At 34.5% G+C, this 261002-nt stretch overlaps 9 protein-coding genes, 2 long non-coding RNA genes and 4 pseudogenes across 22 annotated transcripts; 5 read left to right on the top strand and 10 right to left on the bottom strand.

The window, feature by feature from the left end:
• The first annotated feature begins 924 nt into the window (after positions 1 to 924).
• rl (Mitogen-activated protein kinase rl) lies at positions 925 to 67201 on the top strand. Its single transcript, XM_089699449.1, has 8 exons — positions 925 to 1387; positions 29539 to 29665; positions 32984 to 33094; positions 33480 to 33614; positions 39418 to 39534; positions 43764 to 43931; positions 59226 to 59414; positions 66952 to 67201. The coding sequence occupies exons 1-8, from the start codon at positions 1260 to 1262 to the stop codon at positions 67066 to 67068; spliced, it is 1092 nt and encodes a 363-aa protein (XP_089555575.1). The 5' UTR covers positions 925 to 1259; the 3' UTR covers positions 67069 to 67201.
• A 50898-nt stretch (positions 67202 to 118099) lies between these two features.
• Positions 118100 to 118923, bottom strand: LOC149486106 (mitochondrial translation release factor in rescue). Its single transcript, XM_089698749.1, has 2 exons — positions 118719 to 118923; positions 118100 to 118353 (listed from the first exon to the last, which is right to left on the bottom strand). Exons 1-2 carry the CDS (start codon positions 118921 to 118923, stop codon positions 118130 to 118132), a joined length of 429 nt encoding a protein of 142 aa, XP_089554875.1. The 3' UTR covers positions 118100 to 118129.
• Positions 118827 to 119761, bottom strand: LOC149486105 (uncharacterized). The gene is made up of 2 exons (XM_089698750.1): positions 119464 to 119761; positions 118827 to 118963 (listed from the first exon to the last, which is right to left on the bottom strand). Exons 1-2 carry the CDS (start codon positions 119626 to 119628, stop codon positions 118925 to 118927), a joined length of 204 nt encoding a protein of 67 aa, XP_089554876.1. The 5' UTR covers positions 119629 to 119761; the 3' UTR covers positions 118827 to 118924.
• Positions 119762 to 120061: 300 nt separating this feature from the next.
• On the top strand, positions 120062 to 122163 carry Dredd (Caspase-8 Dredd). Its single transcript, XM_089699448.1, has one exon. The coding sequence runs from the start codon at positions 120526 to 120528 to the stop codon at positions 122128 to 122130; it is 1605 nt and encodes a 534-aa protein (XP_089555574.1). The 5' UTR covers positions 120062 to 120525; the 3' UTR covers positions 122131 to 122163.
• A 228-nt stretch (positions 122164 to 122391) lies between these two features.
• On the bottom strand, positions 122392 to 123783 carry Pop5 (POP5 ribonuclease P/MRP subunit). Its single transcript, XM_089698748.1, has 2 exons — positions 123403 to 123783; positions 122392 to 123330 (listed from the first exon to the last, which is right to left on the bottom strand). The coding sequence occupies exons 1-2, from the start codon at positions 123420 to 123422 to the stop codon at positions 122880 to 122882; spliced, it is 471 nt and encodes a 156-aa protein (XP_089554874.1). The 5' UTR covers positions 123423 to 123783; the 3' UTR covers positions 122392 to 122879.
• Positions 123784 to 124908: 1125 nt separating this feature from the next.
• Positions 124909 to 179632, bottom strand: LOC149486099 (uncharacterized). The gene is made up of 2 exons (XR_016316099.1): positions 179485 to 179632; positions 124909 to 124964 (listed from the first exon to the last, which is right to left on the bottom strand). It is a non-coding gene; the product is annotated as an uncharacterized LOC149486099 (long non-coding RNA).
• Positions 130492 to 132207, bottom strand: LOC149486102 (uncharacterized). 4 transcript variants are annotated; one of them, XR_016316094.1, is made up of 3 exons: positions 131438 to 132012; positions 131255 to 131344; positions 130492 to 131055 (listed from the first exon to the last, which is right to left on the bottom strand). It is a non-coding gene; the product is annotated as an uncharacterized LOC149486102 (long non-coding RNA). The 4 variants fall into 4 exon arrangements; XR_016316096.1 differs by having other exon boundaries at positions 131293 to 131344; XR_016316095.1 differs by adding an exon at positions 132038 to 132207 and having other exon boundaries at positions 130774 to 131055; positions 131255 to 131860.
• Positions 133163 to 141432, top strand: LOC149486101 (FGGY carbohydrate kinase domain-containing protein). 2 transcript variants are annotated; one of them, XM_089699417.1, is made up of 6 exons: positions 133189 to 133214; positions 133329 to 133541; positions 138722 to 138919; positions 139033 to 139898; positions 140380 to 140602; positions 141060 to 141432. In XM_089699417.1, the coding sequence occupies exons 3-6, from the start codon at positions 138734 to 138736 to the stop codon at positions 141414 to 141416; spliced, it is 1632 nt and encodes a 543-aa protein (XP_089555543.1). In that variant the 5' UTR covers positions 133189 to 133214; positions 133329 to 133541; positions 138722 to 138733; the 3' UTR covers positions 141417 to 141432. The 2 variants fall into 2 exon arrangements, with proteins under 2 accessions (XP_089555544.1, XP_089555543.1); XM_089699418.1 differs by lacking the exon at positions 133329 to 133541 and having other exon boundaries at positions 133163 to 133214.
• Positions 141826 to 159588, top strand: Bre1 (E3 ubiquitin-protein ligase Bre1). 5 transcript variants are annotated; one of them, XR_016316098.1, is made up of 18 exons: positions 141826 to 142035; positions 142173 to 142331; positions 142667 to 142853; positions 143055 to 143240; positions 143666 to 143886; positions 144197 to 144454; positions 145156 to 145329; positions 145581 to 145838; positions 146196 to 146297; positions 147741 to 147856; positions 148730 to 148883; positions 149375 to 149542; positions 150032 to 150223; positions 151130 to 151466; positions 155738 to 155832; positions 156173 to 156304; positions 157899 to 158595; positions 158802 to 159588. XR_016316098.1 is itself a non-coding variant. In XM_089699446.1 (17 exons), the coding sequence occupies exons 2-17, from the start codon at positions 142179 to 142181 to the stop codon at positions 158049 to 158051; spliced, it is 2730 nt and encodes a 909-aa protein (XP_089555572.1). In that variant the 5' UTR covers positions 141826 to 142035; positions 142173 to 142178; the 3' UTR covers positions 158052 to 158604. The 5 variants fall into 5 exon arrangements, 4 of the variants coding, with proteins under 4 accessions (XP_089555572.1, XP_089555569.1, XP_089555571.1 ...); XM_089699446.1 differs by lacking the exon at positions 158802 to 159588 and having other exon boundaries at positions 149375 to 149530; positions 151274 to 151466; positions 157899 to 158604; XM_089699443.1 differs by lacking the exon at positions 158802 to 159588 and having other exon boundaries at positions 149375 to 149530; positions 157899 to 158604.
• corn (microtubule-binding protein cornetto) lies at positions 166039 to 225484 on the bottom strand. Of its 4 annotated transcripts, none has more exons than XM_089699439.1 (12): positions 225211 to 225484; positions 176852 to 177897; positions 176515 to 176741; positions 175554 to 175681; positions 174310 to 174482; positions 173363 to 173629; positions 172595 to 172866; positions 172426 to 172509; positions 171894 to 172140; positions 170562 to 170670; positions 168734 to 168793; positions 166039 to 168208 (listed from the first exon to the last, which is right to left on the bottom strand). In XM_089699439.1, the coding sequence occupies exons 2-12, from the start codon at positions 177874 to 177876 to the stop codon at positions 167891 to 167893; spliced, it is 2910 nt and encodes a 969-aa protein (XP_089555565.1). In that variant the 5' UTR covers positions 177877 to 177897; positions 225211 to 225484; the 3' UTR covers positions 166039 to 167890. The 4 variants fall into 4 exon arrangements, with proteins under 4 accessions (XP_089555565.1, XP_089555564.1, XP_089555567.1 ...); XM_089699438.1 differs by lacking the exon at positions 225211 to 225484 and adding an exon at positions 205847 to 206039; XM_089699441.1 differs by lacking the exon at positions 225211 to 225484 and adding an exon at positions 205847 to 206039 and having other exon boundaries at positions 176515 to 176738.
• A 911-nt stretch (positions 225485 to 226395) lies between these two features.
• LOC149486097 (uncharacterized) lies at positions 226396 to 233860 on the top strand. The gene is made up of 7 exons (XM_089699415.1): positions 226396 to 226710; positions 226798 to 226959; positions 228542 to 228693; positions 230498 to 230694; positions 231105 to 231179; positions 231491 to 231638; positions 231905 to 233860. The coding sequence occupies exons 1-7, from the start codon at positions 226634 to 226636 to the stop codon at positions 232117 to 232119; spliced, it is 1026 nt and encodes a 341-aa protein (XP_089555541.1). The 5' UTR covers positions 226396 to 226633; the 3' UTR covers positions 232120 to 233860.
• LOC149486096 (uncharacterized) lies at positions 233463 to 234459 on the bottom strand (annotated as a pseudogene).
• A 1239-nt stretch (positions 234460 to 235698) lies between these two features.
• LOC149486095 (uncharacterized) lies at positions 235699 to 236433 on the bottom strand (annotated as a pseudogene).
• Positions 236434 to 236876: 443 nt separating this feature from the next.
• On the bottom strand, positions 236877 to 237719 carry LOC149486094 (uncharacterized; annotated as a pseudogene).
• Positions 237720 to 241859: 4140 nt separating this feature from the next.
• On the bottom strand, positions 241860 to 242683 carry LOC149486093 (uncharacterized; annotated as a pseudogene).
• Between the last annotated feature and the right edge of the window lie 18319 nt (positions 242684 to 261002).

Raw genomic sequence — 261002 nt, 5'->3', positions numbered from 1 at the left:
TTTATGCAGCGTGATTATTTTATCGCAGAAATACAGCGTATGAGTTACTATGACAATGCGCGCACATGCGAATAAATAATCGCAGCGATTTTAAAATTGTGATTTGTCACATTTTGCTGCGATTGCTCGCGACGCGATTGTCGCGAAAATGAAATGCAGAATATGAAATTGTATGGTACCACGCGCACTGCGATCATAAAATCGCACACTCGGGCCCGGCCGGCACTTCACTTGTGTTTCGTCTGTCCAACAGTAAACATCATAGTGTTATAGGTATTGTTTGGTAAACATAAACTCAGTAATCTGTCAAAAGTTTGAATTTATTTATTTATTTATTTAACACTTTATTGTGCAAGAAACAAAATATACATAAAGGTTACAATAATAAAAAAGCACAAAGGGTGGCCTTTTGGCGGAATTTTCATTCTATAATAGCCAAAGAATTTTTTGGGATACATCCATATCAGAAATATATACCATACATGGAAGTTCATTGTATTTCTGATAAAAGAAACCTTTGACAATTTTATCTGCTGTAAAAGGATGAGTCTAATATTGACGAATTTTCTTTTTTTTTCTTCTTATCCTCCGAAGTAGTAAATAAAGACAAGCAACTTGTACGAAATCCATGATGAAAGTGAGTAATGATCACTATTAAATTATCGCTGTGCGCGCACCGTACTCTCTGCGATTTTCTACAGCGCGATATTGAAATCGTGTCGCAAAAATTAAAATCGTGGTGCGCGCTTGGCCTACAATATGAGTAAAGAAACGAATAATTGAGTATTATTTAAATATTTTCCTTTATAGAAATGTCGCGTAGCGTAATATTTATTATAATATGTTATCTGTTGAATTGGGTAACAAGGATCGTTGCCATTGCGCTCCGAGTATCCAAACATCCAAACACCAAAATGCCAGTCGCCATTCTGTTTTCGTAAACGAAAGAGACAGACGAAATTATCTTACTCACTTTTGTAACGGTATTGCGTCCGTACGGGAGTGTCCAAAAAAGTCGGGCGCTTGGTCGAATGAGAATGATAAGCCAGTTGTCTCATTACTGGATAATGTAGGTCGGCTAAGCTGTTTGTTTTGGTTTATTGTTAGAAAACCATAGTGGATTAATGAGTGCGAACTAGTAAGATTCCAGTGCTCTGTGAAATTTTGAGTACTGGAATTTTGAAGTACTGTGACAGGAGCAAATTGTAAACATTTGACTTGTGCTGTGGTTAAGTGGGTTTCCCGTTTGTTGTGTCACCATGGCTGAGGCTGCAGCTGCAACTACCAACAATCCAAATGCGGAAATTGTTCGCGGGCAGGTGTTTGAAGTTGGCCCTAGATATAAAAATCTTCAATATATCGGCGAGGGTGCTTACGGCATGGTTGTGTAAGTACATTTTGATAAACTTTCGTTATTATAAATAGAAACCTTAACTACAAAGTATCTGTTATCATTAATAAACCAAAAACACTTGCATAACTACAATAAAAACAATATTTCCTATAGAATCATATGATGATTCGATTGTACGTGTTATTAGACATTGAAATTGCTTTATGGTTAACTGATAAAGTGAAAGAAAACATATAGGTAGGTAAGTAAATTGATAAGTGCATATTACTCTGATTATAAACATTTCTATCAAATTATTGAAATAGTTATTCAAGCGTATACAAAAATGTAATTATAAATTTATTTAGAATACTATTTCATGCTTAGTATGCGTTTATTTACAACTTCATTAATTATTATACTCATTAAAGTAGTAGTTATAGTATTTTTTTGGGTTGGCTTTAGTTAACTGCCGCACGAATTTGTTGGAAATATTTATATTTTTAGTTAGCTAGGTAATGTAAGATTGTAATTCCAAAATATTATCGTTAGGAAACTTGTAGTTTTTTAGTTATTAATTTTTAAAGTTAATAATTTTTTGTGCGAAAAAAGTGCATTTATCCGTTTTGTTGTGCAAAAAAGCGGACCAAGACGTTCCATTTCACTGTACTGTGACTTTACGCTGCGGCCGGCGAGTGCCAAAAGCGAATTTAGGGCGATTCCTACTCAAACAAAAAAAAAATCTACGTAACTAGGTAGGTTAAAAAACGATTAAACTTTTATTTTTAATATCCAAATAGGTAGCGAGGAGCGAAGCGACGAGCGTGTTAGGTTAACTCTTGAACTGCCGCACGAGCCGAGCGAGCGAAGCGAGCGTGCCGCGGCAGCGGCCGGCGAGTGCCAGAAGCGACTTTAGGGCGATTCCCACTCAAACAAAAAAGACGTGTGGCACTCGGGGACTGCCGCGGCAAAGCTATTGCATAGCATGCCTTCAAGCCACACCTCCGTGCCCGTCGGAGTGGGGAGCGTGAGGTTTTTCGTTACGCAATTTCTGGATTCGGTCCCCGCGATAGAAGCTATGCAATAGCTTAAAAAAAAATCTACTTAGGTTAAAAAACTATTAAACTTTTACTTTTAGTATTCAAATAGGTAACGAGGAGCGAAGCGACGAGCGTATTAGGTTAACATTTGAACTGCCGCACGAGCCGAGCGAGCGAAGCGAGCGTGCCGCGGCAGCGGCCGGCGAGTGCCAGAAGCGACTTTAGGGCGATTCCCACTCAAATAAAAAAAACTACGTTTACTAACTTACGGTTTTCACAACTTGTTTGTATTTTATTTATGTATCGTAAAATTTTTGTTACACGAATTCCATACATTTTGAGGTTAGAATAGGAAAATTGATTTTTCTCCAAAACTATTGGTTTCCTAACTTTCCCCTTTTGGTGGGAGGGTCCCCCCCTCCTCCCCCCCACACACCCCCCACAAAAAACCTATAATACGTGCGGCAGTTCTCTAAAGAAACCCCATTTTTTTTTTGCATTTTTGTAATAAATAATGAGTTTTGGTTATTTGCTCATAGTAAAAATGTTCATGGAAACAATCTTATCATATTTTATGACTCACTTTAGGTGTGTTCTTAACTTTTTTTAGTATTAAAATGCATCATATCAGAATATATTTGTATCCGTGAATTAATAAGCGGTTGATGATTAACATGAATCTTATTTTTATTCCTAAGTAGTAATATAGTTAATTGTAAAAACAAAACTTTGTGTTTTTTAAACTGCATTAGAGATGGTGAGGTGGGTGGGATTATTGTAATTGTATGAATGCCCTTATTTGTAAATACATTTAATAAAATTTTATAAAGGTTTTTAAAAATTCATTCATTCCTATAATAATAATATAATATTCTGAAATATAATATGTCTACATAGCATTTTTTCTCACTGACAATAATACTAATACAATAAACCCTAATAGGATATATTATCAGCTTAAAAGTGAAAGTTGCATTTATTAGTCAACTATGCAATCATTTGTGATTCATTAGTTGAACCTACTTTATCTCCTTGTAATAAAAATAATGTTAATCTTGCAAATTGTTCAGTCATATATTATGTAGGTACATATATTCTTAACTGACTTATCAATATTTTATTTTATACACAAATACCTACTTGAAATAGTTTTTAAAGTGAAACTTTTATTACATCGTCTCAAACTTTTTGGTCTGTGTAGCGCATGTCGCGTGTATCGCGGCTGCCGAGTAGGTATACCTACTCGGCAGCCGACCGACACGCGACATGCGCTACACAAAGCAGTGTTTGGAACCGTTCGAACAGTTTCACTTTTACCGTGGTTTCATAAAACCACACAACATTTTTTTGATTAAGTTATGAACATAGAATTCATAGAAATTGAATAACTTTCTATGGTTATGAATCATTTAGCAACATGAATAATCTCATTGAATTGTTGGGAATTTGGAGATACATTTTATTGTTATTTAGATTTAAAACTGATAAAATATTAAAAAAAATCAGTTTAATTTAGACTATTGGAAAATAGTTTTTCTTTTGGTATTTTGGGACAATGGTTATAATATATTCAGGGCTTTTTCAGTGTTATAATGTACCGATAAATTATATGACCTATGTTTAGTTTAGATAACAATGTTGATGTTACTATTTTGAGATTCTTTTCACTTAGGCCTCAAAAGGATTCTTAGACTTTGTATTATATTCATCGCATGCCAACAACTTCTTTATTAAAGCATCTAATAGTTACTATAGTTTTGCCATTTGGTCCTAAAATTCCAAGCTATAAAAAATATTATTATGTAAATTTTTTTTCCTATGATGGCCTACAACTTAAATGTACATCTTAATATACTCGTGTCACAATGTTTGTCCTCAATGGACTCCTAAACCACTTAACCGATTATAATAAAATTCGCACACCATGCAGTTCGATCCAACTTGAGATACAGGATAGTTTAAACTAGGGATGTAACGATACCGATACCGATACCGATATATCGGCCGATATAATCGGCAAGCCGATATATCGGTATCGCCGATTATAAAACAACCGATACCGATATCAAACATTTCAAAAAACCGTGCCCAATGAACGATGCGGGAGGCCGCCCGCGCGTGCGCACTTTGTTTTATGAAAAAACTCTACCAATAGTAAACTTTTATTAGGAACTGATTGTATGTGTATAACTTAAAGTTTAATTGACTTTGCAAAATAATAATACTAAAATAAATGGTTTTCTTGTTTTTTGATTTGGTATTTTTATTTAAAAGAATACGATTTACAGTGGAGTCTCTGTTAAATGTTGGTAACTTTTATGCATAATTCACTATTTATTTTTCTACCAAGCCATCGATATCGGTATCGGTATCGGTATCGCCGATATTTTATTACAAATATCGGTATCGGTATCGTATCGGCAAAATCATGTATCGTTACGTCCCTAGTTTAAACATGTAGGTACCACGGGCGAAGCCGGGGCGGATTGCTAGTATATTATGTAATATTATAATCAAACAACTACGGGTTTACATAATTAGCATCATTAACCCATATTATTTGAGGGTTGAGTCCATAATCAACTACACTGGCTAAGTGTGGGTTGTCAGATGTCACAAGCCATCAAAATTTTGATCCTTGGACATGCCAGTTTCCTCATGTTGTTTTCTTTCACTGTTCCGAAAAGTGATTTTATTAGTATATCTAGATAATTTAAAAAATCAATATATTATGTAATCCTTGCATGCTGCTCCACAAACCGATGGCCCTCTGCCCAAAACTGCTGAATTTTTATGAGTTTGGAAGATTCTTTACCTTGTAGATTAGCATGTGTACTAGTTGTAGTCTATGCATATAAAAAAATAACGTGTGTGCAGAGCACACGTATCAGAAGTAAAACTTCTTTGGCAAGATTCAAAGATACCCATGACGTGACGGTATCGCCATGACGCGATCTTAAAATTTTACTTAGTCGTCGTTTAAAAAGTCGCGTTAGTTACTTTACAACACTGAATCTACTTGGAATCGCCTATCCGTTTATATTCATTTCTGGCATAATTAATTTTTTATATTAAGATTATTGCTAAAATGTTCAAAAATTCACCAAGAAATGCCAACCCGGACGGAGCCGAGTTGGTAACTAGTATACCAAATTACCTTGTAATAAGTCATATTTTAATAGTTAAGTATCATACATTACCATCGTACCTACAGATGTAGGTATGTGTGGATATATGGAAGAAATAACTGGTATCGATCATCGCGCATTCAGCGGTCGAAGCACGTACGATCGCTCTCCTAATTAAAATAATAATCTTTTGAATAACAATCTCCATTATGGTCCGGGATTATAACGATGTGTTAGATAAATATATACGTACGAAACGAGTAATATGTTTTATAAATCGGAAAACAGGACATAGAACCGGAATGGTGGGAAATTGATCAATTTTTATGTGTGTATGAGGTACTCTCTAGAAATTGGTTAAATGTGAAGGAGAATTAATAATTTTAAGTAAATGTGACCGAACGTACCAAAATGAATGAAAATATAAATATTATAGGCAGGCAGAAGCCAGAGTGTTTGCCGACACCGTCGCAACTTTTTCTTTCATTGTAGGCATTCCTTTTTTTAAGTCCCGTAAAAATGTCCAGCTAAATTTCATACAGGTAGTAGGTACATACAGACGAATATTTATTACTAACTAGCTGCGCTTCGCGGTTTCACCCGCGTGGCTCCGCTTCTGTTGGTCTTAGCGTGATGATATACATATATAGCCTTATAGCCTTCCTCGATAAATGGGCTATATAACACCGAAAGATTTTTTCAATTACGAGTAGTTCCTGAGATTAGCGCGTTCAAACAAACAAACAAAAAAAACTTTTCAGCTTTATAAAATTATAGTATAGATTATAGTTCAGGATCCATCGCCCATTTTTGCAAGTGATTACTATCAAGCTAATTTTCCGTGAGTAGCTTTATTTTGATGAGACGACCAATAATTTCATGTACGAAACTCTCGATTGTGGTAGCTAACAGAGGTAACTAGGATAAATTTTTTTGATTTGATGGTTCTCAAATATTTATTACGCAATTTGTAGGACAATATGTCTGTTGAATTATATAAATATTAACTAAGTGAAAACAAAAAAAATCAGCTGGTTAGTAATTATTTATGATGACCTCGTATCGATACACATTGGAAAGAGGGGACTCTTTGATCAAACCATAGATTTTGTAGGACAAATATTTTTTTGAATAATTTAGATAATTAATTTGAGATTGAACAAAAAAAAATCAGTTTTAGCAATAAATATTTGAGAAACATCAAATCAAAAAATTGTATCCTTGTTACCTCTGTTAGCTACCACAATCGAGAGTTTCGTATAGGAAATTATTGGGCATCTCATCAAAATAAAGCTGCTCACGGAAAATTAGCTTGATAGTAATCACTTGCAAAAATGGGCGATGGATCCTGAACTATTAAGTTGGTATGTTAGTAATATTTTGGCACAGATAAACTGATAACGTATCGTATCAACAACAATTAAAACTGTTACTTAGATATTTTAAAGAAAGAATCACTTTAATAATTCACCTGCATTGTTTCAATTTATATTGAGCTATCAACAAGTCATGTTATTTTAATTATATCCAGTTTATTTCATACAGTAACTTCAGGAATGCCCGGAAGTTCTGATGTAGGATGACCTCAGCCGTCGTAATTTACGTCCAAATATGTCCAAATTTTGCCCTAACTAATGCTTAGTCGGCGGCGAAGTAGAATTGATGTGGAGACTGGAGTCTGCATAACTCACAAGTTACCTTAACGTAAATTTATCTGAATACGTCTAATTTATACTATATTGTATTTGTACGGTATATTTTGTGGTATCTGTGAAATTTATATTAGGTAATACTTTTATATTGCCCTGTGAAAGAGCAAAGCATTTATATGAGTAGTCTAGCATTCTCCCTAAACTGGAATTTGTTTATTTAGCTATTCTAAGTTACATTACAATAACACAATACCAAACTCAACTCAATTCAAACGAATCAAATAAACAAGGTACCTACATTTTAGACCATAGACTAAAAATATTTAAAAATTAAAAGAATGGTGAGATTGAGAAATGCGATGTCTAAGTAATTAGAACGAGTATTTAAACACATTTGAGACTTTGAAATATAAATACTTACGTTGTACACACTTTAAAGTATTAACAAAGTTTTAGAAATTTGATTAATATTGTTATCTTCAACTTCATGAAGATGCAGTATAAGTTCCCTTTTTAAATTCATAAATGTAATTATTAATATTTCGTTCCGTTCCGAAATAGAGCGGTTTAAAGGCATAGTTTTTGTGTGGCGATAGTTAGGAGGCTACAGAGTTACATAAGTTTCTTTACCGCGGTAAAACATTTCCCTTGGAAATTAATTTCGCGCCGCGGCCGAAACCGCGGCCTGAATACTAGTTGTATAAAGTACCTAAGCAAGGTCTTTTTAGACAAAATCCAGTGGAAAAACACGGGAAAATATAATTTACCTTGCGAATCTCGCGGTATCAATCTTCCTGTATCCTATATCTATTACTCTTAAAGATGTACAATTGTACGCATGAACCATATTTTTCACTTCCCATTATTACCATCTGCTAACAATAAATCACCATTATTATATCTTTTTCCTAAGGTTTCTTGAAATTTCTTCCATTCAATGGCGTCTTAAGCTCGTGCTTTAAAGATTTATGATGCTTTATTTATTAAGAGATTTCATGAACTTGAGAAATATTGCCAAGAAGGTACTGAGGATTCATTGTACGTTTTTATATAGGTATTATAGCAGGTATTATTGGAAGTTGGTAAAGCTCATGGACTCTTTAAAGATTTTGAAAACTATCGATAGGTAAGTAGACTACAGAAATCTCAATCTAACACCAACGTTGGTACTTACTTTTTTTTTTAATGATGTTTTTCATCAGCTCTGAATTTAAAATGAAACAAGTTACTAGTGTTTTCCTAGGAATGTAGCTGTATTCTGTAAAACAATTATTTTTCACATTCGTTTTGCGGTTTGTGGTCAAGAATTGAATTGATTTGTGTATTGTTATGTAACAGTATTTAGCGAAGTATAACTTTAAACGTATTTCTTTGCAAACATATTTTATTTCTGTTTTACTTTCAAAGCTTGTCTCAAAATCGGCCACTATCGCTCGTTCGTGTTAACATCTGAGACAAGCTGTTACAAGCACTTAGCTCTTGTCTGGTGGGATCCGATTTAATATAGATAGTGACCAATAAATGGGTATTTATGCGTAGTTATTTAAATATAGACAGGTATGTAAACAGTTAATTTTGTGTTTTGTCGTAAGTCTCTTATATCGACCACATTAAAAAGTAATCAGAGTAACTTTAACGGGATGTTATTGCATCTATAAAATAGAATCAAGTACTCTCAGAATAAGTGCTCTTTTGTCATATTATTCTCCGAATGGAGACATACTTAAACTTGAGGAAATTCTAGTTCGGGTCGAGGATTTCTTGCAAAAGAAATGTGAAGTCAATATTGTTGTTCATGGGTTTTTATTGATCTGTAATAATAAAGAGGTCGTTGAACGCTGTGAGTGCCTAAACACAGTTCCATTATAGTTTTGGTTTTATATTTTAGTACAATGGTATCTTTAGCTTCTTTCTATTTTATCGATGACAATGAAATCAATACATATAATAAAATTCTAGAAAAGTGGTGTCTGTACAATGAAAATATGTAAAAAAAAATTAGCAGGGGTTATTACTAAATCGATCCCAAACCCAAAACTGTTGTTAAAAAAATTTTTGTCTGTTTGTCTGTTTGTCGGTTTGTCTGTTTGTCTGTATGTTTGAACACGCTAATCTCAGAAACGGCTTATCCGATTTAGATGCGGTTTTCACTAATATATTGTGGTAAGCTTCATTTAACATTTAGTGTTTATTTCATGTCAATCGGTTCATAAATAAAAAAGTTATGACCATTTAAGTAATCACAGCGAACATTTGCTAAGGCATTCTATACATGAATTACTTTATTACGTAAATTATACGCTAAAGTTATTCCTTGACATGTCCAGATGATCATATCGAAAGTCCCCAAGCGTGGGGGGGGTGGTTATGCTGAGGGGGTAGTAGGGGGGGGTCAAAGGACCTTTATTTAGATTTTTGCTCATAAGTCTAAAACCTGCACGAATAGCATTATGGTTACTTCTAGGTAAATTTTCTATATAAAAGGTCTTTGAAATTATGTCGTGGGTATTATATTTTTAACCCCCGTCGCAAAAAGAGGGGTGTTATGTCCGCTATGTGTGTTTACATGTCTGTCTGTGCCACCGTAGCTCGCTAACGGGTAATACGAATTAGATGCGTTTTTTTGTTACATTAGTTGTTTATTATATTATATAGGGGTAAGTGGGAATGAAAAAAACGAATGTTAGTTGTTAATGTAGGTTATACCCAAGTGATATATCAAATGAAAATAGACGACATGACAGAAACAATTAGTCAAATTTTATCAAAATCGGTTCATCCATTTATTTGATATAGGGGTAAAAGTGGGAATAAATAAATGTATTTTATCAAATATACTCAAGTGACGTATCTAATGAAAGACATGACGTGTAAAGTACAATAAGACATAATATTTTATCAAAATTGGTTCATCCATTTATTGGATATAATATGTAGGTATAAAAGTGGGAATAAAAGTTGTCGAATATACCCAAGTGGCATATCAAATGAAAGGGCATGACCTGACGTAAGAAGTATAATGAGGCATATTTAATCAAAATCGGTTCATCCAATAATTATATGTAGGGCAAAAGTGGGAATGAGAAAAACGAATGCTGTCTGTTATACCCAAGTGATATATCAAATGAAAAAAGACGACCTGTCAGAAACAATTAAGTAGTCCAATGTTATCAAAATCGGTTCATCCATTTATTTGATATCCCATCAGTCCCCGGAATCACAGACACAATAGATAATCTATTGTGTCGCGCCCCGATCGGGGCGCTCGGTGGTCAATGGGATATAGGGGTAAAAGTGGGAATAAATAAATCAATTTTATCAAATATACTCAAGTGACTTATCTAATGAAAGACATGACGTGTAAAGTACAATAAGACATATTTTATCAAAATTGGTTCATCCATTTATTGGATATAGGTATAAAAGTGGGAATTAAAGTTGTCAAATAATATACCCAAGTGGCATATCAAATGAAAGGGCATGACCTGAAGTATGATGAGGCATAAATAAATATGCCTCATCATACTTCTCACGTCAAAATCGGTTCATCCATTTATTGATTTATAGCGGTAAAAGTGGGAATGAATAATCGAATGTGGTCAAATAATATAATCAAGCGGCATATCAAATGACGTGTGAATTACAATTAGTCATGTTTTATCAAAATTGGTTAATCTGTTTATTACATATAGGGCACCTTAGGGGTGATAGTGGGGATAAATAATCCAAATGGAGTACCAAACGAAAGGATATGACATGTACATAATATATAGGTATGATTAGACATGGTTTAGATCAAAATCGGTTACTAGGGGTGAAAGGGAAAAGTTGAAAGTCTGTGAAAGTAGAAGGAATATGGGAGCGGGAGAATAACCACATCCTGGAAATTTTGAACTCTTCTGTACCTAAGTTTTATAGCTCAGTTAAGTAATAAATTTTACTAACAGTTCTTTTGTGTTATTATTTATTTTATTTCTTAACTTTATAATAATATGTAAGTACTTATAATTTAGAATTGTATATGATAGTACGTGTTTCAAGACGTGTTTACTCAATAATTGTGTGTTAAGTAGTAACTACTATGCAGTCACTATTCCACGCGGACGAAGTCGCGGGCACAGCTAGTTATAAATAAATCACAAACCTTCATCATTCATTCATTTTTCACCGTATTGTTTAAATCTATTATTCTTTTAAAAAATTACTAGTAATTACGAATCAATCATAATTTATCATTATTAAATTATTTGAAAGGAAATGTCCAATTAGGGATGGGACCATTTATGACGTACATATTCACAACACACAGACATCAACTTAGTAAATATTTTTACTTCGACGACTATAAATGATAATTAATTTATTGAAAAAATATCTAGTAGCCCTTTTGTAGGCTGCTATTTGATTACTGATTGATATTCTAATAATTTTAATTATATCATTTTTATACTGTGTAAGGATAACATAGGTATCCTAGCCGACATGCAGTCGTCTCACCGCACAAGTTTATTCCACTAGATTGATTCTCCATGCGCCTCCGGTCAACGCAAGGGCTCAGTGGGAAGCGTAGCGTGAACATTAAATAATTTGTCACTCCGGTGATTCGAGCTCTCGTGATCTTGGCGTAAAAAATTAAAACCACTTCCTTAGTGCACTGGTAATTGAGATTGGCGTCTCTTGTATCCTGTATCCATATTAAGGATTCCTTTCCTGTTGTTGGAATTAGTGTAAAAAGTTTCCTGATTACAATAGGATAGACGCAATTTTGACGTCACAAGATGGTGGAATTTATAAGGAAATTAGGTAAAGGCAATATAAAAACGATTTGTTACAAATGTTATGTTACATTTAACCCATCATATAACATTCATATCAATCTAAAACGTATCGTAATGCTTCAATTTTATTTCATTATACAAATGAAATATGTATTAAATACGTATGGCTGCCGGCGGAATTACTCTGTTTAACGGACCATGGTATTAGATACCGTATCGACATATTTACAAGTACAAGTATGTGTCAGCATACTTGAGATTTGCAACTGTATATTGGAAATATTCGCTGACTAAGTGAATGGATATAATTCTTGATCAACAATAATTACGCTCGGCAAATCAATCAATATTCTGGGCTGCTCCTGACATTCTCGTTAATTTGTTATTAATTATGTTAACAAGGTATTTATTTATGTTTCTTTCTGATAAAAACAGAGCTACGGAAGGGTTGTATTGTGGAGACAGGTGTAAGTCGCCTTTGAAAGCCCACCTAACGGGTTGTTGTTTGTTTGACAATGATAAATTGTCTTACGTGTTACCAAACGATATTTTCGCCAGTGAGTTGCGGTTTCGTAGCATACAAGCCAATAAGTTTTCCTCGATTATTTAAATTAAATAAGCGGCCATGTGCAAACCGACCTTCGTTATTACTTATCGGCTTTTGCGTCTGCGATTGTTACAATTAACCTTAATTAAACTGTTCATGGAATGTCCAACGTGCGTTCACCTTTTGTGACGTGACAGCATTATCAAATTTCTGACGTTTTATATTAAACAAGCGTAAGCTTATGAAGCTTTGTTCAGTAACATGATTGCCTACAGCGATAGCGTCCACCGAAATTGGTATTAAAGTAAACATCGAGCGACAAAGCTTACAAAGTGAGTTATATATTCAAATCCATTTTGATAATATTATAATCTAAATATGAAGTTGTAAAGAGACAATTCCACAACATTTGATTTTTGCCTTTATTATTTTTGTACCTATTTTTTTGATATGAAATATCACATAAAAATAAACTGCTCTACGACTTTGATCTTGAGTTAGAATTCAATATGAATAAATATGTTGGAATTGGGATATTATTTTCATGTCTCATTAAAACAAGTTAACTACATATTTCTATCGTATTAAAAAAAAGCGCTTGCAAAAGATTGAGCATTTTTAAAGATTTCGTTCCATTCAATATTGTTTGCACAAAGTTGACAGGCACATAGCGGCACGAGCGGCTGACGCGAGACTTTGTTTAGGCAAAGTGAGTCACTTCCTATTGTTCCACCATACTAGTTGGGTCTGTCGCATGTTTTCCTGCCACGGGACTGGATACGCTAACCGAGTCCCTGCTGAACAATAGCCGTGTTATTCTTTTCTCATCATATTTGTACCTATATTGCGCAAGGTACTCTTTTATAGCAGCAAACTTGAGTAGAATTAATGCGTCGGAATCGCTATTGTTTACGTTTTTGCGACCTACATTCATGTAGAATAGGTACGTGCAAATAGGATTAGCCCCGTTTTAAAAATCAATACGCTGCAAAATTTTATTTAACTTCTTTATTGTTTTATTTTACATTTTGATTTATAAATATTAAGCAGAGCGTTCTACAACACGTTGTTTATTGTAAATACATCGAATATCTACTTGACCTACAATATATATTATTTCCTCATTGATTACTTATTGCAGGGACGTGTCAAATGTGTCACAAAAGTGTGCCAACAAGTCCTCAGTTATTCATAGGTTACACGCTCAATCTGGCGTCAGTTCAGTCCATCAGTTTAATCCGGCTTAGACTGATGCCAGAATGATGGATGAAAAACACGGTCATTATTACGGTATTTTTGTCATTCTGAACTATCAGTCCGTCAGTCAACCGGTTAGACGATAATTCTCCCGTCATTCTGAGCAGACTGATGGACTGAACTGACGCCAGACTGAGCGTGTAACTCAAACTCAAACTCAACTCTACAGCATTATGAGTAGGTAATAATGGTTATAAAACTTTATCACAATTGATACTGTTGGTTATGTGCAAAGCGGTTGATATTAAACGACTGACCAGAGTAATTTGAGCGATAAACTCAATAAAAGTGTCGCAAGTAATGATGGATGGAACACGCGCTCCATCTCCTAAGAACATGAAGAGTATGAGAAACCTGCAATACAATCACTGGTAAGAAATTACTCGGTCGGGCCCGGACAGGGGTCTGATGTGGGTACAGGGTACAATGAGCACATTTGCTATTAATCACATGGCGCCATATCAATTTATTATTTCACTCGCAATCATTTCAAGCATACTCGTGATGTTATCGTGATAATGTTGACGAAACTGATAAATGTTTGCAATTCCAAATACGTACGTGCGCTTCAGCTTTCCACTATCATCGTATTCTATTATTGTTTATGATGCGATAATTCATGGTGTAATATTATATTTGTATTTCCTCCGCTTTTAAATCTAATGTAGCTATTTATAGGTCTGATTTATATTTAACATGAATAATTCCTTGAATAATCCTGGTATAATTTCCTTATAAAAGTAAAAATGTAAAACTGTTGTGCCAGTAAGTATAATGAAATGATGTTCGCCGTTAAAATGTACGTTCTAATGAAGCTACGTAACAGGGTATTAGTAACACGAATGATTTTGTTTTTTACATTCTTCGTTAATGACAGTGTGGTAGATATCTAATGATGCGGTTGCAAGACAGTTTATAGTGAAACTGGGAAATACAAAACACCTAAAGCACCCAAAAAGAAAACATTATTGTACATATAGTCCTATCCTAGTTAAATATAATGTTAACCAAGCTTTGCTAGTTGCTAGCAAAATATTTATTCAACGCTTGGTTTAACGTAATAAAACAAAATGGAAACACAAATGAAAAACAATGCAGAACAAAGTAAAATCAAGTAAATGGATAGGCTTTTCAAAATTGTTTAATATCAAAGCCTTTTTGAGTTAAACTAATAATCAACTTGAGGATAAGCCATTCTTAATTGTTTCCGAAATTAAGTTTTCTTTAGACGAAATTGTGAACCGACTAACAAATGCCGGGCAATTAAGATTCCTTACTGCTTTAATTAATTGTTTGCGAAAGTGCGTATTAAATTCGCAGCTCCTAAACCTTATGGCATGGGTTCTGAGTGTCGGATGAAGTATTGACGCAATACGAGTATTATTTATATGAGGAAATTAATTTGATTGTTGCGTGATTGCGAAACGAGCGATGAAAAGGGGCGGCTGACGAAATATAACGATCCATTAGAGCCTCCCGGACTAACCTACATTTGTGTCATCGCTGCGGTAATTGAATGTATTTATGATGTATCCAGTTCTTGGAAGAACCTTGTCTTACATTATGGGAAAATGGAAGAAATGTTTCTAAACTGAGTAAAAGGGTACAACAAACATACGGGATGTATAATGAAATGTATTGAGGAAAATAAAATGTGAGTTATAGGTAATAGGTATATTATGAAACAATAACGTATTCACGTAAAACATTTTCGTAAGTGAACTTTTTAATTTTTATATTGGAGTAATTGAGGAAGATGCTGAAACAATATTGAACAATTTTTGTTTGACTTTAAATGAATTAAATAAACTTTCAATATCTGGTTTAATAATAAAAGACGCTTGCGAAATATAAACTTGCGTAAAAGCGGGAACAAAATTTATATCACATTATATAGATTTGCTATTGCTATTTGTTGCTATGGCTTATTCGCCATCTCGCAAAAGTCAATGTTGAATATAAAAGAAAAAGAAAGCTCCATATGAAATAATGTTTAACTTGCACAATGTATGCTACATTATCAACGCTTCGATCATCCTGACAATTCTGGGTCAAGTGGAGGGTAAACAGGGTGAAGGCTTACAAGGGTGCTACTGTAAATAAATGTATTCTTTCTTTCTCTAAAAGTAGAAAGAGCTTTCCATTTAGTTGGTGTTTAGATGTGTTAATAGGTTTTTAATAGTATAGTGGACTGAGGCTTTATGGTAACTAAATACAGCTACTCGAAGCATTGTCTAAGTTAGGGCCTAAAATATTTTGCCGACTCTGTTGGGCCTAAGTGACAGTCCATAGAAAGGGAATTTATTAATTCGCATATTTTACCCGAGTAACAAAAATAACCAGGAGTACTTGAACTTTCATGTCAGCAAAATTAGCGGTTTTAAACGATGATTTCATGAAATTATTAAGTTTATAATAATTGTAGTAGTTAGGTATTATATACCTATCCTGCTTTAAAAGCTAACTAAATTAACTTAATGCGGAATATAAAGATCCCTAAAGATCCCTAATGCTATCAAGGAGTTTTTTTTAGCATTTTATTCTGTATTACTTTTGCAATAAGTCACATTTCCATTCAATCGGATGTGATGTATTGAGAGCTTGAAAATGTTTGACCCGAATTGATGGAAGTCGTTCAAAGCTTTTTATACGAATTCTCCTATTCTATACGTTGCTTTGTTTTCTAAAAAGTCGCATATTTTCTGAAAAAATACGAATATAATTCTCTTCCTGCGTTCAGGTAATGTTAATATTTGTCATTGTGTCTCTAATAAATATTTACGGCTGAACAATTTACGAGTGCGGGCCCACAAACGCGGCTTATCTTTGCGTCGTAACTCTTCATTTTCGATTCATAAATGGAGAGGAAAAAGTAGCGTGAAATTTATGAATCGTCTTTTTTTGTACGGGTTGTAAAATTGTTTTAATATTCTTATAGGCTCGGGAAATTAGTTGCAATTAAGGTTAGTCTATGAAATTCAAAGGCGTTCGTGTTCTTATCAAGAGCCGAATATAACACACCTAATTAAATTAATTAAGATATGTTTTTGTTACTCGTTCCCGGGGTTGGTTTGTAAATAAGCTAATATACTCATTAACCTCAATTATTAATTAACAAAGCATTATACCCATAGGGTATTTAGAGGAGAGGGTTTAAATTTTAGTATCTCATAATTAGCGGTTTATTTGTTTTAGAATTAACAAGTTAGTCTTTTATAAGGAAACCTAAACATTTTGGGAAGTGACACAATATTGATATGTGATCATCATTATAAGGTTATGGACATACACACAAATTCTTGATTCAATATAGTTTTCTCCTTGATGGAGAGAAAATTCACTCGATTCACAGGTTTTTTACGGTTATTTTTTTTTGAAGAGACATCTAATCTTCGTAATGCATTATAATACGCTGTAATGTACATTCTGAGGGTTTACGACTCATCATCCAGTAGTCCATACAGCTATTACAGTGTGTAATGCGTATAAAAGGTCTCTTAAAGTTTAATGGTTTCAGTAATGTCGGTCCCTGTAACGTACTAGTCTTTTTGTAGGCACATTTCTTTGTACTATGAAATAATGAGCGATGTATTGTTGTATGTTTAGTATGTAATTGTTTCTTGTATGATAATAATTATAATTTATAACATACTAGCTTTCCGCCCGCGGCTTCGCCCTCGTTTTCAATGAAAAACCTGTTCCCGTAGGATTTACGGGATAAAACCTCAAACTCTCGGGTATCAAAATATCTCTATACCAAATTTCATGCAAATTGGTTCAATAAAGGCGTGATTGAGTAACAGACAGACAGACAGAGTTACTTTCGCATTTATAATATTAGTATGGATGATGAAAAGCTTATGGTTATGTGAAGTGTGTAGTACCTACCATTTTGTGGGGTGTGGTTGGTGAAGTAAGTATTTCAAACTGAAGGAGGTGAATGCAAAGATGTTTTGTTCGTGCTATAGCTTACGGCTCACTGTATTTAATACGTTAAACATTGTACAAGTTACCATCTCAGAAGATCTTAAGTTTAATTTTTCTTTGGGTAAATGCTGCCATGTTATTTGAGACTTTGAAAGAAATATCATTATTTAAATCGGACAAATATAATTATAACAACTTTTCCATTTTCCAATAAATGGTAATTTAAATACATATTTTCTTTTTCCTTATTTTTCCGGAGTTTTCGTAATGGTAATCTTCCTTTTTAAATGGATCAGGAGTTCATTGACGTTGTTCTACGGCGGCCTCGAGGGATCTTTTTTAAACTGCTTATTCTCTGGTGTGAATTTTATAAAACTGAACAAAAAAAACAAAGGGATTTTTTTTTAAATAGTCTTTCTTTTATTTTGATCTTATCATTAACTAGCTGCGCTTCGCGGTTTCACCCGCGTGGCTCCCCTCCTGTTGGTCTTAGCGTAATGATATATTATAGCCTATAGCCTTCTTCGATAAATGGGCTATCTAACACCGAAATAATTTTTCAAATCGTACCAGTAGTTCCTGAGATTAGCACGTTCAAACAAACAAACTCTTCAGCTTTATAATATTAAGTATAGAATATAGATGATAGTAACTGTATTTGCGTAGGTATCTACTTCAAGTCTTCAATGTATCTAATCGTTTCTGCTTCATAGGCGGAAAAATATGTGGTAAACGTAGGTAATCGCAATCAGCGTAGGAGGCAGATTAAACTCCGTTGAGTCGATAGTACTTAAACAATTACATAAAAGAGATAAATCTAATAAGTTAAACAGTTATGTTATTGGTTGTGCATATTCCATAAGGCAACTTTCTTTCTTTCTTCGTGGTTTCCTTGTATTAAATTAAAGTATGTACCTATCAACTACAATGGAAGTTTTTCCGCAACGTTTGTTACATCTAAAAAGATTTGATACACAATTACCTACAGGAATGTCTCCTTAACTTATTATTATTAAATATTAATACATTTCCTGCTAATAAATTTTAATACGTAGATATCGTAAACGTAGATACAAATACCTACAAAGCTAATTAAAATCGCGAAATATGCGAGATGAAATGCCGTAGACGCGGAGCGGAACTCGACGCTGATTGTTTTGCGAAGTCAATTGAAATTTAATGATATCCGAGATAGCATGTACGAGTCTTCTTGAACTTGCGCTCAAGGTTTTATTGCTTTTGTTTGAAATGTAGGTAACAACGTAGAACTGAAGCACCAATTGTTCTTACCTCTGATACAATAATTAATGAGATTGTAACGTATTCGTACTGGATATTTCGTGTATAGATTTTTATGCTTATAACCGATTTGATTTGGCTACAAAATGTATAAAAAATTTGAAGTCTGATTGTGTGTAGTGATAACGTTTGGTAGTACTTTATGTTACAGTAGATCCATTTCCTGGAATGTCTCTTTCAAACTTTGATAATTAGCTTAGTTTCGCTCGCTAAATTTTGTTCAAAATGAGTAGCAAAACAAGGATTATGTTATCAGGAATTCTCGAAATTACACCGATTAAATCTAAATGCTTTTCATAAAATAATTATGTCATTTATTTCTTTTCACCAAAAGTGTATCTCTCTTGAATGTTTCTAAAATTTTCTTCCGTATAGATATTATTACCTGTATCAAAATTATTTCGACAGGTATAAAAAGAAAATGTTTATATTTGTTTCGCACACGCTCACTTTGAATATAAGTTTTGAAACAAGAGGGATTGTTTTCTTACTAATATTAGCGTAAGAAAAGTTTCCCAACATGTTTGTTAGACGGCAAGTTTTCCGAGCTTAATTCAGACTTTATTTTACATGCATAATGAATTGCCGGCGGCGTCTCCAGCTTCATTTATGTGAAACTAGCAGTCCGCCCCGGCTTCGCCCGTGGTACATATTTACGTTTTCTCTACGTAAGAACCATCCTCGTACTTCAAGGAATATAATAAAAAAAGAATTAACGAAATCGGTTCAGCCGTTCTCAAGTTATGCGCTTACCAACACATTTTGGGATTCATTTTTATATTATAGACTAGCGGTCCGCCCCGGCTTCGCCCGTGGTACATGTTTACGTTTTCTCTACATAAAAACCATCCTCGTACTTCAAGGAATATAATAAAAAAAGAATTATCGAAATCGGTTCAGCCGTTCTCGAGTTATGCGCTTACCAACACATTTTGCGATTCATTTTTATATATTATAGATATGGTATGGAATAAGTGTAGAATGCGAGAACGTTGTTCCTGCGACTCCTCTCATTTATAAGAGGGCGGGGAAACATTCACAAATTATGCTCTTAGAGTCGAATGAAAGCGAAATAGTGTCGTCGTATGATCGTAGTAGTAGGTAATAATGAATATCATTGCCAGTTGTTGTTGTTATCATTGATAGTTGCTTCACATAGACAAATAAAAAAGCTTTGTCCATATAAGGCCGGCAAAGCACCTATAACACTTATAATGTTACAAGTGTTTATGGGCGGTGGTGACCACTTACATCAGGTGGCCCACCTACCCTTTGCTTGCTCTGACATTAAAAATAAATAAATAAAGAAGACTAGAAGAATATTAGAAGAATAAATAGGATGAGATATATGATAAACTTTAAGGACCTCTTTATGTAGATAGTATAAATGACCATGCAGTGTGATAAAGGGCTGATAATAATTATACACATTGAGCGATAGGTCGCTTCTGCGAATTACTACAATTTAATTAAAGATCACTGATCGATGGTGGCTGATAGCTTCATTAATCGAACAGTAAGCTTAACCCTATTAATTAATAATGTTTAAACCGAAGATTACCTACATAATAACGGTGAGGGTAAACTGAGAGATTACGATTATCATTATATTGCATTAATATCTTCTCTATTTACTTACACCACGAGCAGTTTCATACACGAGTTTCCTTTACTTATTACGCATTTCAATCCGAGTTTAGGCTAATTTTTCGTAGGTGTAAAAGTAATAGAAATCACAACCAAACTGTCCGAGCAATAAAATAACTTTTAAATAACAAAGCCGATACATGTTAGGGATGAGAGTGGAGGCCGTACAACAGTCGGATATATCGTGGATACGTCGCTTTTAATAAAAACTTTTCACATTAGCCCCTAAGCGTTCTGCCCGAGGTATTGTTTTTGTTGTTACCACTGTATTGTTTTCATATAATCTCAAACTAGACAATGTTAATCTTGGGTGAAGATATAGCTCAAGGGCGAGATCAGAAACGTGAAAACTATTATTTAGTTTTAATATTCATGTCCAACTTTTTTGTTTAGTGGTGTTGTGGTTTATGGTTGAAGATGGAACTGAATTTGAAATAACAACAAGCTTTAAAAAGTCTGTTTCTTAAATCCGTTTCATCCTTGTAAACAATAAAAAAAATGTCCACAGTTCATGTGGTTTATTAGCTGATCTCATTAACAACACATGTTGAGCATTGTTCAATATTGAACGATATTATTTTGCTCCGAAAATAAAAGCACTTTTATAATTAAAAATATCAGTAAGTAATTAACGCTTCCAGCGCAGCTCGGTCAAGCTGTGGTGTTTTATTAATAAATCAACATTTCAGCTTCGATAAGAAATATTTTCATTTTTAATATCTTCATTCCAACAGAAATGTAAATATTCTCATTCGCAAATAGCTCGTTTAATTTGTTATAATTGGATTCAAAGATAATCTGGGGCGAACCTGGTAAAGATAACAAAAGATTGCGGCCCGCCCGGGGCCCTTTCTCGGCCAGGATGGGAAACGATTCACAGAAAATGAATTCAGCAAATTGCCTAACGACATTCATTAGTCGGCCATAACGGCCTAGATTTTTATCGCGACGTCAGCGCTCTCAGAGTTGCTGCTAGAGCAATTTTGTCAACATTTTTGAGATCTCGAGCATGGAAATTTTCAAGTACGCTGTTAGTGGATGATGAAAGTAATGTAGAAATATGATATTTCTCAAGTGAAAAGTTGCTACCTGTATCTGCTTAGTGCTTTGCTGCGGTTTTACGTAACTTTTTTAATATTAATTAGTATCCGCCTGAAAGTTCAATGAGCATCAATTGTAAATAAAAATTAATCATAAAAGTGTAGATCACGTTAAACTCTTGCTCATATCATGTCACTTTACTTTTGGAAATTTCATACGAAGTTTCATAACCAAACCATGTTCTTATACTATGTGATTAATAGCTGTGAATTAATTAACTTTATGTGGACTATAAATCACTTAAAAAGAGGACAAAGCAGCTTGTTATGTAGATTTTTTGGTGGAAATTTAATATGAAAGAACCTAGTTACTCGATATACTCGTTTTAACCCACGCGTTTTATGGAGAGCTATGAATAATTTTATATTTGTATATTTAAAATAACTCGTTTTTTCCCATATATTATTTGTGCATTGTTTTAGCAAAATTATTAATAGGTCAATGGAATATGCAAAACCTAGAGAAAGGGAAAGCCTTTTGTCCGTATATTTATTCAATTAGAATTTATAATTAATTAGAACTTTATATCACCGCATTTATGGGAGATAGCGATTGTCTGTAAGTATTGTATGTAATACTCAACGATTATACCTAAGTATGTAAAAAAATCAACAGCTCGATTATGAATATAGGCTATAGAGTAGGTATGTGTAGGTATTTTTATTAGAGGACGAAACACAGTGATGTTACTTAGAAAAGTTTTATTAAGTTCATGAAAATTGCGAAAAAATATCTGTCTTCTTCGAAAATGATCAAAACATCATGACATAATATTCTAATTTTGTGAAAAGGCAATTATACACACAAATAAATAGGTATTGTACAAATAAAATAAATAAATTTTCTAATGGAGGTTTATTTTGAAACTGAAATTCTCAAAATTGACAAAAAAAATTCTAAATGACTAACTAATAAATATTTCTAAGATTTGTTTTGACTTTCATCAACGCTTTCCAACTAGACTATAATCTGGCCCATATAACAGAAATGCGATTTAATATACAACTTTGAAACAAATCTGCCAACACCTGAGTCCTGAGGGCAGGTCAGGTCAACCCTGAGTCAGGGGTAAGAATACTTCGACTTTGATTAGTTTCCTTTGAATCCTTGCGGCTTTAATACCGATATTTTATGTTACCGAGAAAAGGTAATAAACAGTTTAAAGCGCGTCACACACAGTGAAGATACTATAATATTTTATCTTAAGATACTGTTATATTTTATATTACAGTATCGTAACGCATCCGGTATCAGCGTTCGGACCATCATTTTTATTTTTGTCATTGCGTACTAAGACTCCTGTAGAACCGCCATCCTGTTACAAATGACCCACAAAATTTCGCGTCATTTGTTACAGGATGGCGGTTCTACAGGAGTCTTAGTACGCAATGACAAAAAGAAAAATGATGGTCCGAACGCTGATACCGGAAATAAATAGCCTAAATATAAATATGTATATGAATGAAAGTAAGATTAAAGCAAAGTTAGGTAGGTAATACATATTAAAAGCAACCAACTTTACTGCTATTACCCAAAGAATATTAGGTATGAACATAAAAAAATAACTAACTTTAACATTAATAAAGAAAAGTATGATACCTACTACTTTGACGACGCGGTTGGCGCAGTGGTAAAGTAACTGCCTACTGAGCCGACGGTCCCGGGTTCGATCCCCGGTCAGGGCAAATATTTGTGTGATGAACTCAATTATTTGTCCTTGGGTCTGGGTGTTATTATCTATATATGTATTTATTAAATATTATATTTATCGTCGCCTAGTACCCACAACACAAGCCTTAATTGAGCTTACTGTGGGACTAGGTCGATTTGTGTAATAATGTCCTATAATATTTATTTATTATTTAATTTATTATTTACTCCTTGCTTTTATGACTTTCATGACACTCAAAAATAAGTTCCTGGTAAACGAATAACCTCTTAAAATATTACTTTAATAATTGAGATCCAATTCAGTTATCTGTTAAAAAATAAAAAACAAAATTACTTTTCCGCTCCATTGCTATGGCGTGCTCAAAATTAAACAAGTAAGGGTGAAATTTTCATTACTCAAGCTTTTAGAGAGGGTTCCAAAGTGGATTCTCGTAATGTACCTACTATGTTTACCTATATTTGTATATAAAAACATGTTTATCTTTGTTAAAAGTTAAAATTGAGCATTTTTATGTTGGCACACTATTTTCTTTTTTCTGGGGTAACGATAGCAAAATGGTTAAGGAAATAGTCATTCAAATTTAATTTTACTTTATATCGTTATAACGTGTTTGATTAGAGTTGATCTGTGGTAATATGCTAATAAGCATTAGCTAACATATCATAAACTGAACTCTCATTAGATGTTTAAGTGCGTTCGCATAGTTAATTATTTATTTATGATGTTGGTAGTGGGTGGGAATTTATGGCGCTTAATATTACAGTTTTAAAAATGTAATTAAATGAAACTAAATGTGCTATTTGTATGTATTTCCATATCTATGTTGGTCGATATCTCTAATTTTAAACATTTAAGTTTTACCTTATTGATTTTTTTAAATAAAAAGAACTTTCTCGAATAAAACAGTGCCCTGTAATATATCGTTAACAGTGTACAATATTGAGTCCTTAAGTGTTTGTTCGTGGAGTCTCTAATGTTCACATAAATTCTCACACATTGTAGGAAATAGGGGTGCATTGTCTTTGTAAAGCTCCTGTTGCTTGCCACTTAAATATTCTTTTAGACTTTCTTTGAACATGGTTGCTTTTAATTGAATATTAACATTAATCAATCTCAAATAATCGTAATATTGATTTATTTTTCGACTTTATTGGCTTCACCTGGATGTGTTTATATAACCGACTCTTTTAGACTCGATTTTGACTGACTGAAAACAGACAGATTTAATTCAAACTTTGTAAAACAACACAATAATTGTGGTGACAATACAATAATTTCATAAGTTTATTAAACCGTATTTTTCTATTTTTATTGACGTGACAACGTCTTATAATTCGATAGCGCCGGTTGCACGCACGAAAAAAACATGACTCATGCCGCATGCGGCGTTACCTCGCTCTGAGGCGTTCCATGTAAGGCTTGAAGTGCAAGCGACAGCGTGGAACGAGCGATAAAGAAGTATAATCGGACGTTGTCACGTTCAACTATCGTCAGTAAACCGACTTTACAGACTCCCAATTTTTTACTATATACGTATTCCTTCAAAGCCCCGTGCTACAAGATATAACTGTCCCCATTATAACAGCCATTTACACACCCTACAAAGTACTCAACAATCCTAATGTACGAACTATTCACTTATCTTAATAACCATATGTGTTACACTTCACAACTACCATTAACCGCGAACCCACTCCTAGTTTACTTAATCATCCTCTAAGCTGTAGAACTTGTTAATGTATCATCATACATTAGAATATTCGTAAAGATTAATATTTCACGAGTATCAAGAGGCGGTTTCACTCACCTGCTTACTTAAAAATCTATGTGTTAACCAGATTATAAACCATCTTAATCTTAAATCCAAACAGACTGGTCTACATATTATAGTATGAAATGTTTTCTGATGAATGCAACATCACAAGTTTTCGCGTCTCGCTCTTAGTAATACTTAAAATGAAAATTAGAAGTAAATTTTTATTAAGTCGAACTGTTTTTACCATATCAATCTCGATGATATTTGAACAGCTGCGCTTACGGACCGTTTCAATTTGGAGAATCGGCGATAAACACGTGTATCGACTATCGTATACGTACTTTGGTACCAAACAAGATGTTTTATATCCGTAAGGCAAATGCGTTTCAAAGATGTTTCTACTTATAAGTTTTTATTTTGAAAATATTTTATCAGATTTTTCGGTACTTAGTCATTCATATACATGAGTTTTAGCAGAGGTGACACCAGGTACTAATTTGAGTTCCTAAAGTCGACGCAAATGACTGAAAAACAAGTAAATAAATTACATACAACCTACGTCAGCTTTTTTTTATTATCTCATCCTATAAATTAAAGAACAATGCTTATTTTTGCAAAGGAAACAGGAAACCCAGTGGTTTATGGTCGATGGTTGCATGTCTGGCTATGCGTGATCTGTGAGAAAAGCTACCGACTGTAGCTTATTATTTTACGGCAAATGTCCCTAACAATTCAGAATGAAAAGTCAAGTTATAGTTTTTAAAGATTATTTGAAGGAAAAGTCAAGCGTATTATAATTTTTAAAGATTTTATTTGCATATGATCCATTGAAATGTTACATTTTTTAGGCCTGACCTTGAGTTTTTTAGAGGACGCAATTTTATTTTTTTGATGTGTAGGGGGGGTCAGTGTGAAGCTAAAACCAAGTTTGTGGGGTCGCCACCCTTGTCCCATGGCCGCCATCTTGAAAATAGCGGTTGAAATGGTTTTAACGATATATCTCTTAAACTATTTATCTGATAATAAAACAATTTAACATTATTTGTTGCAAATTAAATTCTCTACAACTTTGATTCAGTAACTTTTTGTCGTAGAACTATAAATAAAAAAGTTATAAGCGAAAATGTTCAGAAATTAGAGCTATTTATATTTTTCAATAAAACTTTTTTTTATCATTTTACGAAGAAATGATATAAGACTATTTTTGTAGATTGTTTTTCGAGGAACAACTTTTATATACAACATTTTTTAATTACGTCAATAGCTAAGGTTTTACAGCGCTCAGAAGTGAGTACTATTTTTCAGTAGTAACTATCTTCTATACTTATAATAAATCTGTAGAGAGGCCAATTCTGTACATGAAATATATTAAAAAAAAAACTATGAAGGGGTGATAAGGGATCGCTACTGATGCCAAAAATGCAATCAGTAAAATTTTTGTCTGTCTGTCTGTCTGTCTGTATATTCGTTATAGAAACAAAAACTACACGACGGATTTTAACGAAATTTGGCACAATTATTCTTCATACTCCTGGGCAGGTTATAGTAAAAGAATCATGTAAATCGGTGTAGAAACACCAAAGTTATACATGAAATACGCTATAAGTCATCGCGCGTGAATTACATGCCATAAGGATTATTTTTGTGTATCAGTTGCCGCGTTCGACGCGCTTCGCGGCGGGAGCTATAAAAAGGCGGCGGGTCCGCACCCGTTTCGCGTTGTCACGGCATCACGTGTGAACGGCTGAACCGATTTCGTTAATTCTTTTTTTATTATATTCCTTGAAGTACGAGGATGGTTATTACGTAGAGAAAACGTAAATATGTACCACGGGCGAAGCCGGGGCGGACTGCTAGTACATAATAAATTGGCTATTGGCTCTTTTCCCAGACTCCACAACAATGGAAGCACACTGCAGAACATTTCAGCCCTGCTTTTCGACGTAAAAAAAAACGCACTTCCAGACTCTACCTCCTGGGTTGTGGGGAAAAGATTCAATAATTAATTATTAATAATATTGTAAAATTAATTATTAAAAATATTATTATAACAAAAATAAAATAATTACTGGTGACAAATTATTATTAGTACACACATAATATATCAAATTCTGTATAGTAAAGAGTACTTAAAATAGTACTCACTTCGGATGGCTGTAAAACCTTAGCTATTTACTTAATGAAAAAATGTTGTAAATAAAAGTTGTTCTACGAAAAACAATCCACAAAAATGGTCTGATATAATTTCTTCGTAAACTTATAAAAAAAAAGTTTTATTGAAAAATATAAACATCTCTAATTTCTGAACATTTTCGCTTATAACTTTTTTGTTTATAGTTCTACGACAAAAAGTTACTGAACCTAAGTTGTAGAGAATTTAATTTGCAACGAATAATGTTAACATTGTTTTATTATCAGATAAATAGTTTAAGTGATATATCGTAAAAACCATTTCAACCGCTATTTTCAAGATGGCGGCCGTGGGACAAGGGTGGCGACCCCACAAACTTGGTGATAGCTTCACACTGACCCCCCCTACACATCAAAAAAATAAAATTGCGTCCTCTAAAAAATGTGACCCCAAATGTAACTTTTCAATGGACCAATAAGGAAATGTGTAGGTTTTTCAATTTCTACACAAGCAATACGTTACAATGATGTCATAACTATATAGGTCGACGAACGTCATCAATTTCCCACTGTGGAAATAATACTGCTTCAAGATGACTGTATGCATGATGACCACTGATGTCTCATAAGACGTCCCTAAGACCATAGTAATTTAATAATTCCTAATATTTTTTATTACGCGATTCGCCATTTGCAAATGGAACTCATGGTCCATGCATTATTCAAATACAATGATTGCGTGACGTCAGCCGCCTTCATATCCCGGCTAGCCGGGCATTATGTCGGATGATTTATTACTTCCATATACTAGGAACATAGGTTTTGTTAGCATGTCTGGTCGTCATGGTATTGTTAAGGCTCGCAGTTCATTAGTTTAAAATAAGTTATCTATACTAATATTATAAAGAGGAAAAGTTTGTAAGTATGTATGTATGTATGTATGTATGTATGTATGTATGTATGTATGGTTTTCACGCAAAAACTACTGGACCGATTTCAAAAATTCTTTCACCATTAGAAAGCTGCATCTTTACTGAGCAACATAGGCTATTTTGCATTTTCAAAAAAATTAGAGATCCTTACCAAAAATGCAATAATGTAACCCAAGGTGTAAAAAAATCCTCAATAAAACTTCTGTCATCGCGTGCGCTGCGGAATCTATTGAAGATAGAACAAAAAAATGTTCTACGGTATTATAGAATGGATCAATATCTACAAGAAAGTCCGCGATACCATATGTCCATCTTCAGTAGTTATGTTACTACAACAATTTTTTTACGTTTTCAAAGTAAATAGAAGTGCCGACAGTAATCAAACCATGTTATCCATACACATATATTAATCCTTATCCCATTAAATGATGTTTTATTATAGACTGTTTCAATACCAGCAAAATACTTTTTAAATGAAAAGAATTGGATATTCCATTCAAAAGATATAACGAATTTTTAAAAGTGTCAATCTACAGAAAATAGTAGGTATACTGTTCGAGCAAGCCGTAGTGCGGGGGTCACGGAGGAATTCTACCAATATGCGTCTTGACGGAACGCAGTGGGGTTTTGGTCGGTAGGAATCCGACATAATGATAATATGAAAGATTTCCCCACTAAAACAAAAAAAAGAAAAAAAAGGCCGTAGTGCGGGACGGGGTAAAGGTGATTTTCATGAGATTAAAAATTAAACCTATAGTCCGACCTATAGTAGACTTTTCACTGTAACGATATCGCTATCTATGCGGGTGAAACCGCAGGGCATTGCTAGTACCAGATAAGATTTAAAACAGTCATTATTACTTATAGCTACGCTATGTGTGGAAGTAGGTAACTAATAGGAGTACGTAGATATATTTATTTATTTCAGATATTTACATTTACACTTAAATAGGAAGGTATTACATGATGGATCGATACATATTCACGGGTAGGTAATATATAGAAAGGTTCTGAATCTGAACTGTTTGTTTACGAGATTATCCATTACTATCTAACATAATGATAATATTTTTATCTGATTAATTACTTTTTATCAATATCATCTGAATGTAGGCAACTTTTATACGAGCCAGATTCTCACACCAACCATACTAATATGTAGATACTCATTCATGTTTTTGTTTCAAAATGCGGAAAATCGTCTGTAGGTTTGGTTATTAGATATAGGCAGTTTAATCCCATTAACTAGGTACCTGATAAAATTAAAGTATAACAATATACCTATAGCAATAGAATAAATTATGGAAAATGGAGATTTAAGTGTTATTTTCTTCCCCAGATCCGCCTACGATACCGTGAAACAGTCGAGAGTGGCCATCAAGAAAATATCACCGTTCGAACACCAGACCTACTGCCAGCGGACACTCAGAGAAATCAAAATCCTCACCAGGTTTAAGCATGAAAACGTGAGTGAAATATATACTTTATTCTATGAATAATCTAAGGGATGGATGTGAAATGTGGCTTAGGTGCGGCTGTAATGCCTAGCAGGTAGCTTGATAGATCTTAATGTGATAACTGATAAGCATTTGAAACAAAGACAATATTCGTTGATTTAATTATCGTACTAAAACCGAAAATATATTTATTTATATAAAAAGAAATCAATAAGAAGTTGTTACCAATTTAAGTTAGTTTCGTTATTCTTAGTGCGTTCTAATACTGAACAACACTAAATACGAGTATTCGTTTATACTTTGATCGCGAAAAAATGCACTTGCTCTAGCTCTAAGCTCGTTCGTTTGACGTAAATGCACCGTTACAGAATTGCGTATAAAAATCCGCGAAGTGAAATACCGCTGTGCGGACAAGCCCTAACGCACCTATTCTTGCTCATAAGTAATTATGTACTAACAAACATTCCCACGAGCAATTCAATATTAACAGCAAAGCAGCAATTCTGCCGGACGGAGGTGCATCACTCCGACCGGACGGGATCCATTTCCTAAGAGATTGCATCCATTTTATTCAGTGTTTTTTCTCCAGCTAACAACACTTTTCCTCCCGGTTTTTAATCCCCCTAGAGACGCGTACATAGAAATTTATAGTCAAGCTTGTCGACGGCAAAATGGGAAAATGTTTTTATCTATTTTCATGCGATGCGGGCTATTTATGTTTTCTACAATAATAAGTATACAGGGTTACAGGTTAAGTCGACCTATTCCTGTTAAGAGCGTGTAGTAGGGGTCAAAACAAACTGATTTGATCATATAATACCATATCCAAAAGTTAGCCGTTGAAGAGTTATTGCAATTTTAATTTTTTTCTTGAAAATGCCACTTTATCTTCGCATTTAGCGTTTAATTTTTTATTTTACTTATTTGGTCTGGGTTTTTTTGAGTTTTTATGTAAAGGTTGAGTTAACCCATTGACCACCGTAAGCCCCGATCGGGGCGCGACACAATAGATTTTCTATTGTGTCTGTGATTCCGAGGACTGATGGATTAAACAATAATTCTCAGCAATAAAAATCCATATCGCTGCAAACAATTCAAAGAAATGGCTTTTAAACTAAAAATAATAACATTAAAGTAATTAAGTTAACTCGTTTTAAACAAAGATATTGAAAAAATCTCTATGAAAATGTGTCTGCAGATGTTTTTAAAAACATGTGCATGTTCTTAGCTATGTAAAAAGGTATGATAACCTCAGGTAGCATTCGTAGATTCCAAGAAATCGGGGATAAACATGGGACAGTGTTAGTAAAGTACAACATCAGAATAAATTTTGTCATAATTTATTTTTCTTAAAAACTTTACAGTTCTTGCTCAACATGTCTTCCTCTATTGCGAACACATATTCGAAACCTTTTCCGCAGAGAACTCTTGACTACCCCAGTTGTTAATTGGTTCCTCATCTTATTGGCTGCATCGATAATTTTTTGTCGTAAAATATCAACAGATGGAATCGGGTTCGGCTCATTGTACACCAGACTCTTCATATGCCCCCATACGTAAAAGTCCATGGGGGTTAGGTCTGGACTTCTAGCCGGCCATGGTATGGGCCCACCTCTTCCGATCCATCTGTTTGGATAGTTGATGTCTAACCATTCTCTAACACTTCTTCTGTAATGTGCAGGGCAGCCATCATGTTGGAACCACATGTCTCTTAACAAAGTCAGGGGTATGTCTTCAAGAAGGTCGCTTAAATGTTGGCGCAGAAAGGTCTCATAATTTTCACCATTTAGGTTGTCCGGAAGGAAGTATGGTCCAATTAATTTATTTGAAATTATCCCCATCCACACATTAAGACTGAATCGTCTTTGTGATTTTTTTGGATTCTTCTTGTTAGGATTGCCACGTGCTTTCGGAGCCCAATAGTGAGCGTTATGGTAGTTTGTGATACCGTCTTGATCAAATTTGGACTCATCTGTCCATAAAATTTTTTTGAAAAACGACGGGTTTTCCAGATCCGCATTCAACATGAATCTACAAAAATCTAGTCTTCTTAAAGGATCTCCTTCTTCCATCACGTGCACGGGCGTGTAGTGATATGGGTAATATCCTGAAGTGTTCATTGTGAACCATACTTTCCACTGAGACAGACCAAGTTCTCGGGCAACAATGTTTGTTGATGTCGTGGGATCCATTCGAAAAAATCGCTTAATTTCATTTTCCTCTTCGTCTTCCTCATCCCGGACAGATGGCCGACCGACGTCTGTTCGTCGTCTTAGAATCGAACCAGTTTCTCTAAGGCGACGATAGGTCCCTTCGAAGACACTAACATCTGGTGCACGACGGTCAGGATAGCGGGTCATGTATTCCGCACGAGCATGTGCAGATACACCTTGACAAAACCCGTAACACATCAAAATGTCAGCATATTCTTCGTTAGTATACGAACTCATCTTGAAAATTCAAATCGCAAGCAAAAATCAAAGTCCAGTTTCGAGCCACGGTCACAGAATCGGAAGAAAATCAGTCCAAAAAGAAAGCCAAGTCGCGTTGTCAATACACAGAGGAGCACAGAAATCGCATCTACTACGGACGAATAAGCAGACTAAAAAATACAAAGCGGCATCCTTCGCCCCATACAGCTTCGTCCATCACCTTGCTCGCTCTCTCCAGTAGGTGGAAGCGAGATAGTTGCAGCGTGTGAGTGAGACATCATAATCACGCGGCACAACCCTTTATTGTTCGCATAGGCAGATAATAACTAGACCGATGTTAATGAGCTATTCTAAGAATTATTTCCCCATACCAAGTTTATCCCCGATTTCTTGGAATCTACGAATGCTACCTGAGGTTATCATACCTTTTTACATAGCTAAGAACATGCACATGTTTTTAAAAACATCTGCAGACACATTTTCATAGAGATTTTTTTCAATATCTTTGTTTAAAACAAGTTAACTTAATTACTTTAATGTTATTATTTTTAGTTTAAAAGCCATTTCTTTGAATTGTTTGCAGCGATATGGATTTTTATTGCTGAGAATTATTGTTTAACTCAACCTTTACATAAAAACTCAAAAAAAACCCAGACCAAATAAGTAAAATAAAAAATTAAACGCTAAATGCGAAGATAAAGTGGCATTTTCAAGAAAAAAATTAAAATTGCAATAACTCTTCAACGGCTAACTTTTGGATATGGTATTATAAGATCAAATCAGTTTGTTTTGACCCCTACTACACGCTCTTAACAGGAATAGGTCGACTTAACCTGTAACCCTGTATACACGTGGAAGCATCGGAGTCTATATGGAGACATTTTATTTGTTGCAGATAATCGACATTCGGGATATTTTAAGAGCAGAAACAATTGAGCAGATGAAGGACGTCTACATCGTGCAGTGTCTAATGGAAACGGACTTATACAAATTATTAAAAACACAGGTAAGCTGTCTATGAAAAATTAATATACGTTGAATTTTTATTCCATTAGCATGTTATGTTTTAGTTTATTTATTGTTTAACTAACACTAATCCTACAATCCGTTAAAACATAATATTATAAAAGTAACTAGATTTAACGCCTGAATTGTTAAACGAAATTCAGGAAAATGTAAAATGATAAAGTAATTTTTTTTATGATAAAACTTATTTAAATTCAATTTTATTTAAAAATGACTGTGATCTTCTGATCAGCTTATCATTCAGTAAAAATAACCAAAACTGTATGAAAATATGAACATTAAAAGTTATAAAGAAAACTTGATGTTTAAATTATCTCCAACCCAAATACACAGTAAGCATTATTAAAACAAAACTATTTTTCTAGAAACTAAGCAACGACCACATCTGCTACTTCCTGTACCAAATCCTTCGAGGGCTCAAATACATACACTCGGCGAACGTGCTCCACAGGGACCTCAAGCCTTCCAACCTGTTGTTAAACACCACGTGCGATCTGAAGGTTGGTAACCATGTTTAATTTTCTAAGATACTGCGCTTCGCGGTTTCACCCAAATGGCTCCGCTCCTGTTGGTCTTAGCGTAATGATATATTATAGCCTATAGCCTTCCTCGATAAATGGGCTATGTAACACCGAAATAATTCTGCAAATCAGACCAGTAGTTCCTGAGATTAGCGCGTCCAAACAAACAAACAGACTCTTTAGCTTTATAATATTAGTATAGATTGTTTATTATTCTGATATATTTAAAAAGGTAAATAAATGGTGTAGTGGTTCACATATGACTGAAAAAATTCTGGATTAAATCTGGGGTTGTCACTTATATAAAAAATCTGAATCTGGCAAAGCATAAAAGCTGCTTAAGTACTTGTTAATAAGGAAAAAGCGATTAATGTAACATAGCTAAATGAATCGCATGCAGAATATTGTAATAAATAAGGAAATACACCTAATTTGAACAAAATAAAGAATAGTACATTAAATCATTCATATATCATACTTAGATATCAAAAGGCAACAACCTAGATCCGCCAAACCTACGTTAAATCATAATTCTGAAAGTTTGTGAAAGAAACTACTTCAGTTTCGTCTACAATACAACTATAATAACTAATAACAAATGGGTACAATTTGTACCATATTTTCTTTTCGAACTTTCGGGCCTTATTTCATGATTCAACGTAGGTCCTGTGAGGCCGGGGATCAGACTATAATATACTGACACCAGTCAAATAATCATAAAACAAGAAAAGAAAATCTGGAGCAATATTTTACTTCTAGCCAGTCTGGTCGTAAATGGAAGGTATTTGTTTAAGCAACATATTATAAGTTTGTAGCACTATCATAATATTATAGCTGCTTAGTAAGTTAGTAGTGACACCTTCTAGCTAAAAGGTCCCTTGCCAACTTATTAAATTAATGTTTAAATAGATCACTACATTTCTTTAACTTCTTCTATAATATTATGTTTTTGTTTGCCAAAATAATATTGCTAAGAAAATTTTCAAAGAGAAGTTTTAGTTTTAACATACATTTCCATAAGACACCTTTACTAGCGTCGAATATGATCCTAAATTGGGTCGGCGTCAAGGCCACCGCACCCTCGGAAGATCGGCTTTTAAATGATAGCGTATTTACAGCGGTATCGTGTTTCGGCACGGGAGCCAGTGCCTTATCCTGTGGCCTCATCAATTCCCTTCGTACTCAGATTTCGAGCCTGTTATAATACTGAAAATTTGTAATCACTACATAGTATAAAACAAAGTCGCTTTCTCTGTCCCTATTTCCCTTTGTATGCTTAAATCTTTAAAACTACGCAACGGATTTTGATGCGGTTTTTTTTAATAGATAGAGTGATTCAAGAGGAAGGTTTTAGTATATAATTTATTAGGTTTTAGACAAAGCGGGCGAAGCCGCGGGCGGTAAGCTAGTTATTTATAATAGCTAGTGAGTAGTGATATATGGTATCAGGTACATGTTGCTTATGGTGTTCTGTTACGTGGATAATATAGAACATGTAAATTTGTTTGTTATTTTCAATTATATTATAAGTAAAAATGTGTAGAGGTTGTAAGCGCTCCGGAAATGGCACATTGAAATGTGGCTAATTAGCCACCTTTTAGCCTTTTACTTCAGTAATTCATCTTAGTATGATGACTAATCGTGTGTGCGTTAGTGTGCCATTTTCGAAGATTGAATGTTGTGTCGATAACATCTCTACACCTTTTAACATTTTGAAACGGGTGTCTACCTTACAAATACGAGTTTATAACATGCAGACGAGAGTTTACCTGCAGAATAATAACCATCTCAAAATACAATTTACATACGAAAGTGCAAGCTGAATAACAGCGAATTTTAAATTAATCCGCTCATACAGGATCATAAAATTTAAAGTTTAATCAACAATTTCATCGAATAATAAAGTAATACCGCATTAAAGTCACTTTTGTGAAATTTAACATCACTTCCCGGTGTTGGCCCGTAGTCATTACCGCCTGCGCAAAACTACGATCAATACAGTTTGTTATATTTTTTTAATTTAAAAACTAGCTTTCCGCCAGTGACTTCGCCCGCGTAGTCAAAGAAAACCCCACGTATTTCTCGTTCCCGTGGGATTTCCGGGATAAATCTATCCTATGTCCTTCCTCAGGTCTTAAGCTATCTCTGTACCAAATTTGAAGTAAATCCATGCAGTACTTTTTGAGTTTACCTGGGACATACGGACAAACAGAAAAAAATCTAAAAACTAAAGTTTCGGCTTCGATATCGATAGAAGATCAAGCCCCATGTATGCTTTAAAAAAATATTCAGTGTACAGTTTTGACTTTCCTACGATTTTATTATATTATTTATAGATTTAAATGTAAATAAAAATATACATAGTTATATGAATAATTGAATAGGCTGTCGACTCGTTAAAACATTTTTGCTCATCGTTAGCCGTCCGAGGTTAAGTGGAGATGTCGACGATATTTTTCCAATCAAAGTATTTAAATTATATGAAATTTCACTATTCTATTTCTGAATAGCATAGCTGAAAATAGAAATGTTTTCAGATATTTTAATTCATTATGTATTCACTTTGCTCTGGTTTCATTTATAATTAAATCATTGGATATAGGTATAAATTAAACTATATTTACTCCAATAGAGAAAAATTCAACTGTACTTAGATAAAAAATATTATATTGTTAGGGCTTTCATACAGGGTTAGTTTTCAATGACCGGCCAAATTTTCAGAAATGGTTCAGAATCGATAACATTTTCGATCTAATGAAAAAAAAAAACGTTTTTTTTTTTCATTAGATTTCATTCCTGTCCGCCACTAGCGAACGTGTGGACATTACAAAAGCACAATTTAGATCAACAACCTAGATAGGTTAGCACACACATAAATTTGGCGATGCGCGCACGCACACAAGTGCATTGATTCTCAATAAGCTTATCGCGTGTTTACGATTTAGGAAATTTTTAAGACATTTTCAAATGAATGAATGCTATTATTTTTTTTATTCGACAATAATATTTCAAATGTACCTTTGGTTTAATATATAGATCTTAATTTTAAATTTTGGCTGGTCATTGAAAACTATAACCCTGTATAACTTAATTTGATAGAATAGACACGTGTGTGTAAACAGAAATTAAAACTTACCATTTCGCAAGTTTATAATTGAGGGGCTTGAACTCTAAGAACACTTTAAGTTTACAAGAACATTTTCAAACATTTAATCGGCTTCTCTTTACCTCTAGGGAGTGTGCACAAATTATTATTCGTATCCACGCTATCAAAACTTAAACTAAAGCGGATTCCAATCCCACCTCGTGATAGAAATTTTTTCTATTATTTAGACTTGTGTGAAAAATGTATGTTTATAAAGCCATTTCTTGATTTAAAAATTACAATAGGTATCAATAACTTTACCTATTATACATACGAAAGTGTGTTTATTTGTCCTTCTTTGATGATTTTTGAGTATATAGAGATAGTTAGGTTAGGGACATAGTTATACTTTTTATCACGGGGAAACATCTCATTCTAATAGGAATAAGTGTCTATTGTTATGCGCATTTAAGTTTATAAATTCCGGTAGATATGATACAATTGTGATAACTGTTATATAAACTTTGATAACGCGAACGAAGCCGCGGGCGAAGAGTAGGTAAAAATATATTTTATCTTGAAATTTAAGCTTGAATATCTCAGCGAAATCTATACTAATATTATAAAGAGGAAAGGTTTGTATGTATGTATGTATGTATGTATGGTTTTCACGCATAAACTACTGGACCGATTTTGATGAAATTTGGCACAGATAATCTATAGACCCTGAGAAAGAACATAGGCTAACTTTTATTGCGAAATATGTACCACGGGCGAAGCCGGGGCGGACCTCTAGTTATGAAATAAAGCTTGAATAAGGTAGCTTTTAAACAAGACAATCTCTGTCTGAGAGTAATGTACATATCGAGTAATAAATTATGTATACCAAATAATTATTTTGCTCAAAGAGATTCGGAATTATCGCGGGACGTTACGCTTTGTACAAATGATTGTGTTTAATTGATTCTAACATTTGGATTATGTTATTACTTATTGAATACACAAATGTTTACGCTCAAAGAGGTAATATTGCCAAAGATTGTGTTGTAATGTGATGTGTTTACATTTTGCTTTAGACTATTGATTATATACTTGATTAAAGGAGGTGTATTATATTTTAAATTAAAATTATTATAATCATATTTAACCTACCTATAATGCTAGGCGTCCACTAGGCGGATCGGGCCGGGCCGCATCGCAACGCAAAAATACGCCGGCCTATGTTTTGTATGAAACATCGTCCATTAGCGACGGATCGGGTCGGGGCGGGCCGCAACGCATTGGCGGATATCGCTTCGCAGGCGGATTTCTGCCGGCGCGGCGGTGCGCTGCGGCCCGGCCCGCCCCGACCCGTCTAGCGGACGCAGGCAGGCGGATGTAAGCGGCGAGCGTCTGTTAGATAAAATCCGCCTAGGCGGTCCGCCGCGCCCCGTACAGGTGGACGCAGGAGAAAACAGCGCGTCCATTAGAGACGGCCCGTTGCGATGCGGCCCGGCCCGATCCGCCTCTAATGGACGCCTAGCATAATACAAAGAAGATAATAAATTATGCATATTTGGACATAACGCCATGGAAGATTCAAACCGTATAGAAGACGTACGCTACTATGCATAAAGTTAGCTCATTTTCTTTTCGTATTTTTATTTATTTTCATTATTTCGTCCTTGTTTAATTTAACACTATCACCTTGAATGTATTTTTCCAACATTATTTTAATTTCTAACCATACAGCGTAATTATGCGTCGAACGAATCGCAATTCTCACGCAGTATCAACTATAGAAAAGATTAGTTAGAAATAATAAGAACAAAAAATTTACGTTGAAAATAATTTAACGAATGTTAATAAAGGTCAAGTAATACATATATGCATGGTTAATCCAAGAAATATCACCCATTACATACATTATTCACGTCATACTGGATAACGTGTAAAATATTATAATTCAGCAATAAGGGCTTGTTACTATAATGAAAACATTCCATGTCTCGCTGGTAATGGCAGTCGTTAGTTAAATGCCTGCTCATTTTCATCAACCGAACGCATCTTTTGATTACGCTCGTCTGTTTTTCAATAGAAAATGAATTTTCGTATCGTTGCTCTTACATCAATTCTTTTATGAGCCTCGACGCCATTCAATTCCTTCTATAGAATATTCTAATGAGGCTTTTTGGAGTAAAGATGTATTTTTTTACCGAAATCATCATTATTATTGATACCGTTCAAGTTTCTATTAACCTTTCAGGAAAGCTATCTTATTTTCGATTTTAATAATTATTAAAACGTGAGTAATGAGAAAAGTTCCGTATGAAGTTCTGAAACTTGTAATTCAATATATGATTGGTTTCTCGACGCTTCCAGTTAGTAACTGTACCAACATAATTTCTAACACGTACATTTTATGTATAAATATGCTGTAGATATATATACTTATGCACACACATTATATTATATCTTTCCTATACGTTATAATTATAATATTTTGTCTCATTGACTGGTGGTAATTGATTTTGCTTTATATTATTAAAGTTGTTTTGACAAAATCACATAAAAAAGGAAAAATGATACACTTCACACAGCGTCAAGAAAAATATATCAATCTGCATCATTAGCATATAAGTGGAATACATGAACATATAAATATTAAGTATATTTAATAAATTGATATAGTTGTTAATAACATAAATCCTTGTACAGATATGCGATTTCGGTCTGGCGCGAGTGGCGGACCCCGACCACGATCACACGGGCTTCCTCACCGAGTACGTGGCGACGCGTTGGTACCGCGCGCCCGAGATCATGCTTAACTCAAAGGTAATTTATAATATATGAATGTGCAGTTTGGTTGTGTTTTAGTCTGCCTTGTTTATTCCATTCAATGGGCAAATATTCGACGGTATTCAATCATAATATTAATCCTAGAAATCGTGTAAAATGATCTTTTATTGGTTGCAGTGTTACTACTAAGTTTGTGTTATGAATGCAGCACAATAAATTTATAGCAATCTACATTATTTCTTAAATACCTAAAAAAATAGATCATCTGAAGAAAATTCATATTATGTATCTTTACAATTATTTATCCAGCAAGATATCAGACATAATGATTCTATAATATGGCTATGATGCAATATCCTCGTTTAATGGCTCACCGATAAGTAAAAGTTCTGAAGTCAAAGAGTAAAACTTTGCTTCGATTGCTACGTGATTAATGGCCTCTATAAGATAAGTTCCCGCAAAGCTATACATAATACTTTTTACGTGCCGCACTACTTCCATTCGATATTGTATTTTCGTAATAAAACTTGCTAATAATAGAATAGCGCTATTTCTGGTCCGAAGTAATCAAATGTTTTCTAAGCTTTAAAGCCGCTTATAAAAGCCTTTTTCCGGCGATAGAACATTATATCTGAGCTCGGGCGATTTAATTAAAAAAACGCTCACCTAACAATGAATGACTTTAAGCGTGCCGGCCTTAGGTATAATTTGTTCTTGAAAACGCTTTCGCGTGTCGGAGTCGAGTGGAAAAGTTGCAAGCGTACATAATTCCCCGCACCCCGTCGACCCCTGACATTAATAACGCAGGCCATAATTTAATTGGATTGCCGATACGTGAACTGTATGGATAGCTATACATTTGCGTCTCATTAAGCCGTTAATTTTTATCTACCTCGGCTGGCTCGTGGCAGTGGTTGGCGGTCGATCGACTACATTTGGAGAGGTCGGAATACGATTGGAATCGATGCAAGGATTTTATACACTTTTGACCAAACTAGGACACCCTATATTTTTGTCCAACTTACAAATTTTTTACGAATTCTATGTTTGTAGTAGTAGCTTGTTGAATATGAAAAAATATAGTTCAACGAAGTACATAACATGAATATAAATATTGAACAGATACTTACATATCTGTGTTCAATATTAAATCAGTAACCACTGCTTCAATTGAATCCAAATTAAGTACTTAATTATTCCTTTATCTAATTTGAAAATCCTGGGTAATACCAGTTGTGCAGTGCACTATTAATTTCCTATTATTGTGATCTCAACAAGCTGCTTTTTTCGGTTCCGCCCACACATATTTGGTTAATTGTATTTGATCCCTATTAAATAGACTCTGTTGCATTCAGATTTAGCATATCTAATTAAAAAACTATCATTTATTTTAAGACTATTCATATACATAATTAGAAAAAAATAATATAAAGTCTACCGCAGTAGTCTTAAATTTTTTCATGCTTCGTTTGATTTCTATGAAAACTAAGTAAATAAGTAGGTACAAGATTTATTTTATCTTTAAAACCGTTTAAGCTTAAATTTCATCTAATCTTAACCTAGTTTTAGGGCTTCACCTCGCTGAAGTTTCTAGAAATTATCAGCCAATTAATAATTCTAGTAGTAACTAGATATTTGGTTAATAGACAGGCTAGATCTTGCGAATCCTACTAGCACTCGCAAAAATCGGACGTTTTAGTCAGAGGGCGTCCGTCAAAAACGTTTTTGCTTAGAATAATTACACATAGAAAGATAGTCTTCATACAAGCGCCATCTCAAAAGTGACGCACTAAATCGGTTCACACAGAGATGACGATTACGTGCTCACGCTCGGCGACACGCACACATACACTTGCGTAATGTTGTCAGTGGCGGTCCATTTTGCCCGAAAGTGGGGTAATCATTCGGTCGCTGATAACCATTTGTTTTTGGCAATTATTATAAATAGGTGTTTGATAAAGTGTGGATATGGTAATTTAAAGTTTTTATTATACGGGAATGTTTATTTTTTATAACGAATAAAAGAAAACAACAACACTTATAAGAAAATTAATTTTTATTTTAAGAATTGTATACAATTATGTTTTTTTACTCTGTAATTAAAGTTGGTTTACTTTCGATTTCGACGCAATCTACACAATCCACCCGGTGTCATGTACTTATCTTCATTCTCAAAATGTTTCGAACATATTCGTGTATTTTTGGTTGGCTTCCAATATACTTCTCCACGACTAAGCCTTATATTTTTCACCCACTTGTCAGCAATAACAGGGTCGGTAGGAATCCTTTGAACAACAACACGCAATACTCTTATATGTTGTCATTTTAACAAGTGTGAAAAAAAAGTTCGTTTACTTTTCAACTTTCAAGTAACACATTTTCAGGTACCCATATTATGATATCTTAACACAAACACCTATATTAAAAAACAGCAATAACAACTGTTTTAAAATTAACTAGTCAGTTAAAATGGGAAAATATTTTCACAATCGGGCAACACTGAGTATAGAATTGGAACGTATTTATTTTGACTTATTTAACTACAAAATACTATGAAATTCTGAAAGCTTACCTGTGAAAAGTGATGTTATCACATTTCTTTTGCTTTTCAGATGTGTTGTGACACAATTTGACTGCACAAACCGTCATAATAATTTTTTTTTTCGCGAGACACGTTCGGCTTGCATTCACGTTTAACACTACGTAGCGGCCCGGCGTTTGGAGCCATTTATGGCTCCAATAAAGGTGCTTCAAAATGGGCGCGCGGACTTGGTTTCTATGTGTAATTATTCTAAGCGTTTTTGAGTAATTTTTGCAGTCAAAGGTATCATAGGTATACACTATACATGACCAAGAACTCAACTCTGATAATAAAATATCGTCTTTTTGATCTTGCAGACCCTCATAGCTTTGTAATACATATTCAAATAAGGGGCGACATACGGTTAAATACATTGGAGGTCGTAAAATTCTTTATCTGTAACCCAATCGCTACGAAGAGTTTATGGTTTTGTAATCTATATTCCAATTCTAAAAGCCACTCAATTTATTTCCCAGTTATTGGAAATGCTTATCTATGATAAAGTATTATGGTCCGGGAGCCAGCAGCAGATTTTATGACCAAGTTCCTCTCAAGCGGTAATTAGTAAAATGCATCAAAGTATAGTATTATGAAGCCTCGTGAACGTCAGCTGGAGCTCGGTTGGGGGGAAGAGCGGTTGTAGCCTCCCGTATCAGCTGACGGTTTTTCCACCAAGATACAGCCAGCTGACATATATATTTATCCACAGTTACATATAAGCTATCATCAGGTAAATTTTTGTTTGAGAGGAAATAACGGAAAATAAATTTTTCTTTAAATTTAACTTTCATGTTCGAGACACCAGCTGACGTATAATACACCATGTTGTAACCAGCTGACTATTTTTTTTCGTTGAGATATTGGGTTAGCTACAATTTGACAAATTTTTAGCTGAGAGGAAATGAATGAATGAATGTATTTTTTTTTTCCTATGTGCGTTGGAGGCTACAACCGCTCACCCCCCCAACCGAGCGCCAGCTGACGTTCACGAGGCTTTATAATACTATACTCTCATGCGTCTGACGAATTATCTCTTGAGAGGAAATAGTTAACCAAATTTGCACCTGGCTCCCTAACCATTATTTTATGTCACTAATACTGCACGCTTAGATGGTTATTTATATCAGTTTTTAATAAAATTATATTACTGCAAGAAGACGATGTTCCTCTTGGAAAACTAATTTTATTCATCGTACGTGAATTGAGAATTCTTTGTATAACATTGACATATAATGAAATGAGTCGAATAAGAGTCGACTACGAAGAATCTACGAAATGAGATTCAAATATTAATATATTCCTTACAATGGTTTACCTAATACTTGGTACTGTTAACGCTGACCTTAAAAACGACTCTATTCCCTTGCTCCCCTAAAATTCACAATATCTGGCCTAATAAGCACAGGTTTATTCCTAGTTGAGGCGCGCGATCGTCGTGTCTGATCTGAGTTGAATGATTGTATTTTGTGAATAAACGATTTTAAACATGCTTATATTAGATTCATCTGAATGTTTGTATTTAACTCGATGGACTCGATGTTTACCCATTTTAAAAGGATAAATCTGCCCTTCAAACTTTGTACACTTATCCAAGATCGGTGACGATACAATAATTTCATGAGTTTTAGCGTGATTTCGTTTATTAGACTGCATTGATTATTATTTGCGTTTATTCCCCACACAGGGCTACACGAAGTCAATAGACATATGGTCGGTGGGGTGTATCCTGGCGGAGATGCTGTCGAACCGGCCGATCTTCCCCGGGAAACATTATCTGGACCAATTGAATCATATCCTGGGAGTGCTCGGCTCGCCCAGTCAAGAGGATCTGGACTGCATTATTAATGAGAAGGTAACTTATTTCATATTATGTGTCTTAAGATTTTACTTTATGGTGGTATAGGCGTAGGCTATATAAAGTGTGTTTATTATAGGGCTATATAAAGCAATTTGAAAAATAGATTGGTATGTTAATCTACTAACTATATGATTATTTACTTCAATATACAGTATGTACACGGAATTATCATAAGTTTGACAAAGTGTACATGTTCATTGGTAAATTAATATCTTAAAAATGTTATGCCTTAAATTGCACCCATTGTGTACGTACATTTTCGCAAGAAATTTAAAACAGTTTAACGGTGACCTGTAAAATTTTCAAACGCAAATAATAAGTTCGGAAACTTAGAATTTTCTTCCCAAAGTAAAATGCGAACGGAAGTCAATTAAAGTTGTCCTTCTCGCTCGACTTATTCGAGCGGAAAATATGGTCAGGACTTCTGACTTTATGAAACACCTTAATAAACGTGAAATAAGGAAAAAAGCTGAATAAAATATCATTCATATTTTTTTCACTAAAGGTAACGCAAATATTTTGTCGGAATTGTATATCGCATTGAAAATATTCTCGTCAGGGAAAATGATAAACGAAATATTTTATAAGCGAAAGGTTCTTGGCCGACTCTTTAGTATTGTGGTATATAAGTTGGACTCGATTCCTGGTGAAAACAAAATATGCCTAAAACAAAATGTCTTGATGTGATATTTATGATAATTGGTAGAAGGTTCATCAACTACTTTCTTTAGAAAATCGATGAGGGTTATGTGGGATTTTATTTTCCCCACAAAGGGCACGCGACACGTGATGTTATTATTGCTAATAATAGGTACAGCAAAAATACATTTATTCCAATACCGAAATCAGCTTACAAAGGGGTTGTAACTTTACAACTCCTCTGTAAGCTGATTTTAATGAGAAAAACCCGCCTAATTTGTAATGCTTATTATTTCCACGAGTTATATTTTATTCATAATATACGTTTTTGTAAACAAGTTATAAATACATTGACGTGTAAATTGCGTGAAAATAGAGAGACATCTTTCCGAGTGAAAAACTTAAACTTATATCCGTCCGTACCAATTATCTTGTATCAGACCCCGAAAACAATGTTGTACTAAGTAAAAGCTAGTATCTAATCTAATATATATTATAAAGGCGAAAGTTTGTAAGGATGTATGGATGTTTGTTACTCTTTCACGTAAAAACTACTGAACCGATTACAATGAAATTTAGCACACATATAGAGGGTAACTTGGATTAACACATAGGATAGATTTTATCCCGGAAATCCCACGGGAACGGGAACTATGCGGGTTTTCCTTTGCAAACGCGGGCGAAGCCGCGGGCGGAAATCTAGTGATAAAAGATAGCTCTAGTAATTTTTACCAACTAGTTATAAGTACAAAGAACGCTATACGCTACAGTTACATACAATGTAACACAATCTAAGTATAGAAACAACGAATTGAAAATATAATTAAAAGATTCATATTAATAATTGTATAATTTGTATACTATACATTGAATTCTCAAGAGGGAACAAAAAAGACGAATCCAACGAAGATAGTTACGTTATTCTAAGTTCGTATGTCTCACAAGTGAATTAAATACACATTTCTCTAGATATTTTATAAGAAATATTTAATGTACTCGAGCGTACAATGTATTTTATGAATCGGTATCTTTTTCTTTATTTGAATGATAATAATTATTATTATCTCTCCATAAATTATTTCATGTGGATTATGTGGTATGTTCTATATTGTGTGACGGATGAACAAACAGCTGATTACTCGTATTTACGATGATATTACAATTTTAAAGCTCTTTCATTTGATTTCAATCACATAGACGTGGATAGTAACCCGTAAATTAATTCAAAAGTAAAGCATGTAAAGGTGCCTTAGAGGGACCTTAAATACGGACCTTAAATATTTAGTATATTCAATATATATCGCTCCGCTCCCAAAGTTTGTTATTCAGGCGATGTTTCCCTTGTGTTTTGTTAATAAACGGGTTTATAGAAACTTCACAATAAATTATGCTAAGGTGAAACAGAGGCCATAATATAGTTATATTAACGAGGTGTTTTGGGTTACAAGAGTGAAAACAACTAAACGGACCAAATGATAACAAAAGTCGGCTTATTTGGTGATATTAGCGATATTAAAATGGGGAAGTTTTAAATCGCACCCCAATGGTGGTCGAGTTAAATATAATTAACGTAATGTGGATAAAAGAACAACAAAAATTTATAATCAAAATAGACAGTGTAGGTACATAACTAACCTCATAGTTATTTAAAAAATATTAAGTACTTTTTATTTCAGTCAAATGTATGTAATAAATATTATATTTATTTTAGTTTTTCGTTTGCTATGTCAAGTCTGTACTCACTTTGTATAAATTTGGACGCAAAATAGGTGAGGGAAAATTGCTTGAGTCAGCCCAAAACGATTCCCTTGATTTTACCCATAATCATCATGGAAAAAAGAAATGGTTACGGTGTCCTCTTTCCAAATTACTTTAGGGTTGGGCTATGAGCATTACCATTTATTGCTGCAAGGAAATAAAGAAAATTAGAATACGATAGACTATAGAGCAAACATTTTACCTGAAAGCTAGTATACAAAAAAATACAAAAAAATAAATGTCAATATCAAGAACAACACAGGTTAGAGACTTGGGTGTTATTCATGACATTAAACTTACGCATAACGATCATGTTGAATTTATTATACAAAAAGCGTACAAAAATTTAGGTTTCATACTTCGGACTTGTGATGCATTCACAGATATCTTATGTTTAAAAGTACTGTATTTTTCGTATGTGCGAAGCGTACTAGAATTTGCGAGTCCGATCTGGCGTCCCTCTTATCGCTGTTATATTGACCGCTTGGAAAATATTCAAAAAATATTTATTAGGAAACTTAATTTTATATCGAACACCTCTTGTGCTAATTACCTTGAAGGATGCTCTCTCCAAAGGATCAATACACTCGAACAACGGAGAGATATTATCGACATGATGCTGCTTTACGACATAATGCGTAATAGACTGGACTGTCCAAATATTCTCGGTAATATATCACTACAAGCACCGTCATTACGAACAAGGCATTGCCAACTATTAAAGGTTCCCCTCGCTTCAACCAAACACCTGCAAAATTCTACACTCTTCCGTCTACCTGATATTTACAACAAGAAATTTTCAAGTGTTGACATATTTCATCTCTCCCGTAACAGTTTTAAAAAAGCAGTAACAGACATCACCAATTCAATAATTTCTTAGTTTACCATACACAATCTCACCACACTACACCATTATACACTACACACACAGTACACACACTCACACATCCATACCAAACATTCTATAATGGGTACGTTTTCCTCTTTTTTGTATACCATGTCCAAAAAAAATAAAAAAAAATATATATATATATTAATTTTTTCCACTTTGTCATTGTTATAATTAATGTTAAACTACTGTCACATTAATTGTCTTATTATTGGTATTCCTTTTTATTGGCGTATTGTTTTGTTAAAGTTAATTATAAAAATTGTAATACAAATAGCTGTAAGGAATCTATGTATGTAAAAAAATAAATAAATAAATAAATAAATTATATGAAATGCGTTCAACAGTAGAGTTGAAAAGTATCTATTAAAATAACAACGATAGTTCGTGTAAAGTTTATGAAGTAGGAAAGTGATAGTCTCGGAATAACTCGTAGTTTCATACTAACAGATCGAGTAACTTTGTTTATTTTATGACTCCGATAACCATAATTCGATGATTGAGAATTTTTTGTATTTTTTTTATCTGGAAATTCTGGAAATCTATTAGTGTCGTTTTATTTTTCCAATATTTTTGCGAAAATATTAATCTTACTTTAGCTCTTTGTAAAAGTTATATATTGAGAATTTCTCAATGTATATAAATAAAATAGTTATTCTCATCAACCTATCAAATGATTAACTAACTTCCAGTTAAGTAATCTATCAAAGTCTGACCTAAAAGCCTTCGCTGATTGGTGGATACAGCGCACTTAAATTAATTACTTTTAGTTACGCCGATTTTAACACAAACTCATCATAATATAAAAGACAAATAACGCTATATATTATCTATGTTTTTAAATATCAGCGGGAAAATTGGTCCCCGACAATCCTATTTTATGTAATGTCACGTCTTTAGAAAACGATAAGGAATCATAATTAACGTTCGCCGGTCCTATGTACATTGTACACACAATTCGATACAGAAACATGTAATTGGGCTTCTGTTTGTTCTCATATAATATAATGTTATTGGAATTTTCGATACAATAGAAATTGTATGTCTTTACTCTTCGGTAATGGGCTCTTTATTGTACATGTATTTTTGATGCTGTAGATATATGTTTCGTTATTATTATTGGGTTTTGAAAACGTTAGAGTACCGAATAATCTATTGAAAATGACAATAAGCTCTACACTCCTTATTAAAAGATTTGAACTTAATTGAAATTGTGGATGGGGCTTGGTATTATTATTTGATCCGTGCCATGGATTTAGATATTAATTTTTAACTTGGGGTAACGTCAAATTTATTCAAAATTAAAATTTTCAACCTACATTATACGACATTAAGGAAAACAGGTGAATTCAAAACATTAGCATTAGCAAGATACAAAAATAAACTCGCAGTTTCCTAGTTTTATGAAGATCTTGCAGCTGTTAAACACAAGAACCCCGCTTGCCATAAGTTTTATCTTTTTACTGCCAACTTTTTCCTAGCAAGTACCTTGTGTCCTCTGCGCTACGTACTCTGAGCCAAATTTTAAAACGACTGTTTCATAAGCTGTTGTTTCGTGAAACTTGCATCCTTACAGACTTGTCTTAAAAATTAAAATGTGCCATATAGTATGTAGATAGATTGTAAAAAAATGTGGTCGTCCAAAGTCGAGGCATATTATGTGGTAATCAATTTGGCATAACTCTGATGCTCTGTTTCGCTTATCGACCGCTGGACGTGGTCACAATCAAGCCACATTGTGAACCAGTGTACGAAATTGGTCTCGCATATTCACTGTTATACAGTCAGCCGACCATTATTTGCTTTGCTTCTGTGAAAAGTTTTAACGAGCTTTAGTGCGATCGTTTCAGTAAAACTCGGATAAAAGCTATCCGATTAAATAATTTTGGTAATTAATTTAGCACGGCTGGATTGTTTAATGCGATTCGGTTTGAACATACGTGATAGATATGCGGAAGGACACGAATGAAACGCTAGACGGCTGTTAACGAACTGACTTTAATGTCACGTAAGATGACAAATCAATGCACATACATAAGTGACATATCACACTAGCGGATTGCGAGCGGTTTCAAAGCGGAGCGGGTGCGCAACGAATACGTTGCGGTTGCGCAGCGAATTCGTTGCGGACGCGTGGCAGATGCGCAACGTTTACGTCGCAGTCATGTACACTCATTAACAAAATGGAATCCGTGCTGGTTGTTACTTATAACTTGTGATAGTATAATAATTATGAGATCATTATTTTTTACGAGTTTCATAACATGTTAATGTTTAGGGTATTGTTTTATCTATTAAATCTTGGTCGAAATGCAATCAGATAACTTAATTGCTCATTAAGAAAGTTCATTAGTGAAATAAATGTTAAAGCTCCTTAACTAAAACAGGGCTATCTTATTATTAGATAAATAGCAGTGAATAGAAAATTTTATCAAGCAACCAGCAACTCACTATCACTTTGCTCATAATTAGGTTCACAAAATCTCTTTATAACATACGTTGCTATGGGAGAGATTATACTGGTCAGTCGTTACATACTTTTGGAATGTATGGTACATTCTAAAAGTCCTAGTAATTCAATTTTATAGCACCTTTTTTTAACAACTCCAGTTGTTATTACATCTTTAGTTAACTGTTAAGTAAGTGCATTTCCACAGTACGGTTAAAAAATTGAGTGCTACAGAAACGATGGAAATATTGAATGGAAGTTAGGCAAGGCGGAAGGGCTGGCTTTTGTGCGAGAGTATACAAAATGACGCGTCCGCAACGAATTCGCTGCGCAACCGCGGCGTGTTCGTTGCGCGCCCGCAACGTATTCGTTGCGCACCCGCTCCGCTTTGAAACCGCTCGCAATCCGCTAGTGTGATATGTCACTAACAGTCCCTCCCCCATAGTGAAACATAATTAAAAATACTTTTTGAAGTCAACCTTGGGACGGTTGCGCTTCTCACGCGCGTTAGGGGCCGATTGGTACGGCTGGACTTCATCGCGCTGCTGCTGGCTCGCTTCCGCGTCGTGGAAGCACTCGTCTTCCACATCGGTCTCGGGCGGGCGCCGCACGCCTCGCGTCGTCGTCACCCACGACGGCCGTGGCGGCGAGTGCTGCTGTCCGTCAGTGGCCGGTTGAGGCGAGCCGCTGTTTACAGGTGAATCTGTCACCCTGTCGTCCCCTCTCTCATCCGCCTCTGCTCTCGGCACGGACGCTTCTCGTGTCGCGGACGTTGAAGGCGTCGGAGAATGCGATGATAATGTGCCCGATACGTTAGAATTTTCTAAGTCCCAAGGTTGCTTATCTAAAATATCGCCTTTGTATAGAATTATTTGATTCTTGTGTTTTTTAACTATCGAATTTGTTACAAAATCTTTAATACAATATAACATTTTCCCCATTTTTCTTATAATAGTACCTTTATACCATTTATAGTCTTTCTTATTAAAATGTTTTTTATATAAAACGTATTGTCCAGGCACAAATACTACATCTCTTTTATGTACATTTTTAGTTTGTGAACACTGATTAAAATATGTTACATTACTATTAGCGGATGCGGTCGATGAAAGCGGAAAACGAGTATGATTAATTATATCAAAACGGCACCTCAGCTTGCGCCCAAACACTAACTCAGCCGGAGAAACATTTGTTATCGAATGCACAGAGTTACGGTAATCGAATAAATATTTGAGTAAATTTAATCTACTATCTTTCATGTTTTTATTACTCAAAATACTAGATTTAATGCCTTTTTTTACAATTTTAACGTATATTTCGGCTTGGCCGTTACTAGCCGGGTGGTAAGATGGTGACGTTAACTGATTGATACCGTTTAACTGACAGAAATATCTAAATTCTGTTGACGTGAACGCTGTACCATTATCAGACACTATCGTATTAGGTAGCCCAAAACGAGATATAAATTCATACATTTTATCCGTTACGGCGCTCGAGTTACAACTACTCATATCATAAACTTCGACCCATTTACTATAAGCATCCACTATGACCAAGTACATTCGACCATTTAGAGGCCCAAGGAAATCCAGATGTATTCTATAGAATGGGTGCGGTGCGGCGGGCCACGGAACAATAGGCGCCTTTGGTGGTGATGACCTTAATTGATTACAAACATCACACGTACTTATCATTTTTTCAAGCGTTTCGTCTATGCCAGGAAACCAAAATCTCGCCCGGGCTTCCGCCTTAGTTTTAACTATACCCAAATGTGACGTATGCAATTCTTTTAAAACCTGATTACGTAAAGAACTCGGTATTACTATCTTGTGCCCGCGCATAAGACACTCATTTTCATATGATAACTGCAACCTACACGCAAAATATGGTTGAATTAAAGCATCGCTTACCTTTCTAGGCCAGCCGTTTAATACATAAGTAATAACTCGATTCAGTATCGGATCTTTAATAGTTGCTTCTCGCAACTCACACATAGTGATCGGTAACGCGCCCTCAAAAACAAATCGAATATACGCTGCGCGGTCGCAGGTGTCTGCCTCCCCGCGCGCTTTCCGCCCGTCCGCTGGCGCGAGCGGTAGGCTCGCCCGCGATAGATAATCAGCTGTATTATCTTTACTCTTTACATATTCAATCTCGTAATTGTAGCTACTTAAAAATAGCGCATATCGTTGTAACCTATTTGCCGATACTTCCGGAATGCCCTTATATGGGCCGAATATTGATAGAAGAGGCTTATGATCAGTTCGTAAAATAAACGGTGAAGTACGACCGTACAAGTATTGATGAAATCGCCGCACACCAAAAATAATAGCGGTAGCTTCTTTTTGTATTTGCGAGTAATGCTTTTCTGCGCTATTTAAGGTACGAGATGCAAAAGCAATTGGTCTTTCTTGCCCATCACCCGCTATTTGGGATAAAATTGCCCCTAAACCACTTGGTGATGCGTCCACCGTTAAAATAATTTTTGCTTCTGCGTTGTAGTGTGCTAACACTTGATCGGAAGCTAATATTTCCTTTATTCGGATAAACGCTTTATTTTCTAGGTCTGACCAATGCCACTTAATACCTTTTTTTAATAATTCATATAGGGGACTTAATATAGTCGAAGCATCCGGTATAAAACATCTATAATAATTAATTAACCCCAAAAATGATTGTAACTGATTTAAATTAGCTGGAATGGGGGCTTCCAATATAGCTTTAACTTTATCCGGATTTTTTTTCAATCCATCCTTATTAATAATATATCCTAAGTAGTTAATCTCATCAAACTCAAACTCAAACTCAAACTCAAACATTTATTTATTCAATTAGACTACTTTTAGTAGCACTTTCGAATCGTCATTACATAAGTATTTTTAACATTTACCACCGATTCGGAAAGCAGTATCTATGGAGAAGAACCGGCAAGAAACTCCATAGTTGCTCTTTTAAAATCATATTGTCAATATTACATAATCTGTAACTTAAATCTAACTACATAATATATCATAATATGCCAAAGAACTGTCCTGTGGTTCTTACGCGACAACCCTCCATGGATTTTCATCTTCCATATATTCCTTAATGCTATAATAGGCTCTCTGAACTAATATATTTTTTACATAAGTTTTAAATTTAGCACTACCAAACTCTTTAATATTATGAGGAATTCTATTGTAAAAGCGTATACCTTGACCCATAAATGAATTTTTAACTTTAGCTAATCGGAAAAATGGCATTTCAATTCTATTTCTGTTCCTTGTGCCATAACAGTGTCTATCTCCTACTCTTGTGTGTACGTCGGCATTTTTGTGTACATGCAAAATATTATTAAATATATACTGTGATGGTACAGTAAGGATACCAGTATTCTTAAAGAGATCTCTTAGTGAGTCCCGAGCACGTAAATTATATATAGAGCGAATGGCTCTTTTCTGTAAGATAAATATAGTTTCTATATCTGCTGCCCTGCCCCATAGTAGAATTCCATAGGACATAATACTATGAAAGTAGCTGAAATAAACCAATCTAGCTGTATCTTCATCGGTGAGATGCCTTACCTTTCGGACTGCATATGCTGCTGAACTGAGCTTACCTGCAGCGGTGTTGTATCCTTAAAATATTCACATTTCTCCCGCTGTAAAACGAGCCCGGCTGCTTGTAAGCGTTGTAATACCGTGTGTAGCCTTTCGAGATGTTCAGCACGGTTGCGGCCCGTGATACAGACATCATCTAATAAACACAGTACGCCGTCGATACCAGAAAGCAACTCGTCCATTGCGCGTTGAAAAATAGCAGGCGCGCTCGCTAACCCGAAAACTAGCCTTGTAAATACAAAAAGGCCGCGATGGGTATTGATGCAAGTGTACTTTTGTGACTGATCATCTAGAATGAATTGGTTATAAGCCATTGATGAATCTAATTTGGAAAACTGCTGACCGCCGTGAAGCTTCGAAAATAATTCTTTTATAGTCGGTAATGGATATTTGTCAACAACTAATTGTTTATTTAGACTAACTGAGTAATCAACACACAATCGAACCGATCCGTCGCGTTTTAACACAGGAACGATCGGCGACGCGTACTCTGAGTGTGATACGGGTTTTAGTATTCCTAAATCTAGAAGCCTGTTTATTTCCTGGTCTACTTTATCACGCAATGCGAACGGCATGGGGCGTGCTTTGAAATATAAGGGTTTTGCGTCTAGTTTCAAATGTAATGAAACTTTATGCCTATTAAATTCGCCTAATTTATTAGAAAATATATCTGGATAACGTAAATGTAATGAATGTATATCACTTGCAACTTTACAATTAAATACCGGTGATAGTTGTAACTCGAACTTCGCTATAAAATCTCGACCGAGGAGGGGCGGCCCGCCGTGACGAACAACATACACTTGTAGTTTATTCGTACGTCCCTTCCATTCGACCGTCATAGGTGCACAGCCTATGCATGCAATGACCTCCCCCGTGTAACTGACGAGTTTTTTATTAGTGTTCGATAATGGTACATTCGGAAAATACATTGAATATGTTCTATTAGATATGACAGTAACGGCCGAACCACTATCCACTTCAAAAGGAATTTTTACCCCGTTTACACATACTGTTTCCACTAACGGCTCCCCTTTAATTGATCGAATAAGATATAACTCACCATCGTCATCGCTCTCACCGGTCGCATCCGTATTTACACATTTGACTGCTTTGCACATTCGACGCAAGTGACCCTTTTTATGACATCTCTTACAAATAAAACTCGCGAAACGACACTCTGACGACTTATGATTTTTATAGCCGCACACTGAACACTTTTCTTTATTCTCACTATTGTTCTTGTTATATGGCACTTTATTCGCGATTTTAAACAAAGCGTCGGATGTATTTGGCGTAGCCGCAATGGCGGCCGCGCGCGCGCTGCGTAGATTCTCGACCAGCTCCACCGCTCTGGCTAATGTCAGCTCTGCCAGGTCCTGCACGTACAGCTTCTCTTTCTCGGGTCCCGGCAACATTCCCATTATAAATCGATCGCGCAACACCTCTTCTACATTACTGAAGTTACAGTATGCTGTGAGGCCGCGAAGTCTCGCCGCCCATTGTTGCGTCGATTCCGTAGGTAGCTGTTCTGCCGAATAGAATTTATGCCGTTCACCAAAACCAACTTGTTTCGGCGTGAAATGTGCATCTAAAAGGCGTAGAATGTCTTCATATGGCACCTCTTGCAATTCTTTCGGCAACGCAAGGTCAGATGCCAACTTGTAGGTACTATCTGACAATGCACTGAGTAAGAACGCTCGTCTTTTCACTCCCAAGGGGTCTTTCACCGCATCTATGTCGTTCGCGATGAACCATTGAGCTATCCTGCTTTTGAAAGTCTTCCACGTTTGCAGACTGTGATCGAAATTGGATAAAATGCTCATATTCGAAAACGACATTTTTATTTTATTTTTTTATATCGCGGGTATCTCGTCGCCACTGATAGATATGCGGAAGGACACGAATGAAACGCTAGACGGCTGTTAACGAACTGACTTTAATGTCACGTAAGATGACAAATCAATGCACATACATAACAATACGTGAGCCGTAGTGGAATTGGTTGACATATAATTTTGTCTGTATTCAAACATCATAGGGCGTTTGTCCACTACAAGGAATTTTACGGTCCGGCATTCCGATTTTTTACGGTCCGGTATGGCACGCAATTAATCTAAATACTAGCTTGTGCACTATACGTAATTTTACTGTCCGACATTTTACTTTTCCCTATTACGGATGGTTTTTTGAGTTTACGAGTTGCTGTAGGTATAATTGTTTTCGAGTGCCCACTTGCTTGGATTTTACTCTTTTTATTACATATGCCAATTGAAAGCAAGCTCTTGTTTTACTTTCTTTTAGCTGGCAATGAGATTTGAGAAGTCGGTATTGTTATTTTATATACATTGACCTATAATTATTATCTAAGTAAGTATTGGTAAGTTAAAGTTCAAGTGGGAATAGATTTAGCTCCTCGTCACCGATTAAAATAAATAAGTGAAACACACACGCATTTTAAATCTCTTACGGAACTTTACCGTAACTACTTTACCGTACTTTACTTCGTTTATTATAACGAAGTAATATAATATTTCACCTTCTATATTTTTACTCGTTTCTTGTAAAATGCGAAAACAATCATTTATGATAGCATTATACCGCCATACTTCCTTGAACTGTATCGCACTGATCCGAGTAAAGACGGACAGGTGCACAAGCAATTCATCGGTTTTTTCATGCCACACCGGACCGTAAAAAATCGGAATGCCGGACAGTAAAATTCCTTGTAGTGCACAAGCGCCCTTATTGAGTTAAACGGAACGACTTCGACTGACCTGTACAATAGGGTGGAGTGAAAAATATTTTTTTTCATTTTCGTTTCGGCATACCTGTAAAAAGATGTCATTATTGCTCATAAATACACATGCAAAATTATACTTTGCAGATGATACATTTAGAGGTGCCCCCAACATCATGAACTTTCAGAAATTCAAAAAATTTAGTCGAAAATCATTAAAGTTTAATTTTGACAAATTAACGCTAAATCAGATTCTGTGTTATCTCGTTGGTTGCCAACGGGAAGACACAGAATACATAATATTTCAATATATAAAAAAGTGGCTATCGCTGGCTACCAGTGGCTCTGGTCGGTGGCCCGTTTGCGCCGACTCTTATTGTAGGAAACGTTGATTTTAAACAGTGCCGTTAAGGAAATAACACTAATGTTAGTAATATTTCTTAATTACATTTTACACGTAAATACAATTAAGATCATAATTTAATATTTTTGATGTGAGTTCTATCTATAATTTCGCTTTGTTACAGTAAAGTGTTGCAAATCAAAATACGATCACAAACGACATGTTGTCCTGTATTTTGTTTGCCAGAGAAGTACCCAGTGTCTCAATTACCAACTTGTACTGATGCTAAGAAACTATTACTTATTTATTAGATATGAATTTAAACCTGATAAAATAACAAAATTCATGATTTATCCGAAAGATTAGCTACGGAAATGTTTGATGTGTGGCGAAAAGCATCGCTTCCCACTATTAGCTTGAATAGAGTACTACAACTTATTCGACACACCGTATTCGATGAATATAGACGCTTATTAAAACCTTATCAAGACCGACAAACTAACAAAAAAGAACAAGAAAAGATAACTGAAGTATTTTGTCACTCAGTACCAAAGGTTATTTGATATTTGAAGTTGCAAATGCATTTTTTTATAACTCTCTTGTACTTGCTCAAAAGATTATACCGACTTGACTATGTGGCAAGAATGTAAGAAAACTGAGCATCTGACTTCTAATTTATCTGAAGAAACCTTAAAAGACATCGTGAAAAGCGGTTTGACTACATTTCAGAATATCAAAGATTTTCTATGCCTTGCCCAGGCCGTAAAGCATATTATCAAATTGGTGACATAAGCTTCAAGTGCAGTTTGCTGAAAAAGTAAACAAAATGATTTTATAATGGCAAGAGCATCAGTATCACGACTGCTAATGCCTAATTTTGAAAAAAAAAACAGCGTTATCTATACTAATATTATAATCAATACTAATATTATAAAGCTGAAGATATTGTTTGTTTGAACGCGTTAATCTCCAGAACTACTGGTCCGATTTGAAAAGTTCTTTCGGTGTTAGATAGCCCATTTATCGAGGAAGGCTATAGGTTATATATCATTACGCTTAGATTAACAGGAGCGGAGCCACGCGGGTGAAACCGCGAGGCAACCGCGAGCGCAGCTAGTACTAAATAATTACTTATTTCTGATATTTTCATTCCTCTATAATATCATTTTCATTAATGAAATACGTTAAAACAACTAATCAGGCTATTATTTAGTGTATCACAAAGAAGTTTGTTATATAATAGACTTGACGGCCATAAAAATACTGTGATAAAAAAAGAAATCAAAGTTTGCGAAAAAATCAGATTTTTCTAATTTTCAATTGGGTTGGGGCACCTCAAAACATCAAGACAGGTAAACAATTTTTTGTATACTGAATTCACTCATTAAAAGGCACCTTTCTGTCGCTATGCCGTTTGAAAAAAACAAAAAAAAATTTCTTCCATACATTATCACTCCACCCTACTGTACAAGTCAATGAATAACTTTCATAGATGATTAAACTTAAATAAGATGTTTTGTGCCTGACTCTAAAATCTTCTTTGTTGGAGCCAGCCATATTTTATGGTGTGTTCTTCCGGCCAGCCTTTTTTGTAGGTATTGTTACATAACGTTAAATCGAAATAGTATTAGTTATTGAAGTGCTTTGTCAAAATAGTAAGTACATACAGTCATACATGACTGAAGTGTCAGTACAGATAAGAAACAGCTAATAAGCACTACAAGTAAAATAAAACCTTGCCACAATTCCGATCCATATACGTACCTTTTTTAATAGTCCCGATTGTGATTTTAATAAAAGTTCATAAACAACTACCATGAGAGTATACAAATTTTTTACGAATTGTTTACAGTTTGTTCGAAAATATTTACACAAAAAACATTTCGGCGTACCTTTGAATACTTATTGTTTTTGTATTGAATAATTTCAACCTAAAATATAGTACCAGTTGCGATACAACCCGAGGGTAGTCTGAAAGTTTATGTTTCTTACAATTGTTTCTAAATCGGTAAGCCTGGTTGAAGTTTCTCAACCGGTTCTTTGGTAACTCTTGCCTTCCTTATTTAAATCAAAATCCTTTTTCTAACTGGTATATTTATATCTTTAGAAATAAAGAATTACAAGAATCTCTTTGAATAACAAAGTAGTTACAAATTAAAATATTTTTTTAGTCTAAGTTGGGGTTTGTTTAAGAACGTAAAGTTGGTATAGATATTTGAGGTCGAGAAAATGATGAGCTAATATAAAGTAAAACTTTTGTTAGTTTATTCGCTTATAAATACAAGCGTATATTTCGGAATTTCCAAGTGTAATTTAATCGTTATTTTACTAGATATTAATTTTACTATCTGCTTTCGTTATCCGTAATCGTAATCCATTTTAAAAATTGAAAACTTTAATCCATACTAATATTATAAATGCGAAAGTAACTCTGTCTGTCTGTCTGTTACTCAATCACGCCTAAACTACTGAACCAATTTGCATGAAATTTGGTATGGAGATATTTTGATACCCGAGAAAGGACATAGGCTACCTTTTATTGCGAAATATGTACCACGGGCGAAGCCGGGGCGGACCTCTAGTATTAAATAAAGAAAGAGAAAGCTTATACAATGAAATGTTTAATTTAGCTTTAATGTGAATAATTTTATTGTAACTGGTCAACAAAAAGAATCGACGTGTCTCGTTTATTCTCCTCGATCATTGAGACAAATGCATATCTACACCAGATATATTTTTTTAAGTTTAATAATTTATATTGTAAATTTTTGTGTTATATTTTAACGTTCCAGAAACCTTGCAAAACTTTTCCTACAAACATTTTCGTCATAACCAATGACGTCATAACTTACGAAATTGTACTTCCCACAGGCGCGGGGATACCTCGAGTCGTTGCCGTACAAACCGCGCGTGCCCTGGGTCCAGCTGTTCCCGAACGCGGAGCCGCGGGCGTTGGATCTATTGGACAAAATGTTGACGTTCAACCCGCACAAGCGGATCACGGTGGAAGATGCCCTTGCACACCCGTACCTCGAGCAATACTACGATCCACATGATGAGGTAATTTGAGGTTATAAACCCGTGTGCCCTGGGTCCAGCTGTTCCCGAACGCGGAGCCGCGGGCGTTAGACCTGCTGGACAACATGCTAAACGGCGTGTACCACATAGGTGCAGTGATTCTGACGAATTACAACCATACAGTTCGTTTCAATGGCGGTTCGGAAGTTAGCTGCGAATGCATGTGCGCGCATGTATCTGTCTCTTAACGCCCCGCTGATATCTAAAATTGTTTTCTGAGCACCGGATCTTACGATTTCCCGAGCCGCCATTAAGTTTGAATCGTACTGTACCAATACTCATGATTAAAACCGTCTCGATGGAATACAATAGTCGGTAAGAAACAGACATAAGCATAAGTCCTTCTCCTTCTCCGAGGGCCGAGGGTATGCGACATTTCTCCACAAGTGTACCTGTTCCCGAGCGCTTCCAGTACTACAATCTCTAATCTACGGTAATTTGGTCTCAAATAACTAAGATGTAAGACGTTGTACATTCTCCAGAATGGTAATAGGAATGTCAGGTAATTGCCCGGATTGTATACGGAGAGAAGTTCTGTTTTATGAGTTGTAGAGAAAATTAATTAATGAATTTAATTATTGCAATGTTAAATAAAACAAACTATGTAGGTAGCTATTCATCGTTATTCTCTATAATGACTCTCCAGATTTTCCGGAATAAATCCGTGTTCGCGACTCGTACAAAACTATTGTTAAATTACAGCCCGATCTAATGAAAGCGCGATAAAAACTCGCTCACAAAGCTTGAAAAGTGAGCTGGTCCGTTCATTCAGGTCACAAATAGAGTTTCCAGTTCATTTTTCAGATAACGCTTTATGTCTTTTTGGAACACGGAGCGTAATGAAGTGTGTAATGGCGATTTTGTTGCAATAGTCAAGGACCGTACTATAGGGAAAGAACTATTTGAATATACAGATTTATAAACGTATCTTTGTACTAATAAACTATTAACATTTCTGAAATAAATCCGACATAAAAGGACATAATCAGTATTCTACTTAATTATGCCCTTTTATGAAAAACATTTCAAACAATAACAGGTATTAAAAAGGTGGTTTTATAAAATCTCAGAAATGAAATGCTAATTTAGAACACACAATGAATTAGATTATACGGTTTCGGAGACCTTTGATATAATCCAGCACAATTATCCATGTATCTCGGCAATTTAACGCCGCGTTACAAATTGTTTCTATTTGTTTGTTCAAGGGGTGTCGTTTGTTCCTTTACACGTAATGCTTTAGAAAATTTTATAAACAGCGTTTCATGAAACATGTAGGTGTGGGTGAGCAGTTATCAATTCCAAAAGTTTAAAACAATTATTGTCACTACCAATAGTTGAATATAATGTTTAAAGACAGTTTGAAATATAATTTATTATAGTACTTATAGATTTGACTGTTTTATAATAGTGTCCGGAGAGCACATCAAGTATCGTTTACCTAATGAATTTTCTTTTACATTTGTTGTTTTTTCACTAAACATAATTTTATTTATTTATTTTATTTATTTATTTAACATAATATTAATTCTTATGATCTAATTTACATTGATGCAATCATAAACTCATTCAAGTTTTTCTGTGCACCATAAGCCCACAAACCGCTACATATGTTTTAATACTTATTGTTAGTTCTTAATCCTAATAAAAATTTTCTAAGTACCCTCTACTTAGAAAATTTTTAGTGACGAGCGACATCGGTAATCTTGCTGGCCGTGTAAACATACAGTATGATCCTTCCGTGAATCTATAATTTTGTATTATTTGTATTTATATTTAGATAAAATTAGTAATAAGTTCTTATTATTTTATGAATGAACAGTTTAATTATATTAATTTATATTAATTAAATTTAAATTTCATCAATCGTTTTGATAGTTTAACACTAAATAAACCTTAAGGTTAAGACTACATGCATAATATAAATTCAGTACTAGTCGTTGAAGGTCCAAACCCAACTCTGACGTCACCGTATAGGTACACAAGTGAGACTCTCTACTCGACATGTTTGCAATCTTTTATCCCCACTGAATACTTGATACCCGCTACTTACTTAGAAAATAAATAGAGATTACCCCATTTGAGCACAATGAATCATGGAAACTGGAAAGGCTATGAATCGCTTTTACGTGTGTTGAAATTGAAAGGCGTTCCTTTCGAACATTCTTTGACATTATTTCGGAAACTGTATTATCATATTTTTCTCTTATCTTTTCGGTCTAGTCATCTAGTTGCAGTCAATTTGTATTTTTTTATAGAAGTTCCTCTAAATATTTTTTAAGCATTGTTTATATATTTAGTATTTACTATTTACTAAAATATTACTACCTAGCCAAGCATTGTCAATCTAATAGAAATCAAATGAATTTTTAACCACCGACACAGACATAGACAACGTTTGTGCGGCACAATACACAAAATAATAACAAATCAAAATCAGAAACTTGAGCGTATATATATAGGTTTCCAAGAACGCTTTGAATTTTGTTTTTGCCTGAAAGTCTAAAACAAACTTAAAGTAAACGAATAATCTAACTTTAATAAAACTAATATCAAGATTAAAATAACATTACTCAAATAACGTTAATAGAATACCATTATTATAATCTAAAACGTAAACAAGAACAACCTTCAGCACCAGACATGTTTCGATGTTACGATCTCATTTTCGCCCGAAGCCACTACGAGATGAAACAAACTCAAAGGCAAAGCTATAACTTTTATGGTGTATTTACACATTCGTGCGAATAGCTAGGCGAATAACGAACACGAATATGTAAACAGTGAAAAATATTCGTCTTGAGATTCGCGTATTCGTGGTAAGAGCGGTTTTTCGAAAGAAATCAAAGGGAAACGATTGTGTGAATATTCGACGACATTCGTATACGGATGTTTCGTCGAGTCACCTGTCACACGAATGTAAGCATGCACCATTAGAGATTCTATTTTGCATCACCTACGTGGATAAAACCCGAGTGTCGGCAAAAGAAATTCGATAGTTTTTCCCGTATTTCAGTTACATTTTGTATGCACTTAACATGTTGTATTGTTCAGCCAATCAAAGTAACGAATATTTGTCAAGCGTCGAGTGTTATAAAGTATGCTGGAAAGTGCTTCTGTGAAAGTTATTTTTATTGTTGATTAAATTTATTGTGGGTATCGTTTTATTCCACAAATATGCGAATGTTTCTGTGTCTGATGACTGTAGGAATAACAAAAGGGTAATTTTTACCCGAACCACACGAGCGTAATTGTGAACTGAAGCTAGCGGTTTTCCTTGTTATTTTACTTACTAGTACATCTTTCTCATTATATCTACATATAAAAATTTTCGTTAATATTTTTGGGTTTAAATTTCAATGAAAAATGTCGCTCAACAAGGTCGACTCTTTCGCTCGTGTATTTTAAGAGTAATTTTATAACTCATAAAAATAATTTCGTTGAAATTAATTTGAAATTATGACGGCGCGACGTTCTAAAAATTGAGCGCTTTGAGCAAGAAATTTAATAACAAGTCACTCTGAAATTAATGTTGGTGATGTTTTAATGGGCAGTGACGGTTTTGCGAGTTGCTTGATGAGCTGTGACCCGTGCGCGTGACGTGCCGAATCGCCGGGGTCACGACTCACGACACACGCCCCCCGTGACATTTATACCGCATAAGCTATATATTTGCCCTCGTCTCACTTTTCATCTGTTTTCTTTGACCATGTTGATAAAAGGTGGTGGAAATACGTTGCTTCATAGGGATTTTTTTCGATGATTGGTTTATAACAGCATATGCCAACGAATTTAATATCACAAGTTTATTTTGTCGTCTTGTTTCCCTTGTCTGCCAAAAGGTTGCCTAGTTTTATAGGATCTAGGTTCTTGTACAAACCAGTAATCGGAAAATTTAGGTTCCAAAGGATTTTATTTTTAGTTTTATATCGTCGTCGTTCACTCAATATTGCACGCCTCATAAGCGAAGCGTTGAGGTGGGTACTACTGTCACTTCGCGCAAAACATCTGATTTTTCAAACTTAAAATGTCTTTATGTATCATACATTGCACTTGTAAGATAATACATACACACACATATTAAGAAAAAACACTATTTTTAACGTTCATGATATTTTTGATGTCATTTTTGTTATTTAAACTAGTTAAAAAACAGTTTAAAAAAGTTCTGTCTTGGACGTCCGTGTGTCTGTATGTGCGGATCCTTTTTCTTGTTAACACGATAGCGACCGAAATACTTTACTAATCGAGTCTTTTTTTTTCTCTTACGCTTGAGTATGCTCAGGAATAGAACCCTTTCATTTTTCAGGGTCTGATTCGATGTGGTTTAATTGTTATTAAATAAACAAAAATAATAATTAATAAATATTTATTTAAAAAAATTATGAGGCGTGCACTTTTGGATTTTCCAAATTATTTATGAGTTGCGAATCAGTTTATCGGACAATCTTTTTCGTAATGTAATATGGAAAATTTCCTTTACCCTGTCAAGAAAAGCAAATGAGATAAGCAAGGGTCTTCTCACACAGAGCCCTACTCGAGGCACACAATTGCATTTAAAATTCCGTTTCAAGTGTGTCCAGGGGCCTTAGACAAAGTAACAATTAAAAAACGATAACGAAGTTAGAAAAGGAAAAATGTATGGGATTGACATTAGATAAACCACGTGATATAACGCGGCGTATGTCAATCCCATACATTTTTGCCTTTTCTAACTTTGTTATCGTTTTTTAATTGTTACTTTGTCTAAGGCCCCTGGACCTGTGAGTATAGCGTTATTGGCAATTGCAAATCGAATCCCTATAATTCGGTAAAATACATACAATGTTATAATTAGTTTACAGAAATTATGTCACGGATCAAGTGTTTCGCAGTAATTCAATGCTGATAGCATTACAATATCTGATAATGTCACAAAGTGACGAATGATAAACCCATTATTCGCGTTATGCTCACGTTAATTAATTAGTGTATACGTGGTGTGTTCACGGCGGTGTAATTCAATTAAGCTAGGCTTTTCACCTCGGTCTGTGTTATATTCGTTGCGGTTCGTCTTATAGTGCCGCATTACTTGGGCCGAATTATCAAGAACAAAATACAATAATTTGGAAAATCCAAAAGTGCACGCCTCATAATTTTTTTTTAATAAATATTTATTAATTATTATTTTTGTTTATTTAATAACAATTAAACCACATCGAATCAGACCCTGAAAAATGAAAGGGTTCTATTCCTGAGCATACTCAAGCGTAAGAGAAAAAAAAAGACTCGATTAGTAAAGTATTTCGGTCGCTATCGTGTTAACAAGAAAAAGGATCCGCACATACAGACACACGGACGTCCAAGACAGAACTTTTTTAAACTGTTTTTTAACTAGTTTAAATAACAAAAATGACATCAAAAATATCTTGAACGTTAAAAATAGTGTTTTTTCTTAATATGTGTGTGTATGTATTATCTTACAAGTGCAATGTATGATACATAAAGACATTTTAAGTTTGAAAAATCAGATGTTTTGCGCGAAGTGACAGTAGTACCCACCTCAACGCTTCGCTTATGAGGCGTGCAATAGGTTCATACATTTTCGCTATGGGAGATGGATCATGATAGATAATGATAATGACAGATAGATAACATTCACCTCAAATAAGTAGACTCATTGTCGATACCAGATAGATTATAGAGTATATAACCATAGTATGTGAATTGAAAAGACAGGAAAAATACGCTATAAACTGAACAACCGTTGTCTGTTTTGAGATTGAACTGATTGAACTGCTGCACGTTAAAGTCCTTTCAGTTCGTGGTTGCTACGAAACACCTCAGTCTGTTAGCTCGTCACATATTTACGCGTGACACTAGGGGACCCGCCTCACTAAATTTATTACGTTTTCTGTTTCATCACTATCACTACATAGTATAAAAATAAGTCGCTTTCTCTGTCACTATGTCCCTATGTATGCTTACATTTTTAAAACTACGCAATAGGAAGGTTTTAGTATATAATGTATTAGGTTAAGACAAAGCTGGCGAGGCCGAGGGCGTAAAGCTAGTTCATGTAAATTTTCATTTATATAGAAAGCCATTTTAAAAATACCAAACTGATGTTGAATTAAAAGTTCGCGCTCTCACATAAAACTTTTCTCATTATTCATGTTCTAACAACTATTAGCTAAATCAAAATTCGGGAAAGTTCTTGGATTAAGATGAAAGACATAATTTAAAGCTCAGAAAAAGCGAATTCCCTTTTTAAACACAATATAAGCTTTGTCATGAGTCTTTCTGCGAATTGAAGGTCTTTGATAAATTCTCATCAATTGCAATGGACCGGATCGTCCCTAGAAAAAAAATACTTATTTACTTCCAATTCTTGGAATTGCCCTGGTTTTTAGAATCTGTATTTACCCAATGTTTCTTTCATGATTGAACATAATTAAATAACAAAGAAATTTTCAGAAAAAACATTTTTCTGCTTATTTAATTTCACACACGATGTGTTTGCCGAAACGAAATATAAATTTCATGAAAAAATAAAGCAACGAATTTATATTTCATATTATGAAAAATAAGGTAAACTAACAAAGAGAAAATTAATTGAAAACAACGAATTCCACAGAGAGCTGACCTAGCATAGCAATCTAATGAAAGTAGCGGTCATGTGTTCTATTGTTTAATTATTTATTTAACAACTACCCTCAATTGCCATAAATTTAAATCATGTTTGTTTATTCTGAAATTGAGTTATTACAAGGCTGTATTAATTAATTATTTATGTTTTAAGCATTGAGTTACTATGTATTACGTACTAGAGAATGCATCACTACTACACTCTTTGTAACATGAGTTAGAGGCAAACGTCACAAACCATTTCCATCAGTTACATTGATTGGTTTTAATTTATAAGTAATTAGAGGCAGAATATCTACAAAGTGTATGACTTGTTGCACAGATTTTGTTCGTGGTGTCCTCTCTATACGTAGTAATAATACCTCAATGGTTTTAAGCTCGTTAATTGTTAATTGTACATTAATATTTTATTATTAGTTAAAGGAGTTAATTATTGGCTGGTGTGACGATCATTATGAATGTTGGATTAAGAGATCATTACAATTTAATAAATAATATGCTTTCGTTAAGTGAGAATAAATTACTGGAATACATAATCAAAAAGCAAATACGAATCAGTTTTTTTTCTGTCATCAGTGTTAATAAGTTGACAGATAAACAAAAAGTTGCAATAATCATAAAGATCGAAAATTATCATTTCTATATATACCATTATCTTCTTATTAAACATGTATATGATAACAGTCTTACTAATAAAATGTTACCCATTCGCTATTCAATGGATTAGTTATTGCAATAACCTGTCTTGTTTTTATGATTGACGTTTCATGTGAGCAAGAGCAGGACACAGCTATGATAGAAAATGGTTGAAATTTATCCATTGTTTAACTTTTTATTAGTAAGGCCATATAAATATAGTGTATATGGTTTCTAATTATCTTTTTATTTCCAGCCCGTAGCCGAAGAGCCGTTCCGGTTCACTATGGAGTTGGACGATCTACCAAAGGAAACCCTCAAGAGCCTCATCTTCGAAGAGACCCTGCTATTCTACCAGACGATGAACTCGTAAGCTGCTCGCCCGAAGCGGGCACATGCAAGCTACCACCACGATTTTATTGGCAAACGTCGCAAATACGTATAATTCATTGACGTAAAACAACAGCTAGACTCACAATTGCCTATTATAAGGTTGTCAATAAACTGTTACGTACCTTATTTCGTTGCAATAATGTTCAAAGTCTATTAGTGTCGCTCGTAAAAAAACTCTGCCCAATACTCGCGTAGGCAGAGTTTTGTTTCTATCAATTTTTGAGCGTGATTGTGAGTCTAGTTTTTTTATGTACGTTAAGGTATAATACAATGACGCGTTCGGGCTTAGTGTTGTTGTAGCTGCATTTGTCGATATCTTCGTCTTATCAGTCGATAATCGTGTTCGATTATTCAATATTTCGTGTGTCCACTCGCGTGGCGTTGCGCCGTTCTAGCTTGCATGCAAACATTGTCTTCGACGTTTTTGTTACTGCATGCCTATTATTCCGATTTCTAGTTCTGTAGATGGTGACATCATGTGTGAGATTAATGCAATAAGTTAAATAATCTGATGATGTATTATATACGGATGCTGTATGACAAGGTTGTTTTGGTGCCAGCTCGAAGCGGAAGGAACGCCGCCATGTTGTTATGTCACTTTATTGACAGCCAGTGTTACCGTTTTGGCAGTAATATATATCTTCTCTTTGTTGCACCAAGGACGTTTAGTTTAATATTATAGAAAAGTGTAGGTATTCTTTTTAAAGGCTACACTGGCAAATTTGTAACTGTATTGCCAACGTCATAATATGTCTTGTTCCTATTGAATTGAAAATTGATGAAAAAAGTAATTGTGAGATTTCGTCAATGAGAAAAAGTATCTCTTAAATTCTTATAAGTAAAAATGAGGATTGTATGAATACGCCAAAATAACCTTGTCTTATAATTAGCAGTTGAATGCCTCGGTATCCTCACCTATTTGAGAGAACCGCCGATGTCGGCTTACACGTATTATTTAGTATTGCAACTCCAAATGGGGTTGTTTATAAATTATGATTTTATATATTTACATCATTTATCATTAGATATCCAATTTGATTTGACTAGTTACGATTATTTAATATAAAATCATTATTTTTAGGTTCCACATAATATTTAAGCTTAAATGATATCAGATCATTGTCGAATTTTCAATCACCAATCTTTATTAGGTTCTTAACGAAATAGAAAATTGACTGAAATAGCATTCAGTTTTAACGTAGGTATTATTAAAGTGTAGAAGAAATATAGATAGGAATTTTTCTGAAATTTATCAAAGTTAATACCTAGTCGTACGATAGCGATACGAGTGACGAAGTGCGTTTTGCAGTATTACACCGGGACGGGATGGAAATGTATTGGAATGTATCGGGGTTATATAGGATTCATGAAATGGAGAATTTCTAGCAAATGTGAGACTCGGATCAACGGAGATCTGTATTGGAGCAACGAGACGAGAAATGGACAGTTGTAAATAGGTATATTATATATATTTTTCATTTTGAATTATTGTCTTTCCAAGTGTCACTATAACGTTTGATGCACTAGTTCACGGATTGTAATGACGGTTCGGGAGGTTAAGTGTTCGTTTAAAAACTTGTATAGCAAACTCGTCTTCCCCGCCTCGTACGTTTGCGCACAATATGATTAGACTAATCGATTCATATCAATTTTAATTGTACATTTTATGATGCGTCGTCTTACTATACCGATGTGCGGTCGTCACAAGTTTTTCAACGAACGACTTTGTCGGCGGCGGGTACAGCGGGCGTGATTCGTCAAAATATACCTTATTTACTCAGACACATGTGCCAATTTTGCAATAACCGAGTTGAAAATTATCTCGAAAATATTTGTTCAAAGTGCACGCTTGTCGCAGACAGTAGAAGTAATATTAGATTTGTATTTCGTTGTTAGAGATTAGATTGGAAAATACTCAAAAATTATAGAGGAAGACGACGCGATGCTTATCTGCGATCGCTAAAATATATCAGGAAGAGAGAAAAGTATTTAGCTAAGGGAATTATAGAAATTTTTGTTGACGAATCACTATTCGATTTATCGGGAATTGTATTGTAATATATCTGTACCCAATGTGAAAAAGAAACGATCAGCCTACACGTCGGCCATTTTGGACATGGGAATGTTTACTAAGATTGAAAGTTGTCTGTTGAAATTAGGGAGCATTAGGTATCGTCGGTTTTAAGAGATAGTTCTTTGATATTGTCAAATGTTTAACTTTTGTCTTATGCCCTTTGCGGGATTAAATGTTGTGATTTCGATTACGATTCTAGCTTTGTGAAACGTGAGTCTGCGGTCACATTTTGAAGCATTTTATGCTTAAGTTTTAAATGAAAATTAACAATAGTATAGTCTTACTGATTTCAAGGTACAAGAATTATCTTTAATTAAACGTTACGTCAAAAGTGTGACGCGGATTGTGCGTTGATTTTTTGCATTAATACATGTGTTGGTGAATGAAGCCGTTTTACTCATTCTGTTAATAAGTGTGTCCTTTTCAATGAGATATAATTAACGTTTTAAATTTGTTGATATTCATGTTTCAATATTGTGCCGTTATTAAATGCCGTAATACTTATACAATAAAATTGCTTCGTACAGATGTAATATCAACTGTATTTTTAGATATTAATCAATTTTATTATCTATAAAAAAGACATTTTTGTGGCATAATAGTAGTTGTATTACATACATCTTTATTGTGGTTGTCATTCTTGTTCGTCATTGACTGCTGTCGAGTTTAACTTGTTAAATATTTGTATCGTAATTTAAATTATTTTTAAAAATAACTACGTTATAGGATTAGTGAAAATAAGAATTTTCCCCTTTCATAGTTACTCTCGATGCGTGAATAATTTACGAACAGTTAATGACTACAGATTTCACGTATTTATTGTTAAAAATATGAGTGTTGCCATATTTTCTTAAGTCATTATGTACAAATTGGATATTGTAAGATCATTTGTTATCTGTCAACAGTTGAATATTACGAAAATAAAATTTAAACAAAATGAATGTGTTTTATTATTACGCCTGTGTTTGTAGCGTAGCGTTATAAATTGGGGACGAGAGAGGACGTAAATTCATTATTTGAAATAAATTGCTGGTCGTTTGTGATACAAATGGAAGTAGTGAGCACGCATCGATTGGCGGAACTTTCAATACGTTTGGGCAAACATTAGTTGAAACGTGCGCTCGTGTAGTTGCTCATTGTAGTGTGAAAACTAAGCATACAACAATTTTTAAACATAATGTTTATACACGCTAAATGGGATTGGAAAACTATCAAACGGATGATTAATAATCAATGAATCTCTGTAACTATACCTTTCATTGAATAGTATGGTGTAGGAAACTTGGAAAATATGTTAACAGGTTTCAGACAACATACAGTTTGGGGATTTAACCAGCAAAGATTAAGTATCTACCTATGACTTTTCTTGGGTTTTAAACTATATTAAAAAAAATTCATCCAAATGGACTCAGTTGGTCATGAGTCATGGATGGCTCGTCTTGATAGTGGGGATTCACGTTTTGATAAAAAACATACTGATTAAATTAAGATTTTAGTCTGAGAAATTTCATACTATTAAAGAGGTCTTCAAGCTTCTGAAGACTTAACAAACTAAATAAGTTTCATCCAGCTATACTTAAATGGTAAGTTAATGTACAATAACTTGAACAGATCTTGAACTACTTTACTAAGGTATACCTAAGAGATTTAAATTGGAACAATATTTACCTGCTGTATGGACCACACGTGTGCACTAACTTGAGCAGTCTAAAAGCTACTTGCGTATTGAACAAGCAAATAGCAGGAACTATAAATATATACAAGTTACATGTTTATTTCTACGCTAGCTTGTTTTCCATTTAATACACTTAGTTTTACCAGCTTCACTGATATTTCTTGCAAACAAGAGCATCCTCGTCATGTTTATATTTTCATAAAATGATTATTAACTAATCTTTTAAAATAGTTTCACTTAGGTACACACGTAGACTAAACTCTGATTATATCAGCTACTAGCTGCGCTCCGCGGTTTCACCCGCGTGGCTCCGCTTCTGTTGGTCTTAGCGTGATGATATATCTTCTATTTATCTATATATCTAAAGCATTCCTAGATAAATGGGCTATCAAACACCGAAAGAATTTTTCAAACCGGAACAGTAGTTCTTGAGATTATCGCGTTCAAACAAACAAACAAAAAAACTCTTCAGCTTTATAATAGTAGTACCTATAGATTAATATTTGTAACATAAACACTCATTAGTTAACACATTATTGTAGAATGTAGATCATCGAATTAAAACCATAAAAACTTATCACTGTACTTCCGACCACATCATACAACCTCTAAATATGCGTGTTCATACCGTATAATTTGTCAGTTTTCCACTAAAATTCAGCTAGACTTGCTAATTAACGGTGAGTCGTTATGAAACACTGATATGGTTCCACCTAACGAGGTAAACGCCCGCCGCACTATAACATGAAGCTTCAAATTAATTTGATATCCAAAGCGAGCAGTTTGTGCGACATTGGTTTTCGTATGAAGTTAAACGGTTGTTTTAAGATAAATATATTTTGTAATTGAATATATTTTTTACTAGCTGTTGCCCGCGACTTCGTCCGCGATTCGGTCGTTTTTCGTCATTCGTCGTTAAAAAAAAAACCTGACACTTTATTTTTGAATGTTCTTAATTGTCTCTTATAAAATTTAACAACATTAAAATTGAATACTCTGATAAGAAAATCTTAAAATCATCGAAAATCATAGACATCGAATATCTGAGGAAAACATGAATGAATGTGATTTAAATTCTACATTTCTTAGTAATTAAAATAATAATCTAAATTAAATGTAGATTAACAGTTTGAGCGCACCATTATAGAATATGTACCTAAGTAATAAATTACGTTAGTTTACATAGTAACTTTACTAAAAACACGATGACTTTCTTTCGCGCTCGGTACCACAAACTAAACATGTTTGTGGTACGTGGCCCGCGTCACTTTACCCCCCACGAGTTCCCCTCCGTTGCTATGCGAAAATACATTCGTCGCCCTACTGTAGGAAAAATTGTAATACTGCGGCCTGGGCGTTATAACACGCTCAGGGAATTCCTGAGTGCTGATAGACTTCCGTCTATCGGCATTTATACCAATTTTATATTAATATCACCATCTTGAGGAAAAGCTTCTAATATCGATTTAAAACGCATATATACAGATTAACCTGATGAATTAACATGTTCTAAAATTGTGAAATGAGTTCAGTTTTAAATTCGAGAAATATTGATTTCTTGTATTCGATTATTCGTCGTAGTCGAATACAAAATATATTTAAAGAAACTTAGGTTGGCCTTCAGGCAAAAGGGATCCTATCAAATGATAAACTTGACCTTGTATCTTAAAAGTAAGAATGAAAGGAGCATCTAACTGCCCGCAATGTTTTTAACAATTTTTGTCATGTTCCGATAGTTTTATTCTATAATTATCTTTATAATATTCATGTGAATAGTGTAATATTACTAAAAAAACTTAAGATAGGTATAGGTATGTATTGCCGCGATAATACTTCATATAACTTGTAAGTTGATATTATTTCGATTTAATCGATTACTTCGCTATTGTACTTTACTTAATATTTAAATTGTTTTATACTTGTTCTCAATGACTTCCAAACGTAATTTTATTAACATTTATTACCAAAACACTCGCGGCTTGCGAACTAAATTACCGGAACTGCATAAAAATATCGTATTAAGCAATTATGATATTATTATCTTAACGGAAAGTTGGTTGTGTGATGGAATTCTTGACTCAGAGATTTGTGATTCTCGCTATGACGTTTTCAGATTTGATAGGAAACATAAAATGAAAGGCGGAGGCGTTGTTATATGCGTTAAAAAAGCGTTTTGTGGTTACTTAACTCAAAATATTGTGTGCGGTAACGTGGAAAGTGTCTGGCTAACTATACCTGGTAAGTCTTTTAATTGTCAATTTGGTAAAAGTCAAGGTGACCTTCACATTGTTGCTGTGTACTTGCCTCCTAATTCTGATTTGCCTGGTAATATAAGATCTTTAAACGCAGCGTTACTGTCCTTGTATGAATGTTACCCTAATAACAAATATTTGATAGTGGGCGATTTTAATTTGCCGTTTATTACTTGGTTGAAGGATCACTCTTTTATTATTACAGATCCCTGTACCAATGATCTTTTAGATGCCTCTCTGGACCTAATGAATTTAACAACCTTAATGGGGGCTAATCAATACAACCTTTCACCTAACTGTTGTGGTAATATTTTAGATCTCGTGTTCTCTAATTTATCTATTGATTGTAATGATATTATTTCCTCCGATTCCCTAGTCAATATTGATCGATACCATCAACCATTTGTAATTACAATAAAAGATGTTTATATACAACCGTTACGTCTCCAGTTTTCAAAAATAAAAAAATTCTATAAGGCTGATTATACTGAAATAAATCGTGAAATTAGTAAATTAAATTGGACTGACGTTTTAAATTCCGCATCTATTAATATTTCCATCGATAAATTTTATAATGTTTTAAATTCTTTAATAGAGAAATACGTACCGTCTGTTAGGATTTCATCTCGTCGTCAATATCCGAAATGGTATACGCCTGCATTAATTAATTTAATAAAAGAAAAATATAAGTTTCACTTTCGTTGGAAGAAATACAAAAATCCAAACGATTACGCATCTTTTTCACTGCTTAGAACTAGAGTAAAAAAACTTCAGGACGAAGCGTACTTAAAATACATTTTACGTTGTCAAAAATCTATTAAAACCACGCCTAAAGAGTTCTGGACGTATATTAAAGACAAACGAAATAACTCTAGTTACCCATGCAGTATGATTTTCCGTGAACGCAACCTTACTGATGGTAACGACATTTGTTCAGCGTTTAGTGAATTTTTTTTATCCGTTTTTCAATCCGATGATAATACTGACCCAATTACTACTGTAGACGATTTTGAGCTTGCTGATAGCCTTTGCTCAATCACAATTAAAGATCAGGAGATTATTAAGCTATTTCGGGATTTGGACTATAGAAAGGGAGCCGGGGCCGATGGCATACCGGCTGTCTTCATTAAAAACTGTGGAACTAGTCTTAGAACACCTTTACGCATACTCTTCCAACGTTCCATAACCGAAGGTATTTTTCCAGACTTATGGAAAAAGGCTTTAATTGTGCCCATACATAAAAAAGACTCGAAGAAAGATATAACTAACTATAGGGGCATATCACTACTTAATATATTTGCTAAAATGCTGGAAAAACTAGTATACCAAAAAATCTACACTCATACACTTAAATGTATTCCAACTAAACAACACGGTTTTATTAAATCACGGAACGTTACTACTAACTTATTAGACTTAACACATTACATAAATAACAAAATGAGTGAAGGAGCACAGGTCGATGTAATTTACACAGATTTCGAGAAGGCATTTGATAGAGTAAGTCATAATGTTCTTATCCGTAAGCTTTATGCGGTGGGTATCAGGGGTGATCTTCTCAGATGGATAGAGTCTTATATCAGGAACCGCAGTCAATCGGTGATTCTAGGGGGGTTTAAATCAGATTTTGTTGATATTACTTCGGGCGTCCCGCAGGGATCGCATCTCGGTCCCTTATTGTATAACATTTACTTATTCGACATTGGTAACTGCTTTGTAAATTCTAATTTCTTACTTTATGCTGATGATAAAAAAATATTCAGAAAAGTCACTTCCTCTTACGATTGTCAATGTCTTCAAGATGATCTTAATAGATTAAGTGACTATTATAAATTAAATAAAATATCAATTAATATAAAAAAATGCCAAAAAATAAGTTTTACCCGTAATAGAAATAATAATATTATTTGTTTTGATTATAAAATTAATAGTGAATCTATACCTGCTGTTACTTCAGTAAGGGACCTAGGTGTGATTCTGGACGTCAAACTTGCATATCGTACGCACGTGGATTTTATTGTTCATAAAGCCTATAAAAATCTAGGTTTCATCTTGCGACAAGCTGATCCATTTAACGACATTACTTGCTTGAAAGTTCTTTATTTTGCCTACGTACGTAGTGTTCTCGAATTTGCAAGTGTGATCTGGCGACCGCAATATAAATGTCACATTAAAAGATTGGAAGCGATACAAAAAATATTTGTGAACAAAATGAATTATAAAACAAAAAATTATTCGTTGAATTATGAACAGGCTTGCTCACATTATGGGTTAAATACTTTGGAGGATAGGAGAGATATAATAGACATTATGTTGTTATACGATATCGTGAACAACAAGTTTGACTATTCCACAGCGTTGGAAAATATAAAGTATCTTGTACCCACACAGCGTACTCGCCACACACGCCTATTCCACGTGCCGGCTACATCAACTAATTATCTAAAAATGTCACCGTTCCACAGGCTCCCGGACATTTATAATAAAAAATTTTCTTCTGTGGATCCCTTCTATTTATCACGTACTAGTTTCAAAAAGCAAATTTTACAATTAATTAATACTGAAGCTCAGCTCACATAATAATATAATACATTAGCTTTTTACACTCACACATTCTCATACACGCACTTTCACACACACACACACACACACACACACAATCACATCCTACTTACCAGGTCTTACTTAATTTTACATTAAATTGGTTTTAATTTATTTGAATTCGAAGATATTTAAAACATTTCCTTACTTTATAAATACTTATTGGGCTTGATCAATGCTTACTTATACCTACAAAAAATTAAATCTTTTCTCTTATCATTTGTAAAATTCTTATACTAGTATTTGTTCACATACGTATATTATTTTTACTACCTATTGGTGTACCTTTTAATTGGCGTAGCTTAGTATTTATTCATCTCAAAAATTGTATCACTAGCTGTAAGGTACCTTATAATAAATAAATAAATAAAATAAATAAATAAATAAATCTGATAATTGTTGAGCACCAAAGGATCATTTAAAACGCAATACTATAAGAGCTAATATTGTCTAAGAACTGTTTAGATTGCACATGTTCCTCTAAAACTTAAAAGTAGTGATTTCAAAGGTTCCGGCGTATCTTCAAACGAAAGCCGACTCCTTACTCCACTTTAAAGCATTACAAAAAGAACATACTACGTTAATATCGCCTATACAGAAGATGATCTGTAATCGATTGTGAGGTTATAAGCAAACCCACTTTTATATTATTTTGTCGGACCACACCAACGAATTTGTAGATTGATCTTCTATGTTTACCTCTAAGTCATTAAGACTATGTCGAAATCTGTCTGCAATAAGACGGGCCTCTCGCTATTCGTCCGTTTAAAGAGACCAATAGTTTCAATTCTTAATCTTTCATTAAACAAACTTATTAATCGTTCTTGTCTCAAATAATGGTAATATTCGCGTCCCTACTCTAGTCATTGCTTATGCTCATGTTCATCTTCGAGAGATCGAATAATATTATGGTGCACCCTATTATTTGTCAAACGGTCTTCATATTGAGTAAAAGTTTCAGAATTCTCGAGATAAAATATGACGATCGTGATCAGCTGTGAGACGTAATTCCCTCTCAGTGAGGGTTTCGGTCTCACGGGATAGTACAATATGCCATTTGCGATCAGCTGTGAGACGTTATATATACCCTCAGTGAAGGTTTCGGTCTCACAGGATAGTACATGCCGTTCGCGGTCAGCTGTGAGCCGCAATTCTCGTTGTGAAGCGGTTTCAGGTTCGGCATAACACATGTTGTTTTCGGTCAATAGTAAGCCTCTTATCTCTAACGATCCTTGAGAACTCTTATTTCTCATTTTCTTAACTTTGCTTGAATTTCGATATATAAAGATTTTTTAGGTGGCACTGATGCGGGTGAATAAAAATTAAAACGGACTAAGAGTGTTATAATCTCAATCATCATCATCAATACATATAATAAAATTGTGGAAAAGTGATGTCTGTACAATTAAAATATGTAGAAAAAAATTAGCAGGTGTTATTATTATCGAGAAATCGAGAGAAACCATTTTTTTCTCTTAAAAGCTCCCCCCCTCCCACTTCCCGAACTCCGATTGACCGTAATTTATTTTTCCTTACATTTTTATCATATCCTTTTCTAATGGGTTTCATCCTACTGCGATTTTTTTTTGTTTCAAAAATTATCTACCCTGGTGTATAGGTAAATTTTCCACATAAAATGTCCTTTAAATTATGTCGTATTATATTTTTAACCCCCGACGCAAAAAGACTGGTGTTATGTGTTTGACCGCTATGTATTTCTGTGTGTGTGTGTCTGTCTATGGCACCGTAGCTGGCTAACAGGTAAACCGAATTAGATGCGGTTTTTTTTTGTTAGGCAGAATATTTTCCGACGCTGGTTCTTAGATAAAGTGTATCAAAATTGGTTCATCCACTTATTATACCTACATAGGGGTAAAAGTGGGAATGAAAAAAATGAAAGTTATAATTTATTTTTAAAGATCGTCGGGAAGTTTATGAAATTACTAGCTGTTGCCCGCGACTTCGTCCGCGATTACGTCGTTTTTCGTCATTCGTCGTTTAAAAAAAATACGTGACACTTTATTTTTGAATGTTCTTAATTGTCTCTTATAAAAATAAACTACATTAAAATTGAATACTCTGATAAGAAAATCTTAAAATCGGAGGACATCGAAAATCTGAGGAAAACATGAATTTGATTTAAATTCTACATTACTTAGTAATTCAAATAATAATCTAAATTAAATGTAGATTAACAGTTTGAGCGCATCATTATATAATATGTACCTAAGTATTAAATTACGTTAGTTTACATAGTAATTTTACTAAAAACACGATGACTTTCTTTCGCGCTCGGTACAACAAACTAAGCATGTTTGTGGTACGTGGCCCGCGTCACTTGACCCCCCGCGAGTTCCCCTCCGTTGCAAGCATGAAAGGATCCTCTGATAATTGTTGAGCACCAAAGGATCATTTAAAACGCACTACTATAAGAGCGAATATTGTCTAAGAACTGTTTAGATTGCACATGTTCCTCTAAAAGTAGTGATTTCAAAGGTTCTGGTGTATCTTCAAACGAAAGCCGACTCCTTACTCCTCTTTAAAGCATTACAAAAAGAACATACTACGTTAATATCGCCTATACAGAAGATGATCTGTAATCAATTGTGAGGTTATAAGCAAACCCACTTTTATATTTGTCGGACCACACCACCGAATTCGTAGATTGATCTTCCATGTTTACCTCTTAAGTCATTAAGACTGTCGAAATCTGTCTACAGTAAGACGGGCCTCTCGCTATTCGTCCGTTTCAAGGGACCAAATAGTTTCAATTCTTAATCTTTCATTAAAACAAACTTATTAATCGTACTTGTCTCAAATAATCTTGTCTCAAATAATGGTAATATTCGCGTCCCTACTCTAGTCATTGCTTATGCTCATGTTCATCTTCAAGAGATCGAATAATATTATGGTGCACCCTATCATTTGTCAATCGGTCTTCATATTGAGTAAAAGTTTCAGATTATCGAGATAAAATATGCCATTTGCGATCAGCTGTGAGACGTTATACCCTCTCAGTGAAGGTTTCGGTCTCACAGGATAGTACATGCCGTTCGTGGTCAGCTGTGAGCCGCAATTCTCGTTGTGAAGCGGTTTCAGGTTCTCGGCATAACACAATATGTTGTTTTCGGTCAATAGTAAGCCTCTTACCTCTAACGATCCTTGAGAACTCTTATTTCTCATTTTCTTAGCTTTGCTCGAATTTCGATATAAAGATTTTTTAGGTGGCACTGATGCGAGTAAATAAAAATTAAGTTAAAACGGACTGAGAGTGTTATAATCATCAATCATCATCATCATCAATACATATAATAAAATTGTGGAAAAGCGATGTCTGTACAATGAAAATATGTAGAAAAAAATTAGCAGGTGTTATTATTAAATCGATCTTGAACCCAAAACTGTAGTTAAAAATTTTTTTGCCTGTTTATCTGTATGTTTGTGCACGCTAATCTCAGAAACGGCTTATCCGATTTAGATGCGGTTTTCATTAATGTATTGTGGTAATCTTCATTTAACAGTTAGTGTTTATTTCATGTCAATCGGTTCATAAATAAAAAAGTTATGACAATTTATAAGTAATCACGGCGAACATTTGCTAAGGCATTCTATTGTACACTGTACAGTGTACGATAAAACGTAATTTATCTGTTATACGCTACAGTTATTCCTTTACATGTCCAGATGATCATATCAAAATTCCCCAAGGGTTTGGAGGTAAGCTGAGGTAGTAGGGGGGGCGGGGTCAAATTAACATTATGGTTACTTCTAATAGGTAAATTTTCCACACAAAATGTCCTTTAAATTATGTCGTATTATATTTTTAACCCCCGACGCAAAAAGACGGGTGTTATGTGTTTGACTGCTATGTATTTCTGTGTGTGTGTGTGTCTGTCTATGGCACCGTAGCTGGCTAACAGGTAAACCGAATTAGATGCGGCTTTTTTTTGTTAGGCAGCATATTTTCCGACGCTGGTTCTTAGATAAATTGTATCGAAATCGGTTCATCCACTTATTATACCTACATGGGGGTAAAAGTGGGAATGAAAAAAATGATATAATAATTTATTTTTAAAGATCGTTGGGAAGTTTATGAAATTATTTATTCCTTTTTCTATACACTTTTCTTCGTCTAAACGGTTAAGTTACGTGCTCTCTCTCTCTTCAGCCTTTAGTTACGTGCGTGAGACAGGAAACATCTAATTTGGATTTGTTGCTGGATTTGATAAAAATTGAGTATCGATTAAGCTGATCAGTGGCTACACCATACATTATTAAAAACATCCATTTAAGAAAGGAAGGAAATAGAATTTGCTCCTCTCCCCCCCTGGTTCCTAAAAAATAATATGACATAATTTAAAAGAAATTTTACGTAGAATTAGTTAGGCATTTCTTTTTTGATTTTCGATATTATATACTAATCATAATTTTTAATTACAATATTATGTAGTAACTGGTAGTAACTATTTGGTATAGGTTAGGCATTTCATTTCTTGATTTTCTTTAATAAGTTGGTACGTAAGTTTTTTAGCTCAGTTTAGTAAGAATTTTTAATAACAATTCTTTTAATTATTTATGGTAGTACGTATTTACTCAATAATTGTATGTTAAGTAGTAATTCAGCATGGGCGTAGCCACGGTGGGGCTGGGTGGGGCGCTTACCCTGGCTTTGATCTGGTAGGTACCAATTGTGAAGGGGAGTGGGCGTGGGCGTTGGCGTGGGCCTGGGAGTGGGCGTGGGAGTGGAAGCATGAAAATAAAAACAATTATTGTTGCCCCACCTTGAGCCCATGGTCATAGGTCCCATAGTCACTATTCCACGCGGACGAAGTTGCGGGCACAGCTAGTAGACAAATATAATCAGAAAGCTTTGAACTCCTAAGCTCAACCATAAAAGATAGACATTAATTATGATGTCGGGAGATATTTTTTATATAATATGGAGAACATTTCTTTCATACTAATAATTGTACCAAGTTTCGTTTAAATCCGTCGAGTAGTTTTTGTTTCTATAACGGTTATACAGACAGACAGACGGACAAAAATTTTTGGCGTCAGTGTCGATCCCTAATCACCTCGTGATAGTTATTTAGGAAATATATTTCATGTACAGAATTGACCTCTACAGATTTAATATAAGTATTATTCATATAATTAGATGCCAATTTCCATGTAACGTTAAATTCGACTATACAATAACTAACAGACAACGCAGGTTACTCTCGTTTCCGTAAGTTGAGGCGGCTACATATTCGGTCCTCATAACTTCACTTTTTGTGAACGAAACGACAGCGCGGTTTAATTCGATGCCAATACCATCAAAAAAAGGAAATATTTTTAATTGTGAAAAAATATTATGATTTACACTATTAATACTATTTTAACATTAACACAAAATATAAGACTGTGAGTGTGTAAAAATAAATCCAGCTAGTTTCACATCAAACTTATGTTTTTAATTAGGTATACGACATGAAAATATATTAATTACCAAGCAATAATCATACAGGTAAATACTGAACAAAAGTATTAACAGTCAAAGTATATTTTTACTTACAACATGTAAATGATGAAGGAATAATAATTATCAACGAACTAACCTTTTTGTATTATCTATACTAATATTATAAAGAGGAAAAGTTTGTAAGTATGTATGTATGTATGTATGGTTTTCACGCAAAAACTACTGGACCGATTTCAAAAATTCTTTCACCATTAGAAAGCTGCATCTTTACTGAGCAACATAGGCTATATTGCATTTTCAAAAAAATTAGAGATCCTTACCAAAATGCAATAATGTAACCTAAGGTGTAAAAAAATCCTCAATAAAACTTCTGTCATCGCGTGCGCTGCGGAATCTATTGAAGATAGAACAAAAAAATGTTCTACGGTATTATAGAATGGATCAATATCTACAAGAAAGTCCGCGATACCATATGTCCATCTTCAGTAGTTATGTTACTACAACAACTTTTTTACGTTTTCAAAGTAAATAGAAGTGCCGACAGTAATCAACCTGTTAAACCTATAGTCCGACCTATAGTAGACTTTTCACTGTAACGATATCGCTATCTATGCGGGTGAAACCGCAGGGCATTGCTAGTTGTTTATAAATATAAATTCATAAACAATAAATTTATAAAGAATAGAAAAAATTCGACCACTAAAGAATGCTGGTTCGAGTCCCGCCTCGTTATCGAATTTTTAAAACACGAAGATTTTTAAAAATGTAACCAATGAACACAATCAATATTAGATTAACTGTAATGGTGTCTAGTTTGACTTAAAATAATAAACATCTACCCTCACTTTTAAAAATGTAGTATATTCACACGAATTATAAGCGCACCTTATAGGGAAGGGAAGATATGGGTTAAAGAGTTAAATAAATAAATAACATAATTATATTTAAATTATTAATTTTTAACATTGTGTTCAGTAGTGTTAACATGTAAATTGATTTGATTTTTACGAAATCTCATAGATGGCGCTGTTTCAAATTTGTATACTAATAAATTCATTAAACTGATTCTCTGCCCAAATTACGTAAATGACATAGTTTTTATTGTGTAAAGCTAGATAATAGCGTGGCTTACCCGAAACCAACATTTAAACATGAGTCTTTAGATTGTACGCTGTCGTAATACACGCAATACGTAAGAAAAAAAAAGGTTCACAGCTCCTCCCCCGGAGGTGATAGCATGATAATATGTTTAAAAAAGCGTCACCCGACCTGTTAGTAATATTCATGCAAAATTTGAAGTCAATCTATGCAGTACTTTTCGAGATTAGCCTGGACAAACATACAGACAAACAGACAAACAGACAAACAGACAAACAGACAAAAATTCTAAAAACTATGTTTTTGGCTTCTATATCGATTATAGATCATGGATTATGTATTCTTTTAAAAAAATATTCAATGTACAGTTTTGACTTTCCTACGATTTTATTATATGTATAGATTTATTCCTTTTTCTATACACTTTTCTTCGTCTAAACGGTTTAGTTACGTGCTCTCTCTCTCTTCAGCCTTTAGTTACGTGCGTGAGACAGGAAAGATCTAATTTGGATTTGTTTCTGGATTTGATAAAAACTGAGTACTATCGATTAAGCTGATCAGTGGCTACTGGCTACACCATAGATTATTAAAAACATCCGTTTAAGAAAGGAAGGAAATAGAATTTGCTCCTCTCCCCCCCCCCTGGTTCCTAAAAAATAATATGACATAATTTAAAAGAAATTTTACGTAGAATTAGTTAGGCATTTCTTTTTTGATTTTCGATATTATATACTAATCATAATTTTTAATTACAATATGTAGTAACTATTTGGTTATAGGTTAGGCATTTCATTTCTTGATTTTCTTTAATAATTTGGTACGTAAGTTTTTTAGCTCAGTTTAGTAAGAAATTTTAATAACAATTCTTTTAATTATTTATGGTAGTACAACAGTACAGTATGGTTGTACGTATTTACTCAATAATTGTATGTTAAGTAGTAATTCAGCATGGGCGTAGCCACGGTGGGGCTGGGTGGGGCGCTTACCCTGGCTTTGATCTGGTAGGTACTAATTGTGAAGGGGAGTGGGCGTGGGCGTGGGATTGGGACTGAACGTGGCATATGGCGTGGGAGTGCGAGTGGGCGCGGGAGTGGGAGCATGAAAATAAAAATGATTTTTTATTGTTGCCCCACCCTGAGCCCATGGTCATAGGTCCCATAGTCACTATTCCACGCGAACGAAGTCGCGGGGACAGCTAGTAGACAAATATAATCAGAAAGCTTTGAACTCCTAAGCTCAACCATAAAAGATAGACATTTATGATGTCGGGAGATATTTTTTATATAATATGGAGAACATTTCTTTCATACTTGATTTCTGTGTAGCTTTAACCATTAAGATACACGCATTAAGAACGCACACGCGACGAAAGCTTAAAAATGGAGTTGCTGCTCTGCTCACGAATATGAAAAATAATTGTACCAAGTTTCGTTTAAATCCGTCGAGTAGTTTTTGTTTCTATAACGGTTATACAGACAGACAGACGGACAAACATTTTTGACGTCGATGTCGATCTCTAATCACCTCGTGATAGTTATTTAGGAAATATATTTCATGTGCAGAATTGACCTCTACAGATTTAATATAAATAGGTATACATATATTTAGATTCCAATTTCCATGTAACGTTAAATTCGACTATATAATAATTAACAGACAACGCAGGTTACTCTCGTTTCCGTAAGTTGAGGCGGCTACATATTCGGTCCTAATAACATGACTTTTTGTGAACGAAACGACAGCGCGGTTTAATGCGATGGCAACACCATCAGAAAAAAGGAAATATTTTTAACTTTGAAAAAATATTATGATTTACACTATTAATACTATTTTAACATTAACACAAAATATAAGACTGTGAGTATGTAAAAATAAATCCAGCTAGTTTCACATCACACTTATGTTTATAATTAGGTATACGACATGAAAATATATTAATTACCAAGCAATAATCATACAGATAAATACTGAACAAAAGTATTAACAGTCAAAGTATATTTTTACTAACAACATGTAAATGATGAAGGAATAATAATTATCAACGAACTAACCTTTTTGTATTAGAGTCCCGCCTCGTGATCGAATTATTAAAACACGAAGATTTTTAAAAATGTAACCAATGAACACAATCAATATTAGATTAACTGTAATGGTGTCTAGTTTGACTTAAAATAATATACATCTACCCTCACTTTTAAAAATGTAGTATATTCACACGAATTATATAAGCGCACCTTATAGGGAAGGGAAGATTTATTATGGGTTAAAGAGTTAAATAAATAAATAACATAATTATATTTAAATTATTAATTTTTAACATTGGGTTCAGTAGTGTTAACATGTAAATTGATTTGATTTTTACGAAATCTCATAGATGGCGCTGAATCAAATTTGTCTTTATAGTACAAAGATTCATTAAACAGTTTCTCTGCCCAAATTACGTAAATGACGTAGTTTTTATAGTGTAAAGCTAGATAATAGCATGGCTTACTCAAAAACAACATTTAAACATGAGTCTTTAGATTGTTCGCTGTCGTAGTACACGGAATACGTAAGAAAAGTAAAGGTTCACAGCTCCTCCCCCGGAGGTGATAGCATGATAATATGTTTAAAAAAACCTCACACGACCTGTTAGTAATATTCATGCAAAATTTGAAGTCAATCTATGCAGTACTTTTCGAGATTAGCTCGGACAAACATACAGACAAACAGACAAACAGACAAACAGACAAACAGACAAACAGACAAAAATTCTAAAAACTATATTTTTGGCTTCTATATCGATTATAGATCATGGATTATGTATTCTTTTAAAAAAATATTCAATGTACAGTTTTGACTTTCCTACGATTTTATTATATGTATAGATAATAAATGGTATGTTTATTATTCACCGGACGTGTGGTCACCAAGCGACAGTTAATTTGATAGTCTAATAGAATTTGAGATTAAATTATGCAAATAGTTCTGGTAATTCGGTATAACATGAATATTACATGTATGCAGTATAGATACTTACACTGACCGCTGAATTTTTATATCTATAAGCCGTAAAGAAAAAGAAAATACGTGCGGACATACATTTCTTAACACATTATTTATAAGAATAAACTGATTTCCTAATATTATCGATGTAATAACATTCTGTGGGTGTACTTAGTATATAGACGTGATGAAGAATAAAAGATTAATGATGGCAGAAACTGGCAGGAGACCTCAATCCAGATTTATGCCCGGCTGATTGTGCCGGCATCCAATATATCTTCCACGTATTTCAATGTTCATGTTATATTTGCGAAAAAAATATTTTTCGTAACAAGTAAAATTCGCTATAAAGATAGGCAATATAAAAAAAAATATCGTGGATACTATTATTTACCCATTTTTTATTCTCTATGGAGACAGGTAGGGTAATATTTAAAAACTCTGTGAATAAATCAAGAATATTATTTACTTCAATAACTCGTATGAGTTCTATAACTATGTAGATTCTAGAACTTTCCCAAAGCCCTATTACATGTAGAATGTTAAACGAAAATGAAATATACACAACGGTTAATTAATTTACTGCTGGAACCGTTATTGTTACGTGACCCTAGTCCCTAGAACAACATCGCAGGGGAGCGGAACAATAAACAACAGAGATTGACTCAAATGTTTGTCATCGAGCGAATTGGATGCGAGGGCTGGACAATTATTTGTTGCTAGCTCACGCGAGAGAGAGTTGAAGAATAGACAGATAAAAGGACAAGTTTAGTTAATCATAAGTTCAATCACAAATGGAATTGAATGCACACGATTTATAAATCTCATTCCTAACAAAGATTTTTAAACAAATCAGTGGTTTTGTTATTGATAAAACAGTAAATTGTGTCTTTTATTTTAGTTAAGATTTTTAGTCAAGTAGTTTTAATCAGCAATCAATTATACAAAAGAGAAACAAAATAAAATATACGTATAGCCTATGACACTCACAGATAACGTGACTTTATATTGATAAAATAATTTTTAAAATCGTTTCATTAGATCCTACCCCTACAGGCTACAACGTCACAACTCATAAATTCAAAAAAAATGTTGTGTGGTTTTATGAAACCACGGTAAAAGTGAAACTGTTCGAACGGTTCCGAACACTGCTTTATACCTACTCGGCAGCCGACCGTCACGCGACATGCGCTACACAGACCAAAAAGTTTGAGACGATGTAAGAAAAGTTTCACTTTAAAACTTTACCTCTTCGTATGCCTTTTCATAGTAGGTATATTTTATAGTAGGTATATTTCATAATAAATATAGATAAACTTTAGAACTACACGATACAGATAATGTACAGAATGGGTCTACATTCCCATGTACTTATGTCTAATCTTAGCCACGTTCCTGCGATAGCAATGTTCAAATGCCATACTAGATCTTGGCATACTAAGTGGTTCTTCACGGACTGAATACGCTCGCCCGTCCAGTATACCATAACGTAGGTATAATAAATCATACTAATGCGATGTCTGACCACAATGTATGCCTTATGGCAGACACACTATCAAACCTCATTAAGGCTAGCGCATACATTAAATACTAATACATGATACTGGTGATTAATCCTGAATTGATGTTCAATTTTTATAGTTGGGAAATAAAAAATTTACATGTATCGTGAATCGTGATAGGTGTGCCGTAGCAAAAAAAATACATGTAAAGATTTAGAACTAATGCATATTATGTGTTTAAAGGTATAAGGATAAACAGACTAGAAAATCTTGCAACAAATTGCCGAATTGCGAGTATATTACATACATACATTATTACTGAAATATGTTTCGAATTATTACTTTTCTATGGCAGGAAAATGTATCGACAAATATTAAATTATCGGCCTAATACCCAATCGGAAATGTTCAACTAATACTAATATCTTAAGATATTACTGACAGAATGCGAGTGCAATTCCAATATCGCTGTAATCCTCGAGCTTAGAGTAAAAGCTACGAAGCTACGCCGCTACACGCCGTAGCCACGTAGCATTGTAGCGGCCCGCTCGTAAATGTATTATGGAAAGTGATTTGAGAAATAGCTCCTTTGTTACGGGAAACAATTGTTTTCAATGAAAATAAACTTTATTTTTTAAACTACTTTCCTTCATTAAATAGCCTTGTTTAATAATGTAAACTATTTTTAATATATTATACATAAAACGTCAAGGTGTTTATAAAATAAGCTTGGAATAAAAAAAATCTAGCGTTTCTGTTTTAATTCTTGATGACTTGATACTTAATTAATTAATTAATTAATTAATTATTCAGTCGTATTTGTAAGATAATGGCTTTGCTAATGAATTTAAAATATAAATGTGAAGCTAGTAAATTTATTTGTAATTTTATTATTTATCAAGGTAACACGTTAGCTAGAAGAGAAAACTTTTTAATAAAAATGTAATCGGATTAACTTCTTCGGAGCAAATTATTTTCGTTACTATGAAATACGTGAAATATTAAAAAGGACCGCATTACGCGAATTTAATACTCAATGTATTTAAACATGATTTAAACATTTTTATTGCAAATAATTTTAATATATTTTTTTTATACTTTGACCGCATTAACACCTATAACTAGTAGAAAGAATTAAAAAACAAGTTAGATTGGAAGTACATTTTTCTTTACAGAATATGATTCTTCTTTTATTTGATCGATATTGAATGAAGATATTCTAACAGTTCTCCTGATCGAAGTTTATGCAGGTTTCACTGTCCGATTTTTAAACAACGACCCGTTGTTCCCTGCCAGAAACTATCCACTCGCCTACAGTAACTCACTCATAGGTAGATATTAATCCATACTAATATTATAAATTATGCGAAAGTAACTCTGTCTGTCTGTCTGTTACTCAATCACGCCTAAACTACTGAACCAATTTGCATGAAATTTGGTATGGAGATATTTTGATACCCGAGAAAGGACATAGGCTACCTTTTATTGCGTAATATGTACCACGGGCGAAGCCGGGGCGGACCTCTAGTAATAGATGTTATGCTGACTATAATAGAAACTTATGCAACTGTTTCTATTATCTTACAAATTTTCGGTACTTTCTTAGCAGAAGAATCTTCCTTCATGTACTTAAGTGAACTTCAAAGAAAATACGAATAAGTTTTCACATGGGATACATTCCGGGCGCAAAGTTGGAATATTTCAACGTTAATATCACTTGAAATGTGCTGCATAATTTTCAGATTAAGAAACCTTTCACCTTGAGTAGGTACACTTGGCAAAATTGGGTGTGTTTTCAAAGTTTTTTAAACTTACCTACTAATTCAAAATTAAAGATTATTCTATCAATGTGTGTAATAAATTGCAGTAACGTAGCTTAAATATGCAAAAAGATTCACAACACTAGGTATATGATTTTCACCGGGATATCCAGTTTTTGTTTAACTAAGGATTAACTATACAATAGACATAGTACAACTTATCTATATTAATAAAATCATCTTTCTTTCTTTAAAGCCTATATTCATCCATATTACCTACTAGATTTCCGCCCGCGGCTTCGCCCGCGTTTGCAAAGGAAAACCCGCATAGTTCCCGTTCCCGTGGGATTTGTCGGTCGGATAAAAACTATCCTATGTGTTAATCCAAGTTACCCTCTATATGTGTGTTAAATTTCATTGTAATCGGTTCAGTAGTTTTTACGTGAAAGAGTAACAAACATCCATACATCCATACATCCTTACAAACTTTCGCCTTTATAATATATATTAGATTAGATTCAGTTCTATTTTTAACTTCATGAGCACGTGTAGATACTTTACACACGACATTATGAATCAGATACAGTGCATATAATATGATGCATATTGTGGAAAACACTCATATGAGTTTTGCATTTATAACGCTGTATTTTATTGCAATACGCGACGGTATGTGCGACGGAAGATGAAAAATATTTCAGGATAGCAAAATATGTCTACATGAATGTGTGCAAGATATTTTACACATTTTGTTTCTGTTTTATACAATGTTGTCCAATAAAATGTAAGAAGATAGATTTATGTAGGTAGATAATGATTTCTTGGTTACGCAATTATTTTTTTATCACATACTAGCTGCGCTCCGCGGTTTCACCCGCGTGGTTCGCTTCTGTTGGTCTTAGCGTGCAGATGATATATAGCCTTCCTCGATAAATGGGCTATCCAACACCGAAATAATTTTTCAAATCGAACCAGTAGTTTTTGAGACCAGCGCGTTCAAACAAACAAACAAACTCTTCAGCTTTATAATATTAGATAGTAAGTATAGATTTTACTTATACTTTATACTTATAAAGTTTTGTATTGTGCTTTTAAATACTTGATGGTTAAGTTTTTCATTATGGTCATCACCTTTTCTTCAAAAACTTGGTCCATCGATAGTTACCTAATTTTCATATTACAGAATGGAATCCGCATTAAAATTCCAACCATAATCAAAATATGAATTTAAAATATTTTATTACAATTAAACAAATTCCCTCGGTTGTAATACCTACATGCGGACATTCCTGGACAACGAATGAATTTACATGTAGGTGAACATGGAACGCATGTACTTTTGTTTTAGTCGTATTTAAAATAACGATATTTGCAATTAGTTTCTCAAATATACAAATCACATCTTAAATGTACGGAAAATTCTTTAACTTATTTGAACTGAATAATTTTCAAAAATAGGTAGGAATTGTTTTTTGATTAATGTAGCATGATTAGATATATTTAGGTCTAAACATAATAATAATTAATAGTACCTCTACCTTCCATTACCTTCAACTAATTATCCTTAAAATGTAGCAAAACCTGAGAAGCATTATCCCGTTTACCTCAATTCGAGGCAAGACTTACTGAAATGGTACGAAGACGACTGTAGCTGGAATGCGTAATTAAAACTCTTTTGCAGTAAAATAAAGTAAGTACCTACCTCTCCGTTAAGCGCGTTGTACGAAAAACGGTTATTGCCGCTTCTTCGTACAACGCGCTTTGTTCGCCTTTTTACTTACATTGGAACACGATATTTTAATTCTTATCCATTTAAATAACAGATGTTAGAATCGACAGACTAGAACTCGTTGTCATTACACATGGAGGAATGCAAGCACCATTTCCCACTCAAAATTCTCCGAAGAATTTTTCTGAATATTTTAGGCAAATAATTTACGAATAATGATGATGCGATAAAATTAAAACAAAACTAACCAGTTAATTCCTTTAAAAAAACTATTATCGTTATGCTAATTTAACTATGGCTTTCTTAATCTAATAAAAGCCATAATATTTTCCTTACAGAACTTTATACACGCCTGTGGCGTAGATGTAGGTAAGGTAGGTTTACTAAGTACACTAACCCATTTTATGTTAAGCCCTGTAAAGTCTTAACGAGGAAAATTATTTACCTATAATAGACTACAAGCCCGCATAGGACAAAAATATGGGTCAAATGAACCACCATGGGACATATCTAGAACGATAGCAGAGCAAAAAATAATAAGATTCATCACTATGCCGTCACTTGTAAGCTGTCCAACTGAGTGCAGATGAGAATTGAAAAGTACAGGTAGACTCGGTAAATTTTGGTCATATATTTTTGTACGGCATTCTTAACCATCGATAGATCCATTAAAAATAATAAGAAACCGCTCAGTGCCGTACAAAAATGTGGGTCCACCAAGTCGGAATTTTTATTTAATTTCCGAGAGTTACCGGGGGTAAATTTGGTCATTTGACCATGTACGGCATCTGTGTCATACTATTGCTATACTGCTTTTAATCCATTATTCCGCAACGCCGTACAAAAATCATGGGGACAAGGGGAAAAAATCGAGAGTTGTAATCCCCTCTCTTTCCCCACTCCAGGGGGTCATTTGACACAACACGAAATAAATTTATTTTTAAAGTATTTTATGCATAGATAATATTTTTTCATGTGCCGTACATTTTCGTTGGTTCAAAGGGGAAAAATCTGAAAAAGAAAAAAATCCATATAACGAAATATTTGCTTTATATTTTTATAATAAAATATAAATATACATTAATATTAAGAAGCTCGAGGTGGTTAATTATCACCTTGGAAAGTCGGAGTCAGGTGGAATGGACTCCGTTAAATTGATGAACTAATAAAAAAGCTATGAACGAAAAGATGTGAATTATATGCAATCAGTCCATGAATACAGGTAAAGTCACAAGCAAATGCTAGTAATATATACATATTCAAAATGTACAAGTAAAGCGCTTTCAAATGATACCAAACACTGCATATTTATCTTAACTTTATTTTTTTACTCTGTATGTTTTGTCCGCTAGAGGGCGCCACATTAGATTTTGTGAAACCCCATATAGCCTTTAGCTAGCTGGTCGTTGGTTATCCAGTGAACAATTCAGACGCCTCTAATGATATGTCATTTGTCGAATTCTGATAAGTAGTTTAGAAGTTACAAGGGAATAGATGAACATACATACATGACCTGTAAACAACCATAACCCTCCTTTTGCTTTGCCGTAGTTGGGTAAAAATATGTTAATGCCGTACTGTATCAAATGGCCATAAAGCACTCTTAAAATTGTAGCTTTCGTCGCTTTCATCAGCCTAAAAGATGTGGTCTGCACAAAAATGTACGGCATCGTTTTTTCCTAATTTATCTATGTTAATACTATTTAAAACAACGGATAAAGTGTAGAAAACTATTATATTTCATTAATCTACGATGTTTAAACTTTAACAAAATTTCTGGTTTTGCATTTCTCTATAACTTTTTTTAGAACGGTTTCTTTTGAACGGCAATACTATACAACAATTGAATTTTACAATATCATGTTAAAAAAAAAGTTCCCGTACAGGGTCAAATGACCTTACAGCTCTTTATATCAAGAATTCGATGAAATTAAGATGATTATTGGTATACATTTAAAAGAACAATTATTTTTTGACGGCATTGCTTTTAATAGTACTTTTGAGTGCTAGATAATGTTTTGGAACCGAAGCCGTACTTAGTCAAATGACCCCCTGGAGTGGGGAAAGAGAGGGGATTGCATCTCTCGATTTTTTCCCCTTGTCCCCATGATTTTTGTACGGCGTTGCGGAATAATGGATTAAAAGCAGTATAGCAATAGTATGACACAGATGCCGTACATGGTCAAATGACCAAATTTACCCCCGGTAACTCTCGGAAATTAAATAAAAATTCCGACTTGGTGGACCCACATTTTTGTACGGCACTGAGCGGTTTCTTATTATTTTTAATGGATCTATCGATGGTTAAGAATGCCGTACAAAAATATATGACCAAAATTTACCGAGTCTACCTGTACTTTTCAATTCTCATCTGCACTCAGTTGGACAGCTTACAAGTGACGGCATAGTGATGAATCTTATTATTTTTTGCTCTGCTATCGTTCTAGATATGTCCCCTGGTGGTTCATTTGACCCATATTTTTGTCCTATGCGGGCTTGTAGTCTATAACAATATAATCCTTGTGAGTTTTATGTATAAAAAGTAAGTCGATAAAAATAGATAAAGTAAAACCGATCCTAAAGAAGTTTTTTATTTACTCACCTGAACAACATACAGGACTCACATAATAAAAATTCATAGGAAACTAAATTCAGTTTTTTTTTTAATGCTAGAGCTCGCAATAACCACCGTCCATGAACATTTGCAGAAGTAAGGGCTGCAAGCTTCTGAAGGATGGTAAGGTAAGGGAGATAAAGATAAATAAAGAAAAGAATTGGGATGAAGAAATTGACATCTGCCCTGGCCCTTAGAACGGCCGTACACGGGCAGGTCGGGCGGTCGGCGTCAACTGCTCGAGCAGTCAGTTTTTAGGGTTCCGTAGCCAAAATGGCAAAAACGGAACCCTTATAGTTTCGTCATGTCCGTCTGTCCGTCTGTCCGTCTGTCCGTCTGTCACAGCCGATTTACTCGGAAACTATAAGTACTACAGTGATGAAATTTGATGGGAATATGTGTTGTATGAACCGCTACAAAAATATGACACTAAATAGTAAAAAAAAGAATTGGGGGTGGGGCCCCCCATACATGTAACTGAGGGATGAAATTTTTTTTTTCGATGTACATACCCGTGTGGGGTATCAATGGAAAGGTCTTTTAAAATGATATAAAGTTTTCTAAAAAACATTTTTCTTAAAGTGAACGGTTTTTGAGATATCAGCTCTCAAAGTCGTAAAAAGTATGTCCCCCCCCCCTCTATTTTTATAACTACGGGGTATAAAATTCTAAAAAAAATAGAGGTGATGCATGCTAATTAACTCTTTCAACGATTTTTGGTTTGATCAAAGTATCTCTTATAGTTTTTGAGATAGGTTGATTTAACTGTAATTTATTATATTTGCTGCTACGGAACCCTTTGTGCGCGAGCCCGACTCGCACTTGGCCGGTTTTTACTGCTCGAACCGTCGCTACCAACTGCTTGAGCGGTTGATTTTCTGACTAGTCCAGTCATTGATTTTTAGGGGGGAGGAAGCTGTCACGGAGCAATTAACGTACTACGTGTATTTCCATTTGAAGCCGGTCTCCTGTGGTACCTTCCCCAGTACGAGCTGATTCAATTCGTAACGAAGCATACTTGACTCCCACAATCTAAATTCGGTAAAACTCTTTCCAGTTCCAAGAATGATTTTATTTCGAAATTAAGTAATATTAATTACGAAACAGAGCGTAAAAAGTAAATAAGGCTTTCGAGTAAAACAGCTTTTAAGGTTTGAACAAAAACACTGCGTAATCGGATTTCTCGTCACCGAGCCAAAATACTACAAATAGACCTTTGTTAAAGTTTTTGGAATTCTACCTAACCTTTTATCCATCTAAAGTTAAATTCTACTAATATAAAAAATGGACCAATTACTTAAATGTTAATTATTTAAGCACACTATATTCCTTTGCTCCAATGATTTAACATTAACAAAACATGAACGACCTTTTTTTTACTTTAAAATGCTGAAATAAATTAAAATTATGAAATAATAGTTTTCAGTAATAAGAATTTTGAATTTATCAACACAAAGAAAATTTTCTCTCCTTTTACAACACAGTAGCTATTTAATTATGTATTAATTTTATTTCGCCACCTATTGTATTTTGTTATTTCAATATTGCTTACATTTTCCACCTTTGAATGAAATATTCCGTTATCCAAAATATCTGACAAGAAAAGCCATCCAAACATTTTGACGAAACACGATGAAATTTTGCACTTTTATCCTTGTATAGATCCTTTCACTTTTATCCTTTCCGTGTATTATAACTTTGTGTTTATTTACCCATCCCTGAGAAATCGGCTTATCGAATAGTAATAAGTATAAGAAAATGCAAAACATCGTGAATGTGAGTTTCATACCGATTACTTAAAAATACTCCGCACGAAAATTGTTTCCTTATATTTTAAGTGTGTCTCAAAATGTCTGCAGGGATGTCCAGTGTCCACATTTTCTAGTTTTAACTTGTAGGTACTTGGTACCCATCACAGATTACAAATTGTATGCATTCTGATTCTAATTTAAATCTCTGATGTAGGTGGAAATTTACTATGCTAAATTAAATACAGTAAATGCAGTAATATAAGTAACATATATAATAATCTAAATAAACTTATATATTTCGTATAAATTTAAATTGCATGATAAAAGAATGATAATGACTTACCTAATGACGCGTCTAAAACGTTTAAATACTTCAACGGGAACATGTTAACAAACGAATATCAAAAAGGTAATTTGCAATACAAGAGATCGTTAAATATTCATAAGCCCCGTCTCTTTTATTTAACCGAATCCATAAAACGGCGTCCATTCGTAAAACAGCGCTGACAATAGCAGACATTACAATCAAGATTATTAACAATAAAAAATAAACGTCCAGAGATTGAGAGCATAATCAAATATTCATTTTACGATTGAAATGTTTGTTTATATTTCAAATAGGTATTATTTATTTAGCCTTATAAGAATATTCAACCGGCAAAATCAATTCCCGGCGAACGGATGCTTTGTTTAGATTCAATAAGATAATTCTGAACCTTGAAGACCTTCTTTCCACCGCTTTTAATTATTATTATCCATGTTTTAAGAAAAACAATTGGTAAAATATATTTTGGAATATATTTCTTTTTCTTAATCGAGAGCTTCATTGCAAAGACAATGTTTCTGAAGGCCAAGCTTTTAGCCAAGCCGTTGATACCGTTGATATTGAGTTAAATGCTCTATGGTCTATGGGAGCGCCTCGGCACCCCATTGCGAAAGTTAACGTAGCCTACATGCTCTATGAGTACTTCATATACCACGTAATATAAAACGGCATAATGAAAAGGTCAAGCCCCTGATACTTAAATTTTATGACCGACTGGCTCATAAGTCGTAACTCATAAGTAATATTCTCACCAGTAGGTAGGTATTTAATATATATTGAAACCTACTTATACCTACCAATTACCAAAAAACATAGAATTGAGATAATATATGTAAAATGTAATACATAGTATATACTCGTATGTATTGAATTATTTTCTACCTCACATATCAATTTTGCTAACATTTCATCCCAATAATACTTTTAATACATCTTCCATCACTTTTTATTGAAGGCGAACAAGAAGCTTATATCTTACACTGGAGATTGCACTATGACCATTAACTTGTCACAAGAAAATATAACCTTGAATGACGTCAGTGTTGTTTTTTGTCTCTTTCTGTGGGTGACCACACTGGTTTGTATATTCAGGATTTTTCGAAATAAAAAAAACTAAAAATCATGGTCTATAAATAATAACGACATACCTATATTTTTAACAGTATTTATATTATAATATTACTGGTCAACTTACATGAATAATTATCATCTTTATAGGTACATACCATTTTAATTGGTAGAGAATGATAGTTTTAAATAACGCTTGATAACTTTTGATCTCATACTACGATTTTTTAATTAAAATGAGTGCTACATACATTAAAACATCGTTTTGGTTACTCAAGCTTCAGTCTAAAACTTTTCAATATTCCAAAGGGAGAGTTGCATCGCTAGTGTTGATGTGTGGTAACGATATTACAGTTCTCAGAAATTCGTATGTCTTTCAGGAGCTGTACTTACGGTTACTAATGGTTTCATGGTGGTTAATTATAATATTATTAAAATTACTTTATCAGTTGAGACGCAGTAACAAGAATGTGGTAAATAAAAAGGTATAGCACTTTTCAAAAGGTATTTTTTTTCTGGACCGTAATCCTCAGGCTTAAAATGCAAACTGTATATTCTGGCATGTTGATAAATTTTACCCTTGATAGGCACTATGGACAGCCATTTATTTCTTTTTATTTCATTTTTGGAAAGCTGAAATACGTAAAACAAAAAAATATTAGGTTAAAAAGTATAAATTTCAATGTAAAAAAGAACAAACCACAATATGTGAGTGCAATACCGATGTCGTATGTTGTTTCATTACTAGTATAAAAAAATTTAAAATGGTGTTCTAAATGTTCATCATAATATTGTTTAGCAATATATTATCGTCGCTATCCGTAAAAACCCATCATCATGGTTACCTTACTTGTTAAATTTGTTTGTTGAAAACTTGTTGAAAAATGATGAAAGTATTAGGAAAAGAACTTATTTAACATGATTGCTTAGTAAAATGATGATAAATTTGACGATTTTTGCCATTAAAATGATTCTAAACAGGTAAATGCACGAGTATTAAGGAATATTGTAAATAACGTAAATATACACTTGCCTGTGAAATTATAGGCCAGAATTTGGTGTCCAAAAACTTCTGCAATTTTTCACAATGCAATGCATTATTAATATTCGGAAAATATTTATTAAATACGCAACAATATTAACTTAAATATTCGAAGCGACGCAATTTTTTTGACACTTATGTCATATTGTCAAAGTGAGAGTTGCTACAATTTTATTATGGTAACTACCCATAATCAGGGAATATCGCTTTTTAATAATTGGTTCAGATACTTATTTTATTTAGCATAAATAATAATTGTCTCATCCAACAATGCTTCTGAATGACGTTGTTGGCAATTTATCAACAAACTCATGTACAAAAACTAACCTTTTGCACAGAATATTACAGCATACATCTGTAGCCTTGGGAAAACTTCGTATTAACAGTGGCAATACCAAGTTAGGTGTGAAAGTGATAGAACACAACAATTTTCTTGTTACACGTCAAATGTTCATACCGAAATCTCTAGTGTATAAGATATAAGCTTCTTGAAGGCGAACAAGAGATATGTCAAGTGTTAGGTACCTAATGATATTTTCCTGGCATACGTATACGTAAGGAATATTAAAAAAAATATCGCGCTTATATTATTTTTCGTATTGCATTGACATGTTGATAAACGTGATTGATAAACGTTATTTTTTATTGTGAGAGCATGGATGCTTGGCTGAAAATGTTTCAACTGAAAACGGATGGTCAGATGTGGATACTATTTAAAACGTTTTAAGTTTGTTGTCTATTGTACAGGTTACTTTTATACGGCTTCCAGGTATCAAGCAAGGAGCTGCGATCTGAAACAAGCTAGAAAATTATGAAACTTAAAATGAAAAAAAAATCATCATGGCGTTAACAATATTCGCAGCCTTCATTTACGGAATTTAAATTAAATGTTTTCAATACATTATGTATACATTTATTCACCACGAACTCTAGCCATTAATACGCCTATGAAAATACTGTTATTTATTTTGTAGATTGCTAACAATTGAATATTCATAAAATTAAAACATTTAATACCAAGACTATGCAAATATTTACATTCCAGAACTGCCAGTAACAGTCACAAATTGTTTAGCTAAAAATAATTATTTCATTATTATTTAGCTTCAAAATATGTATTTTATTTTAACTACCTAAAGAAGAAATACAATTATCACACACTTTAAATCAAATTCAACGAATTTTGATACACAAAAAAAATCCAGCACTTGCTTCCCAATATATATTTTTGCAAACAAATAGTGATACTTACTCCTATATGAATACCATACGCTATCACAAGTCGAACATCGCATGGTGAATCGTAGAGTAATGGTTAACTACAACACTCGAAAAACATAGGAATCATAAAGCTAGTTTTGTAGCAGTCAGGTAAAAAAAAAATTCATCTAAATTCATCCCATCTCACTTTTTTGCGCATAGTTGCAAACGTAGTGATTATATCCTCTTTGATAGTTGCTTTACATTATAAGATATCTTATTGATGAAACAATGAAAGATAAAAGCCCGTAAGCTTTTCATACTCTCTGAATAATATTAAATAATAAAATAAAAGCAAACTGTAAAACTTATTCATCGTGTTTTCACAATTTTGAAAGAGATTTATGACGAAGTTTAAAAAAACTCTGTGTTGAATAAAGTTAATATTTTAGTTGAGTTTCACTTTTGTTAATTGGAGTACCTAACATCAATAAGCTTTCGTTGATTTAATTTAATAATAATACTTGTGTAATAATGTTAATTTGAAAAGTTTCCATAAATAAGTATTACACATCAAATGAAAGGAAATTATTCCAAATATAACTTTCAGTTGCTAAGGCTTATTTCAAGACGTCAAATATGCAGCAACAAGTGAAATTATTCGGGTCTATCGGTGGTAAAGTTGTGTATTTCCTTATGAAATAGGTCAAGGTTCTCACCCGAGCTCGCCATTCAGAGAGATTTAAACGCAGCATGAGCTGGCAGCTTATCTACAAAGTCTACTCTTGAAGGCTTTAGATTCAGGCTGCAGCTTTTATATTTTCATAATGAAATAAGATACCTAGTTAGGTACGTAAAATTATAAATGAACAAGGCAATTTTTGTAGAAAAATGTTAGGTATATTTTTATTTGTTTGCATTTATTTTTGTACTTCGTTTCTATTATTTCTTTCGAATGTGGGATACGTGGGCGTTCTATTCAACACCTGCCGCCTATAAGAATCCACTTCAATAAGATCACGATATGTAGTTATGTGTATATGTATAAGAATAGATTAGATGTAGGCATGTCCCTATATATAATATGCTTCTGTATCATATCTCTTTATAATATGTACAAAAATAAACTATTCAAAATAATTCTGTGACTCTCTTTTTCTTACAGTTTTTTTTTTTGAATTTATATTTTTGGTTTTATGGCATTCAAATGCTTTATAAATATAAATTTATAAAGAATAGAAATTCGATTGCTCTGGCGGGTCACGAGTGGCTGAGTTGGTCAGGCATCCGCCCCGGAATGGCGCGAAAGGATGCGGGTTCGAGTCCCGCCTCGTGATCGAATTTTTTCTATTCTTTATAAATTTATATTTATAAAGCATTTGAATGCCATAAAACCAAAAATATAAATTCAACAAAAAAGGTCGTGCTCCATCGTTACAATATTGTATTCACTGAAAAGTGCTTCATATTGGTTGAAATGGTTGTTAATCATCTCAATAGATGGCGCGCGGTGTGTCCCTTCAGACACATAAAACTGAAAGAATAGAATAAATTAGATTGCTCTGGCGGGTCACGAGTGGCTGAGTTGGTCAGGCATCCGCCCCGGAATGGCGCGAAAGGATGCGGGTTCGAGTCCCGCCTCGTGATCGAATTTTTTCTATTCTTTATAAATTTATAGTTTTTTTTTTTATCTATAAAAATAGGTCACTGCATGAGGCAAAATTTTGTCCTGAAATGAAGGGTTGTTCCAAAACACGAAACGGAACGGCAACGACCAAAGATGGCCATTATCAATTCAAATGTGCTCTGTCGCCAGCATCCGCGATGAATGTGAAATGAGGTCCAAATGGAATGTGAATCTTATATATGCCCGACAGATGTTCAACAACATTTCTATTTAAAAAAGGATTTTTGACCGATTTCATGCGATCAGCGTATTGAATTGAATTTAGGATTGTATGATACAATCATTTTACTGTCGACAAAAAATACAGCTTTTGATTTTAAATTCTCACAGGTATGTGTGCGACTTCGCATGCTTGCTTCGTACCTTGCTAAGCAAAGTGGTGTACACTGTACAATATAAATATATAATAAAAAATAAAATAAAAATAAACTTCCCTACTGTAACACAGTGGCGTCAGCGACTAGCACGGAGGGAAGTAATTTATGTTTATTTGTAATAATTACTATGTCTTACTGAAATAGATTAATGTTTGATGTAAATTGTTTGGAGGTAAATATATAAATATAAATATACTAAATAACAAATTGTTGTGGATAGTTTTTAAAATTATATAGTAGAGTGTATTTAGTTAATTTATGTATGAGTTAAGCATTTAATTAATTTATGGCATTTTTTTTTGTATGTAATTTCAGTATTTATACTCTAAGAACAAGCATATTTTGTATGTCACAAAGTTTATCTCGTGCCTTTTATACCTACGAATCTATGTTGATAATACTGTGATTTCAAAGACTAAAATTGTTACTTTGTAATATTATATTGGTGGTGGTAAGGTGAAATAAATAAATAAAATAAATAGTATAAACCGTTGAAAAAATGACTTTTTCGGAAAAAGTGAAAATTTTCATGAATATATGTATGTATGTTGGAAATAATAATAATAGTTTATCATAAATAGTTCATTTTTGACCTGTGTTTTCTATTTAGAATCTGTGAATATATTGTCTATCAATCTATGACTGTCTATGGTAAATTACTTTGTGTTTTGGTTGTAATAAGAAATGGATGATTATATTTTTTCTCCGGTATATGGATAATAAACTAAATTGGGCTAATTTGGCGTTTTTATTTACACAATCCCCACATATATTGACTTTTTAATTCTTATATCTGTTGATCATAAGTTCAATGAGTTCAAGCACACTGCACAGTTCAAGCATCTGTGCAAATTCATGTAAATGACTATTGTTTCACTTTATTAATTTATGCAAAGTGTTAACTATTGAAAATAATATCTACGCATATAATTGAGGGAATGTAGCAAACTCCGACACGAAACTATTATTTCGAATATATCATCCTAACTGTGTTACCACATTGTCTAACGTAGTTTGCAGTTTAGAATTTATATCTTTGACGAGTTTGATTACATTACCATGTTATATGTATATTTACCATTAAAATTATTATGCACAGCTAAAGCGGATTACGCGTAGGCATAACTAAATTTTATATGTTCAGATTTCAGAATATAGGATAATCCTTGAAACTAACTACTAAATTGAAATCGATCCTTTAAACAATTGGGTACAATAATTGAAAGCTTATATCACACTAACCAATTTCAAATTGATATCTACGAATAGAGCATTATATGTACAGATTATTAGATTGTAGGTAAAGTTCATCATCTTCATCATCATTATCAGCATCACCATCATCAGCTCATATAGATAATTTAACCCTCACTCTATCCAGCTAAAATCTCAATAATCAACACCATATTTGACCACCGTTATTCGACAATTATTTTCTCACGTGATATTAAAGTAGTAGAAGACGACACACCTAACAAGAGTTTATCTTCAACCCCTGAGAATTTACGATACAATATGCTCCGTGTCTGTAATATTTCCCAGGCGAAAATCTCATTGTATTTTCCACTAATCCCTAAAGCCGGTATCTACAGAACAAAGGGAAACGCTTAACAAATGGAATACATTATTTCTCGAATAAATAAATTACACAGAATTGTAATGGCCATTTTAAATTAATTTCGATGGAAAGTTCCTAATTACTACTTATATGATAAGGCAAGCGATAAGGCCGCCTTATGTACCTACCTTATGATGTACCTTTGTATAATTGTAAATATTTCTTGGTGTGGTATATTAAATTGATAAATAAATAAATAAATAAAATGATACTACGGTAATTCGTGATACCTACTTGCGATTGCGGGTTGATTGTATATTTAATAAAAAAATTACTACTGTGACTAATAGCATTGAAAGATTTACTTAGGTACTCTTCATTCATCATCACTATTGTACCCTACATTTTAAAAATTTTACACCGAGTAACCTATGTCACGACATACTCCTCGCATCAACAATAATTAATTTTCTTTTCTGAAAGATTTTACAATAATTTTACACAGGTATCTTTTTCAAGATACAACTTGGGGTAGAGTGGCCATAGAAAGACCCGAATGGAAGAGATTGGAGGAGGCCTTTGCCAACTGGCAAACGGACACGCAAAAATGGATCAAACCGAGCATATATAATTATATAACTACATACATGTGTAAAGTCTGAACAAAGGCTAATAATAATCTTTTTCATAACAACAGAGAGGTACTCATAGACACAATTCATCAATTTAAATTAAATGTCATTTTGTAGATATTCAATTAGCGCTGCATACATAAATAAAACAAATTACCACAGCATTAATATATCTAATTATAGCGCAAATTGAGCTTTGAACGTCGAGATAAACGTGATAAACGCTCTTCATTTTTATAAGTATAATAAAAGTAATGTCTACAACGATTGTTTATTACTATCTACTTTTGGAATTGTTTGACTGACTGACTATAGAGCATGATCATTGATCCTCCTTATTTGAAGGTACCTACTCACAGGAATGGCAATCCTAAAATCCTCCTCTACACACGAAACTATTATTTCGAAATATTATTTCGCTCCCTTGTCGTCTCATTTTGACGCCCAAAAAATTATTAGCAGATGGGCGACCAATGTCGCCAAAATGCTTGCACTAGGTACCTATTATTGTTCTCATCTACTTAATTATATGTGAACCTTACCTAGGTTATACAGGGTGTCCCACTGTTGGTATACTAAGCTCAAAGGAGGTTATAGTTTTGCATACGCTGAGAACGTAAAAAATACTTATAAAATTCCAGACCCATTTATTTTCAAATAGATGAATTCTTAAAACTCTATGTGTACACCCAAAACAAGCAACCCGCCTAACTTTGCCATCAGCACGTGATCTATCGTTTAAGATTATGTTTTCATAGACAAAATGCTCACATTAGAGAAGCGGTACATGCCGGCTGCGCGAAGCTAGAGAAGAAAACATGGATTTTCAGGAAAAATTTAGCAAAAAATTTTTGATGCAATTTTGTTGTTTTAGTATTTTTTACGTGATCAGTGTATGCAAAACTACAAGTCCCTTCTCGCTTAGTATACCAATAGTGAGACACCCTGTATATCAATTTCGTAAGTTCGTATACCTACTTATTTCTTATTGAATTCCATACAAGTGTTGTACATTTGCTTTATTTTCATTGCGAATCGTAATATACAGAACCCACTTTACTTGAGTCAGTCAGAAAAATAACATACAGAGAGGTTTCCATTTCGTCGTGTGAATATAGTTTTATTTTCAATAATTAATAAATTCCCTTTGAAAACGAATCAGATTTCAGAATGTAGTATGAATTACTCATTTAATGTCTGAACAAGTTTTTGCTCATCACGTATTCACACAAATCCACTCTAGTAAATTGCACTTAAATCCCGAATAATCCTCTCAATTTAACATAAATTCACGGTTCACGGAATAATTTAGTTACATACGATTCATTCTTCATTATGATAATAATTATCTTATTCATCTTTATTGTATTTCATATAAAAAAATGATTTATTAATTTACGAGGGCTTTAAAAATCACAATAATTTTAGACAGATGGTTATGAGAATAAAGCATATTCGCTCTGAATCTGCTACAAAACAGCATATTTTTAAATAGTAGGTAGAACTGACGCATTGTTATAATACAATTTTGTCGAATTTAATCTGCATTCTAGAAATTTAAGCACAACAATTTTCCATATACGTGAACCTCAATTCATCCGCTTTGAAAGTCTATACTGTACGTAATACGTATATTTTCGTCCAGTTATTTTCCTACTTCCACTATTCTCTTTGTGAATAACTCATCAGTGAAAGCCTCGTTTCACGTACACGTAAAAAGATCTATTGAGATAAGCACATAAATACCTATAGTGCGTATAAGTCGCATATTTTGCTCTACATGCTCTATATCTACTTTATTCATATTTAGTTTCTCCACCAAATAAATCAGATTTCTATCGAATAAATTTCACAATACTGGGATTAAATAACTACACTACAACGTATTTTACTCCACTACCCTCATAGTGGACATAGTGAGGTAGGCTTAAGTTCAGTATTATATGGAACGTTCTATTGTTAAAACCACGCGAAGAAATGGTTTTCGATTTGCACAAGATTGTAAAAGCGTACAATTCCGAATCGTAGCATTCCTATTTCATGGATGTTCGATGCAATCTACGTTTCGCTCAACCGTGTCTACCTGTGTGTACCCAACTGAAACGTGTTTATAGGTTGACTAGCTTTCCGCCCGCGGCTTCGCCCGCTTTCTATATATTAATCTAATGTATTATACACGTAAAACGTTCCGCGAGAATCACTCTTTCTATTAAAAAAAACCGCATCGAAATCCGTTGCGTAGTTTTAAAGATTTAAGCATAGTTACGTCATAGGGATATAGGGACAGAAAAAGCTGTTGTTTTATATAGTCTAGTACTATGTAGTCATACTATATACCTATAGAAACTCGCCCATAAACACTGGTACAATAAATTATGTACAGCAAAGTAATGGTTCATATAATAAAAATGATATATACAAAAAAAATATTTCGTATAAAAAAGCTTTGACATTTTTCTATAAAGCCTTCATTTCTTTGCCTCGTATGAATACTAATATAAGAGCGCACACGAACTATGATATTCCGTTCACAAAACCTGACTCGGTAAATGGGGACACGGACTGCAAATGGTTTATACAGCTTTGTTTTATTAATACGGAGCCAGCCATAACATCTGTAAGCTTATTTTACGAGCAAGCGACGCGCGGCTTACCGCTACTGCAAATTATATTGTAGAATTTGCTAGAACCTAGAACCGAACACGAACAAATTAAATATTTTATAGGTGCAACAAAGATTCCAAACACATAATTCCTATATTAAATTAAAAAAAAATTAAAACTTACCTCTCCTTTCCATCCATTAGAAAGTTTCTGTCTATATTAGCGAAGAATCTATACCATCTTAATACCGTATTAATTATACTAACAATTAATATAAAGCTGAAGAGTTTGTTAAAACGCGCTAGAATCTCAAGAACTACTGAACCACAACTGAATCGACTTGAAAAATTTCAATCGGTCAATCATCAAAATTGGTTCACTGCCCACTGGTTCACCCATTCGAAAGTTCTAAGGTGGAAACCTCGAATGGGTGATCCGATTTTGATGATTGACCGATTGAAATTTTTCCTTTTTTGAAGCCAGTTGAAAATGTACCGATCTAAGAAGAAAATATAAGCATTTCTGTTATTAAATATAGAATTAATAATGTTTAATTCATTTGAAAAAAATATTAAATGTTAAATCAAGCTGTCAAGTTATAGTTTATTGGCGAGATTCTCATAAAAGCCTCCCCAAGGGCTTGTTGAATGGAGACTGTGACCTTTCGCTGAATGAAATTTTAAGGGAATATTTTCCGTGAAGAAAAAATAACGTACTATTTATGAGAAAAGAATATTTAGCGAGACCAAATACATAATATTTCCAAGAGTATCACTATTCACCTATATCCAAGCGCGCTCAGTTATTTGTGTGTAGTGGCTGATGGTCCGGAACAAAAAGCCTACATAACAACTAAACCTTCAAAGCTTTCAGAGTAATCGGAAACCTTTTAATAAACGTCAAAGTGACTCCCATAGTCTCATAAAAGTCAAGAATTCCGACTACAAAAGCATCGAAGTCTCGTTAAAAACAAACAAACGCCTATTTCTAGGGATTTTCCATTACATTTAACTTTATGACGCCCATCTCTGAATTTTGCGTTATTCGTTTGTAGATTTGTTTATTTATTGCGATTACAGGACTTTATCTTTGGAGGATTAGATATGTTATAGAATGAAGGATCATTGTTTTTCTGTACTAGGTATTTCTAAGTTGAATATAATATTGTCCAAACCTAGTTTATTTTTATTATTGTTTTGATAAATGCTTAACATTTTTATTACGATCTTTGTTTCTCTCAACAATTTTCATGTTCTGAGGTGAACGTTACCCGGTGAAGGTAATTCATTACACATAAATTTAAATGATTATGTTTTATTTAGGTACTTACCTAAGTAAAAACAAGTATGATACTATGATTGGCAATGGTAAGTACCTCTAAATATTTTTCCTTTTAGTAAAGTAGGCCGCAGCCGAATCTCTTTCCTAAACCTTTGGGTCACATAATTCTTCCTATATCAAAACAGAAGCTATCAAATCCCAGGATAATAAAGAGTTCCGAAGTTATAACTTCGCCATAAGTTTATTAAAATGAAAGTAAAATAAGCCCATAGCCATTATCTTTACCAAGAAACTCAGAACAGGTACCTAACTTCATAACTTGTAAACAATTCCTGGTATAATTTTTTTTAATAACTAAGAAGCCATGTTTAACCAACTGTTATAAAATTACGCCGACGGAATCTTTTGGTGATTAATACCTAATATCCAATAATAACTTATCATGAAGGTTTAATTAAACTTTTAGAGACATACCTGCATGCAATAAGAAACTTTTATGAAATTAGGCTTAAGGTACATATTAATTTAATGAATTAACTCTACTTATTCATCAAAACCATTTTTATGTTTTGATGTTGAAACCTCGAGCATGGCTACCAACAGACCACAATATAAAAGGATCAAACATATAAATAAAAAACTTTGTTTTTTTCAAACTTTTCTCATTTCATTTGAAATACAAGGAAATAAACAGATTTTCGATGATTTGAAGAGCCTAAGGAAAAATAATGGAATGAATTACCTAACAAGATTTTCAGAGGAATTATTAATTAGATATTAAGTACTTATAAATGAAAGTCACACCTGTGTCCTGATGTTACCTTAGGGCTTATTAGATACAATAGAATTGTATTCTTTTTCTTACGGAGAGATTGCGCTATAAACATTGAGCTATTTGGCTATAAACAGTTTTTTTAATTTACAACCGTTTCAGTTTTTTTTTTTATACTTGAGGAGTTGGAATGACAGTTCCTACTTTATATAACAGAAAACGTTAAACGGCAAAAAAATTCTTGTAGGTAAATATTATAATAACCTTAATTTTTCTCTCCTGTGTCATCGTTCAGATAATTAAATATTTACATTTTACAAGATACGCCAAATTAAAGCCTCCTTTGATTAGCAATACGCCGCGTACCGGGAATATAATTAAGGCACTTTCTTGATAATTTATCGAAGTTATGGACATTAGGGAGGCGTGTGCTGTCTCTCGTCATGTTATATTCGCGAAATTTATTTGCGTGATGTTGATAATGCTTATTATTGTGGACTTTTGACTTTTTAATTGTTTTTGTTTAATACCATCTGCGATGTTTTAATGTTTCTTATTTTTCTTTCTTTTTTACGGTTAGTATTCAGGTAAATAAGTTACGGTGATTAGAAATCACCATGTCATTTGGGACGTAATAGAAAACAACGACATTATAGTATGTATGAACATAACCTCCCGTTAGAATTTTTATTTTTAATCGAAATTACTAACGATCTATAAATATAATATGCAGTAACTAATAAAACAAATTTTACGCTACAATTCTAATAAACGAATACGACTTATTAAACATTCCTCACAAATAAAATTCAAACACAACTCAAGCAAAATCACTGATCCGTTGACGATTACGTCCATGAACTTATGAAATGTAGAACAATAGGGAACTGTAGGTATTTTGCTTGAAAAGCAAAGATATGAGCCATTGTTTGTTTTTATTATTTTCTTTAATATATGAAAGTGAGCTTTTCGATTGCGATTTTACTCTCGTAGAAAATAGATTAGAAAAAAAATAAAATCTTAAAAATTTTTAAATTAATTTTTTTACTTTAAGATTTTCAAGAGAAGAAATTCTTTGCACTCTTCAAATCATAGACACTCTTAAATTTTACTTTAAATATGTACCTATGTAAATAGGTACCTTCTTAGGTATTCGAAAGAAATTAATTTACTTAATAAATTATTATAGAATACTTTTGCTTTAAGATGTACTAAAAAACCAAGGCTAATTTGAAAATTCGGTAACATTTACACAATACCTCTTACCTATCTTAATATTTGAATCATTAATCTTCAAGCTAAGATAATATTATAAGAGACATACCAATTATTTTCTTCGTGGCTTTTTATACAGAGAGAAAATTAAAACTTTTCAATTTCCCCGAAGACTTTTTCTCTCGGTAATGAATTGTTTTGTGGTTAGTGAAAATTCTCAAATAAATTTAAGAAGGAAGGTATTGTTTTTTACAATGAAAACATGATAGCTATGAAAAAATGTACCTATAATAGGGTGGAATAAAATTACAACGTACGGTAAATATATTTTACATTTTATTCTAATTATGATTTATGGCCCTTTTCCAACGAATTTTAAGCCTTTACACATACATAAATGGTTTTGGTAAGTAAAGGTATTGAGGCAGAGGGGAAACGTGTTTTAAAAGCTTCTGTGACATTTGACGAGCTTTACAACGCGAACGTTGTGCTTTTATAAAATTGGTCCTTAATACAATTTTGTAAGATTTCCTTGGCTTCAGCCTTCAGTAGGATTATTCGATTTTTTGGAATTGTAAATTTGACGTCATTTTGACTATATTAGCCCCTTTTATAAAAAAAAACAAGAGCTGCCTGAAAATGCTCTATGGGCGCTTTTCTCTGATCAATGAATTTTCAAAAACCATTCCAAGACGTCAAAATATAGGGAGAGGGAATATAGGGATAGGGATGTGGTATTTACAAACCACTAAAAGGACGTAATTTAAATGCAGATATATAATCCAAGTAAATATTTGTAGCTTCTTCACGACGTAAAACATCGACCTTTAGGATGACGGTGCGAGATGTAGTTAGGTACCTGTCAATCAGAAATGATGAACTAAAACGTTCAGGCAATCTGAAAATGGCACGATAGGAGCGTTTAAATCGTTCCCGAAAAGCTCTACGGAAACGTATTTCAAAACGTAGCGTAGAGCGGGACAAAGAGCATCCAATATTTAGGTCAAGGATGGCACAATGTCGGCCACTTTACAGTCATTGTGGCCCGCATTACGCAAGCTGTGCCATGATTAATTTGTTATTAACTGTCTCGTCTCGCTTAGAAACCGACTCCTCTATTTGCTCAAGTACAGACTCCGTAAAATATGCGCTTTGTGCGAAATAACAATCTCGTCTCGCCAGAACAATGAATAGAAAATGAAATATTTAATATTGTGTGTAGGTATATTCTGTATACCTACTTCGTTATCGTCGTCTCTCACACGTTTTAATTTTTTCACCAGCGTCCACAAAAGGATGTTATAGGGTAAGTGCACCAATAAATGAACACACTCCAGTGAATGAACGGAACGTGGTTTTTTCTCCAGAATAAGAAAATAAACAACTTCTACCAACCTACTTTGTATTTTTTTCATTGGTAACATTATTTCGGAGATAGTAACACCAATTCTTGTTAAATAGATAGCTTAGTTGCAAAATGGCATCAATGGAAAGTTAACGCGTGTGAGGCAAATATATTTTGTATGGACAGGAATTTAGGATCCAGGTAAGACACTGTTATTCATATCGTAGCTTTGTAGTCATATTTCAAGGTTTTAGACTGGTTTTTGTTTACATAGAGATTGTAGATAAATTATTGCTTATATTTTCAGTCAATTTTATTCATATTTGCTAGTAGAATTTGAATAAAACACGTGTTCATGCACTAGCTCTAAAAATTGCCAAAATCCTAGTGAATGAACGGTCGTTCATTCACTGGGACATCAAAAATTTTAAAGATTTATTAATAAGTTAACTTCGGCTGATGGTAATAAGTTTATTTTTACAAATCACGTTCCGAAAATGATTTCAAATCTTTTGGCTAGTATTGGAACACAGGTGTTCATTCATTGGTTTTTAAAATCCATCGAATGGACTATGAAAAACTGACGTGTTCAATTACCGGTAATTTAACTTTTATTGATCCAATGAATGAACGAAAATCAAATTTTACTTTGTGATTGCTAATTATTATGTAGGTAGGTCGTATTCGGCTGATAGCTGGCCATGGCAAGACACTATAAATGTTACTATATATTTCAAAATTATTGTTTTATTGTTTAAGGCAAATACAATGGATTCCATCAAAAAGTCATATACTAGATTTCGGTACAGCCAAGAGACACTGGAGAAAGAACTGAATGCTATAATCAGAGGTGAAACTAGTATAAATAAGGCGAGCAAAACATATATTTAACATACCAAAGTCAACTCTACACAACAAAATCAACAATAAAGTTCCGTGGCAACGAAAAATGGGTCCAGTGTCGCAGCTAACGTTTGAAGAAGAGCGAAAACTTGCTCGCTGGATTTTAAATAAAGCCAAGATTGGTTTTCCTATGCATCCAGAAGAGGTTTATGATACAGTTAAAAATTTCTTGGACACAAATCAAAGAAATACCAAATTCACTAATAATAGACCTGGTAAAAGTGTAGGCTTATGACAAATCAATCAAAGTCGAAATTGTACAAAAGGCCTTCAAGACTTGTGGGCTATTTCCTATTGACCCAAATGCAGCAGAAGACAACAAATAGCTAAAGATATGGACGCGAGCATTACTGATGATCAAAAGGACGATTTAAGAAGTACAATGAAGGTGATCGAATACGAAGTTGGACACACTATCAAAAACGAATTTATGCAGTCTTATATTACTAATCGAGCTCATGTGGTGTACATGCTTTATGGAGTAAATGTAAGGCAAAACTTGAGAACCGACGTCTACCTATGAAACCCCCACCAGCCACACATACTCCACTTGATTTATCTAATGCGTCTGCTGAAAATCAAGAGACTAATTCTTTCATTGACCAAGAGCCTCATCTTTCCTCACCTAATCCAAGCAGTCCTGTCGTGTTGACTATTACTGAATCAGCCCAAATTCATGTATGCACTGAGGAAAATTAAGTCAATCCATCCGTTCGGAATGAGACTTGCAGCATTCTTCTTGACGACAACATTCTATTCGACACTAGTAATAAGTCACGGCTTGAGACCACAGACGACATAGTAAACTTTATTATCCAAAATGAAACAAACAATTACAATTATGAAAAACTTAGAAGTCCTATACCATTGCCGTGGTATGATACTTTACCACACCACCAATTACAATTACCAATTACAACCAATGACACCAATAGTTCAATTACTGTCCAAAGTCACCATGACCGCGAATATTTTTTTTCCAAAAATTCACATATAATCGTTAATTTTGAGACTGAATTGTCAGATTAGGTAAGCATATCTTTATTGAATTTAATAATTACGTTGAAGAACACTTTTTAAGTTTAATTTTTAAAGACTGAGAGGTAGATTTTAGTTGGTTTTATAGTCTTAAGACAGTGGTTGAAATAAGACTTTAAAAAATTGTTATAAATAATACCTAGGTACTTATTGTTGATTGCCTGTTGTTGTTTTTTCATACATTAATAAATACAATATTTGTGTTCATTTACTGGTTTTTATTGGGTTCATTTACTAGAAAACGGCGTTCATTCACTGGTGTTTTAGGGCATTTTCGGTTAAATTATCAAATATTTTGATAACGGTTCTAATTGTAGCTCAAAACATGCGTTTTAATAAATCTTGAATAGTTTGCAGTCACGATGGTAGAGGTCATGATGCTATATTACTGAAATTGTTTTTAATTACCCGCATCAAAGTTGAGAATTGCCTTAAGGCTCCAGTCTAGCAAAATTGCGTTTTCAACAAGTTATTTGACAATTTTTTCCCGGCTAATGAAATGATAAACTGAATTTTTTTTTCTTGTTTATCAATTAGTGTTATATACGCAATGCGCGTGAATTTTTTCACATTTATAAAGTTACTTTATGTTACCTTAATCAGGCCTTCAAGATAAGTCTCTTTCCCCCAAAGACATTTCGAGCTAAGTTTGTGCACTCACTACGTTGCAACCGATTACAATTTACACAATCTGATCAGCGCATTATTATCCTTATATAGTCGTTATTAAAAACTGCTGAATACAATTGCCGAAAAACTTATGATTTTCTTAATTAGAACGTTATAAATTCATTAAATTTCCCATTTTTTGCCTTACAAAATCTATTGATAAATACTGCTAAAAGTTATTTTTTCCATTAATTTATTCGAGTTGGTTGAAGACCAATGAGTATTAATCCTTTAAAAAAATTTTTTTTTGAATTTTGATAATTCTTTAAATATTAAAAAAATATTTAAAATAATTAGGAAAAATCCTAGCGAATTTCTTTAGTCGCGCTCCTTGGGCCGGAGCGTTCTGACGTGTGCTCTACGCTCGATTTTCCTTCATACCGAAGTGAAAGTTGCTCTACTTCATTAAATTTAATATTTTTGTTAATTGATTATTTTTATCTTAGTTTTGTGCAAATATTCGTATTTTTAAACATTTGATTTCGATATGGAAAATAAACGAAAAAAATACGCGTGTAACTACTAGAAAAAAAAATTATCTTCGAACATAAAGTTAATGAAACCAAATAGATTGCAAAGGTGATTGGCAACAATTTCTTTATTTTACGGGGTGTCAGTAAAGGGATGTATATTTCTTTAAAACTAAAGTAAGCTCATAAATTTTCTTATAATATAATTTTTTTGAAGTTCCAAAAATGTTTATTTTTCGTTTGAGAAATACGAAATATAATATAAACTTGTATTGAGAACTTGAACTTCCCAAGTTCATCCGGGGAAATCCCCATACGGGGAAAATGATTTGTTTACTCCAAAATTGATCCGAGGTGTTTTAATTTTTTCTTCTAGTCATTTTCAACGTAGCGGCATGTTGTTTGATTATTAATTTTGTAACTTAAATACAGGATGTTGGTTTTATATTCTGATCTTACAGACGCGCTGACAAATTTAGTCCGCCATTTCTAGTTTAGTCTACCAACTCTAAGTACCAATATTAAAACGAATGGATTATCATCACATCATCAAAACTCAGATGTAATGGAAGATCACAATAACATAGAAAATTCAGTGGGTGTTGAGAACTAAACAAACACAAGTAACAGAGACGCGAAGAATAAAAAAAGAGGACGAAAACGATAATTCGTTGATGCTTTCCCTTTTCGACGTATTGTTAGGGTACATCACCAATCTGCAAAAAACAAAACTGATGATTCCCAATTGCTGATTAAAAATGAAAAACAAATAATCGACAACAGTGGTGAAAATTTGCTGATCACAATGAAACATCCTTCAGTGGTAGCAGATTTACTCATTTCAAATGTATCGGTGAACAGCGTAAAGGAGAGGAGGACAGGAAAACATTATGAATGTGGATGGTGGATTGTATACAGGGTGTAATCGATAAGTATGTGCAGGCGATTATGACGTTATTATTGCAGGTATCAAAAAACTTAAAACTGATATCGAAATTACTTTACCTAATGAGCAAAATGACAATAATAACTTTTTAAAAGTATAACGAGAAATATCTAAAAAATTTACTTTATACACTCCCATATCAAAAAGGTAAAATGGGACTAGTAGAAGTTAAATGTCTAATTCCGGCAAAAGACATGAATGCGGAAGATGCGGTTAAAAAAAAATTTAATATTTGAAATACAATGCAAAAAATAACACTTTTGTCATAGATAAGAATCATGACTATTTTTTCTAAATTCAGGGACAACTAAACGTTGCAGAAGCAGAAGTCTGCTTATTTGCTGTTTGGACTGGAGTGAATAATTCGTTAAAAATATAATATATAAAAAAGTATGTAACGTTTAGGCAAAATAAAATGATGGACCGTTATCAAGATTTTACATAAATTGCCTACTGTCAGAATTGATTGATTCGAGACTTCAGCATTCGATGCCCATCAAGGACCCATCCTATATCATTCAAGCGATTGAAAAAAAAAGAGATAAATCCAGTGCAACCGATAAAGCATCAGAATGCTAGCAAAAGATTTATTAGGTTTATCAATATAAATCTATATATTACACATAATATAATAAATCTGTAGAAGACGCGAAGACTGACATCCGCGCGGACGGAGTCGCGGGCGGAAGCTAGTCAGAAATAAATATCTTTTGTTTTCATTTAACACAAACATTACATTTTTTTTATTATATACAAAATTTGTTTATCCGTTTTATTAGTTAAACTGAGCAACTTTCACTAAGAAACTTAGGTCGAAAAAAATGTATAGAGTTCTGCATTTTGTATGGAAAGCTTATTTTTTTTTATATTTCGTCCAAATTTCTTTGTAAAAGTTGATCAGTTATATAAACATGAAGTTGAAGATATCAATATAAAGTATTCGCAAATTTTGTGTACTGATAAAAAAAAATCACCCGGTGTAATTTTCACGAAAATTGTTTCAAATTGTCATTTTTGGTACTTATTACGAATAGTAAATTATGCATACGAATGATTTAATTTTTAAAAATTAAGTGGAGCAACTTTCCCTTAGTACATTTGTATTATTTACATATAGGATGACAGGATGCATTTGTTTGCACTACTAGACCAAGCCCTTAAGGTTTCATTCACTGGTGCACTTACCCTATCTCTATTTATTTAGTAGCAAATTCTTAACTGCTTTAAAACAGGGAAATAGTATGATAAAACCAATTTATTCGCCACTGTACCGACATCCGTAGAAGGGATCACTAAAAATGGTTTATTACGGTACGATTCTGATTTCGCAAATTTGCCGAGAATAAGAACAATAATAACCAACCCCTGACCCCATCTATGCCCAGAATGACTGGATAAAAATAATACGTATAGATTTAAGGCAAAATAGTATATAATAGTGTAACCCTTTCATTTCATGTCTACATTGAGGGTGTTATAAAATAAGGAAGTTAGTCAGATCCCCTCATCAACTTGAAAAGAGCTGATGATCTTCAAACAGCTGAACTTATTTTCATGAAAGATGGCTAAGAACAATCGGGATGAAATTAGCTATAGTTGTAAACGTAGTATATTATTATTAGTCTGTGGCTATAGTATAAAAAATAAAACATAAATTGGTTCATCTGTTTGGGAACTTATAGTCCATTGAATGAGTCCCTCCAAGGGGGGTCTAGAGTGCGTGAGTTAGTAACGTAAGATGTTTCTTCGGAAACATGTCAAGAGTCCCTAGGTAATAAACATACTAAAACCCCGGGACACTAGGAAGAGCCCCGGAGTGGGGGGAGGGGGGGAATGGGTCCATTTTTTCATTTTTCGCTTAAATCTCAAAAACGGTACATCTTAGAGAAAAACTTTCAAGGAAAAGTTGAAAGGCCATAAAATTATCTACAAGTTGTAGCTAAATCATTTTTTTCTATTCGCAGCCGTTTTCGAGCTACATCCCATGAAAGGTGAAAAATTCAATTATTGTAACTACCCTAATAAAATTCAATTCCTCCTAAACGCCTCTATGGTGGAATTTGGTATTTTTATCAATGATAGACCTAATTATGAGCAATCTATCTGTACCGGTCACAAGTTGCACTTTTGAGTTTTTTGGAAGAAAAAAATAAAAAGATCAAGTTCAGTAACTCAAACTACCCTAATATAATATTTTGACAATCGATTCCTCCTAAAGGCTTCCATGGAGGAATGTGTTTATTTTACCAATTATAGACCTAATTATGAGCAATCTATCTGTACCGGTCACAAGTTGCACTTTTGAGTTTTTTGGAAGAAAAAAAATAAAAAGTTCAAGTATCGTAACTACCCTAATAAAATTCAATTCCCCGTAAACGATTCCGTGGTGGAATCTGGTATTTTTATCAATGATAGACCTAATTATGAGCAATCTATCTGTACCGGTCACAAGTTGCACTTTTGAGTTTTTTGGAAGAAAAAAATAAAAAGATCAAGTTTAGTAACTCAAACTACCCTAATATAATATTTTGACAATCGATTCCTCCTAAAGGCTTCCATGTAGGAATGTGTTTATTTTACCAATTATAGACCTAATTATGAGCAATCTATCTGTACCGGTCACAAGTTGCACTTTTGAGTTTTTTGGAAGAAAAAAAATAAAAAGTTCAAGTATCGTAACTACCCTAATAAAACTCAATTCCCCGTAAACGCCTCCGTGGTGGAATCTGGTTTTTTTTTATCAATGATAGACCTAATTATGAGCAATCTATCTGTACCGGTCACAAGTTGCACTTTTGAGTTTTTTGGAAGAAAAAAATAAAAAGATCAAGTTCAGTTACTCAAACTACCCTAATATAATATTTTGACAATCGATTCCTCCTAAAGGCTTCCATGGAGGAATGTGTTTATTTTACCAATTATAGACCTAATTAAGAGCAATCTATCAGTACCAGTCACAAGTTGCACATTTGAGTTTTTTGGAAGAAAGAAATATTTTTTGATCGATTGATGTGAATGGGGAAATTGTTTGAGCAAAAATCATTTTTTACTGCGTGTAACTCAGAAACGGTAGGATGTAGGAAAAAATGATTTAGGTACAACTTGTAGATAATTTTATGGCCTTTCAACTTTTGCTTGAAAGTTTTTCTCTAACATGTACCGTTTTTGAGATTTAAGCGAATAATGAAAAAAATGGACCCATTCCCCCCTCCCCCCACTCCGGGGCACCTCCTAGTGTCCCGGGGTTTTAGTATGTTTATTACCTAGGGACTCTTGACATGTTTCCGAAGAAACATCTTACGTTACTAACTCACGCACTCTAGAACTTTTTATTCAATGGACTATTATACTACAGACTATGATAGAGGTACGAAAATCTAAAACATGTGGATGTGGTATTTACCTAAAAAAAGACATAAAAATAGACTTTACTATTTCTTTACTAAGTATATTACCCTCAATTTTAGTACCTCTTTGGTATTCAGAGACATCATTAGAATAAAAGCTTCTAGCGATTTTACAGTCTATTAACTTTTTAGTGCATTCAACATTTATTGGTCAATAAATTGTATGAAATGCCGAACTCAGAAGATTCAAGCATTTTATTTTATACAAAACTACCGCAATTTGAATGAATGGTTTTATGATTATCACATTTCATTGAAACAACAATTTTGAACCCTACGTGCGGCAGTTTCAACAGCAGGCTGTGTATGCTAAAGATCGACGGATAGTTTTTGCATTAGGATTAGGATAGAAAAGATACTCAATTTACAACAAAGAAGTTTGCCTTTGATAGCCTATAATATAATATTTTGGTTAGTGCAAATAATGATAAATAAAAAGATGAAACTGAAAACTGAAAGTGACAGTCTCTAGCAAACTTATGTTTTGCTAGAGAAAATGCTTTCAGGAGTAAAACCTTATACAATAGATATGAATTATTCTTTTTTTTCAGTTTGATGTGTCTATGGGACACACCGCATGATCGATTTTTTTCTATTCTTTGTAAATTTATATTTATAAAGCATTTGAATGCCATAAAACCAAAAATATCAAATTCAAGATGCACACATTTAAATAGGTACAACTTATTTTCAGATATTATCAATAAAGACAGCTAGTGCCCTTTAGGAGCAAAAAGTTATTACTTATTACAGACAAATATAATTTTATTGAAAGGATATGTACATACAAGTTAATATTTTTAACATTACTATATTTACCAGAGTCCTAAATAGCCTGAGAAATTACTACAGCAGTATTTGATTTACTTCATAATTTTTTAAGCCTGACATGTAGCGAAGCAACATATAGAATTGCAGCTATGAAGTTTTAGAATCTATCTCTTCCAAATATTGAATAAAACATACATTATGATTCAGTCTAAATTTATTATCTAGTTTACTCCAGTAAGCTCTCACGTTTCTTCCACTCTTCCTTCATTTTAGCCCTTTTCTTCCTTTTATATTCACCCTTTTTATATTTGTTCTCTTCAATTCGCTTTTTCTGTGAACTTATACTCTCCTCCCCATTCATAATTTCATCCAACTTATCTACGAGCATTTGTCTTGCTAATTTTCTGTTATCATCTTGGCATCGGCTATTATGGCATTTCACTACTATTCCTAAAAAAAATAAATTAAAGAATAGTTCTAAAAATTAGGTTTTACTTAGTTTATTTACTTTCTAAAATGGAAAAAATTATAATAATATGATTATTGTTTATCCAATAATTGAATAACATCAGGAAAATAAATAATCTTCAGTCAATAATTTTACAGAATAGGAAAACAGAAATCTCTTTAAAACTTTCAATGTAATAATATTTATTTTATTTAATAAGATGCAACTACTACTACTACTACTCCTATGGCGCTCAGACCCCGAATTGGGTCTTGGCCTCTGAGACGAGAACTCTAGAAGATGCAACTAAGTAAAATTATTGTAAATGTATGCAAAATTTCTTCAATGTAGAAAAATAATCACTAACCTGAAGGAACATGTGTTAGCACAACACAGTTAGCATTTTTATTAACTGCTTGTCCACCAGGGCCTCCCCCTCGCACAAATTGCTCTGACAATTCATTTTCATTAATTTTAGGCACTTTAGAATAATCTAGGGTGTGTTTTAAAGCTACTGGTATTGATAGGTGTGTTCGTCTATTGGAATTTATAAATATTCTTGTTAGAAACATCTTACACAATTGCACCTTTTAATAATAACGCCTCTCCTTTCTGAAATGAGAAATTACAAAAAATTATGTATTTAAACATAAAAATTACACATAGTTCACATATAGTTATTATATTATGTAATTTGTTTGTTGTGTTGTAACCATGTTTAATTGCAAATAAATAATTTGATTTGATTTGAATTAAATAAGTTCATAAATGACAAAAATCTTATTTATTTTGTACAAGTTGATTACTTGATTGATACTGAAAGTGTTTGGTCAGACTGAAGTTGGTGAAGTCATTATTTAAAATATTTGGTCTAATTTGTGTTCTGATAGCAATTAAATTTGAGAGCCTGCATATCTATAGGGACTTTATTAAAAAGCGGCATTTAATCAGCTGCCTGAATGATATACAGCCATTTAATTCAATTGTAAAGATTTTTATTAGAATGATTTGGCCTGCCACTTGCCTGCAATGTTTCCCACACTGTTTTTTATATATATATATATTGTAGGAGTTTATAATAAATTGTGATTAAGATTAATAATTATTCTTACCTTATAAGCGAATATAATATCTTCGGGGTTACTTAAACTCTTATTTTTTTTGAACTCTTGGCTTATGCGCTGTTTGTAATAATTTATATCCGTTAAAGTTAAGGATTTGGAATAAACCATTAAACGTTTATAAAGTTTTAAAACTTCCACTCTCGTTACAGACATATTATAGATTTATGTTATATTATATCATTAATCATTTATTTTGAATATAAAATTTTGTCCGAAATTATTTTTTTCATAACCTATTTTTTTTTTGCACTAAATCGGGGTATCATCGCGTATCAAGAAATAATCTGTCATCTGCCAAGTGTCAACTGTCAAGTTAAAAACGTTTAGGAACTGTAGCGATTTACGGCATGGTTATTAATGCCCATAGTACACCTTAGGCCGTATTCAGAAAGAAAGCTTGAAACTTATAAGCGCTGACCAGCGCTTGTCGGCGCCGATCGGCGCTTATCGGCGCGTGTTCATATATTTTCCTGCCCGGGTTACCAGCGCTGACAAGCGCCTGTAAGCGCTTGTAAGTTTCCAGCTTTCTTTCTGAATACGGCCTTATATTAGATCGACTAATTTTGAAAACTCCTTATGGTGATCAGAAACTTCTAATTCCTACATGACCATATAATTTAGTGACTAAATTAAGGAAGTGTATTAAAGGTATTATTGGGGCCTGTTATTATACAAATATAGGCGGGACTTCCCCCAAAGGTAATAGACAATATAAAATATATCATGGACGTTTGGCCACGTTTGACATGAATCATGAATATTTTCCTGTGATATTTTCTAAACGTATTCAAACCATCAATTATCAAACTCAAGAATCTCAAGATCAAAAAAGGCAAAATAAATACATACCAAACCTTCTCATAGATGATATAATTTATTATTAGAATAATAAGAAAATTGATGATTCGAAATGAACAAACAAATATATTATTATGTGGATTACAGTGGAAGTTGACACGGAATACTTTGTATGTTTAATATGTATAATAACATGTGGACATCTATGATTTTTGCATCATTATAACAAATAATTTGCACTAAAAAGTAAAAATGTTTCGCAAAGATCCGCAGAATTCATCCGTTCAAAACATGGATTCCATTACTATTGATATGGTGTTCGAGATCCAGAAAGATTTGGATCCTTATGATATTGTATCTCTGGTATTTTTGTTATATGAGATACCAGACACAGCTCTTCAACGTTTGATCGTCTATCAAAAAGTATCAAAAGATCTTGAATATGATAGTATGAATCTTTTACATCAGTGGGCATCGCATGCGCAACTACGACCAACTTGGAAGTATGAATTTTTAGAATCGCTTTGTATTTGCAGGCTATACAATGTAATAAGAAAACTAGGTTTCGACGTACCAACTCTAAAACAACGCTATCAACCTAATAATATTACTTTTAGTACCCATGTAAATCCTATTAAAAAAGTTTTATACAACTTATGTGAAAATATTACTTCAGAAGTTATGTTCAAATTAAAAAAAACATTGCTATCCTATGGTATTGATACTTCAGACCATGAGAGTTGTGAATTGATAATATTAGAACTCATTTGCAGAAAATTTATTGTATTCCAAGATTTTAGCAGTAACACTACCCCAGTTAAGGTTGACACTCAAAAATTATGTCAGATACTAGATCATTTCCCTGCATTTGCTTCATATGTTGCACATCTCAAGGAATTAGAGGACAAATTCAATGGTCAAAACAATTCAACTAGCGTCAATGTGTCTACCAGCACTCCAATTAAAACAGCAGAAGAAGATTATGAGTTCAAAGATAATAAAGTTGGAGAAAGTAGCTTTGAAGAAGTATATGAACTTCTAAACCAGATGAACCTTGAAGATATACCTAGTAATTTGAAAGCTGATAATGCCCTTTTAAATAAGGATGCATATATAATAAAGAATCCCAAAAGTGTTGGTGTATGCTGTATTATTAATCAAGAAATATTTAACCCATCAAAGGAAAACATAGCAAAAAATATACACATAAATCTTCCTACGAGAAGTGGTTCAACACAGGACCAAATTGCATTAGAATCAACCATGTCAGCACTTAATTTTGAAGTAAGGGTTGGAAAAAATTTAAACCACATTGAAGTTTTCAATTTTATTAAGGATGTGATAAAATACAAAGTTCGTGAAGACCATAGTGTTTTTATGCTGTGTATACTTTCCCACGGTATTAGGGGACATGTCTATGCTGCAGATTCAGTAAAAGTTAAGATAGAGGACATACAAATGTTATTAGATTCAGATATAGCTAAGAATCTATATGGAAAACCTAAGGTTTTAATTTTGCAAGCATGTCAAGTTGATGAAGAACCTTATAAAGACGGAGGTTTAGTTGCTGATGGACCTCCTCCAAATTATTTTATGAGGAAATCAGATTTTCTAATTTATTGGGCTACTTCACCTGAGTTTAAAGCTTTCAGACATGAAGAAAAAGGATCAATATTCATCCAGTTTCTTTGCAGTGCCCTAAAAGAAAAAGCTCAAAAAGAGCATGTGTATGATATATTTACAAAAGTGAATAATATAGTTACCAAAATGTGTGCTAAAGTTAAGAAGTTGCAAGTACCAATATTTGAATCTACTCTAAGGAAAAAGCTTTTTTTACATATTATACCATCACAATAAGGGTGTCCTTACCATCACAATGGTAGTTTAATATGTAAGAGCGTATACGCACTATGCGGGTAGCCGCATTGCGGGTAGCCGTCCGGCTGACCGCAAGCACAATTATGTACGTAATATTCATTTCTATGAGCACTGCGATGCGGCTACCGCAGACCGCACAGTGCGCATAGAAATGAATATTACGTACATAATTGTGCTTGCGGTCAGCCGGACGGCTACCCGCAATGCGGCTACCCGCATAGTGCGTATACGCTCTAATACACATGACAAAAGTTAATGCTCAAAAACAATTGCATATAATATTATATGTAATGTTAATGGCAAGGACAATTTATTTAAATACTTCTATGTATTTATAACGAAATATTTATTGGATGAAATAAGAGTTTATGTTATTTATTGATTATCTGCAATTTATAATTAATGCATAAATATAAATATTTTTTGTAAAATTGAAACTTTTTTATTCCTACACTATGTGAACCCCTCTGTACTTGTTAACTTCATATTAAAACATAGTCATCTATCACATATAATTTCACTTCTATTCTAAAAATGCATTTGCCTCAAACAATTTTCTTTAAACTAATATAATTTAGACAATATTTGAGAATGAGAATAAAAATTAAGTGAAACAATAATGTGCAACAGCGACTCAATGAAAATAAATACTTATTGCAAGATGTTATTTATTTACATGACAGTCAATAGGTACCTAATTATTGAGTTCTTGCAGAGATTATGGCAAATCACATCAGGTTATCTTTTATCATGGATATATCTGCCTTAGTGAATTCCATCACTGCTGCTTCAAGAGCACTTCTTTCCTCGTCAGTCTTGAGATTTGACCACATTGAATCTAAAAATGTCCTGTGGTGTTTTTGAATAAAAATAAAACTATGTTTCAATGTAGCTCCAACATGAAGTGTCCTAATAGTTGCGTCTAACTTTCCTATTCTAGTTATAAATGGTATACTACTGACAACAAACTTATGAGGCCCATGTCGACATCGAATTATGGCTATTCTGGTATTTTCATTACAGTATTTCGTTAGGAAGCCAGATCTTACAGCAGCGACGCCAAAATCACCATGCAGTTGGTTTATTTTACTTAAAATAGTCTCATTTAGCATAGATGATTTAATTGATAAAGGTTTACTTTCGGGAACTACTGGAGATGCAATTTCCACAGTAACATATCTGAAATAACATTTAGTTTAATTTTGGAATTAGATTCTAGACAAAATTCAAGAACTATCATTTATTTTATACCTGTTTTTAAACCGAACCATTTTCGTTTATCCTTGGTGCAATTGAAGCTTGTTTGAGTCACGATATTCGTTCTATGATAGATATCATGCCGTTTATAATAGTTGACTATTATATGTGAGGTTATGTTTTTATTGTTTTTAATAATTTATTTGAGTCTCGGATTTGAGTAATATCAAAAAACAGACACTTTGGTCTGCCTGTCAGTGTCAACTGCTAAGTGCTAATGGTCCCCGTTTTCCAATTACAGAGCATAATGCGACTCAGTGCCGCACAATGCCGAATTATGCTGATGCTTAATTGGAACGTGAAACGCACCAGCAGGTTGCGCCAAGTTCAGTGTTGAAAAAAAAATATTCATAGAGTTAGCAATAACCTCATTAATGTGTAAATAAATTGGTATACATAATAATTGGTTGAAAAATATTTACGGTTATTTTAAGTAATTTGGATTTTGATTTTTTCATTAACATTTTTTTCAATTTTTGTACCTTCATCCATACTTATATTTATTTTTTTAACCCAATTTGAATTAACTTTGATTATTTCGAAAAAACTACAATGAAACGAAAGCTTTATAATTTTTTCCAACAATTAATAATTACTAACGATAAATCGATTGCACGCATCAATTCACGCGCATTACTTTTTCTAGACCAGTGCAAACTTAGCACCCCATCTATGGAAATTTGGGTCGAAAATGACCTTGATCGTTAGGTCCCCGTTAGGTCCTTTAAGGTCCACCAATTTTTTCGTTAGGTCCCCTTTAGTTTTTTTTTAAATAATTTTTTAAATTTTAGGTATAAAAAAATTACACTTTAGCACCCCATCCATAGAATTTTGGGTCAAAAATGACCTTAATCTATAGGTCTTCGTTAGGTCCTATAAGGTCCCACAATTTTTTCGTTAGGTCCCCTTTAGTTTTTTTTTAAATATTTTTTTTTTAATTTTGGGTATAAAAAAATTACACTTTAGCACCTCATCCATATCAAAATTGGCGAATTTTATCAAAATCGTATTCTTTACCGTTAGGTCCGTATAGGTCCATCATTGAAATTGTTAAATTATTTATTTTATTAAAATCTATATATTTATAAGAAAGTCGTGTTAGTTACTCCACTTATAACTCAAGAACGGCTGAACCGATTTAGCTGAAAATTGGCAGGGAGGTAGTTTAGAGCCAGGAGAAGGATATAGGATACTAAATATGTACCACGGGCGAAGCCGGGGCACTAGTTATAAAATAATTGAAACCTGCGCATGCGCCTTAGAGCATTAAGACATGCGCACATCATACATAAACAGCGCGAAATTTAAATTGGTATCGTTTCATTTATTAAATCAATAAATAAATCTATACTAGTCACGTCTGGTTCGAAAGATGAGACTGGCTTTTTATTTCGAAAATTTATTTGGCAACACTTAACAGTTAACTGTCATTAAAACCTGAGTTGTTGATGTGTCAAAGCTTGTCAAAGTGATTTTATTTTCTGCGATTTTAGCTTAGGATTTTAGTGATTTCTAATAATTGAAAACTGAGTTGAAAACATGACGAAAACTTTAAACTATGATTAATAAATTTAAAAAGAAACAATTTGAAAGAGATGTAGTTTTCAAGGAAAAACACACAGTGTGACTTGATATTTTGATACTTTTCATCTTGATTGCATTGCACATTATATGATTTGTTTAATATTATTATTATTATTTTGCATGGATGATACCAGTAATCCAGTTATAAACTATTAAAGCAACAATATAAAATTGAACGATCTGTCCGTTCAAAATGTTTAAAGACACAAAATCAGTATCTCAACGAGATTTCTTCTATGACCGAACCATGTTATTCATGTTGAAGAGCAGTACAAAAAAAACAAGATGGAATAACTGCAGAAATGGAAGAGTTAATGATGTCAGAGATAATGATAGTGATTCTTATTCTTTATTCGCGGCTGAACGCGGCTTTTAGATTTAATATGATTATATTGATTAAACAAAATTTAATTGTATTTTATTATGTTTTTTATTACTTTCACTAGCTGTTCTTTTTTTTATCTGTATCAGATAACTGTACCAGATTACATATATATAATATTATATAGATGAAGAGTTTGTAGAGGTTGTTAATCTCTCAAAAAAACAAAGCTCGTAATAATAAATTAAAGTATCAAAACTTTATTTCCAACTATAACCTAAGTTACCATTAGGTTACCTTAATATGATGATTTTTTGAATTTGCCGCCTTTTCCAGTCTTATCTTTCGTTAGCCGGACTATCACCACAGTATCACCATATTTCCTACAGTATGGCGACGAATGTACTTGTGCAGAGAAACGGAGGGGAACTGGCGGGGGGTCGGGCGACGCGGGCCGCTTAATGCAATCACGCTGAGTTTGCATTAACTATCGCGAAAGGACGACGCAGTCGTATTTTTTGTGTAATAATTTTATTATACATAGGTACTTACATATTCTATTATGGCGCGCAAAAACTGTTCCGTTTACGGATGTAAATCTACATTGAAATCCCAGAAGGAAACAATATTTCAGAAAGATTGTATTAATAATTGTATCTGTTGAATTAAAATCAAAGCTATGTATATGTTGTCCTCATTATTTTCTAATCAGATTGTACATCCCAATGCGAATGCATTACTTCTTAAATGGTATAATATACAATTAAGAACATCCAAAAATAAAGTGTCCACGTAAATAATATTTAGCAGTGCAATATCTGTAATTATATATTTATGAACAAATGATTACATCAGATTTAATAATCGCAATTATTTTGAATGTACATATGAATAAATGATTTCATCATAATATTAATAATCACAATTGTTTTATTTCCCATTTGTTGCAACCCTAGCGTATTTTCGTGTGGCAGCGTAAGTACCTACGCTGGCGGCGGCATCGCGCGACATCAAAGGCGTTTCCTTACTGTAGGAAATAATATTGTAATACTGTGCTATCACTATCATTATTATATTATACATAGTATAAAACAAAGTCGCTTTCTCTGTCCCTATGTCCCTTTGTACGCTTAAATCTTTGAAACTACGCAACGGATTTTGATGCAGTTTCTTTTAATAGATAGAGTGATTCAAGAGGAAGGTTTATATGTATAATAACATCCATTAAATAGTGGAGAAGTACTGCTATTTTTGAGGTTTCTAATGTGATGTCGTAAAAAATTACCAGCCTTACTTATAAAAACTGACTGATCTGTTGCATAAACACCTCTCAGTTAAATAACTCTCAACTCCTTAAACAATGATTAAAATAATCTTAGGTACTTATAAACCTATCTCAGCATTCTCTCAACTAAGTTACGTCAATATATGTATTTTTTTCTAGTAACATTATCGAAATAAAACCCGCTATTCACGTAAAACTTGACTAAAAATGTACTTTTTGACAAATATGAATGGTAGACTTTATTTTGTATGACGTTTAACTGACAGGATATTGATAACTTTCAAATTTCAAACATTTGTACAGATTTGAGATTTTTGATAAATTCAAATTCAGTTTTAATTTAAAATGAGTTCAATGATCAATAAACGTTCTCGTTCGACGAATTGGAGTGAGGAGGATAAGGTACGTAATGTACACAAGAAATCTAATAGAATGTACTTATTTCCTTACATGTTTTAATGCTTATTAATAAATATATATTGCTCTTTAGAAAGTGCTTCGAAAATAATTAGTGCTCGAGCGAGCACATATTATATTAGAGAATAAGGATACGTCGACTAATACAAATACAGCAAAAAAACTTGCATGGGAAGATGTTTTGTCTTGGTTATTTTAGTTTTACTTATTCTAACAGTTTCTTGTATTTAATAAATTGTTACAGTGTAATAACATTATTATTGTATTTATATTTCAGTTATAATATCATTTCACTCCATAAAAGGGACTTAAGCCAAATACAAAATCAGTGGAGGAATTTGAAGAAAGCTAAGGCTTCGGAACACAAATTTAGAACGGCAAGAAACATGACAGGCGGGGGACCTCCGCCACCAAGTCCTCCGCCTGAAGATCAAGAGCTTATAGCAGCTCTTCCTAATGAGTTTGTGGTTGATAACAATCCTTTTGATAGCGATGCAACACATGGCCAACAGGTTTATATTTTTTACATTTTCTACTGCTATTATTCCTTAATTTGGAATATCCATTAAGGGATAATAGCGCTATGCATATATAGTTTTTTATTGTGAGATTGAGTAATTATATTTTATATATTTATAGGAAGTTACTAAGGAGTCTGCTGATGATACATTGAAATTGAATGAAAATGATGAAAGCACTGCACATGCATAGGTAATCATATTATATAATAATTTGTATAATATTTTTATCAGTTATGTTATACAAAAATATCAGTATTATAAATAAAATTTATATTATTTTAAAATAATTATTATTTTTTTATTTTTAGCCTGAATTGCCAAATTTCTCCACTGAATTGCCACGTATAAATCCTACACATCATATTTTCAAAGCTAAACCAAAAAAAACGTAAGTATGTAATGTTAAAAATAGAATTTCATGAAATTTCCTGTGCTTATTGTTCAGCTGTGATTTATGTGAAATAATGTTTAATGTTTATGTTATTTTTACAGTGGGAAATCAAATTCCAATTACGAGCATCAATTATTCCTCCTTGCAAAAAAAAGCAGGGAGGAATTAATGAAGCAACAACAAGAGTTGCATCTATTAAGAATAGAGCAAGAGAGGGAGCTTCACCTATTAAGAATAGAACAAGAGAGGGAGCTTCACGAGAAGAAGCTCCAAATACTTGCATTAGAGGAGGAATATTTAAAAAAAATAAATTTTGAAAAATAATAAAATATGGTTTTTATTGATTAAAATAAGTTTCAATATAAATGGCCCTGTTTATATTTTCGTCTTCATCTTCTATATTATCAGGGATAGTTGGATCGATTAATAATTGATTTTCAAGGCCTGAAGGATCTAGAAAAATACAAAATAAAGAATTAAAATATGCTTATTTTTTATGTATTGGCATTATTAAATATACTTTGTTTACATATTAGTTTGCACAAATACCTTGATTTAAAATAGACTCATTAAAGAGTATTGCTAAATTGTGCAAAACTGCACAAGCAACAATAGTGGTCTTGATCACTTGCAGAGACCCTCGCATTGTTTCGTTGAGTATGCGGAATCTTTGCTTCCACACCCCAAAGCAACGCTCTACAGTATTCCTCGTTCGTATGTGACTCAGGTTGTACCTTTCTTCTGCCTGTGTCCTTGGTCTTAATATTGGTGTTAGAAGATGCGAAGTACAAGGATACCCGCTATCTCCAATCAGCTTCCCATGAAATTCATTCTCCTCAAACCTCCGCTTTATTGAGCTTTCTCTATATATGCGGGAATCATGTGTACTTCCTCTCCAGTGACACACAATATCGCAGATTTTAAGGTCAGAGTCACATACTACCTGTAATTATTGTCATCAATATTATTATAAATTAGAAACACATAATAGCACACATAACAATGAAAATTTATTACTTTAAATACACTATGATCAAACTAAAATGTTATTGTACAATGTTCATACTTGAGTGTTAATGGAGTAATGTCCCTTCCTATTAACATAGTACTGTCCAGCCTCTCCACTCACTTTGCGTATCTTAATATGAGTGCAATCTATTGCACCAATGATACGCTTCATCCCGCATATTATGGCCTCAAATTTCCTAATTGCTTTGGCTTCCTCGGTTGAGTTCGACGGCATATTAATATAACGCGAACTTTTAGAAGCTAACGCAATAGCAACATTTCGGGACAAACGGGAAAGTGTCTGTTGACTCATTCTGTGAATGTCAGCACAATCTTCTTGGATCTGTAATGTAATAGATCGTTATACAGGCTTTTCTATTGTATATATTCAAAACTAGAGCACAAGTCACATCTACCTCATGCCGGCCCCAATATCGAATAACTGCCATCACTTGCAGTTCCACTGGAATACCGCCCCCTCGAGTGTCCACGCGAAGGTCATCCCGAATCAAATTAATGATTTGTTGCATGTTATTCTTTCCGAATCTATACCTCGACCGTAGTGTGGCCCTGTGGCCGCTACAAAAAATATATTGACACCATAGATTGACACTAATACCAGGTTATTTTAATTCTAGGTTGAAAAGTAGGTTTTTAATAAATAAGCACTCTCAGAACAATAGATTTATTTAATAAATGAAACGATACCATTTTAAATTTCGCGCTGTTTATGTATGATGTGCGCATGCCTTAATGCTCTAAGGCGCATGCGCAGGTTTTTATTATTTTATAATTTTAATAAAATAAATAATTCAACAATTTCAATGATGAGCCCATACGGACCTAACGGTAAAGAATACGATTTTGATAAAATTTGCCAATTTTGCTATGGATGGGGTGCTAAAGTGTAACTTTTTTATACCTAAAATTAAAAAAAAATTATTTAAAAAAAAACTAAAGGGGACCTAACGAAAAAACTGTGGGACCTTATAGGACCTAACGGAGACCTATCGATTGAGGTCATTTTTGACCCAAAATTCTATGGATGGGGTGCTAAAGTGCATTTTTTTTTATACCTAAAATTTAAAAAATTATTTAAAAAAAAACTAAAGGGGACCTAACGAAAAAATTGTGGGACCTTAAAGGACCTAACGGGGACCTAACGATCAAGGTCATTTTCGACCCAAAATTCCATTGATGGGGTGCTAAGTTTGCACTGGTTTTTTCTAGTGCTCGATTGTGCGAAGCGTTGCTGTAGTTGGAACATTCAACGTTTAGCATTATGCCGCATAATGCGCTCTAGTGCTGTAATTGGAAAACGGGGACTATTATTTTGTGATTATTTTATAATATTATGACCAATTAAGACTACGAATTAAGACATATTAAGAATTTATTACCTATAATAAGGACAAGCAATTGTAGAAATATATATATGTAATATGAGAGCAGTCTTTTATTTCTGTAAGTAGCTTCGAAATTTATTTTTTTTTTTCATTTTTATTATCTGTATCTCTAAATGATAGATGACAGCCGTAAGAAGATATTGAAGAAAAAAAGCGCGGGAATCTTCGAACGAGCCGGGTGTAATTTTTGAAATTTAATTTGAAAAAAAAATTTAAATTAATGTTCAATTGAGTTTGGCTTTGTATATATCTTTTGTTTCCTATATATAAACTTGTAAATTAGTGTAGTTAGTAGTTTTTTATTGGTAAGTCTATTTTATTCTGATTTATAGTATGTAAAAAAATTTTTTGCACTTAAATTTTGGCGGGCTGATCGATGAACGATCCTCCCGACCCTATAGCTTCCGGACCAAGTTTCCAACTTGGTCCTGAAGTAGCTAGTTATATTACGGTTCCAAGTATAGAATGTGAAAACGATTTTGAATTAAACAATAGTTGGGTGGAAAGCACTCCTAAAAAACGCAGGCTAAGGAAACAGGACAGTGATAGCACTAAGCCTAATAAAAAGTCCAATTCTGATGTTACTTTTAATGAATCCTATAAGAATGATAATAATATGAATGAACAATCGGCTTTACCAAATTTACGTTCAGAATACCTATCTACGGACTCCTTCCCTTATATTGTTCATGTTCAGCGTACAGAGTCAACACCTGGCGATGGAACAACATTGCATCCCATTACTTTTGGTCGATTTTTAAAAAATAACAATATTAAAAATATAGTATCTGGTAGTGTTAAAAAAATAGGGAGAAATCGTTGTATTGTAGCATTTTCAACGCCAAAGGATGCTAATGATTTTATTAAAAATAAAAATTTAGAATTATATAAGCTAAGCGCAAAAATACCAACATTTAACATAAGTCGCATTGGTATTGTTAAAGGAATACCTTCTGAATGGTCCCAAGAGGAAATAATAGAAAATATTTCAACTCCAGCTGGCTGTGGAAAAATTATAAAAGTTAGAAGGATCAATTATAAGGTTATTATTGATGGTTCCATATCTTGGAGACCAACACAATCTGTTGTTCTTACATTTGACGGTCAAGTTCTTCCTGAACGTGTGTATGCCTGTTATAACTCTCTGCCAGTTAATCTTTACATTTTCCCTACCATCCAATGTTTTCAATGCTGTAGATATGGTCATACTAAAAATATATGTCGTTCCAAACCCAGATGTTATAAGTGTGGTCAAGATCATTCTGGCGACACTTGTACAGTCGAAGAAGATTGTGCATCATGTTTGTTATGTTCAGGCTTCCATTTCGCAACTAATAAAATCTGTCCAGAATTTAAACGCCAAAAGGATATTAAAATAAGTATGTCTGAAAAAAATATATCTTACGGGGAAGCAAGTAAACTTTACCCAAATGTATCAAAGTCTTATGGGGATGTATTAATGTCTTCATCTGCTTATTCAACCACAAATAGATTGAATGTAAATAGTTCAAATTCATCCTACAAAAAGACTTATTTTTTAAAACCAAAATTGCCTCCTAAGACTAATAAGGGTTTTGATAAAAATGCTCATAATGCTATTATTAGGGAAGCTCAGATTCCTACGCCTGAAAATGGCTGCGGTTATCAAGTAACCCCTAATGAATCTGAATCTTCCCAGATAATGGATATAATTACTTTACTTATCAACACTCTATTGAAAAATAACACCCTGAAACCGTCCAACGTTGCCACTTTACATAAAGTAATTGATAGTTTATTTAGTAATCATGGATTCCAAAATAATACAGTGGAACTGCAGAAGCGTGATACCTAAAAAGTCAGATCTAATTCATATAATAAATAAGCACAATCCTTTTTTATTTACTCTAAATGAGAAAATCTCCTCTTTCGAATTCTAGGATATGTTTGTACACAGTGTTTGTATTCGTGATGACAGAATTGATGGGTATGGTGGTGCTGCCATACTTATTAAAAAGTCAATACTATTTAAACGTCTAATATTACCAGCGCATAATAATAAATATGTAAATAGTGTTGGCATTAGTTTTAAAAATATTTCAATCATTTCAATTTATGTATCCACGGAAATGATAGGGCTGATAGCTTGGCCAAGGATGCAGTGCAGTGTAGAGATATGTATCCATACATTAACTACTCTCATGATCTCTTAACATTACCGAAACGATTTCTCTTTGAAGCGTGGAATACGGTCTGGACAGATACAGCATAAGGGAAGGAATTACTATAGAATTAACCGGTAATCCCCATAAAACCTTGGTTTGTTGGTGTTGAAGCAAATAAATTAGTAATATCTACAATAAGTCGCATGAGAATAGGACATATGTGTATTCTAGTCATTTAGCCAGAATAGGCGTATTAAATAGTGAAGTTTGCGAGTGTGGAGAGGATGAGGGAAATATAGACCATATATTTTTCTCTTGCTCTTTATACGATCATTCTTCCTTTTATAATTCATTAATTTCTTCAAATGTTCCTCTTCCTACTCGTATGTCATATCTATTTATGTATCCTAAAAAAATATAATAAAATAATATATCTACTTTTATATTTAAGAATAAAGTCAAATTGTAATGTTTTTTAGTTTCTATTTAATCTATTTAGTTTATGTGAATAATATGTAATATTATAATGTAACTTGTATTAATTTTGGCCTAACTCTTCTGATCACCTTGAAAAATATCGTACTATCCTATTTTCCCGTGTATGGATTCCCTACCTTTTACTTGACACTGGCAAATAGTTTTAGCTTCTTGCCATAACAGAAAAAAAAAAAAAAAAAAAAAGATATTGAAGCCATGATTTACGCGGGAATCCTCTAAATTTGAAAAAGGTAAAAAGGTCAAGTGTGATTTTACTCGAAAAAAAAAACTAGCTACGAGAATAAATTAGAAGCTTATTAGTTGAAATTATGAATGGCTTATGCTCAAGATGACATCCTTTATAGGTTGAATCAAATAATCTATGTAAAGATTGTCTGCGAATGCCTAGTGACTATAGATAACAAGGTTATCATGCAGAGTTGTACTGCAAGTTTATCATTAATCTTAGCAAAAAGGAATTAGATACCAAGGTCATGCATCTACTACATAAAGTGCTATCAGATATTGTTTATTGTATGTATGTTTTATAATCGTAATAAATATTATTCGTGCAAAAAGTAAGTGACTAAGTACAACTTGTTTATATTTTCTATTAATACTATTAATATTTTTTTAAATTATCGCATTTTACAAATTTTTATAGTAAAAGGCAATTGTAATAACAAAGTACATATGTATATATGTATTCTGTTCATTTTTGTGGCTGTTTGTTGGCAAAAATAATATAATTGTTCAAGCGTATTTTACATTAATTGAATTGTTGTTGTGAATTGATAGATGCGATGAATGTAAATACAGTATGAAATAAACAGTCAAAGTGAATACACGTATTTTTTCTTCAATATCCCTCTGCTGAGCTAATTTGAACCTTAACACAACAAACATATGGACCATCGATGCCGGATATTATATTGAATGGAGGGATTAGCGAGCTCGACCAGCGAAGACAAAAGACGACATTCCTTAGATAACACGGGTGTTCTTTGCATCGGTATTGTGCAGTTTTTAATGTAAACAAGTTAGAATTGAATAATTACGTTTTATAACATTTGTGAAGATTGATTATTGGAAGATTTTACTTACTATTTACGAATATAAAAAATGTCGCCGCCTACTGTGGAACAAAGTGGATATTTAAGTACATTGGAAGACTTAGCTAGTACTTTACAAAAAACACAAACGAACTTAAAGAAATGTCCTAAGCAGCGATTAACGGAAGGTTATATCACAGCGCGATTGCAGACGATTGAAGAGTATTGGGCATCGTTTAAGCAAGCTCACAACGGTCTTGTTAAGTGTACGCCACGGGAACAGAAGGGAATATTGACATACTTCCTGAACGAAGAATATTATTTATATGAAGATTTGTATCTTAACTTAGAAGCCGACTTACGGGATTTATTAATTAAACTGAAACAACCGAATCAACCCGCTCCGCCGTGTGATATGTCAATAACATGCGTAGAAGGTCAACAATCGTTCTCTAAGTTACCCAGGATACAATTACCAACTTTTTCGGGAAGATATGAAGACTGGCCCACTTATCAAGATTTATTTAAAGCGCTCGTTCATGACACTTCATTAGGGGATGTACAGAAATTACATTATTTGAAAACAAGTGTTTGTGGTGAAGCCGAGATGTTGTTAAGAAATATACCTATTACCGGGTCGAATTATAAACAAGCGTGGGATACATTAAAGGGACGATTTGGAAACAAAAAGATGATTGTTACTTCTATTTTAAAAAGATTATTTAACCAAAGGAAAGTAGTGAACCAGTCTGCAAGTCAAATTAAAGCAATATTAGATACAACAACAGAGTGCATACAGAGCCTTAATAATTTGAATATTAACACCGATTCTTGGGATCCTATAATTATATTTCTGGTGGGGCAGAAGTTGGATACAGAGTCGTTAAAGGACTGGGAGGAACTTACACACAAGGATGGAAGTGATGAACTATCTACATGGTCAGAACTAAAGAAGTTTCTTGAAGCTAAGTTTCGTACACTTGAACTTATCACGCCAGTAACAACATCTACTAGGGAAAAATCTTCAACATATAAGTCACATCACGCCACAGTCGAAGACGGCCGCCGGGATATTTATCAAACACCACATGTTCGTGTTTCACCGGTATCATGTACTTATTGCAACGGTGAGCACTACATATTCAACTGCAAGGAATTTGTGAATCAGTCGGTTGATGCGCGACAAGAGTTTGTGAAGAAGAATTATTTATGTTACAATTGCCTTCAACCGAATCATAATGTATACCGATGTAAACAAAGGAAAACATGTCGAGTTTGCGGAAGAAAACATCATTCACTTTTACATAAGGTTAGACTGACACATACGGACGAAGATGAACAACCACAACCAGAACAAAACATTACAACAGCACACTTCTCTAGAGAACAACCCGATCAACAAGTATTGTTAGCGACAGCACAAGTTATGGTTAAAGCGAAGAACGGTTACACACACATGCTTCGTGCTTTAATTGATCAGGGATCAGAGGCCACATTCGTTTCTGCGAGAGCAGCGGCACTTTTGGGTTGTACAAAATCCAAAATCAACGGTGTAGTCTCAGGAGTGGGAGAAGGAAATCGTATACAAATACGACATCTAGTCGATCTCGCAGTTTCGTCACGATGGAAAGAAGAAGATGATAGTATTGAAGTCAGGGCTTACATTCTTAAGACTATTTCAACAAGTTTGCCCTCAACACACATCAAGTCGAACTGTTCAGAGCTCCAAATGTTACCATTGGCTGACCCTACCTATCATACACCAGGAAGAATTGACATGTTGTTGGGAGCGGATGTCTATTGCAAAATTATAGAAGAAGGATTGGTGAAATTATCAGATGGGTTAGTGGCGCAGAAAACACGTTTGGGATGGGTTATATCAGGTCGAAGAGATGAAAAGGTTATAGATAACAAACACAATGTAATAACACTACATATAACAAGGATGGTTGAAGAAGATAATGATTTACTTAGAAGGTTCTGGGAAATAGAAACAGATGTCTACAAAAAGAAGAAGATTCAAACAAAAGAAGAAGAACTATGTGAGGAGATTTACAAGAATACAACAAGAAGAGATTCAACAGGACGATATGAAGTACATTTACCGTTAAAACAAAGTATAGAAGACACGATTAAATTATGTGGAAAAACAAAAGAGCAAGCTATGAAGAGATTTACACAACTAGAAAAGAAATTTGAAAGAGATGAGAAGTTGAAAACAGAATATAAAAAAGTTATACATGAATACAAAACAATGGGTCACATGAAACAGGAAAAGAATGTCAATAGCGATAATGCTATTTATCTGCCACATCATGCAGTAATACGTGATGACAAAGAAACGACGAAGGTACGAGTCGTCTTTGATGCATCGGCTAAGGGTTCTAATGGCTATTCATTAAATGATTGTATGATGATTGGACCTGTGTTACAGCCAGACCTCAGAAGTTTAATTATAGCGTGGCGAATGCATAAGATATGTGTTGTGGGGGACATCGTTAAGATGTATAGAATGATCAACATGACTGGTAAACATACACCTTTACAACGCATCTTATGGCGAGATAATCCTCATGATCAAATGGAAGAATATGACCTAACAACTGTAACCTTTGGTACAGCAGCAGCTCCTTATTTAGCTGTGCGTACTTTAATACAATTAGCAGATGATGAGTTGCATAATTATACGGACACTGATGTTATTAAGAAGGCTTTCTATATGGATGACCTCATGACAGGAAATGAAAATATTGAGAAGACAAAGAACATGTGTAAAGAAATAACAGAGATATTAGCTAAAGGAGGGTTTCAAATGCAGAAATGGTCTAGTAATTCAGAAGAAGTATTAAAATATTTACAAAGAAATGATATTGATTCAAGGGACAAGATAAATATAAAGTTAGATGATGTAATAAGAATTCTCGGATTAACATGGGATAGAAAGGATGATGCATTCAAAGTATCAGTCAACTTACCAGAAATGAAGCAACCTGTAACAAAGAGAACAATTCTATCTGATGTGGCTCGACTTTTTGATCCTTTTGGGTGGCTTTCGCCTGTAATTGTTACTGCGAAGATTTTAATACAAAGATTATGGTTGTGTAGCCTAGGATGGGACGATCAACTAACACCGGATTTACGCGAAGAGTGGATAAGATACAGAGAACAACTTACACATTTGCAAAACCTCAAGATACCACGTTGGTTAAAAACTACACTTGATAATGACGAAGTTGAATTACACGGTTTTGCAGATGCATCTGCTCAAGCTTACGCTGCTGTAACATATCTGAGAGTTTTTCATGATGACAAAATACATGTGACTATACTTGCATCACGAACTAAGGTTGCACCATTAAAACAAATATCGGTACCTAGATTGGAACTTTGCGCTGCAGCCCTACTAGCAGAGCTGATTGAGGATCTTGTGGAAGTACTCAAAGTACCTAAACATAGAATATTCGCCTGGACCGATTCAATGGTTGTACTTTCATGGTTACAATGTCAACCGATTCACTTCAAAACTTTTGTTGCAAATCGGGTTGGAGGTATAACTCGAGTCTTGGATAATGAATGTTGGAGACACGTCAAATCTGCCGAGAATCCTGCAGATATTGCAACCAGAGGCATTGACGCATGTGATCTAGTAGATTCTGAGATTTGGTGGATGGGACCGGTTTGGTTACAACAAACAAATCTTCAACTTGAGAGATGTGATGTTCCAAAAATAGATTTAGAAATGAAGAAGCTAAAATGTAATGTTGTTATAGAAGAAAAGCCAATTTGGGAGAGATTTTCCACTATATCAAGAATGAAACGGGTACTCGCATATTGTAGAAGATTTGGTAAGAAACGGACAACACAAACACATCATTATTTAACATCAAATGAAATGGAATACATATTAGAAGAATGCATAAGATATTATCAAAACTTGGTTTATGAAAAAGATATAGAAGCGCTAAAGAAAGAAGGAAGAGTGAAGAAACGAAGTACACTTATAACATTAGCACCATTCATAGACGAAAGAGGAATTTTGAGAGTAGGAGGCCGGTTGCAGAATGCATCACTGTCAGATACAACTAAACATCCTATTATAATACCGAGTCATCAACACATTACAAGGTTTTTAGTTAACGAAGCACATACAAAAACGCTCCATGGTGGCATACAACTAATGTTAACTTACATTAGAACAAAATATTGGGTCACGAGTTCAAACGGCCATTATATACAAATTGATAGCGTTGCCTAAAGATTTTTAGTTTATTTGGTTTACATTTATACACAATTGTTATTTACAAATTTACAGTCCACTAATATGTTATTTACACAGTTGTTGTATAAATTTATTTGAATGTTATTAGATGAGTTCATGTTGATTTTACTACTGTATAAAAAACGATTGTTTTTGGCCGCCGGTATGTTCAAGCGTATTTTACATTAATTGAATTGTTGTTGTGAATTGATAGATGCGATGAATGTAAATACAGTATGAAATAAACAGTCAAAGTGAATACACGTATTTTTTCTTCAATATCCCTCTGCTGAGCTAATTTGAACCTTAACACAACAAACAATAATTAATAATTGTAATAATATATAAGGTGCAATTAAGTTTAAATAAATAATCCTGAGAGATATCATATATATATTATTAAAACTATAACAAACTGTGATAATTATTTTAAATAATATTTTTTAAGGTGTAGGTAAGCATGGATTGCCCAGTATATTTTATTGGAGTAGATGTAGGATCTGGAAGTGTGAGAGCCGCTTTGGTCAATGAAAATGGTAAGGTCATAGAAAGTGCTGTTAAGAGTATACAAACATGGAAACCAAAACCTGGATACTATGAACAATCATCAAATAATATTTGGGAATGCTGTATATCTGTAATTAAGGTAATAATTGCATTTAATTTTTTATATAATTATTGTATACATTACTTTCAATATTTAGAAGTTTCACAACATTAAATAAAAATCAAATACATTTTTAATTTTTTATTCCATAGGATATTGTGGTTGGTGTGAATCCCAAGCATATAAAAGGTATTGGATTTGATGCAACCTGCTCATTAGTAGCATTAGATGTTAATGGAAATCCAATAAGCATAAGTGAAACAAAAAATAATGAACAAAATATAATTATGTGGATGGATCATAGAGCACAATATGAAGCAGATTTAATCAACAAAACTGGCCATGATATTCTCAAATATGTTGGAGGTAAAGTCAGTTTAGAAATGGAAATGCCAAAACTACTTTGGTTAAAAAAACATTTGCCAAACACATGGTTGCGGAGTAGATATTTCTTCGACCTACCAGATTTCCTTACATGGAAAGCGACAGGATCAGAAAGCCGTTCTCTATGTTCTTTAGTTTGTAAATGGAATTACGAATGTTCTTCTGATGAACATCATGGATGGAATAAAAACTTTCTAAAAGAAATAGGACTTGGCGACTTGGCCGTTGACGATTTTGTTAAGATTGGTAACAAGGTGTTAATGCCAGGTGAATACTGTGGGGGTTTGCTGCCCCACGTTGCTACTACATTGGGTTTATTACCCAACACTCCAGTTGCAACATCCATTATAGATGCCCATGCTGGTGGTCTTGGTATGATTGGAACTATTGGAGAAAGAATTTGTAATGATATGTCGAGTCGTTTGAGCCTAATATGTGGGACATCAACATGCCACATGGCTGTTAATAGCAAACCGGTTATGGTGAATGGTATTTGGGGTCCTTACTTCAGTGCAATGGTACCGAAAATGTGGCTCAATGAAGCTGGTCAAAGTGCCTCTGGGATGCTCCTTGACTATGTGATATCAAGCCATCCAGCTGGTATTGAGCTTTTGAACAAACATAGTACGGGCAAGTATGTATAAAAAAATTATTTATATATGTAACTATTTTAAGCAATTAACTTAATTAAAAATATTAAAATCATGCATGCTTACAGGTCATGTCTGATGTGTTCCTTTTCTATCTTCTGATGGTTAGTTAGCCAAACAAAATTTGAGATTTCCATTATTTAACAAACATCTAGTATTACAGTAAACAGTAGGTAGGTTACTCACTATACAACTTTTGGTTGTACTTTTAAAAAAATCGAGTTTCTACAAAAGTACAAACAGATATACCATAAAGAAAAGAAAGGCTAGGGGAATCACCCCACATATGAAAAAGATAAACATTTCATAGAGTGATCGTTGCATAGAAATAAATGTTTGAAAGTAACTAGACTTCTATCAATCTTTTTAAGAAGTGCACAATATCTAATAATAAATTACTAAAAAATAAAAATTAAAGAAGCTTTTTCATGTCATAATAATTTATTTTATTATTATATATTCCAGTGTACGGGAACATTTGCGAAAACTGTTACACGAAATGGCCGCTTCGAAAGGATTTACCGATCTTAATCAATTGACGAAAGATTTTCATATGTGGCCCGACTTCCATGGAAATCGTTCGCCTTTAGCTGATCCTACTATGACGGGTATGCTTGTGGGATTAACAATTAATAGCAGTGAAGAGAACTTGGCTCTTTTGTATCTGGCAACACTACAAGCTTTATCAGTAAGTTTGCGTCTACCTGCAAATATTAGTTATTACTGCTTTATGCGCGTTAAGCGTTAAGAGTAAAATTTCAAGGTCGCGTCATGGCAATACCGTCACGTAAAGCTGCAAACAAACCAGCGGACGCGGCTTATACCCGCGACTTATAGTTTTCTATAATATAATGATTTTACATTGAGGGGTGCAAACTATAAGACGTAAGTCGCGGACGAGTCCTTGGGCTGACCTTGAGCGTTTGGACGCCTGACGTGAATCTAGCGCGCTGGATGTTTGATACAGTGCACCAGCGAACCTATTAATAAGTGCACACCTATAATTCGCGGTTCGTTTGCAACTTAAGACGACGATTTTTTATCTTTGAATCTTGCCAAAGAAGTTTCACTTCTGACACGTGTGCTCGGCACATACGCTCTTTTTCAACCAGAATAATTTTACTAATGGCTACATTTTTTTCCAGTATGGAACACGGCACATTATAGAGGCACTTACTCAAGCTGGTTACAAGCCATTTAAGTCTTTATTAATTTGTGGTGGTTTAGCCAAGGACCCATTATTTGTCCAGATTCAAGCGGATTCTGTCGGACTGCCTGTATTAATGCCACATGAAAAGGAATCGGTTTTAGTAGGCGCTGCTATATTAGGAGCCTGTGCATCACAATATTTTAATACTATGCAAACAGCTATAAAAAATATGGGTGGTCAAGCCAACGTTATCCAACCGAATGCTTCTATGAAATCATTCCATGATAAAAAATATAATGTCTTCATTAAAATGTTCCAAGATCAGTTGATGTATAGAAAGATGATGAATTAAATAGTGTTACATTTTTTAAATAAAGTTTATACATAAGACCTGTTATATGTTTCTGATTTTTTTTTATTTACTTTATACTAATTACTAACTAACAAGAAAATGATAAAGCGATAAAAAAATATCGCAAAATACATGTAAAAAAATTATTCATGCAATTTAATCAAAAACATAAATATGTATACATATAAATTCTAAAGCCAAGCTACAATACCATCCTTGTCCTGTATCACCATAATTTGTGACCATATTATTATCTTGAGATGCCTGTTGCCTGTTTCCCATTTCTTTATTAATTTAATTTAATTTTGTTTTCAAGTGGTTTTCAACCTCACTAACGATTTTTTACACAGAACTTTTTTAAAATAATATTTGCATCTGGTAATAGGTAACAGTTAAAATCTGAAATTTGGAACTAGCAACATTGATCATTTATTTCACAGCGAAGGGGCTAGTCGAGTTGGTTATTTTTATTATAACAAAATTCTTTTCTTTTTATCCTTTCCTATGAATTCTAAGGAAAAATGATAAATTACATCGTTTTAATTAACAATAAAGCCCCTAATAGCCTTACTTTTATACGATAAAGTAATTTAAATAGGGTGTCATTATTGACAAGCAAGTAAGTATTATCCAACCAAATATCGAGGCCACTGTGTTCAACGGTACTCCTTACATGTAAAACAGCTTTTTATATAATTGCTTTATATAAATCAATAAGGTGTTTTTACAAACTAAACGTTTTCATAAATATTTTAGATCAAGATGTCGAAACGTTCGGCCGAAGAAAGCGGCAATGGCAGCAGCCAGCCGCCTATCAAGAAAGTTCACTTTGAACCACACTTGATCGGCCCCGTTTCAACTCTGGAAGAAATGGACATAAAAGTCCTTCAATTCCAGAATAAAAAGCTAGCACAGGTGATTATCGAATGTACTTGACATAAAAACTCGCATAACTCAAGGTTTTCGATGTGTAAGCTATTTCAAATTGCTTAAACAAGCTATTAATGATCAGCTGTTGTCATTAGCTTTGTTGTGTTTGTAAGCATCAACACAAATTGTTATTTATGTTTTCATGATATTTAGTACACATTTGCAGTGAAATACTCAACATTCATTTATGTCTAATAATAGACCACAATGACTTATGAAGTAAACATGAAATATGTAGTAGACATAAGTATAATTAATGCCTGAATATACTTGTTGTGGATAGTGTTAGTGAGAACAATTTTTATGTTAAATAATTTCAGAGAATAGAGCAACGTCACAGGTGTGAGGCTGAGTTGCGGGCCAGAATAGAACAGTTGGAAAAACGACAAACTCAGGATGATGCTGTGTTGTGTGTTGTTAACCGTTACTGGAATCTATTAAATGAAGACATAAGAGTATTATTACAGCGTTTTGATGCAGAGACTGCAGATGAATCAGAAAACAAAAGTATAGCTTTATTTAATTTAATTTTGTATAGATATAGGTACTTTTAGTAAATAATTATTTACATCATTTATACATTAAAAAAATCCTTAATTAAGATGCTGATTTGAGTTTAATGTATTTTCAAATCCTATGTTATTAATATGTTTAGTGTTATTTATAAACATTGTAGAAAAGGATAACTGAAAAATAATTATCTTTTAGATGAAAATGAAGCAACTACATCATTTCTCATGCAGCTTTCGACGTGGGATAAAGAAGAACTAGACGCCCAATTGGCAAATAGAGTTCAAGTTAGCAAACGGGCTGTAGCTAAAGTGCTTCAGGCTTTTGATAGATTACAACAGAGGAATGATAAAATTTGGAGAGCTATTAAGGGTGAAGGGGAAGGTTAGTAATCTATATCTATACTAATACAAGCTGCCCCAGCAGACATTGATCTGCCCCATTGCCACTATTTCGTGTTTTCTCCATACGAACCTTCCTCGTGCCTAAACAAAAACATTTAAAATTGATTCGAGTTTTACGCTTAGCAACACATTTGGAGATTCATTTTTATTATATTTTTTTTAGATTATAAAGCAGAAGAGTTCCAAGCACAGCTTAATAGTCTTATATTTCTAATATCAATTATTATAAGTTTGATCCTTTCTTTCAAAGTGGGATTATCATAGCCCAGATTATCATAGTCTGTTATTTATTTGAATTATACTTATCAATCATTAAACAGGTTAAAAAATTACGATTGCTCAAATTAATATCGATGTTGTTTTCATTACAATATTTTTATTTCTTAAAATATGTATCCCTCACAGAAGGCACACCAGCGCCATCCCTGGATGAAGTCATACGAGCCACAAATGAGGAAGTAACTGCAGAGAATAGGCGCCTACAGGCTCTGTGCACGACGTTACATGAGAGCCATCATGCCATGACATTACGGGTAGCACAGTTGCAAGATGCCGTGAATAGCAGGGACACTGAGAATGCGGAATTGAAGAATCAAATTGACGACTTACAGTATGAGTTAATGAAGGTATGTTATATGTATGTATAGTGAAAACAACTTACATCCATTATTATGCGTTTTCATAAACTTGTATGCCATTGATCTATATTATGAATAAGTGATCAGTTTATTAAAAATATATTAGTGAGGCATATTATTGTATACTTTCCACTTTGAATATTGTATCTTTCATGTAATGATCTCTTTTAATATCATTCAAAATAATAAATCATTCATTGCTCTACGTGCTCTACTTCTAAGTCACACTTAATTCTAATTACGACACAACAGACCTCTCTTATCATAATTTGGAGATTAACAACGTAAAATATTACAGGTGCGATCCCGTAACGACAAACTAGAGAATCACTTAGCGGAAGCTATCGAGAAGCTCAAGAGCTACCACCAATCTGGTAATACTACAACAAACTGTGCGCCCACACCGCACACGGCTGTAGCGAACGCTAAACTAGAAGATATAGCCGCTGAGCTAGAGGAACAAAGGGAACTTGCTAACAATCGGTTAGCCGAACTAGATAGATTGCATCGACAACACAGGGACACGCTGAAGGAACTTGAGAAGCTTAAAATGGATGTGAGTAATATAATCGGTCCTCCCTATTTCAGTGATTTTGCCAATTTGTATAATATTATATACTAGCTTTCCGCCCGCGGCTTCGCCCGCTTTATCTAAAACCTAATAAGTTATATACTAAAACCTTCCTCTTGAATCACTCTGTCTATTAAAAAAAAACCGCATCAAAATCCGTTGCGTAGTTTTAAAGATTTAAGCATACAAAGGGACATAGGGTCAGAGAAAGCGACTTTGTTTTATACTATGTTGTGATTATTTAATTTTTTTTACATATTGTTTCCAAATACATTAGTAATTGCAATGTGATAAACTATGCTTACTGTATTAATTACGAAATTTTGTGATTTCCCCTTCTGATGATTGAATTGATTATAAGAATAATTAATATTATAATAATTAATATATAATAATTTGTGTCCTATAATATTTATTTATTTATTTTATTTTTTATAATAGCATTCATATTGCAATAATTATTTTCAACAAAATACCCACCGTCCGTAAATATTCTAAGCATCTTGTTATTTGAATGTTTAATTAAATTTAATTAATATTAATATCCTTAACATTGCTTTAATGAATACTACTAAAGTATGTTTATTCAGTATAAAGATGAAAAATGTAGGAAACAGTAATAGAATTTGATATATTTAAATTACAGGGTGTTTAAAATAATTCACATTCTTTAAATATAATTATAGATTCGCCAATTACCAGAATCAGTGATAGTGGAAACAACAGAGTATAAATGCCTGCAGAGTCAGTTTTCCGTGCTCTATAATGAATCTATGCAAATGAAAACGGCACTTGACGAAACCAGGATGCAATTGCAGAATGCAAAGAATTTACACATGAGGCAAATTGAAATTATGGAGGTGAGAAAATTGTACTAGTTTATAGTTTAATTTATAGGTTAAGGGAAAAAACTAGGACATATAACAGTTACGAATTTCTACTTGATTGTACCACTTGATGTGTTATTAATTTATTTTTTCGTGATAACGCTTAACAACCTATCCTATTAAATATAACTCTGTCATTTTTCTGCACTGGAAACAAGATGCCTTAAGACATCATGGTCACCAGGTCACTATAACAGCAACTTTTATTTGTCTTTATATTGCAGAGTGAAGAATTAGCAAGACAGAAAGCACTCAGATCTGAAATGATACAACTAGAAGATGTGCTCGGCCAGCTAAGGAAAGAGTATGAAATGTTACGCATTGAGTTTGAGCAGAATCTCGCGGCAAACGAACAAACGGGACCGATAAATAGAGAAATGAGGCATTTGATCACTTCGCTACAGAATCATAATCAGCAACTGAAAGGAGAGGTGCATAGGTATAAGCGGAAATATAAAGATACTAGTCAGGAGCTTAATAAGGTAGGTTAGATAGATAGAGTAACATATAAGTTAGTCCAATAAAAATATATAGTAAAAATTAAAAATCATTTTAATAACATGAAATTTTGATTTGACACCAATCCTTGATAAGTGTAAAAAGTTTGAATTAATGTCTGATTAAAGTTTAGAGCCTAAGAGTCTGTTACATATAAACATATAGTGGAAGCTAATAAAAACATGTTAAAAATTGATTTCACTCGTATTTAATGGTAGGTAATGGTAGAGACTTTTTTTTCGTAATTGGTTAGTATTTGATGTCTAAATCGGAAGCCATTTCATAGCACATGTTATAATAGATTTGTATATAACTTGAATAATAATAATTAAATATCGTAGCTTCGCAAAGAAATGGAGGAGGCATCATCGCGTGGTGGAAATGCGCCGGAACAACCTGACGAGAAACCACTCGCCGTGAAGAAGGAGGAACCTGATCCAGAGGTATTTGAAATTTTCTTTATTAACTAGAATGTCCTATGCCAGGTCTTTTTTATTTCGTAATAAGAAAATAATTTAATCTCTGTTATCTAAAGTTATTTTTAAATAATTTGGAAAATCCAAAAGTGCACGCCTCATAATTTTTTTTTAATAAATATTTATTAATTATTATTATTGTTTATTTAATAACAATTAAACCACATCGAATCAGACCCTGAAAAATGAAAGGGTTCTATTCCTGAGCATACTCAAGCGTAAGAGAAAAAAAAAGACTCGATTAGTAAAGTATTTCGGTCGCTATCGTGTTAACAAGAAAAAGGATCCGCACATACAGACACACGGACGTCCAAGTCAGAACTTTTTTAAACTGTTTTTTAACTAGTTTAAATAACAAAAATGACATCAAAAATATCATGAACGTTAAAAATAGTGTTTTTTCTTAATATGTGTGTGTATGTATTATCTTACAAGTGCAATGTATGATACATAAAGACATTTTAAGTTTGAAAAATCAGATGTTTTGCGCGAAGTGACAGTAGTACCCACCTCAACGCTTCGCTTATGAGGCGTGCAATATTACAAAATTTATAACAATTTATTAGTAAAATATCAAAAACCCTATTTAGATGAATTATTAACTAAGACGCTTTAATCTAACTACAAGTTTTTGCCCGTGGATTCGCCCGCGTTTTTAAAGAAAAACCCGCATAGTTCCCGTTCCCGTGGGATTTCCGGGATGAAACCTATCCTATGTGTTAATCCAAGTTCTATATGTGTGCTAAATTTCATTGTAGTCGGTTCAGTAGTATTTGCGTGAAAGAGCAACAAACATACACACGCACATTCATCCTCACAAAGTTTCGCGTTTATAATATTAGTAGGATAGGACTAATAGCTTTTTCCTTATTCACATGAAGCATAAACGGGGCACAGGTAGTGTGAAACACAACATATTATGTTGAAATGTAACATAATAATTATCATATTGACGTGACAACGTCTTATAATTCGATAGAGACGGCTGCACGCACGAAAAAACATGACTCATGCGGCGTTACCTCGCTCTGAGGCGATCCAAGGCTTGAAGTGCAAGCGAGAGCGCGGAACGAGCGACAAAGAAGCACAATCGGACGTTGTCACGTTCAACTATCGTCAGCAAGAAGCTTATATCTAATACACTGGAGATTTCAGTATGAACATTAACTTGTAACAAGAAAATATGACATTGAATGACGCCTGTATGTTTTTTCATCCCTTTCACACCCACTTGCCAAGTTAGGTGTGAAAGGGATAAAAAACATACAGGCGTAATTCAAGGTCATATTTTCTTGTTAGAAGTTAATGTTCATACTGAAATCTCCAGTGTATTAGATACTTATAAGCTTCTTGATCGTCAGTAAACCGACTTTACAGAAGTAATTTTTTTTATATTTTTGATGTGTGCAGAGCGAGGAGGGCGCGAGCAGCGGCGGCGACAACAAGCACGCGCTGGGCAAGGAGCCCGGCCGCGCCAGGATACACGAGCAGGACCTCGCCATCAAGGACCTCAAGCAGCAGCTCAAGTGCGTCCACTGGCTTAGCCTTGTACATTTTAGTACTTTTAGCTTAGAGCAGTGGTGGCTCAGTGGTGAGACCTCGGACTTCGAATCGATAAGTACGGGGTTCGAGACCAGGCGAGCGCGCAGGAAATAAATTGTTTATTCAATTTATCTGCGCATGTTGTAACATCACTACTGCTCGAACGGTGAAGGAAAACATCGTGAGGAAACCGACATGTCGAAGAATTAAAAAGTTCGACGACATGTGTCATCCGCCAACCCGCACTTGGCCAGCGTGGTGGATTATGGCCTGTACCCTCATAGGAGGCCCGTGTCCCAGCAGTGGGAACGTATATGGGCTGATGATGATGATGAGCCAATATGATTATAACCAATCGAAAAATAAATCTACCTTCATTATACCTAACTTGATATGGTGTAAAAAAATGTATGCGTGTACTAGAGTACACACGTAAGAAGTGAAACTTCTTTATGACCTTAAAAATGTCACGAGTATGGCGTAACGCAAAAATGTCACGTGTACGGCGTAACGCAAAAATGTCACGCGTACGGCGTAACGCAAAAATGTTACACAAAATTTTTGTCCAACCCCGATAAAGAAGTTTCACTTCAATAATAATGCTCATGTGTTGAGTTGAAATAATTAAAATGGAGCAATTATCACTGACTGATTCATAGAAAACACCATATGTTGTTACTTATATAAAGATTCTGAAAATATGCTGTACAGACATACACAGTTAAATTCATATGCAATTTGAAACACATACTTATATTTCAAAATTTTATTTTTATTTTTTTTTAAATGTGATAGGAGACAAGTAAAATTCCTGATAATATCTGTATTGGATATATTTTTAATTGCAATAAATACAGGAAGGCAGTAAACGAGCAAAAAGAACTGAAACTATTGTTGGACATGTATAAAGGAGTGAGCAAAGAGCAGAGGGACAAAGTGCAATTGATGGCCGCTGAGAGGAAAGCGCGCCAAGAGTTGGAAGACCATAGACAGAAAGCCAAAATGGCGCAGGTATATAAAACGTTAAGTCATTTAATTTCTATGAATGACCTCAATAATTTATAATGCATGCAATTTTTGTAATGCAGTAATTAACTGTAAAATATGCCCAGTTATTTTTAAGGCATGATTTTGTGGCCTTATCCAGTTTCCATTTTTGTAAATTTATTCACAAAACAGATAAATCTATGTATAACTAGCGGTCCGCCCCGGCTTCGCCCGTGGTACATATTTACGTTTTCTCTACATAAAAACCATCCTCGTACTTCAAGAAATATAATAAAAAAAGAATTATCGAAATCGGTTCAGCCGTTCTCGAGTTATGCGCTTACCAACACATTTTACGATTCATTTTTATATATAAGAAGAGGATGTGACAGACAGAAATCCTATAATATTGCGATATTTATTTGTTTATAAATTCAAATACAATCATTTACCAAAATTAAACATTTCTTTTAATTAAATGCCAAAACAATCGAAGTTTTCTCACATTTTCACAGGAAAGTAAACGCGAGCGTCGTATGGCGGACGAAGACGCGTTACGGAAGATAAAACAATTAGAGGAACAAAAATACGAGTTACAGAAACAGTTGTCCTGTGCGAGGCCCAACGCTGACCCGTTGCATGGATTCGCGAGGCCCTTTGCCGGCTCTCAGGTATATAACAAAGTAATTACTTTATATATTAATACTTTAAATAATTATAAACGGTTTCCACAGCTTGTGGATATGTTCTTTTTAACTTATTGAAGGTGACGGCTTATAGTGCACGAAAATATACAAAAATAAAGCAATAAGGAATTATCAACAAGCTGTGGAACGGGCCTTGCATTATATTTGTATTAACAAATTCAAAATTGCCTTAACATTCTGCTTAGATCAAGTTCAGATGAAATAAAATTCTTCCAATCGTTCATTTATTTTGTAGATTATAATTAATGTACGAAAAAAAAATCATACATTCCTATGTATTTTGAAAGAAGGAGTGTAAATAAAAACTACATTTTTATTTTTTGGTTTACATTAAAATGGAAAGATTCTACATGACATTTCACCTATTTTTTTTTATTTCATTTCTACAATGACAGTTGCATGTAACACAATTTATATACTATACAAAAAATAATTTCGTTATTATGCAAAAACTTTCACCCGCAGGAAGAAGAAGCGCTCCTCAACGAGATGGAGGTCACCGGGCAAGCGTTTGAAGACATGCAAGAACAGAACTCTCGTCTTATCCAACAATTACGTGAAAAGGACGATGCCAACTTCAAACTCATGTCAGAGAGGATCAAGGCCAACTCGCTGCACAAACTGCTGAGGGAAGAGAAACAGCTGCTGCAGGAACAGGTATTTATTTAGATTTATTTAGATAGATTAAAAAAAAAGGTGTACATAGAGCTCATATATTATTATAGCCTTTATTGCAATGTTTAGTTGCAAGTTTATTTTAGTTATTAACTATAACTATAGAGTTCATATAGGTTACTGAAAATTGTTGGTTGTGGCTGTAAGATGGTAAATGTGGTGTGAGGTAGTGATGCAAGTTTCAGGAGTAGTCATGTTTCTGTGTATAGTCAGTATGTGTGGGTATGTATATGCAGGAGCAATAGAAATCATATTGAGATGTATATAAATATGTGATATAAATTATATATATCACTACTACAACCATTGCTAAGTGTACATGTTTGTGTGTGTGTGTTGTGCGTGCGTGCGTGAGTCCGTGCGTGAGTCCGTGCATGTGGCAGGTTAGGCATGAGTGTTAAATATCATATATTGAGCTGTATGTATATGTGTGTGAGTGCATGAGTTCGATGTGTGCGTATGGCAGCTGATGATGCATGGCAAAAAAAGACGTGTGGCACTCGGGGACTGCCGCGGTAAAGCTATTGCATGCTGTGCCTTCAAGCCACACCTCCGTGCCCGTCGGAGTGGGGAGCGTGAGGTTTTTCACGTGATAACGTTTTTAAAATCGTTTTAGTCGGGTGACATGTTCAGAAACTTGTGTCACACCAAAACCTCACGAGCGCGATCGCAGGTATAACGAGAGAGAGACGGACCGATCTCCCGTCTCATCTCGAGCGTTGCCACCAATAAGACGTTATCACGTAAACATCTCGATCGTAAACCTACTTTACAAACAATCAATTTTTTTCGTTACGGAATTTCTGGATTCGGTCCCCGCGCTTAAGGCCCGCGATAGAAGCTATGCTATAAAAAGTGTGTGTTTGTGTGTAACGAATGCGTGCGCAGGTGGTGACGCGCGACCAGCAGATCGAGTCGATGGGGCTGGTGTGTGTGTGTGTAACGAATGGTTGTGCGCAGGTGGTGACGCGCGACCAGCAGATCGAGTCGATGGGGCTGGTGTGTGTGTGTGTAACGAATGGTTGTGCGCAGGTGGTGACGCGCGACCAGCAGATCGAGTCGATGGGGCTGGTGGCGCGGCGGCTGGAGGAGAAGGAGCGGCTGCTGCAGGCCACGCTGTCGGCCGTGGAGAAGGAGCTGCTGCTGCGCCAGCAGGCCATGGAGATGCACAAGCGGAAGGCCATCGAGTCGGCGCAGTCGGCGGCTGATCTCAAGCTGCATCTCGGTATGGCTGTATGATTATAACTGTGATTAGTTTAGATAGATATTCGGTGGAAATGACCTAATTTTATGAAGTTACTGTAAATATGTGAAATAGGCTTTCAGAGATATAATCAGCAAGTAGTGAAACTGTTCATAACTATACTCTGTCCATTATATTATTTGCTTGTTGACAGCTTCACGCCTATGTAGGATTGTATTGTCTATGTTAAAATGTCATACAAATAATTATTGTACTTCATGGACAGGCCCCGCCCACTTAGTGATGTCTACACAGAACTATTCAATGATGGGTCGATAGATTATAATAATCTATAGAAATACTCTGTAAAATATATCCGACGCAGAACTATTATGTTATGTAATCAACTATTATGTTTCAACGCAGAACTATTATGTTTCAACATTAACTTTTTAAATAAGCAACACGTTTCTTTCTCCAAACTTGAGAGTTTTTTGCATACGATGAATCTCACTCAACTTATATCTGAACCAACACACTTCACGGATAAAAGCGAGACGTTGCTGGATTTGATATGCACGAACATTGCAGCATCGCACGTTGTCGTTGAGCATGTCAGCGCCCTGAGCAGTCATGCATTTGTTTCTTGTACATTAAATATACCCAAGGACAAATATATCCCTAGATGGATAACGTACAGGTCTCTGAAAGATATTGACATGGAGAGTTTTGAAGCGACCCTAGAAGAAGTAAGGTGGCATACAATTATGGAAATGAATAATGTCGATGAGATGGTAAAGATTCTTACAACATACATCCAAATAATTTTTGATCATCACGCTCCTCGAAAAGTGAAATATGTAAAACGCAAGCTTTATCCATGGATTACTGATACCATTAAATTGATGATGAAAACTCGAGACGAAGCGCAAGTTACAGCCAGAAGAAGTAAAGAAGGTAAACATAAGGCATATTACAAAGAACTAAAAAGTATCGTCAGCCAGGCTCTGCATAGAGAAAAGCAATCATACTTTGACAATTATGTTAATAGTAATATCAATAACCCGCCTAAATTGTGGAAGCACATTAAGGAACAAGTCGTAATTAAAGCTAAACAGGACAATAAGTTACCATCGCATTTCAATGATCCCGATAAATTAAATTGTGACTTTCTTAATGTTCCTGGCAACAACAAATCTGACCTATCGACGTTGACTTATTACGAATTTCACCGGTACTGTAACGCCACCTTCTCATTTAAATCTGTTAATGAGAACACTGTACTTAAAGCCTTACAAACCTTGAAGTCTCAAGCAGTTGGAGTCGATGACATGTCCCTGGATATGTTAAAACTTACTTCCTCCAAAATCCTGCCAGTCATCACGCATATCATAAACACGTCCTTCCGTACGCATCAGTTTCCTGAACTTTGGCAAAGTGCACTGGTACATCCTATACCTAAAAATGACAATCCATTGACCTCAAAAGATCTGAGGCCGATCAGTGTGCTTCCGTGTCTCTCGAAAGTGATAGAGAGGATAGTACACAATCAGTTAATCCAGTTCTTAGAGCAAAATGGAGTATTATCCGATTTGCAGTCAGGGTTCAGGAAAGGACGTGGTGTTGCCTCTGCACTGACTGAAGTTGTAGATAACATCCTGAAGGCGCAAGACACGGGCATGAGTACTGCTGTTGTGTTCCTTGACTACACTAGAGCTTTTGACACCATCAATATTCCGCTTCTTCTATCCAAGATGTCGTACTATGGGTTTAGTAAGGAAACAATTAGCTGGTTCGGTAGTTATCTCAACAAACGTACTCAAACTGTAGTCATCCGCAAGGAAGATGGTTCAATTGCATATTCCAGGCAAAGTAGCGTGACCAGAGGAGTTCCGCAAGGCTCCATCCTGGGTCCCCTACTTTTCATTCTGTATAGTACGGATATAACGCGCGAAATAAGATATTGCCGGTACCATTCATACGCAGACGATATACAATTATATATATCTTTTCATCCATCTCGAACTGTTGAAGCTATTGCCGAATTAAACTCAGACCTTCAGCGTATTTCAAAATGGTCGGAGAAAAACTCTCTGGTTATTAATCCTGCGAAGACCAAATTTATGTTATTAGGAACACCGATTTTGGTTGAAAAAGTGGCGAGATATAATCCGCTTATCAGTGTAGAGGGGCAGTTGATTGAACGCGTTAGGGAAGCTCGCAATCTTGGGATCGTGTTCGATGAAAATTTGAGGTTCGAGAAACACATTCATACCACCATTTCAAACTGTTTCTATAGATTAAAGCTGTTGTATCGTATAAAACCCTACATTACCGCACCCTTACGTTCAAGGCTGTGCGAGGCACTTATACTCTCGAAATTCAATTTCGCGGACACCATGTACGGTACAAGATTGCTTAAAAAAACTAAGACTGCAATACAGCGCGTTCAGAACGCCTGCGCTCGTTTCTGTTGGGACATACCTTCGAGAGATCACGTTACGCCATATCTGATCAAAGCAAAAACGCTCAACATGGAACGACGCAGACGCCTTCACTTCGCTGTCATGCTTTTTGAAGTGGTAACATCCCAGATGCCTAAATACCTTTACTGTAAGCTTAGGTGGATGAGTGACAGAAAAGGCTCGTACTTAACAAGAGGGTCCACGTACAAGCTACTTATGCCAAAGTTCCATACAACTGCTTTTAGAGGTAGTTTTGTATACAACGCAACGAAGTGCTGGAACAATCTTCCGCCGCCGATACGTGAATCAGTGTCAAAAAATTCTTTCAAATATAAATATAAAGCACACTTGATAAACGAATTCGTCAAGCAAGCCTAGTTGCGTTGTATATCGGGCTAATATACATTTATTTATTTAATGTTTTTTTATAAGTATTTTCAAGTATATATATATATATATATATATATATATATATATATATATATATATATCTTTACTTTTATTTATTATTATTATAATGTTTTTATTTTTATATGTTCTATTATAGTACATATATATATGAATATTCTGTAGAGGATTTTGTTTCTATTTAATACTTATTATTTTTTCTGTATATTTTTAGCAACAGTCACGGTTAGAGGACACTTTGGGCTTCTGCCCTGTTTGTGTTGTGGGGGGCACTGAAAACCAGCGTTATGCCGACCATGTCGACATGACATATGCTGAGGGCCTCACCATTTAGGTCGCCACACTAATTTCTTATCGTGTTTTAGTTTAATTATTTTTGTTCATTAGTCTTTATTTTTTTACGTGTTATTTCTTTTTTTAAATTTTGTTATATTTATGTTCTATGTGGTGTACCTAATAAAAATGATTTTCTTTCTTTCTTTCTTTCTTTCTAATCTACACTAATATTATAAAGAGGAAAACTTTGTTTGTTTGTTTGTTTGTTTGATTGTAATGAATAGGCTCATAAACTACTGGACCGATTTTAAAAATTCTTTCACCATTCGAAAGCTACATTATCCACGAATAACATAGGCTAGGTTTTATCCCGGAAATCCCATGGGAACGGGAACTATGCGGGTTTTTCTTTGAAAACGCGGGCGAAGCCGCAGGCGGAAAGCTAGTTTAAACATAAAGACAACCAAATTGTAAGATAGAAACCAATAAATAATAAAATATTAGTTTAGTTTAGTTTTAACATAAAATGCATAGATATGTGGTCTTATTATTACATATCTTATTAATGCATTTACGTTGTAATTATTATTTACGTACCTGATTCGATTTATGATAATATTTTGAATTTATATGTAATTGGAATGGTATCACAATCGATAATTTTTTGGACATCACTTCTGGTATCACCCGTCGAGCTGTCAAAAGGCAATTCTTATAGTGGACAGACTATAACATTATTTTACTGCATTCACTTATACCGAAGCACACTCTAGTTTATGTCGAAATCGAACTGCCCAGCCTGAACACCGATGTGTTCCGATGAGCCGTTTTAATGGTGTTTTTAATTCATTCGCAGCCCTGTTACAATAATAAGAAACACTATTTAACGCCACAAACAAAAAATAATTATAGTACATTAAAAGAAGACATTTTTAATATATAATTCGTTGGAAACTGTTTTGTTAATAAGGAGATTTTTATGTTGAGTTTTCAAGTTAAAAAAAAAATTGCATTACAAATATTTTTTTTTTTGGGATATCGATTCAGACGCACATCATTTTATCTAATAGGAGATCGATTTTTTATTGTAACATATTCAAATACATAATCAATTCAAGGAAATAATATTTTTAAATATATATATATTTTTATTTTCTATTTTAGAAAAATACCATGCACAAATGAAAGAAGCACAGCAAGTGGTGGCCGAGAAGACGAGTGCATTAGAAGCGGAAGCTTATAAAACAAAAAGACTACACGTAAGTACATTATGTATTTAATCTAATTTCCGTGTCTTCGCCTCGCTGCGGCCGTGTAAATTTTTGAAGTGAAAACTTCTGTAGCGGCGTTGGGTATAAAATCTTAAACTCGCGTCAAAACACGTGGCCTGATCGAAAAAGCGTAAGACGGATTTTTTTTTAGCCCTTATATTCCATGCGTAAGACGGATACCACTCCAAAATATTAAACATGCTGAACGTTAATAATCAAGTTTTCACTTCTGCCGGCACTCCCGGAGTGCAACCCGTCTTTTTTTTTCTTTTAAAAAATTCTCATTTAAATGCTATCAAACTATATGAAATATCTGTCCAACTATCAGGAGGAGCTAGCGATCCTGCGTCGCAAGGCGGAGCGCATGAAGAAGATGGAGCAGGCCGGCAGCAGCATGGACGAGGTGCTGCTGGAGGAGATCCGCGAGTACAAGGAGACCCTCACCTGCCCCTCCTGCAAGGTACCATCACATATTGTTACTAAATTCTATGTACGCTTTGGTATTATTACTGTTAGTACAAAGAATGATTCTGTATCAATAAATAAATAAATAAATAACCAGAGGTGGCTCGTCCTCAGGAGCGCTGGTGCAGTGAACTCCCATAAATAATTATAATAAAGTTATAACTTGGATCTGTAGCAATCATTACCAAACAAAATGTTTTCACTACAGGTTCCGTATTAATACCTCTCATTTGCAGACAGTTTATTGACCAGCCATGGTTATTGCAATCATAATTTGAATTTGCCAGTCAGTTCAATTCACGTCGTAAACTGTCTGGAAATAATAGGTCATAAGCGGCCCCAGAGCTTATATGCAAGTTTCCGACATTAACCATTGGGGCCGTAAGACCGTCGAGGAGGAATTCCTCCTTCCTTTCTCCACAGATCTACTTCTAATAAGAAAAGCATATACTAGATGTGCTAATGTTTGCGGATCTACCTCACCGGTCCGGTTAACCGAGGTTTTGGCCCCATCTCACTACGAATTTCCGGTCAGTACACATATAGTGACCTAAAATTTGAAGTGAGTTGGGGACGAACCCATACAACAGCATGGATCCGGACAAGACAAGAACCCACGCGACGTTATTGTGTTTTTCTTCTGACCTACTGCACTGGGCCGAACAACCTCGCTTATAATTTTTTATCAGGAAATTCGTATATTATTTTATAGAACTAATATTATATAGCTGAAGAGTTTAATTGTTTGTTTGATTTGAGAAATTATTTTGATTTTAGATAGCCCATTTATCGAGGAACACTATAGGCTATGTATCATCACGCTGCGCAACACGCGGGGCAAACATTGAGATAATATTACTACGTATGGAGGAGACACCACGAACAAAATCTGTGCGCCATTTTTTTGCTCTAACTAAGTTTTAAAAATTATTATCTAGTTAGGTACTTACCGATGAAAGTTATTCCTTTGCACTTTTCCGTATTATTTGTATTATTTGTGCAATATCGTAACACACACGAAGGCATATTTGATGCGTTTCACTTTAAAACAAATAAAAAATGAGCGTGCAGTTACGCCATATGGCGTATGTTGAGCGGAACATAAGTGATGTAGGCGGTGTCGTCTCCATATGTATATCTCAATGGGGGCAAAGCTAGTCCTTGATAAAGATTTTACTAAACCACACAAATTCCCATTTTAAATGCATTTACAATATGATTTTTGACTGACCGGTTGGCTTGGTTGGTAGTGACCCTGCCTTCCAAGCCAGAGGTCGTGGGTTCGATTCCCACCCGGGGCAAATATTTGTGTGATGAACAAATGTTTGCTCTGTGTCTGGGTGTTAATTTTGTCTATAAGTACTTATTTAAAATTATAAATGTTGTTATGTTTATCAGCCATCTGGTTTCCATAACACAAGCGAAAGCTTAGTATGGGATCAGATCGTGCCGTGTGTGAAAATTGTCCTGAAATATTTATACCCATTGAGCCCCGAACGGCCCGATCGGTCCACGACTCAATAGATTTTCTATTGTGTCTGTGATTCCGGGGGCTGAGTTATTAATATTTAATATCACACAATTTGCAGGTGAAACGCAAAGACGCAGTACTAACAAAGTGTTTCCACGTGTTCTGCTGGGACTGTCTGCGCACGCGCTATGAGACGAGACAACGGAAGTGTCCTAAATGTAACGCGGCTTTCGGAGCTAATGACTATCATAGACTTTACTTATCCACTTAAATATCAATAAAATATATTGAGGGAACTAATGATAAAAAGGTTACATATTGTAACTCAAATGTTCACGTTTGTAACTCTGGTTGCAATTCGGACTCGATTTTGAGGTTAGAAAAATATACACGTTGTTAAACTGTCGAATCAATTTCTTTAAGTTTATAATATGATGATTAGGTGTATAGATTTTGTTGTTACTAATCTGACGAGGTTAGGTGATTATTAAAAATCTCTAAATATACTAGTTAGTCTCCATGACTTTACCTATAAAATATTTGATATAACTTATACCTTTTTTTCACTATACAGAATGTACGTTTTTGTTTTCACAAGAACAAAATAGCCTCATCATGGCCTTACGTTACAAAAATCCTAAAATAATTTAAAAATAATGGAGATAATTCTAGTAATTTCATAAAAAAATAACTAAACACCTACTAGACTGATATTCACTAATTGGTGTTGGTAATTTAATGGAAATATAAATTTTACTAAAACAACATTATATTTAAATAATTTAAAGGATCCGTGACTAAATAACATCGCGACAGTAGTATATCCATACTTAATATTATAAATGCGAAAGTAACTCTGTCTGTCTGTCTGTTACTCAATCACGCCTACTACTGAACCAATTTGCATGAAATTTGGTATAGAGATATTTTGATACCCGAGAAAGGACATAGGATAGGTTTTATCCCGGAAATCCTACGGGAACGGGTTTTTCTTTGAAAACGCGGGCGAAGCCGCGGGCAGAATGCTAGTAATAAATATTTCTTTAATAAATTTTTTCTATTGTTATTTGTGAAAGTCGTAACGATTTTGGATAAATTTCAAAATGGCGGCAGATCTTTCTGGAAAATGCCAGTTAGAATACAAAAACCGCGTCTTAGATAATAACAGAACATTAACTCTGTACGAAACAGGTATTGTATTAATATACCTTTATTAAAACTAATTTTTTTAATTTATTATTAATAAGAGCGTTATTAATCATACCACCGGAATAATATTTGTTGCACACGGTTATAATAATTTTATCGAATTTGATTTTTTTAATCTAGAACTTAAATATGAAGAATAATCGGGAGCGAGGTCTGTCCATTATTTAAATGACAGTTTAAAATATTCCTAAAACTTTAAACCTGATGTAAATAATGATTTTGTATTATTTTTTAGATTTGTAAATATTTTGCACTAAAGTCACAATTTTTAAAGATTTACCGTTGTAAATAAAAGTTAACTTCCAAAAAATGTTCATCTTGTGATAAACCAATCTGTTAATACCATGTTTTTCAGTATGTATTGAAAAACGATTGATTTCGGTTTCCCGAATAGTTTATATAATCTATATTCTTGTTTTAATTATCTAGCTAAATATTTACTTTCATAAGGCCAGGAATTAATAAGCGTTAACTATTAAAAATAACACTAAAATATACTATTAAGCTACACACACATTACATAAAGAAAATCTTGATTTTAAAATTACACACTTGAATCTTTGTTTTGTATTTTCTTGTTCTCGTCTTGAGTATTATGCCTCTTTAGGCCAGTGGAAATTAACATTAAATTCGCAAAGCACGATGTAGATTTGAATTTTTGGTATGTTGTTTGGATCAGTTAGGGTGATGTAAATCCCAATTTGCAACTTCGAAAAAGTTGTGCTCGCTGCGCACCACGTGATAAACTGCGAAAATTTTGGACTTTTTTCACTTTTTGCTCTAAAAGTCATAAACTATGCGTTTCCGACAAGTATGATTCAGTACATAAATTAAGGTTATTAAATTTTCAACAATTTAAGCCTAACCGCAGCTCTCTAAACCTTATAACGACTAAACTGTGGCCATTCGAAGATGGTTCATTTTTCCCGAAATATTGAAATTTTTAGTTTTGCTCCCGTTTGAAGCAAAATATTGGCAAAAACCGCTCGTTCTATGAGAAGTTCGTATAATAAAGTTGTAGTGCATTTAATTTTCTTTCATAAGAGCATAAAACAAAGTCTGTGAGACAAATATTTCACACACAATATCTGAAAAACAAAAAGAAGGTAGAAATAGATTTTTAAAGAATTGAAACTGAGAGCATATAAAATCATAAAAAGAATAATACTTTTTCATTTGCAGGATAGGTAATTAACAAAATTACAAAATTTGGGAAAGTAGGAAAAAAGATTATACGCAAATAATAAACTGCGAAAATTTTGGACTTTTTTCACTTTTTGCTCTAAAAGTCATAAACTATGCGTTTCCGACAAGTATCATTCAGTACATAAATTAAGGTTATTAAATTTGCAACAATTTAAGTCTAATTAAAGCTCTCTAAATCTTATAGCGACTAAACTGTGGCCATTCGAAGATGGTTCATTTTTCCCGAAATATTGAAATTTTTAGTTTTGTTCCCGTTTGAAGCAAAATATTGGCAAAAACCGCTCGTTCTATGAGAAGGTCGTATAATAAAGTTGTAGTGCATTTAATTTTCTTTCATTAGAGCATAGAACAAAGTCTGTGAGACAAATAGTTCACTCACAATATCTGAAAAACAAAAAGAAGGTAGAAATAGATTTTTAAAGAATTGAAACTGAGGGCATATAAAATCATAAAAAGGATAATACTTTTTCATTTGCAGTATAGGTAATTAACAAAATTACAAAGCTAATTAAATTTGCAACAATTTAAGCCAAACCGCAGCTCTCTAAACCTTATAACAACTAAGCTGTGGCCTTTCAAAGATAGTCAGTTTTTCCCGAAAATTTCAAATTTTTAGTTTTGCTCCTGTTTGAAGCAAAATATTGGCAAAAACCGCTCGTTCTATGAGAAAGTCGTATAATAAAGTTGTAGTGCATTTAATTTTCTTTCATTAGAGCATAGAACAAAGTCTGTGAGACAAATAGTTCACTCACAATATCTGAAAAACAAAAAGAAGGTAGAAATAGATTTTTAAAGAATTGAAACTGAGGGCATATAAAATCATAAAAAGGATAATACTTTTTCATATGCAGGATAGGTAATTAACAAAATTAAATTTTCTACAACTTTATTTTATGACCTTCTCATAGAACGAGCGGTTTTGCCAATATTTTGGTTCAAACGGGAGCAAAACTAAAAATTTGAAAATTTCGGGAAAAACTGACTATCTTTGAAAGGCCACAGCTTAGTTGTTATAAGGTTTAGAGAGCTGCGGTTAGGCTTAAATTGTTGCAAATTTAATTATCTTTGTAATTTTGTTAATTACCTATCCTGCAAATGAAAAAGTATTATCCTTTTTATGATTTTATATGCCCTCAGTTTCAATTTTTTAAAAATCTATTTCTACCTTCTTTTTGTTTTTCAGATATTGTGAGTGAACTATTTGTCTCACAGACTTTGTTCTATGCTCTAATGAAAGAAAATTAAATGCACTACAACTTTATTATACGACTTTCTCATAGAACGAGCGGTTTTTGCCAATATTTTGGTTCAAACGGGAGCAAAACTAAAAATTTCAATATTTCCGGAAAAATGAACCATCTTCGAATGGCCACAGTTTAGTCGTTATAAGGTTTAGAGAGCTGCGGTTAGGCTTAAATTGTTGCAAATTTAATAACCTTAATTTATGTACTGAATCATACTTGTCGGAAACGCATAGTTTATGACTTTTAGAGCAAAAAGTGAAAAAAGTCCAAAATTTTCGCAGTTTATCACGTGGTGCGCAGCGAGCACAACTTTTTCGAAGTTGCAAATTGGGATTTACATCACCCTAACTGATCCAAACAACATACCAAAAATTCAAATCTACATCGTGCTTTGCGAATTTAGGGTTTTTTAGTGTCGATTTCTACTGGCCTATCTTTGAATAAAATGCGATATAAAAGTCACTTCAAATTTTATTCCTAAATGCATAGTAAGCTAAAAGTTTGCATTGATGTAGCGAAAAACGGAGAAAACGAATGATCTCATATAAGCTTGTTTCTATACCAAGCTAAAGTATGCGAAATTCGCTAAACGACACAACATTGATCGGATTATATATAAATTTGACAAGGGTCGTTAAACAACACTTCTTTTTTTAACCGTGAAGTTGCAAAAGCATTGCTTAAAGTTTGCAATTTTATTTGAAAACTACGAATTTGTTAAAAGTTAAAAGCGCGCATACAACAAAATGGTACTTCAATACCATGATTTGATAACCTGTTATATTTAGACAATTTTCTATGTTATATATGAGTATTAATACCTATTTAAAACCCATGTAAAGTATAGAAAAGCTTATTAATTATATAAAAAAAAATATTCATTGATTTGTTAAAGTTTTTCAAACGTCATTTAGCGATCATAGTTGATAAGACTTTACTAGTATTCAACGGAACGTGGTAAATTGTTCATTCCTTAATTTATAGTGAATTTTCCATGTATTTAAATATAAATTAAAGCGAACATAATGTAAGAATTTATAATGCATTTTGCGACTCTTTATCGCCTACGTTTGTATTGTTGTATATTGAGGATAACATGAAATCGAACAAGTTTAGTATTTAGATTTAGTCTTTGTTAGTCGTAAGTGATAAGGTGAGATTAACTGCTGTACTATGGACTTGGTTTGTCCTGTTACTATGAAAATGTTAAATCATTTGTAACAATTATACTTTTTTATTTTTTATTAAGTTGGTATTGTTCACTACATTGGCCAAAATTAATAAATGATTCAGCTTATCGTATATTTTGTGAAAATTAACATCGTCTCAGCCAGATACTAAATATATTCAAATATTAATTAATTGAAATCAACCTCATAGTACACCAGTTACATTGTAGATAGACAAATAGCTTGCAGCCCTCTGACTGATGTATTTATACACTTTAGGTTTTAAATTCTATGTCCATTAAAACTAAGGTAACATACACATTTTCAATGCTATTAGAAGTCGCTACGATAAAAATTGATGAAATGTTAACCCTATTTATTTATTGACTAGCTAACAAATGGACTTTAAATATTTAAATTATATTCATACATAAATGCTAAAGGAAGAGTACCACTGTTCTTAGATATCGTACTTCAATCGAAAAGTCGGGGATTCGCTATCAGACGACTGTGCAATAAATTGATTTTTTTTTAATTTATCTTCATCAGTTATCAACATCGTTATTTTTCGAAATGGTGACGAAAAACATCGTCTGGAAACTAATCCTCCGGCAGTCCAAGAAAGTTTAATCGATCTGATCGATGTATTTCTTAAAATGATCACGAATAACGTGTTCATTATAAGAAACACAATTCTAATTCAACAACAATTCTTTATGCATGCATTGAACTATATGTACTATGTTTTTGTGCACTTCTAATATATTATGTACTTATAATGTCAAAAGAAGTAAAACTAATGCGTATGTTTTGTAATAATTTTACTTGTTTTAAATTACCCAAAGTCCCTTTGTTAGTAAGTCATAATTTACTGTTTTATCAGTATTGTAGTCTACTCTTTCAACATTGTTAATAAAACATTAAACGCTATTAACAAGCTATTTATGTAGATATATTATGTAATATGTTACATAGATCAATCATTATGTATTAAGCTTCACAACGTATTTGTAAATATTTGTAACATGTCAAACATTCAGATCGATATTCGAAAGGGATTCTGATAAACTGTGACTGGTTCATTAAATATGCATAAGGCTGCGAAAATTAAATAATATAACCATCTATCTATGTAATGTTTATTAAATGGAGTATCAAATAAATGTTCTCAAAAAGAGCTGTTGTTTTACTTAACCCTATCATAAGCGATGATTTTCCTTAGTTATTATCAGAATGAACGAATTTTTAATTAATGATCATGCTAATTGGTACCCTATCCCTAATTTACAATAATTTTGAATTTCTGAACAATAAACTTACTTTCCTAACTAAACTGTACTACATACTACTGTATAAAATTTACACATGTCCATGAATACATTTTTGCTCTAGGAAGCCGCAAAACAGGCATTTCAATTTTGTATCTGTTCCTACTTCCTTGTCGGTTGAGGCTTACCGTCCCGCAATGTTCTGCTTTGTAAGAATTATTAAAATAGTCCAGTACCTATGTCCTGCAATTTGCGCGAAACGTGAAAACGCGAATTAAACACCTCTGATGCGCGAATTAAACACGGGTAAAACCTGATTGGACATTAAGCAATACGTTTGGAGAGCCAGGACAACCCCTCCTAGGATTGATAGCGCCTAAAAATCTGCTCAATGAAACCCTAAACTTTTTAATAGTCCGTAGTCCTTGATCCAACGTCCATAATGTTGGCTAACTTGTACATATAGTTGATGTACATGTAAATTATAATAAATTATGATGCCTTTACTGCCTTTTACCAATAAATACAAGCAGGAATAAGATGATTAGAGTTATTGTACGAAAAAAGTAAACGAAGTAGGTACTGATGGTATTGTAAATATATCTACCACTAAAGTAGTAAACTCTCGGCTGGCGCAGATATTGCGAAGCGCATGCCCGCGAATACCACAGGCGAATACGCGATATGGGGAAGCGCAGCGCAACGCATTTTTCATTGTCAAACTATTATCGACATTGTTCTCATTAAAGTTAAATTCATAAAAGCGCAGCGCTGAGCGCGACACACTCATCGTGATTCGTTTTACAATTTTTCGAGAGATATAGTACGTGTACATTCACGAATAAAATGCTGGATTGGGACATGTTATTGATTACATTACTTGTAAAAGTATAACAGGAAATAAATAAGAGTAGAGAAAAGAATAAACAGAACATTTTGGGTTGACGAAATTTCAGTGCCGCGCGAGCGTGTCGGTGGCGCGGGCGCGGCCAGCGGCCGAAAGCGGGTGCGCGCGGAGTAGTGCGTCTCGCGAGCCGTTCACATTTGCCGCTTAGATGCTTCTAGGGAATAAATTGTTATTTGATTTTGAATATTATTGCAATGACGACAATGAAAAATGCGCTTCGCTGCGCCTTGTCATATGAAGGCCGGCGCAGATATAGGCCCTCATTCGTAACAAAACTCTCATAATATACAGGATAACTACTTCTAGTACTACTTTCGCATTGAGTGACTTTTTGGTTGAGTGTCCTTTTCATACAAATAAGTTTTATCATCTTATTCGAGCCTGCATTTAGTGGTTGGAATACTATTATTTTCTACGCTTGGTAAGAAACGGATGCTATCACACTACTATAGACATGTTTCATTTAATAGCCTAATATCTATTGGAAGCAGATTTTCATTACTTTTACATGATAGTTCGAAAAGAAGGGACTAAGGTGAGGAGAAATATCTTATCCACTCTCCGCTTTTTGCCTGTGAAATGACGGATCGTGTGTTATAAATAAAAAGCAAATTTATAAAGAAATCTTTATTTACAATACTATTTACAGATACGTATATTGTTATATTGTATATTCATTACGTAATGAAAGTAAATTTTGCATTAGTTACAATCAAAAGTAGCACCCGATGCAAGCATGAATGGACTGTATGTATTGACGAATATTAGGAAATGCGTAAATAAATAAGATGTTTGAAACATCACAAAAATTGTACATTATGTAATCAACCATACACAATTCCTTATCAGTCTTACATACATAACAATAATTGAAATGTTAGAAAATCTTCATTGATACATAAGTTTAAATAACAATACAATAATTTTGTCTGCTTTGATTAAAAAAAAGATAACAAAATAAATTTCTCTGTTTTGTATTTATCGAAAGTTTTGACTAGACAATATTGTAAGCTATTTAAAATTATTCTTTGCATCATGGTGTTCTTTTTTGCGATTTTTGAGTTTATATTTTATCATACAATAATAATACTATAATGAATATAAGTAATGGCACACTAAACATTTTGTGATAAATATATAAACAATCAGTATTTTTACATGATCAGCATGGCAACACAATTGCAATTTTATGTGCCTCAAAATAAGCGTATAAAAAAATGGTAATTCTTTCAAAATCCCGTTTTTTTTTCTTCAAAAAACACAGTGCGTCATTTCAATAATAAATGCGTTAGGAATGAAAAATGTTAACCTCAAATTAAAGACTTATAAAAAGCAACCTGTGCTTTAACAAACATGATTTTATTTTCATAAATACTTTTTCAAAAGTGGATTTTAAAGACCTGTCTTCCACATCTACAAATTGACTTGTACATACAAACACAATTGCAATATTACATACTTGTTATCGAAGCGTTAAAAATTATGAGTTATTCCACTCATATTTACGCAATCTTCAAAATTTATCTCTAGCTAAAAAGGTCCACCTATGTTAATGTTATGTCGGATGAATGATTTAAAGCATTTCAGAGTTTAGTAAATCCTACACGTTCAACAATTCCTTTACTTTCAACATCTAATTCATTTTACCTATTCATATTATTTTTGTTCCTAATCTAATTAGTTCTAGAACATTTGTGATTCCTTCTTTCCTTATCTATTCTTAAGGTCTTTAACAACATTATCACATCACGAACACCAATTTAATATCTATTCATTTGTAACTAGCAATGATTTTTAAGTTATATGGACGATCGAAAAGCGGTGTTGCCAGTTTCTTAAGTCTAATTAATGGCCTAACATCAGTCTAAATAAAGGACACAGTATCGGCAAATCAAATAACACTCTAAAGGCTACGTAAATAAGGTAGAATTTATTTTGTCGTCTACTGGCAAGCTCGTGTTTGTGCGGGACGGATGATCTGCGATTATATGATTTTTTTTAGCAAATTATTACATGAATGTGCTTTTTATTTGTTTTTATATCAAGCGTTATTAGTTAACACACGTCTTATAATAAGATTGGCTTAGTTTCTTAGATTTTATGTAAGTATATCATTTAATTAATGTCATTTTTAATTAGTGTAATTTATTATTATTATTTATTATTCTACAGTACAACAGTGAAAAGCTCGATATTTTTCGTAATTTAATAATTATTACATTTCTTATAACACAAACAGAAAATAGTCCATTTTGTAATTTCTTGTATATTTCAATAGAAATGTTGACGAATTTATTTGTTACGTATTATTAATATTACAATGTGTACTTAATAGGAGATAACATCTATATTATGAACTTATATAATGTGGGTTCATCGATTTGTCATATTTCAATTGATTAATGAGATGTTAGTACATAATTAAACTTTATTTGCGACGCTATTTCATACTAATTTCATTATTAACAAAAATAGAATGAACAATACACAGTAGCTTTATATGATTTGAAAAAAAAGCAGTTATTAACATATACCCTTTATAAATTATTGATTGTAGAGAAATACAATACAAAGAAATGCGATAACTGGGCAAAATATACTTTAAAATGCTAATTCGAGATCAATGTCGGGGGATATTTTTAATCATAATATAATTTGTAAGGCGTTAGTAGGAAAATTAAATGACACTGCTCAATCATTCCATCTGTAGATAATAATTTCGAAATTTGATTCATACAATCCCAATTTATATAATTCAAATAATCCCTGTATATTTTCGAAAACTTACATTTTTGGGATTATATTCAATTTTTATGTATGTTTCTCATAACGTTTGCATTGCAATTAGTTTTTATTATACATACTGTATAATTTTGTTACTATCTAGAACACATTATTAATATTTTATTTCATTATTTTAAAGTTAACTAAAGAATTTGAATATTCCGTGTAGACGCGACACGACATTTTATCGCGCCAGTATAATTTTAAAGCCTGTGTAGACGCGGCACAATCGAAATATTTTACAATCTATCTATACTCTATAGTTTATGGTTTCACCGATTTCAAAACATTCTATACTCTATAGCTATACTATTATCTATGATTCACGTGCACGCAGCGGGCGCGGGGTGCGGCGCGATCGGCGACGTTGCTGCGTGTGCGTGTGTGTGTGTATGGCTGTGTGTATGTGTGTGTGGGGTGATGGGTGAGGTGGCGGTGTGTGCGTGCGTCTGCGTGTGCATGTGTATATGCGTGTGTGTGTGTGGTCGCGGCGGCGAGGCGAGCGCGAAGGCGAGGCGTTCTAAGCGGAGCTGTAATGGTGCGAGGCGAGGCCATGTTGAGATTGTCGAGAGTGTAGATATGGCAGTTTCTACCGCTTCGTACCGGGCGCGCCGTTCGCGCTCGTCGCAGGTTGATAGCTCCTGGAAAAAAAATTGGTTGTTTGTAAAGTAGGTTTACGATCGAGATGTTTACGTGATAACGTCTTATTGGTGGCAGCGCTCGAGATGAGACGGGAGATCGGACCGTCTCTCTCTCGTTATACCTGCGATCGCGCTCGTGAGGTTTTGGTGTGACACAAGTTTCTGAACATGTCACCCGGCTAAAACGATTTTAAAAACGTTATCACGTCAAAATGGTTCAGTTTGCGGTTATTATTATATTGATAATTATAGTAATGGTGATATTTTGTACACAATGAATAAACTATTCAACGAAACACAATATGTTGTTTTATTTTTTAACTATAGGTAGCTAATAGACAATATTATAGATGTTATGTCAATCAAAAACCGCTTAAGATTAATCTGATTAAAAAATAGATAGAAACAAGAATTATAACAACGGATTTTCTGACATCAGTACCGTGTTATCCATAAACGTAAGTAAAATTACTTATTTTAATAAAACACAACGATCTTTCAAACTTAAAATATTATATAAATTACCTGCTCAATTAATTCAACGTCGTCGTCTTCACTTGGCTGGATTAGCTGATTTCTGAGAGTCTGTGAATTCAAATTAGACTTTAATATAATCAATAATTTTACTGCTAAATAAAAGCACTATAAAACTAAAAATAAAAAGTGATAATACTACATTAAACTAAATTCATTGCGATTGATATGCAGCACCGTTAAATTGTCTGTTTGAAATATTTTTATTGTGTATAGAATAAAAATGGTTAAGCTGTGCAAAGCCAAAACAGCAAGTTAACTTTGCGACCACCATTTTTTATATTTTGGTACTTTAGTATGTATGGAAAAATCCGCATCATATACGTATAACTTACATTTTAGTAAGTAAACCGATTATGATAAAATCTTATATTTCTTAAATAGAAGATTAAAACTGTCGTTAATCCCAACAACTTAAATTCAAATACCGTTATTTTATTTACATTATAAACGGTCCCACAATACATTTATATTTTCGTGTGCGTCTCACTCGCACTTGGGCGAACGGTTGCATGCTATCTCGCTCATTCCTATTATATTTTAGTAATATTTAGATGCTTTTATTTATTAAAAACGCATAATAATATATTAACAGTCAGTGGTTATGTACACGGGTGCCAGGAGGTCGCGAGTCAACGCGTTGGAAGCTGTGAATTTGTATGCTCTCTCAGTTATAATATGTTAAAATATTATAACTATAAGATATAATATAATAAAATGTAAAATAATGTGTTGAAATGAACATAGATGATAGATACTGAACTCTCTTTACTAAAATCGGATAATAATAAATGGGTACGATAAATAGTCGTGTCATAAATTAATTGGGTAACAAAGCATTAATATATGTAATTATATAGTAATAAGGCATATTTCATAACCTAAATATAAGAAGATATAGCATTATAGTCGAGCCAATTTAATAGGCAACTATAAGTTTGAATAACTTTTGATGACAAAAAGTAGCAAACAAGGTATTTTTATTTGCATAACGCATAAGCTATAAAGCTTCATAAAACTGCTAAAATAATAAAATAAAGAAGAAAACTGCCTCCAAAAGTTATGAATACTAAACCTATATAATTTTTGGATGTATAATTATAACATCCTTATTTAATATGGTACTTCATAATATTATGTTACAAATATAGTACATTGCACTACGAGAGAGCATACACGCATATACACGTAGTGCGCGTCTATAAGCATAGTATAAAGATAAAAGTATGTTATCTTCGTACAAAGGTACATTTCGCTGTGTGTATGTACGTGGAGTGCTTGGCCACGCCCCCCGTTCATGTACGTACGTTCCTAAACGCCGGGAGTTGGCCTACTTGTATCTTTATACTATGCTATAAGCGTGTGTGTGTGACGTGTACGTGTGTACGTTACGTGTGTGACCTCTCATCTTTATTCTTGAGTCGAGATCGCCAAGCAGGCCCTGAATGTTGGAAACACCTGTTTCACATTAAATCCGTTACGGTGCTAATTTTTTATTTAATTTTTTTTATCATGAAAATAGAAGGAAAATTGCTTTCTTAAATGGGAATATTTGATAAATACAATAAGTTTCATTGTTATTATAAAGTATATAAAGGATAGGGGATATATCAAATACAATACTTATTATAAAAATTTATAAATCATGTGATGACAGTAATTGCATGTAGTAAATAAATAAATAAATATTTCGGGACAATTTTAGTACATATGGAAAGAAAACGAAATCCAAAAATAATGTTCATGAAAGGTTAAGGTAAAGAACACTCATTATTGTAAATATAAAGGATTAATAATAATAATGTTTACAAGTACTCACTTCAATATTCTGACGGTACTGCTCCATCATGTTCTTACTGGCGTCGAGTTCGGCCAGTTTCTTCACAACCACGTCCGCTACGTTTTTCTCTGTTACATCCAGCCTTTCCCTGTAAAAAAATGAGATATGAGTATATCTAATAAGTTAAATATTTATGAGGTACGTGACGCAGGTTATATATTATAACCTGTGCCATGGCCGCGTGCGTACATGGGCCGATATTAATATAAAGTATAGACTATAGTGAAGTCTCATGTCCCCTAGTGGGGTAAGGGGCAGATGCATTATACATCTGTTTCACAGATCGATTTTCTTTAGGGACAAGTAGGTGATCAGCCTTCTGTGTCCTGCCAGACCGAGACATTTTTTTTTCTTCGTCTCCACCGGGAATCGAACCCAGGACCTCTCGGTGTTACGCTCACGCGTCAACCACTGTACCAAGGAGGCGGTCATATAGATAGACTATAGAGTATAATGCATAATAATGCATTTGAGGGTAAGGTGGAAACGGTTAGTTGGTTAGTAACATATACGGAAGGTAGAGATAAACTACGATAACATGGCGCGCCGCTCCAAAATTCAAAACGTTTGAAAGTATTTGTGAAAGTATTTACAATGCACCACCAAGATTCACAACGCTTGTGTGCGTAATGAGACGGCCGTCAAATAAAAACAAATCCACGGATTTGTTGCTCGACTAGTCACGCTCTAATCGCTCATTATTATTAGTAATGGCGCTGCACTGACGTATTCTATGAAAACGACACGTGCGTTGTCTTGTTTTTTATTAGTTGACCAACAAATCTGGACGTAAAGTACTAAAACGAATACGTACAACTACATACAAACTCCTTCGTAAGGATGTCACTACACACATTGAAACAGTAATTTGGAGGGGCGCGCCATGTTATCGTAGTTTATCTCTAAGTACATAGCTGCACAGGACACAAAGGGGAGAGATGCAAGCTGTGTGCAGACATCGTATACCATACGGCTGCCCTCGAACGTCATGTCCATACTTTAACAAGCGTACATTGTTGGAGAACGCGTGTAGTAAGTGCACTCGCGCCTTGGTACGCTGTATTTTGACAGAAAGATGAAAAGACACGTTTTTGGTGTCATAGCGGATGATTACTAACTGTCAGGAATCACGTATTGCTACAGATCAATCGAATTTCGTTCGAATTCGTACTTTGCAGCTATCGATTTTAAGGCGTATCCAATATGTCTACGCTGGATACCGCATCCTGACTGCGCGAAGCATCTCGATAGCACATAGCATCACGACTGCGCGTAGCCCTGTCCCTGTATGTTATTCGTACGCAGCTTTACCTGAGCGTGTCAGCGAGTGCTGCTCCAGACGCGTCAGGCGGTCGAGCAGCACGTGCAGCCGCAGCAGCAGCAGCCAGCGCGCGCAGCAGCTCGGCCAGGCGCAGGTCCAGCTGCAGCACGCGGTCGAGCAGCGAGCCGCGCGCCTCCTCTGCTTCAGCCGCTTCTGCTTCGGAGCGCTGCCGCCACGCGATGGCCGCTGACAGCGTGCGGAGGGACTCGCGCTCTGAGCCCGAACCGGACTCGGGGTCTGCACACAATAACGTACATACATTAGATTACGGTTCAATAATTAAAAAGGGCATGGTATGAAAAGTATACGTGTCAGAAGTGAAACTCCTTTGGCAAGATTCAAAATTCAAAGATCGTCGCCTTACACGATTGCCATGACGTGACCTTGAAATTTTACTCTCAATGCACCTAAAGAAGTTTAACTTCAAACCCCACATTTCCGTAAACACAAATGAAATATATATCGCTAATTTTCCATGTAAATAAAACGATTTTATAATTATAAGTAATAAATTTTGTATACCTTTATCAATATCTCCAAAGGAATCTCTTTCGGGAGACAACTCTTCCCCGCTCCACGCACCTGACCACCATTCTTCTGCACATTCTAAAAACAATAAAGGTTTTTTTATTTAATTAAAAAATATTTTTAAAATTCATTTAATAAAGTCCCAACTAACAAATCCACTTACCAGGATCAGTAACAAGACACGGCTCCGTCTCCGAGTCCAGCAAGTCTGCGGAGTTGTCATTATCATCAGACGCGCGCGAGCGATCATGCTCATCATCCGTATGCGCATGCGCATGTGCGACCGTGTTCACGTGCGCATGTGTGGGCGCATGGGCGTGCGTGGGCGTGGGTATTATGGGCGCGCTGGCTGTGCGTAGTGCACGTAATACAGCGCCAAGTAGCCCGCTGCGGACTTCGTCTTCTGGTGATAGCGCCTCGCCGCTGTCACTGCGGCTGCAGTGGTATAGAAGTGTTATAATGCGGGGTTGTTTCACACGATTTTTATTCGTAATAACATTAATTAACAACAATACTTATTGAATTTGATATTTTAGTTTTATAGCCGCTTGGGAAAGGCAGAAGACGCGGGTTCAATTCCTGCGTCGTTATCGATGTTTTTCTATTCTTAAAAATTTTATAGCTATAAAAAATTTGAATGAAAAAAAGTTGGTTCTCAGTGGACAAAAATTTATATTTTACTTGATACTTGATATTGAATGGCCGGATTTTTTTTATTTAAACGCAAACACAAAAAAAGAATTGCCAATAAGTTTTTATCTACTAATGAGTTAAATTTATTTGTTTATATATTTGCACACCCAGATAGTCGGTAGAATGTACAAGCACTATTAAATTGTAATAACAACACCAACACCACCATTTGTAACTGTATTCTTGCAAATAAATGTAATTTCAATTTTTTAGCTACAATAAAATAAGTTCCCCATACCTATACGCTTCATTATGGAACACAGTCTGCTGTATCGCTTGCGGCGGCAGCGCGTACGCAGCGCGCACCGCATCCGTGAGCGTACGCAGCTTGCGTGCTAACGCGTCCAGTGCGTACAGATGCGCGTGCGGAACGGCGTGCGCGTGCGCGTGGGGCGCGGCGTGCGCGTGCGCGGGGCCCGGCGCGAAGCGGGCTCGTGCGGCCGCTGCGAGCGCTTCTTGACGGCGTTGCTCGCACATGCGGACTAGTTGACGACACTCGCCGCGTCTGGAATTGCACAAATACTTAGTAATGCAATTAATATAGAGATAAATATCAAAAGACAAATGAGAAAAATAAAAAAATCAGTTATACAATGAATTCAGGGATAAATATCAAAAGACAAATGAGAAAAATAAAAATAGCATGCGGGTCGAGCACACGAGAAGTGAAACTTCTTTGGCAAGATTCAAAGAAACCAAACTCGTCGCCTTACTCCATGACGTGACGGTATTGCCATGACGCGACCTTGAAATTTCAATTCAAAATAAATATATTTATATGGACAGAAATACTTTGTACTTTGTATTACATTTACAAAGTAGGTAAAGTAAAAAAATAAGTTGATAAAAATATTTAATGTAAACAAAACATAATAATCCTTACATATTTTCTTTTTATCAGATAAAGATTATCGTTTGAAAGGAAATTAGGATTAACCGATTAAAGTATTTATTATTTCAACATTCTTTAGTAAATATCTTTTTATTAATTCTTTCAAAGTCAAATCAATACGTCTAATGTAAATTCTAACATCGTTAATTCAATCGCAAATCGACCCTTATAATTTTTCTTGAATAATACTTCATTCTAAATTTTACGAATGTCATATGTCGACGAACTTATAATTCATGGAAATGACGATTTGTTCATATGATTCCACCCATTCAACCTTTTTCGTAACATACCTCCTCTCCAGATCAGCATTGAGCCTGGCTATCTCAGTCTCAGCGTCTCTCAGCGAGTCTCCCAGCGCGCCGGTCTCAGCGGCGAGGAAGTCTTGCATCTCAGCCGCCTCCCGTTCCGCCTCGCTGAGACGCGCTTCTAATACCCGGGCCCTTTCACGGGCTGAACACGCTTCCTGTATATAAGAATTAGAAAAATCTGTAGCGTGTGAATTTTTGGTACTATCAGGGTATATTGGTGTGGTCGCGGAAGAATTCTAACAAATACCCGCGGCCCCATCATTAAAGCGGCTCGACGGAACGACGGTGGGGTTTTAGTCGGTAAAAATCCGACATAACCCACGGCTCCTTCCCCGGGGGCCGTGGGTATCTTTGGAAGATTTCCCCACTATAAAAAAGGGTATATTGGTGTGGTCAAGTAAACATTACTACGTACTTTTTATAAAAACTGTCATGATATAAAAGGATGAGACAGAATTCGTTTTCTTGTTTGTCATAAGCTATAGGTTCTAAAATGAGCTGTAAATCATATTTTAATGTTCACAATTCATGTAATATACACATGAGTTGATTTGGAAAATACAAGTAATAAGGTTTTATGCACATTAGGAGTTATTCTCAAAGTGCTGCGGCGAATTGCGAAAATATCAATTTAATGTAAATCGTATACTGAAACTATAGTAGGTATAACGTATGGTTTAGAAATTGTAAATCCTCTTTGACCAAAGCTAGCTTTCTTATGTTACAATTTATATAGAATAGAGAAAGTAAATATTATGTCCCATGGGATCATAACTCTGAAGTCTAAGCGCAGCTGGAAACAAAATAAATTGTGAGAGAAACTAAGCTAACGGAAGCGCGTCGCTACATGTTTATGATTTTCCAAGAGTGCAATTGCTTCCACTTTTCTCTCATATCAATAACGAGAATATTTCTCACACAGACTGTCTTTTAGTGTATTTTTATTTGTTATGGTGATATAAACAACGATTACAAATAATTCATAATATATGTACATATACTTACTTCAAAGAAAATGTAAACACATTTTATATGTACCTAGGTAGTATATTGACTAAAAGTAACGAGTTTAAATTTTACGCGCATTGAATAGCACCCTTACGATTCTCAAAACAAAGCCCAACTACACTATATTTTCGATTTAACTCAATAAAACATAGATAGAAGCCCTACAAACAATTGACGAACAACTAATAGTAGAAACGGAAACAGCCAGTTAAACCTACCGCATGCAGTTTGTCGCAGTGATCCCGGAGCACGTCTATCTCTGTGCGCTGCCGAGTGGCCAGCTCTTCTGCGGAACGAAGCTGTTCCTCTAGTGCTCGGAGACAACCTTCCGCGCCAGCACCAGCGCCTAGAATAACAGAATTAGAATAATATAGCATCTTTTGCGCGAATAATAGTCATGTGGGTCCATTATAGGTTAATCACTACATAGTATGAAACAAAGTCGCTTTCTCTGTCCCTATGTCCCTTTGTACGCTTAAATCTTTGAAACTACGCTACGGATTTTGATGCGGTTTTTTTTAATAGATAGAGTGATTCAAGAGGAAGGTTTATATGTATAATAACATCCATTAAATAGTGGAGAAGTACTGTTATTTTTGAGGTTTCTAATGTGATGTCGTAAATAATTACATTTTTTCCGCTTACATTGCAAACGCAGGCTGAACCCTACGAGTTTTATCAAAATAATGTACTAAGTATTGTACACATTGAAAAGGTCTACAGAAAAGTCCGCGATGGTATATGTCTATCTCTTATGGATAACCCACAATAACTTTTTTTGTCATTTACTTTTTACGACAAATAATGGTTAATTTTCGAAGCGATTTTAACCAATACAGCATTAATCCTTAACGAATTAAATACCTTGAATACATTGTTCATTTAATATAGATCTATATGGCCCTTTACACCGTATGATTTAAGTGAATATTTTCGAAGATATTACAGATTTAAAAATTGCGGGACGTAGCGTTTGCGGCGGTACCGGCCGGCCGCCATTGCACCCGTGCGAAGCCGGGGCGGGTCGCTAGTTAAATATAAAAAAAACATGTTAAGAATTGAATAAATTACGTTTAGTTTTCGAACCAAGATACATGCAAAATCTATAAGTACTAAGAGATACAGAACACTATATAATTACATGTGATTAAATAACATTTAATAACTTTCATCAAGTACCTGCACCAGCCAGCTCCAAAAGCCGCTGCGAGTTTCTCTCCAGTTCAGCGATAGCAGCGAGCCTGGCTGTGCGTTCAGCGGCTAACTGCGCTTCAGCGTGTAACCTCCTCTCGCGTTCCTCAGTCGCTGCGGCTTCAGCTGCTGCTTTGGCTGCCACTAGTTTGGTTGTCTCTGTGTCTCGAGCGCTTGCTTGAACACCGCGGTGACAACGCGATACTTCTATCCTGCTATCAAATAAATAAATATTAAAATATACGTAAATTAATTAGAGTGGTAGCTGGCCTCAATTTTTTATATAATTTTAAAATTTATAATACATAAATAAAATAATGATTACCTTTCTATATTGGGAACTACTCCTGCTAAAGCTGATTCAATATCAGTACCGAGCAGAACAGTTTGACAAATCTTTTCTGCGTAAATGCGCACCCGCGTCTTCACAGTTGATCTCGAAGAAACCGATCGAGTGACAGTGGGCCTGCGGGACGTTGGTGGCGTGCTATCATGTTTTGGTGATCCTTCTTGGTCATTTTCTCGCCGCCTTCTTGGGAGCGTACCATATTTGTCCGCAGCCACTCGAGTTGCACTTACATCTGCAACTGTAGATAACCTCGGCCCATTGGTTGGCCATTTCTTTTCTTCACTCGGTGAATTTGGCGTACGACACCTAGCCGTAGAAGTCTTTGTAGGTTTGGCACGTAAAGCGGGGCTCTCCCGAACTAGATTAGGAAGATCAGCGGTTGGCCTTATTTTTGGCTTTGGAGTGAGGGGCCGAGGTTTCTCAGGAGGAATTGGTTTCTCTCTACTTCTCGCTCGTTCACGAGTAGCTAGGTTTGGACCTCTCGGTGCTGTAGTGGGTCGCGGAGTTGACGTACCGATTGGTGAACTCCTCTTTGGTTCAGTGACTGTGACATTTACACGTCTTCTGGGTCGAGGCGGGGCGCCCGCTATCGACGAACTTTCCGACCCACATCCTGACCCGCAGGATACTACGCTAGAAGCACACGACCGCGATCCCCCACCGCTACTCAGAGCACGACCGCACCCTTCTACACCACTGTCGCTGCCTGCAGCGCCCAGTGCTAACTCATCACCCGCTGGCAAACTATCTAAGTCGCCTAATGATCGTGCATCATCAGTTGCTTCACACAAACCATTTTCAATGAAAGAATTTTCTTTGGAAACAGACCCGGTTTCCTTATCCTCGTATACTTCAACAATAATGCCACTTTCATTTTTAGTTACATTATTACTGTTTTCAGTCTCTATTTTAATGTCAGTATTTGTAGAATTATCTTCGACTCGCACACCAGACGACGTCGAAGTCTGAGCGTCAGCAAGAATGACTGACTCTTCTTCCATATTTGATAACTAAGTCATGATCTGTAACAAACAAAAACATATTATTAGCAATGCTGAACAAACAATGAATTACTTTTGTTATCGTCTAAGATTTCACGTTGAATTCGATATTATTATAATACGAATATCATTCTAAATTGAAGTATACAAAATGTATTTTATACCCAGTACCTACACGACTTTTCAATTCAGTGAATGGAAATATTCATAACATTGAATACTGAAAACAGCGCTTAGGGGAAAGGCTTATGAAGTTATATAGCAGACAATATTATGGCTTCTGTTATTTTTTAACATGACTAAAGTGTTTCTTACATTTTCACGTGTATCGGTTTTCTTTTAGACGAAAGCGAATGAACACATCATTTTAAATACTTAGGTATATTGCATTTATAAAATTTTACGTGAACTCATAACAATGACGGACAATAAGAACTGTATTCTCACGATCTGTAATATTATTTGACCTCCAATTGCACACAATCAAACGTTTTGTATGCACATAAGATTCCCAGCAATTAGCATTAGAAATAAACAGCTCGTTATATAATATCAGGCACAAAACATGAAGTTATTCAAAATTAGTTCGAGTAGGTAATGAGATTCAGTTTGTTCATCTCTTTCACTCCCGCATGCTGTATGAACTCAAGCAATCGCACTAATTGAAAAGATTGCCTGCAGTTACTCGACTATTATTAAACTATTATCGTGCAGCCTAGATTTATGACCGACGTCTATTCATTTAGCTTTAACTCGCCCATTTAAAAGCAATTTGACATCTCAACTATACAACGAATATTTATGATATGGAAAGCTATTCCTTTTAGAGTAAGTACAATATTTATCAACAATAATAGCTTGTTTACATGAAACCTACTTAACACATCATTATTGTAACGTTATTTTATTTCCCAAAGACAGAGTACCTAACTGTGAAGTTAGTTATGAGATTTACTCAAGGCTTGTAGATACTTATTAGTTACATATTATCTATTTGCGTGAATTATCAGTTAACGATCTTTTGCAATTATAACATGCCAATTGTATTCATACTTTACATGGACGTTATTCAAATCTGTTTTTACATTAGCTTTCCCTATCATTTTTGAAGAATGTGAATGATTGTAATAAAAATATATATTACGTTGAAATTTTGAATCGCATATGGCTACCTTGGCTGGATGAAACACCAAATAATAGATTGAAAAACTTTAATTTTGATAAGTGCATTCAAATAATTTTATATGCATATTTCGCACCGCTTATACACTAGCATCAGAAGCACCACATAGTTTTAATTAAATTGTATTATATGGAAATGCTAGACATTTGATGCATTTTAAATGAGATAGATTATTATCTTGCGTGGAGATTCTAGCGACAGGCCGTCTGTGCATTGTGTATACTAATGAGGTTATTTTTATCGAAACAACGGTCGTGCAGCTGACCGGAGGCTGCTAATTAAACAAGTTAGAAAGGCCACGGCTAAGGCTTGTCTTGTGACAATCGTTTTCCAATGTCTTGGAAATATTGTGTATTCTTTATTATATCTATTTTTATTGTATATTAATTTTATTCACATTGTATCGAATCTGATATTTTCTTAACCCTTAAATTGATTTCGTCCGTTTTAAAGGACATAGTATTTATACACATGCTGGCTCTGTTACAGTAGACCTTGGCATTGCCAATTGGTATATTAGGAAGGTACTAGCTATGTCCTTCGCGTATATGCAGGTTTCGTTAGCGAAGCGAAGTACAGTCGCGAATGGTGACCATTTGAAATTTGCAAAAAACGGACCTTTTGACTCTCCTGACAAAATTGGTTATAACTGTAAGTATTTTGGCTATTTTGCTTATAATGTTATATTATTAGTTAGAATACGATTGTAAGTATAGTATTTTGACATAATTTTTACATATTTTACAATATTTGTAATAAAAATCTTAGTTTGTTTATGATGTCCCATAAAACGGACGTTGACAACTTGGAGTATACACTAGGGTATTCTTCACATGTCCTATGTAACGGACGTTGCCAATAAGGCCCTCCATTTTCAACATCATCATTTTGATATATTTTTCTCTATTTTTATTATATTTTACAGGAGCATGACTTGGCACTCAATAAAAAATTCCCTCACTACCTCTGGCGGAAGCTGAAGAGTCTGGCGTTGAGTTGAGATGACGATTTCGAAGGAAATGTTGACCTACGGGAGTGATTTCACTATGATAACAGTGTCAATCATTTATTCCCAGCACTATACCTCCGGAATTATACGACATATTGATTTAAGACACAATGAAGACCCAAAAAGTCAGAATTTTTACCATCAACAAAATATTATTGCTGTAGAATTACAGCCATTACATGCGGTGCGAGATGAATCTTCCCTACTTCTCTCTAGTTCTTCAGCCACAGCATCATGTTACTTACCAGAAATACCACCCAGTATTTGAAAATTTAAATAATAATACCTTACAAATTAAAAAACTGGCAGCAAAGGGATATACATATATGCCAAAGAATCCAAAGAAAAGCGATTTAAATTTCCTGTTTGTTTTGGTACTTCAGGCATGGTATACGACTTCTTTGCATACGATGAAGCAAACACATTACAATCTGTACAATTTAGTGAATGGGAAGAGGACTTTCTTGGTGTATTAGAATAAGTTCTCAGGCTATGTAATACTAATTCTATTTCTATTCTTAGCATATTCTTATGCTGTGACTTTTGATAGTGTCGTTTTTTTAAAATCCATTATTTTTAACGATATCGTTAAAGTTTTAACCAATATTTTAAGACAGATGTTTGAAAAGCTTGTACTAGATCGTCCATAATTATAATTTGATAATAATTTTGAATTACAGAGTTGAAAATGTGCATTGTATATATGTACCACGGTTGCAGGAATAATGTGCAATGTCCGTTATATGTGACGGTTCGAACATGTACATATAATTGGCAATGTCCTTTTTATGTGACATAGTGAAAACAATAGAAAAAATTAAAATTTTAAAATCTTTTTTTCATTTTCCTCTTTTCTATCCTAATTCCAACACATCCTCCAAATTTGGACATTATACACACAAGTTATCTAGGGGTGACAATTTAAGGGTTAATTGAATGCATACTTAATATACATAAAGCCATAACGTCTCGATTATGTAGAAATGTTTTTTCTTTAAGTACTTTAAAAATATATTCTTGAAATGAGTAAATAAGATGATATCTCTTGAGAACTAATTTAATAAAAAAACAATGATATTTATTTTTGAAAGTGAAATATTTCTGTTGTTCTGTACTGTTTCCTATTTCCCATACTTTCTTAGTATTGTAATCTGTATTGTACACAAAATTTTCGTTTTTACGATCCTCGTATTGTATTACATAAATATTTTTTAAAATATTCAATTAGAACCATAACCATTTGAAAAAGAAAACTTTGATAGTACTATGAAGTTTCCATATCTTTCTCAGTGATAGGAATGCTTATGTCTCGATTTTTGTAACAGACTCATGTCTGCATCTGTTTATTTGATGCATCAAAGAACCACGCATGTTTTGTACAAAAGCTAATTGGCCACATGCCCCTATGCAGCCCAGTCTGTGTCTAAAAATAAAATTTATAAAAATTACGATCAACGATTATATTTTACGACAAGCTATCACTGACGTCTCATGAAGCAAATAACCCAAAATATATTTACGCCTCACAGTCGTTAAGGTATTTAAAGCTTTTTATAGCATAAAACGTTTCCCATATTTCAACTCCATACACATTTTGGTCTATTATAGTTACAGGCCATGTACAAAACGTTGGCTGGAGTCCATAATATGGCGTCATGCCGCCATGTGATTGTCGAATCTGAGTAAATTCCCAGTGTATCTAGGTCGGTAGACATTGCATCACGTTACAATATATGTATCTCACATATCCTTGGTCGCTAACAGCCTAAGAATGAAGAGCTATTCGAGCTATGTTTATTCAGTTCAAGATTTCTGAGGAAGAGTGCCTAAGTAGACTAAACGGCGCGCGCAAATATTTGCGTAACAGACAGTATTGTAAATACATAACCGAGTTGACAGACTTGTCGGTGGTACTCTACTTCTATTATTGTAAGGCCCGGTTAATTTATATAAAGTACTAGATGTTTTTAATATAATAGAGCATGTTTCAAATTATAATTGTAACGTAATCTTTAATGACAATATTCCTAATGCACTATTACTAGGTTGCGCCCATTCAATTCACAATTTACGTAGCCTTCATATTCAATTTGAAACTGTACGCATTTCTCCTGTAATTAACCACTGCTCCAAATATAACAAATATCAATAGAAGGAAAACTAATGAGCGCAATCCAGTCAATAGGTAATTAAACGTGAGGGAAGGCACGTTCTTATGTTTGTGCTTCAAGTTTCGTACATATTATGTCCAATACTTATGTATTGTGGTGAATTATTTTAACCCATTGAGCCCCGAACGGCCCGATCGGTCCACGACACAATAGATTTTCTATTGTGTCTGTGATTCCGGGGCCTGATTTATTAAGAAACCACCAAACACATAAAATAATTTTCGTAACTAGGTAAGTTGTAGACATCTACTTCCGACTATTAAACTTATCCAATTACAAAATTTGAAACTAACGGCTAACAGCCCAACGTTTTAAGTGATAAAATCTTTAGACGATAAAATCTATCTTTGCCTCTATATAGGTAGGTACTAGGTATACCGGAAGTCAAAAAAGTTATCCATTTACAGCATACACTTTAGATATGCCAAAAATGAGGCTAATAGCGGTAACTCTATACAAAAATGGAATAAAACCGGCCAAGTGCGAGTCGGGCTCGCGCACAAAGGGTTCCGTAGCAGCAAATATAATAAATTACAGTTAAATCAACCTATCTCAAAAACTATAAGAGATACTTTGATCAAACCAAAAATCGTTGAAAGAGTTAATTAGCATGCATCACCTCTATTTTTTTTAGAATTTTATACCCCGTAGTTATAAAAATAGAGGGGGGGGGACATACTTTTTACGACTTTGAGAGCTGATATCTCAAAAACCGTTCACTTTAAGAAAAATGTTTTTTAGAAAACTTTATATCATTTTAAAAGACCTTTCCATTGATACCCCACACGGGTATGTACATCGAAAAAAAAAATTTCATCCCTCAGTTACATGTATGGGGGGCCCCACCCCCAATTCTTTTTTTTACTATTTAGTGTCATATTTTTGTAGCGGTTCATACAACACATATTCCCATCAAATTTCATCACTGTAGTACTTATAGTTTCCGAGTAAATCGGCTGTGACAGACGGACAGACGGACAGACGGACAGACGGACATGACGAAACTATAAGGGTTCCGTTTTTGCCATTTTGGCTACGGAACCCTAACAAAAAAGGTAATTTCAGACCATTGTATGGCTCGTCGCTTGGGGCGCGATATTTTTATTCAGATCAACTGACATCTTAATTACCACGGAGTCACGATATTCTTTTTTTAGAGGCTTGTTTTTTACTCTAATTTGGAATTTTTAAATCTATGTTTTTTCATACCAGAATACTCACAAAATGTAGTCATTATAAGCGCAAGAAAGATAAAAGTATTTAATAAGCGTCTTTGTTTATGCTTCACGCTGTCTGGAAGAAACGATATATTGCCATAATGGTATATTTGTACACGTTATGAAGAATGAATTCATTTAATTCAGTAGGTACCTTCTGTACAAGAACTAGGTACTAAAATTTAAAAAATTTGAACTAAAAGTGTCCTGTCCTGAAATCAATATTTCTAGATATGCGTACTGATAAGATTTAGATGATGGTGATGCCAAACCATTGTTATTCCTTTATCTTAAATCACCCAACCAGTCCAAGTCGTTTTTTGACCCGGAATTTGGGTTACTAACACTCAAAATATCGATGATATAAAGATAAAATTTAACCGCGTATTTGCACATTAAAAAATAAATAAAAAAAAATAAAATAATATTTATTAGCAAATTTTACATACTTAGTTCACAATATTGCTCTGCCTTCTGAACTAGGTTAATACCTGTGTCTCAGAAAACAGTGCCTTCCCTTATGAGTTCATACAAGTATTATAAAATACGTAAACAGAATATTCTAGTTACAGATTAATAACAATTAAAGAATAAAAATTACTAGTTAATTATAAATATAATATATATATATACATACATTAGCAGAGCAAAAAAAGCAATTCTAACGTTTTGCTTTGCGTTTGTAATTTATTAGCGCGCGTCGTCATCGCTCGATTCGGAGCGTAATTCAAAACATGGATAAAAAAGTTTATTGCATGGGTTTTTTGTTTGAACAAATTTTAATCGTGACTGCAGGCTGCTTTGTATAAAAACGCTACGTGATTACTATTTAATTCTAATAATGTAGCCATAATGTAGCTAACATTCCTATTTCCTATCGTCTGACATCCCAGAGTATGTTGGAAATTGATAAACATTTTCGAATATTTTTTCATTACTACGTATTTAAAAGAAATACAAAACTATAAAAAATTGCTAGTTAGTTTATTGCTAGCTAGTTACTTTTGTACTTTACCTAACGTAAATATCCAAAAAATCACCATAAAATCAAGTAAATATTTAATTAGCATCCCGTACAGTCATCCTATATTTAAACTGTGAAATTTAGCGAAAATATTGCTAATTATTTGCGGGATCGTCTCCATTCGTCTGTTGCAGTCGGGATGTGAAAATGAAAAACACCGCAATTCAAATGTATTATTCACATTAATTATGTAACTGTTTACCTGTTACGTACATACCTATAGTAACCACCTGTGGTAACCACTTATGTATTATTTGATATGGTTTTTCACTATATTTATTTATTATACTTTATTGCATTGAAAATACATAAATACATATAACAAAGACAATACTACAGAAACAGCAAAGGGCGGCCTTATCGCTAGGTAGCGATCTCTACCAGGCAACCCAAATAATTCGTAATTACATTTCAAGTTGCAATTGGTCTGAAGATTTCATCGATAAATTGGTTTTAATGATAAATAAATATTAAATAAGCTTCAATATTTATATCAAAAGCCATACAGCCTGTAATTTAGTCTATGCAAGTTGCTATGGCTGAATTAGCATATTGCATTTTGTATAGGTACCTATATGTTTAGTGTACATATACCTACACAAAAACATCTAGAAAATTAGGGTCCCGAAGCGTGTTTCCGGAATTTATTGGCCACATACTGCACGGTAGTACGGAACCGAACATGCGAATCAGACGCGGTTTTATATTCGACCTTTACACCGTGTCCAAACACAAGGTCTTTGCACTACGTGATTGAAATGAGTTCGATGCTTGCCGGATATGTGTCTGTGAAACTGTGAATAGCGAAAATGTTTACATTTAGCTAAATTTACCGATACCATCGATTTATCATGTGATCTATGACGATGTACGATGACTCTACGATGCAAAAATTGTGGATGTACTTTTTAAGTAAAGTACATCCTACTAATATTATAAATGCGAAAGTTTGTGAGGATGGATGGATGTTTATTACTCTTTCAGGCAAATACTACTGAACCAATTACAATGTTGGTATGTAGGTAGCTGAAGATCCAGAATGAGACATAGACCCCGGAAATCCCACAGGAACGAGAACTATATCGGGATTTCTTTGAAAACGCGGGCGACGCCACGGGCGGGAATCTAGTTAATAATATAATTCTAGTTGTAAAAACATAGTTTAATAAGATAAACTCATGAAATTATTGTATTGTCAATTTGTCACCGATCCTTGATAAGCGTACAAAGTTTGCATTAAATCCGTCCATTTAATGTGGGTCAAAATCGAGCCCAAAGGAGTCGGTTACGTACAAATGTACAGGTGAAGCTAATAAAAGCGTGTTAAAAAGATATAAGAAACCTAATACCCACGTCAAAGTCATTCACGTGGAAAGCTCTCTGTTAATAATTTTCATAGCTTACCGTTTCTATATTGTTGTGGGTAGGTCAATAGATAGGTTATGTAGTGTTTCTTTTTGAGTTTTGTATTGGAAAATCAAATTTTATTTTTGAACAGTAGATACATAATTATGCAGATACCTATACATTTGAATTTGTAAGCAGCATCTCTGATATTTTAAGAAAATTAAAAAAAAAATTATCTAAAAATTTATACTTTTAGTACTTATTTAATAAAATAGTTAAGTAAAAGGATTGCTACAAGAACAAAAAATTAATAGATACCTTCATATAGTTAACTATAATAATTCATGTGAGTTATTAGTTATTACCATCATGATTCATGACCCTGGCATTGATAGAGTCATTGTACCCACATCCTACACAAGATAAAGCTATAATTAAACTATAACCATACCATCCACTATTTAAAATTATTATAGCAACATGCCAAGCCTATAACTATTAATTTTATGATCACTAAGATATTAAAACTATATTTATTATTAAAAAATCTACGCTAATCTGTGAACGTTCCTTTTGGTTTTTTTATTAAGAGGAAATCAAAGAGAGGATGTATCGACTTCATCCCAATTTTAACATCTATATAAAGAAAAAGTAAAAAATATATAAAGAATATTATTTAATTAGGACCAAGCGAACACTACCGCCTATACAATATACAGGGCTTGGTCGTAATGCCCGAGGGGCTTGGCACACTGAAAACAGACAATGCCCTGTCATTAACATACACCAGCCAAAAAGGCCATTTGAAAACCAAATACTAGGCGACACTTGCTTGCTTTTAGTATGAATAATGATATAAGATATTATATACGTGGATCTAATAAGAGAAATGTATTGTATAGTTTGGTAGGATATTGTCAATTGTTGACTTTTGCATTACTAATTAACTAATAATTGAGAAATATTTTCTATGATTATTATACAAAAATTTAGTTTTCGATATCTCATGTACACGATGTTAATTAAAGTTTAAGAATACCCTAACGGGTTAAATCGCTTTTCAGAGAAAAAAATACATTACTTAAAAGTAAGAAAATTGAAGTAACCTCTTGAAACAATCGTACGTTTACAGTCTTCATTTAAAAAATTCCAATAACAGTCAAACCCAAAAAATTAGCTTACCATTCTCAACAATTATTTATGTTAGTCTATAGATATATATTTATTAGAGCTAACCCTTCCGCCATGCGATCGAAGGGGCGCGTCGCGACCGGATGTTGGGATGTGGAAAATTGGCGCGACTGTTTCATTCGAATAAATAAGTGGCTTGTTCTCTTCCGTTTTCTATTTTTAAATCGGGATTTGTGAAAAAGCTGTATACCTATACAATGATACCTATCAAGTGGTGAGTCTAATCTGTATGGTATTTGTTCCTTGTAGAATTGATGTTTTGAAAAAAGCAATGGACAGACGATTAAAATAAAATACTATAATCAAAAATTTATGGGAACGAACGTTTTTATGTGAATGCGAGGAATACATAGGTATTTGTATAATAATATTATACATAAGTACCAGTATTTTACGTATTTGGAGAACATTATTATAATTAATTCATAGAACACTAGGATTGTTTCCCGAGTGATATAATCTTATGATCGACAAGAAACAGCAAAAATAGTCGAGCAATAGCGTTTAATAAAAAGTTAAAACGAAAACGATATCTAATTTTAATAGCGGGCGTAGACTGCCGAGAGATACACTGAGCTGATAAAATATTACAATCGCTTTCATTATGTTGATATCAATCCGTATAAATTATTATTATTCACGATTAGGCCCGATAACGAATTCAATAAAATACGGCGCTTATTATGATTGATACATAAAATGATACCCAGCTTACTGAATGTTCTTTGTACCGAACTTTTCTAAAAAGGACGAAAGATTTTTTTATAAAACTCGCCATATTATATAACTGAATTTTTATAGACCTTTTGCAAAAAGGGAGATTTTTTATTCAATAAAACTTGTCACTTTATTTAAACAAACAATAGTTGATACACATCATCACTCATAAAGTCTCTAGATATTTTTATATACCATCGCATTGTTCTCCATCCCACACATAAGTACCCAGCAATATAATTACATCACTCCTATCCTATTATTACCATTTTTCCCCACGGCATTGCCCCCGGTCCCACCCCGTGCCCGCATTTCATATCCCTTGACATTAGTGAGCCCTAAACTGATCACGAATCTCAAATGTTACAACTTTACTTGTGTCGCAAGTCTGTAACACTTTATAAATGTTAGAGCATCATTACAAAGGTAATTTCGCAAACTTTGGAATAAAATCTCTATTGTTGCGATTTGAATAATTAGATTTTATTTATATTAAGTCTATAATATTGAAGATGCTTATTTGCTTATTTGCAAATAACACAAATAAAACAACAACACGTTAAATTATGGACACGTATATAAAATAAATTGTTACGCCAATTGTTATTAATATTAAGAAGTTTTGAAACTTGCTTTATCTCAAGCCACTATCTTGGTTCATACAATACAAAATTATGACATCATTGTGACATATTATGTTATTACTTCAGCCTCTAATTTAAAAATAAAGTAAAGCGGTAAAGGCAAAACAAACTAGTTTGATAAAATTGCGACAAAACCATTTAGACCTCAACATTTTCCAAGGCAAGATTAAAGATCGGTGCTATGTTTCTAAAGGTTAAATGAAACGTAAAATAAATCATTGTCAGAATGTGACCCATGAAGACAAATACTGTTGCTAGAGACAACACTATTATTATTCCAATAAACATTTCTCCCCCGCATTTGGCACCCCAACTTTACTCGACTCGTCTTACTGAATGTTAAACCATTGATTGGTTACTACAGTTTATTGAACCTGTTTCAAAATTTACCGCTAGCATCTTATCTGGAAATCTTTGAATGCTTCAGCCTAATTGCAGTCTAATCTTTGAACAAAAAACTTGAAATGTTTAATATTTTTGTCATCTATTTTATAAGTTAGTTCAAAGAGAGCATAAAAGATGGATCACAAAAAATCTATTGTTTATAGGTAACTACTGTTTCTTTATAATAATCCGATGAGTTTTAAATGTATAAATTATTCCATTCATCATTAAATACCAACTAGGTTTCAATATTATGTCCTGTGCTACAATATATAAATAGAACAGACGAGTTCGCGAATTCGTTTTTTCGATCTGCCATCTTCATTTTCCTGTTTATCGACTGCAGATGCTCAATTAATTGCCCAAGTGTATTTAAAAATAGAATATTTTTATAATATTAAAAAGTTCAAACGATATCGTCGTACGATTTTGATTTTAAGATAAATTATCTTCATATTATAATATACATATACATAGTCACAATTAAGATATACGTTTAGTGCAACAAAATAATCGACAAGTAGAGGTAAATAATTTTTAATTGATAGACTCATTATATTAATATAAAAATATAATATTAAGATACATATTCGTTTCATAATATATTTATCAGTATAACATCGCACAAACTTACCTGTTCAAATAAAATTCCAAAATAATCGACACTACTAACTGCACTTATCACTTATCAATAAAGTCAATGTTAACAAACTTTATAGAACTTATCGCACCTACGTCGATATCGGATGCAAACACGATTTCAACTAACCAGCGACTACTGAAGTCAAGACCCAATGGCGTCGGTCAGCGACAGGGGTGCGGCGTCATACCATGCGAATATAAACCCGACAATTGCAAAAGGCAATACATCAGCCGATATCAGTAAGCACAGCGCACATTTTAATTTAGCTGCACTGTACAGCATGCCCCACACATGTCATTACCAATTCGCAGCTGTGTGCAAATCATACATCGAATGCGAATAAAAACAAGAGGTCGGGCGATTGAATCAACGTCTCGACTAAGTTCACAAGTGCAAGGAGAAGTTTATTAAGTCTGCAGTCGAAGTGAAAAAGTTAAAATTACTTTGAAACACGAGAAGTTCACTTGGAGTTACTTAAATTGTAAAAGGTTCCAAATACATATATCTTAAAATGTTTCCTGTAAGTAATAAATAGAGCCATAAAAGATTTTTACAGTTGAAAGTTATAACAATGGTACTCGAAATTGAAATGGTAACGCAATAAATATGCGGCGATAAGGAACAATAACACAGAACGTGTTGCATGATTGAGGGTATCTTCACGGAAAATGAGATTAGCATCGCAATTCAATTGAATCAGATACGAAACGATTCGTCTCGCTCGCTTGATAACCAAACTATCAGATTCATTCTCAATTTGACGAACTGATAGATCCTGTTGATTTATCCATGCCTTATTTTATGCATCGTTACTCTAGTTAGCCAATCATGTTTATGCAAATCTGCAATTTGCGTTGAATTATGCAACCACTTACGAAATGCAACTATTTTCAACGATATGTTAACGCATTTTATGTTTTCCTACCGCATTGATAATCTTTGAAAGTGTAAAAAATGTTTTATTGAGTTGGTTTAAGACTCGACAATGAAATTATCTCACACTACAACTATTGACTTCGGTATTAACTATGACGAAAAGCCTGATTAAATGTTATAACTATACATATTTTAAATTTCAATCACTACCAACTATATATTAAAACTTCCCCTTTTTCAATCACGTATAAAATCCAAAAGCCTATCAATTTTCAGACAGCAATATCCCATGCTAAAAGCAATTATGTAGCTAGACGGGTCCGCTAATGTAATCTTTTCCATCATACGTTAACTGGACACACCGTTATTGGATTTCAATTTACAGCATTATCGTGGTATTTGGTTAATTTATTAGATGCTCTTTCTCCATTTACCGTCAGCGAATCTTCATTCTAAAGTGTATCGTGTTTCTTGTATGTGTCTGCATTCTTATACCCATTTACAGGATTGGATCTGAAAGTTGTATGCAGCAAATATTTAATAACGACTCAGTTATCAAGACGTAATTTTTCAAAATTAATTAAAATAAAATATATTATTTTTAATTATGTACCAACTTCAAATAATTACCTACTTTATAGGGTATAATTATTCTCAAAATAATCTTGAAAAGCGATAGAAACTATAAAAGCCCGCACAAAAGCACGATTTAATACTCAATTCCACTAGTGGTATTATAATCAATGACCATAAAAAGCATTATTATAGTTTTTTAATCTTCCATTGTGGCTGTTGGCATCGTTGAGATTTCATTGCCCCGTAATAATGGGGAAATTAGATTGGAGTGTGAAAAGGCAGCTGCCGATTGAAATCAATCACTTTCAAATCACCGGTCGTGCTTGACACTAAAGAAATCATTTGATAACCTTATAGAATACGCAAGGGCACGGAAGGTAAGATGAGGTTAAGCAAATTCTATAAATTGTATCTAGATATTTGATTACTTGTCTTGAGCTTATTGTTGTAGTTAGTTTCATATATTTTTTTAAGAATAATCGACGACCTTAAAAGGATAAGCCAGGTTTTAGAATAATTGCCAGTCCTAAAAAGGATAATCCAAGCCAAAATTTGGTACCGTATGTACCAAATTTTATGGTATTTGAGCATTTATTACATTAATATGTTTGAATAACAAAAGTACAACTATACCAACATACAGACTTTCCCATTAGTAATATTACTAGGTCAATAAGCCACGATCGCATGGCAAACCGTACTAAATTAATAAATCACAGATTAGAAATAAACTTGTTATCTATCATTTTTAGGTTATTCATTTACATAGAGATTCTTTCATCATCGTTTTTCTCGTGTACACGTGTGGCTTTCTTTTCTACCGCAGCTAAGAGCTATGGCCTTGACCGGAGACCATATGGCTCCACATTTGCTTTACTTTACACCTATATAAGGACGCTCAACATCCAGCGTTTAAGATGCTTGAACCAGACAAAAATTGAGGTTAATGGAACTTGCATGAAATGTCATTCAAGCTTAATGTTAACATTTAAAGACGAATCTGATATTTAAGCCTGGATGGTATGACGTAAATTTCAATGGATTCAAAACAAAGATCACTTACAGATATTTACGATAGGTGTAAACAATTTTCATAGAGCTATAGTAAGTAATAACGTACTTGGAATTAAGATATCTTTCGAAGATATTATATTTCAGAATCAATATGTAAACGAATATGATTAATTTATCTTGAGAAATAACGGTATTTATTATAATGGAAATTCCTTCTAATAGGTGGTAGGTGGTAGGTAAACCTGGCTTTCTATGGATTAATAATTGATATGCCGACTTACCACGACGAGATGTTTACATAAACAGATTAGCAGGTAATCTCCTTAGATTGAAAGAAAATAAGTCGCAGTATCAGTAACTTAAAAATACTCTCTAAGACATAAGAAAAAATTGAATGTTTTCATTGTCTTCACGTAAATTTACTGTAAACCACAACATCTGACGTAAATATGATGCGCGAATTGGAAGTGTTGATTGCAAAACGAAATTAACGTCTTGAAAGTTATGTAACGCTGAACATCTATGTCAATGGAGCATTGTCTGTTATTCACTTAGCTGAATTTATCATCACGCTCGTTATACTTGGAATCAGTGCAATTGAAACTGGCAATATAAGTTATAACAGCTTAGAAGATACTCGATAAACAATACCTTCCTTTATTCAATAAGACATGGGCTACTTTGCTGGAGAATTATCGCTGCATTTTTTCGCGGCAAACAACTTTTTGCAAGTCATATAATTTGGTTACTTTGTATATAAGTTTGTTCTAGATTTCCCAGTGGTTTATAATTATTAGCATTATATCCGCTGTTTAAACGACGATTGACGACCTTCTGCAAATGATACTATGATTGCTTTGCTTCTTGCTATATACAGGGTCACCTGTATATGGCTCAGTTATGGATCAATCATAATAATATTTTTATAGATCATAGAGGCCATACAACTTTTTCTATAAAAAACTATAAATCATAGGATATAGGCTAAGGTGACTATTGACATAACATACCGTGTGTCTATCCAATACCTAAACTATAAAAATAAAATAACACTTTTAAATTGTATGCTTTTACTCACATCTTAAATAAGAAAGGAATTCAAATGTTAAAACCGTACCGAGCATTCACACTTAACATTAAAGCACTCAATCCCTTCTAAAGCAATCGTTTTAGGACAGTATTCGGATAGTTCAATAAAAATAGTTTTCTATTCACACACGTTTCACATTAGCCTCTACCAATCTGCTCCATATAGGAAGCTTACATGTACGTATTAGTTGATGTTTGGTATTGCGTTTGGTCAATTTGAGAACATTCGTGACTCACAGCTGTTACCACCTGCTCCGTTCGATGCCTCAACACTTGCTCCACTAATTCAGACATGACACTTGAACACTCGATAAGTGCGATATTATCGTGTGAAGTTTTACTGTAACTGCTGTACACTAGATTAGTTCACGAAGTAGCGTGATGTAATTCCTGCATTTCAAAATATTTTATGACCCTAACAATATGCATACATGTTTGCAATAACATTGCGACACCCGTGCAATTGTAATATTCATCAAATTAGACACGTATTTTCAAATTTAACCGAAGTACGAGTTACAATTGAATTTGCAAGATTGAATGCAAAACTAAAGAGCTTACTGCTTACAAAAGGATGACGAAGAAAATTGTCTAGACATGAAATATACAGGACGAGACTAAAAATATTGAATTTTAGCTTAGCTGGGACAGACAATTATTTGTAAACTTATTTCTTGATAAATCATATTGATCGTTTCATTTGGAACTAATTTGTTTAATTAGTTCATTAATATACTAATTCGAATTATAAAGTGGTTTTTTATGACTAAGGTCACAATCTAGTTTCCTCTTGTATCTCTGATGTTGAAAATATCGTTAAAGAGATAGCTCACTTCGCATCAGCACAAAGAGCGGATTTCGCTTGCAACCCTTTTGAAAGTCAGCGGTGCGGCTTATCAATTTTCGGAGAGCTCTTGTTTTATCACAGATAAATGCTAAAATAGGCTTAGATTAAGAGTTTAGAGTAAATGGAATTTAATCCTAAGATTCCATTCAACGATGTAACATTTAATTTATAAAGTCTTCTTCATCTTTATAGAGCTTAATAAAATTTAGGAAACGAATTAAGTTTCGTTCCACGAATCCATACAGTAATGGCTGGTTCACACTTTGATTAGTGCGAGTGCAGGTGATTAGTGCAGGTGTTTAGTAACTACGTGTGGACAGCGACTGTTTAGTGCAAGTGTTTAGTAGGCTGTGTAGTAAAGTGAATAGAAGCGTGTTCTATTTTTTTGCGAGTGGACTGCGAGTAGCCACGTCCCGCGCGCCCTCCCTTCCCCCTCACTCGCAGTGTGCCTGCCTAAACACGTCTGGACACGAGTGTTTAGTGTTTAGTGTTTAGCGTAGTGTGTAGCGTCGCGAATTGCACCATTGACCTGCACTCCCACTAATCACCTGCACTCGCAGTTGAATTGGACACTACTCGCACTACACACCTGCACTCGCACTAATCACCTGCACTCGCACTAATCAAAGTGTGAACCAGCCTTAAGGCTAAGTACTATGATTGTTATCATTGGGCTTACAAACGACCACACTGTCTCTTGATCTGTAACTGCAATAAGATATTTAGTGCATAAAGCGTATCCATCGTCCTTGCTCCACGCATATCGGGTTTACCCTAGCTTTTAGTTGCATTATTACAAAAGTAATAATTTATGGACATATAGTGTAGGTATTAATAGCACACATATTGCACAAATCGTTGTCAAATCGAAACATTAGTAACGCTTGTAATCTACAGTTTCTCTACTAACGGTGGCTTATCATAATGAATTTTCTCTCCTAACAACGAAACTTTTCTTATGTTTAATATACATATTATGACAAAAAAATTCCGTTACGTTTGATAATTCTTCAGATAAATTCAACAAAAATGGAATTAACGTGTCATTTTAATTAAGAACACCTGCTTTAAGCTCCCCTGCATTCTTATCTTTTATGACATCATTCCTGTCCGAATAGAGGTATATTCCAGGGACTTTAGTCTAAGCTTTACTCAAACAGTAAACCGTAGGAGCTTATTAACTGACGTTTCCAAAAGCGTAGGAGGTTCTCAATTCATAAGGGTTGTTTTCTTTTTTAGGTTAAATGACAGCATGTTCTTGTTTTTTACTATAAGATGCTTTCTCATAGTTATACTTTTATGGATTCTCCTCAGTACTTCAAATGAGAAGTATATTTATTACTAGCTGTGCCGCGCGGTATCACCCGCATTGCTCCAGTCCTGTTGGTCTTAGCGTGATGATATATAGCCTATAGCCTTACTTGATAAATGGGCTATCTAACACCGAAAGAATTTTTTAAATCGGACCAGTAGTTCCTGAGATTAGCGCATTCAAACAAACAAACAAACAAACTCTTCAGCTTTATAATATTAAGTATAGATTAGTATAAATTGAACCTCAAATGGTTCTGAATTACTTTCATAGAAGATATAAAAAATGACATATAACATACAATTGGAAGCTATAACCATAAAAAATGGTAATCATCTTGTCGACAAAAAAACATACCGGTGTTATTAAAATTGCCGTTTTCAAATACCAAGTAGCCGATGACTGAACATAATTATAACAGCTGTTGCTTCAAGCATTTAGCCTACAATTAACATACTTCGTTATAAAGAGCATAATATTAATTTAAAGTACGATGATTATTCAGAATTAGGACAGTTTCAAGAGCAAGTGCAATACTTTGCTCTGTATCATATTTTTTCATAATGACAGCCCTAGACAATAGAGCTTTAGCGTTAAATCAGAAAAACAATTTTTTTGTGCTATTTGTAAACAACTGCAACGCGGCAAGGTTACTTCAAATAAATGCACGTCGTTAATACGCATGAATAACAAGATTTATACGCAATACAAACTTTAAAAGAGACAAGCGTGAAGTTAATTTAGCAGGGAAAGTGTTATTTGCACCAAAGGCACTTTATTTGTGAAAACGACAACTTTATACAAAAAAGGGATAAGCCTCTCTTCTAATTTATTTTCCCCAGCTTGCAAGAGGCCAATCTTTCGGATCAAGCAGATAAAATATCATTGCAAATTACACATAATATAGTAATATATTCCAAGATATTGGTAACGTTGATAATGCGCAATCACGCAATTTTTAACATCAAAAATATGTCACATGTGAAAAGCATGTAAAGACACCTCAAACTTGTAATATATGCAATGAGAGTGTACTCTATACCTACTTCAAAAAAGATTTTCGTTTGGAAAGTCGAACTAAATAGCTTAACAATACCCTGCGTAAACATTGAGAAATATTAATGTCATTTTAAAATTCCTTATTATAATATTCCTCATGTTTAACTAAAATAATTTATGTTGATTCACATCAATGATAATTAACATTCCAAGATGGTATAGGTATTCGCTATTTGAGACCAATTTTACATGAAAGGGTACAAGATCCAATTATAACCCGTCTGTCCCCAGTCGCGTGCCTCCCGTGCCTGTCTCGGAGCTACATTAGCTCTCCACCTATGGAATGTAAAATATTATGTATAAACACAGCTCAGAGAGCAACCAATGGAATTCCCTTGGCTTTCCAAAACATGCCCTAAATCCATTGATATACGCGCCTATCCGACGTTTATGCGTGTCTGCGACTCGCGTGTAAAATTAGTTTAATTCAAAGATTCCAATGGAACTTAGTAGGTTTATAAGAAAACAAAAAAGTACCATTGACTTAATAAGTAGATGATTATGAAATATTATTACCCGTCACTAAATAGATTAATAAGTGCATCAAAGCGAATTAAAATCGACAGTCCTTCCGTCTTAACGTAGCCGAATACTTATAATACGACGTTATTACGGATTTCAGCCCCACACTATATCACTCCAGCGCTTTTGAAGCCGGCTTTAAAACTTAACGTTCAACTGCAAACATCGTGTGCATATCCGCATAGCTCAATATGAGAGAATTAATAATTTACCCACTCAAGCTAGTTTGTCGTGATTAGTATTACACGAGATTTTCAGGCCGTGCATTCATATATCATACTCCCAATGCTTTCAACTATGACTATGATATTTATACCTTTCAGAAATAGGTAAGCAGTAATTTTTAAGTAGCAATTTTTCCTGCGCTCATATTGCTGATAATAAAAACAGGCAGCAAGAGGTCACAATTAACATTAAATTTAATAACAAATTGTACGTACTAAATTTGATGCAAACTCACAAATTGGCCATTGTACCCGTCAATAATGTCCAATAAATTATTCAGTAGCGATTAATTAACGATAACAGCATCCATGTCCGCTAATGGGCAAATGGAACCGGTCGCGGCATTCCTAGGCTCCTAACAGGATAATGTAGATAGCCTCGTGAAGGTCAGGTTCAACTAGTAAACACCATTTGTAGCTATTGTGAGGACGGTGCTAAATTGCGAGATTGCACAATAGACCATTTGCTAAATGCTCCTTAATGCTGCCTCGTTTGGGAGCGTCGTTTGTCACCTTTTTGCGTTGCTCTAATGCGATGTTACCGTCTTTATTTGCAAGAACCATTTTAACAAATTGCTAGACATCATGCGGCTTAAAGCGGAAGATAATGAAGATCACCTTGGTTGCTTTTTAGGACACGCTGACCCATAATATTTTTCTTAAAAGTTTCTCAATATAGCCTGAAGTTTAAATACAGTACGCATTACATGATTTTCGAATATCTTTTTGTTACTATGTATACTCTATAGTCTATACGAAACCAGTATAGATCTGTCCTATCAATAGTCACGTAACAAAACTTACACTAGATAGAAGGAATATCGCCAAAGCTATTTATCATTCACGTTGCATAAATCGGGCCATCAGGAAATCATTTCTTAGGTGTTAGTGTGAGTGTTGCCATAGGTTATTCAAAAACCAATAAAGTTAACTAAATAAACACATCGTCTATCTTAATTCCCTACATAAGTACTTAATGAACTGAAAATTGGGGTGTGGCAGTTTACTCGAGCGCATTTACGACAAACTAACAGGAAAATAACAACTTTGAAGCGTATTTCTGATATGATTTCTAAATATCCAATGCAGAATTTGAATAATAAATAACTGGACATCTAGAACAATTAATACTTAAATAAGTTCCCAGGAACGATGAATAAATGAGATGTGTTTGCAGGTGGAATCATGGAATCTGGTGCCTTATTCAACACGTGTATTATGAATACTCTGCTTTCAAAGATAATGTTATCCTTCAAGAGATCCTTTCAAGAGATCTGAATGAGGCTACAGTCTCAACAATAGAGTTAAAACCCCTATTGTAGTAAGTGTCTATCTACTTATAGAGATTCTGATACGCTGATTTTTGCTATCAGTATTCTGATTATAATCTTCATATTATATTAGAAAAGTAATGAAAACTAAAAGCTTCTTTTTTAAACGGAAACGAAATAATTCTAGTCTGAATGGTGTTTATAGCTTCTATAAAAGATCCGTTAAAGATAATATAATTCAAACGCCTCATATAAACGTTATAACGTTTAAAATTAACGGTCTAATTATAAATAGAATAATTCTTCAGTCATCCGCTGATATTGGGCGACCACCATTGCGAGTCTCGACCACACTCAAACTTTGCGCACACGCACACACACACACACACATACACGTATACAACGCATGTAGTGTATGTAGTGTTTTATTATCACACGGAAGCGTTGGGGTGTCGATAGTAAAATTATATCAGCGGCGGCCTTAGGGGGTGGCGAACAGGGCAATCGCCCGGGGCCTCGCTCTTGCAGGGGCCTCGCGCAACAACCCACCCAAGCAAATTTAAAAAAATGAAAATGTGTGCATGTACTGAGTATGTTCATGCGTGTGTTTCATACACAAACGACGTTATTATCTCGGTGCTGAAATACATAATAGAAAACAAATTAACTGAAGTTTACCCCACTATCGAAATAGTCCTGAGAATTATTGCCACCACACCTGTGACAGTTGCGCCTGCTGTAAGGAGTTTTTCGAGGCTTAAAATTATTAAAACATATTTGAGGAATTCAATGACACAGGATCGGCTTCAGCCCTTGCTATTCTTTCAATCGAAAATGACGTAGCTCATTCGTTGGATTATTGTGCTTTAATTAAAGATTTTAGCCTTAGGCACAGAATACATAATAGTATTATAGTGAGCTAAACGCTACAGAACGGACACTCTCCGCCTCCCGCCAAAATTAAATACTTACCTCACCCCGTGCGATCGTGATTAAAATGGGCCACATTTTTCTGCAAGGACGATACGCAACGAAGATTGACAACATTAATCAAATTGACTTAAAGTAATTTTATTATTTTGGATTTGTGATTATCGTTTTTCGTAGAAAATGGTTAGATATTGTGCTGTTTACGGATGTATTTCATCAGAAAAATGCGATTTTTTTTTACGCTACTCACAAATGTGCCACACACATTTGCAGTCTCTACAGTGTGACTGTCAAAACGATAATTTTGTATGGAGTGTCCGGGGTGTGCCTTAGGAAAAGCCGCAAACATCAATTTTAAAATTTATCATCTCTGTATTTGTTAATTTGGTAAATCTTTCTATGTATAAATATATATATATATAAATATTTTAAAACTCAAATTTTATTATTTGTATAACTTTATAATTTCTCCTCAAACATGACAAATACCTAAACCAAACAACCAGACCTACTTTCGCTTCACATACATTTCACGAAGAGCAAAGGGCCTCGCAAAGGGCCTGCCGCCCGGAGCCTCGCAATGGGTAAGGCCGCCGCTGAATTATATAATAGATGTACAAGCATGCTTATAGCTAGAGTCGTGTGGACTATATCAAAGAGAAAATAAAGGGCTTATAAATTTAATAAAATTGAGGCTGTTTTTCATTTAGTAGACGTCATTTTAATAAAAGTACACCGAGAGCTTATACGAGTACCTACCTTATTAGATGATCTTATATAATTTCTTGCTTTTTACATTATACCCAAAAACGATTTAAGTTTATGTAATAGTTTTATATTTCGCTTCATTATTACTTAATATAAAAATTTAAACGCCACATCATTATCTATTAATTAAACTTTTATAAATATCAAGGATTTTAAAGTGATAATATCACGGCAATTAAGCAATGTCAAAATATATTTAATTTTTATTCGTTACAGTCCTAAATATAACACTAATTTATATTTAATTAATTGCTAATTATTACAATGTAAGCTTATCAAATTATAAGCAGTATGAAGTCATAAGTTCCGTAATTACTCGTATGTACAAGGTAAAAGATAAGCTTGTGCGGTCACCACTATTCAACGGGCAACTCTTTGGGGCAACTTATATATACAGGGTGACTGGTAAGACGTCAGACGCATTTTGACGAAGCTAAGCGAAGTTTCCTTACAAAGTCCAATTTTGTTTTTTACGAATTCAGCAAAGTTGTAGAACAAAAGTTGTTCAGTTTCATGAGTAGAAGCTCCTGTCTAAATTCGTCTAACGTGTTACCTTTCACCTGGTATAAGCAGCTTGTAACACACAACTTCTTAAAATCGATAATTATTATTAGTTATATCTTTATTGTATTAAAATACAGAAACAATGCATTTCTCAGACCTGATATTTGCTAAAATACAGATAAAGGGTTTCTTAGAAGGGGGAAATGGTTGAGTGAGCAATTAGTCCCCGGGGGCTTTATAGACAATAATATTTACAACGATCTCTTATAAAAACATAAAGCAATCGTTATACACTCGCACTTTACCACCACAATAAAGCAATATAACGATTTCATTGCAGTATAAAACCTAAGGACCCATTAGTATTACTTAATGAACTTCGTTCAAAGTTAACCCGTAACATCAACTGAGAACCGTTATTCTATCCACCGTATAGGTGGTAAAGGAAATAAAACCCGGCAAGTCAAACAGACGTCAGCTGTGTTTAAAGCACGCGTCGCACGTGTGTAAACTCAGATACAGCTATACCATAAACGATGAGAAGGATGAAGCTTGATTACATACAATGTTTTTCGGAACTACCTCCTTTTAGTAATGTTTAAATTGTTGTTGATAGTACAAAAATAGAGCAACAGACAGAAGCCGGACAAGGTAGATCTAGAAAAATTTACTAACTCAAAAATATTATAAAATTAATAAAATGTTGTAATTACCGGATTAAATAAAACTGTTCATAAACCTTTAAAACATTTCAGAAGTAGTAGATCTTTATTTCTTTTTAATAATCCAACGATCGAGAGCACTCGGCTCTTCCTTGATTTCAAGACGTCGATATTATAGCCAGACGGTTTTACAAAAGAATATTCTGTAATTGCAAGACAGCGACAATTTTCTTCTTCTTTTCTTTATTTTGTAGCGAATATACTATGCAATAGAATCTTTGAAATGATATTCGTTAAGGAATTGTCGCATTTACAACCTTTACCTTACTACGCTTTCAACGTAGGATAATAAACACTCAAAAGGCGATCACATTATTAGAAACAACGGGATCCGATTGCATAACGCCCATATGCAAATCGACCGATACATAATCTAAGCCCGTACTACAAGTATGAGTAATCTTTGATTATATTATGATGTCACGTATTAATTTAACCATTGAGAAATGCACACACAAATTGGAAATTTACAATCACCTCACAAGCAACAATAGTTGGAATTAAAAGTAGATGCATTTTAGAAGCAATTCTATTTTGACTGTTTATACCAAGTAATATAAATACCTGTACTAAACATTAAACTTAGGTATAACCGCGTGTATCTCAAGTCTCAACGCATGTGGTGCCGGCATGATTCATAGAGCCGTTCGATATGGTGTTGCTAGCAAATCGATTATGGCAAGGCCCTTCCTTTAGGTTCATTGCACCTCGATTGTTTTGCATCATACCGTCTTCTGCTGAGTGTCGCCTGCGTAATTATTCTTCACGATTGCACATATTTTGATTATATTTTTCGATTTTACCAACCGTCTTCATTAATTTACTGTCATTATAATTTACAGTTAATCTCACGGACAAACTTTCTCCAATTATCCGCTGATTTCTCAGTCTTTGCATGATTTGAATTAAGATTCAATGAAAAGGCAAAATAAGCTATTATCGATATGGCAGACGTGAAACTAATTTAAAAATTATTAATATATCAAAAGAATGGTCCAAATAAATTAAATTGCAAAGCTTAGTCAATAGCACAAACTCATAATGATCCCCATTCACTGCATCCGGTTTCATCCATCATTAAAGAGCCATTGGTAATTTTTTGCAAAAGTCTTTTTATAGTAAATTGCTTGCAGTTTCAGCCTGTTTAAAGTATTGCATAAGAGCCGTCACTTAGATGGGTGGTCGTTACGATTTTATATAATAGATGTAGAGGACGTAAATTAATCACATCCGGGAATAGTCAATTATGTAGATTTACAAGATCTTGTATAAATGCCCTTTGTACCTAATAAATACAAAAAAAACTTTAAAGTAAACTTGAAAGTCGAAGCGCACAAACTCCAGAGCCACTTATCCTTAACGACTCTCGACGTCGAATTTAGTTCTACTGCTCAAACAACCTGATTAGCGAGTTAAGTACATTTTTATATAATAATTGCAAATCTACAAGGACGTGAAGTTACATAAGCAAGTAAGGGTGGGGGAAATCGCAGTAGTGGCTCGGCCGCGACAATCCGGCGCCTAACAATACCAGTCCATATGAAGTATGAACATAAGTGTCTGAAATGTTTACCATTCGAAAGTTAGCATTCTTCACAAAAAAACTTTCAATGGCTCTATCAGATGTGGTATTCGAATAACATGTGTGCCGCCTGTTGGAGATTCCAATCGACAACTTCATATAGGAACTGATGAATATATTTAAGTCTAGTATAAGAATTTCCTGTCAATAGCATTGAACTAATTGCTTGAACTCCATTTTTTTTCTCAAATAATTTTGGGATCGTTTTCAAATTGATTTACTTTTTAAATAAAGTCTAATCAGTATTGTGCAGCTGGGCAACGCCTATACTTTTTCATTGATCAATCTTTTGCAATTCGTTTCTGTCAAGTTAAAAATACCCGGCAATAAATATTCAAACAACAAACCCCAATATTTGTTTAGATCTTTATCGTATCTGTACTGCGCCCCTGCCTCGTATTTCTAGACGATAAACATGTCCATGTGAATGTAAAACAAGATGCGAGCCCGAAATATCCCTGTTTAAATAAGCAAAAACACATGAACTCCATGTTAAATAACTAGAACTTACAAACTAAACGGGAATTTACGAATTAAAGTCTAGTTTTTGCATTGGCAGAAGTCCAGTGGAAACTCAGAAGATTGCATTCATCATAGCACCCGAGATTGATATGACTATTTTGAAACTCGAATATTAAAATTCTGTTAAATAAGTAGGTCGAATGTCGTGTCGCGTTTAAAGCAAATTATTTGTTTTGTTAAAATAACTGTTATTAAAAATACACAAAAATGCGGTATTGCGGTATAATAATTAATAATTGCGAACATATGCAATATGCATAATATAGAAAATATTTAAACAAATAGGTATGCAATTTTTAATTCTGAGTGTGTGTTTAACTAGTTGGAATGGCTGTTGTTACTATTGCTGACAAATTTTACTAACACTACGCTTACGTTAAAACAATACGTTTACTACGCTATACAATTAACCTATGACCAAAAAGTGCCTTTTAAATACTTTTAAATGACCGCGCAAAACGTCAAAGACAAAGCACGTGTCAATAGAAAATAGGCCACGTAAGGCGGAAAAACTGCAGCACAGGAAATTAACTGGAAGCGTTCAGAGAACTGCTGTAAAGTCAAATAATAATTTTCCGCGCCGGAACACTAACAATGTAGAGCAATTGCCGATTTCAAACTTGATATTCAACAAATCTATAACGTACATTTCGTGCCAATGAAATGTAATGTTTTGAGGGTATTATGAAGAAAATAGCTCTAACAAACAGCGCTAGTGGCGGGATTTGAGCAGGATAATGTCCTTTGAAACGTGTAGCAAGAGATTAGAATTTTGCTTTGCTTCCTGTGTACTGCTATAGATTACGTCATGAATGGCTGATGATTATTTTTAAATAATCATGAATTCATTGGATTAAACATATTCTGTTCCTGTTGACTGTCACCGCTGAACATAGTTTGATTATTCATGATAGACTCAGCTCAGCGACGCTGAAGAAATGAGGCATGCCGCATTCATAGTCCATTCATCCTTTTGACGAATTTTATAAAGAATTTGGAAATGAGGTTAACACGAGGTTTACATAGGAGTAACTGTTATAAATTGAGTATAATTTCGGATGAAATAATACAGTAATATAATATTGAAAATGCGATTCGTTGCCAAATTGAGCCTGGCAAAAAACTGACGGGTTCAAAAAAAGATCACAAAGGTTCTTTCGAGCCTTTTGTATTCGATAGAAAAACGAATCAAACAATATGTAATACATTTATAAGCGTACGGTAAATCTATAGATAAGAAATTTAACAACAAAAGGTCGCAGTCTAAAATGGACTGAACGGGTTCAATGACCGCGGACGGTAAGCGTTTTGAGATGCAAGTGTTTATTTACTAACTGATCGTTAAGATGTTATATTGCACGTGCGCGATAGTAAATATAAATCAATTCTCACCCGTGATAACAATCATTGGTATCAACTTTTGAAATATAGACTTTTCGTCTTCCATCTGGAATAGGGTTACGTATGTTTTGGGATGCTATAAAATTATAATTTAACGAAGCTACTAAGAATTTCCAAGAATAATTATTAAATGAGGAAGTTACAAATTTTAGGGAGAGATGTTTTGAATTTTACATTACCCATAAGCTGGTTTTTATCGTGGAACTTGAGGTTGAAATTGCAAGGGAAATGGCAATAGTACGATAAATAAATCATTCCAACGCGAACGAAAACAAAAAACACAGTATAATTACATTTGACCTTTCATATGCTCCTCGACCATGTCCATGTTCTGAACCAGGTGAGTAAATTCGTCCACTGGGCATTGAAATGTAGACCTTTTCTATAACACTATACACGACACAGCGATCAATACATGTACGTCGTAGGATAATATAAAAATAGAAATGCTTATAGTAATTTCGATATAGCCAAACATTTAAATGATTAATCCACTAATTGAAGTCAATATTAACAAGCGAAAATAAGTGTGCAAATTAAACTAAATTTAACAACCAGCTCAGCAAACTTGTTGACTCGCAAAATCTGGTTTATATTGAATTAATTATTACGTACAGCGTGTTTAATCGCGTATAACGTCAATCTTGTAAATTATTTGGAAACGATAATTAGGAACTAATCAGGTAATGAAGTGCTAAATTAAAGGTGTTTCTTAAATTATTCATAGGCTACTAAACGCGTGATAACAATCACTTTGTAATACCGGTGACAAATTAACGAGGAAATATTTCGTTCACGTGGTAATAAGAATACTTAAGAGGAAGTAATTCATATTATTGTGTCCTATTAAACGTTTACCAAATGTCGATTTCAAAATTGTGGTTATTACTTTTTTTTTTAACAAAGTGTTATAAAAACATATTATTATATCGATAATAATAGGTTTTTATAACACTATATATTATTTTATCGATATATCTATCGAGATATATCGATAAAATAATATATCCATTCGTATTTTACTATGTTATTAATTCCATTATTACATTCATTACATCTCTCTATATTTATGTTCTACCAACACGAACTTTTGCACTGCAATTATTTAGCTTTACGAGTTTCACTAACAAAACCTTGCTTTCGAACCGGTTAATGGAAAACTTACCAATAAATATCTTATCGAAATCAAAATAATAAGTGTCAAAAGTTTAATTTACTTACACGCTGCACAATCCCGTGTACACAGATTCAATGGCACAAGTAGCACGTTAAACAAGCAAAAACGTCACTGTGTTCAAATACTGTTATACAGTTATTTTAAAGTTTAATGTTTTTATCAGTATTATGTATATTTATTTGGCACTCGTTAGCGAACACGTCCGTCCGCTAAGTAGGTCTAAGCGATACTGCATGCTGCAGCTGCCAGCTAGTAGCCACAGCGAGGGCCGCGGAGCTACGATTAACGAATGCTAAAAGAATATTCGAATTTCGAAGCGCTGGAACACGCCGTAGTCGCATACCGCACCGCATTTTTCATGAAATGGCTCTCCTCTTTCAAAGAGGTCGAGATTAATATGGAACTTCTTCAATGGCCTTTGTTACAATGGCAGTGGTCCAGTATCAAGATTGTTTGATATAGCCGTTGTTCAATGCTATGAAATATTCATGCCTCAATTAATTTTCGTGTTCGAGCTTTTTGCAAATTTTCAATTTTTAGACATCTATAGAGACGTTTAACGTTCTCATTGTAAGTATAAATTATTGGAAAAGATAATCATAAATGAATACTTAATAATATAGTCTAATTGGTTACGGCCATTAGAAATAAAAGCACACGTGGAGGGTTCAAAGCGTCATTATATAAAAAATAGCACTAACAAGAAAGCAGCATCAGAAGTTGCATTCCATTATAAGTAGTCAATAATGATTCAACTAAGTGTGTCATGTTTGTGTGTCGCCGGGTGTCAGATGAGTGTCCGGTTGGGAAGCGAGCGAGGCCGGGATATATACAAAAGGTATAGAGACTATAGATGCGACTTGCAATCATATTTTCCACTTCATGACCGTAGGAAGCCAGATTTTATAGCAAAATTAATCAAAAACGTATCTGTCCTTAACACTTTTTAAAGTTAGCAATTAAAATACACCTAGTATCCATATACCTACATGTTTAAAATTTTAACCAATTTAACGATAAAAACGATTATTTCCATGTAGTAAACAATTTTATAAACAGCTGTTGCCTGCAGCTTCGCTTGCGTGGAAAAGATAAATTTTCATGGTATAAGTTTTTATCCCCTATTTTACCCCCTTAGGGGATGAATTTTCTAAAATCCTTTCTTAGGGGATGCCTACGTCCTAACTCCTAACATCTACCTGCATGCCAAATTTCAGCCCGATACGTCCAGTGGTTTGGGCTGTGCGTTGATAGATCTCTATATCAGTCACCTTTGAGTTTTATATATATAGATTATAAAACACAATGCAATCAAACAAGTAGGTCAGTTTGGGCTTAATGCTTTCATTCGAGAATCAGTCAATTTGCAAACCTATAACTTTACAAAACACAAATATTAACGTACAGTTGAACCCGCATACTTGGTACTAATTACATAGTAACTATTTAGTAATCTGTGGCACTACATTACGTACTCTACTTCTTACTACAAAATAATTAAAACAGCGCAAATCACTTGCCCCAGTAATGTCAAAGTCACGTAAGTGCGTAATCGAGGTAATGCCTAGGCCAGTGATTATCCATTGCACCACATGGTCTTAAGGTCATATGTTAGCCTTTCAAGTATACAATTAAAAGACATAATGTAATTTCTCATCGAATAGGTCACGGAGTTGCAAAAGTATTTGAAGCAAGTAAAGTCGAGATCAAGAATGCCCCTTGAGTGCTGTTCAGACTGGGTCTGAAAGTTTGTAAACATTCTTTACATTTTCATTGTAAAATGAAAAAATAATTCCGTATCTCTAATGCAAAGCAATCACAAACAGATGTCTTAAAGAACTTGCTTTGTGACATCTATTTTTAAACAAGAATAAAAAATGGATTTAAATCTTAGATATTTCACAAAATTTAACATAACTTGTTTATAGTTTCAATAACTTCAATAATTATTAATGAGAAGGTTACTGTTCCACTAAGCGTCGGAAAATCGTACGTTTTAATTTTATAGTAAACGAAAAAAAGTTAGCTGAAGTATTAGGAGTTAGTACTTATGCAGGAAGGTAGTACACTAATTAAAGGTGTCTTGAGAATTGATGTTTTTATAGCTATAGAATTAACAAACGTTATTTTCACTACGAGACAGATAATTAATTATAGACACTCATTTACAGAGGCTGTAAATGGACTTGTTTTAGCCTTTAGGACCAATACGCAAGTGAAACTAAAACCCCAGTAAAACGAACCACGCGGTAAATTTTCCAATTTTCTCATATAGTTTCAATTACAAAACCTTTCCCCAATGGTCCAGTTACATTGTTACATTTGTCGTGCGTTGATACAGTAACAAATGACTATCGGTTACAGTCGACTGACCCACATGCGGTTCACAAATGAGCTGGTTAACTATGTACCAGACCTAGGTACTATATATGCGTAGAAACATTTGATCTTGTTCATGCTGTATATGCCAATGTAATTTCTTTATAGCTCGTCATAAAAAGGTTTATCGTGGATTCAATGTAACTTTTAGAACCTCATATGAAATATCAACCTTTAAACACAGCTTTTAAATGATAACTTTATCCTGCTGGTCTTTATGTCATTTCGTAAAGATAATTTTGAAAAATATTCTTTAGAATGTAGCCGGGTATCCACTTAGGTTCGCCGTGGATTGCGAACAATGTGTGCTCCGCGAACGTGAACGTGTATAGTGTACACACTTAGGCTGCAACATCAGTGCTCCTGTCGGAGCGCTAAATTCCGCGCTCCGGTCTCCAGTAGACACACCACAAACTGTCGGTGCAAACATGCCGCCTCCAGAATTAGTAGGAAGTGCAGCTTATATTTTGATACATTATATTGTGATGGAATACAAACAACCTCCTCAATTTTGGCAAGGTAATATGAATAAGGGAAGAAGAAATAATGAAATAATGCATATATTCATCATTTCATCGGACCACTCCATGTTCGCGAACTTAACAAACACACGCTCGCGTCCACGAACAAACTGCGCTCCCCTTTGAGTTCGCGCAAAAAACCGCTTCCGGAGCGCTCCGCCGTGCTCCGATCGTGCTCCAGTCGCGCTCCGCGATCACGACGTATCCATTATGTTTGGTTTGCGGAGCGGGCGCGTTCGCAAACCACGGCGAACCTAAGTGGATACCCGGCTTATATTGGTTCATGCCGACAACCAGCAGGCCTCCGCCAGGTAATAATGCGGTACATACATAAATTCATAGTTCATACATTCTATCAAAATTGCTAAGAGATTTTTGCTGTATCTTTCGAGTTGAAATCATGTTGGAATCTGTACATAAACAACATCAAATCATGTAAGGAACCAAGATCGCACAGCACGACCTCTCCCATTCGATGCACATGTTCACGCTGTGATCGTTTCACGGACAATAACATGTATCCTACAGTATCTCTAATTACTGTTCTGTTAAATTCATAAAAGGCATCCTCATGTAAAAAGCACAACCATTAACAACCCATGATTTATCTATACTAATTTATACTTAATATATTTTAAAGCTGAAGAGTTTGTTTGTTTGAACGCGCTTATCTCAGGAAGTACTGGTCCGATTTGAAAAATTCATTCGGTGTTAGATAGCCTATTTATCGAGGAAGGCTATAGGCTATATGTCATCTCGCTAAGACCAACAGGAGCGGAGCCACGCGGGTGAAACCGCCAAGCGCAGCTAGTACGAAATAATTATAGTGCCTTCCTAGTGAAATTACAATACCCCGTAATACCTATTTTTTCGCAAACCACCGACGTAATCGTCAATACTACCGTCGAAACACGCAACGAATTATACCTTAGATATAACTAACTGTTACTTCACTTGAGATAAGAAAATCTATAGGTATTCCTTGTGATTGTCGATAGAAAACTTCCCACAGTAGCAATTTCGTAAAGAACTCATTGTGTGTTATTACCTACTAGTGCTGTATGTAATCGGTTCAATAACTTATATGGCAGTAATCATTTGTTACATAACGTTATACTGTTTTTGTGTCTCGCGTAAGATAAAACTAAATAACGGCTAATAAAACGTTTACTACCTAGCATAAAACCTAGTGTGAAATAATATATTGTTATGCTAAGCTATACTTTGTTCAAGTTTAACAGAATAACCTATAAGACAATATTTACATTTTTTCAGTAATTGATGATCAAGTAATATTAACGATTTTGTTAAAGAAGCAGGTTCGTCAGGAATACTTATCAATCCAACTTTGACTATTTATTGTTGGCATTTGCAATTTAATAGATTCAACATTCCTACTTCAATATATGGTATAGAGCACTTTCCTACAGCATCACAACACCCAAATATTAGATGACACAGATGATTACTCTCACGTTCGCCTCGCTTCGGTTAAGAACATAAATGGACATTGTTATCTGAATGGGTGAAAGTTCGGATGAGAATCGCTTCTTTTCATTATTTACTCTAGAACATAATATAAACACGTTTAACATCGTATTATTTACGAGTCAGGGCCTTATTATGATACTAGCTGTTCTCCGCGGTTTCACCCGCATTGTTCCGCTCCTGTTGGTCTTAGCGTGATGATATATAGCCTTCTATAGCCTTCCTCGATAAATCCATACTAATATAATATTATAAATGCGAAAGTAACTCTGTCTGTCTGTCTGTTACTCAATCACGCCTAAACTACTGAACCAATTTGCATGAAATTTGGTATGGAGATATTTTGATACCCGAGAAAGGACATAGGCTACTTTTCCGCGACCGCTAGTGGGATATAATTTTTCAAATCGGACCAGTAGTTCCTGAGATTAGGACGTTCAAACAAACAAACTCTTCAGCTTCAGCTTTATAATATTAAGTATAGATTATAATATAAGTAAAAAGGTGTAGAGAGGTGAACTTACCAACATAACATTCGATTTTCAAAGACGGCACACTTAAAGCACACATGATTAGACGCCAAAGCAAGATGGCTTGATTCAATTATCGTGAGCGAAAAAGAGACTGAAATAAAGTGGCTGATTAACCACATTTCGACGTGCCATTCCCGGAGTGCTACCAAGTCATCTACACTTTCTTACTTATAACAATTTGAACAAAGATCTTATGTATTTATGGGAAGCATACTTCAGTAGAAAATTGCATTATATTATACAGAATACATACATATTCTTTAAAATAAAGAGGTACTACATATTTAGAAAATTTCCTAGCTTTTAAAACTTTAGAAAATACGAAACATTCTCATTTTTTTAAGCACTTTGAAGTTTTATGTTTTTTTTTTAAACTATTCTCAATTCAACCTCTACAGATAAGAATCTCGACTACGTAAAAATGTCTATTGTCTATTCATAAAGAAAAACATTACTATAGTATTTTTCTACGTAAAAAATTGTGTACTTTTCTTTGTATTTGAGCATAATTTAAAGTATTATACATAATCCTGCATACAAGAGCATTGAGCCGAAGTAACAATATAATAGGATTTCTGAATCAGACGCTGCTAGTTCAGAAATTATTTCGTGGGATTATCTGTTAATACATTTTAAATTGAATGGTTAACTTTTAAGCAGTATAAATACACCCAGTTCGATCAATACTTTTTCAATTGCTGTTCGCGCATAAATTAAATTTATGTAAAATCGCGTTTAAACTTTAATGAACTTTTAAATTATTCCATCGTCGAATGATAAATAGGTAATTTATTTTATAATTATTATCATAAGGCTTTCAAACATGTTGATATCTAGTTCACGCTTCAAATATGTTAAATCCGAAACTAATAACGCTCTATTATTACTTACTAGCTTTCCGCCTGCGGCTTCGCCCGCGTTTTCAAAAAAAAACCCGCATAGTTCCCGTTCCCGTGGGATTTCCGGGATAAAACCTAGCCTATGTCACTCAGAAATGATGTAGCTTTCCAACAGTGAAAGAATTTTTCAAATCTGCCAAGTAGTTTCGGAGCCTATTCAATTCATACAAACAAACAAACAAACAAAAAATCAAACCTTTCCTCTTTATAATATTTGTATAGATAATAATATTATTATTATCCTAGTAACTAATTACTAAAATAAAGTTTGTGAGGATGGATGTATGTATATTCGTTAATCTTCCACGAAAAAACTACTAAACGGATTTCAGCTAGTGAGTGGAATTCCAAATGTTTATTAAAATAAAAACAATATACGGCAACATACACAAAACACGTGTATTATTTCCTCATTACCAAAGGTAAATAATATATCAACTTTCACCAAGAACAATAATTGCAAGTGCAACGACTCAATGTGGAGCAATTAAAATCGCGGATGCAGCATCTAGCGCGTGCGCATCCCCACTATCAAGGAAACAATATAATCTATACTAATATTATAAAGCTGAAGAGTTTGTTTGTTTGTTTGTTTGAACGCGCTAATCTCGGGAACTACTGGTCCGATTTGAAAAATTCTTTCGGTGTTAGATAGCTCATTTATCGAGGAAGGCTATAGGCTATATATCATCACGCTACGACCAACAGGAGTGGAGCCATGGGGGTGAAACCGCGCGGAGCAGCTAGTAGGTATACAATATACTTCATGGTATTAATACTACCATGATTATAGCAGTATTATTTCCAGTGTGCAAAATGACAAATCTATATTGTAGCGCTGTTCGGGTGTTAGCCCACAGCATGGCTGAGTCTGTTCCGATTGCCTAATTAATACGTGTTTACTTTTTAAGTTAAGATAGTCTAAGTTTTTGTTGGAATTAAATCTTTTTTACTTTCTTTCTTTCTTTCTTTCATTGTATACTTAGGTCGTATAGCGCCATCACTTTCCCACACTGGAAATAATATTGCTTTAAGAGTAAGACATGGTACGGGGGCTGTTTATGTAATTAGGAAGATGCTTTACTTTCGCTGTAAGCAAAACAGAGGTGATATAACGTAGCAACTTTTTCGGAGCCGACGGAAACTTATCGGAGATGAATAGATGGGTGTTACGTCTGAGTATAATTACTATTAAATCTCATTAGACATTACGATTAATAGTCAGTCCTTTTTGTTGTACGTCCTCATACTAGCTAGAGATATATTTACGATTTGAATTGAATGTTACTTATTAACTGATTAAAATGTGCTTAATTGTTTCCTTTTATTGCAGAAATCAACCCGTACGAAGTCGGGACAAGCGGCAATATAATATAAGTTTAATGACATCTGTCTGGATGCATTCCCTGGGATTCGAATAAATTGATCCACGTCAGAGCGTTACCCCAAAGGATTTTCACCTTTCATCGATCTGTACGCTATCATTATTAGCATTTAATATCATACAAGATTATAACAGGCGAAAAAAGCCAGTCTGTTACGTTCAAAGTTCAACAAAAAAAAAATACAAAATTGCTAAGCCATATATTATGATGTAATTTCGGACAGAGACATTCTTAACATTTGGGGAAAAAAAATTGTAGAGAAACCAAAACATGAGAAAATAGGGGACAGAAATATTATTATCTACGGCTCCAGCCGTGTCCCCAGACGAGACATGATGACAAGAAGGTGCATGCGAGCGAAGTCACGAGCGAAAAGCTAGTATTTTCCTATTAGTTCGTTTCATATTTCGTATTATTTAAATGTAACTTCTCACTTGACTGACGTGGGAAAGTAGCCGAGATGTTCGATAAAGGCACAATGCACGTGACTCGATTCATAATACACAATACAGTATTGACCACTGCAGTTCACGCTCTTGCAAATAAACGTATTCATAACAATAGTATGAATGTATTTTTATTGTGCTCGTTATTACCAGTATTACTTTAAAATTAATTTACTATACAATGTTATTAGGTAAGTTTTTATCGTAGGCGTGCACTAAGAAAATATTTATGGAACAAAATCCATAAGGGGTAAAAAGGGGAAGTGCGGTAGTTTGAAATTCCGTTAGTTTACAGCTAAACCACCATAATAAGTCCCTAACAGAAAGCTGGTCATAAATAATTAACATACATATTAACAAGATTCCTTTAACAGTATTACCAACAATCCTTCTAAGCATCTCCAGGAAGTAAGATGGCATCGATAGCCGATCTCATTCCTAGTCTCATCGTTCCAGGAACACGGCTAGAGCTCATGCTTTACAGGACACGGCTAATTATATCCGTGGCTCCGCATTCCCAACATACGTACTCCTGTCTACAAGCCGCGCCTGACGATTTATATCATCTGAAGGGAACACGATGTATTCAGTTACAGCGTGTCCTTTTTTATTGATCAAAATAGATGAGAAATGTGAATGAAGTGGTGAAAGATATGGCATTTGTTATGATCTGATAGGTGTTTAAAACAAATCATTTGTTACGAATAAGAAAGGGTCCAGACAGATGTTTTTATATTGATTATCTTTTATTATATAGACACGTTTTCTTTGCGGTACAAAACAGAGTTTTGTGGATTTTATAAGTGCAAAATAATCTCATGATTGATTTTAATTCTATTTATCTATTAACCGTTTACAGTCAGCATACGTTAACACAATAATTCTCTAAACACGTCCCTATAAAGGCAAGTTCCGTTCTATTTCAATACAAGAACAATCCCCAGATTCAACAACACAATAGGAGATTGTGCACATTCCTAGAGCGTCACATGCCGACTAACCATGAAACATCCACAGTTCTACCATAGTATAAAGAGACAAGTAGGCCGACTTCCGGCGTTTAGGCGCGCACTGTACCTAAACTCGCGAGACGCAGGGTTATCACTTGTCACATTGATATTTTAAATTATATAAACAAACATCGACAGCTCACAGCAATGGCGCGGCCCCATCGCGGCCCTCACGAGAACGGTCCATGAGAAGGAACCGAGCGTCGTTGTGTGCGTGCGTCAAGCTTGCGTACTTACATGAACAGGGGGGCGTGGCCAAGCGCTCCGCATACATACAAACGGCGCGATGTACCTTTGTTCAAAGATAACTTACTTTTCTCTTTATACTATGGTTCAACTCACTATTGCAGTTGCAACATAGTTGGTATCGCAATAGCTCAGTCGAACGTCGATCGAGAACAATCGTAGCTTTTCAAGTATTCCCTAACGGCGAAAGCGACAATGAATATTTAGCCAAAGGAAAGTGTTTTTGTATTCCGTAAAAGAGCCGATTACCCATTAGTGTATACAACAAATCCTGATATAGTTACGGAGAATTTTAATCGAAAAAAGAAATCAAAATGCTAAATTGAATTGTATGGATGTCACACATGTATGGAATGTAAGTACATAGTTTTAACGACGAATACTTATAATAAAATATGAACGTTGATTCTGCCGTATGCCTACGTGTTTTATAACTTTTTACGCCAGAACCACTGAACTTATTTATACGTACCTTGATGTACAAATTGAAGAAACCTTACAGCAGGATATGGGATACAACTTTGAAGGGTGTGAAATAGGTGTCGTTAATTTGTATTATGTATATTGTTAGATAAGAGAGGAAAAAAAGACAAACAGATTAATGGCATTATATGTAGGTATATAAACTGATTTACATTAGCGTGTATGTGATTTACGTAAATTACGGCTTCTGTATCGATTAACTATGTAAGTAGGTACATTGTAAAACCAAGGATAAAACGTACACAATAAATTTCGCAAAACATTTGTATTCGAAGAGATGTCCCAAACATAATGTTTGTAAATTATTAACCATTTTATGGAATAGCTTACAATTCTGTGAGATGGATGTAAGTACATAATTAAAGTACATAAGATTTACATATTATATATCTATAATCTACATGTTTACTTACTACACACTTTGTTTCATATTTATTTTCATTGTTGTATTTCAGCTAAACCAGTATCTATATTAAAATTGGAAGTAAGTAAAGTAAAGATAAATTGTAGCAATTTTACCCACAATTTATATAAAACGAAAAAAAAACAATAACAAATAATTTATCCAACTTATACATCTTACCTAAAGCTTTTCCAATATTCCATTTGGTTCGAGAAGTGCTCTACCCGCGAGCGTCTTAACTTCAGCGAAACAAAAGCCTTGAAAAGATCTAGTATAACAAAGTTATAGTGCAAAATGTCACCACACAATGGATCACTGAACTTCTAAATACGATATTTTCTAACAATACGTTATAAAAGCTATATCGCTACGGGAAGGCGCGTAAAGGCCGCGACAAAGGGTAATAGGTTCCTTCCTCGTATGCACTGGTATGAGTTATGATTTTTTTTTTCATATATGGCTATAATAATCTAATATTACTCGAGATATTTTTAATTAACGTGATTATTGTTATGGAACCTTCACAGTCTTAGTTTGCAATACTAATTGGATAATGACGCAAATAGCACATGGCAGTGCATTCGAGTTTGTACCGTAAATTTATCCTTCTTTTATTATTATTTTTTTATGATAAAGCTTTTGTTTGTTTGCTTGAAGGCGCAATTAACCTCTTGAACCAGGGGTCGGATTTGAAAAATTATTTCAATGTTATCGAGTAAGGCAGGCTAGGACCATTTCCTATTGGTCCTACTGCTCCTGCAGGGGCCGTATTATGACCTCTTATTCCCAATCAGTTATAGTATAATATGGCCCCAGAGCAATGTGGGTAAAACCGCGAAGCACAACTAGCCAGTTTGTTTTTAAAAAGGATTTATAATGCGTTTTGATTTTAATGATCATTTCATCTTCCCTGCCATAGGTACATTATTGTATTTGGAGTTTGCATGAACAGTAGGCGATAAATATCAACCTACACAAGACATACATACATCAGAACAATGGAAACAAGAGAAAGTTAGGAAAGACGTATGTATGGTAAAGACCTAAAATTTATGTTAATATATTCTAAATTTAATATTACGTACTTATTATTTTTGACTCAATTTCTAAGGATATTAATAACAATTTTCAATTAAAGAACAATTTTGGAAATAAGCTTACGTTTTTTTTCACAATTAATATAAATTATAAATAAATACATAATTAATTAGCATGGCCACAAAATTTAAAACTCTTTGACACCGTTTAAATGTTTGTTTAATGAATTAAAGATGCACTAACGGGGATTTCTTAATTATTATTCATATATTTTCACATAAGATAATAATAACTTTACCGAAATGGTAATGACGTATATTGTAATTAGAATTTATATCAGTACTTTTTTTACTTTCTTCAAATAGGTACCTAGTGCAAATTATTTCCGTTATTAGTAAAAAACGCTCAATATTATAATTTTTTTCTGCTGTTATTCAATTTTCCACAAAATTTTGCGAAGATCCTTGCAAAAAAAATAGGGTAGTATGTACATGTTAAAAATTAAAATATGAACTGGCAATTTTAACGGAATTTTAGCATCGCGCTAACGTTTCCGTGTTGCAACTATGCCGAGTTAATTAAAGCTGTGGCCTGAAATAGATCTAATAAGCGTGTCTTTGTTTTTTACCAACTAAAACTAAAAACAAGAAGATCTCAACAGCATGTCTTGTGGCATCTCGTCAGTCACCACGCGTGTGTAATGTGCCATGAAATCGCTTCCACTCATGCGACGTATTGCTTATTTCGGTGTCGTAAACATTTATTGGCGACTTTTTGGGGTATTTTTTATCTCGTTCTGAATATTGCTTCGCGTAATGTGGTTACGGTGGACTCGATCGAAAGTTATACAGGTATATTTTATACACTCGTCGTAAATATTATTTGGGCGCGTGTTATAATTTACAGTTATGGTGGAGGCGAAAAAAAATTACATATTTTTCTATAGGTAGGTAGGTATTCAAAAGAAATTGAGGAGTTACAAATATCAAAATCGGGCGGGGTGACCAAATAATGTTGGGAAATATGATGTTGGACACCTCAATTCAAATATTTAACAAAGCCATTTTTGCCAAAGAAAAAATTGTTTTAAACAAAAACATACTACAAACGTGGCTTGATTATTTTCTAAGCAAATCTATATCTTTCAGCTAAATAAATGGCCATAATTTAAAGATTTTCTTTCCTAAATCAACTTATCTCAAATGGCTTGACCAATTTTAAAGACTCATTTCTGTTAAAATTCACTAGGTCTGTGGATTGGTTGTTAATTATTGTTTATATCCTTTGGTACCTACCTTCTCTCTAAATTAAGTAAATATTAAATTTAAAGTTTCATCATGTGTAGATTATTATAATTAATTGAAATTAATGAATTAAAATAATTGTAAATAGGTATTTACCTTAATCAATTGTAGATAGGTATGTAACACATTACCCTATAAAGAAATGCTGTTATGTATCCATGTAAATATGAGCATTGAGCATACATTATTTGGCATATTAAGTATTTACTAGAACAATAGCATACTAAGATTTCTACTGTAATATGTAATCATATAACATTAACAGTTGCTTCAAAATTTATTGATGAACTTTAATTTCATTTCTCTGCAGCCTTTATTTTAATCGACATACTTAATTAATCCGTCAGTCCTCGGATCACAGACACAATAGAAAATCTATTGTGTCTCGGCCCGATCGGGCCACTCAGTGGTCAATGGGTTAAAAATACCATGGTAGGTATTAAAAATTCTATTGATCCATTATTGAGTGTTTCCAAATACCTTATCCTCCAGATTTATTATTAGTTTATCACTATACATAGTGGTAACGCCAATATAATTAAAATAGTAAATGTAGAAATTAAACGTTTATTATTTGTGTGGTGTGTTCCTTCATCCTTCCCTACATACGAGCACAACCAATCATCGCGTGGTCACTAACCACGTGACACGTCCAGTAAGACGTGAACGCGACGTTCGTGTCGCTGCAGTCAGTCGGGTTCGCTCCGTGCCTTCGCGAGGTTCGGGACTCGGCCACCGCCGGAGAGCTTCCACGAGGCTCTCTAGATCATCAGGCATTGTGCCCTTGTAACATCACCGGGGTATCCCGTGCCCCGGCCCTTGGTCGCGCTCACCGCCGCGTGTGTGTTTGTGTGGAGTGTGGGACTGGACGCCGTTCTTGCCCGCCGCGAGCTGGAGGACCCTGACCGCGTGGCGGCGCGTGTGTTCTGGACGCTACTCCCTCCGACGAGGTACGTGCCGTATGATCCTGTCTATCCCTCTTTGCTAACACCACGTAGATCAAAATACAGTCCACTTTCATATCGAGAATATATTTACGTATATTTTTATATTGGCGCGACCATTGAGTGGTCCTTCGAGCCGGATAGTAACCATTGTTTGGTCATTCCGTATAAAGCCTGATGATTCCACCGCCCTTGTTAGGATACTCATTGTGTAGGACCTAATAAGCGATTAGTAGTATCTTCAATGCGAAATACTATTTAATATACCGCATATAATAGAACGACAATGCGTCTTCTACTATTCATATAAAATATATTTTAAACCCGCCCTTATTAGGATACTCATTGTAGGCCCTAATAAGCGATTTAATAGTACATTCATTGTGAAATAACTATAATATACCGCATAGATCGACATTGCGTCATCTATTATTTTTTGCTTAAAATATATTTTATTCCGCCCGTAACATTAAGTTACGCGTATATTATTATTAAAATAGTTAATTAAAACTATATTCATATCGTTTATCCGCAGTTATAACGCTAAAATCATTATAAATCGAACATATTTCATCATATTTATTTATCCGCTACCCGCGCTCGTAATTTATAACGTTATCTAGGTCATTCCGCGTCCCGCGATCCGCTGTTATAATCCAACCATATTGAAAATTCATACTCGGTTCATATTACGCTTGCGTCGCTGACCTACTTTATTTAGTCGTATTACTTGTTATTGTAACTTGTATTGTAACATTCTCTGTTTGAATATATACTTTTGTTATTAAAAATGCCGCCTAAGAAAATGACTAAGTTACCTGATAGTGACGCTTCGGATGTTAATGATTCGGAAGATATAAATGATTCGCAGTTATCCATGTTATTAGCTAAACGCGAAGTTATATTCGAAATGGTGCAACAAATGTATGATTTGTCTTTAAACGTTCATAACAACGCCTCGCTAATGGAAAGTTTCCTTGACGAGTCCGCGCAGATAGAATCATTACGTGAAAGATTTGAAAAGTGTTTAGACGAATACAATACTCGCTTATTATTATTAACACCTACCGCGAAACCTGATTATAAAAGCCTAGTTGCATTCGAGTCTTTATATAGCAGAGTTATAAGAATTAAATCGCAATATTCGCAACCAAGTCCGTCACACGGAGATATTAATAATTTGCATAAAAATAGGCCTAAATTACCGCCTATCGAATTAGTACCATTTTCGGGTGATATTCGCTCATTTCCGCTGTTTCTTTCGAATTTTGAATCAGTTGTTCATAACAATCCCGGCCTTACAGATGCCGAGCGTTTATATTATTTACTAGGTAAATTAACGGGGAAAGCCACAACTGTTATAGCTGGTATAACCCCCTCCGCTGAAAATTATAATTTAATATTACAAACTTTAAAAGATAAATATGATGATAAACGTATGTTAGTTTCCGCGTATTTAAATCAAATGTTTGATTTTAAACCTTTGCATTCTCCGTCCGCAACAAACTTTGATTTATTTACAGATAACTTTGTTAGCGCAGTGCGCGCCTTACAAAATATAAAGTTAGATAATATTACAGATTTAATGATTGTTCATATCGCGTTGAAGAAGTTAGATTCAGATACTGTTCGCGCTTTCGAGACTAAGTTTGGTAGTGAAATGCCTACTTTTGATAACTTAGTTCAATTTATTCAAACTCGTGCGAAGGTATTAGAACGCATTCATCCTTCCACAAATTCGGGAATAAATAATCCGCCTCGAAAGAATAATAATTATAACCGCAGTTCAAATAATATTTCTTCCGCACCGCCTAAGACGTATCAGTCTTACGTAACAACCGCTAATTCCGCTTATAGTTGTCTTTGTACAAATATTACGCATCAACATTTATTTAAATGTTCGAGTTTTCATAAAATGAGTCCGCAGGAACGTTTTAAATACGTAAAGGATAGAAACGCGTGTATAAATTGTCTCAGTATTAAACATCGAGTTTCTAGTTGTTCGTCTAATTCTAATTGCCGCATTTGTAAATTAAAACATCATACGATGTTACATTTGAAACGCGAATCTTCCATTCCCGCGCCTGCGTCTCACCCCCCGCCGCGCAACACACCGCCGCGGCCGTTGCCTGCGCCGTCACCGCCGTCGGGCGAGTGCGTCCGCTCCGACATTGCGCTATGTACCGCTAGCTATACAGCTGATACTGATAACGCATTTCAATGCAACGCGCCCGCGAATAAACAATGTACTATTTTATTATCAACCGCTGAAGTCGTATCTTATAATTGTAAAGGCGAACGGCTTGTTATTCGCGCGCTTTTAGATTCCGCTTCGCAAAGTCACTTCATTACGAATGAATGTTGTGAACGTTTAGGTATTAAACCGCAGAAAACCGAACGTACTATTATTAAGGGGTTCGGTGGTTCAGAAAAAATTATAAATAGTAATTCCGTAAATATAAAATTTTATTCGCGTCTTGACAACAACATATCTTTTAATATTTCACCGCTAGTTGTTGATCATGTTACGGATTTACTACCTACCGCTGTTATAGACACTTCTGTCTTATCGCATATTTCGCATTTACCGCTCGCAGATGAGAGTTTTGGTACGCCAAATAAAATCGATTTATTAATCGGTGCTTCTCTGTTCCCTCATCTGCTTCTCCCCGACGTAGTTCATGCATCTCGTGACTCGTCGGCGCCCGCTGCATTGCGCACGGTGTTAGGCTATGTAATAATGGGTTCAGTACCCACCATACCTAACATACATAAACCGCCCTTGACGTGTTGTCACGTTCAAGAGACCGCCGCTATTGACTCATTAGTCAGGCGTTTCTGGGAGCTCGAGGAGCTTCCTACCGCACCGCCCGTTCAACATCCCGATGATGTTGAATGTGAAGAATATTATAAATTAACTACAACCCGCGATCCCGTGAGTGGTAGATATATTGTTTCGCTTCCATTTAAGGATGATTTCTACGCTCTCGGTGACTCATTTAATATTGCCCGCAAGCGTTTCATGTGCCTCGAAAGAAAGCTACAGGCTTCACCTAAATTAAGGTTGGCATATGATGACGTCATAAAAGATTATCTAACGAAAAATTATATTTCACCCGCGCCTCCGTATGATCCGCGTGACCCTACACCTATTTATATTATACCGCATCACGCTGTTCTGCGCGAGGATAAATCGTCGAATAAGCTGCGCATGGTTTTAGATGCTAGCATGCCAACTTCTGGAAGCCAGCGTTCGTTGAATGACCTTCTGCATGTTGGGCCGAATTTACAAGGCAATTTGTTTACAATAATTTTAGGTTTTCGTCTCCACGCGATTGCCATGACCGCCGATTGCCGCCAACAGTTTCTGCAGATATTCGTGCGTGAGTTTGATCGTCGTTTTCAATGTTTTTTATATCGTTTCAGCCCGCAGGATCCGCTGCTTCTTTATCAATTTAATCGAGTTTGCTTCGGCATCAAGTCTAGTCCTTATCATGCACTGCGCACGGTAAGACAGCTCGTAGAAGATGACGGCGCGAAATATCCGCTCGCGAGTGGCATTGCGTCTTCCGCGTTGTATATGGATGATATCGCCTTCTCTATTCCCACGGAATGTGAAGCAGTTTCCGCGTCGCAGCAGCTCATCGATTTGTTTAAGAGAGCTCAGTGGGATCTTATTAAATGGAATAGTAATAGCAAAAATGTGTTAGATAATCTTCCCGCTTCGCACAAACTTTTACCCTCCGCGGTGGAGTTTGATAAGACCGTGCAACATAAATTACTTGGTCTGCATTGGTCTACTGTTCATAATTGTTTTTATTTTAAAATTATCGCATCCGCCGATGTGATGTGCACTAAGCACTCCATCTTGTCAATTACCGCCCGTCTGTGGGACATGATGGGCTTCGTTGCTCCCACAGTCGTGTATAACATCCCATCAAATAATTTCTACCATGTTTCTGGTATTGAAAATCCCGCTGACATTCTTTCGCGTGGCATTACGCCACAAAATCTCGTACCGCACCCTCTGTGGTTCCACGGACCCCAGTGGGCTCGTTCGGACCCATCTGATTGGCCTCTTAGGAGTCTCGATGGTGAGTCTATTGCAGACATTCCCGAACGAAAATTATTAGCGCACACTGTGTGCCCGCCTATAAAGCATTGCGCTTTATACGATACCGCCCTTCGCGTCTCGTCGCGTCGTGTATTTTATATTTATAGGTTCCTTATATTATTAACCCGCCGCGGTCTTATGATGACCGTAGAGGACCTTAATTTCGCTGAGAATAAAATTATTCCCGCCCTGCAAAATAAATATTTTGCAGAGGAGTATTATAATATACTCTTTTATAAATTTTATTCGCAGGCTCTCAACCGCTTGAGGCCTTTTATTCGCAACAGACTTATCCTTATCGGACGTCTATGCGATTCCGCCCTGGAATGTGCACATGAGCATCCAGTGATATCACCGCGCAATGATCACATAATTATGATCATTGACTATTACCATATTAAATATATGAATATTATAACGCATTTGTTTCGTGTTATTTTAATTACCGCGCTTTTATTAGCATTACCCGCGCCTCAAGTCAAATCTGATCGCGTCAGTTTGCTTGATAGGCATTCGCTACTGGACAAGTTAGTTCAGTCGTTTTGGAAACGTTGGAGAATGGAATACTTACACGGTTTGCAGGTTAGGCAGAAATGGAATACGCCTTCCACACCTATTACTCCTGGAACGGTCGTGGTTGTGATAAATTATAATACACCGCCCCTAACCTGGCGTTTAGCCGTCGTAGAGAAAGTACATCCTTCAAAGGACGACGTCGCGCGCGTTTGTACAGTTAGAACCGCCAAGGGAACTTACCTTCGCCCGGTCGTTCGTTTATGTCCGCTTCCAAGACAATAGTTATACCGCATTAGTATATTACCGCAGTTAGTTAATTTTAATTTTAAGTTTTTGCACCGCTTTCGTTTATAATTTCTTAGTTATAATACCGCCGTGACTTTAGGAATTTTTTTATACCCCGCTCGCTTTACGCGATCCTAGAGTCATAGAATTTGTTAGTTGTAATACCGCCGTGACTTTAGGAATTTATATACCCCGCTCGCATTACGCGATCCTAGAGTCATAGAATTTGTTAGTTATATTTCCGCCGTGACTTTTAGGATTTTTTATTATCCCGCTCGTATTTTGCGCTCCTAGAGCCATAGAACTTGTTATTTATATTACCGCCGTGGCTCTTAGGACTTTATTAACCCGCGCGCATTATGCGATCCTAGAGTCATAGTTTTTCGCTGTACCTTATGATTGGTTTTAAATGGTGACCCATTTAGGGCGGGTGGATATGGTAACGCCAATATAATTAAAATAGTAAATGTAGAAATTAAACGTTTATTATTTGTGTGGTGTGTTCCTTCATCCTTCCCTACATACGAGCACAACCAATCATCGCGTGGTCACTAACCACGTGACACGTCCAGTAAGACGTGAACGCGACGTTCGTGTCGCTGCAGTCAGTCGGGTTCGCTCCGTGCCTTCGCGAGGTTCGGGACTCGGCCACCGCCGGAGAGCTTCCACGAGGCTCTCTAGATCATCAGGCATTGTGCCCTTGTAACATCACCGGGGTATCCCGTGCCCCGGCCCTTGGTCGCGCTCACCGCCGCGTGTGTGTTTGTGTGGAGTGTGGGACTGGACGCCGTTCTTGCCCGCCGCGAGCTGGAGGACCCTGACCGCGTGGCGGCGCGTGTGTTCTGGACGCTACTCCCTCCGACGAGGTACGTGCCGTATGATCCTGTCTATCCCTCTTTGCTAACACCACGTAGATCAAAATACAGTCCACTTTCATATCGAGAATATATTTACGTATATTTTTATATTGGCGCGACCACATAGTATAAAACAAAGTCGCTTTCTCTGTCCCTATGTCCCTTTGTACCTATGCTAAAATCTCTAAAACTACGCAACGGATTTGGATGCGGTTTTTTTTAATAGATAGAGTGATTCAAGAGGAAGGTTTTAGTATATAATTTATTGGGTTTTAGATAAAGCGGGCGAAGCCGCGGACGGTAAGCTAGTTTTATATAGGTAATATAATAATATTATATCAACAATGATCAACAATTACGAAATGAAATTTACAATTGATAATATTATGTTAAAAACGATTCCTATAATAATAACTCAAACCAGGATGCTTTTTAAAAAGGAGCCGAGTGATATTTACATAACATATAAAACCTCGTAAATAATTAATAAGTATATGAAGCACCAATATTGTTTTCAAATAATAACATGCAATATAAATAAAAAAAAAATAACTTACCTTCACACGAGAATCGAGATTTACTTTCATACGTTTCGATCACAATTTATAAAAATTACTGCTTTGGACATTGAATAATATATAATAACCAATTTATAAACACAATATTAGATATAGTTTAATAAATATTTTATACTGTTTTCATTCACAATTTTCACAAAAACAATATTCTAAAATCAAACAAACAAGCAACGGCTTACACCAGAAGACAGAAACCAGAAATTGGCATTTGGCACTTGGCACTCGGCACTCGGCAGTCGGCGCGCGGTCGGTATTCGGTTGACATTTGACGGTTCTCCTATAGACCAAAGACAACATATGATTCCAACTTAGATCATTAGGTAATGATCTAAGGATTCCAATAAGGATTCCAACTTGATTCCCTGTCTTGATTCCAATGATTCTATGATACAGATCTAAATTATTAAACTCATGATAAATCATTTATTTAAAAGTCAATAATGACCAAGGTTTATTAACAATCCCTCAGTTGTTACGAAAACATTGAAAATAGTGTATGTACTACATGAAGTACTAGGTATTTAAAATGTACCAAATCAACTATTTTAACCAATTCAATCACTTCTCGTACGGCTTAAAATATACAATTATTATAAGTTAATTACAATAAGACAATGTTAAATTAAGAATTAACATGAAGAATATAACATATTCTATAATATTATGGATGATCATATTATTATATCATCCTACTTTGAAGACACATGCAAAATAAAAATGCTAATTTTCCTAAATAACATTGTGATGTAATATTTTCTGCGCTTAATATTGTGACTGTGTATATAAATAAAAAATGTATGCGTGTACTAGAGTACACACGTAAGAAGTGAAACTTCTTTATGACCTTAAAAATGTCACGAGTATGGCGTAACGCAAAAATGTCACGCGTACGGCGTAACGCAAAAATGTCACGCGTACGGCGTAACGCAAAAATGTTACACTAAATTTTTGTCCAACCCCGATAAAGAAGTTTCACTTCAAAAATTATGTTCATTGTTTACCGTGTTGCAGGCACGGGCCACGGATACTTTGGTTAAAGGTTACCATAGACTTTAAACATATACTAGAGACTGGTTACTACTTACTATCTATATTCTATGCTGTATTACTTACTCTGTGGTTACTGTCAAATCACAAATTTCACGAGAATTTCACAAATCACCCTCAATTTGTCAATCAAAAAATACATAAAAAAAATAATTAAATTTTAAAAACTGCTTAACTAATTAATTTAAATTCATTCTCTATTTTATGTAATTTACTGATCTTCTTTATTCTTAGTTATTAAGTCTGTACGTGTTAGTTGAAACTAATAATAGATTTATGTTAAAGAAACTTTTTTTCTCGTATCGCTCAACAAGGAAAATATGTTTTAAAAATATTACTGGAATCATTCTCTAGAATGGAACCAGATTCAACAACCTATGATGCTTCAAATTCATCGAAAGATGTATCTTTTCCGTTTTGTGTGGGACAATGGTGAATATGATATTATTTATAGCCACATTAATTTTCTTTAATTATTTATATATTCATTATTTATACATTTAACTTTATGTATTACAGCAATCTCTCACTATACAAAGACTTTGTCAGTGGAGAAAAGAACACAGAGTTACAATTAATTGAGCGGTTACAAGTATTTGGATTACTTCCAAAAACCATACAGTGTCTGGAAAACAAACCAACATGTAAAGTTGTGTATAAATCTGCGAGGGTTGTGGACAGGTAAATTATTTTTGTCTCTTTTTATTTCATTGCATATATTGTATGAAATTTAAATGTCATTTGACATTTGGACCTAACAAATTATTTACTGATAATAACTTAATAGATCAAGATCCCACGATGGCCAGACATTCCTTTCTTTAGGAAAGTTGAAAGTTTCTCTGTATATGTCTCCGATACAGATAAGAACGACTAGCGATTATCAAGTCTGGGTTGTGGTTACTTTGGCAGGAAACAGGTAGTAAAGGTGTATAAAATTGTACCTAACTTTCATTATAGTTTAAAAGCTAAATTTTATATATGTTACTTGGGGACCTATAAAAAGATGTTACCTTAAGAGCCGGACAGTTTTCATGGTTCTTACATCTAGCCAGACACATTTAAAAAAATAACTAACATATCATCAAATTAACGTTACTACCTAAAAGTGTATCAAATATGAAATAACCCACTAAAAACATTAGTTAACTATAATTAATCCCTCAGTCCCTGAATCACAGACACAATAGAAAATCTATTGTGTCGCGGCCCGATCGGGCCGCTCGGTGGTCAATGGGTTAATAAAAAAATAATAGTATAATATATAAGTAACTAGATTTCCGCCCGCGGCTTCGCCCGCGTTGGCAAAGGAAAACCCGCATAGTTCCCGTTCCCGTGGGATTTCCGGGATAAAAACTATCCTATGTGTTAATCCAAGTTACCCTCTATATGTGTGCTAATTTTCATTGTAATCGGTTCAGTAGTTTTTACGTGAAAGAGTAACAAACATCCATACATCCATACATCCATACATCCATACATCCTTACAAACTTTCGCCTTTATAATATATATTAGATAAAGTTATTACTTATCTTTTACGGGGACTTATGTTGATGGAATTCCATGTATCTCGATGCCTTTTTATTGTGTCATCGAGATACGTGAAATTCCATCAACATAAGTCTTGGTTAAAGATAAGTAATAACTCTATTACTTATAAACAATACTATTAATTTTTTAATAATTATAGTTAACTAATGTTTTTAGTGGGTTATTTCATATTTGTTACACTTTTAGGTAGTTATGTGAATTTGATGATGTGTTAGTTATTTTTTAAATGTGTCTGGCTAGATGTAAGAACCGTAAAAACTGTCCGGCTCTTAAGGTAACATCTTTTTATAGGTCCCCAAGTAACATATATAAAATTTAGCTTTTAAACTATAATGAAAGTTAGGTACAATTTTATACACCTTTACTACCTGTTTCCTGCCAAAGTAACCACAACCCAGACTTGATAATCGCTAGTCTTTCTTATCTGTATCGGAGACATATACAGAGAAACTTTCAACTTTCTTAAAGAAAGGAATGTCTGGCGGTCGTGGGCTCTTGATCTATAAGTGATTTTTTTTATTTTATTTAAATAACTTAAGTATTTGTTTATCTCACATCATTCCTTGCACAACAACTTAACAAGGGGGTAATAGGATATAGAGCTAAGTCACCAATTATTGAATATCACGTAGCTTTTTCTTACATATTCTTAATCCTGTTGTTCTATTTTTACTTTCTAAAGAATAACACATTATTTAATATTATTTTTAGAGTGCAATGGATATGCGAGGGATGCAAGAAGAAGCAGCCAATCAGAATAGGGTCTTTCTTCTACAGGCTACAGTGTTCTATTGTGCAGGCTCTGCAGATGACACTCGCTTGGTGTGAAGATGCAGATGTGCATGTGGCAGCTGAGTTTTTTGGTATTATTTTTGTTTTTTTTTTTAGCGAATTCGAATGGTAAAATATGCTAACACTGAAGTTCATTTAAATAATTTATGCTCAGATATCTGTAGTAATTATAGGGATGTCTTAAACATCACTTTAAATACAAATTGTAAAGGATTCAGAGTTGATGTAGTTCATTATACAAAGCAACAATTCTTTCATTTATAGATTATACAATAGTTATTTTATAATATTTAATTCTTTAATGTATTACATGCTGGCAAAATTAGTATTGAGGTGAGTATCCAACAATATAAAAAAACATCATAATGCATTCACAGTTATTCCCTTTCTGATTTCATATTTTCCCCATATTCATCATTTCATTATAAAATACACATAATATATAGTATCAAAAGTCCTCAGTTAAAACTTAAACTGCAGGAATTGCATCGTACATTGATTAATTTCATTAATATTATCGGATATAATATCTATTGAACAGTACAGATATTATTATTTATTTTATTTATAGCCTTTATTGCCAATATTACAGGTTACATTTTTACTTAAAACTAAAATTAAATTTCTTTGTGGGTGTTGGCGTGTCCTTGTGACACAAAGGCCTCTTCCAACTTCTTCCACTCGCGACGTTCTTTCGCCTTCCATAGCCAGAGCGGCCCCGCCACTCTCCTTATCTCATCTGACCACCTTTTTCTTTGTCTTCCTCTTTTTCTTTTAGCATCTGCTCTGGGAGTCCATTCAGTAATGACCCTTGTCCATCGGTTTCCCTTTTCTCTGAGCATATGCCCTACCCACCTCCATTTAAGAATCTTTGTCTTTTTCACAACATCTTCTATTTTTGTTATATTTCTTATATCTAAAGCTCTTTTTCTATGTTTTTTTGTATAAGCTAGTATGCTCCTCTCCATAGCTCGTTGGCATGTTACCAATTTTGTGTCATGTTTTTTTGTTTTAGCCCAAGTTTGGCAACCATATGTTAGTATTGGCAAAATGCAGGTATTGAATAGTCTTCTTTTAATTGTGATATTGTATTGCGTATTTTTAAATATTTCTTTCAGCGACCAGTATCTCTTCCAAGAATGAGCAACCCGTCTCTCAATTTCATGTTCCATTTGGTCACTGAAAGCTATTATTTGGCCTAAATAAATATAAGAATTGACATATTCGATTAACTTTTCTTCTATTTTAATTGGGGTTCGCGCTCTATTTGCTATAATTTTGGTTTTTTCATAGTTAATTGATAGTCCCACTTTTTTGCTTTCTTGTGCCAGTTGGAGAAGCATGGTTTGAAGGTTTCCAGGATTATCTGATATGAGTATTATATCATCAGCAAATCTAAGATGATTCAAATTTGTTCCATTAATGTTTATGCCGAAGTTATCCCAGTCTAATTTTCTAAAGATTCCCTCTAATACTGAGGAAAAAAGTTTTGGTGAGAGTGGGTCTCCCTGTCTCACGCCTCGATTTATCGGGAATACTTCACCTTCGGTTTCCAATTTTACTCTGGCTGTGCTGTTTTTGTATATATTCTTTATGATCCTTATGTATTTTTTGTTTATTCCTTGATTCTTCAAAGCTTCCCATATAGATTGGTGTTCCAGTGAATCAAATGCCTTGTTGTAGTCTACAAATGCCATGTAGAGTCGGTAGTTGTATTCATGGCTTTTCTCAATCAACTGTTTCACCACATGAATATGATCCGCTGTAGAGTATCCTGCTCTAAACCCTGCCTGTTCCCTCGGTTGTTCTTCGTCGAGCTTTTTAGTGATACGGTTAAGCAGTATTTTAACAGTACAGATATATTACCCATTTTAGACGTGAAACCTCGCGTAGCAGTAGCAATATATGACAAATTAGATGAGCTTGCGGCAACAGAATTAGCCAGCACCAACCTGGGTGGTGAAGATGTAGTGGTGTTATCAGAGATGTACCCAGATTGCTTGAATAGACTGTCTCCCGATACCACTGAACAGGCACACGTACATCAGATATTGATGATAGCGGATACTAAGGTAGTGAATAATTATTTTTATACTTAGCATTTAGATACTAAAGTATGCTTAATAAATCTATTTTAAGGACGCGTTCGAATCCCGCCTCGTGATCGGTTTTTTCTATACATACATACATTTGTTTAATTTGTGAACTGAACAATAATTGTGCAAATAGCTGACACAAACTGTAATACAGACAAGTTGAGGGAAAAATTTTAATATTTCTTTGAAATGGGCAGTAAATAATTTGATAATAGATAACTATAATCTATTTTTATAAATATGTAACTACCACTTTTAAGGAAAAATTCAAGAATTTTTTGGAGATTCTAAAATACATACATATATCATAAAATATAGTATAGTCATATTTGTAGACAATAAAACATTGTCTAAATATACTTTCTAATTGAGATTTTATTTTTCAGCACATACCAACGCACTACAGGTTACATGTTATGAAGAATCACTTGAAGAAAATAACAAACAGTGGCAATGAAGAGGTAAGACGATTATTTAATAAGAAACATAATTTTGGCGTAATAATAATAATAAATTATTGTGTTAATGGATTTTTCGTAATTTGGGACAAAGATCAAAATTATGGTTAATTTTTTTTTCGTCATTATATCAATATGTAATAGTGTGTAAATTAAACTGGAGAAGGTAGTTAAAATGTTATATCGTATTTTTTCAAATACATATTACATGATTTTTGTTTTGAGCTTCTAAAGTTTGAGGTAAAAAAATTGAGTGTAATTTTTATTAAAAACACTCACATTTCTTGTCAAATTATCAAATTATCTTGTTTTAGTGTCTTCCAGAAGAAATAGAAAGTACATTATCCAGAGTGACAGATAATAATTCACTATTAGTGAGCGGTAATAACCTACCATTAGTTGATAATACTGTGCCAATTGCGCAGTTGATTCAGCATTGTGATGTGGAGATGCAGCATTTTTGTAAGTTTTTTTTTTATATTTTACTAACTGCCCTTCGCGGTTTCACCCGCATGGCTCCGTTCCTGTTGGTCTTAGCGTAATGATATAATATAGCCTTCCTCGATAAATAGGCTATCTAACAACGAAAGAATTTTTCAAATCGGCCCAGGCCCAGAGATTAACGCGTTCAAAAAAAAACAAACTCTTCAGCTTTATAATATTAGTATGGATTGAAACACTATAATTAAAAACAACCTTTTCAATAAAGATGTGTTTCTTTTTTTCAGTGAGCAGTCGCATATGGAGTCAAGCGATTACTCTGTGCAATGCCTCCCGTGACCTCTGTAATTCAGGTCCTTCATTACACTGTGCTATCACTGTACAAAGATACTTGGATACTTCTTTATATAGACTGCGGTATGGCGACGGTTTCTACGAACACATGTTGAAATTAATTGCCAATAGATTCACAGATAAGTATGAGATTTGTAAAGAGGAGTAAGTTGAGTGTAGAAATAAGCCCTAATGTTAATGGGGTAAGGTTGATATTACGTATTGTGTAGCAGTTATGCAGTTTGTTAAACATGTTTCATTATCTGTAAGGGAAAAATTGTACCAGGATCAATTTCACAGAGTTTTCATAACTTTGATAATTATTATCTGAAGATTCCCATTGTCTGTGATAAAGCTGCCTTGAACACAAGTTGAAAAATTTTTATGTAGGTATAAGAGAATGATATTTTTGAAGGTTGTTAGTGACTTTCAATCTGATTGTCAATATTATTGATTGCCTATGATTGATATTTAGAAATATTGTTTAAGTTTTTTAGCGTTATTTAATCCAATAAATGGATTGTATTCGCGCAATTTCATGCTTTAATATGAATGGGGTAAGGTTGATATTGCTGTAATAACATTGTTTGTTACAGTATAAGTTTTTGAAACAATAATAATACATATAATCCTCCACAAGAAAAATATTCATTTATCACAAAATTTAAATAATTTAATTTAGGTAGTATTCCGTTTACTGTTAAGGTCCTAAGTGACTAAAAATGTATATTTTATATTTTACGTCAACTTTCTTATAATGAAAAATAACAAGATCAACCGTACCTTTTTGAATCGCATAACTTTGTATTATTAATGCGCGTAGCAGTGTGTTATTCAAAGTGTTATTTATTATTAAGTCACCTAATAATTAACAATTAATAATTGTTTGTAGGTAACCCTAAAGAAAAATATAATATTGAGTAGTTTTTTAATGAGTCGGTACATATCAAACGAGACCAAGTCACTACTCAGCCAATTCTGAGAGATCGATGTTTTCTATTATTGACTTATACGAAGCCAAGGAGTAGAGTGCAGAACTTTTATTACAATTAAAATAATATCATATGGCAACATTACGAAAGAAAAAAGGGAAAAAATACAATCAAAAGAAATTCAAATAAACTGGTTTATAATTGGGACTACAGCACTTTTAGTGTAGATAGTGACATAATGGACTTAGGCTCATTTGAAATTAACTGTCACTGGACTAAATAAACTATGAAAAAAAAAAAAACAGAATGTGACTTAAGCTGTTTTGATGTAATTGAGTAATGAATTGAGGAACGGACTCAGGGTTGGTTAATATAAAAAAATAAAACACATTCCTAAAATAAAAATCCAAATTTATTTTAGAGACTAATTATTAAGGTTAGAAAAAGATACTCAAACATAATTAATTTATTACACAAAATAAAGGATATCTTCTAATAGGTAGTCAGGATTATCATTTACTGCATCATCTTCGTCCTGCATATGTAAGTTTTCAGTAGGGGACAGAACACTTATAATATTCTAAATCTGGCAAGTTTCTCCAGTGCGCCCGAAATGTTTTTCAAGTAGCTTTGCAACATCATACAATTTTTCACTTTTGGACTGTTCCTGTACCAACTCAAGTTTTTGGTGTCTGGAACATAACGATTGTATGAGTCCCTTTTTTTACATTTCTTGCAAAACAGTTTATCCTTCAAACGACATCGTCTTGCAGCTTGCTGTATGGTTTTCTTTGCCGCAGCGAAAACACTTTATTTATCTCTTCTCATTATATGGCTTAGGTCGCTATATGTTTGTTGCCGGTGCCCGGTTTGTTATTATTTGATTTTGGTGAATGTTTGCGTGGTCAGGAGTCAGGACACATTTCTCTTGTTTCAGCTGTAGACGTCTCAATTGCCATCGCAATCTTTATTAAGTCATCGACATGTAGGTGGGCTTTCTTGTTATTATCTCCCCTGATTTCTGCACTCCGGAGACCTCTTGTGAATTGCACTCGCAGATGAGTGTCCAACTCCAATGTTCTGTGTTGACAGCTTGCACATAAAGTTACATTTTCCCCCTAGTTCTTTTAAACCAGCAACATATTTTACAATACTTTCACATTCATATTGTTGTCTTAAGCAAAATTTGTGCTGTTGGGCTACTTCACCAGGTTCAAGGGCTATATGATTTTTCAATAACTTTATCACGTCATCATATGATTTGGTTTTCGGAGACTATTCGGTAGAACTTTATAGTATTGAAATGCAATTCAGAAAAATCTGTGATTTAGTGTTGACATTTGTAACCCCTTTCAGTTTAATATAATTTTCTAACCTTTGCAAATACGATGCGAAACTTTCGTTTCGTTTTCGTCGTATGCTTGTAATGTAATTCCACTCGCCGATTTATCTGTATTTTGTAATTGTTGTTATAATTGTACTTGTTGTTCTTAAAGTCCTCGAATGGTCTCCACCATTCGGGATAATACTTGACCTAATTGTTGTACCTCTTTGCGTACTACAAATATATTGTACATGAGGGAAAAAGGAGGTTGTGAAGCGGGTTACGGGATGTGGAAACCTTGGAACAAAGGAGAAGGTATATTAGGAGCACATGGGTCAATGTACGCATACACGATGTTCTCTTCACTTCACTTGGTTTTTCCCCTTGAATTTCCACTTTCTCGTCACTAAATATAACAGCAAGCATATAATATATTTTGTAGCAATATGTATTTTATTATATTTTGATGTCAAATAACTGATATAAAATGCATGTAATAAATGTAACAAGTAAGGTCAAGTGGGGGAAATGAAACATTACTTGTATTTTAACGTAACGGCATGTGCCGCAGTAATGCGACAATCAATTTCAGTAGCATTTCTTGCATAGTACTCTCCTTTAGCCAATGATTCATGGAATTATGACAAACAGCTCTTTATTCTTACCATAAGCGAGAAAACAATCAATATTTTCACCAGTTTTCTGAAATGTAGTCGTTCTTGACTTCCATTCTTTCAACAGGCTTTGATTAAATTTTTCTTCTGGGATTACATTTTTATTGTCAATAATGGCCTGCCTTTCGAAATCCAGCGGAACATATATTCGGGTCTAATGTATTCCATATTTGACCGATCATCTTCGCGAAATCTTTCTTTGGTAAAACTTTTCCTATATAAACAAAAGAAACAGCGATAGAACGTTTTTGTGATAATTATTATGAAAATCACCTCCATAATTACATAACTCGGTACATTTGAGCTGGCGTTTTAAACACTTGCCCCTGGAACTGCAAGATTTCACGGACCGTCATCCTATTAATTCAAAACTTCTTCTTCTTTCTGCCAACCCCATTCTGATGGCCTGGGAATATTTTGATTCTTTTGTAGGCACTGCCCCCGGATATACACAGCCCGTAAAACTGCCCTTATGGTGTGTTGTTTAAGGGCAGGTTCTGTATGTGGTAGGAAAATTTTCGATTCGAATTTCACTGCATATTTGCCATTTTAAAATGCTTCAAACCCTCGTGTGGCATTGGGATTCGCCTTCCATGCCTCAAACGCGGTTTATTTGCGTCTTCCGTTAAATTATAAGTTTATGTAACATCCGGTAAAAGAATGGATATTTGAGTTTAAATTTTTGAGGTTAGGTTAGGTTTAATTAGTCAAATCCCACGATTTTAGGATGGGGGGGGAGGGGAAATCGCGATTTAAGACTTCCAATATCCCTCCCCAACAAATTAAAATTTAAAAATAATTATGTAATAATAATGTATTTATTTGTATACATATTTTACAGCAGTCAGTAATTCTTTGAAGGGATCCTTATGTTTAGCAATAATTTTTTCCTCCAATTGTACTCTATGAGACAGTCGGTGAAATTTCCTTTATATTGGTCCTTGGCGAACTTTCGTTTTAAATTTCTCCACAGTTGGCTCTCAATCCTCTAGGTGTGTGTCCCATCTAGTGCCACAAATCTGTTTTCTGGGTCACTGTGATTACACTTGTGAATTGTGTGTGTTGTGAATGTCTCCATATTGAGGCAGGCAATCATAAGCTCTCCAGAGTTCGGTATGAATTTCTGTGCCCTCCTCAACATGTTTCTAAATAAGTGGAACCAGTATTTCTGAAGATCTCTCACTATTAGGACACACTTCCAGTCTCAGATCCTGACTGCCGTTTTCAATCATACCGAGGACCCAATGTCCTTCAACGCGGCGTCCTCGGTTATACTTGCGTTTTCCAAATTTACTCTCGTCTACCTGGACAATTTTCCCAGGTCCACCAATTTTTCACTCACTTTCTTGGTGCTCCAATTCATACACCACAATAGTCTCCTGACAATATGAAAACCAATCTGCTATTGTTTTTGTTGATAGCACTGTATCTCTATCTCGTCTTGCAGATTCACGCTGCCCAGCGTTGTAGTCCGCTCCCACATTAACTCGGTACATTTGAGCTGGCGTTTTAAACACTTGCCCCTGGAACTGCAAGATTTCACGGACCGTCATCCTATTAATTCAAAACTTCTTCTTCTTTCTGCCAACCCCATTCAGATGGCCTGGGAATATTTTGATTATTTTGTAGGCACTGCCCCCGGATATACACAGCCCGTAAAACTACCCTTATGGTGTGTTGTTTAAGGGCAGGTTCTGTATGTGGTAGGAAAATTTTCGATTCGATTTTCACTGCATATTTGCCATTTTAAAATGCTTCAAACCCTCGTGTGGCATTGGGATTCGCCTTCCATGCCTCAAACGCGGTTTATTTGCGTCTTCCGTTAAATTATAAGTTTATGTAACATCCGGTAAAAGAATGGATATTTGAGTTTAAATTTTTGAGGTTAGGTTAGGTTTAATTAGTAAAATCCCACGATTTTAGGATGGGGGGGGAGGGGAAATCGCGATTTAAGACTTCCAATATCCCTCCCCCTCAAATTAAAATTTAAAAATAATAATGTAAAAATAAAATATTTATTTGTATACATATTTTACAGCAGTCAGTAATTCTTTGAAGGGATCCTTATGTTTAGCAATAATTTTTTCCTCCAATTGTACTCTATGAGACAGTCGGTGAAATTTCCTTTATATTGGTCCTTGGCGAACTTTCGTTTTAAATTTCTCCACAGTTGGCTCTCAATCCTCTAGGTGTGTGTCCCATCTAGTGCCACAAATCTGTTTTCTGGGTCACTGTGATTACACTTGTGAATTGTGTGTGTTGTGAATGTCTCCATATTGAGGCAGGCAATCATAAGCTCTCCAGAGTTCGGTATGAATTTCTGTGCCCTCCTCAACATGTTTCTAAATAAGTGGAACCAGTATTTCTGAAGATCTCTCACTATTAGGACACACTTCCAGTCTCAGATCCTGACTGCCGTTTTCAATCATACCGAGGACCCAACGTCCTTCAACGCGGCGTCCTCGGTTATACTTGCGTTTTCCAAATTTACTCTCGTCTACCTGGACAATTTTCCCAGGTCCACCAATTTTTCACTCGCTTTCTTGGTGCTCCAATTCATACACCACAATAGTCTCCTGACAATATGAAAACCAATCTGCTATTGTTTTTGTTGATAGCACTGTAATCGTTTTGATTGCCATGGGAAGCAGTTACTCTTCTAGATGTTACAATTTACAATTTATGAGGTAGTTTAAGGCTTTGATTTCATGACCACGGTAGTCTAATCAGTTGATGTGACTCCTTCATGTCTGTGTCATGTCCACCATGATCCATTCTCTCAAAAACTCTTAGGTATACATCCTTAAATCGGCATTTTTATAATCCTTGGAGCATTTTAGCAAACGGATCCTCTGGACATGCCACAATTTGTTGACGAGGTGAAATGGCAATTGACTCAGCTGACAGCTTAGCTTGGGTAGTCCCAGGAGGAGGGATAAAGGTCTCCTTAATTCTTCTACCGGCAATGGGAGCTCCCCTCCTATTCTGGTTGGGGGGCCTCACACGCTGTACTACAGATCCATCAGGGAGCTGTTTGACCTGGTAATTTCCACAGCCCCTCCTTTCCGCCTGCATCTCGTGTGGTGCTGTAGGCCTAATGACAGTAGGATCTCTCCCTTTTCTCAGCAGAATCTTGCTCTTCCGAGCGCGGCCTATAATTGAGCTATCCGTGTGGTGCAAGGTAGGATATGAATTTACCTGGCTCGTAGACGGTTGGGGTTCTGGAACTCTCTCAATTTGCCCAGGATGGGATAAAGTATGTATGACATTTCTTCTTTCTTGACACCTTACCAATTGAGGATGCTAGGGGGGGTGTACAGGCCGGATGGATATTATGTTTCACAACTTTTTTCCTTGCTGCCATCGTGTCTCTAAGCGCCTTTGTTCTCGCCTCGACTTGAGTTGACCCTGGATCCACTGCCTCCCCAGATAGAAGAAACTCCACAGCCCTCTGCATGTCCTTTATGAACACAGCTATTTTCCTGTTCTCTTCCTCTAGTTCACACAATCGGGTGTGCATCTGCAGAAGCACAGCCGACTGAGTCAATCCCGTGTAAACAGGAGGACCTACCAGTTTGTCCGTCATAACGGGCTTCTTAGGGGTTTGGGGTAGATCCATTTCAGACTTCTGGCCACCAGGGAATATCTTTTGCATTGCCTTACCAACGGTAGAATTGATTAGTGATGTCATAATGCTTACTAGACTTAAGTTTTTCTTAGTATATATCAATATATAAAAGGTGCATGCATCTAGTATAAAATACTATAATAGGTTGGTGGGATTACAAGTGTAGATTATAAGATAGTGATGGGTTTGTGCTTACTTAGACAACAACATCGAACCGGGATTGTGCGAGAGAAACTCCAGGGTGATAAGACGGAGGAGCTGTGGGGACAGTAACCCAGCCAGCAATTTCATTTTTAACTTTATAATGTAGCTGTTTTAATACAATCCTATAGGATCTAATTACTAAAAAGATCAGGCATGTTAGTGCTACTAGAGATCCAACCAGAATCCACCAGGTATAGTGATGGGGTGGAGACCAAGGTGCCGATCTGAGCTGAGGTATCTTGGATTCATCAACCCATCCCTCCACGATCAATCCATTAATCTCCTCTCTTTGCAATGGGGTTGTCATGTTGATCACAATCTCATACCCTGTTTTTAAAGTTTCTTGAGATAGCTGATAGATCTGACCACCCATGTGTAGATAATCTCCATCAGTGGATGTCAATACAGTCGGGACTGGGCTTGGCTCAATGTTTTTATGGACTATTAGCTCTTTTCCCTGGGATACCATCACTTCCCCCCCGATGTCTGAGGCACTGATGAGAACCCCTCCATCAAAAGGTATCACCTCTGTTTTGGTCTTAGAGGATAACCTCCACTCACAGCTAGAGGTAGGCTTCTTACTCTCAATAATGTTTTTCAGGCAGCTGTTAAATTCAATTTTTGTGGTTTTCGGGCAAAGGGTTAGTGTTAACATCTCTTTACACACTGTGGGCGATATACTCCAACAATCCCCTCTTGTTTTACAAGCAACCACATCTGGTAGTTTCAATTTCCTGAACCCGTCTGGAATAGAGGCATGCGTAGTATGCACTCTCATCAGGGCTGCTGACCTGTCCATCAAGATGCGGGGGAAAATCATCACTCCCGATACCATAGGATAAGGGTCATAATTAACCTGATGTAACGAAAATTTGCCCAATTCATAAAGTAATGTCATATCCCGAGAGTATGCAGTGGATACCATTGCTGGATGACGCAATAGTACGGATAGCACATCTGTAGCCGGAAGCAAATCAGGTGTAATCTTTCCTGACAATGCACTGTCCACTACACGTGCAAAGTCATTCGGAGCCAGGGACAACCATGTAGAATAAACCTCTCCGAAATAATTCGAGATCACTTCATCACAAGAGGTTCTATCCATAAACTCTTTGAGGATCCTTGCTTGCCTATCTACCGCATGATGTATAGCATGCTGATTGTCCACCAGCGTGTTTATACTGCTTGTGACAATTTGATGGTTTTTCCTCATATCGGATATTTGATTGTCTAAGGATTCCACAGTATCTTGTAAAGACCAGATAGACGCCCTATTCCATGCCACAGCACCACCGAGCAGCATAGTTTCTATGAATCGTTTTTTCCGAATTGCCTGTCGTTGTGGTATCAAGGTTCCAATTTTCTCTTTTAATAGCTAGACTATCAGGTCTTGGTGGCCTTTATTTGCTGTAACATTGCACTCAACCCCTTTACCAACTAGCTCTGAAGATACTAGGTGTGGCATATGATAAATGATTGGAACATAAATGTAACCAGAGTATTCCATATAAGAACCAGTTTGTTCCATTACCAGCCCAAGCTCCGGGGATATCAATCCGGATTCCAAGACCCTTGTTGTGAATTTTGTCGAGCTAGGACTTGTAAAATTTATTGAGGCATCATCTTCTAATTCAATTAGAAAATGTGTTGATTTATCTACTGCACCCCATGGAGACGACCGCTTTGACCTTGAATGGTGCCTTGCAGTGGTCCCCTGTTTTCTCCTTCTTCCAGGTTTACTCAACTTTACTCTAGACACTTTTCCTAGTCCAGCTAGTGGTTCAAATCCAGGTATCGCGGTAGTAGTATCTATCCGACTAAGATTTTTCCCGACATCCCTAACTTGATTTGATATGTTTGTTGTTTTCTCCACTAATGTTTCAACATAAGAGGCCATTATTACCCTCTCACCTGTTATATTATCGGCTGCTCTCTCTATCCTCAACTTTGCTGTCTCGAGCTCTGAAGCCTGCTTTGTTAAAACCCCTGCTCCGCCCCCCACTAGTAGTCCAAACAAGAAGCTGCATAATCCGCATGCGATCATTGCGCCTGTTAGGAAAGCCATTTTCATGGAAAGTAATAATCTTTCTCTTCACGACTAGAGGTGAGATGTATCATTCATAAACGTTATGGTTAAGCGCATTCAGCGCTCCAAATGATCCGCTCGGCTGCATAACACCACTTACTTCTATTGGACCCTGGGGGATAGCCACCTCAGGTAAGTATAGCCTTATTTCTTTCCCGTCCTGCGTTATAACGCTAGAGATGTGAGATATGTAATCGTTAATTGACTGCGGCAATACTTGATAATCGGGTAAAATTTCCCTGGCGTCGGTTCTCAAATTAAGGACATTCTGTCCTGAACTACGAGCCATCTCTCAAGATTGAGGTGGGTAGACATAGCGTGGGTGAACATGGATAAGGGTAATCGTTCATGTAAGCGAGGATCTATGCCACGCATCTTTTCATACGTCTCATTTACTAACGGTATGAAGCCGGAGTAGTCAAAGTTTTGGCAATACACATCTTGCGCGGGAATAAGTGAGGAATGTGATGTGGTCCGATTTCATATAACGGTTCGTCTCCCATTGGGTCTTCGACAGTGTCGGGAACGACAGTTACTTCAGGTCCAGTCCTAGATGGTTTAGCTGGTTTCCTAAAAGTTGAAGACCTTACCGTAGGCTTACGGTTCTTGACACGTGACGGGTCGAAAGGAGCGGGCTCGAAAGCCCAGTCCTGTTGCATTTGGCGTTCATTAAAGTGATTATACGCACGTTGCGCGTCGCGTGTTGCTCGGCGGTTGCCGCCGGTATACAGGCTTCTGCCCCGTGGATTTCCACTTTGATTATTGTTCATCTCAATGCTGAGGAATTCTAAAATCTCTATCTCGTCTTGCAGTTTCACGCTGCCCAGCGTTGTAGTCCGCTCCCACATTAAATAAATACATAATCAGTTCTTGAGTTCGCTGGTTCCTTGTACTGACCCCTTTAGTTCCAAGGTCAAGTGTGTTTTATCAATGTTTTATCAATAAAACGCCATTCTGTTTTACCGACTAAGCGCGAAGTATCGATACACTTATTTGTTTTATAGTTATGAATGAGCGTTTCAGTTCCCCCTGAGTTTCATAATAATGTAATAATAATATATTTATTTGTATACATATTTTACAGCAGTCAGTAATTCTTTGAAGGGATCCTTATGTTTAGCAATAATTTTTTCCTCCAATTGTACTCTATGAGACAGTCGGTGAAATTTCCTTTATATTGGTCCTTGGCGAACTTTCGTTTTAAATTTCTCCACAGTTGGCTCTCAATCCTCTAGGTGTGTGTCCCATCTAGTGCCACAAATCTGTTTTCTGGGTCACTGTGATTACACTTGTGAATTGTGTGTGTTGTGAATGTCTCCATATTGAGGCAGGCAATCATAAGCTCTCCAGAGTTCGGTATGAATTTCTGTGCCCTCCTCAACATGTTTCTAAATAAGTGGAACCAGTATTTCTGAAGATCTCTCACTATTAGGACACACTTCCAGTCTCAGATCCTGACTGCCGTTTTCAATCATACCGAGGACCCAACGTCCTTCAACGCGGCGTCCTCGGTTATACTTGCGTTTTCCAAATTTACTCTCGTCTACCTGGACAATTTTCCCAGGTCCACCAATTTTTCACTCGCTTTCTTGGTGCTCCAATTCATACACCACAATAGTCTCCTGACAATATGAAAACCAATCTGCTATTGTTTTTGTTGATAGCACTGTAATCGTTTTGATTGCCATGGGAAGCAGTTACTCTTCTAGATGTTACAATTTACAATTTATGAGGTAGTTTAAGGCTTTGATTTCATGACCACGGTAGTCTAATCAGTTGATGTGACTCCTTCATGTCTGTGTCATGTCCACCATGATCCATTCTCTCAAAAACTCTTAGGTATACATCCTTAAATCGGCATTTTTATAATCCTTGGAGCATTTTAGCAAACGGATCCTCTGGACATGCCACAATTTGTTGACGAGGTGAAATGGCAATTGACTCAGCTGACAGCTTAGCTTGGGTAGTCCCAGGAGGAGGGATAAAGGTCTCCTTAATTCTTCTACCGGCAATGGGAGCTCCCCTCCTATTCTGGTTGGGGGGCCTCACACGCTGTACTACAGATCCATCAGGGAGCTGTTTGACCTGGTAATTTCCACAGCCCCTCCTTTCCGCCTGCATCTCGTGTGGTGCTGTAGGCCTAATGACAGTAGGATCTCTCCCTTTTCTCAGCAGAATCTTGCTCTTCCGAGCGCGGCCTATAATTGAGCTATCCGTGTGGTGCAAGGTAGGATATGAATTTACCTGGCTCGTAGACGGTTGGGGTTCTGGAACTCTCTCAATTTGCCCAGGATGGGATAAAGTATGTATGACATTTCTTCTTTCTTGACACCTTACCAATTGAGGATGCTAGGGGGGGTGTACAGGCCGGATGGATATTATGTTTCACAACTTTTTTCCTTGCTGCCATCGTGTCTCTAAGCGCCTTTGTTCTCGCCTCGACTTGAGTTGACCCTGGATCCACTGCCTCCCCAGATAGAAGAAACTCCACAGCCCTCTGCATGTCCTTTATGAACACAGCTATTTTCCTGTTCTCTTCCTCTAGTTCACACAATCGGGTGTGCATCTGCAGAAGCACAGCCGACTGAGTCAATCCCGTGTAAACAGGAGGACCTACCAGTTTGTCCGTCATAACGGGCTTCTTAGGGGTTTGGGGTAGATCCATTTCAGACTTCTGGCCACCAGGGAATATCTTTTGCATTGCCTTACCAACGGTAGAATTGATTAGTGATGTCATAATGCTTACTAGACTTAAGTTTTTCTTAGTATATATCAATATATAAAAGGTGCATGCATCTAGTATAAAATACTATAATAGGTTGGTGGGATTACAAGTGTAGATTATAAGATAGTGATGGGTTTGTGCTTACTTAGACAACAACATCGAACCGGGATTGTGCGAGAGAAACTCCAGGGTGATAAGACGGAGGAGCTGTGGGGACAGTAACCCAGCCAGCAATTTCATTTTTAACTTTATAATGTAGCTGTTTTAATACAATCCTATAGGATCTAATTACTAAAAAGATCAGGCATGTTAGTGCTACTAGAGATCCAACCAGAATCCACCAGGTATAGTGATGGGGTGGAGACCAAGGTGCCGATCTGAGCTGAGGTATCTTGGATTCATCAACCCATCCCTCCACGATCAATCCATTAATCTCCTCTCTTTGCAATGGGGTTGTCATGTTGATCACAATCTCATACCCTGTTTTTAAAGTTTCTTGAGATAGCTGATAGATCTGACCACCCATGTGTAGATAATCTCCATCAGTGGATGTCAATACAGTCGGGACTGGGCTTGGCTCAATGTTTTTATGGACTATTAGCTCTTTTCCCTGGGATACCATCACTTCCCCCCCGATGTCTGAGGCACTGATGAGAACCCCTCCATCAAAAGGTATCACCTCTGTTTTGGTCTTAGAGGATAACCTCCACTCACAGCTAGAGGTAGGCTTCTTACTCTCAATAATGTTTTTCAGGCAGCTGTTAAATTCAATTTTTGTGGTTTTCGGGCAAAGGGTTAGTGTTAACATCTCTTTACACACTGTGGGCGATATACTCCAACAATCCCCTCTTGTTTTACAAGCAACCACATCTGGTAGTTTCAATTTCCTGAACCCGTCTGGAATAGAGGCATGCGTAGTATGCACTCTCATCAGGGCTGCTGACCTGTCCATCAAGATGCGGGGGAAAATCATCACTCCCGATACCATAGGATAAGGGTCATAATAAACCTGATGTAACGAAAATTTGCCCAATTCATAAAGTAATGTCATATCCCGAGAGTATGCAGTGGATACCATTGCTGGATGACGCAATAGTACGGATAGCACATCTGTAGCCGGAAGCAAATCAGGTGTAATCTTTCCTGACAATGCACTGTCCACTACACGTGCAAAGTCATTCGGAGCCAGGGACAACCATCACTACATAGTATAAAACAAAGTCGCTTTCCCTGTCCCTATGTCCCTATGTCCCTATGTCCCTTTGTACGCTTAAATCTTTGAAACTACGCAACGGATTTTGATGCGGTTTTTTTTAATAGATAGAGTGATTCAAGAGGAAGGTTTATATGTATAATAACATCCATTAAATAGTGGAGAAGTACTGTTATTTTTGAGGTTTCTAATGTGATGTCGTAAAAAATTACATTGTTTCCGCTTATATTGCAAACGCAGGCTGAACCCTACGAGTTTTATCAAAATAATGTACTAAGTATTATACATATTGAAAAGGTCTACAGAAAAGTCCGCGATGGTATATGTCTATCTCTTATGGATAACCCACAATAAAATTTTTTTGTCATTTACTTTTTACGACAAATAAAAGCTGATTTTCGAAGCGATTTTCACCAATACAGCATTAATCCTTAACCAATTAAATACCTTGAATACATTGTTCATTTAATATAGATCTATATGGCACTTTACACCGTATGATTTAAGTGAATATTTTCGAAGATATTACAGATTTAAAAATTGCGGGACGTAGCGTTTGCGGCGGTACCGGCCGGCCGGGCCGCTATGTTTTTAAATACAACGTTCACAGTTTTTCTGTAGTGTATTTAGTATCAGCATTGCACGGTGCACCCGTGCGAAGCCGGGGCGGGTCGCTAGTGTAGAATAAACCTCTCGGAAATAATTCGAGATCACTTCATCACAAGAGGTTCTATCCATAAACTCTTTGAGGATCCTTGCTTGCCTATCTACCGCATGATGTATAGCATGCTGATGATTGTTGTGCTGATGCTTGTGACAATTTGATGGTTTTTCCTCATATCGGATATTTGATTGTCTAAGGATTCCACAGTATCTTGTAAAGACCAGATAGACGCCCTATTTCATGCCACAGCACCACCGAGCAGCATAGTTTCTATGAATCGTTTTTTCCGAATTGCCTGCCGTTGTGGTATCAAGGTTCCAATTTTCTCTTTTAATAGCTGGACTATCAGGTCTTGGTGGCCTTTATTTGCTGTAACATTGCACTCAACCCCTTTACCAACTAGCTCTGAAGATACTAGGTGTGGCATATGATAAATGATTGGAACATAAATGTAACCAGAGTATTCCATATAAGAACCAGTTTGTTCCATTACCAGCCCAAGCTCCGGGGATATCAATCCGGATTCCAAGACCCTTGTTGTGAATTTTGTCGAGCTAGGACTTGTAAAATTTATTGAGGCATCATCTTCTAATTCAATTAGAAAATGTGTTGATTTATCGACTGCACCCCATGGAGACGACCGCTTTGACCTTGAATTGTGCCTTGCAGTGGTCCCCTGTTTTCTCCTTCTTCCAGGTTTACTCAACTTTACTCTAGACACTTTTCCTAGTCCAGCTAGTGGTTCAAATCCAGGTATCGCGGTAGTAGTATCTATCCGACTAAGATTTTTCCCGACATCCCTAACTTGATTTGATATGTTTGTTGTTTTCTCCACTAATGTTTCCACATAAGAGGCCATTATTACCCTCTCACCTGTTATATTATCGGCTGCTCTCTCTATCCTCAACTTTGCTGTCTCGAGCTCTGAAGCCTGCTTTGTTAAAACCCCTGCTCCGCCCCCCACTAGTAGTCCAAACAAGAAGCTGCATAATCCGCATGCGATCATTGCGCCTGTTAGGAAAGCCATTTTCATGGAAAGTAATAATCTTTCTCTTCACGACTAGAGGTGAGATGTATCATTCATAAACGTTATGGTTAAGCGCATTCAGCGCTCCAAATGATCCGCTCGGCTGCATAACACCACTTACTTCTATTGGACCCTGGGGGATAGCCACCTCAGGTAAGTATAGCCTTATTTCTTTCCCGTCCTGCGTTATAACGCTAGAGATGTGAGATATGTAATCGTTAATTGACTGCGGCAATACTTGATAATCGGGTAAAATTTCCCTGGCGTCGGTTCTCAAATTAAGGACATTCTGTCCTGAACTACGAGCCATCTCTCAAGATTGAGGTGGGTAGACATAGCGTGGGTGAACATGGATAAGGGTAATCGTTCATGTAAGCGAGGATCTATGCCACGCATCTTTTCATACGTCTCATTTACTAACGGTATGAAGCCGGAGTAGTCAAAGTTTTGGCAATACACATCTTGCGCGGGAATAAGTGAGGAATGTGATGTGGTCCGATTTCATATAACGGTTCGTCTCGCATTGGGTCTTCGACAGTGTCGGGAACGACAGTTACTTCAGGTCCAGTCCTAGATGGTTTAGCTGGTTTCCTAAAAGTTGAAGACCTTACCGTAGGCTTACGGTTCTTGACACGTGACGGGTCGAAAGGAGCGGGCTCGAAAGCCCAGTCCTGTTGCATTTGGCGTTCATTAAAGTGATTATACGCACGTTGCGCGTCGCGTGTTGCTCGGCGGTTGCCGCCGGTATACAGGCTTCTGCCCCGTGGATTTCCACTTTGATTATTGTTCATCTCAATGCTGAGGAATTCTAAAATCTATCTCTATCTCTATCTCGTCTTGCAGTTTCACGCTGCCCAGCGTTGTAGTCCGCTCCCACATTAAATAAATACATGATCAGTTCTTGAGTTCGCTGGTTCCTTGTACTGACCCTTTTAGTTCCTAGGTCAAGTGTGTTTTATCAATGTTTTATCAATAAAACCACATCGCCATTCTGTTTTACCGACTAAGCGCGAAGTATCGATACACTTATTTGTTTTATAGTTATGAATGAGCGTTTCAGTTCCCCCTGAGTTTCACGTACCCCACCTGACCTTAATCCCTTGTGAATTATACAACCACTTGGCAACTATTCTAACTAGTTTAGTGTTCTTGTTTATCCACTTCTTTCCAACCTAATCTATTTGATTAAGACAATGAAATGGTATTAGCAGGAAGATATTTCATTAGCGCCTTTGTATGCCATGTCTTCTGTCCATATGTAAGAAAAAACGTTATCTTTGCCGAGGCTTGAGTGAGGAATACCTGGTTAACTGGTACTCATAAACTTTCGTCTTTTTAATTCTCAATTTACGGTGATTTTAATCATCTTTAAATTATAAAAGAAGTCAGTTAATATTTTACATTATTAAAAACAAAAGAAACGGTGATAGAACGGATTTGTGATAATTTATGAAAATCACCAACATAATTACATAATTCGGTACATTTGATTTCACGGACCGACATCCTATTAATTCAAAACTTCTTCTTCTTTCAGATGGCCTGGGGATATTTTGATTTTTTTGTAGGCACTGCCCCCGGATATACATATTTTACAGCAGTCAGTAATTCCTCGAAGGGATCCTTATGTTTAGCAATAATTTTTTCCTCCAATTGTACTCTATGAGACAGACGGTGAAATTTCCTTTATATTGGTCCTTGGCGAACATTCGTTTTAAATTTCTCCACAGTTGGCTCTCAATCCTCTAGGTGTGTCCCATCAAGTGATACAAATCTGTTTTCTGGGTCACTGTGATTACACTTGTGAATTGTGTGTGTTGTGAATGTATCCATATTGAGGAAGGCAATCATAAGCTCTCTAGAATTCGGTATGAATTTCTGTGCCCTCCTCAACATGTTTCTGTATAAGTGGAACCAGTATTTCTGAAGATCTCTCACTATTAGGACACACTTCCAGTCTCAGATCCTGACTACCGTTTTCAATCATACCGAGGACCCAATGTCCTTCAACGCGGCGTCCTTATTTATTTATTTATTTGAGTAACACCACATCATACATAATACGAAACATTACAAGAATATTCATTGAACATAGTATCTAAGATGTATGACAATAACGGCGTACATAACTTTATCTGTAACATTATATGTATATACATATATTTTTTTTAATGAATATTACAATTAGATAGTGAAAGTAGTTTCTTCACGAAAACTACATCACAAAATTTGACGATACATATATGCTAAAATTAAGTTATGTTGTGGGAAAAAAAACTAGAGGTAGGACTATATTATCAACTAGGTAATTATTTTATTTCTGTGAGTACGCAAGAATTTAAAAACACACCTTTTAAATATAGATAGCTGGCTACCGAATATATCAAGACCCGAAATACCACCGTTGAGTTTATTGTATTCCTTAAGAATACGTACGAGAGGAGCCTGTGCACCCAGATTAGTTCTTACAAAAGGAATGTGAAAGATTTTGTTGATTCGTGTCTATGGTAATGTATGTGGTACATGAATGTTTACATGTTTCAAAATATCTCCGCACTGAACATGACCATTTATTACTTTGTACAGCGTCCTCGGTTATACTTGCGTTTTCCAAATTTACTCTCGTCTACCTGGACAATTTTCCCAGGTCCACCAATTTTTCACTCACTTTCTTGGTGCTCCAATTCATACACCACAATAGTCTCCTGACAATATGAAAACCAATCTGCTATTGTTTTTGTTGATAACACTGTATCTCTATCTCGTCTTGCAGTTTCACGCTGCCCAGCGTTGTAGTAGTAGTTTATAAAGAAGATTTCTTTTGCAAGTATTTTAAGACACAGCTGCCTATTTCATTTGTTCCACGGTTACCTTGCGCTTCGTCCCAGAAAAACATTCAGTATTATCTCTTGCAAGCTCAGAGATAGTAAAGTACAAGCGATCTATCTTTGACTTATAGAAGAAAGTTGATACTTCTCCATTTGGTATCGTCATTACCGCTTGTAGGTTGTAGCATGCGACGATAAAGTTTCTTGAAACCTTCAATTTATCGTTATCTTTTTCTTCACGACTTTTCTCCTTCTCTGCTAGATGTCGTTCGTAGTCTTCCTTCAGAACTACTTTTTGAGGACCTTCGGCCAGCTGGTATATTGTGCATTGTTCGCATCGGTGCTTCTTGGGCACAAAGAAGCTAATGTTAAAGTCGTTATTGAAAACTTTTCGGTAGGTATGTAGCTCTACGTAATACTACGGCCACACTACCGTGATATGCCAATAATTATTGCCACAACTTTAACAACACCTAGGTGTAACCACGACTTATGGCCATAATTCTACAATGCCAATCAATATGACAAATGGCGGTAGGCAATAGCTCCGGCGGCGGTATTCTTTCGCACATCAAAGAAGATTACAAAACGTTCGATCATAAATAATTGTGAATTCCACCTGGTGGATACGTCTCCATTTAAATGCTTCAATTTTCCTTGGGAACTTTTTGTTGTATTTGCAACTGTCGCAGCTCTTCAGCGCCGACGCCGCTTTGGTGAAACCAAGTCACGATTTTTCGAGCTTTTTCTAAAAATACTTTCACTTCAGTACAGTTCACTGAATTTTCAACTACTAAATTCAGTGTATGTGCTACACATCGAATATGTTTTGCCCGACCAAAACTAATTTCAATAGCCTTAACTATGTTACTGCCATTATCAGTAGTGACACTTACAATTTTGTCATTAGGCAAATCCCAATCTCCACATACTTTGAGAATCATCTCCGATACGTAGTCTCCGGTATGGTTCTCATGCAGCGGTTCACATGCGATGCTCATAGATTTCATTTCATAGTTTTCTACGAAGTGCACTGTCACACCTAAAAAACTTCTTAACTGCATGTCTTTCCCTTCATCTATTGTGAGACAGACATTCTTAATTTTTGTTTGATGATGGCTTTCTTTTCTTCATACTTAGTGTCGATGAGATCTGTGATTGTTTTTCGACATGGAACCGTGTACAAAGGAACCACAGTCTTCATTAAGTTTTTGAATCCTGTTCCTTCTACCATACTGTAAGGAAGACTGTCCCGACAAATCATTTCTGCGATGGTTTGAGTTATTTGTTTATTTTTATCGCCATTTGGAGCGTATGCTGAAACTCTCGAAAAAGCAGCTCCAATACTCGATTCAGCTCGTTTTGGCGTTGAAAATAAAGCTTCACCTTCTGTTGAGAAAGTTATTGATGAAATTTGCTGCACTCGTGAATTGTTATTTTCCAAGTTGCTAGTATCCTGAATAGCAACTTCACGTGAATTCTGTAGTAATAAAAATAAAAATTAAATTAAATATTTTTTTTTTTCATTATTGCATAAAAATTACTGTCTATATCAATGTTTAAAAAATGAGTGATAGCTAAAAAATATTTTTATAATATGCATTCTCGATTTCAGAATCAAATAAAGAATATTATAATAACAAATGCGTTGTTAATCTTTAAAAAGACAAGCTATTGTAGAGTAAGAAAAAGAAAATAAAATTTTAATTTAATAGGTTAAATGTTTGCAACTAGAACATAATATTAATTTAACTCATTATCTGAATTTTATAATTTGCTGTCGTAAGGGCTTTAATAACGAATAAATAATAATTTTACATTGAATGATTAGTGTTACCTTGTCAGCTTGTAAAACAGCGGAATGTTTCCTTTCCATATGCTGTTTCAAGTTTGTAGTGTTACTACAGGTTTTTAGTGTTTTTGGACAATATCTACATTGGGCAGTAGCATTATCTTTATTTATCACAAAATAATTTCGCCAGCAACTATAAGTTTTACTAGTGGAAGACATTTTTTGATTTTTATGGTTAACGACCATTAACGACAATTATTTTGACAATTGACACTTCAAAACTTCAAAGATAAAAATCACAGATAAAAATAAAAACAAAAAATATCACAACTAATTACTTATATTAGTATATACAGATGGCGCTGATTTTTTTATCGACTTGTTCAGTAAACTTACTTACCTACCCATTTTTTCATAATACTGAAGTTAGCTGTCAGGTGTAAATTTTAAATTTTTTTATCACAAATCAATTACAGTAAAAAATGCTTCTAAAAATTTTAATTTGTAATGTTTATTAATTTTCACATGTGAAATTTTTGAATTAATTTTTTTTTATAATAATTTAATTGCCATTAAATTTCATGAATATTTTTAGTCTGTCAACTTTAGTGTCATATTTTGTCATCCATCACACAGATAGCACTATTTACAAAAATCGATTTAAAATGTGTAATTCTTATAATCGATTTATTAAAAATCGATGTTTACCTTTAATAAAATCGATTATAAAAAATCGACAATGGAAAAAAAATAATCGATTAAAGTAATAATCGATTATTTATTCACTTCCCTACGGATCAAACATAATTTATCATTTCCAAGTACAATAGATGATTTGAAAAAGAAAAAATCCTTTTTAAAAAGAAAGAATCCTTGATGAATTATTACAGAAACCATATTATATTGTTAGACGTAACTTTTGATTTAATATTTTATTGGATAAATAGTTGTCACTGTTTCCTGTCCGAACATGCTTAGCTGTCGAATACTATAAATTGCCGCTTTCTTTTGACTCGTGGCGCATTCGTAAGAATCGTGCCTAGGGGCTCGGACGTTGTTTATACGACGTTCGACCCAACTACCCTCACTTTAATAATAGTCGTTGACTTGCTGCGTTTTGTTATCAACTACCTACATCAATTAGGTAGCTGTGTAGAATCGCAGTACATTCTTATTACATTCAAACTAATATTTAACCCGGCCTCGCGTGATATTTCTTACAATATATTAATTATTAACTAATATTTTTTTTGCTGCGGTAAATGCCAATAATTACCGACATATCTAGGTAAACTGTAGTGTAACCACACCAGTTCATGCAGTAATTTAGACGGTAATTTAATGCCATAATTATTGCGGTAACAGCCCGGTAGACGGTAAGGTAGTGTGGCCGTAGCATAAGGCAATCCGTGTTTTATGCAATCTTCTTTGTAGTCTGTATAAATATCAGTTAATGTTTTTCTACCGTCTACGAATTCTCTGGTAGTTTGCTTGCACAAATAGTGGCTTTCGATGCGAGAAATGATGTTAATGTCTTTTTTCACGTCTTCTATCATTTCAACGGGCACTTTTCTGTGGTTTCCATGCAAGCCTCTTTTTTCTCCTTCTAAAATACCGGTTGATGTATTTTTCTTCTCTATCACAGTTCTTATGCACCTATCTGTAATATCCAGCAAATTTTTGAAAAAGGTTTTGCAAACCCTTTCTTTGGAGCCATTAACCTTGAAACTGAAAGCCATCTTCGGCTTTCTTTCGGCTATTGTTTTCGTTGATAGCACTGTATCTCTATCTCGTTTTGCAGTTTCGCACGCGTTGTAGTCCGCTCCCACATTAAATAAATACATAATCTGGAACACTATATTTATGGGGAGATGTACATTCTCAAACCAAGTTCCCTTGGAGCGACTCTCTGACTTATGTCTACAAGTGCTCTTGCGGCAACGGAAGGAACCAAGTTGTCCCCCTAATGTAATAAGAGTCATAGGCTGTCGATGGCGGCCGCAGACTTTCTCCCGCAAAATCAGACCCCGCTCCTCAGCAAAGTGCAGACACTGCTCAAGAGTGTCCAATTCTAGAAAGAGCCTGCGATGGTTCCACTGAGATGTAAAACAAAATAAAAGTTGATAAATTCCTTTTCATACCATTAAATCTTAAACAATGATCAATTAGTGGCACATAAACCTTATCTCCTCCACATAATAATTAAATACCAAGAGAGTACCAGAGGTAAGGTTTTCGGGCAATAAAATCCCACTTTCATTGTTGTTTCTATTGCTCTCATGCTCGCGCTCATTCTAGCGCTCATGCACATAAGATATTTTTATCATATTAATTTCCCTGAGATATAAGTTAGTCATACGATTAAAAGCTCTCATGTAGTAATTTGCGTAATTTAGCGCATAATATATTTTAAGTGCCAACATTAAATGAGTGAGCACATTGGAGATATCAAATAAGGTAAATAAATAATATGTAGGTAGCTATCAAAAAGACATAATATGCACACGAGAGTTTTTGCATTCGACGGAATGGGGTCTCCTGCGGTCCTGCCCTATCAAAAATGTTTGAAAATGTCTAAAGTGGACTTAAGCTCATTTGATATGTACCGACACATTTAGAATATTAACATAATATATATTTTTATGACTGATTACATATTAAGTTTGTAAACATGAGAACCATACGTGCAAAAGATACGTGCAAAACATATAAAACATACCAACAACTAATATTAACAGACGCCGTTAATATTGTATGGATAATTTGCCTTGATATTTTGTATCACTTGTCTTCTATTTTCAGTCTTCCTTAGCAATGCGTGCCTTATAATAAGAATTGTTACACTTTTTGCGATATTATTTTATTGTTCTATTTCTAATTTCACATTAATTTTAAACGCTATTACATCTAATTATGTTTTTAGTTAAGTTTAGTGGTTGTATTAGACCGGGAGATACTGACACAAAATTTCGAGTCATTTGTAACAGGATGGCGGTTCTACAGGGGTCTTAGTACGCAATGACAAAAAGAAAAACGATGGCGTGAACGCTGGTACCGGCGGCTTAGTCGCGTGGGCGTTAGTCGAACTCGTCGGAAAATAGAGAAAGTCAAACGATTTGTAACAGTATGGCACTTATTTTTCCTGTAAGTTTGAGGATCAACAAATATAAATACAAAATTTCAAAGATCTAAGTGTTGGAAATCCTCACTTATATAAATTAATAATAAATTAAGTTTTCACGTATAACAGAACTTTTTCCCCCTACTAGAAGTATGGCAAATATAATAATGGTCACATTTTATCAAATACTCTCCAAAAATCCAAATGCAATACTGGTACAAAAAGTTTGGCGAAATAAAATTTTTTTGCAGATTTTCGGCGGTATGGCGACCATTTGGAATCGTCCGAAAAGTATGGCATGGCGATTTTCGTAAATGGCTGCACGACGATAGTTACCTGTGCAAAAGTTAGCCTGGTACAAATGGTTGAATGTTTGTTTTATTTAAATCAACACATTCGCGTCGGTATGGCGGGCTGTAAGTCACACCGGAAAAGTATGGCATGACACTACCGCCTACTACTTTTTTATGGGCTATCGGTAAATTCTAAAATTTTTGTGTTGCAAATCGTTTGACTTTCGCTATTTTACCGACGAGTTCGACAAACGCCCACGCGACTAAGACACCGGTACCAGCGTTCACACCATCATTTTTCTTTTTGTCATTGCGTACTAAGACCCCTGTAGAACCGCCATCCTTGTTACAAATGACTCGAAATTTTGTGTCAGTATCTCCCGGTCTAATTAGAATACTATGAATTTAAAAATTGTTTTTCAGTTAGTACAATATAACCATTAATTATAGGTTGTAAATTGTAATACTTAAGCATATTATAGGTTGTGTTTAGATATTATTGACTTGTTTAAATTTCGATTGTAATTGGATTTCTTAATTATTCAAATAGATTAAAAATATATTTTTGAAAAACTGTTTTATTTTATTTAGCTACATTCACGATTAATCATTCACATTCATTTACCTTCATCACGACTGCGGCAAAGACATTTCTGATATACATTTCCATCATCTACAAATAAATCCCTTTCAAGTGGTTTGTGAAACAAAAATAATTTTGATCTTTAAGATCTCTAAGATAAAATCCATAAGAAAAGGTTCTCCCATTTTGGTGTGAACGTTCATGATTGTCGTTAAAATATTATCTTTCACGGATTTATGATAGTAACTCTGTCTGTCTGTCTGTTACTCAATCACGCCTAAACTACTGAACCAATTTTCATGAAATTTGGTATGGAGATATTTTTTACCCGAGAAAGGACATAGGCTACTTTTTATCCCGGGAAAATGACGCAATCCCGGAAATCCCACGGGAACGGGAACTATGCGGGTTTTTCTTTGACTGCGCGGGCGAAGCCGCGGGCGGAAACCTAGTAATGTTTAAAATGTGTATTTAGTCTTGATCCATGAAAATTCCATTAGGTAGTCATAATATATATCTATTATAGTTCATTTTTCGAAATACATAACTACTTCAAAACAAATAAATATCTAAAATTATGTACCTAGTTACGCATCCACCCCAACCCTCTGTGTTAGGTTGAGCAATAGCTTTCCGCTGGCCTCAGCAAGACCACCGGAGAGTTCTTGCAATTTAGCATAAGCATAGCAGTTATTGAAAAACATTTGTTTCGCAATAAGGTATCGATTGTATCATTGCATGTAATTCTGGCATTAACATTTGTGACTCCAAATCGTCCACTTGTTATAGTTAATAATTAAATAAGTTTAATTTTAATTTAATTTTATTTTTTTAAAAAAGTCAAATCGCTCCCGCAAAGTTTAACTGGCGCAGCCGGTAGGATAGCCACATAAGGTCTGCATGTCTAGAGGTCTTCAAAATTAGCCCTAGAACATTGCTATAAAGACCGTGCTATCCTAAAAGAACCGAAAAATAAATTTGTTAAACGACCACGACGAGGAATAATGGGATCGACGATCGGTTGGTGAGTAAAACTTTTTGCCATCCTTTCTGATATATTCCCATATCCTTTTCACGAGAGTGTAATTTTGACTTTTAACTATTTTTAACTGTTATTTTGGGATTGAACGTCTCGCATTATAACGGATCTGGTTTTAATATGAAATTCTATTAAATCAGTAATTAGTTATAACTTATACATAAGAAATATCGTGTTTAATTCTAAGAAATTGTCTTGCATAAAACTCTGCACAGACTAATTAACTATAGAGTGTAACTTAATTAAAAGTTTTAAATAAGAAAATTAAATGATTTTTGCATAAAGAAATATCAATATTAATTGATTTAATTGATCTCAAAATCGATCGTAATTCAATTAATGATTTTTTATATTTTATATGTGATTTTATACCTTACTTCAAGTTTTAATTTTTATAGTAATTGATAACGTATATTTTTTTTTTTATTGTGCTATATTTTAAGAATTTTTATTATATTGTGTTTTAAATTGATTTCTGTGTGTGTGTGATTTTTATAATTCGAAATTATTGTAATTGGTTAAAGACTTCAGAACTTTAATTACTCTGTACTTATTTAACATGGAAAGCGTAAACGTAATAACAATTCCGAGTGATATGTTAAAGCTTATTCCTCTTTTTGGTGGAGACAAAAGAATTTTGAATTTATTCTTTCGAAAATGTGAATATATAATTAATAAATTTAGAGGGCATGAAGAGCAGAATATTTACGTTTTACATGCAATAACTAGTAGATTAATAGGCGATGCCGCCGCGTTATTATCCGAGCGCGAAGATATTAACACTTGGCCCGCGCTAAAAGAATTGCTGGAACAACATTTTGGTGATCCGCGAACTGAGGATTGCATAAAAATCTCTCTCGAGTCCTGTAAAATAAAACCCGGGGAAAGTTATCTTGAATTTTGTAATAGGATACAGAATATTAGATCGTTACTAATATCGAAGGTTAATTTATCGGTAGATACGGAAATTAAACGCGCGAAAATTGCGATTTATAATCATACAAGCCTGAACGTTTTCTTGTATAATTTGCCCGAAAGCATGGTGCGAATTGTTAGACTAAAATCGCCTAATACATTAGAACAGGCTCTAGAAATTGTGTTAGAAGAAGTTAATTTTCACGAACAATATCAGTCGCGCAATCGTACCCATAATAATACAACGGTGCCCCAATTTTTACAAAATCCTCAACAAAGATTTAATTTTGGGACACCAAATGTACCTCAAAAATTTGGTTTTAAATTCACACCCCAACAACCGTTTAATAAAAACCCACAGTTCGGGTATAGGCCTTCATTCAATCCAAATCCACAATTTGGTTATAGACCAACATTAAATCAAAATCCACAATTTGGTTATAGGCCGACATTTAATCAAAACCCACAATTTGGTTATAGGCCTCCTGAAACTTTTGGCGTGACGCCACAGAATTTCGGTCAAAAACCTCCTCAAAATAACCGCTTTGAGTCTACTGACGTTTCCATGAGGACGGCACCCCCTCGACCACAAAATATAACTCAGCCAGGTTTTAGAGTGAATGAAACCGACTTACATAATGACAATTCACTATATGACAATTATTACTATGACTATAATCCGTACGACTATACGAATTACTATGGCTATAATCCTTACGACTATACGAATTACGAATACGATGAGAATGAGATTTATACACCCACTGATGATACTCAAGACATTAATGTGCTTCCGTCTGATGAAGAAAATTTTCAAACGAAAGCCTCTATAAAGAAAAAATCATAGAATTAAATTGCGATCCATATGTGAAATTGCCACACATTTATATTCCTGAAACTAATTCCAAATTTATGATTGTAACTGGGAAGCAAAATTTTAACGCGGACGCTTTATCTAGAATTAGAGTTAACGCTACGCATTCCGATAGTGAAAACGAATCCATGGTTGTTAATATAGGCGATAGAGACAATAGGCCAAGAACGCGTAACGACTCTAGTACAATTTCTATACCAGAACGCGATTCTAGTGAAATGATATCTATTCCCGACTCTGAAACTCTATCGGCGCTAAGTTCTCCTAGAACATGTGACTACCCAGTCAGGTCACCATCTGTAACGTCAAAATCGGATACAGTTCATTCAGCTAATATAGTAGAATCGTCCGGTATACCTATATTACGTGAAGCAATAGATACGAAACACAATCAAATTTTAGTATATACGTGGTTTAAGAACGAAATGCAAGTTCACGGCCTTTCACGTGAAAAGCAAAAGGTAAAGGATAGGAGAGGTGGTGAAGATCAAATCAGTCTCCCTTCAGGAAAAATTATATTTGCGAAAGACGTTAATTAGCGAAAAAGCAAGGATAAGCCGCGATTCCATAAAGCTAAGGTTATAGGTCAAGGTTCAAGGAACGTTATACCAATAGAGATTGGTAAAAGGAAGACTATGGTCCCTATTAAAAATGTAAAACGCCTTCCGCGTTGTGGTGTTGGCTGATAGTGATGAGGTCCGCGCTGGCCCTTCAACTACAACTTCTTCAACATAACCCGGGAATTTATCCTGTGAAAGAAGGGCAAGTATATCTCCAAACAGACTATTGGACTATAATTAAGGTTTTAAATTTAGATAAGATAAATGATGACTTAAATTTTATTATTAGCAAATACAGTGAATTCGATAGTTTAATTAATAAGAATATTTCATACTTACACGATTTTCAAGTGGCAAAATATCACGCTGAATATATTCGCGACATAACGGTTCAGAAATACGAACAGTTAGTTCCACACAAACGTGTCAAGAGAGGTATCCTCAACCCTCTGGGTTCCTTAATTAAAATTATAACGGGAAATTTAGACTATAGTGACGCAATTAGATACGATAAACTTACAGCTAAACTTGAAAACGATCAGACTATCATTAGAAATAAAATTACCTTAATATCTAAAATGCTCGATAGTTTTATCAATTCTACTGAAGTCTTAAATCAAAATTCTAATATATTAGATAAGCGTTTAAAAATTGTAGAATCTATGATTAAGGAATTAGCATCTAAGGATAATCATTGGGTTTATACTACTTATGTTGTAAGCCTTTTAAATTTATTTGTTAGTAATTTTCGTTCTATTTTTATAAAATTAGGAGAAATAGAGACTGCTCTAGCATTTAGTAAAGTATCCATATTACATCAAAGTATTATTAATTCTACTGAGCTGTTGCAACATTTAATTCTTATATCTCAAACTGAAAATTTAGTGTTTAAAGCGAGTGAGGCAAATTTAGTAAAACTAGAAGAAACTATTAATGTTAAATCGTATATTAAACAAAACCAGATTACGTTCATAATGGAGGTTCCAATTACAGATAATTATATGTACTTATAACTATTACAAATTATACTCTATACCTATGTACCGTGAATCCGATAGTAATACCGTTTCCATTTTTCCTAAATATCCTTACCTGTTGGCAAAGGGGATGAAATACTTACCGGTCGTAAAACCGTGCCGATCGCTCGCTGCTGGAGAACAATTTCTATGCGATGAACAAAATCAAACGCCATACCCTGAAACTACTTGCATAGAACAACTGCTTAAATTTGACGGAAACCCAATGCACTGCGAACAACAGCTAATCAATATAGAGAATGTGAGAATTCAAAGAATCACACCTATAAGTTGGATACTTTTCTCAAAATACAGAAATACTCTGACTCAAATTTGCAATGGTGATGTCAGCAAATATCCTGTCGTGGGCACATACATAATGACCATCGACGAACCATGTAGCATCGAGATCCAGAATATAACGATTCGCCCTCACCAAGTAATCACTGAGAATGATCCTGTAGAACCAACAAAAATTATAGTTTTGCCGCAATTACCTGTGAATAGAACTCCAATATTATCTAGTACACCCTACTCAATATGCGAGGCATCAACTTGGACGAAGTTAAATATATGTCAACGATATTAAAGCAAACAGTGTTCAGTGATAGTGAAATGGTTAACAGTGAAAGAAATTTTAGATTCAGTGCTACTTTAGGCTATACGTCTCTATTTTTAATCTTTGTACTTGTAATTCTATTTTTACTTTACTTACTTCGTTATAAGATATTAAATGTAACATGTCTGCGAAATCATCGGATAGTTATTAAAAATGAACAAACCGATAATTTCGCACTTAAGGAGGGAGGAGTTACGCATCCACCCCAACCCTCTGTGTTAGGTTGAGCAATAGCTTTCCGCTGGCCTCAGCAAGACCACCGGAGAGTTCTTGCAATTTAGCATAAGCATAGCAGTTATTGAAAAACATTTGTTTCGCAATAAGGTATCGATTGTATCATTGCATGTAATTCTGGCATTAACATTTGTGACTCCAAATCGTCCACTTGTTATAGTTAATAATTAAATAAGTTTAATTTTAATTTAATTTTATTTTTTTAAAAAAGTCAAATCGCTCCCGCAAAGTTTAACTACCTACAATGTATAACGTAAATGGTACAACTGTATAATCGTTAAGCTTTAGAAAGGTGAGCGCTCTGAAAGCATAAATATGCAAATACAGCGAATGTCGGTCACTCGGTCCTGTTTGTCACAACGAATCGTAAAAACACAGCTGTTTTTATCGTTGTTTCATATTCTAATTTTATGTCACACTATTTTCCAGATGATTCCTAAATCCTAAGTTTTATAACTTACTAGCTATGCGCCCGCTTTGTGTTAATCTAAACAAAACATATACTTACAACTTCCTCGAGAACCACGCTGTCAATTGGTGAAAACAGAATGGAAATCGGTGCAGTCTTTTTTGAGCTTACCGCGAACAGACAGACGCGGCGGAGGACTTTGTTCTACATAATTGACCACCTGATACACAGAGGCGGCTCGTGACAAAATTTTATGGGTGTTCACTTGAAATAAAACACTGAAAATACATGG

The sequence above is a fragment of the Colias philodice genome, chromosome 9 (assembly GCF_061535455.1).
Source record: "Colias philodice isolate Cphi_HAF_F1 chromosome 9, ilColPhil1 Martin Lab GWU primary, whole genome shotgun sequence".
Lineage (NCBI taxonomy): Eukaryota > Metazoa > Arthropoda > Insecta > Lepidoptera > Pieridae > Colias > Colias philodice.
This window is presented reverse-complemented; position numbering and strand designations above follow the sequence as displayed.

Coding starts and splice junctions, on each gene's coding strand:
- Dredd (XM_089699448.1), top strand. CDS start 120,526: ATGTTTCGCAAAGATCCGCAGAATTCATCCGTTCAAAACATGGATTCC.
- LOC149486097 (XM_089699415.1), top strand. CDS start 226,634: ATGGAACCAGATTCAACAACCTATGATGCTTCAAATTCATCGAAAGAT. Junction 228,694..230,497: donor TGTGGCAGCTGAGTTTTTTG/GTATTATTTTTG, acceptor TACCCATTTTAG/ACGTGAAACCTCGCGTAGCA. Junction 231,639..231,904: donor TGTGGAGATGCAGCATTTTT/GTAAGTTTTTTT, acceptor TCTTTTTTTCAG/TGAGCAGTCGCATATGGAGT.
- rl (XM_089699449.1), top strand. CDS start 1,260: ATGGCTGAGGCTGCAGCTGCAACTACCAACAATCCAAATGCGGAAATT. Junction 29,666..32,983: donor CCAGGTTTAAGCATGAAAAC/GTGAGTGAAATA, acceptor TATTTGTTGCAG/ATAATCGACATTCGGGATAT. Junction 39,535..43,763: donor AGATCATGCTTAACTCAAAG/GTAATTTATAAT, acceptor TTCCCCACACAG/GGCTACACGAAGTCAATAGA.
- LOC149486105 (XM_089698750.1), bottom strand. CDS start 119,628: ATGTCTGTAACGAGAGTGGAAGTTTTAAAACTTTATAAACGTTTAATG. Junction 118,964..119,463: donor ATATTATATTCGCTTATAAG/GTAAGAATAATT, acceptor TTCTCATTTCAG/AAAGGAGAGGCGTTATTATT.
- corn (XM_089699439.1), bottom strand. CDS start 177,876: ATGGAAGAAGAGTCAGTCATTCTTGCTGACGCTCAGACTTCGACGTCG. Junction 170,671..171,893: donor GCACTCGCTGACACGCTCAG/GTAAAGCTGCGT, acceptor ATTTTTTTACAG/GGAAAGGCTGGATGTAACAG. Junction 168,794..170,561: donor AGTACCGTCAGAATATTGAA/GTGAGTACTTGT, acceptor TTGAATTCACAG/ACTCTCAGAAATCAGCTAAT.
- LOC149486101 (XM_089699418.1), top strand. CDS start 138,734: ATGGATTGCCCAGTATATTTTATTGGAGTAGATGTAGGATCTGGAAGT. Junction 138,920..139,032: donor GCTGTATATCTGTAATTAAG/GTAATAATTGCA, acceptor TTTATTCCATAG/GATATTGTGGTTGGTGTGAA. Junction 139,899..140,379: donor AACAAACATAGTACGGGCAA/GTATGTATAAAA, acceptor TATATATTCCAG/TGTACGGGAACATTTGCGAA.
- Bre1 (XM_089699442.1), top strand. CDS start 142,179: ATGTCGAAACGTTCGGCCGAAGAAAGCGGCAATGGCAGCAGCCAGCCG. Junction 142,854..143,054: donor AGATGAATCAGAAAACAAAA/GTATAGCTTTAT, acceptor ATTATCTTTTAG/ATGAAAATGAAGCAACTACA. Junction 149,543..150,031: donor GCTCTCAGGTATATAACAAA/GTAATTACTTTA, acceptor TTTCACCCGCAG/GAAGAAGAAGCGCTCCTCAA.
- Pop5 (XM_089698748.1), bottom strand. CDS start 123,422: ATGGTTCGGTTTAAAAACAG. Junction 123,331..123,402: donor ATGGTTCGGTTTAAAAACAG/GTATAAAATAAA, acceptor ATGTTATTTCAG/ATATGTTACTGTGGAAATTG.
- LOC149486106 (XM_089698749.1), bottom strand. CDS start 118,923: ATGTTTCTAACAAGAATATTTATAAATTCCAATAGACGAACACACCTA. Junction 118,354..118,718: donor GCTAACACATGTTCCTTCAG/GTTAGTGATTAT, acceptor TATTTTTTTTAG/GAATAGTAGTGAAATGCCAT.